Source organism: Antechinus flavipes, chromosome 6, assembly GCF_016432865.1.
Source record: "Antechinus flavipes isolate AdamAnt ecotype Samford, QLD, Australia chromosome 6, AdamAnt_v2, whole genome shotgun sequence".
NCBI lineage: Eukaryota > Metazoa > Chordata > Mammalia > Dasyuromorphia > Dasyuridae > Antechinus > Antechinus flavipes.
The window spans coordinates 263,918,416-264,190,366 of NC_067403.1; the positions used below are offsets into that span (position 1 = coordinate 263,918,416).

At 50.8% G+C, this 271,951-nt stretch overlaps 13 protein-coding genes, 2 long non-coding RNA genes and 1 pseudogene across 21 annotated transcripts; 9 read left to right on the forward strand and 7 right to left on the reverse strand.

Moving 5' to 3' along the window:
- Nucleotides 1–16,807: 16,807 nt before the first annotated feature.
- On the forward strand, nucleotides 16,808–19,323 carry HRAS (HRas proto-oncogene, GTPase). The gene is made up of 6 exons (XM_051964603.1): nucleotides 16,808–16,951; nucleotides 17,466–17,598; nucleotides 18,294–18,472; nucleotides 18,583–18,742; nucleotides 18,816–18,948; nucleotides 19,037–19,323. Exons 2-5 carry the CDS (start codon nucleotides 17,488–17,490, stop codon nucleotides 18,933–18,935), a joined length of 570 nt encoding a protein of 189 aa, XP_051820563.1. The 5' UTR covers nucleotides 16,808–16,951; nucleotides 17,466–17,487; the 3' UTR covers nucleotides 18,936–18,948; nucleotides 19,037–19,323.
- A 519-nt stretch (nucleotides 19,324–19,842) lies between these two features.
- Nucleotides 19,843–43,639, reverse strand: LOC127539775 (USP6 N-terminal-like protein). 3 transcript variants are annotated; one of them, XM_051964101.1, is made up of 15 exons: nucleotides 43,527–43,639; nucleotides 28,520–28,770; nucleotides 27,175–27,296; nucleotides 26,834–26,919; nucleotides 26,436–26,475; nucleotides 25,955–26,035; nucleotides 24,951–25,022; nucleotides 22,326–22,435; nucleotides 22,163–22,211; nucleotides 21,903–22,023; nucleotides 21,569–21,663; nucleotides 21,420–21,485; nucleotides 21,237–21,336; nucleotides 21,006–21,158; nucleotides 19,843–20,691 (listed from the first exon to the last, which is right to left on the reverse strand). In XM_051964101.1, the coding sequence occupies exons 3-15, from the start codon at nucleotides 27,238–27,240 to the stop codon at nucleotides 19,922–19,924; spliced, it is 1,809 nt and encodes a 602-aa protein (XP_051820061.1). In that variant the 5' UTR covers nucleotides 27,241–27,296; nucleotides 28,520–28,770; nucleotides 43,527–43,639; the 3' UTR covers nucleotides 19,843–19,921. The 3 variants fall into 3 exon arrangements, with proteins under 3 accessions (XP_051820061.1, XP_051820060.1, XP_051820062.1); XM_051964100.1 differs by having other exon boundaries at nucleotides 24,951–25,058; XM_051964102.1 differs by lacking the exons at nucleotides 24,951–25,022; nucleotides 25,955–26,035; nucleotides 26,436–26,475; ... (2 more) ...; nucleotides 28,520–28,770; nucleotides 43,527–43,639 and adding exons at nucleotides 23,514–23,640; nucleotides 24,187–24,693.
- Nucleotides 43,640–46,406: 2,767 nt separating this feature from the next.
- Nucleotides 46,407–53,743, forward strand: RNH1 (ribonuclease/angiogenin inhibitor 1). The gene is made up of 10 exons (XM_051964103.1): nucleotides 46,407–46,607; nucleotides 49,770–49,875; nucleotides 49,988–50,158; nucleotides 50,277–50,447; nucleotides 50,706–50,876; nucleotides 51,337–51,507; nucleotides 51,733–51,903; nucleotides 52,868–53,038; nucleotides 53,144–53,314; nucleotides 53,411–53,743. The coding sequence occupies exons 1-10, from the start codon at nucleotides 46,442–46,444 to the stop codon at nucleotides 53,496–53,498; spliced, it is 1,557 nt and encodes a 518-aa protein (XP_051820063.1). The 5' UTR covers nucleotides 46,407–46,441; the 3' UTR covers nucleotides 53,499–53,743.
- Nucleotides 49,403–49,887, reverse strand: LOC127539780 (uncharacterized). The gene is made up of 2 exons (XR_007948032.1): nucleotides 49,789–49,887; nucleotides 49,403–49,562 (listed from the first exon to the last, which is right to left on the reverse strand). It is a non-coding gene; the product is annotated as an uncharacterized LOC127539780 (long non-coding RNA).
- Nucleotides 53,744–54,127: 384 nt separating the features above from the next.
- On the reverse strand, nucleotides 54,128–81,258 carry PTDSS2 (phosphatidylserine synthase 2). The gene is made up of 12 exons (XM_051964104.1): nucleotides 81,050–81,258; nucleotides 74,432–74,533; nucleotides 72,172–72,254; nucleotides 68,979–69,046; nucleotides 64,964–65,098; nucleotides 64,768–64,818; nucleotides 64,499–64,612; nucleotides 63,672–63,790; nucleotides 55,494–55,608; nucleotides 55,244–55,389; nucleotides 54,717–54,902; nucleotides 54,128–54,627 (listed from the first exon to the last, which is right to left on the reverse strand). The coding sequence occupies exons 1-12, from the start codon at nucleotides 81,211–81,213 to the stop codon at nucleotides 54,492–54,494; spliced, it is 1,419 nt and encodes a 472-aa protein (XP_051820064.1). The 5' UTR covers nucleotides 81,214–81,258; the 3' UTR covers nucleotides 54,128–54,491.
- Nucleotides 81,259–89,866: 8,608 nt separating this feature from the next.
- On the forward strand, nucleotides 89,867–108,817 carry ANO9 (anoctamin 9). The gene is made up of 24 exons (XM_051964099.1): nucleotides 89,867–90,051; nucleotides 99,995–100,066; nucleotides 100,531–100,647; nucleotides 100,850–100,992; nucleotides 101,289–101,335; nucleotides 101,727–101,785; nucleotides 101,966–102,039; nucleotides 102,497–102,631; nucleotides 102,724–102,820; nucleotides 102,982–103,042; nucleotides 103,143–103,225; nucleotides 103,315–103,419; nucleotides 104,000–104,164; nucleotides 104,381–104,417; nucleotides 104,751–104,862; nucleotides 105,161–105,218; nucleotides 105,526–105,623; nucleotides 105,860–106,002; nucleotides 106,131–106,283; nucleotides 106,506–106,650; nucleotides 107,056–107,157; nucleotides 107,689–107,782; nucleotides 107,874–107,986; nucleotides 108,377–108,817. Exons 1-24 carry the CDS (start codon nucleotides 90,046–90,048, stop codon nucleotides 108,402–108,404), a joined length of 2,247 nt encoding a protein of 748 aa, XP_051820059.1. The 5' UTR covers nucleotides 89,867–90,045; the 3' UTR covers nucleotides 108,405–108,817.
- A 4,155-nt stretch (nucleotides 108,818–112,972) lies between these two features.
- SIGIRR (single Ig and TIR domain containing) lies at nucleotides 112,973–133,315 on the forward strand. Its single transcript, XM_051964106.1, has 10 exons — nucleotides 112,973–113,609; nucleotides 113,835–114,045; nucleotides 115,080–115,275; nucleotides 116,112–116,242; nucleotides 116,338–116,478; nucleotides 131,021–131,164; nucleotides 131,315–131,417; nucleotides 131,532–131,682; nucleotides 132,129–132,321; nucleotides 132,739–133,315. Exons 2-10 carry the CDS (start codon nucleotides 114,039–114,041, stop codon nucleotides 132,921–132,923), a joined length of 1,251 nt encoding a protein of 416 aa, XP_051820066.1. The 5' UTR covers nucleotides 112,973–113,609; nucleotides 113,835–114,038; the 3' UTR covers nucleotides 132,924–133,315.
- A 144-nt stretch (nucleotides 133,316–133,459) lies between these two features.
- On the reverse strand, nucleotides 133,460–149,008 carry PKP3 (plakophilin 3). 2 transcript variants are annotated; one of them, XM_051964097.1, is made up of 15 exons: nucleotides 148,925–149,008; nucleotides 148,151–148,385; nucleotides 146,098–146,320; nucleotides 138,419–138,504; nucleotides 137,645–138,270; nucleotides 137,293–137,416; nucleotides 136,986–137,190; nucleotides 136,239–136,413; nucleotides 135,898–136,015; nucleotides 135,552–135,722; nucleotides 135,018–135,203; nucleotides 134,692–134,845; nucleotides 134,327–134,519; nucleotides 134,113–134,200; nucleotides 133,460–133,987 (listed from the first exon to the last, which is right to left on the reverse strand). In XM_051964097.1, exons 2-15 carry the CDS (start codon nucleotides 148,187–148,189, stop codon nucleotides 133,952–133,954), a joined length of 2,424 nt encoding a protein of 807 aa, XP_051820057.1. In that variant the 5' UTR covers nucleotides 148,190–148,385; nucleotides 148,925–149,008; the 3' UTR covers nucleotides 133,460–133,951. The 2 variants fall into 2 exon arrangements, with proteins under 2 accessions (XP_051820057.1, XP_051820058.1); XM_051964098.1 differs by lacking the exon at nucleotides 148,925–149,008 and having other exon boundaries at nucleotides 148,151–148,406.
- Nucleotides 149,009–149,101: 93 nt separating this feature from the next.
- LOC127539779 (uncharacterized) lies at nucleotides 149,102–159,092 on the forward strand. The gene is made up of 2 exons (XM_051964107.1): nucleotides 149,102–156,474; nucleotides 158,228–159,092. Exon 1 carries the CDS (start codon nucleotides 155,102–155,104, stop codon nucleotides 156,242–156,244), a length of 1,143 nt encoding a protein of 380 aa, XP_051820067.1. The 5' UTR covers nucleotides 149,102–155,101; the 3' UTR covers nucleotides 156,245–156,474; nucleotides 158,228–159,092.
- A 934-nt stretch (nucleotides 159,093–160,026) lies between these two features.
- B4GALNT4 (beta-1,4-N-acetyl-galactosaminyltransferase 4) lies at nucleotides 160,027–173,652 on the reverse strand. The gene is made up of 20 exons (XM_051964809.1): nucleotides 173,095–173,652; nucleotides 170,240–170,355; nucleotides 170,067–170,159; nucleotides 169,877–169,972; nucleotides 169,481–169,571; nucleotides 169,276–169,376; nucleotides 168,225–168,292; nucleotides 167,784–167,862; nucleotides 167,619–167,685; nucleotides 167,386–167,523; nucleotides 167,190–167,299; nucleotides 167,001–167,101; nucleotides 166,602–166,696; nucleotides 165,564–166,524; nucleotides 162,371–162,711; nucleotides 162,121–162,274; nucleotides 161,900–161,972; nucleotides 161,630–161,783; nucleotides 161,315–161,441; nucleotides 160,027–160,834 (listed from the first exon to the last, which is right to left on the reverse strand). Exons 1-20 carry the CDS (start codon nucleotides 173,249–173,251, stop codon nucleotides 160,720–160,722), a joined length of 3,237 nt encoding a protein of 1,078 aa, XP_051820769.1. The 5' UTR covers nucleotides 173,252–173,652; the 3' UTR covers nucleotides 160,027–160,719.
- Nucleotides 173,653–176,079: 2,427 nt separating this feature from the next.
- LOC127541871 (dnaJ homolog subfamily A member 1-like) lies at nucleotides 176,080–183,928 on the reverse strand (annotated as a pseudogene).
- A 9,838-nt stretch (nucleotides 183,929–193,766) lies between these two features.
- On the forward strand, nucleotides 193,767–206,993 carry LOC127541873 (interferon-induced transmembrane protein 1-like). Of its 4 annotated transcripts, none has more exons than XM_051967178.1 (3): nucleotides 204,278–204,525; nucleotides 205,686–206,079; nucleotides 206,205–206,993. In XM_051967178.1, exons 2-3 carry the CDS (start codon nucleotides 205,840–205,842, stop codon nucleotides 206,349–206,351), a joined length of 387 nt encoding a protein of 128 aa, XP_051823138.1. In that variant the 5' UTR covers nucleotides 204,278–204,525; nucleotides 205,686–205,839; the 3' UTR covers nucleotides 206,352–206,993. The 4 variants fall into 4 exon arrangements, with proteins under 4 accessions (XP_051823136.1, XP_051823135.1, XP_051823138.1 ...); XM_051967177.1 differs by lacking the exon at nucleotides 204,278–204,525 and adding an exon at nucleotides 204,537–205,463 and having other exon boundaries at nucleotides 205,570–206,079; XM_051967176.1 differs by lacking the exons at nucleotides 204,278–204,525; nucleotides 205,686–206,079 and adding an exon at nucleotides 193,767–194,121.
- A 9,066-nt stretch (nucleotides 206,994–216,059) lies between these two features.
- LOC127541875 (interferon-induced transmembrane protein 1-like) lies at nucleotides 216,060–217,338 on the forward strand. Its single transcript, XM_051967179.1, has 2 exons — nucleotides 216,060–216,425; nucleotides 216,550–217,338. Exons 1-2 carry the CDS (start codon nucleotides 216,186–216,188, stop codon nucleotides 216,694–216,696), a joined length of 387 nt encoding a protein of 128 aa, XP_051823139.1. The 5' UTR covers nucleotides 216,060–216,185; the 3' UTR covers nucleotides 216,697–217,338.
- Nucleotides 217,339–222,834: 5,496 nt separating this feature from the next.
- LOC127541872 (interferon-induced transmembrane protein 1-like) lies at nucleotides 222,835–224,022 on the forward strand. Its single transcript, XM_051967174.1, has 3 exons — nucleotides 222,835–222,939; nucleotides 223,224–223,534; nucleotides 223,659–224,022. Exons 2-3 carry the CDS (start codon nucleotides 223,295–223,297, stop codon nucleotides 223,866–223,868), a joined length of 450 nt encoding a protein of 149 aa, XP_051823134.1. The 5' UTR covers nucleotides 222,835–222,939; nucleotides 223,224–223,294; the 3' UTR covers nucleotides 223,869–224,022.
- Nucleotides 224,023–252,916: 28,894 nt separating this feature from the next.
- LOC127539670 (uncharacterized) lies at nucleotides 252,917–270,285 on the reverse strand. Its single transcript, XR_007948011.1, has 2 exons — nucleotides 268,473–270,285; nucleotides 252,917–256,850 (listed from the first exon to the last, which is right to left on the reverse strand). It is a non-coding gene; the product is annotated as an uncharacterized LOC127539670 (long non-coding RNA).
- Nucleotides 260,182–262,838, forward strand: LOC127539669 (dispanin subfamily A member 2b-like). The gene is made up of 2 exons (XM_051963930.1): nucleotides 260,182–260,490; nucleotides 262,447–262,838. The coding sequence occupies exons 1-2, from the start codon at nucleotides 260,332–260,334 to the stop codon at nucleotides 262,627–262,629; spliced, it is 342 nt and encodes a 113-aa protein (XP_051819890.1). The 5' UTR covers nucleotides 260,182–260,331; the 3' UTR covers nucleotides 262,630–262,838.
- Nucleotides 270,286–271,951: the final 1,666 nt, after the last annotated feature.

A 271,951-nucleotide genomic window follows, 5' to 3' on the forward strand; every position in this document is an offset into this window, starting at 1 on the left:
TTATCAGTAGTATTCTTGGGGTAGATACCTGGTAAAATAATTTCTGGTTTAAAGAGACAAATCATTTTATTTGCATAATTGCAAATGTTTCCCAAAGTGGTTATATTGATTCATACTTCACCAACAATGCACTAGTGTGCCTATCTTGCTACAACTGAGCCAAAATTGACTGTTTCCAGCTTTGGTCATTTTTGTTCAATTGACTAATTGACTAATTTAATTTGACTTAAGCTTATTTTGATTTACACATTATTATTAGTGATAAGCATTCCAACTTTTGAGAATTGTTCATCTCTTCTGACCAACCCTCTCTGCTGAAGAAGGGGTTTTGGTCCTCTGTATCTGTATATCTGTCTAGTTGTAGATAATTGATAATTGCTTCCATATACGGGATACCACACCCTTATCAAGAAATGTGATACAGACTTTTCCTCATTCATCCACTGCCTTTCTTATCCAAGATGAAGAAGCTTTTTTATTTCATGTAACTGAAATTATTTTATCTCTTGTAATTGCTTCTATCTCTTTTTTGGATAAGAATACATCTGCCCATTTCTCTCTTGATATTCTCTAGTTCTTTGTTTCTTTATCCTCCCTTATGTTCCGTATTTAGACCACTAGGTGGCGCCACAGTGAATAGAGTACCTAGCCTGGAGTCAGAAAGACCTGAGTTCAAATTCAACTTCAGACACTAGCTGTGTGATACCTAGACAAGGCCATTTGTCTCAGTTTTGTCATTTTTTCTAAAAGGCCTTTTATTTTCAAAATATATGCATAAATGATTTTCAGCATTCAGTCCTGCAAAACCTTGTGTTCCAAATGGGATATGAATGTTGTGGAATATTATTGTTCTGTAAGAAACGATCAGCAGGAGGATTTCAGAGAGGCTTGGAGAAACCTACATGAACTGATGTTGAGTGAAATGAACAGGAGCAGGAGATCATTATATACTTCAACAAGGGGACAGATCAATTCTCCGAGTGCCTCCACAACTGTGAATCATATCATCTGAAAGGGTTGCAAAGCAGCCTTTACTGACACAGGTATTGCTTGTGGATTGGGAATGAAATAAATTGGAGGTAAAAGGGAAGATGAGAGAGGTCAGACAACACAACGGCCCCTCAGTGGAGAAGTCAGAGAATGCAACAGCCTCTCAGTATCTTTGTATCATCATCATCATCATCATCATCATCATCTCTCACATGAAGGAATCCATTCTACCAGTCTGAGTTGGATCACCAGCAGCCACTGGCAGGTGGCTCCCATATCATAGCATCTGGGATAAACTTTGTTCTAATTTGTTTATAATATCACTATGTCTAAATCATGAGCCCATTTTGATGGTTTTGTAATTTCAAAAAATGAGTAGAAGGAAATGACCAAGAAAACCCCAAATAGGGAATCACAAAAGTCAGATCAGGACTGTGTTTTTGTGTGTGTGTGTGTGTGTGTGTGTGTGTGTGTGTGTAAGTATAAAAAAGGAAGAGCACTTTCCCCCTTCAATTTTTGACAAAATAAAATATTTAATTCCTATTAGGAAAAAAGAAATACAGAAGGGGACATAAATATGACAATTTTCCTATTGCCTTGTTAAATGCATTACATATGTGCTTCTAAAAATTATTCATAATAGAAGTTTGTAGTTTATTATACAGTCCTTTTTCTTTGTATATTGAAATGCTTTTGATGATTAATTTCATCATTTTTAAAATAAAAAGAAAATTATTTCAATAGCTATATGTATAATGGATTAGAATCGTAGGGAGAGATGAATTACAGAGATGAAACTTGAGGCAACTTGTATGAATAAATTCAGAGTGAAGTGAGTAGAGGCAGGAAAACAATTTATTCAAGGAAATTAACCCCTTTGAAAGACTTCAGAACATTAATGTAATGACCACCCATGATTCGAGAGAACTGATGAATATAACTCACTTTCTGACAAGAAAGTGATAGATTCATACAGAATGAAATGTATATTTTTAGGTATGGCCAATGTGGAAATATGATTTGCTTGACTATGCATATTTGTTTTGAGTTTATTTTGAACTTAAATACAAAAAAAGGATCATTTTCACATATCACAACATAAAAGAGGATTCAATATAAAACCATGAATTTCCATTTCACAGTTTACTTTTTGTGATAAAATGTAATAATGACTACACATTTTTTTTCTTTTTTTTTCCTTTCCTTCATGTATATATATTTTTATTACAGCTTTTTATTTACAAGATATATGCATAGGTAATTTTTCAGCATTGACAGTTACAAATCCTTTTGTTCCAACTTTTTCCCTCCTTCACCCTATTTCTTCCCCCAGATGACAGGTTGACCAATACATGTTAAATATGTTAAAGTATAAGTTAAATACAATATAAGTATACATGTCCAAACAGTTATTTTGTTGTACAAAAAGAGTCGGACTTTGAAACAGTGTACAATTAGCCTGTGAAGGAAATAAAAAAGGCAGGTGGACAAAACCAGAGGGATTGGGAATTCTATGTAGTGCTTCATAGTTATCTTCCAGAGTTCTTTCCCTGGGCGCAGCTGGTTCAGTTCATTACTGCTCTATTGGAACTGATTTGGTTCATCTCATTGCGGGAGATGGCCATGTCCATCAGAATTGATCGTTATACAGTATTGTTGTTGAAGTGTATAATGATCTCCTGGTCCTGCTCATTTCATTCAGCATCAGTTCATGTAAGTCTCTCTAGTCTTTCTGAAATCATCCTACTGGTCATTTCTTACAGAATAATAATATTCCATAACATTCATATACCACAATTTATTCAGCTATTCTCCAATTGATGGGCATCCACTCAGTTTCCAGTTTTCTGGCTGCTACAAAGAAGGCTGCCACAAACATTTTTGCACATACAGGTCCCTTTCCCTCCTTTAAAATCTCTTTGAGATATAAGCCCAGTAATAACATTGCTGAATGACTACACATTTTCAAAGCTACTCTGCTTTTCTGTGCTTCCTACTATGTTTTCTTTTGTTCTCTGATGTGTACTTTTTTTTTTCTCCCTCTCCACTCTGCCCCAGAGAAGATTACTATAAGACACAGATATGTCTATGGATATGTAAAACCATGCTATACACACTTCTATTAATCACTTCTATCTCTGAAGGTAGATAGCATCTTTCTTCATAGATCCTTTGTAGTCAATTTGAGTATTTATAGTACTCAGAATAATTTGGTTGCAATTATTCTTTGAACATGATTGCTGTTACTGCATCCAATGTTCTTGAGTGCTGTTCATTTTTTTCATTATTTTGTCCAAGTTTTTCTATCCACTGGCTCATTATTTCTTACAGCTCATTCTACTACTCCAGTATTCCACCACACTCATACACCACAACTTGTTCAGTCATTCCCCAAGGGACATCTTCTCAATTTCCAGTGCTTTGCTTCCACATAATCCTCACACCTCTCTCTGTAATGTTTATCTCAATTCACAGGTGAGTCAACTGAGGTTAAAAGGTTTAGTGACTTGCCCAGTGTCACATTGACCTAAGAGTCAGCCATGTCTGTAAAGCACTTTGGCTGGGAGTTTCTAGACACCACAAGAGCCACATCTCCTGTGCTGAATTGGTTAGAAACTTGAAAAGAAGCATCCATCCCAGAAAAAACCCAAAATATAATATAATCCAACATAATCAAATCCTCTTATCAGACAGGCACCTGAGGGGTCCAGACTTAAGCAGAAACTGTTTTCCTTCCATGCTGCAGAGTGATTTCATGGACAGGGTTAATTTCATCTTGCATTTCATCATCTTTGTCATCGTCATCATTGTCATTGCCATCATCATCACTCTCCTGATACCCAGTGGGAGTGAGGGAGCTCTTAGCTCATCTTCAGATTACATTTAAATGGTTCAGAGTGCAAAGGGGGCCCAGTAATTCATCAAAACTATGTTCACTTCCACTATTCTCTAGACCACTAGAAGCTGAGATAGAAGGATGTTTGGTCAGATTTGAGCCTGAAGAGAATGAGTCATCATCTTCCTGTCTCTTTTTTAATACTCTCTCTTTCTGCAGTTCTTCCTCCTCTTCTCTAGCTTCTAAACTTTTTCTGCTTCTTTTCACAGCTATTCAAGTTTGCTCAAATGTGGCCTCCAAGTCCTAGCTTTCTTTCCAAAGCTGGTAAAGCTGATGGAGGACAGCCTCCAATTGGTTGTTGGACACATCAATGTCATCACTGCCCCTGGAAGCTTCCACGCCACTTCCGGGCACAATTACAGACCCAGACCCCAATTTGCTCACCCAGATCTGCTCCAATTATTCCTTTAATAATAAATCTCTAGAATAATTCAGGTGTATATTTGGATATTTTTCCATTAATAAAAATTGAAACCTTTCTCATCATTTACTGAATCCCTCTAAGTTATTAGAAATGGTTGATCTAAAAAAGTGGAAAAATCCCTTTTTCTCGCTAGTACTTTTCATATTAAATATCTTACTCTTCTTGGATTAAGTAACTAAATATACAATGCATAAAAAAATACAAATATTTCTGTCACACAGACTCTGGGTTCACTTGTCACCTCCAATTGTATTGTCAGGTTGGTCCCCAGAGCTCTTTACTTCTCCCCTCAATGTTCTAGGGAAACTTGGATATTCTGGGTTTTCCCCCCTAGTACTGTGGTTCATAAGCACCCATCCAGCATGTTCTCTCCAATATCAATCATCAGTCATCATCTCCCCAATACCAACTATTAATCAATTAAATCAATTTAATTGCTTTTTAATTAAATTAAATCAATTAAAAGCCATTTGTTTTTACAGAGAGATCCTGAGAAAGCCTAGCAAAGACTGAAGTACTCCCAAAGTACTCCCAAAACCTCCCAAAATGGGATGTTGATACTTAGTCTCTTACTCTCTAGGTAGAGGGAATGCAAAACTCTTGGCTACAACACCTTCCTCCCACACCCTTCTGGGTGTGGTGTAGCTAATGGATGAGCTGCTCCTTTTATTATGAAACACTACATCTAGTCTGCCAAGATGGTTTGCCGCTGGGCTTGTCTAAGCAAGTAGCTTCTTAAAGCTGGCATCAGCTACTGGAGCTCACAGAGGGCTAGTACCAGATGGGCTTCTGAAGTCTCCTCAAATTACGAAATCATGCTACTATCCACACTGCCCTAAGATTAGGAAGGAAGGGCCACAACAGACAGAAGAAATAGAGGTGTTGGTAAGCAGGGACTCTACCACTCAGCCACTTCCAGCCGTTCTTGCCTCACTGATTCCTAGGGAAGAAATTGGGGGCTCAGATGAGTCTCAGCATTTGTATATACACTCAATTCTGATTCAGAGGCCAATTAAAAGGGACTCTATATCATGAGTCATTGATGAAAGAATATTGATGTTCCTTAAGGAACAGAAGACACCCTCACAGACCCTGAAGAAGGTGGTCAAAGGGCTCACTACCCCCATTACACATTTCTGGAAGCAAGTACAGGCCTCCACTTAGGTTGGTGTCTAGCAGAACATAGTGCATATACTCTAAATCCTGGGCTTTATTGACCAGTCCCTCTACTGGATTTTCAGTATTTAATCTATTTAATTTATTTTAAATTATATTTAATAAATATAATTTATTAATTCATAAATTATAAAATGTAATTTATTAATAATAAATAAATTATATATATAAAACTCAAACCAAAAGCTAATATTATTTGAAATGGAAGAATGTTACAAGCTTACTAACAAATACAAGGTAAAGGAAAGAAAACCCCAAAACAGATGTTTGAAAACTGGCTGCCACAAAACTTGGAGCTCAAAGGGATAAGCTTTCTCCTTAGTCCTGAGGATGCTTTGGGACTATTATGATATTTGAACAGGCTTCACTGGCCCAGGAGTGATGAAAGGGGTACATATTGTTTACAAGGGACAGGAGTGAGAAAATAAGGTTCAGACCAAAGGAGTTTTCCAGTGGCCCCAGCAGCAGGATGATATGTCTGGACTGCCTCATGTTTTATCAGGCTGAACCAGAAAGAATGGGCAGAAGACAAAAGGGAAAAGAGAAAGTGGAAGTGAAAGCAGAGAATGGTGAAGAAGGGAGAGGTTAATGTGGGCCATGATACTTCTAAAGGCATTTTGGAACAGAAGATGAGCTAATGATCCTAGTTGTATCCATCTTTTCAAACACTTAAAGAAGCTCCAGAAAAAAAAAAAAGACCTGATTTTCTCTCATTTTCTCCTTCCTTTGTCCAGTAATTGAACTCATATATTCTGCTTGCTTCTTTTACCCAAATGGCTCTTGTATCCTGACTTTTACTTCAAATATAAAGAGACCTGGGGTAGCTAGAAATGTGCAAATATTTAAGCTAGGACAGAGTGCCAAACCTCTTCAGAATGTTAGTAATTTTGTAACTGGGGGCTCCAAGTTATGGTGATTATATTGATAACTTTTAATCTTACATAAGTTCCATAAAAAGGAGAAAGAAATTATATGGGTCTAAGGACCACCACATTTCTTCCAGGCTGAAAGATGAGCTAATCATAACAAAATATGGCTAATTAATATCTATCCAGAAGGAGAGTAGGGAAGAGGGGACCATGTCTGGAAAAAAGACTACACCTTAGATTTTTCTCTGGGAGAGCGAGAAGAAAAACTTGGAAAGAATTCATCTTTGCCCCTATCAACTAGAGAGAGGGAGCAGAAAATGCAGAGTCCCAGCCAGCTAACCATAGTGATATTCATGGTTGTTATATTATTATAATACCAGCTTCAAAATCTCCCCCACAAAGACTAGAGATGACGTTCCCGTATCTTTAAGAGACAAGGGAATCTGGGAATGACAGGTTTTCTGTCAGTCTAGGAGGCATATTGGGAAATTGGGAAATAAAATTTTGGAGATTTATCTGAGAGAAACAAGGGGAAGAGAGCTTTTTTTTTTTTTATGTGTGAGATAAGTATTTTAACTCATATCGTGAAGCATCAATAACAGGAGAACTTGTGAGAGATTTTTCTTGTTTTTGAGAGTCAAATGGCTGGGACTGTTTTTTATAATTAAGAAGTTAGCGTTTATATTGATGGTCAAAGGTAATATTGTCTGCAAAAAGGATAATTTAATCTCCCCACATATCTATTTCTTTCTTTATTTTCTTTTGTGTTATTAACATCACTAACATATCCAGGATGGCATTAAATCACATTCAAGTAGTTTTGGGGTCAACCACAGTCACAAGTAGCCTAATCAGGTTTTCTCTAATTGCTAATGGTACATTTTTTGAATTCTTATTCTGAATTCTAAGGTAATCAAAAGGTATGTTCTGATATTTCTACATAAATTATTAAAATTTTTGAATCTTAGTAATGTCCTAACTCCCTACCTCCTTTTATTAAGTATCATATATTTGATAAATTGAAGAAACCTCTTTTGCTCATTTCTAGATAAAAGTCAGAAATAGAAACAAGTGAAAATAATAGTTTGATAAACTATAGAATGCAAAGAAATTTTTTTTCTGTTTTTGTACTGTCATTCTTTTCATTGAATAAATATTTCTTTTCTCTCTCTCCCTTTTGGCTTCCAGTTTATTTTTAACATTAAAAAATAACAATAGCTTTTTACTTTTCAAAATAAAGGCAAAGATAGTTTTCAACATTCACCTTTGCAAAAACTTGAGTTCCAAATTTTTTCCCTCCCTTATCACCTCTCTGCTCCCCTAGACAGCAAATAATCTAAGTTTAAAATTGAAAAAAAAAAAAAAACCAAGCAAGTGACAAAAAAAATGAAAGCATCATATTGTGATCCACTGTGAATGTGACCCACATTCAGTCTCTATAGTCTTCTCTCTGGATGCAGATGGCTCTTTCCATCACAAGTCTTTTAGAATTTCCTTGAATCACTTAATTGTTGAAAAAGTGCCAAGTCCATCACAGTTGATCATCACATCTTGTTGCTGTGTACAATGTTCTTTTGGTTCTACTTACCTCACTTAACATCAGTTCATGTAAGTCTTTCCAGGCTTTTCTGAAATCATCCTCCTGATCATTTCTTACATACCAATAATATTCCATTCATATACTATCACTTATTCAGCCATTCCCCGACTGATGGGCATCTACTTAGTTTCCAGTTTCTTGCCACTACAAAAAGACTGCTATAGACATTTTTGCCCATGTGGTTTGTTTTCCCCTCTTCTGATCTCTTTGGGATATAAAACTAATAGAGACGCTGCTGGATCAAAAGGTATGCACAATTTTATATTGGCCCCCACTTGAAAAGGGAAAAAATGCAATGTTGTAACAAATATACATTGTTAAGCAAAGATTTTTTCCCCAAATTGTCTATGTCCAAAAATGTACATCTTATTTTGTGTTGTGAGTGTTGTTCATCCTTCATTTTTCAGAGTACCAATAACAATCTGATATGATGGGAGATGACTGGCGCATAAGTTGCATTTAAGTGAGGTGTAGTTGTACAAAGTAGTCAGCATCACTATCTCTTCCAGAGTCATCGAAGCCCACTGGTGAGACAAAAGCCAAGACTAATGGCCCAGGATGCACTGCATGAACTTGGCATCTTTGCTTTCTGACCAAGCTCTAAGTGCTTTGCAGTGCCCTTTGCAGCTGCCTTCAAGGCCGTTGGAACAAACTGTCCTCACTTGTCCTTTCCACCAGGATAAGACTTCACATGCTTGGAATAGACATCTTCTAAATCACAGATTAGTTTAGACACCTCCATTAGTCTGTCTATCAGAACAGTTTTCCAGGTGTGGCCACTGCACACATTCCAGTTTCTTGGAGTCATGAGTGAGAATTCAGTGACAGGTAGACACCCAAGGTGAGAAGTAACCCTTATTGGGGGTGGGGAGTATTAATTCATTCATGTCATTTTCTTTGATTTGATTGGAATTCTTAAGTCTTTCAAAGTTGTCTGCCTTTCCAATCTTGTCCTTCTATAAATTGTCCTGGATTTGCCCTTCGTTCTGTATCAGTTCACAAGAGTCTTCCCAGGTTGCTCTGAAATGGATTCTCCCACCATTTCTTACAGGACAATAACATTTGATTATGTTAACATATCATAGTTTGTCCAGCCGTTTTTCAATGAATAGCCATCTGCTTAGTTTCTAGTGCTGACACTACAAAAAGACTTGCTATGAATATTTTCATACTTATGAGTCCTTTCCCATTTCCCTTGATTTCTTTGGGTTATAGATCTTGTAGCAGTGTAGCCTGATCATGCCCCTTATTCAATAACTTTAGGAACACAGTTCAGAATGACTGGACTAGTCAGTCTACAGTTCTACCAATAGTGAATCAATGTGCCTGTTTTCCTGCTGCCCTCCAACATTTTGTCATTTTCCTTTTTTTGTCAACTTCACTGCTTTGAGGAAAGTAAAGAGAAAAATTTGCATTTTCTAATTTGTTATTGTTTAGAGCATTTTCATGTCTGTCGATAGCTTAGACTTCTTCCTTTGAAAACTTGCTGTTCATATCCTTTGATTTTCCCTTGGGGAGTGACTCTTATTCCTATACATTTTAATTGCTTCTTCATATATCTTGGAAATGAAATATTTATTAGGAAAACTTACTGCAAATATCACCCATTTCCAGTTACCTAATTCCCTTCTAATTTTGGTTGTGTTGTTTGCTTCTGCAAAATATGTAAAACAATTTTATGTAAAAAAATTATCAATTTTTTCTTTGGTAATTCTCTCCATCTTTGAAGAGTTTTTTGTTTGTTTTTGTTTTTACAAAAACTTCTGGGGAAACTGGGAAGAAGTTTGTAAAAAAGTTAAGTCAGACCAACATTTTACACTATACAACATTTCAAAATAAAGTTAAAATAGATATGAGACCTGATTATTTTTTTAAAATCATGCCATAAAAATCATGAGGAATAAAAGATCAGGTACTATTGACAGCTAAGAAAAGGAGGCAGATTTTTAAAACAAAGGAGATCATAAAAGATAAAACAATTTTGATCATGTACAATTTAAAGTTTTTGTGCAAATGAAATCAATAAAGATAGAATTAGATGAAAAATAGCTGAGGGTGGTGGTGGTGGAAATTACTCAAATCAAATATCACTGTTAAAAGCCTGATATACAAAATATACAGGGAACTGATTCAAATACATATCTCTGAGCCATTCCCAAACAGAGAAATATTCTTAGGATATATGTGGTGAGTTCAAATGTTGGAGTTCTTGTTCTTCTCAAAACACAGCCGGTTTAGCTTAGAGCCCTCCGAATGTCTCCAAATCCAAAGGTTCTGTCCTTCAGCCTCTGCCTCTGCTTTCTTCAGCCTCCAACCAGCACAGAGATGGAATGAATCTCTTGTCTCCTTCACTTGGGGCTGGGCTAGCTTTCTGGTGAAAGCTTCTTCTGGTGAGTCTTTCAGACCAGCTTGGTCTCAGTAGGGGAAGTGCAGGAGCCCAGCCACCAACTACAGTGGTGTGAGATGAAGATGAATCTGGTTGTCCACTGAACTCTCCACTCGTAGCTTTTTCCTCTGAAAACTCTTTCTTCTGCCACCAGCCAGCCAAGTGGAAAATATTCTCTCTTGCCTCAGAGAGAGGGCTTCTGGTGTAATTCTGCTGCAATCTCTCAAAGTGCTCTGTGTCTGCACCAGAGTGCTCCTCTCCAATGCAGCTGAACTCTCTTCTGCGACCAGCCAGCCAAGTGGAATATATTCTAGAATAGCTCTCTCTTCACTGGCCTTATATGTGAATCTTCTGAGAGAATGGGATTATGGGTTTTCTCCCATAGTGCTCTCTGGCCCAAAGAGCTTCAAGGGAGGTGTGAACTCACAAAGTTACAAAGTTTACTTTGTGAAGCTGGCATACTTGTGAACTCCAATGAGTAAAGGTGTAAACACAAGCTTTGTACTAATTAGTTCTACTTAGTACCTTGTTTCAGGTTCTGGCCCAAAACATCTTCTTGTAAGATCAGATCAACTCTAATTAGTTAGCAGTTTGTAAAGATTCCAACAGATATATCCACTATTTTCAGAAGAAGAACTGACAGTTTAAAACAACCATTTGAAAACACACTTAAGATCACTACCAACAATTAATGTCTCATTAATAAACAAATATTTTTATCTTATACCATGCAAAATGCTAATGATGAAAAATATATGAAAACAGTCAACGATGGAAAGACTCTGGGAATTCAAACAAACCATCCATACTTCTGAAGATTGTTGTGGTGCTGTGAGGTAGTCCAACAAGTCTGGATTTCTATTAGGAATTATGTTAAGAACAGCAACAAAACTGTCCATGCCATTTGACCCAGAAATCTCACAATTGGCCTGTTACTCTAAGGAAGTCAGAGACAAAAACAATATTTACTTAAATATTTTGAACAGCATTCTTCGTGTTTATTGATGGAACAATGGTCAATTTAAAAATCAATTTGATTCAATCAAGTAAAATGCTCCTATCTGGGCTCTTTTATAGTGAAATGTCTGTATAAAACTTTTAAGGGACAGGTCAATTCTCTGAGAGCCTCCACAGCTATGAATCATAACATCTGAAGGAGTTGCAGGGCAGCCTTTACTGACACAGGTGTTGTGGACTGGGAATGAGATAAACTAGAGGGAGAAGGAAGAGGAGAGAGGTCAGATAGCACAATGGCCTCTCAGTCAGAGAACAGCAATTGCCTCTCACTCTCCTTGTATCATCCTCTCACACAAGGAGATCCATTCAGCAGGTCTGAGTTGGATCTCCAGAAGGCACTGTCATGCTATGATCCACAGCTATGAAAGCTCTCAGAGAATTGACCTGTCCCTTAACATAAAACATAGGATTTCTTTTAGGACGTGAATGATGGGTTCTTTCCATTTTTATTTCCCCCCATATTTCTAAGTACTTTATCAATTTTCATTAGAATTTCTTGGAATTAGGTAAACTAAGCTTTAAGATTTTTTAGTCATAGTTTGCAAATAGCCTGAAGATTCTTATAGACTGGAATGCAAAGCTCTGGATGTTATTCTTGGGCTACTCTTGGTTTTGGTCAGACCTTTTTTGAACAATTGTATTTCAAGTTGATTTCTGAAAAGAATACAGAGCAACAGAAATTGCAGTGAAGCAAATGGAAAAGATTGACATGTTTGGGTGGGAATCTTGATCACCAATCTTGCTATAGAATTTTCTGTGCTAGGACCACAAGAAAAGCTATAGGACTTAGCTGGCTGGCTGAAGACAGATCCACTGACACTTATTTCATATAGCTATTTACAGCTTGAATTTCTTTGTCTTTAAACTGCCAGTTGACCATTCATGAACTGGGAAATGGCTCTTAACTCTTTTAAATTTTAATCAGTTCCTTCTTTAAAGCCAAATAAAGAATTTCCAATTTGACCTTAGAGGCAAGAGAAAGGGAACCTTGAGAATTGATTGAAAGGGGAAGACATGACATGGTCAGAGTTAAAGTTTAGTGATGATGATGAAAAAAGTGATGATGAAAATGAGTATTTATTTCTATAGCACTTAAAGGTTTACAAAGCACTTTTCAGATTATTTAATTGCCTATATTATCTCCATTTTACAGACGAGTAAACTGAGGTGGAGAGAATGTTTCATCTATAAAATGATTATAGCAACTCACAATAACTTATAAACTTTAGGAAGTTTTTGTGAGGGCCAAATGAGAAAGCATGCTACAGCACTTTAAAAACTTAATTTTTATTTTTATCAATGGGTATAGCTTGAGTGAGGATTCAGCAAGGGTGACTGAAAAGGAGCAATCAGACAGGAAGACTGAAGACTATTGTGTCCTAAAAACCTGGAGAGAAGAGGGTATAGAGGAAAGGATCAAATGCTATGGAGAGATCAAGAAGGATGGAGATTATCATAAGATTTGACCATTAAGAAATCATTGGTAACTTTGAAAAGTGTAGTTTCAGATGAATTATGAAGTCTAAAGCCAGACTATCAAGAGTTAAAAAGAAAGTTGAGATGAAATGGAGGCACCAATTGTAGGTAGCCTTTTCAAGGAGTTTAGTCACAAAAGGGAAGAGAGATATGGGATTATAGGTAGAAGGGATAGATAAATCAAATATGGGAGTTTTGAGAAAGAGAAGAGACCAGACAAAAGGGAAGCAGCCAGAAGATGGAGAGAAAACAATGGAAATGGCATAAGGAGGTAATGTGCTGGAAAATAAAGGAGTTTCAATAGTTTTATTTTGGTATTTAATGGGATTGATTTCTAAATTTGTTGACTTTTTGTTTCCTAGTTTCTTGACCAATTTGTTGATCTGTTTTTTCTCCATTTTTTTTTTTTTGATGAAAGTGCTTAAAGTTAAATTTTTTTCCTTAAGAACTGCTTTAGCTGTACTCAATAGGATTATACTCCATTTTTCTGAGTAGGCAATTCTTGGCTGTATGCCTTATTGCTTGGGTTCTAAAACAGTATAACCCAAGCTCTTTACTTCTTTATAGTGATGGTTGCTAAATTTTGAGTGATGCTGATTATATTTCCTTAAGATTTAAATTCTTTCTTCCTAGCTAATCACAGTGCTTTTTCCCTTGACTTGTAAAACTCTCGATTTTGGCTACAATGTTCCTGAGGTTTTTTATTTTGAAATTTCTTTCAAGAAGTGACTTTTTATATTTTGACTTTGCCCTCAGGTTCTGAAAGATGTGCAATTATCTTACGATTTCTCAAAACATGGTATCTAACCTTCTCTAGATCCTCTTTTTATTTTAATGAGGTTCATTGTAGTTTACTCTACTTTCTTCCCCCAGGCTTTTGACTGTTTTAATATTTCTTGTTGTGTTTAAACAGAAATCATTCTTCTGTCTGGTCCATTATACTTTTTCCAGGAATTGGTTACTTGGTTAAGATTTTATGCCTCTCATTCCAAGTTGTTAATTCTCATTCCAATTTTTTCTTCTATTGTTTTCATTCTTTTCTAATTTCCCCCCAGTCCTGCCTTTTATTTTCCAATTATTTCTTCTAACATTCTCATTTTAATTTATAAAATAATATTTTAGCTTTTTTTTTTTTTTTTGACTCTTGCATTATCTCTTCCAGTAATTCTCACTGAACTTTGTACCCAAGCTGTTTTTTCGTTGAAGCTTGATTTGTATTTGTTTGGGAATCATTCTCTTCTTGGTTTGTGAGTGTGTTTTTTGAAGAAGCAATTGGAATTAAGTGACTTGCCCAAGGTTACTGTTAAGTGTCTGTGATGGATTTGAACTTGGGTCCTCTTAATTCTAAGGCTGCTCCTCTATCCATTGAGCCACTTAGCTGCCCCAAATCATTCTCTTCTTGTGGTTTTATATTGAGTGTCCCTGTCATCATAATAGTTTTCTATGATGGGGCTCTTTTTTAATTTGCTCATTCTTCTATCCTTACAGCCTGACTTTAAACTTCATGTGAGGATCAGGCTCTGCACATTTGTGAAGAGAATGGCTGGTCATGTTTGGTCCTCTTGGGTACTGCTTTGCTTTCCTGAAATACTGTGTCATTTCAGGAAGTCAGGGACAGATTGGAAAGTTGAAAAACTCTTTCAAAGTGTTCCCAAAGTGGTCTGGTTCAAGGTTTGGATTCGGATGGCACTAGTTATTCCTCTCCCATTCTCACCCTTACCTCCTACTAAACCCATGGAGATTCATTAACTTTGGTATTCACACCTCATTAGGAGCTTCAGTTGACTGTGCCCCTTTGATTGGTGGCTTGGAGGGCAGAGTAACCCCCCCCCCCATCTCCATTTAAAAGAGTGCTCAGAAGTCCAGCCAATTCATTTTCCAGTAGCTGCCCCCTTTGGAGTCTGTCATTCACAGCCCCACCCATCCCACTTCCCCATTTCCTTTAGTATGTTATCTTTCCCCCATTAGATTTTGAGTTCCTTGAGGACAGGGACTTTGATTTTTCTTATTTGTCCCTAGTGCTTAGAGATGTGTGTATATATATGTATGAATGTTTATTGTATTTATATTTGAAAAGGCCGACTCCTGCCCTCTTGGTTTGAGTTTGGCAAGTTCCTGATATGGTTTTAGGTCTTAGCCACACAAGTGTGGGCTTGCTCCATGTTCAAGTTCCAGCAAACTGCTCCCAGACCCAGCCAGGATCAGCCAGAGAGCAGGCCCCCGTTTGGTCTGGGCTGCCTGCCCTGATTATTCTGCCGCAGGCTTGGCTGTATCTGAAACCCTTGGCCCACTCAGCTCTGGTCCCGGAGCGGGGTTTGCTCAGGATGCAGCTCCTCCCTGGAGCACTTTGTCTCAGTGCAGGTCCCCTCATCTGTCCGCTCTGCTTGAGACCTTTCTAGCCCGGCCTGGGAGGCTTCCAGCCCTGGTGCCGACCCCGCTGCTGCCCTTCTCTTTGCTCTCTCCTTCAGGTCTCCCCACTGTGGAGCACCTGCTGCTCGCCCTGCCCAGAACTCCCAGGAAGCGAAACACTTTGGTAACTGGGATGTTCCCCTCCTCCTAAGCTCAATCAGGGGAAACCATACAGTCCTGGCCAGTTACTGAGGCTTGTGAACCTGGCACCCTCGAAGCTCACAACATGCTTCAGAGGACGAGATCATTGAAAACAAGAGCCAGGCTTGGTCCCCGAACATAACATGGGTTTAGGGACTATAAGCAACATGATTTCTCTCAATAAACGGTTCTGTGGAATTATCAGCAACCTCGTCTCCTTATCTTCCACCGCCACTAGCCCATTTGTGTTGTGCTGGTCACAACCTCCATTCATCTGCCAATAAATTGCTGTGGCTCCCTATTACCTCCAGGAGCAACCCGGCTGCTTCCAGTCATTCCCCTTTCCCTTCGTGTATTCTTAGACCCAGAGACACCGGCCTCCTGGCTGTTCTTGAACAAGCTGTTCCATCTCCGGGAATTTTCCCTGGCGCTGACCCCGGCCCGGAACGCTGCCCCTCTCGGTTTCCTTTTAAGTCCTCTAACCAGGGAAGCCTTTCGGGATCTCCCTCACTTCTCTCCAGCAGGGGCTGCCTTTGCCCTTCTCTGCATCTCCAGGGGGTGGCTCACACAAGGGGGGGAGCCTGGCCAGGCCGGGTCAGGGTCGCTCACCTGCGTCCCCCGGCCACAGCATCATTCTCTCCCGGGGCAAACCATGGGCCTTCAAGATGAAGGCACCGCTGCCATGCTCCCTCTAGGGACAGCGCAGTGCTCCCCTCACAGAGGCACTATGGCAGTGCTCCCCATGGGAAGGTGCTGCGGTTTTGCACCAGGGCTGTTTCCCTCACCCCGGCTCGGCTTCGCCTCTTTCCGCATCTTCCCTGGGGACCATTCCGGAGCAGCCTAGTTTGACAAGATGCCCACAAGAACCCGGGGGTTTTATTTTACAGGGGCGACAACCGGCAAATGGAGGCTTCTGGGGCGCGACCCCTCCCCTCTAGAAACCTCCGGGGCTCCCTATTGCTGCGGGTCACAGTCCCTCGGCAGCCCGCCTTCTCTTCCGGGTATTCTACAGGGCGCTACGTAACCGGCAAGTCTCCTACGCTAGGAACGCTCCACCTTCTCACCTCCCAACCACGGCGGAAGGGATCCAGGGCGCTGCCTAGAAGGCCACTCTGGCCCGTGATCGCGCTGAAACTGGACAGATTGCCGCTTCGACCAATAGAAAACAAGGAGCTTTGATGGACAACCTACAGGAATAGTCATGGTTCTGGGGAGTGATGGGCAGGAAGCTCAACCAATGGACACAGCCGTTCCGAGAAAGTGGATGGGATTGCCGCTTCGGACGCTAGGGAGGGTGAGCCGTCCGAGGGACGTCTTCGCGCTAGTGCGTGCGCGCTCGTGGGGCGGGGCTGGGGAGCGTGCCCCCGCCCGCCGCGCCCCCGCCCGCCGCGCGCGCCCGCGCCCCGGGCCGCCAGGAGCCCATGCGCGGAGCGAGCCGCCCGGCCCGGCCCCAGCCCCAGCCCCGGAGCCCCCCGAGCCCCCTCCGGAGCCCCCGGCCCGGAGCCCCCGGCCCGGGGGGGCAGCAGTGGCGGAGCAGAAGGAGCCGGCGGAGGAGGCAGTGAGCCCGGTGAGCTCCGGGCGGGGAGGAGGGAGGCCGGCGAGCGGAGTCGAGGGGGGAGGGGGCGGGGGTGGAGGCTGTGCGCGCGGGCGGGGGAGGGAGGGTGGCGGGGACGGTGGGGGAGATGGCGCCCCCCCACCCGCTGGGAGGGGGATGGGTGGGCTCGGGCCGCCCGGAGCGCTCCATGGCCGTGGCAGTGGTCTTGGCCTTTCTCTTCTGGGGCAGGGGCAGGGTGCGGCCTAGGGGGTGGGGGCGCGGCCGAGGGTGGGAACGACCCGGGGAGGGGGAGGCCCAGTGAGGGGGGGGCGGCTGCCTGCAAACTTGCATGTCATCAGGACGCGGGGGCTGGGCGGGGGGCGGCCCCGGGGCGTGTCCCCGGCTGGGGGCGAACTTGGTTTGGGCTGGGGGAGGGGCTGCTGGGGGCTACCCTTCCCACCCTGGCAGGGCTCCCGCGCCCAGGGCCTAGAGCAGTGTGGGGGGGGGGGGTGCCCGGGGGCCCCGAGACAGCCTGGCTTCTCCTTAGGAGCCGCCGCTGCCGGGCCACGATGACCGAGTACAAGCTGGTGGTCGTGGGAGCGGGGGGCGTGGGCAAGAGCGCGCTCACCATCCAGCTCATCCAGAATCACTTCGTGGATGAATATGACCCCACAATCGAGGTGCTCCCCCAAGGCGGCGTCCAACGCTTCCCAGCAGCCCCATCAGGGCACCCTTTCCCCCTGACACCCTGGACCTCAGACGACAGCCCCTTTCCCCTGGAACTCCCCAGGGCCCTGGGCTGTGACCCACTCCCCAGAACCCTGGATAGCGCTTCCTTCCCCCCACTCTCCAGGACCCCGGACGGTCCCTCCCACTCTGACACCCGGGCCCTCTGACAGCACCCTCTGCCCCCCAACTCTCGGGGACCCTGGATGGTGCTCCCCTCCCCCTACTCTCCCGGATCCTGGATGCCCTCCCCCTCTGACAACCCATCACCTCCTCTCCCTCTAACCCATCAGACCGAATGGTGCCCTCCCCCCAGGACCCTGGACAGTGACCAGCCCCCTCCCTCCCCAGGTCCCTGCGTGCCCCTCCCCCCTCCCCAGGTCCCTGCGTGCCCCTCCCCCTCCCCAGGTCCCTGCGTGCCCCTCCCCCCTCCCCAGGTCCCTGCGTGCCCCTCCCCCCTCCCCCAGTCCTCGCCCCCTCCCTCCCCAGGTCCCTGCGTGCCCCTCCCCCCCCCCAGGTCCCTGCGTGCCCCTCCCCCTCCCCCAGTCCTCGGCCCCCTCCCTCCCCAGGTCCCTGCGTGCCCCTCCCCCTCCCCAGGTCCCTGCGTGCCCCCCCTCCCCCCTGGCTTGACCGCCGGCCTCGCCTGCAGGACTCGTACAGGAAGCAGGTGGTCATCGACGGGGAGACCTGCCTCCTGGACATCCTGGACACGGCGGGCCAGGAGGAGTACAGCGCCATGAGGGACCAGTACATGCGCACCGGCGAGGGCTTCCTCTGCGTGTTCGCCATTAACAACACCAAGTCCTTCGAGGACATTCACCAGTACAGGTGAGCGCCCCCCCCTGGCAGGCCAGGCCCCGCCCACCCACCCCCTGCCAGGCCAGGCCCCGCCCACCCCCCGCCCTCTGGCCAGCGCCCGCCTCTCTCCTCCTGGGCAGGGAGCAGATCAAGCGGGTGAAGGACTGCGACGACGTGCCCATGGTGCTGGTGGGGAACAAGTGCGACCTGCCGGCCCGGACGGTGGAGACGCGCCAGGCGCAGGAGCTGGCCCGGAGCTACGGGATCCCCTACATCGAGACCTCCGCCAAGACTCGGCAGGTGAGGGCCGGCCCGCGGGGGGGCGGGGCAGGGGGCCCGGGAGCCCGGCTGAGCCGCCCCCCCCTCTCCACAGGGGGTGGAGGACGCCTTCTACACGCTGGTGCGGGAAATCCGGCAGCACAAGCTGAGGAAGCTGAACCCCCCCGACGAGAGCGGCCCCGGGTGTCTGAACTGCAAGTGTGTGATCTCCTGACCGCGGGGTTGAGGTGAGCGGGGCTCCCGGGGCCCCCCATCCCCTGGCCCGGCCCTCGCTCCCAGACTCAGGCCTGACTCTGCCTTCTGGTCCCTGCCCAGGCTGGGGGTTCGGAGGTGCAGGCCCGAGTGAGGAGGGAGGAGCCGACCGTCGGAGGATGGCGGACGGACAGGCAGACGTTCGGAAGGGAGATGGCGACGACCGCCCCTCGCTGCCGCTGGAGTTCCTGGTGCTGCCAGGGAGGGCGAGAGCGGGCGCCTCGGACCCCCCCCACAGGCTCTTTTGCACGGACTGTCTCCAATTCCCCAGCCCCAAACTGCTTCTTCTGCCTCCCCGCCCCCTGCCTGACCCACTGGGCTCATTTCAGTAAATTATTGGATGGTCTTGACCTCGGTGTGGCTGTGGGGGCCAAGGGGGGGCCCAAAGGAGCCATGTGCAGGAAGCCAGCAGCCCACCCTAGACAGCTGGAAAACCGGGGGAGGGGGTCTCTGCATTTGGGGGGTGCCCAGAACGGGCCGGGGCAGGGCTCTGAGCTTGGGGGGTGTCTCTGTTTTGGGGGTGCCCAGAACAGGCTGGGGCAGGGCTCTGAGCCTGGTGGGTGCCCAGAACAGGCCGGGGCAGGGCTCTGAGCCTGGTGGGTGCCCAGAACGGGCCGGGGCAGGGCTCTGAGCTTGGGGGGTGTCTCTGTTTTGGGGGTGCCCAGAACAGGCTGGGGCAGGGCTCTGAGCCTGGTGGGTGCCCAGAACGGGCCAGGGCAGGACTCTGAGCTCGGGGGGTATCTCTGCATTTGGGGGTGCCCAGAATGGGCCAGGGCAGGGCTCTGAGCTCGGGGGGATGCCCAGAATGGGCTGGTGCCCTCTGCTGCCCAGGAAGGGGCTTTAGGAAAAAGGAGACACCACAGAGAGAGTCCTTTCTGCAGACGCCTTTACTGGCAGAGCCATCTCTTGTCCTTTGGGCCCTCCTGGGCCGTACCATTTACGCCTGGTTCAGTCCCGTTCTCTGGCAGGCCCCGAGTCCCTTAAACCGGCCCCTGTGAGCTCCAGGTGACAGCTGCCCTGTCCGCCCGGGGCCTCCTGCGGGGGGCGCTCTGTGCCCAGGGGCAGCAGGGGGCCAGCTCCGCCTGGGAGCCGCCCTTCTTGTCCCGAGTCCTGGCCAGCCCAGGCCCTGCAGAGGCTGGGGCTGCTCCCCCAGAAGCCACGGGGGCTCGCGCCCAGGGAGGCTGAGGAAGGCGTGGGAAGGGCCAGGCTGGGCATGCTGGCCCAGTGCCTGGGCGGGAGGCTGCTGGGGGCCGGCCCCGGGCCCCCCGCCCCCTCAGGAGGGTGCTGCTGGGAGGGCGGGGGGCCAGGTTGCTCCGGGGTGCCGGGAGGGGGAGGGGGAGGGCCGGCGGGGTAGGCGTCCTCATCAGGAACGCTTTCTGGGGGCAGCAGCTCTTCGGGGGATGGGGGAGGAGGGAAGCAGGCTGCACCCAGCTCCGGGGGGCCACCCCCTGCCGGCCCCCCCTCCTCAGGGGAGGCCGGGGCTTGGGGGGCCGCAGGTCCGGCCCTCACAGCAGCCTCCTCCAGGTCCGGGCTGCCCAGCTGCTGTGGCTCCTGAGGCTGGGCAGAGGGCGTGTCTTCAGGGGGCTCAGGCAGCTGGCCGGTTGGCGCGGGGCTGAGGGCGGGGCTCTGGGTGCGCACAGCTTTGCTCTGCCCATTGATCACAAGGCCCAGGGAGAAGTCCACTCCCAGAGGTTTCTTGGGCAGCTCCTCCAGTTTGGCTTAAGGAAAAGAAGGCAGTGGGCATTCGGGAGCCCCCAGCCCCCTCCCTGACCCGGGAACACTCCCCTGGTTCTATAAGGGAGAGCTGGGACTCGAACCCCGAAGCCCAAACTCTGTCTTGTCTGACGGTTAGAGCGCTTGCACGCTGTGGCCCACCTGTTCCCCAGGAAGAAGAGGGGGTGCCCCAGAAGGCTCCCCAGGCCGCCCTCGGCCCCTCTGGCCCTACCCGGCTGCCCCGGCCTCCCCGGGCCCGATTCCGTGGCCTCCTCAGGAGGCTCTGTGTGCGAGCCTCCGGCCTCGGCCCCGTGCCCACCTGGCGGGGGCAGCTCGCATTTCATGCGGCGCAGCTCGGCCATGGACGCCTGCAGATGGTCCAGGACTGTGTCGTCTTCGTGGGGCCAGGGGCCGGCCAGCTTCTCCTGCAGAAATTCTCGGAGCTCCTCCAGGGACATCTTCAGCAGGCGTTCTGGAAATCCAAGGTGGGGCGGGCAGTGAGTCCCCTGCCCGCACCTCCCCCCTCCCCCCGGGAGTCTGGGGTCCTTACTCCTGTGCAGCTTGAGGACCGTATAGGCCATGGCGGTGAGAACTCTCTCGCCCTCCAAGATGTACACGTCCCACAGGCGCAGGGTGAGGGTGAACGGGGTCTGTGGAGGAGAGGCTGGGCTGAGAGGGGGTCCCCAGGGGTAGCCCGCCCTCCCAGGGCCTGGAGCCGGCCCCCCGTCCTCACCCGGTCAATGAAGCACTGCAGGAACCACTTGGTGGTATAAATGCCTGTGGACATCTGTTCCTTGTCCTGCAGAAGAGAGCGGAGATGGCAGGCTCACCCTGAGCCCGCGGTGGGCACTAGCCCATGGCCGCAGGGACCCCGGTGCTCACCATGTGCTTTTTCAGCTTGGGCAGGGCCTTCCCCAGGATCTGCTCGTGGTGGTCCTGGAAGCGCTGCAGCTTGGGGAATCCTGGCGTGAAGAAGCCTGTGGGGAGCCCGCGGGGCAGAGGGCTCAGCAGCAGCCTGGGGAGAGAGCCCAGGAGCCACCTCGGGTTCACCCCCTGCCCGCACAGGGGCGGGCTTCCCCAAGTGAGCACGGTGCCCCTGGGCAGGGCCAGCTGCAGCCCCGTCCCCCCCTCCTCATGCTCTCATTTGAGCAGAGTCGGTTCCGGCAGCCCCCCTCCCTCGCCCCCAGGGAGGAGGGGGTGAGGGGCGGGCACTCACCATGCATGGCGTGCTTCTGATTGGCCAGGAGCTGGGCCAGTGCCCAGAAAGCCTCCTCTTCATTCAGGTACATCAGCAGGATGGCAGCGATCTGACTCATGCCCTGGCAATAGCTAACCTCCTGTGGAGGCCCCCAGCCCAGACACATACAGAAGACTTTGGGGGAGGTGGACGCCTCTCCTCCCCCGGCCCTGCCCGGCCCCCCATCCTGCAGCCCCCCCTGTGCCCGCCCACGAGTCCCCGGGCGCTCAGAAACTCACCGAGTTGTAGACGGAGTAGGCGGCCAGGACATGGAACAGGGCCTGCTGCCTGGGGGGAGAGGGGCGTCCGTGGCCGCGGCGCGCTCCCCACCCTCAGTGCCTCCAAAGAGCGCCCCGTGGCGGTCGCGCCCCGCCCCTGCCCCCCCGCACCCCGGTCACTCACTTCACCCCGTAGCGGTCCCGGAACATGATGTGATTGCGGAACGTCCGATGGATGTCCAGATCGATCTGTCTGATCTCGGAAGAGCAGCTCTGGGCCTTCTCCTTCATCTCCTGGGGGGGAGGGGGGAGCACGTCAGGGCCGAGCCAGGGGAGGGGAGCCGTGGGACAGCGTGCCTGGGCGGGGTCGCCTGTGGACAAGGCCCAGTGGGGCAGCCGAGGGGCTCCCGCTCCCCGGACGTTCCGGCCTGTGCACTGCCCTTTTTGGAGCTCAGGGAGCCCTCGCCGGCGTCCCTGGCTGGCCATGAGTTCTGGGAGTATCCAGGGTCTGCCCAGCTCTGGGCTTAGCTGCTCTGCCTACCTCGTCTCCCCTGCAGTTGGGGGGAACCAGGCCGTGGCAGTGGGCTGCCTGCCTCCCCTTCCTCACCATCCTGGGCAACCAACAGCACAGCGGAAGCAATAGCTGAAGACGGGGGTCCTGGAGGCGGGGGGGGTCTCCTGGTGGGGCCCTGGGGTGTGCTGGGTAACCTCACCCCTCTCACTTGTCTCAAGGAGGGCTCTGACTAGTGGATCTGTTTAGAACTACCTTCCTTTCCAGCTCGGGGTCCTGGTGCGGGATGTGGAGGCCCCCAGGAGAGCAGCCCCCGGGGAACACTTGCCCCATGTCGTCTCTGGGGGGCCACACTCTGCCCCCCTGCAAGCCCTGCCTGCTCTGCTCCCCACGGAACTTTCCCCCGTCTGCCTCTGACTTTGGATGGCGGTCAGGGCCCGCTAGCTCGCCCCTCCAGCTTTGCTCCCTTCTGTTTTTAGTCTGCTTGGTTTCCTTTTGAGTCACTCTCCCTCCCTCCTCCCCGCCTCACCCCAGGGAAGGCCGCCACTCTGCCTACTGCGCGCTGCAGGTGGGGAGCACCTGGGGAGCATCTGCACCACCCAGAAATAACCCGGCTCTTCACAGCTCACAAGACACTGCGGATTCTCGGTTCCACCCATTCCCCTTGGCTGCTTTAGGCGGTTCTGTCCGTGCTTTTCTGGGCCACCGGGCCCCTCAGCTCTCCCCACGATCAGCCCTGTTCAGCCATCCCCCACCCGCCGCTCATCGGCAATTTCCAGATCTCCCTGCCCCAAAGAGCTGCCATTAGAGCCGCTTTTAGGGCACGGCCACCTTTGGAGACGGCCCGGGGTGAGAACATACTGAGGCCGGGGCGAAATTCCAGATCGCTCTCCAGGAGGCTTGGCTCTCCCGGACAATATATGAGTGTCCTGATTTTTCCACCTCCTTCCACCATTTATTGCTTTCCCCTTCAATCATCTTGGCCAATCTGATAGGAATACGATAGGTTGTTTTAATTCATTTCTCCCCATAGTTTTTCATATGACTGTATAAACTCTGATTTGCCCGTTTATCGCCTTTAACCATTTACCAACTGGGCAAGGACTTGTGTTTTATTAGATTTCACCAAGTTCTCTATACAGCTGAGATATGAGACCTTTATCTGAGAAACTGTCCGTGAAATCCCCCCCCCCCCACCCAATTTTCTGCTTTCCTTCTGACCTTTTTGACATTGGTTTAATATGTATAATCCCTCTTAAGATTTAACGGAATCAGAATTATTTTCCATCCCACAGTTATCCCTCTCTCATATATTCATAAAACTTCAGCTCCTCATGTTCCAGGTTCTTCTCGCTTTCTTAGGTCATCTCCCTTTACATCTAGAGCCATCTGGACCTGATCTTGGAAGTTTACTTCTTATTGCACCTTCCCCCGCCAGGCTCTCCTCCCCGGTCCCATTGCTGCTCTCAGTCCTGTCTCCCCCCCACCCCTTCCGGCCCAGCATGCTTTGTCCATGCTTCCGGTGGGCCCTCACCCTTTTGTCCTTCTGGACGCTGACCATCCTTCCCACTCCTGGCCAGCAGACGCCACCTCCAGGAAGCCTTCCCCCAGGCCTCCTGAGCTTTCCCTCAGCTCTTGTCTTCCCACCGTGAGAGATTCGACTGGTGTCCTCCCACCCCTGGGCCCCTTATTAAGCACACAGTAGGTGCTTCATAAAAGCTTGTCGGATGTTGGCCGGTTCAGGTGACTGCTTCATCTGGAGGGTGGCACTAGGGCAACTCTGGGGACCCTGAGGGTGGAGGTGGCCTGGGCTGGCACCTGCTAGTCCATGATGGCAGAGGAGGGAGGGGTTTGGCGCCCAGAGCCCCGATTCTTGAGCTTGGCGGCTCTGGGTGCGTCCGGCACTTTCTGGACACGAACTGGGCACGTTGTTTGGACTCCCTATTTCCCCCTCAGGGAAAAGGGGAATCCTGACTGTGTCCCCCCTCCTCCAGAGTGGTGGGAAGGCGGGTGGGGAAGAAGCATTTTTAAGTACCTCAGGTGCCAGGCAACACGCTGAGCCCTTTACGAAGACTCGGCTGATCCTTGAAACGATCCCGGGCACGGGCGCTGTTCTAGACGTGGAAGCCGGGGAAGCTGGGAGAAGCCCTGTGGCTTCCTCAGCATCCGAGGCGGGGGCCCCGAGCCCAGACGAAGGCCCGGGAGCCACTGGGCCTGGTCTGGAGGTGGGGGAGAACAGCCGGGACCTGCAAGCTGGCTGGGAAAGCCGCTGAGTGCCGCGGGGGCAGGGTCTCCTACCTCGTATTTGCCGGGGTTTTCTGTCTTCACCTTCTCCACTTCCAGGAGGAGGGACCAGACTTGGCCCCGCACCTGCAGAGGGATGCCTTTGTAGACCCTTCGAGCCATCTGAGGGAAGAGGGAGGGCATCGGCCCTTGGAGCGGGCACCCACTGGCCGAGCGGGTCCACACAGGAGGATGCCCTGGTCCCCTTCCCCAGCCTGCACAGGGCCAAGGGACAGGAGCCTCCCTCCCCACTGTGTCTCTAACTCTGTGACCTTTCCCCAGCCTTGAAGGCCCAGTTCAGGCCCAGCCTCCTCATCTGGTCAGTCAGAAGTGATCCTGGCTTTCTGGAACCTCCTGCTGAGCTCTGTTCTCCATCCCAGGCCTGTGTCTGCCCCCATATCCACACGCTTGTACCCGCCCCCCATGCGCACCCCCCCCAACTCAGACATGCACATTCATACCCCCACCTACACATCCACAAACACCCTCCCCCCCCAAGTCATTTTCTAGGAACTCTCTGTTCCCAGCTCCCAGTGCAGGGCTCCAGGACTCAGCCCGCTCAACTGGGAGGGAGAGATCGGAGGGAGCCATCCCCAGCATTTAGCCAGGAAGGAATTCAAGGAATATCTGACTAAAGGGGACTGACTAAGCTGCCCCGGCCCCTGCTGCCCCTGCTCCCAGGCTCCCGCTGCCCGGGCTCCCGCTGCCCCTGCTCCCAGGCACCACTGTCCCGCCTCCCATGGCTCCCGCTGCCCCGGCTCCCGGGCTCCCGCTGCCCCTGCTCCCAGGCTCCCGCTGCCCCGCCTCCCGGGCTCCCGCTGCCCCGGCTCCCAGGCTCCCGCTGCCCCGGCTCCCAGGCTCTCGCTGCCCCGGCTCCCGGGCTCCCGCTGCCCCGGCTCCCAGGCTCTCGCTGCCCCGCCTCCCGGGCTCCCGCTGCCCCGGCTCCCAGGCTCCCAGGCTCCCGCTGCCCGGGCCACCACTGTCCTGGCTCCCACGCTAACCCGACTCTGGTCTCCCACCTTCTCACTGTGGCGGTATTTATCCCATTTCTTCAGCATCTTCAGCCACTTGTCCACCCGCTCGATCTCCTGGAGCTTTTGCTGAAAAATGAAGTCAGTGTCCGCAGCGTGAAGAGCCCTGGAGAAGTGCCCTGCCTGGCTCAGCGCCCCCAGACACGCGGAGAGGGGGCCCAGCGGCCCTGCAGGAGAGCCGCCCCTCTCGCACTCTGCACCCGAGGACACATCTACACCGAGGGGCTTACCAATGCAAGGGGTGGGCTGGGAAGATAAGACTGGAGGAGGAAGGGAGAGAGAGTGATGCTGGGGATGGGAAAGGGAAGGGAAGGGAAGGGAAAAGGGGAGGAAGAGGGAAGGGACCAATGGTTTTGCCTCACTGGGAGACAGGCTAGAGCACCCCCAGGCACAGCTGGCCTCCTGCCTTCCAGGAGGGTCCCCAGATGGAGGCTTCTGGTCCCCTTCTGCAGCCCCCGCTGGCTCTCACCTTCTCCTCCAGGGCGCTGTGGCTTGGCAGTTCACTCTCACTGGGAAGACAGAGGGGAAAGGACAGTGAGGGCCCCGGAGGACCAAGCCCTACAGGAGCTGCCGGGAGGGCGGGGGAGAGTTAGGGGATCGGGCCTGGAGCCACTCAGTCCACCGGTGATGGGACCCTGGCCAGCACCAGCCCCTTCCAAGGTCTCCTTGTCTAAACTGGGGGCCGGCTCTCTGTCCCTACGCACTCCCTATCTGTGAGTCTTGGGGGCTCGAGGGCCTGGGCACGCTGAGCTCCTGGTGCCCACCGAATGGCCCCCACCTGGAAAGCCCCGGGGCAGCGTCTTTTGGGGCACCTGGGCCCTGCCTGCAGGACTGGGGGGGCGCTCATGGGCACGGCAGAGCACTTACTGTAGAAAGCCAAACCGGTCTGTGACTTTATAAAGGGTGAAGTCTGCATCCTCCCAAGGGTCAATCTGAGCCCCAGGCTGCCTCCCCTGCAGAGAGAGGGGGCTCAGGGGCCGCACTGCTCCGCACCTGGGCCTCCCCCCACTCCCAGCATGCCATGGGACAAGCTCTGCCCACTCCCACTCATTCCTGGAAAGCCAGGCCCACCTCAGGCCTGCCTGCTGGCCCGGATCCCTCAGGCTGGGGGCCCCACTGCTCAGGAAGTGGGGGACAGGGGCCCCAGACCAAGGCTCTCAGGAAGGACTGGGGGGGCCTTGGAGGAGTTCCTGTAGAAGGCGCCTCACCTTCCGGTACTTGGCAATGATTTCAGCTCTCTCCTCGGAGACCAAAACCTCGACGTCCTTCTTCATGTCCAGAAAGGGGAGGCGAGAGAAGCCCCTCCCCCACTCTGTGCTCACAGGCACCCCTGCAACAGCAGCCCGAGGAAGGAGAGAGTGAAAAGGGATGAGAAGGGAGGGGAGGGGAAGGGAAAGGAGGGGAGAGGAGGGAAAGGGAGGGAGGGGAAAAGAAAGAAAAAGAGGAGGAGGAGGAAAGGAGGGATGAGGGGAGGGAAAGAGAGAAGAGGGGAGGAAAAGCCAGGAAAGAAAAAGAGAGAAGAGGAGAGAAAGGGAGGGGAGGGGAGAGAAGGGAAAAGGAAGAAAGAGAAGGGGAGGGAAAGGGAGGAAAGAAAAAGAGGAGGGGAGGAGCGCACCAGCTGGGCCTGCCTCCTTTGGCTGTCCACGATCCTGGGCCAAGGCCAGGCAGGAGAGCCTGTTGAGGGGGACACACAGGGAGACATTCCTCCCCGGGAAAGTTGGAAACCGACCAGTGGGGGTCCTGGGGGTCTACACAGCCGCCCACAGGGACTCTGGCCTTTGCTCTACCAGCTCCGATTTCTGGGCCCTGGGTGGGCGGGTCAGTGACCGGCAGCCCCTGGAGAATTACAGGGCTCAGAGCTCGGAGGGACCTTGAGGACTGCTGGTCCACCAGACCGAGGCTCTCCATACGGCATCCCTGCTTGATGTCCTCCAAGAAAGGAGAGTCTCCCAGCTCCCGAGGCAGCCTGTTCCGCACTGGGACAGCTGTCAGCCTCAGCAGTGTTTTCCTGCTTTCTGGCCTCCCTCAGCCTCCCTGCCCCCTCCCCCACCAGCAGGCCCTCCAGGTCCCCAAGGATGGCTGTGCGTCCCCCAGAGTCTGCCCAGGTCCTTCAACCCGCTCTCATGTGGCAGGATCCGGGTCTTTGCCATCCCGGCTGCCCCTCCTGGGGCCACTGGGGGCAGCCTCAGACCCCTCCTGGCTACCCCTCACTTCTGTCTGCCTCAGTTGTGCTGTCTGTGAAGTGGAGCTAAGAGGAGCCCCAACCTCCCAATGGTGCAGACCCACCGCAGGAGCTGGGAGATCGCCCTCCTCCCGGGACCCCTGACTGAGCCTGGAGCCCCCTTCTCAGGACAGCGCACATAGGCACGTATGTGAGCTTGTGTATGTGCACGCACATAAGCGTGTGCTTCAGTCTGCACTGCATGGGGCTTGTACATGTGCAGGGGTCGTACGTGTGCACAGTGGGGGCACTGTGTGTGTGCATGCCGCTTGTACTATGCAGGGGTGTTCGGGAACATGCAAGGGCCCCCTGCCGAGACAGGACCCTCTTACCAGAGCAGGCCTTGGGGGAAACACATCCAGAGCTCGCCTTCACGCTAGCAGGCAGGAGGGCCCAAGGCCCTCCCCCGGGCCTGGGAGTCCATGTCAGAGCACCAGCCCCCGGGCCAACGCGGCCATCAGCACCCGAGGGCCAGTCCCGGGCATGGCGCCTGGGTCAGGGGCGCCTGGTGGCCAGAAGTCGGGGGGCCCACGCCTTCTCGCCGCCCACTGCCCGCATGCAGACGTCCTTCCGGGGCCGCTCACTAGAAGGAGGGAGGAGAGACGAGGGCATCCCGCTGGAAAAGCGCCCCCCTGCAGGCCGGCTCCCCACGGCGGCTGCCTCCCGATCGTCACCTTCTGGTTTCGGGGAGGGCTGCCCCAGCCAGCGGCCAAGAGCCCCCAGCAACTGCCCCCGGGACTCCCTGACCCAGAGCCCACATGAATATGGAAATTTGTTTAGAAGAATTGCACATGTTGAATCTGTATCAGTCTGCTTGCTGTCTTGGGGAGGGGGAGGAGCTAAGAAAGGGAGACAGATTTGGAACACGAGGTTGGGCAAAGATGAACGTTAAAAACTATCTTTGTGTGTGTTTGGAAAAATAGAATGCTAGTCCAAGTTTTTTCAAGTTCAATAGGACAGATTCCTGGGACACTTTCGTCTCAGCCATCCCATCAAACAATGACTTATTTTGGGGGCCTGCCACCGAACAAGTTCTGGATTTACCAGCTTCGTCACCCTAACCCTAACCCTGCATCTAGAAAGGAAATAAGGTTAGTCTGGGGAAGGTATTTCTGAGGAGGCCACACTTGCTCTCTGGGATTACTGTTTACTTCCTCAAAAACTCATTTGGTGTTTTCTTTGTTTTCATTTTCCAAATACGATTGCTCTGATCTCCTAGCCAGAGAGCCTTTCCCTATAACAAAAACTAGAAGAAACAAGAGGGGGAAGAAGAGCCCATGGCATTCCCTCCTCAAGGAAGGTTCTGGCCTCAGCTGGTGGATTTCTGATTCCATTCTCCCCCCGCTTTTGAGCTCTGCGATAATGTTCTCCAATCCACTCATGCCTGACTCATTTATTAAGTCATTTGGTCTTTCACCATCCCTGATTGGCTCAGTCCAAGATGGGGTTCACTCGGGCTGGGAGCTGGATTCCACTTGAGGCAGTCAGGCACTCTCTTCCCAGCAACCTGTCTCTTTAGCCACCTCCATCTGGCTTTTACAAAAGCCTTTATTTAGTCCCCACCCTATGGTAAGCCTAAGTGAGACCAGGGACAAGAAGCACACAGGTAAGAGCTGCACCAACAGAGGGAATCCACATAGTTGAAACTTTGGACTACTTAATTTCCACTCTGGTTCTGGCTATTTCCCCATTTCAGGCCCTCTGCCGTGGATTTTTACTGTATTTTCCAGATGAATAAAAGGGTGGAAAAAACATCCATTAAGTACTTATGGTCTACAAAGCACTGGGCTAACCACTGGGAATAGACTGCTGGGAAAAGTAAAAAGCAATCTGGCAGAAATGAGACTTAGATCAACATTTTTTTTTTTTTTTTTTTTTTTTTTTTTTTGCTGAGGCAATTGGGGTTAAGTGACTTGCCCAGGATCACATTGCTAGGAAATGTTCAGTGTCTGAGGCCAGATTTGAACTCAGGCAATCTGACTTCAGGGCTGGTGTTCTATCACTAGACCAACATCTTATAACACATTCCAGAATACATTTTAAATTGATCCAAGACCTTACTATTAAAGGCCAGACTATTAAAAATAAGAAGAGATACAAATCATATTTGTAACCCTAAATGTGTACAGTTATGGATAACAGAGGTAATCTTAACTAAAGAAGAGATAGAGGCAATTAAAAAATAATTTTGATTACTCGAAACTAAAAAGCTTTTTGCAAAGATATAACATAAAGATGGAGGATAAAAAGGAAATAGTTGAATGGGAAAACAATCTGTGCATTGGTTTTGGTATTCAGGATGTATAACAACTTATAAGAAACACAAACACCTACGTGACTCATAATCCCTTCCCAGTTGGTTAAAGGATGTGAACAAATAGTTCTCAAAAGAAGACCTGCAAAGTATTTACAGTCACGTGAAAAAATACTAAAACTCACTAATAACAAGAGAAATACAAATCAAAGCAACTCCAATTATTATCTCACACCCTGAAAATTGGCAAAAAAAAAAAAAAAAAAAGCAGAAAAATGGTAACAATCAATATCGGAGGGTTTTAGGCACCCTAATACATTGTTGATAAAACTATGAATCAGTGCGTCCATTTTGGAAAACAATTTGGAATTGCATAAATAAAGTAATTAAAATGTCCCTACCCTTTGACCCAGAGACTCCATTGTTGGGTTTATACCCTAAGGAAGGGTAGCTAAGTGCATAGTGGACAGGACACCAGGCCTAGAGTCTTCCTAAATTCAATTCTGGCCTCAGACACTTATTACCTGAGTTCCAATCTAGCTGTGTGAGCATGGACAAGTCACTTCACCCTATTTGCCTCAGTTTTCTCATATGTAAAATGAACTGGAGAAAGAAAAGGCAAACCATTCCAGAATCTTTGCCAAGAAAAGCCCCAATGGGGTCCCAAGGACTCAGACACAACTAGGCACAACTGAAGTGAGCGGGCCCTTGAACACATAAAGATTAGGCACTAGTGTAGAAACTACTTGGGACTACAGGGTCAACGAGTTCCAAAACAAAACTTAGGATCTTTCTCGGCAAACCCTCTGCATCCTGAATCTCCCCACTTGTCCAGCCTTAACCCTTTCTGCTGACCTCTAATTTCTCATCTCCAATTGTCTTTTAGACATCTCAAAGTGAATATCCAATAGCCATCTTAAACTCCTAAAATGGAGCTAATTTTTGCACTAAACCCTCCTCTCCTCCTTCCTTTCCTATTACTATTGAGGGCTACACTCTCCTCCCAGGCCCCCAGATCCACCACCTAGGCATCGTCCTGATTCCTCACTCGTTCTCAACCCCCTATCCTCTCCCATCCCCCTATCTTAGCTGCTGCCAAGGTCAGTTTCATCTCTGTAGCTAGTTGATGTCATTTCTGCAACATCTTTATCAATTTCACCTCTGCAACATCGCTCATCCATTTCCTCTGCAGCACGTCTTGTAAAATTCACCTCTGCAGCATCTTCCTTAGATTTCACCTCTGTAGCATCTCTCATAGATTTCAACCAAGCAGAATCTTCCATAGATTTCATCTCTGCAGAACCTCTCATCCATTTTCTCTGCAGCATCTCTCATAAATTTCACCTCCGCAGCATCTCTCATAAATCTCACTTTTGTAGCATCTCTTACAGATTTCACCTCTGCAGTGTCTCATCCATTTCACCTCTGCAGCATCTCTCGTGAATTTCACCTCTGCTGCATCTCATCCATTTCACCTCTGTAGCATCTTCCATAGATTCCTCCTCTGAAGCATCTTTCATGAATTTCCCCTTTGCAGCATCTCTCACAAATGTCACCTTTGCAGCATCTCTCATAGAGCTCACCTATGCAGCATCTTCCCAATAAGCCCTCTTCTTTCCTCGGCCACTGTCCCTACCCTGGTGCAGGCCCTTATCCTTAACACTTGAGGATTCTTGTAATATGCTCCTATGGGGAGGGCTCTGCCTGCCTCAGCCTTTCCCCCTCCAGTCCATACTCCAATCAGCCACTAAAGTGATTTTCTTAAAGCCCAGGTCTGACCATGTCACCCCTCCTCTTCCTAATTTAAGAACCTTAATAACTTTTTTTTTTTCTGAGACAATTGGGATTAAGTGACTTGCCCAGGTTCACATAGTTAGGATATTAAGTGTCTGAGGCCAGATTTGAACTTGGTCCTTCTGACTTCAGGGCTGGTGCTCTATCCACCATGCCATCTAGCTTCCTTCTTAATAACTTTTTAAAGCCTTTTTTCCACCTGGCACTAATCTCGTTGCACACGACTCCCCTTCACTCACTGTTGTATGATGCAATCACACTCTACTTGCTATTCCCTGACATGAAAATCTACCCCCCTCTCAATACCTTTGTACTGCCCATCCCACATGTCTGGAGCGTATTCCTTCCTCACATCCACTTTTCATGTCACTTACATGAGGCCTGCCTTAGTCCCCCTACCTGCTCTCATCACCTCCTCTAGGAGACACTTCTTGATTTGTTTTATTTGATATTCCTGCATATGTGCTATTTCCCCAGTAGAACATAAGCTTCTTGCAGACAAGAACTGTCTCCTTTGTCTTTGTTCTCTGGTACCCCAGGCCAGACTTAATAAATGCTCGTTGACCAACTGTCTGAGTCTCCAAGGAGGGCAAACAGCATTAGTACCAAGCCAGCTCCACACTGTTTCAGAAAAGGGTGGGACCAATGACTAGAGGCTCTAAGACCTCAGGTCTGAAGGGCAGAGATGGCAGAAGAGACACCACCAGCTGTCTGAGAGGCCCCAGAGGAGGGCAGGCAGGCAGGACCACCAGGGCCCTGCTGGGGGAGTTGAGAATTGGGCCAGAAGGGAAACATGCTTCTTAAAAAGTGGGGAGGGGACTACTATGCAGCTCTAAATTCTTGGACCTAGAGTACCCATAACCCAAGAAGGGCAAAGACAGGGAATTGGGTCTGATAAAAACATCCCTATTGACAACAGGCCACAGCACAGTTCCAGAAGCTAAGCGGGGAAATATACAGGAACTAATGGAGCCAGCATTGTAAGTGTTCTCTGTAAGAAGCAACAAATATGGCAGACTCAGAGAGCCTCAGAAACATATGCACAGACTGGCACAGAGGGCTGAGAACGGAACCGGGAAGCCAATTTACATTACAAAAGAAAGCACCATTCCAAGAGGTGGCAGGCTACAGGTGTGATTAATGTGCCCATTGATTTGACTGGCCTTATTTGTTGTAAGGGAGGTGCCCCACAGCCTGGCCTACCTTCCCTTGGCCCCAAGAGCCTGTGGTTGCAGGGAAATTGGGGGTGACGGTGGGCAGGAAGAGAAGCATGTTTCTTCAGGTCAGGCATGAGCTTCCCCAGCCAAGCAAGGAGCTTGGGAGGCTCTGAAAGGAACAGGAGGTACCTATGGTCACAAAGGCCCAAGGTTCTGAGACGCCGAGACAAGTCCCTGCCACCTGGGGGGCCACAACTCGGAAAAGAAATCTTGCTGGGCTGGTGGGGAGCCTGAAAACCAGGCTGGCAGATGCTCCGACCCTCAGCCTCGCGGGACAACAGTCACCTCATTTCCCACGTGAGGAAACTGAGAACCAGGGAGGTCAAATGTCCAGGGCTAAGAAGGGATTTGAATCCGGAGCTTCCAGCCTCCCAGTCCATGCCCTGACCCCGTAGCACACTGTCCCCTAACTGTGAGCCTTGAGCCTGGCAGCTGGAACTTCCAATTAGAGGTATGGGCAGGCTGCCCGCAGTCCGAAGGCTCCAAGGTGGCCCGACGTCTGACAAAAGCCCAACCAGGACATCCTGTCCCTGCCTGCCCGAGTTTCCGCCTCTGCTCTGAGCAGGAGAGGCTTGCCAGCAGGAGGTCCAAGCTGGTTTTCGGATCTTGGGGCCGCTCCCGTGAGCACACACATGTGGCTGTGGCCGTGTGCCGGGGCCGGGTGTCCTGGCCGCAGATGCCCCACCGCAAGCTCTTGCACAGAAGGGGCCACTGCTGGCGAGGAGCTCACTCCTGACCCCCCAAGGCAGCCTCAGCAGTGGCTAGGGCTGCCAGTAGGGCAAATCCTTCCTTCCCCCTCCCCCCCCGCCAGCGGGTTCTAGAGGGGCCTGATTTTCCCCGGCTCCCACCACGCTCACCCCAAATACCGCTCAGGGAGGGGCCAGTGCCCAGCGCCAGCTCACCGGGCTCCCCTCAAAGGCGGCTGCTCCTCCCTGGCACCCCCTGTGTGGCTCCGCTTCTCATCCCTCTCAGAATCCTCCAGGGATGCAGGTCACTCCTCACTATCCGCCAAGGAACCAGTGGCCAGGCTGAAAGGCCCTTCCTCATCCCCCCCACCCCAGCAGGACTTCCATTACAGAAGCCCGTTTCTTGGAAGCCAAGTCGGGGGGACAGCCCAGATCTGGAGCTGCAGCCCCCACTGGAGGCCCCCCGAGCCCGTCTTGGGCTTGTTCCCTCTTGGGGGAGAGGGTCAAGGCAGCCAGGCACTGCCTGCTGGCCACGTCCCAGCCCCTTTCAGAGAAATGAAAGGCGCATTTATGTGCAGCGGCGTCTCTGGGGATTGCTTCTGCCCACGACGTCTCCTTTCACAGGAGCTGCAGAAGGAAGGGTCATCCTCGGGATGCCCCGGACAGGGGCCATAGGCTCCAGGACCCACTGGGCCCCTGCTGCCCCCTTCACTCGCCCCAGGGCAAGGACCTCCGGGGCCACAGCAGACCTACCCTTCCCCAATGCGGAACCCCTGGTGTTCCAGGCAAATACCTTATCCTACCCATGCCCTAAGGCCTGGAGAGGCACAGGGGTAAGAGGGCAAACCCAGAGACTGGGAGAGGAACCAGCCACCTCAGAGATCCCACTCTCCCTAATCCCTAGCTCCCTGTGTGGGCAGCCATCAGGTCCCCTTTCCAGGCTGCTCGCTGACCTTCACGGGGGACCCTCCCAGAATGACCCAGAATCCAAGTCAGAATGAGCCCCCCAGACCCCAGGCCAGTGCTGGTGGACACATGGGAGTGCTGGTGGGCAGTTGGGGGACTACGGGAACCTGCTCCCCCGCTGGGTCATGCTGGCTCTCCCTCCATTTCCACAGGGCTCTTACATGGTCAGGACTGGCTTCCAAAGTTTGGGGTTGTATCTGACCTGAAGAGCCCTTGGCCCAAGGAGGCAGAAGGTAGGAAGCGCTTGGTCAACCGACATATCTTTAAAGCACCTACTACAATGCTTAGCACAGAGTCTGGCACATAGTAGGTGCTGCATAAATGTCTCGTGATTGGCCTACTATGTCCTTTAAGTGGTAGGGGGATCCAGCCAAGATGGCAGAGAAAAGGCAAGACACTGTCTTAGTCCCCCCACCCAGCTTCCTGGGAATCAGCGCTCGATCAGGCCCCAATAGCATCCCCAAACGTTCAGAGGGAACCGATTATCATGGAGGGACTGCAGAGAGCTCTGCCGCACTTGAGCCGGAGGATGTGGCCAGTGGAGGCGCAACACGGGCAGTCTACAGAAGGATCTGAGCCCAAGTTCGGCAGCATCGGACACTCTGTCCTGGTTCAGAGGGCGTCAGCTCGGCCCGTCGGCTGTGAGACACGCAGAGGAGGACGGCAAAAATGTCTACACGTGGCGCCTCCAAGGGGGATAGGAGCTGCTCTCAAGCTCAAAGGGCTCTCTGGGAAGAGCTCAAAGAGGATTTTAAAAGTCAAGTAAGAGAGAAAGGGGAAAGAAATGAGAGCCACGCAGGAGAATTATGAAAGTCTGGGGGGAGCCAACAGCTTGGGAAAGGAAGCACAGAAACTGACTGAAGAAAACAACTCCTTAAAAAATAAATTTGGCGAAATGGAAAAAAAATAACAAAAAACAAACCACTGAACGAAACGAGGCCTTTAAAAGCACAGCCGGCCAAATGCAAGAGAGAAAAAATTCATTAAAAATAGAATTGGACAAATGGAAGTGAATGACTCAAGGAGACGGCGAGAATGAAAGAGAGCCGGAAAAAAGAGGAGAAAATGTCAAGTACCTTGTGAAAGTGCAGAGCTACAACTACCGGAGGGGACGCTTCCCCGCCCAAGGAGAGCTGACAGTCCCCCAAACAAAGGGGTCCATACAAGAATATGTAAAATGGGGAAATGCACAAAAGAAAACCCACAAATAGGACTGCTTGGTGATGGGAGGAGCCCTTGAGATGAGCCTTGGAGGTAGAGGCTGGGGGGGCGGCCTGGGCCCAGTTGAACCTCTCAGGGCCCAGCCAGAAAGGTCAGGCAGTGGACACACACCGCGCTTGCCGTTTGCCTAGCACCGTGCTAAGGTCTGAGGGCAGGAAGAAAAGGGAGAGTGGCCGCTGTTCTCAGGGAGGGCACAGCCTGTAGCAGGGAAGGGGACAGCTGAGAAGAGAACAAGGGAAGAGCCCTGGGGGCTGGGGGAGGCTGCAGGAGACAAATGGGGGGAGGCTCACAAAGCTGGAGCTAGAGGTTAGAGGATGAGGACTCAAGCACGGACTGTGGTGAGTGAGAGGGCAGAGGGAGGCGGCCAGTGCAGGAGATGCCCAGTGGGTAGCTAGCTGCTCAATGGGAGAGGGCCCTGGAAGCCTCTGCAGAGGCAACCAGTATGTCAGTGCCCTGGATATGGCTGCCCTCCCTCCAGGGCCAGTGACCTTCCCTTCCTCTGCCAGGGACCTTCCCCCCCATGTCAGAGACCCTCCCCCCCATGTCAGAGACCCTCCCCCCATGTCAGAGACCCTCCCCCCCATGTCAGAGACCCTCCTGCCCCTGTCAGACCCTCCCTCCCCTGTCAGACCCTCCCCCCATGTCAGAGACCCTCCCTCCCCTGTCAGAGACCCTCCCTCCCCTGTCAGAGACCCTCCCCCCATGTCAGAGACCCTCCCACCCCTGTCAGACCCTCCCCCCCATGTCAGAGACCCTCCCTCCCCTGCCTTTCACAGCCCAGGGCTTGGTCCTCCAGGGCCGGGTGACAAAGGGCTGCTCAGTGAGCAGGAGCGGGCTCTGTGCTGAGACCAGCCCTCTTGGGGCCTGAGGACAGAACCGCCTATCCCGGGTCTGGGAGGTGCTGGGCCACGGAAGCCACAGCGGCCGGCGGGAGCAGGCAGGACGGGGAAGGTTAGGTCTGACTCTCCGTGGAGGCCCCCTTGATGAAGGACACTGGTTCAGGCTCACGCCGGGAGAGTCAGTGACAGGGGCAGGGAGCCGGAAGTCCTGATCCCACGGCCGCCCAGCAGAGACTCCGAGCTACCTTGTGACCTTCAGGGTGAGCCGGCCCTGAGCCCCCAGGATCCATTCTCCTGGGGCCTTCCTTTCCCACCAGTCTCCCAGCCCGACCAGCTGGGCCCTGTGGATTCGCCCCCTGCTGGGAGAGGAGAGGTCACATTTCCTCGGGCCTGGCTCCCAGCAGAATCCAGAGGGAAGGCCCGAAAGCACCAGGCGGTCCAGCGGGGCCCAGCTGAGGGGAAGGGGGGGTGTTGAGGGAAACCACTGTGCCCTGAGAAATGCCCGAGGCAGGGACCCTAGGGGCCCAAGGGGGCCCCGTCCAAGTCGTCTTCCTCGGCTTTGCTTTTAACCGAGGTGGCTTTTGTGGGGGGTGAAGGGAGACTGACGCATCCATTGAACCCCTTCTTTTCCTGAGGGGGCCACTGCCCAGGGTCGCTCCCCCCCCACTCGGGGCCACCTCCGGAAGGCTCCGATGCTCTTGTTCCCCCCTTTGGGCCGACTCCCCTGTGTCCTGTCAGCACCTCCTGAGGTCACGGTCCTCTTGGAGAGAGAAGGACACAGGACAACCCCAAATGCCATCTGAGGACGGGACCTCGGCTCCAGAGACTTCCGAACGGCTTCCCTCGGACCAGCCACAGGGCCAAAGAAGCCTGGGCTGGAGTGCGGAAGGCCTGCATTCAAATCCAGCCTCACACACAGACAAGCTGGGAGACGTTGGACAAGTCACTTCTTCCCTGCCTCAGTTTCCTCTTCTGTGAAATGGCCCCACATCAAGTTTGTGGCCTGGCACCGAGGGCTGCCTCCTCCCCACAGCCCTCCATGGGCCCCTGCAGCTGAAGGAGCTGAGGGCTGGCAGAGCCGGGGTCGGAAGGCAGGGACCAGGCTGGGACCTCAGGGAGCCGCTGCACGTCCTGGGGCCTCTGAGAGGGAAAGCCGGCTCCAAATCCTCCCCCCCCTCCCTGAAATCCCTCCCCATGGTCCAATGGCACCTTCTCCTTCCCCCCCCTCCCCCACCGCTCAGAGGATGTGTCTGGGGTGGAGGTACGAGGGGGGTGGTGAGACAGCATCAGCTTCCTGTGTCACGGCTGAGCCCCCCCCTCCCCCGCCCCAGCTCAGCCTCCCTCTCCCCAGCCCGGTCCTACCCAGGCTGAGACACAAGGAGCTCCCCATCCTCCCTCTGACTGCTCCCCGCCCATTCCTTCAGCCCCCCCAAGGAAACGCCCATCCCTCCTCCCCTTCTCAGCCCAGCTGAGAACCGGCTGCCCCCACCCCCACTTCCTTTCCGGGCCCTCCCCTGCCAACAAGCCCCAGCGACCGGGCTTCCGGCTGGCCCCCGGCTCTGCGCTTGCCACCTCCCCTCCCCCAGCCCCGGTCATCCAGCTCCGCGGCGCCCGAGCGCTCCCCCCTCCCCCCCCCAGTGGAAGGGCGCTCCCTCGTGCCCCTGACTTTCTGCCCGTGTGGCCGGGAGTCCCCGGGGCCAGGAGTGAGAAAGGTGGGCTTCTGAGCCCGCTGGCCCCGGGGCAAAGAGGCGCAGAGATCGGCTCAGCGCTGAGCGCGCCCCGAGGGTTCCTTCGGACATCTGCGCGAGGGCGGGGGCAGGAGAGATGGAGAGCAGATTAGGAAAGTCCGGCAGGCTTCGGGCCAGATCAAGGTCAGGGGGCGGAAGGGCCTCCCGGGACCGGGGACGGTGCGGGGCTCTCGGTCTCTGCGCCCGGAGGAGGCTTCCTTTACTCGCTCCAGTCTCTGCTCAAGGGGCCTCAGCGCAACCCAGAGGCCTTCTCTCCGTGCCCCAAGCCCCACTGCAGATCCCCTGAGCATCGCGGCTCCCAATGTCCCCCAGAGCCGGACCGGGGCTGCAGGGCGGGGAGGGCCGGGCCGTAGTACCTTGGAGTGGGAAGGGGTAGAACCTGCGCACTGATTTGGCTCCACTGGGGCCCGGAGGGTGGCAGCCCCTGAAAGTTAGGATGTCCCTCTTAGGGGACCGCAGCCCATAGCAGAGAGTGGAGGATGCTTGGCCTTCTCCTCCAGCCCCTGCCTTGCCTCTGCCCACTCTGCCAGAGTCCAAGCCTGGGCGCACATGTGTGCATCACTGTCCCGGCCCCACTCTCACACCCGTACACAGACACCCCCACTCTCTCACACACAGACACTCACACTCACACCCATACACAGACAACTCACACCATACACAGACACACTCACACTCACAGACACTCACACTCACACACAGACACACACTCACACAGACACAAACACACAGACACCCCCACTCTCTCTCACACAGACACTCACACTCACACCCATACACAGACAACTCACACCCATACACAGACACACTCACACTCACAGACACTCACACTCACACACAGACACACACTCACACAGACACAAACACACAGACACCCCCACTCTCTCACACACAGACACACACTCACAGACACAAACACACAGACACCCACACTCACACCCATACACAGACAACTCACACCCATACACAGACACACTCACACTCACAGACACAGACACACTCACATTCACAGACACTCACACTCACACACAGACACAGACAACTCACACCCATACACAGACACACTCACTCACAGACACTCACACTCACACACAGACACACACTCACAGACACAAACACACAGACACCCCCACTCTCTCTCACACAGACACTCACACTCACACCCATACACAGACAACTCACACCCATACACAGACACACTCACACTCACAGACACAGACACACTCACATTCACAGACACTCACACTCACACACAGATACTCACACTCACACACAGACACAGACAACTCACACCCATACACAGACACACTCACTCACAGACACTCACACTCACACACAGACACACAGTCACAGACACAAACACACAGACACCCCCACTCTCTCTCACACAGACACTCACACTCACACCATACACAGACAACTCACACCCATACACAGACACACTCACACTCACAGACACAGACACACTCACATTCACAGACACTCACACTCACACACAGATACTCACACTCACACACAGACACAGACAACTCACACCCATACACAGACACACTCACTCACAGACACTCACACTCACACAGACACACACTCACAGACACAAACACACAGACACCCCCACTCTCTCTCACACAGACACTCACACTCACACCCATACACAGACAACTCACACCCATACACAGACACTCACACTCACAGACACAGACACACTCACATTCACAGACACTCACACTCACACACAGATACTCACACTCACACACAGACACAGACAACTCACACCCATACACAGACACACTCACACTCACAGACACAGACACACTCACATTCACAGACACTCACACTTACACACAGACACACACTCACAGACACAAACACACAGACACCCCACTCTCTCTCACACAGACACTCACACTCACACCCATACACAGACAACTCACACCCATACACAGACACACTCACACTCACAGACACAGATACACTCACATTCACAGACACACACTCACACACAGACACACACTCACAGACACACACACACAGACACCCCCACTCTCTCTCACACAGACACTCACACTCACACCCATACACAGACAACTCACACCCATACACAGACACACTCACAGACACACACACTCACATTCACAGACACTCACACTCACACACAGACACACACTCACAGACACAAACACACAGACACCCTCACTCTCTCTCACACAGACACTCACACTCACACACAGACACACACACTCACACACATACACACATACTCTCTCACACACAGTCACACACACAGACACACACAATCACACTCACACTCAGACACTCACACTCTCACACACACTCCCTCTCACACAGAGCCCCAGGCACAGAGCAGCGGCCTTCCCGGTGAGGACCAGAGCCTGATGCCCCCCACTTTGGCTGTCTCACCAGGTTCCCTGCTCCCCCCCCAGCAGGCGCCCACTCCCCTTTCCTCTGTTCCATCCAACCCCCATCTGGTCCCGGAGCCCCTGCCGCCTCCCCCGGTTCAGACATTTCCACACAGCCTTGGCATCTGTGGGCCAGCTGCCCGCCCGCTGCCCCGGCCGCCGGGGCGTCCTGCCAATGAGTCACTCCCTCAGGGCGGCTGCTTCCAGCAGGAAAGAATCCCAAAAGCCCTGGGGAAAGGGGGGGGGCAGCCAGCTAGGCCCAGCCTCATCCCGGAGACTGAGGGGAGGGAGGCTGGGGTGGGAGCTGTGCCCCGCAGAGGGTGGGTGGGGGAGCCCGGGCCCTGGCACCAGCCCGGACCCGAAGGCCCCATTCTGGACCCTGCTGTGATGCCCTTGCTCTTGCCTTCTGGGGTCAAGCCAGCCAAGGCTGGATGGAACATGGCCAGGAAGAGTCCTCGGCCTGGCCTTCACATCCAGGCTTTCACTCCCGGTCCCCGGGCTGGGGAATCAGCTTTTCTTGGGGCTTCCCAGCCTCTGGGAAGAATTTGAGGCACTACCATGATCACTCACCACCTCATACTTGGGAGATGTCCTAGCTCCATGTGGGGAAACTGAGGCAGGCAGAGGGGGAGGGGGCACAGCCTGGGCTCCCCACGACAGTGCCCCCTCCCGCTGTTCTGCCTGGCAGCCCCCCTCTCCCTTGTTCTGGGGCTAGGCTGCCTCTGGGTCAGCCCCGCCAAGCCTTGCCAGGACCGCCCGCCAGGGCAAGGGCTGGCCACCCCCTTTCCCCCACGCATTGGGACAGCCTTGATTCAGCTAAGGAAACTGAGACGCCGAGGATTCTGGTCTGCCAGAGCTAGAAAGGTCGTTGGAGGTCACCTTGTCCAAGCCTCCCATTTCACAGATAAGGAAATGTAAGCCCCCCGCCCCACCCCCCCCGGAGTTAACTTCAGCACAGTTAGCTGTGTTTGCCTCCCTGGAGATCCTCCAAGCTGGGGGCAGCCTCCGTTCAAGGTCTTATAGTCTGGGAACAGTTGAGTCCAAATGGGCCTCCCATCGCCAGTGTCAGCAGCACATCCCCAAAGGGAAAGCAAACACGGCCTCATCCCTGGGGGTGACTAGAGGGTCACCTCGGTTCCTATGTCCTGACACACAGTAGGGACTTTACGGCCTCCCTCTGAGAGCTGCTTCTCCTGACCGAACAGAGGCCCTAACCACTGAACCACACGTCATCATATCCCGTGAGTCCCCAGAACAGCCATCCTGTCCCTGAGCTCATTTGCACTCAGTGTTCCGCTCGGGTCACCTCTCCCCCAGTCTTCTCCAACAAGCACAGGCTCCCCATTTCCTTCTCACTAGAGAGGAGAGAAGCTGGAAACAGGCCACAGCCCGATAGGAGAGAGGAGTAACTACGACAACCACACACGAGAACTGGAGCCTCCAGCACCGGGCTTTCCTTTCTGGAGCTCGGGGATGGCAGGATGGGGGTTACAAAGATTTCCCTGGGGGGCCCATTTCCCCCAACTTCAGTCCCATGAGGCCCCGGGGGGGGCGGGCTCCCCCTCCATCTGGGAGCCACCTTCCAGCTGTGCCAGGACTAGATGCCAGCTGTCTGCTCTGAGGACAGGGGAGCTCCTAGTTGGATACCCAGAAGGCCCTGCGGTCAAGGGATGTCCACAAAGGTGACAGGAGCTGATTAGCTCAGGGCCAGAAGCAGTGGGGAGGTTGGGCTGGGGGAGCCAGTGGGATGGAGAGGGACAGCCCAGTGAAGCCGGCAGTGCCCGAGCCTGAGTCAGCTTGGCCCCTTCCCTGAGCTCTGCCCACCGCCGTCTGGCCAGCCACGAGTGGGACCGACAGGAAACCCTGCCAGCTCTGGGTCCCCATCCCCCTGAGCCCTTCTGCCCATCACAGCGGGCTGGCCACACGTGGGCCGAGAGGAAGTTCTGCTGGGAGCCGGGCTTCGCATCCCCATCCCCCAGGCACAGATGGGCCGGGCCGGGTTAGGGCCCTGGTCGGCTCTGCCACACATGGGGTGTCACCCTCAGTCCCCCAGAAGCTCGCGGGGTCACACCCAGCCAGCCGCAGCTCTCCCACGGGAGGGGGGGGAACAGCGTCCCCACGCAGCCACGCGCGGCTCCCTCCCTTCCCCCACTCCTCCTCCCACCTCCCCCCACGGGCTGGCTGGCTCTCTTACCTGCAGCAGCACAGATGGAGGCACGGCAGCAGCTCAGGCTCTGGAGGCTCCGGCCCAGAAGGAGGAGAAGGCTCGGGGCAGCCCAGCATCCCCCGCCCTCGTCCTCCTCTCCCTCCTCCGCCTCCCCCTCCAGTCTGTGGGCGGAGCAGGAGCCTCCCCGCTCCCTTCCTCCCCCCGCCCTCATTTCGCTCTCCCTTTCTCTCTACTCTCTGGAACCTCCTACCGCCCCTTTCTGTCCCCCCCAGCCCCGCCCACTAGTGGAGCAGCAGCGCCTCCCAGTGGAGTCAGACCTGAAAGGCCGAGCTCTAGACTCATGCTCAATGACTCGTCACCCCGAGTCCTGCTGGGAGTTGTAGTTCAGGCTCGGTACTTTGTTGCCTCCGCCCTCCTTTCCCAAAGCCCAAGACACACGGAGGCCATTGGTCCCGGTGGCCCGAGCTAGGGAGATGACGGCCATCTGGAGAGAGGGGGAAGTGCAAGACGTACCCATTCCCCAGATGGAAATGTACGCAGTGCCCTGGATGCAGGCAAAACCGGCAGAGCCAGATGATTTGCCCATCAATCAGTCGATGGGCACCCATTAAGCACTTGCTGTGTGCTGGCACTGGCGGCGTGGAGACAAAGCACGACGTCCCCTGCGTTGCAGAGGCTCCGGCCCTTCTCTGGCCAAACCTCCAGCCTTTAGCTCTGGTAGGCAGGAAGTACTGGCAGCAGGAGGAGGCTCAAGATACCGGGACCCAGCCCTGCCTGGAGGTGGTCAGTCCCAAGGAGGAGAGGGACAGAGGGCCCTGGCTCAGGGGCAGAGACAAGGCTTGTTTCAGGGGCTGAAGAGAAGGGAAAGGAGTGCTAACAAAAGGAGGCCTTTTACCCAGCGGGCTCTGGACTTGGTTCGAGAGAAAGTGACAGATCTTCATTCCAAAAAGATGGCTTTGGCAGCCGGGGGTAGGGGGGCCTGGAGTGGGGGGAGACTTTTTTTTTTTATTTCGATTTTATTTTATATAAAACATTTTTCCAGCTTCTTTGGCGAGTGTAGGGGGAAGGCCTGCCCTCCTCTGACTCATTCTCTCCCTTGCCCCCTCTCAAGCTATTCCAGCTTCAAGGAAAAGGGAGTATGGGGACTGGGCAGAGGCCATACCCCTCTTCTTCTTCCACGGGGAGGAGGGCAGCAAGACTACAGAAGATTAGAGGCTTCCAGGCATCCTAGTTACTGATCTCGAGGTGAGTGCACCCAGCCCCCTTGAGCAGCCAGCTTGAGCTGTACATGAACATTGGTCTTCAGCTGACTTCTCAGCTTCCTAACGGCCAGGAGCGTGTTCTCTGGCCACAGCCTGGCTTGCCCCAATCACTTCTCCATTCCCGGACAGGGGGCAGAGATCAGAGGAGCCCCGGAGTTCCCAAATCAATGGTGACATCAGTCTGCACACACTCAACGTGGGGCTGAGGTAGGCCACAGTCCCGGGCCTAACTGGCCAAAATAGCAAACCTTGTCTTCTGGCCGGTTCTGGGGGGTATGAGGGAGCGGGAGGAGTCCAGGCCAATATTGAGACTGAACGTGGGCCACTGGGAGCATGGTGGGATCTTAGGCAGAGGGAAGCTAGGAAGAGAAGAGATCCTGTGAGGAAAAAGAACGAGTTCAGTGTCGGACATGTTGACTTTAAGCTGTCCTTGGGATGCCCCGCCAGGCAGTGGATGGTGTAGGTCTGGAGTTCAGGGAGAGCTTGGGGTTGGAATTCGGGAATCATATGCAAAAGGATGCTACCTGAAGTCCAGGGAGACTATTGAAATCATGAGGAAAGAGACTGAATCCAGGCCAGAGAGTCCAGAACAGATCATGATACCCCCAGGTAACAGGCGACAATGAACCCCTAAGAGAGAAGTAGGAGCAGGTCCGTGGGAGGGGAGGAGGGAGGATCCAGGAGGGGAGAGAAGAGAGAGGAGAATCCTGGAGGAGAAAGAAGTAGGAAGGAGAATCCTGGAGAAGGAGAGAGGATCCAGAAGGACCCTGAAGTCAAGGAGACGTCCAGAAGCAGGAAGACAGAGAAAAGGCCAGCAGACAACTGAAAGGATAGGAAATGTTTTTTGGCTTGAATTGTGTCCAGGAAACTCCAGCTCTCAGCCCCAGCCGACTGGGCCAAGGCCTCCAGCGTTCACTGGACATTTGAGTCAGCTCGGCATGAGATATACAAAGTTACTATACACGCCATACAAAGTAACTAATACATGCGACACAAAGTAACTCGGAAAGCCGCAGGGGCGGCCCGAGAGTGGCTGGAGACAAGCGCTGGCCCCGCCCCCTCCCTCCATAGCCCCACCCTCCCTTCAAGGCCCCGCCTCCTGCCGCATTCGCCCCGCCCCTAAGGCTAGGTTAACGGACCCAGTAGGGCCTTGGGCCTCCTCCCGTGTGCGTCGCTGCTGTAGCTGCGGGACTCTTGGCCTGGCCCGGCCCAGAGGGAGGGAGGGAAAAGCGAGGCCGAGGTGAGTCTGCCGGGGGTCGGTCCTGCCGGATGCCTGGATCCTCCCTGAGCCCTCAGACCCGAGTCCGGGACACCGGGGGACGTGGGACGGGAGTGTTCCCCCATCCCCCATCCCCTCCACGAGCCGCGGGGGCGGGGCCTCGCGCTTCTCCACCCACTCGCAGACACGCACACGCAGTGCCCGCGTGAGGCCATTGCGTGCCCCGGGACTCCTCGCGAGTGTAAGGCCCCTCCCTCCACGCAAGGCGCGTGCCCGTAGCTAGGGCCTTTCCTTCCGCGTCTGAAGTCGCCCCCACGCGGCAGCCCTGGGACTGAGAAGTGCGAAGGTGGGACGACTTTCCGGGGTCGGACCCGACCCGGGGGTGGGGGCAGGACCAAGGCGCGCCTTCAGTCCCCGCCCGGCCGACTCTTGGCGGTCCCCGCCCCCGCTGCCCGCGGGCCATGCTGGGGCTGCGGCGGTGGCCGAGGTGGGGAGTTCCCCGGCCGGGCCGCCCACCCTCTCGGGACCCAGGTCACGGGCCCTACGATTCATCCTTCCGGAAGCTGTCCACCCCCCGGGGTGGCCCCGCGCCCAGATGGCCCCGGGGCCGGGCCTCGGGCTCCGATGGTAACTGCCCCGCGTGGGCTGGGCCGTCTCTTCCCCTCCCCCCTCAGAGTTGGTGCGAGGGCGAACTTAACTCTGCCAGCCGAGACGGGAACGCCCGGAGCTTGGGCTGACGGGGCTGTGGTGGGGCTCCCGGCCCAGGGGCCGCCGGGGCAGAGGCGGAGAGGCAGCCCTGCCTCGGGAGGCTAGGGCTGGCTTCAGGGCCTTGGATTAAGCCGAGCAAGGTTTGGGGAGGTCAGAAAGTGAGGTGAGGGCAGCCTGGGGAGCAGGGCCCGCTGGGCAGGGGGTGTGCTGCCCACCTCCGTCTGGGGGTCAAAGTGTTGAGGTTTGGAAGGGATCCCAAAGGTGGGGCTCAGACCGGGGTCTCAAAAGAATTTGAATTTCCAAGGCAAGGGGTAAATTTCAGTCCCTGATGTGCTGGTTGTGTGGCCCAAGGGTTAGAGCAGAGGAGCGATTTATCACTGCCCCCGCCCGGGACTAGCCCAAGCCCGGACGCTTTGGCAATCCTTGGCAGAAGACTGGGGGAGCAGGGGAGAGATCCGGGGTCACAGATAACAAAGGCGGGAGACATTATCAGAACAGAAGCCCCCCAGGTCGGGGAACCTTCAAATGCTTGCTGTCTCCCCTAGAAGCTAGATTCCATCCAAAGGGCACACTGGGCGGCAGCTTGGGGGCTCCGTTGTTCGCCCACCAGTCTGAGGGGGAGGGGCCCGCCATTTCTTCGATTCCCCCAGTGCTGGGCTCCCGGTTAATCATTTCCTAACCCCCCTGAAAGGCAGGTGCTGACTGGAAATCGGGGGCTGACAGTAAAGTGACTTACTTGAGGAGCCTGAGACTGATCCGGTCTGGGGGGCCTTCCAGAGGGTGTGGCCTCCAACTTTCTGCTCCCCCCTTTTGAGAAAGTAGTGCCAGCCCCCTTACTGGCTCCGTGGTGACTTAAGGGGCATGGCGGCACTTCCAGCCTCAGTCTCCCCTTCTGTCCCCTGCCATCTTGAGTTGTCAGCCCACAACAGTGGCTGATAACCAGCATTTACCTGTTTTACTCCCTGGAGATTCGGTGCCCCAGACAGGTCCTCACGTTATCTGAGAACTGACTGGAATTCTGGCCTTCAGAATTCAGATCTGAATTCCCTGACCACCGACTTTCTCTCCCCTCTGAAGCAGGAATCTGGGTAATCGCCCCTAGGAGCCCCACCCCAAAGGGCTTGCCTGTGTGGACCCGCCCCCTCCTGGGCCAGAAGATCCCTCCTTCCCACGTGCTCCTCGGAGCCCTTTTCTGGCCTCCCTCTCCCGTAGGGTCTAGGGCTCTGCTCTGGGCCGGCACCTCTGGAGGGCGGGGTCCTGGGGGAGGAGCCACGGGCGGGGCTCTGAGTCATGGGACTTGAGTCACATCCCCAGCCTAGAGTGGGTAGCAGCTGTTGCCCTGCTCCACGATCTCCCGGGCTTTTGGGGCGCTCTTCTCTCTAAGCGCAGGTAAGCAGGGGCTCCCAGGGCCCTCCCACTTCTCAGCCCTGGCCGAGGGGGAGGAGGATGCTCCGAAACGGGCAGCTCCGGGTCCGCTTCTGGCTACTGGGGAGGGGAGGCGGCCTCCAGGCCCGGCTGAGCCAGATTTCAGGGGGTCCCTTGTAGCTAGGACTAGGAAGGAAAGCCTTGAAGGCCAGCCCAGAGGTTTGGAGAGAGATGGCCCTAGCCAGGTGGGTACCCGGAAATGATGAGGTAGTTTGGAGGGGGGAGGGGCCAGGGCTGGAAGAGGTCAGAGGCCCGGGGGCCTGCAGGGGTGGGGTCCCCCCATTCGCGTGGCCTCGGAGGGTTGTACACTGCTTCTGGAACGACTGCCCCGAGGAGGCCAGAGTCGGGAGGACTCCCAGGTGGCCATGCGGGCCCAGCTCCACCCCGCTGACTCCTCAGGCAGTGGCTGCGTGCCTGCTGTGGGCCAGGCCATCTGCCAAAGCCAGGCCGGCCGGGCGTCAGGCAGAACAAGTACAAAGGCCCGGGCCTGCTGGACCATAAGGGAGGGGAGCAGGGTGCCTGGGTGTTCTGAGGGGGCCGGGTAACCTAGACTGAAATGGGCTGCAGGAGCCAGCAGACCCAGGGGCGGCCCCTTCAGGAGAGACCCTCCCCCCCAGAGACCCTCCCCCTCTGCCTCAGGCCTCGGCACCTGCCCTCTGTCAGAATGGGGGTGGGCACTCGCCGGGTCTTGGCTGCCCCTTCAACGACCAGGGAGAGGTCCCCACCCCCTTACTGTGGGAGACACAAGTGGTGACCTTACACAGCAGGCCCTGGGGGTGTGTGGTCCAGACCCCCTCAGGCCCTGGGGACAGAGCTTTGCCGGGCCCTTGTCCCGGCCGCCAGAGCCTGCAGGAGCCTGGAGGACTTGGCCTGCCCCCTTTCCTTCTGGCCTCTTGTATGGTGACTGGTCGAGGGAGAAATCTAACCAGTAGATAAAAGAAGCCTAGTATCAATAGGGACGAGCTCTCCATAAAGATCAGGCCAACACTTGTGCCAAAGAATCTGGTGGAGAGCTTTCTGGCTGGGCCCACAGGCCCTTGCAACCTGCAGGATGGTTCCATGAGGGAGGGAAGGCTGTGGGCAGGCCCCCAGATGCGCCTTCATGGTCTTCTCTGACTGGAGGACCAGGAGTTGCTGGAGCAATCAGGTTTTAGATGGCCTGAAAGCTCTTAGTCCCTGGGGAAGAGTCCCCTTTGGGCGGGTCCCTGCTCAAACTAGTTGATTGGCAAGTGTTTTGGGGCCTGGGAGTGACTTCTCCTGGCCCTCCTGCTTGACAAAAAGAGAACAACTTTTGGTTCTTCCGGTGGTTTTTAATGGTCACAGCTTCATTTCCCTTGACTGCCTGGCTTCAAGTCTGCTTCCTTGGGAAGGGAGCCATGCGAAGGGGTGGCTCAGGTCCCCACTTGGAGAGGTCTCACTCGGCGACTGCCCCCGTAGGGAAGGTCCATCCTGTTGGTTGATAGATGGGAGGGAATGGCCCCCGAGCACTCTTCACGCCTCAGTGTTGCAAACACAGCCATAACAGACTCGGGGTGGGTTTTAGCTGCACCGTGCCCCTCCCCACTTCATGCTGGGGCCTCCTGGCCCGAGCTCCTGGGGGGCTCCGACTCTTGGGGCACTCCCACTGACTTTGTCCCTACCCATCTCCCTGTACAGGCACCACTCCCTCGCCCACCATGAGTCTGGACATTCAGTGTGAGGATCTGAGCACTGCCCGCTGGACGGAGCTTCTTCCCTCCATGCAGCAGTATGGCGTCATCAGGTAGGGACTGCGGGGAGAGGGAGAAGGGGGCCCGCAGGGCCTCTCCAGAAAGGGGATCCCGGGCCAGGCGGCCTCTCGGGGGCCCTCCCTCTGACCCGGCCTTCGCCTTCAGGCTCGATGACTGCGGCCTCACGGACGCCATGTGCGCCAAAATCAGCTCCGTGCTCCAGGACAACCTGTCCCTGACGGAACTGAGTCTCGCCAACAACGAGCTGAGGGACTCGGGGGTGCAGATGGTGCTGAGCGGCCTGCAGAAGCCCACCTGCAAGATCCAGAAGCTCAGGTGAGGCGCTTCGGGTGGGCTGAGGTGGGAAGGACTCGCACTCCCCCCCCTCCCCCCGGCTCCCCACCTCGTGACCCTGACCCCTGGTGCTGCCCTGTTTCTGCCCTGTCTCCGCCAGCCTGCAGAACTGCAACATCACGGGCGCCAGCTGCGAACTGATCCCGGCCCTGCTGCGCACCAAGTCCACCCTGACGGACCTGCAGCTGAGCGACAACCACCTGGGCGACGAGGGCGTGAAGCGGCTGTGCGAGGGCCTGATGGACCCCAAGTGCAACCTGCAGAGGCTGGAGTGAGTGCCCGGCCCGGGCCCCGGGCTGGCTCCTTCCCGGCCTCGGCCCTGCTGGGATCAGAGCCAGGGGTTAGGGGAGGGGGGGGGGGGGGCAGCAAGGGCAAGGCCGTGGGGGGGGGGAGGGGTCGAGTTTGGACCTGTGGCGTTGATACGAGAATGGAGAGCGATAGAGATTGGGGCAGGAAAGGCAGTCAGAGGATGGAGGGAGAAGGGGCCTGGGCGGCCGCGGTCCTCAGTGCCCTTTGCCCTCCTGGCCAGGCTGGAGTACTGCGAGTTCACTGCGGCCAGCTGCGAAGCTCTGTCCTCGGTGCTCAAGACCAAGAACTCCCTGCAGGAGCTGACCCTGAACAACAACGAGCTGGGCGAGGCCGGGGTGCTGCTCCTCTGCCAGGGCCTGATGGACCCCAACTGCAAGCTGCAGGTCTTAAAGTGAGCACTCTGGGGGGGCAGAGAGGCGGGGTCTGGGGGGGCAGAGAGGCAGGGTCTGGAGGGGCAGGGAGGCAGCGGTCTGGGGGGGCAGAGAGGCGGGGTCTGGGAGCAGAGAGGCAGGGTCTGGGGGGGCAGAGAGGCGGGGTCTGGGGGGGCAGAGAGGCGGGGTCTGGGGGGGCAGAGAGGCGGGGTCTGGGGGGGCAGAGAGGCGGGGTCTGGGAGCAGAGAGGCGGGGTCTGGGACAGGCGGAGAGTTGCCCAACAGCCTCTTCCGTGGCCTCTCCCTTTCGGGGCCTGGCTGCTCGGGGACAATAGGCCCTGTTGGCCACGGGCCGCGGGCAGTCTGGGAGCCTCCCAGAGCCGGGGGTGCAGCTGTGAGTGCCAGGGCCCGGCCCTGAGGAGGGCGCCCGCTGCCTGGGCAGCACGGTAAGGCCCACTGGACCCGCCTCTTTGTGCCACAGACTGGAGGGCTGCGGAGTCACTGCTGCCAACTGCAGGAACCTTAGCGCGGTCCTGCAGACCAAGGAGTCTCTGGAGGAGCTGTGCCTGGGGGAAAACAAGATCGGGGATGTGGGCCTGGCCCAGCTGTGCCAGGGCATCCTGAGCCCCACCTGCAGGCTGAAGACTCTGTGGTGAGAGGCCCCAGGCGGGCAGGGACCCAGGCGGGCAGGGGCCTCGGGGAGCTTTCTGCTGGGAGCCCCGCCAAGTTCCCCAGCGACCTTGGGAGCAGCTGGCCTAGGCAACACACTTATGGGGCACCTACTGCATGCCGTCAGCCAGTGAAGGGCGCCAACTTCTCAGGGCGAGGGCAGGGCACAGCCCCACTGCCACCCCACTCAGCCCACGCCCCCTTGCAGGCTGTGGGAGTGCGACATCACGGCCGAGGGCTGCCAGGCCTTGGCCCAGGTGCTGAAGGGCAAACCCTGCTTGAAAAAGCTGAGTCTCATCTGCAACCAGCTGGGCGACGAAGGGGCTGAACTGCTGTGCCAGGCGCTGCTGGACCCCGCCTGCCAGCTGGAGGAGCTGTGGTGAGTGTGCGGGCCCGGGGCGCCTACCCCTCTATCTCCCAGCTGTCCCTGCTGTCAGCTCCCCCATCTCCAGCTGCCCCCCCACACTCAGTGCCCCCTCCCCCATCTCCACCTGCCCCCCCACACTCAGTGCCCCCTCCCCCCATCTCCGCCTGCCCCGCCCAGAGCCCCCTCCCCCATCTCCAGCTGCCCTGCCCAGAGCCCCCTCCCCCCATCTCCAGCTGCCCCGCCCAGTATCCCCTCCCCCCATCTCCAGCTGCCCCGCCCAGTATCCCCTCCCCCCATCTCCAGCTGCCCCCCCACACTCAGTGCCCCCTCCCCCATCTCCGCCTGCCCCGCCCAGAGCCCCCTCCCCCATCTCCAGCTGCCCTGCCCAGTATCCCCTCCCCCCATCTCCACCTGCCCCGCCCAGTATCCCCTCCCCCCATCTCCAGCTGCCCCCCCACTCAGTGCCCCCCCCCCCCCATCTCTAGCTCCTCCCCCCATCTCCAGCTCTCCCCGCCCAGAGCCCCCTCCCCCATCTCCACCTGCCCCGCCCAGTGTCCCCTCCCCCCATCTCCGCCTGCCCCGCCCAGAGCCCCCTCCCCCATCTCCAGCTGCCCCGCCCAGTATCCCCTCCCCCCATCTCCAGCTGCCCCCCCACACTCAGTGCCCCCTCCCCCATCTCTAGCTCCTCCCCCCATCTCCAGCTCTCCCCGCCCAGAGCCCCCTCCCCCATCTCCACCTGCCCCGCCCAGAGCCCCCTCCCCCATCTCCAGCTGCCCCCCCACACTCAGTGCCCCCTCCCCCATCTCTAGCTCCTCCCCCCATCTCCAGCTCTCCCCGCCCAGAGCCCCCCCCCCCATCTCCAGCTCTCCCCATCTCCACCTGCCCCGCCCAGAGCCCCCTCCCCCATCTCCACCTGCCCCGCCCAGAGCCCCCTCCCCCATCTCCAGCTCTCCCGCTCGCTGCCCCCTCCCTGCAGGCTCAGGACGTGCGGCTTCACGGTGGCGAGCTGCCCCAGCTTCTGCATGCTCCTGGAGAAGAACCGGACCCTGAAGGAGCTGCAGCTGAGCACCAACGCGCTGGAGGACGCGGGCATCGAGCTCATGAGCAAGGGCCTCCTGCAGTCCGAGTGCCCCATCCAGACCCTCTGGTGAGGGCGGGGCCCCAGGCTGCTGGCCTCAGTTTCCTCGTGCGTACCGCGGGTCACGGGGGGCGGGGCTGATGGGGTCCTGACGTGGCGCACCGCCCCCTACAGGCTGGGGGATTGCGAGCTCTCGGACGAGTGCTGCGGGACCCTGGCCAACATCCTGCTCAGCAACCACACCCTGAAGGAGCTGGACCTCAGCAACAACAGGATGGGGGACCCGGGCATCCGGAAGCTGGTGGCCAGCCTCAAGCAGCCCGCCTGCACCTTGGAGCAGCTGGTGTGAGTGCTCCGGAGGGGGAGGGGTACGGGGGGAGGGGTGCCCGGGGGGAGGGGCGCCCGGGGAGTCCCCTGACTCTTCTCCTCCCCGCCCCCCAGCCTGTTTGACATTTACTGGACGGAGGAGGTGGACAACGAACTACGGGCCCTGAAGGAGATCAAACCTAACTTGCGCATCACGTCCTGACCCCGGGCTGGCAGGTGCCAGGCCCGCCGGGGGCCAGGCCTCCTTTCCCCCCCACCCCTCCCCCTTCCGGTCTCAGGAGGAGGAAGGCCTGGCCCGGCTGCGCCCCCTGGAGGCCCTCAGGCCTTGTCAGGGGGCCCCCGTTTGTCTAATCTCGGGACCCCAAATCGAGCTTCCGGATGAGGAGCTTTGAGACAAGACTGACCCTTAATTTCTTCCTATTTTAATAAAAGATCTTTTGGACCCAGTCTGGTGCTCAGGCCCTTCTTGGAGTCAGTGGCGGGATGGCGCTTCCGGACCCCAGGGGAGGGGGCAGAGGGAAGTGCGCCCAATAAATTCAGGAGCCTTGGCTAGAGCTGCAGCCCGGGGGGGGGGGGGGCTCCAGGGGGTCCCGGCTGCTCCAGGAGTCAGGAGAGAGCCAGAGGACTTGCCTGGGGGGGCTGTGGAAAGCCCTCGGCAAAATGGGGCTGGGGGTGCTGGCACTCAGCTCATCTGCCCTTGTCCCTGCCCCCACAGCGCCCCCGGGGTGGAGATGCTGAACCCTGCACCCAAGTCTGGCTGTCACAAGGGAGCAGTGAGGGGGGGCTGTGACCCCCTGGAGCTCTCCCCGAGCATCACAAAAGCGACTTCAGTCTCTTTCCTTCCCGTCTTTATTTGTGCACCGACCCCTCCCCTAATGCCTGTGTCCTTCCAACCTGGAGCCCTGGCCCCTGGAGGGCGAGGGAGAGCCCAGAGCTCCCGCCGGACCCTCCGGGGTGAGGCGTCCGTCCCGGCCGGACTGGAGGCGGGGCTGGGACAAAGAGCCTTCCCCGGCCTGGATGCCCGCGCCCCTGTGGCCGGCCCGCCTCTCTGGTCTGGCAGCCGTGCCCAGAGGGTGCCCCCTGTGCATCCCAGGTCAGGGTGCCGGGGCTCGCCTTGCCCCCTCACCTCCCCGGGGCCGGTCCCTGGGGGGCCGCAGCCCGCAGCTGAGGGAGGCAGTGCCCGGCGTCCATCCGCTCACAGCTCCCCATCTCTGTCCTGCTCCTCCAGCAGCGGGGAAGGCCCTTCGCTGCCGTCAGTGGAGGCCGGGTCCGCCTCGCAGCGGCTCTCCTGCTTCTGGCGCCGGATCTCTTTGTAGCGCAGGGTGATGTCCCTGGGAGGAAGAGGCCAGCCTGGGCTCCCTGGGAGGTCGCGGCCTCGAGCCCCCCGCCCCCCGGCCCCCCGCCCCTCCCCGGGGCTCACCGCAGGAAGAAGCGCCAGACGGTCCAGGTGAGGATGAGCACGGTGCCCAGGATCCAGCACTGGGCCACGTAGAAGGGCAGCGACAGGGTCAGCGTGTAGGGGTCGTACTTGACCACGATCAGGAACTCCGTGGCCGTGATGGCCGCCACCAGCCAGGCCTGCTGGCCAAACTTCTTATGGAACTTCCTGGAAGCCATAGAGACCCCGAGCTGCTGGGAGGGGAAACTGAGGCTCCGGGGAAGCTCGGGGGGATGTCGCCTAAGGTCCCTCCACTCGGCGGCAGAAGCCTGGCCAAGGTTTTGGGGGGGAAGGAGCCTGAGAAGCGGTGGATTCTGGGTGGATTCTGGATCCCCTGCTGGTCCCCCAACCCCGACCTTCCCCTGGCAACAACCCTTCCACAGGGGTCTCCCGGGCGATGCCCCCGAAGCTCTACTTCCTGCCCCTGCCCAACTTCCCCGTTCGGGAACCTCCTGTCCGCCCTCCGCGGGGGCATCCCCAAAGCGGCCCAGGGGACCCCCCCCACTTACGGGTCATCCATGAAGTCGTAGATCTCCCGCATGGCCACGCCCCCCACGTTCACAAAGAAGACAAGCCGGAGGAGAACCAGGTAGTGCTCGGGGGGCATCCAGAGCACGAACTTCAGGTAGAAGGTGTTCAGTTCTGCCAAGAGAAACTGCAAGAGGCCCGGCCTGAGGGCAGGCCCCATGCCGGCCGTGGGCGCCCGGGGACCCCCCTCCCAGCTGGGGGCACGTGAGGGCAAAGAGCGGGGGGCCTTACAACCAGGATGATGCCGCAGACTCCCAGCCACCGGCGCAGGTTGGAGGCAGGCTTCCACTCGAAGCGCACCCAGCTGTAGGGCGTGAACTGGAAGGCGATTCTCTTCATCTTGCCCCTGCAATAATGGGAAGCCTGTTAGCCCCCAGCCTCTGCCGGCTCCCGGCCTCCGCAGACCCCCGGCCTCCGCCGGCTCCCGGCCTCCAGAGACCCCCAGCCTCCCTGGCTTCTGGAGGACACCAACAATCCTGAGTGCGCACCAGTGACGAGGCGCCATCTGCAGCACGCGGGATGCTCTGAGGGGCTTTTCTGTCCCCATGTCATAACCACGTCCGTCCTTCCGTCACAACTGTCTCATCAACAGAGGGGACAGACAAAATCTGGGGTTTACTTAAGCCTAAGAAACTGAGCCATGTGGATATGAGGAGCCACACCCAAAGGGAAATCACCATGATCGGGAGGCAGCGGATCACTGATCTTGGACAAAGTCAGACTTTAAAAGATTCAAAAAATCTGTGTTTTACTCGTGTGCGTCACCTGTGCACGTAGCCGTGCAAACTATGTACATGTGCACACATGTAAGTGTTTATATATGCACGAATACACAAATATAACCGAGCTTAACTTAGCCCACTTGGGGGGGAGGGGAGAAGAAAAAGAGGGAAAAGAAAATAAAAAATCCACGTCAGGGAACAAGCCGAGCTCCAAGGAAGTGAAGATGGACAGCTACAAAGACAAAGCCTTCTCTTATTACAGCTTCTTGTTATAGCTTCTGCCGAGTATGTGACAATGGTTTTATGGCTTTTATTTTTCTTCCCCCCCCCCTTTTTTTTAAAAACTATTTTGTCTTTTTTTCTTTTCCATTTGTTTTAAATAATTATCTATCATCTATCTATCTAATGAGCTGGGATTGGGCCTCAGAGCTTAAGTTATTGATAAAAGAGCCTGTAATTTTATTAATGCAGTAGGAAATATGGAGGCATTCTCTCAGCATTACCCTAGAATTTAGGTTAAAAATCAACGTGGCAATCTTTAAATCATTCCTGACCCAAACTGCCACTTTTGACTAGTACAAATACATTTTTATCATTATTGCTTTAAGAGTTATCCTTTTTCCACTCATGACTCCCCCCGCAAATTTCCCATAACCCTGGGTATATAAAGCATGTATGCAAATCAAATATTTACTGATTAATAAATTATAATTTTGTAACGCCCCCTTTCAGCTCCGAGACCCCATCTGGGGTCGCAACGGACAGTTAAGAAGAAACTTTGCTTTAGATGCTAAGACCTGGAAATGCTATTCTCTTTTCCCTTCTACTTTTAAACTTCTCTTTCTGGAGATTTTAGACTTTTTATTTCCCCAATGGATCATGTCATTTTCCCCTTCAATTTGACTGGTATAATGTTTAATCGTAAATGAGCTTTGAACTAATTTTTCTTACACTGGCACAGAGTACTTCTGCTATTGCCACACACATACACTATATATTCATACACACACATATTATCTATAGATTTTCAATGTGACTTGGTGCCTTCCTTCCCAGATATTTTAAGTTATTTGTAGTTGTTTTAATTCAATGGGTCTTCCTTTTCCATTTTCTCCTGTTGTTTTGTTATCACTGTGCTATTAACCATCTTAATTTCTCTGCTGATTCTCCAGGATTTTCTTTTTCTCATTTTCCATTGGAAGCACACAGGGATAATTTTGTTTTCCCTACTGGTATTACAGTAACGGGGACAAGGGAACAACTGCCTTATTGCTCTGTTCACTGGGGTGATACTTAGTATAGCGCCATGACACTTAACACTACCTTTTGATTTTAGATACTTTCCCAGCATTACAGCCACTTGAAAAGTTGTTGTGTTTTTTTTTTTTTCAGTTACATGTAAAGATAGTTTTCAACATTCACTTTTAGAAGATTTCCCCCCTTCCCTCCTGAGGACAGAAAGCAATCTAATAGGAGGTATTCATGTCCAATCATGTACACATTTCCTCATCAGTCATGTTGTGAAAGAGTAATCGGAATAAAAGAGAAAAACTACAAGAAAGACACCAAAAAAGTAAACACAGTGTGCTTCAATCTGCCTTCAGCCTCCAGTTCTTTCTCTGGATGCGGATGGAGGAGTCTTTTAGAATCGTCTCAGATCATCGTGTTGCTGAGGAGCCAAGTCCATCCCAGTTGATCATCACCCATGTTCCATTACTGTGGACAACCATTTTCCTGGTTTTGTTCACGTCACTTTGTCTTTGTAAGTTTTCCTGAAACGTGCCTGACCCTTTCTTATTGGACAGTGGCATGCCATTTGTATTTACATACCACAATTTGTTCAGCCATTTCCCAACTGATGGCCATCCCCCAAATTCCAGTTCTTGGAAAAAAAAAGAGCTGCTACATTTTTGCACATGTGGGTCCTTTCCCCTGTTTTAAGCTAATCTCTGGGATAGAGAAGTAGTCGTAGGATCAAAGACTGCAGGTTTATGGCCTTTGGGCATAGTTCCAAAATTGCTCTCCAGGATGGCTGGATCAGTCCACAACTCTACCAATAATACACTAATATTCCTATTTTCCCACATCTCCAACATCTATCATTTTCCCTTTCTGTGACACTAGCCAATCTGAGAATTGTGAAAGGGTACCTTAGAGGTTTTTAAAATTTCCAGTCCTCTAAGTGATTTAGAACATTTTTCATGATAGCTTTAATTTCTTCATTTGAAAACTGCCTATTATTATGAATTATACACTTATGTGATTCAGTTCTCTATGTGTGAGAAATGAGACCTTTGCCAGAAACAAGGCTGTAAAAAGCGATTTTCCAGCCTTTTGACTCCCTCCTACTTTTGGATGCATTGTTTTTGTTTATGGAAGACCTTGTTAATGGTAGCACAATTATCCACTTAACAATTTCATAATATTCTGTCTCTCATAAATTCCTCCCTTCTCCATAGATCTGAAGGGAAAATATTCCTTGCTCTCTTAATCTGCTTATGGTATCACCTTTTACATGTAAAGGGTGGAAATTGTGTACCGATTTTGACCTTATCTTAGTATAGAGTGCAAGATGTTGCTCTATGTTAGTTTCTGCCATACTTTTTTCCAATTTTCCCAGTTTTTGTCAAGTAGTGAGTTCTTATTGCAGAAGCTGAAGTCTTTGGGTTAATCAAACGGTAGATTAACTAGTCACTGACTGTTGTGTCTTGTGAACCCAAGCTCTCCCACTTTTCCACCACTCTGTTTCTTAGCCAGTAACACATAGAGTTTTTGATGATTTCCACTTTACAATAGTTTTAGATTTGAAGTGGTTAGGCAAGCTCCCCCTGCACTTTTTCCCCATTAATTCTCTTGACATCCTTGATTTTTTGTTCTTCCAGATGAATTTTGTGATTTTCTTTTTAGCTTGACAACAAAAAATTTTTCTTGATACTGACCTTATCCTAACTTTAGAGGTGGAATCGTTGTTTTTGTTTTATTAGCCCAGTCTACCCATGAGCAACTGATATTTTCCCAATTGTTTAGATCTGACTTTATTTCTGTGAAAAGCGTTTTGTAACTGGGTACATATATTTCATAAGTTTGTCTTGGCAGGAAGACTCCCAAATATTTTATTTCCTCTACAATTATTTTAAAAGCAACTTTTCTTTCTCTTGCTGCTGGGCTTTGTTGGTAATATATAGAAGTGCTGATGAGTTATGTGGGTTTTATGTTCTGTAACTTTGCTAAAGCTGTTATTTCAAGTAGTTTTTTAGTTGATTCTCTTCAATTGATATTATCTGCTAACAGTGATAATTTTGTTTCCTCATTGTCTATTTTAATTCCTTCATAATTCCTTTTTTTAATTCCTTTTTCCTCTCATTGCTAAAGCAAACTTTTCTATTGTAACACTAAATAATAGTAATGATTAAACGGGCATCTTTGTTTCACCCTTAATCTTACTAGAAAAGCTTGTAGCTTAATGCTTGCTGATACTTTTAGATAGTTACTATTTATCACTTTATAGAAGACTCTATGCTTGCTAGTGTTTTTAATAGGAATGGATACTTATGTCCAAAGTTTTTTTCTTACATCTACTGAAATAAACCTAAGTTTCTATTAGTTTTGTTATGTATACAGTTAACTATACTAATAGTTTTCCTAATATTGAGCCAGCCCCGCATTCTTTGTATAAATCTCTCCTGATCATAGTGTCTTACCCTCATGATAAATTGCTCTAATCTCTTCGCTAATATTTTATTCAAAATTTTTGCATTAATACTCATTAGGGATATTGATATCTCATAATTTTCCTTCTGTTTTAGGTTATCAGCACCATAATTGTGTCATTAAAGGAATCTGGTGGGACTTTTCCCCCCAAATATTCTCAATATATATACTTAGAAACTTACATATAATATATATATGTATGTATGTATGTATGTATGTATATATATATATATACACACACTATGTAATATATGTTATATACTGGAATTGTTCTTTAAATGTTTTGTAAAATTCACTTGTACATCCATTTGGCCCTGGAAAGTTTTTTCTTAGGGAATTCACTGTTGGCTTGTTCTTTTTCTAAAATGGGTATCTTATTTCCTCTTCTGTTAATCTGAACAATTAATATTTTGGTAAATGTTCTTCCATTTCACTTAGATTGTTAGATTTACTGGCATACTGTTGGGCAAAACAGATCCCAATTATCTTGAGTGGTGAATTTTACTCTTTCCATTTTTGACACTGGTAATTTGATTTTTTTTCCCTTCCTTCTTTTAACCAAATTAACCAAAAGTTTGTGTATTTCTTTTTCACAAAAGCAATTCTTACTAGTTTGATTCACTAGTTCAAAACTTTCCTTCGATTTTATTATTCTCTCCTTTGATTTTCAGAATTTCTGACTTGGTATTTAATTGGGGATTTAAAGGTTTTTCCTAGTGTTTTTGGTTGCATGCCAATGACTTTTATTTCCAATGTATTCTTTTTCTATTTTATTCATGTAAGCATTTAGAGATATAAAATTTCCCTTAAGAGCTAATTTGGCTACATTCTATACATTTTGATTTGTTGTCTCCTTGTCATTCTCTTGGATGAAATAACTGTTTCTATGATTTGTTGTTTAAACCACTCACTCTTTGGGATTATTCAGTTGTCAGTTAATTTTTAACCTATTTTTCCCATGGCTCTTTATTACACATTAAATTTTTATTGCATCATTATCTGAAAAGGATTTTCTGCTTTTGATTGTGCTATTTTTATGCCCTATGACCCAGTCAATTTTTGTGGCGCTACCACATACTACAGAGAAAAAGGTATATTTGTTACTATCCCTATTCAATTTTCTCCAGAGATTTATCATCCCTAACTTTTCAAAAGTGCTGTTCACTTTATTTTGTTGCTAGGTTTTAGTTTTGAGGTGGGGAGGTTGAGGTCTCTCACTAGTATAGTTGTGCTATTTCTTCCTGTAATCATTTTGCTTTTCTTTGTTTTGGGACTATCGAGGTTAAGTGACTTGCCCAGGTCACACAGCTAAAAAGTGTTAAGTGTCTGAGGCTGGATTTGAACTCAGGGCCAGCGCTCTATCCACTGCAGCTTCTAGCTGCCCCCTCGTTTTACCTCTCTTAAGAATCTGGATGCTATATCACTATATATTTAGCCCTGATAATACTTGTCCATGGTTCCTTTTAGCAAGATGTCATTTTCTATCTTTTCCAATCAGATTCCATTTTTGCTTTTACTTTGTCTGAGTCCGAGACTGCTGCTTTCTTTAATTCAGTTGAAGCAGAGTACATTGTGCTCCAGCCTTTTACCTGGTTTTTCATCTACTCTGCTGATCCCATTCACATTCAGTTATGATTATTGTGTGTTTCCCTCCACCCTATTTTTCCCTCTGTATACTTTTCTCCCTCCTTTCACCCTGTCCCTTCTCACCAGTGTTTTGCTTCTGAACACTGCCCTCCCTTCCTATCAGTCTCGCCCCTTTTCTTTTTCCTCCTACTTTCCTATATGGTGAGATAAATTTCTATGCCCAATTGAGTGTATTTCATTTCAGATTCAAATTCAATGAGAATAAGGCTCAAACAGTGCTCATCTCTTCCCTTTTTTTCTTTGCTGTACGAGGTCTTTTGAGCTTCTTCACGGGATCCAATTTACTTCTTTCTTTTTCTCGCAGTACAATCCTTTCTTTCACCTCTTCATTTTTATACATCCTGATGTCAAATTCAACTTATACCCACGGCCTCTGTTTGTGTGCATCCTCCTTCCAACTGCCCTAATGTCACCTTCACCTTCCTGTGCAGGGATATAGTTCAACCTTATTGAATAACAAGTCTTTTTTTCCCAGTTTACCTTTTTATGTTTCTTTTATGTCTTATATTTGAAGATCGAATTTTCTGCTCAGCTCTGGTCTTTTCATCAGGAAAGTTTAAGAATCGCCCATTTCCCTGAGTGTCCATCCTTCCTCCTGAAAGATCATGCTCAGTTTTGCTGGCTAGGTGGTGCTTTGCCTTCCACAAGATCACATGCCCTGATCCTTCGATCCTGCATGATCTGACTGTGGCTCCTTGAGGTGGGGATTGCTTCCTTTTGGCTGCTTGCAGCATTTTCTCCTTGACCTGAGAGTTCTGGCTACAAGACTCCTCATTTCATTTTTGGATCTCTTTCCGTTGCCGATCGTGGACTGCAGGAGCGTTTGTAACGTCGGGGGGTTCCAGGACTGGCCACTGGCCTCCTGAACTGGGACCGAAGGGCCTTGGCTGCTGCGGGGGAGCCTCTTGCTCACCTGGACCCTTCCTGTGCGAGGCTGTACTCCCGTGACCCAAGTGAGCCCGACCTTTCCTCCAGTCCTTTTAAGTTATCTTCAGTCCGACTTTCTGGGGTTCTGGCACTCCAGAATCCATCTAGAGGCGAGATTCACCGTTGTTTCTGGGGGAAACAAGGGAGACTCTGGAAACCTCCGGCTCTTCCCCCTCGTCGCTGCCTTTGGCAAAGGTCTGTCTCTCCTGCGTGGTTTGGGACGCTTTGCCCTTTTCCACAATGAGTCGCTTTCTCTATGCCCCCGACGCCGCCTCCGTGCCCCCTGTTGAGAGCCTGTTGCCAGTGTGTGTTGCTTGAGCACCCTGTTTCTTGCTGGACTCTCGTTCCCAGTGTTGAGGATGCAGGACCTGGGTCAGACTCCGACCAGCTGGGGGATCCTGGGCAGGTCACAAAACACACCCTCTCAGCACGCGCTTCCTTACTTGGGACACGGAGGTCACTGGAGCCCCAACTCGTGGGGTGGCTACCTGTGGGACCTTGGGTTAAGAGAGGACGAGGAGAGTCAAGGAAGAGGCACTGGGACAGGGCCGTGCCCTCGGGGTCCTGGGCGGGGGCTGCGAGCAGAGGCGCAGGATCAGCTGGGAGTGGAGACGGCTCCAGCGCAGCCGGGGACAGCGGGGGCTTGTTGCAAAGCGATGCAGAACTGTTCCACGGACAGAGCGGTGCCCATGCCTTAGACCAGGAGTCTACGGCCGGGGGCTAGCGGGAGCCATGAGCCGGAAGCGGGGGGAGCCGGCTCGACAGCGCACTTGGTGCCTCCTTCAAGAGGTGGGACGGGCGCAGTTGGCGCACAGGGAGGGGGTGCATGGCGCAGCCAGAAGCAAGAGAGCCAAGGTCAAGTGTGAGGGGAAACGCGAGAGAAGTGGAGCTCCACTCATCCAAAGACATAAAAGCATAGTAACGGTTGCCCTGTATGTGGTGACCTAAGGTTTCGAAGCACTTGACGTGAGAGGGGGACTATTATTCTCATTTTACAGACAATTAACTGAGGCTGAGGGCGAGCACCCAGAGAGGAAGGCTGGAGCCCTCTGTCCACCAACCTACCTAGAGGTAGGACGCTCCTGGAAGTGGGGAGACGTTGGGCCCTCCCCCCGCCTCCTCCCAGCCCTGAGACCCCTCACCCCACCCAAGGCCATCTAGTCCAGACAGGATCAGGGCTGTGCTGAGATGCATCTGAACTCGGACCCCCGGCACTCTCATTTCTAAGCTCAGCCTCCCCTCCCCCCCCTCGTCCCCCGCCTCCAGCCCAGCCTTCAATCCCTCTCTGAAACGCAGGATGTCCCCCCTTCCCTTCCCCCCCCACTCTGCTCCATCCACGTGGGTCAGCAGCTCCCGGGGACCCGCGGCCTTCGCGCACCCCCAGCCCGGGCCCAGTGCGTACTTGTAGGTGGGGATGTTCCAGAGGCCCTGCCACTTGTACGTCTTCAGAGAGAGCCAGCCCAGGGTCTTCATGCCGCAGTAGATGCCCAGCCCGTTGCACAGGAGCACGTCCATTATCCACTGAAAAGAAGGAGAGGGTCACGCCCGCCCTGGCCCCCGACGCCCGCCCTGTGCCATGCAGCGAGCCTGGGAGTGGGCGCCCTCAGCCACAATTTGCGGCTGCCCAGAGGGAGAAGCCGTGGCTTTGCACTGGCCCGAGGGACGAGCCCTCCTCCCCCCCCCCCCAATGCTGACTCGGCTCCCTTCTATGGAAGATGGATTCCAGGGGATGCCCCTTGTTGGGCGCTGCAGGAACCTGAGCCGCCGTTCTTGTCACAGAGATAAGACAGAAAAAGAAAACTGCGGCAATGGAAAAAAGACCGTCAGGGAAGGGGGAGGGGCGGGTCTGTCTGTCGCCGTCCAGCATCTACCCCAAGGACGCGCTGACATTTGGGGAGAACAAAAGGATGAAGGGCCTCTGGGCCCCTCCAGCTAGAGAGCGGGAAAGGGGGGCGAGTGGGGGCCCCCCAAAACAGCTGAAGCCGTTCCAATAAAAGCCACCCATGCCCATTTCTACACGAGATGAAAACCTGAGCATGCGTTGGTCTGTTCCCGGAAGCACAGACGGACAGACAGATGGACAGTCACACAACTGCTCACAGTTACAACGCTCCCCCAACGGCAGTCACACTCACACACGCCTGGGCTCTGCCCCTCCCTGGCCCTGCCCATCCTTCCATCCTGGGAGGGCCACCTCAGATCCCCTGCCCCCCGGGGGCTGGTACCTACGTGGTCCCACCAGCACTCGCTGAAGTTGGGCAGCTGGTGCTCCAGGCTGTACTCGAGGAACTCGAACATGACGCTGATGATCATGCACATCCACCAGTCCCGGATCATCAGGGTCTGCAGGCACGAGAGCAGGGAGCCTGGCACCCGCCCCTCCCCCGGGCCGGCTCCTTTCCCCCCACGAGCCTCCTGGCCAAGCCCCCTCCTCCACCAAGAGGGCGCCCGCTCTGGCCCAGGCAGGGGGCAGGGGTCACCGGGGGCCCCACACCCACCTTCAAGTACCAGCCGAGGAAATGAGCAGGAACGAATCCATCCATTTTGTCCTGAAGAGAAGAGAAGAGCTTCTGACGTCTGCCTGGGGGTGGGGAGTCCCTGTGGGCCCTGGAGGACGTCCCCTACAAACGGCTCCCTAGCCTTCGGCGAGGCCGGATGCCCCACCCCCGCCCAGATCGTGCCCCCGGCCCTCACCCAGATGTTGTGGAAGGGGTCCGTCTGGTTGTCCGGGTCATAAATGAGGCAGTTCCCGCCATAGTCTCGCTCAGGCAAGGGGACGCCCAGATTGGGGTCGATGTACTTCAGAAACTGCCTCCCGTCGTGCACCGTCTGTGGGAGCGACAGAGCAGCCGTGGGGGCTCCGAGGCTGCAAAGGCCACGCCCCGAGCCAAACCCCAGGGGGGCAAGCGGAGGAGGCGCAACCCCAGCCTCAGCCTCCACTCCTGGGACAGACTCGCAAGCGCCTCCCCTTCCGCCAGGCTGCACGCACGCCCCTCCCCCTTCACCCACAGCTTTACCCCCCAAGGCATAATGCTTGGGGGGGGCAGGTTGGGGCACAAAGACCAAAGGGTCGGTGAACCCCGAGCCCTCCAGCCCACGGCAGCGATGTTTAAGCACTCACTGCATGCAGGCCCGGGGCCACGCACGAGTGGCAGGCAGAGAACAGGCCCCTAAGCAGAGCCGGCGCGGTGGGCGAGGGTAACTAGCTGTGGGGGGCGAGGGCACCCCATCAGTCTTCCAGCAGAGGGGGAGGGGGCTCTTGTGCCCAGAACCTGCGGCCCGTTGCCCTGGGAGGTTCAGGGCCGGGTCCCGGTGTCTGCTCCGCCTGAGGGTCAGCACTGGGGGTGGGGGCTCCGGCTCTCCTGGGACCTTCACGGGAGCCTCTCTCTGGAGCGTGTGGGCGCTTCCCCTGGAGCTGGCCCAGTGCGGGCTCCTGTGATCCAGGCCTCGGGCCAGAATCCACAACATACAGCAGGCACTTAACAGATGCTGCCAGGACTGTCTCAGACACCTGTTCTCTCCTGTGCTCCCTGACCTCGCCCCTCCTCCTTTTCCAGCCTCCAACGCTGCGCGCAAAGACTCCATTGCTCCTCAGCTTTTGTCAGCAAGGCCCGGGTTCGAATGCTGCCCAGAGGCCCTCCCCGTCTGAGGACCAGATGAGAGAACGGCAAAGGCTCTGCCTGCACACAGCTGGCAGCTAATAGATGCTTATTCTTCCGGAGCCCACTCGGGCCCTTCCCAAGCCCAGGCAGTCGGTTTCCTGCCCCACCATGGCCTCCATCTCTACCAACAGCGCCCCCTGCTCGGGGCCCCCGTGGGGCTCGGCGCTTTGGCCAGTCTGGGAACAGCCATCCCCAGGCCTACGGGCTCTTCTTCAGATCCTCCGGAGAGCGGAGGCCGGACCCTTCAGAGCCGGCGTCTCCGGGGGACTGGCCGCCGCCTCCGCCGCCAGGCGCGCCTCCGACTGGAAGAGACCGAGAGAAAAGGCCCGTGACCTCTCTTTGGAACAAACAAACTCCACTTTTACTGCCGGGTTTGGGGTCTGCAGGGCCTGCCATTCCCACCCCATGCCATCCCCTCCCCCCACTGACCAAGCAAGGTCTCCAGGAAGGAGAGGGGGAGCAGGAAGCCTCTGCTCAGGCTGCGGCGGTCTCAGCGCTCCCATCGGCGGCCTCCTTTCCAGCCTTGGCTCCTGTCAGGGACCTCGATGCTCCCGTCAGCCTCAGTGCTCCCTCCAGCGGCATCTGCGCTCTGGTCAGCTTCAACACTTCTGTCAGCAGCCTCCTTTCCAGCCTTCATTCCCATAAGCAGCCTTGGTGCTCCCACCAGCGGCCTCCTTTCTGGCCTTCACTCCCATCGGCAGCCTCAGTGCTCCCACCAGCGGCCTCCTTTCCAGCCTTCATTCCCATAAGCAGCCTTGGTGCTCCCACCAGCGGCCTCCTTTCTGGCCTTCACTCCCATCGGCAGCCTCGGTGCTCCCACCAGCGGCCTCCTTTCCGGCCTTCACTCCCATCGGCAGCCTCGGTGCTCCCACTAACAACCTCCTTTCCGGCCTTCACTCCCATCGGCAGCCTCAGTGCTCCCACCAGCGGCCTCCTTTCCGGCCTTCACTCCCATCGGCAGCCTCGGTGCTCCCACCAGCGGCCTCCTTTCCGGCCTTCACTCCCATCGGCAGCCTCGGTGCTCCCTCCAGCGGCATCTGCGCTCTGGTCAGCTTCAACACTTCTGTCAGCAGCCTCCTTTCCAGCCTTCGTTCCCATAAGCAGCCTCGGTGCTCCCACTAACAACCTCCTTTCCAGCCTTCACTCCCATCGGCAGCCACGGTGCTCCCACCAGCGGCCTCCTTTCCGGCCTTCACTCCCATCGGCAGCCTTGGTGCTCCCACCAGCGGCCTCCTTTCCAGCCTTCGTTCCCATAAGCAGCCTCAGTGCTCCCACCAGCGGCCTCCTTTCCGGCCTTCACTCCCATCGGCAGCCTCGGTGCTCCCACCAGCGGCCTCCTTTCCGGCCTTCACTCCCATCGGCAGCCTCGGTGCTCCCACCAGCGGTCCCTGAGACGCTCGGCCCACCACCTTCACCTGCCATGACGTCCGATGGCACCTCTTCACCAGTTTCCACAAAAGGTGCGGCCGCAGACAGCTGGTCAAAGGGCACGGGCACCTTCACGCCCCACCTGAGGCGGCGGCGCTCAGCTGGAGCCGCAGACTCTGGGCACGCCGCCTCCGGCCTCCGGCCTCTCTCTGAGCCCCGGACCCCAGCGTCCGGCCTCACGCCCGCCCTGAGCGCTGGCCCTGCCTGGGGGTGGGGGAGGAGGGTGCGTGCGGGCCGGGGATGAGCCCGGCGGCCCTGTTTTCATAAAGTGGAAAAGCTCAGCGTGAGCCCACGGCCGCCCGGGCGGCAAAGTGGGGAATGGGCAGCGGCGGAAGCCGTCCCACCGAAGGGCACATGGAGCAGCCTGCGCAGCCCGACCTCGACCACAGCAAAGAGCTGGCCGGCATCTGAATGTGATCCGGCGGGAAAGGGACAGACAGAGACAAAGCTGAGGAATGCTGGGGGGCTCAGAGCCGGACCTGAGCGTCTGGGTGGGGCTAAGAGCTGGGGCCGGACCCAATGGCCGGGACAAAGGCATGAGGGCGTCCTTGTCTCAGGTGGCTGGGTCCCGCCCCACCCTCTCTCCCACATCTCGTCCCTCCACCAGCTGCCCCCTCCTCATCCCCCTCTCGCACTTGGGCCTTCCTCCCCCTTAAAACCCCGCCCCCCAAACTCTGGTCCTGGGTCTCCTTCCTTCTGGCCTGGCCCTCACGCTTGCGGACCGCTCACCAGGCTGGCTGCTAACTCTGGGCCTCCCTAGGGAGTGGGGGTCACGTGGGGGATGACCTTGTTCCATCTGTGACCCACCTGGGCCCCGGGTCCATCTGAATGCTAACACGGCAGCTCACTCTGCAAACTCCCTCCCAACAGCTTTGTTCTAAGTGACTGTGACAAGGGGAGGGAAAGAATGAGAAGAAGGAAAAAGGGGGAGAGAGAAAGGGGAGAGAAGGGAAAGGGGGAGAGAGAGGGAGAAAAAGGAAAAAGAAGTCGGGGGAGAGAGAAAGGGGAGGGGAGAAAGAAAAGGGGGAGGGGAGAGTGAGGAAAAAAAGGGAGAGGGGAGAAAAAGGAAAAAGAAGTGGGGGGAGAGAGAAAGGAAAAGGAGGAGGGGAAAGGGGGGAGCTTCCCAAAGAGGTCAGCACTGAAGGCTGAGTGGCTGAGGGTTGGGGAGCCCTGATACCCCTGAAAAGTCCCTGATCAGAGACACTGAGGAACCTAAATCTGCTCTTCCTTTGCTTGACTTGGTGGATGCTTCCCCTCCCCACTCCTGGGGGCGGGGCAGCGAAGCTGGATCTCAGAGTGAGATCTCTTTCCGTTGACATCGGAGGCTTCCATTCCAGGCGCCCCAATTTCTTTGCCAAGAGAGACAGGTGTCTGCTGCCAGCTGCTTATCTCTGTCCAGCGCTCACTTTCAGGCCTGAATCAGGCTGAAGAAGGAGGCTCTCCTTAAGCCGACAGGCGGGTAATGCCTGAGGAAAGTGGCCCCCTGGGGCGAGGAAGACCAGGGCCTCCTGGGTCCCCCCACCCCCAGCCTACAGGTCAGCACTGCTCGACAGTTTTGAGGTGGGGAGGGGAGATACCGCCTCAGCCCCTCCCCGTTGGTCCCGAGTGCCAGAGCTTACCTGGAAGAGGATGAAGATGAGGAAGAGCTCGTAGACAACGCTGACGCACAGCCAGAACCTCCAGTAAGCTACAAGGACACAAAGAGAGCAGCAGGTGTTGGCTCCTGTTCTTACCCTGGGGCCACGGGGGGGCCACTGCCACCAGAACTGGGATGCACCAGTTCCCCCAGGAGGCCTCCTGGGCCAGCAGGCAGTGCCTTCCCCCTCAACTTGGGCGGTCCCGAGCCCTGCCTTGTGCCCCGAAGACACATCCGCGACAGGCAGCAGCCAAAGCTCCCCAAGTGCCCACTGGGGGAGGGCGGGGAGAAGGCACTGCCACCACCTTCATCTAGCCCAAAGCCTGTCCGGGAAGCCAGGGAAGTGCCGGAGCTGGGCCTAGGCCAGGATCCTGGCTCCAGGCCTTTCTCCCGGCTGGCCGCCAGAAGGACTGGCATCCCAGTGGCCTGGACAGAGAGGGAGTCATCCACACCCGATCCTAAGTCTTTTCTGGACATGTGTTCTGCCAAAGCCAAAGCCACCTCTACTGCCGGCCATTACCTTGGAGCCTCCATCCCTGTATAGTCTCCCTTCCCTGCGCTGGGAATCCAAAGCAGCCTCAGCTTCCCGAACCTAAATGGACCCCAGTGACTGAACTCAAGGCCCAACCAGAGCCAGACTTCATGGCAAACTTCTAGACCAGAGAACTCATCACCTTTTGAGAAGCGCATTCCTTTTTTGGGGGCAATGGAGGATTGGCTAACTGGATCTATTTCCTCTGCCTCTTTCCTAATTCCAGCTATGCCCTGGAGGACCTAACTGAGCCCAACTGGTTTTTTCCCTTGAACACCTGACAACAGCTCCCATTTCTCCCAGATCCCCTGTCACTGGGTGTTTTCCTCAAGACCGTTCCCAGCCAATCGACAAAGACCCTTTCTCAGGACTGACAACACTCAGGGAGGCACAGGACAGGGCCTGCACTCTGCACTGAGAGGGCAAAAGCACAGAGACTGACTGAGATGTTTTCTCAACTTTAGCTACCCTAAAGAAACCCTCCCAATTTTTGTCAAGAATCATTTGACCCCGCTTCTTTTACAATAGGCCTATGAAACTCATTTGTCCCAAGGTGAGAATAAGACTTTCTATATAACCTTATTGAGTTTCATCTCAGGGCCAGTCCAGTGTTCTAGCCTGTCTGATCCTTGTGTCTCCTGACTCGTCATATACTGTGTGACCCTTGCCACGTGGTATCCCTCTACAATGTCTCAAGTCTTCTACCTGTACTTTTATCCAATCTCTGACCAAAATATTCACCACCCAAAGCCAAGCACAGCCTAAGGCACTCCACTGGAGACCTTCTTCAAAGCCTGACTTCTAATTTTGCCATGCCCATTTTAGTTACTACAGTCTAAACCACATCTCATCATCTTGTCCAGATAAATAGCATGAAATTCTTTATCAGACACTGCAATAAAATTGGAAACAATCCACAGAGAGAAAGAAATGAAAATAGAAGCCTTGGAGAAATCTTCTTGTAGGACGTGAGATTTGAACTGAGACTTAAAGAGCCAGGGAAGCCAAGAGAGAACATTCTCAGACTGGTGGACAGGCTAAGAAATGGAGGTCTTAGACAAGCTAGGACAAGGGCATTAGATCAAAAACGATGTGCTGGGGGATAAGGTGTAAGACAGGAAAGGGAGGAGGAGGAAAGGGTCTGAAGGTGAAAGGGAGAGCTGTGCTTTAGGAAAATCACTTTGGTGACTGAATGAAGGATCGAACGGAAGGCAGGAAGACCTTCCAGCAGAGTTCAGGTGTGAGGTGATAAGATGATAAAAAGGTAGGGGTGGTAGAGAAGGGAGCAAATTAGAGAGATGCAACAGACGTGAAATTGACCAGAGATGGTGCAGAGGTGAAACTGATCAGAGATAATGAAGATATGAAACTGGCTGAGATGCCAGAGACGAAAATGACCAGAGGTTCTGCAGATGTGAAACTGAGCAGAGATAATGCAAAGGTGAAATCAGTGAAACTGACCAAAGATAATGAAGAGATGAAACTGACTGGGATGCTACAGAAGTGAAACAGACCCCAGATGCTGCAGAGGTGAAACTAACCGAGATGTTACAGAGGTGAAACTGACCAGAGTTAATGCAAAGGTGAAATCAATGAGATGCTGCAGAGGTGAATCTGATCAGAGATAATGCAAAGGTGAAATTGACCAGAGATAATTGCAAAGATGGAGATGCTACAGAGGTGAAACTGACTAGAGATACTGTAGAGATGAAACTAACCCAAGATGCTAGAGGTGAAAAAGACCAGAGATAATACAGAGATGAAATCTACCAAGATGCTACAGAAGTAAAATCAAATAGATAGGCTGCCAAGACACCATATTGGATACGGGGGTGAGAGACTGAGAAGTACAAGATGACTCCCAGATTGTGAATCTGAGGGATGGGGACAAGGGTGCTTCCTTCCAGCCACAGAAAAGGTGAGAAGTGGAGGGAGAGGCAGAGCATGAGCTGTTTTGGACATATTTTGGTTGAAACTGTTTGCTTGATATCCAGGTCAAGATGTCTGAAGGGCTGGAGACACAAGAGAGGTTGGGGCAGGAAAGACAGATCATAAGGCTTCAATCCATGGCAGTTAATGAAGTCACCAGGGGAAGCAGTTTAGAGGGAAAAGAAGCTGAGGGGCACCCATGGAGAGGGCATGATCTGCAGGAGCAGCCAGCAAAGGAGACTGAAGAGGAATGGGCAGAGAGGAGGGAGAGGTTATCCCAAAAATCTAAAGAGAAGAGAGGATTCAGGAGCAGAAAGTGATCACCTGTGCCCAAGGTCAAAGAGAAAGAGGACTGAGAAAAAAGGCCACTAAATGTCCACCAGACAGGGAGATACACATCTCCCTGGCCACCCAAACCGAAGCCTTTCTAAGTGAGACTTGCGGTTCTAAGCACAACCTCCCTTGATGGGCGGACCGTGCTGAGCTGGTGTTCCTGGGCCTCTGCAGGGATCTCACCCAGCATCTCTGGGAGCTATGGAGGCATCAGGTCCCAAAGCTGGTCCTCAGCCTGGTTTGCTTCCCCCGGGACCTCAGTTTACCAAACACCTGGAGAGGCCCCAGGCTTCTCTAAGGCAGGCAGAGTCTCATGTCCCCAGTCACCAACAGCCCCCCTTGAGATCAGCTATGTTAAATCCAAACAGGAATGGCAAGTTACCTGGGTGAGGTCTGGAGAACGGTCCATCTTTAGCCTGCGTGACTCCAAAACACAAGAAAACCAAGATGCTGGCCACCACTCCTCTGAGGACAAAGAGCAAAGAGCCCTTCAGGGGTCTGTGCCATCAGCCTCCCAGGTTCTCTGCAAGGACCCTCCTCCCAGGCCTTTCCATTTCAAAGGGGCTCCCCTTCCTCTCTTCCTATAGAGAACCAGGGGTTTTCACCAAGAGTCTGGGAGCTGTGAGGCAACCAGGGAGCTGTCCCTCAAGTCAGGAAGTCCCCAGTCCAAATCAAGACATTGACTAACTGGATGACCCTGGGCAAATTGCCGAAATCTATCTGCCTCGATTTTTTCATCTATGAAATGGGAGAAATAAAAGTAATACTGACATCCCGGGATTACTGTGGGGATCAAATGAGGCAACATTTGTAGAGCTTGACACACAGTAGGTATTATATCGATGCTCATTCTGTCCCTTCTTCTTTGTATCCCCTCCTCTTTAGCAAATCCCCAAAAGCTCCCTTGGGCTTGATGAAGGGGCTGAGAGGCTACACAGCAGGCCACACATCTTGGCATAGCAGATCAGACATCCAGCTACCAGGGACCCCCTTGATTTTAGCTTGAACACCCTTGAACCAAGAGGCTGCTAACTCACTTTCCACCAAAAGGCTACCATGTGGCTGAGGTGCCCCCCCCACCAAAAAAGCTTTTCTTGGATTCTCTTGAAGCAAGGCACACTTGTCCTAGAGACTCTGGCCCTTCAGATGAATGACAAGCACCAGAGTCTGCTTGCCAATAGAAGACTTGGGCAAAAACACCACTGGGGACTCTGACCAAAAGCACCAATGAAATAAAAAAGCCCCTATCCCTCCAACTCTCCAGAAGCTGCAGGGAGTGCCAAACCAGGTCAGAGGCTCAGCATCCACACACCAAAAACAGAGCATACAACTTCTTAAAGGAAAAAGTGAGGTACAGAATGAGAGACAGGAAAACTACACAGGGGAAGGGGGGAACCTCAACTCACCCTCTTAGACCTAGATAGTTAGTTTAAGCATAAGGTAAAAAAGGAAGAAGTTAAGGATATGAATAAAATTTTAGAAAAGTTAGATATGATTGACCCTTGGAGAATGCTCAACAGAAACAGAAAGGAGTCTATCTATTTCTCTTGTCCAAACTGAACTTTTACAGAAATTGACCAAGTACTGGGACATAAAAACCTTACAAAGAAATCCGAAAAAAGCAGAAATACTGAATCTTATCTTTTTTCTGACCATGATGCAATTTTTAAAAATTACATTCAGAATAGGGTCTTTGGAGCACAGAAAAAAAAAAAATTGGAAACTAAATAACCTAATCCTAAAAAATAAGTGGGTCAAAGATCAAATCATAGAAACAATCAATAATGTCATTAAAGATCACACAACAAGGAGACCACGTTCCAAAATGTGTGCATTACATCCAAAGCTACTTAGGAGAAATTTCTTAACTCTAAATGCATCAATAAAAAAAGAGAAGGAACAACAAATTGGGCCTGCAACTCAACAAATTGAAACCTTCCCAATAAAACTTGAAACTAGAAATCCAAAAAATCAAAGGCAAGAATAACAAAATGAAGGTAATAAGACAGTAGACCAGTAAGTAAAAGTAGAAGCTGATTTTATTAAAAAAAAAAAAAAAAGCCCATAAATTAGCTAAATTGATATTTAAAAGAAGAAAATCATATTACTAGTATCAAAAGTGAAAAGAAGTAAAAGCTACTTTGCTCAATCATCTGTCAATAATACTGACAATTTAGATGAGACGGATGAATTATTTACAAAAATATAAAATGCCCAGATCAACAGAAAAGGAAATAGAATGTTTAATAACCTTAATTTAGAAAACAAATCAAACAAGCCAAATATAAGCTCCCTAAGAAAAGCAACTTAGGCCCAAGTGAATTTTTGAGCAATTCTACCAAACATTTAAAAACCAACTAATTCCCATGCTATGCAGATTGTAGGGGGCAAAGTCCTGCCCACCCTTCTGGGACACAGAATGTGGTGCTGCTACCTAAGGCAGGGAAGGCAAAACATTAAGAAAAGTGGTGAGGGAGGCCACCTGCCATGTTCTCCCCTCCCACCAGCCACGGTCCCCGGGAAGCCCACGGGATATTTTGTCCCCTGGGGATCCGTCACGCCCTGAAACAGAAGCAGGCAGTCGTTCTCTGGTCCTTGCTTGTTCTAACTCCGGGGGAGGCCGGCCCAAAGCCCAGGGTTACCTTTTGGTGTTGTAGGCAGTGTCCTGAGGAGTCTCTTCCAGAAGGGTCACATAGCCAAGGGCGCAAGTGAGGATGAACAAGACAGTCAAGGTGTGGGCTCTCCTGAAAAGCATGGAAAATGGGAGCGGTCACCCAACAGGGCTGCTTCTGCTCTGGGATTTGCCGTGTCCACTGAAGGGCCTTCTAGAGTACGCTCAGACCCGCATGCTGCCCCAGCCCCCCCGGAACACCTCAATATCTGCCTCCCTCCTGTCCTCCAGACCCCCTCTGGCCTGTCAGCAAGGACTGGGTGCTGAGCACAGGGATACAAGGGAGGTAAAAGCTAACCCTGCCCTCAAGGAACTGCGACAAACAGGTAATGCGTGACCAGGCTAAAATGGGGCGGAGGTCTGGGAATCTGAGGGGGACCCCACGCCTGGAGCAGCCCACACCGAGCACCTGGTGCAACAACAAGGGACAAGAAGACAGGAAAGGGAGGGGAGGTTGAATTGGATCCTGGGGATTACTGGGAGCCCCAACATTTACTGAAGCAGAGGGGACACCCAGTAGGACCAGAACCTGGGAGGAGGGACTGGCTAAGGCAGAAAGATTCACCAGGTCTGTGCCAGGGCACGGGCAGAAGAGAGAAAGAGGGGGAAGGGATCTACCTCCTTCCCCTCCCCCAGCTCTTGAGCTTTCCTAGGAGGGCTCCCTTTGGGAAGCCCTCAGCACAGTGCTGGGTACACAGTGAGCAATCGATGACCGCTTGTTCGATGACTGCTTTGGCCAATGTAATGATCAACTGGGATTCTTGAGGCTGGATGGGGATGCCGGGATGCCCACCCGCCAGGGGATGCCCACCCGCCTGGGGATGGCGCCCGCCAGGGATGGCCGCCCACCGGGGATGCCCGCCTGCCTGGGGATGGCCGCCCATGGGCCAATGCAGGGGTTCGGCTTTCTCAACTGCTGGAAGGAGTTGAGGCAGGTGAGAGGGGGACATGTTACGAGTGGATTTTAACACTAGCTTCACCTTTCCGGAGGCAGAGAGGACTTTGGCTCCCACAAGCCCCTCAAGAAGACGGGGCTTCCGAACCTGATCTCTGTCCCCCTGGCATTCTGGTGAAGCGCTGAGACCCCTTCTCAGAATGCTGCTTTTAAACGTATAAAGTAAAACGTAAGCATTTGTAAAGGAAGCCGTGAGGCGGAAACACATGATCAAAACAAGTTCCCAGACTGCCCTCCCCCAATCTGGCCTCCGCTCCCTTGGGAGCCCGCGGACACGAGCCCCAGCTCTAGATCTAACCCCAAACTCCGACCCCACACCCTCACACCGCTCGTGTCCAGCGAGGGCGGGCACTGAGAACAGAGGCTCCACGGGCTGAGAGAGGGTCTGCCCAAAGGGCAGCCTGGACCCCGCAAGGCCCCCAGATTGGCCATTCGGACCACCGAGGAAGGCCCCAGAATGGCAGGAGACCCTGGCCAGGAACCTCTCCCCAAGCCAGGAGTGCCCAGCAGAGCTCTGCCCGCAGGGGGTTGGGCCACACTTGTCACAAAATGCTCTTAACTGGGGTGGGACGAAGCAACAGAAACAAGGGCCGGTAGGAAAACGCGCGCCAGACCCAGGAAGCTGGAGAAGGGGTTCTTGGGGTTCCAAACTGGAGGCTGAGGTGTCTCGAAGGAATGGGCAGGCTCGGACCCACCTCCGGGTCAAGGGGCAAAGTTATCATAATTTTAACGTCAATGAAAGCGGCCTAAGTTCCAAAAGAACCAGGAGCAAAAAGATAATTGGAAGAAAAAGTTAGGAGGTCGGGGGCTTCCCGTGGCTAAGGTGGAGGGGAGGAGTGGTCCGGTCCAGAAAGTCCCTGCTCACTGACCCACAGACAGATGGTCGTCCGAAGGCAGCCGTGTCCGCAGCACTGCCAAGGCCCCGGGGGCCGAGGAGCTCCACACCGCCCCTGGAAGCTGTGCCCCATTATCCTGGCAATCCTCGGGAAAAACCCTAGAACTTTTCAGACAGTATCTACCTTTGCAGGGAACCGGGGCTGCTGGCTTCCCGCTCAGAAAGAGCCAGAGCTCTGGGACGGCTCCGGAGCCTCCCATCTCTTACTATGGGGCCCCTTCCTGGTCGAACCAGTCCAAAGCACTAGGAGGCCCTGGGCAGCCCCCGGGGCTCGGCCTAGAGAAAGGAGGGCCAAACGGCTCCCAGGCTCCCCAGAGAGCCAAAGGGGACTCCACCCACTGGGCCTAGCCAGCCCCCAGGCTCCAGGGAGGTCACCTCAATGGGGCCAAAGGGACCGTTTGTTGTCCCAGGCTCCCGCTTCCACAGCCTCTGGAGGGGGAAAATGAGGGCTCTGTGCTTGCATCCCCTTGTGAATGCAACGAAACTCCTCGGCTCTCCAAAGCCCGGCCGGAGGATTTGTCCCGAGTCTCCAGGACAAAGGGGGAAGGCTGCTTTGGAGCCTGAAGTCCGGAGATGCCAGCAGGCAAGGAACCCCAAAGGGCTGGAGGGCAGGCAGCAAGCTCAGCGAGCAGAGCCACCAGTAAGCCTCTTGTCAGGGCAAGAGGAAGGGAGAAGGGAGGGGAAAGGAAGAGGATGGGGGAGGGGGGAGGAAAGGAGGGAAGAAAGAAGGGAGGCAGGGAAAGGAAAAGGGGAAGGGAAAGAGAAGGGAGGGGAAGGGGAGAGGAAGAGAGAGGAATGAAGTAGGGAGGGAAGAAAGAAGGGGAGAGAGGGGAGGAGATAAGGGAGGTAGGGGAGCAATCTATTGGCAGAATCCAGACAAAGTGACTGCTTTGAAATGGGAATTTCCAACTCAAGACCAAGAAGGTAGGAGGTGCAGGAGCAGAAATGGGCAGAGGCCAGAGTCTTTGCCGTAAGGGCCCTCCCAAAGTGCTAGACCCCAAGCACTGTCCAACTCCCCCACTCAAGGACCACCAGGACCCTTGGATTAGTTTCAGCGAGGTGCCATCTGAGAGTAGAGGAGCACAGAGCCCCGGGAGGCTGCCGAGCTGCCATCAAACCACTCACGCCTCCTCTCTGAACCCCAAGGGTCCATCACCCAGTGCTCTCACCCCTCACTTGACAATCCTCGGGTCCGGGTGCCGAGCAACCTCCCACCAACTGGTGGCTGTAGATGCTGGCCAACCGCCTCCACTCCTGGGCCCCGAGGGCCCCAGGGTTGGCCCCCGCCATCTTTCAAAGACTACGGACTGGCTCTCTGGCCGACCCCTGTTCATCACTTTACTCGAGGGACTAAGACCTTCCCTTCTCCTTGGTGGAGAAAAGGAAGAGAAAGCTGAATGTTCTCCGAGCCAGCGGCCACAGCTCACACACACTTCCCCAGAGAACGCTGAGCTTGCCTGTGGGAGGGGAAGGGAAAACCCAGGGCATCCTCTCACCTCCCTCACCGCCTGAGCAATTCTCGGGACACAAAGCCGGACAGGCCCACTGGCAGCCCAGGGGTGAAGGTTCAGCGACCACTTCCTTTGCCAAGCATGGGCCCAGACCCTGCCCTCCTTCATGACCCAGGCCTGGAAGCATCTCCACCCTCTCTTGGGGGGCCCTTTCCTAGCCCAGCCCATCTCTGCCCACCTACCCCTCATGACTCCTCTGCACCAACTGCGCCATGCCATCCAGGGCCAGAGCCCAGCCTACAGCCAGAAGCCTCCTCTTCCTCCAAATTCCTCCCAGGGAGAGAAGCTGCACCCTCATGTCAGACCCAGAGGTTACTGGACCAGTGCTGGCTAAGTTGTTACCAAGAAGCCCTCTGGAAAGGAGAATGAGGCTTTCTCTTCCTCCCTCATCTGTTTACTTCCTCTGTCCAGCTGTCTATACAAGACCAGCCTCAGCACTGCAGGGGAGAAGAGACCAGGAGCCAGAACTACGAAGGGGCCGACGGCAGATGCATCCAACGAGCTCTCAGGGTCACAGCCCAGAAGCCAAGGGCCTTTGGGGCCACTGCATCCAGCTGCTTCAGGAAGGCTTCCAAAGAGCGTGTGGCAGCTGGGGACTCGTCCATATGGGCCCGATGAGAATGCTGGATGGCCATTCCCCAGCAGACCTTCGTAGGATGCAGCTGATCAGGCCCTAAGGCTCCTGTAGGGAATGGCAGGGCTCATGGAAGCCTAAGTGGGCATCTTTGCCTGGCCAATACTTTTCAGAGTCCTGACAAGTCTCTCCTCTTGACTGGCCCACAGTTCCAATTGGGTAATCTTTCATTCAAAAAGCATTATGGGGCCCCTCCCATATACAACAGAGGGTACCCCTCCACAGCCCCGGAGCCCCTAGATGCCTGAGGTGGCTGGGATTGGCCTGGGATAGGGAGAGGGGAGATGGGTCTCAGAGCTAGGATGGGACCCGGTCAGACCTGCCAATAGACAAATAGTTTTGGGGACACAATGGAGGATGTTTGGGGAGGAGAACGAGGAGATAAAACAGTAAGGGTCTGCAAGGAGACATGGCCACAGACTGGACATGGGAATGAGAAGAGAATGTTGAGGGGGAAGAAGAAGCTTTGTTCTGCCTTGGAAACATAAAGGTACCAAGCATGTAGAGAGGATGACTGAACCCAAAGGGGTTCAAGGTACAAGGAATAGAACAAAAAGTACGGCAAGAAGGATGCTGGAGAGAAAGGCAGAACTAGGACTGGGTGAGGATGGGAATCAAAAGGAGGGGAGAGCAGAACACATGAGAAAACAAGCAGCTCAGCCGTTCCTTAGCAGCTACACAGTGGGAGGGCAGGTGCTGGGTCATCTGTGCTTTGGCATGCCACTGGGCATACTTGAGGTGGCTCAGAAAGAGACACAGAGTCAGAAAAAGGACAGCATAGGCTGTCAAGGAGTGCAATGGAATCTAGCTTCAGACACAAGCCCTGTGGCTGTAATAAGGCCTTTCACCACTCTGTGCCTCTGTTTCCCTATATGCAAAATAGGCATCAGACCATCCCTGAGTTCCTAGACCTGTGGTGGGGAGCCAACTGAGTTTGAGAGTACCCAAAGGCTCTAAAAAAGCTGGTTCTTATTTACCATCATCATTACCATTATTGATCTTTCTAAGCCTTGGCTTTCTCCCCTGTAGACCAGAGAAGATGCCTATGGTCAACAGCCGTTCAGTGGCCATGAGCTAGGCGAGCTACCTGAACCAGTGGGCAGTGTGAGCATGTGTGCTGGATGAGATGAGAGCCACACCATTCCCACCTTCTCCACTGCTGTCCAGCTCCATCCTCTCAACCAGCTCACTCTCTCTTATCCCCAAATCCAATACGGTGCCTGTCAATTTCACCTTTGCACCACCCTTTGGTTCATTTCACTTCTACAACATCCCTGGTCCATTTCATCTCTAATAAAATGCCCTGGCCCAGTTTACCTTCCCCCTCAAATCTCTGGTGGATTTTACTTCTTGTCCATTTCACCTCTACAACATTCCTGGTCCATTTCACCTCAAATCTGATAGATTTCCCCCTTGTCCATTTCGCCTCTAACAAAATGTCTTGTCCATTTCACCCTCCCTCTCAAATCTGGTAGATTTTTCCCCTTGCCCATTTTATCTCTACAACAGGGTCCATTTCACCCTCCCCCTCAAATCTCTGGTAGATTTCCCCCCTTGTCCATTTCACCTGACAAAATGTCTTGTTCATTTCACCCTCCTCCTTAAATCTCTGGTGGATTTTCCCCTTGTCCATTTCACCTCTACAACATCCCTAGTCCATTCCTCCCCACCCCCCCCCATTCCCCAACACACACCTATGGTGGATTTCCCCTCTCATTTCACCAATACTCCTTTCTCTGCTGGAACACTGCCACTCTCCCCCGTGTAAGTCATCATACTCTCAGGCCTGGTGTCCGCTTGTCTCAAGTCCCTCCCACTCCAGTCCATCCTCCATTCAAGCTTCAAATTGATTTGGCTGAGAGGCAGGTCCAATCTTGTCAATCCATTATCACGTTCAGGATCTAGGACTAAATGCTCTGTGGCATTCAGAGACCTTCACAACCTGCTTTCTTCCACCTCACTGCCTGACACGTACTCTTTCATTTTGCGACCCCGGCCTCCTGGCTGGCTCAACAAGACTGTGCAGCTCCAAATTCCGAGCCTTTGCCCTGGATATTACCCTCGCCTGGAAAGTCCACCCTGCCCCGCCCCCTTCATAACCTCCGGGAGTATCCCAATTCCGGATGCCTCCAGAGGCCCCTATCTCCCCTTCGGGCATTGCTCCATTTGTCCCAAGGGTGAGGAATGTCCATTACCTTTCTTTGCATCCCCCTTGCTTCGCACAGAGACTGGTACTTAGTAAGCGCTTAAACAATGCCTGCTGCTGACAAGAAACCTTCCCCCGACCCTTGGACTTGAGGACACACCACATGGGGTCTCCTCGAGATTCTAGAGACAAGGGATCCAGGGCATCGCCAGGGTCAAAGAAAGGTCAGAAGGTCAAAAGGGGTAGGGGCTCCCAATGCCGCTGCAGGGGTACACGGGGATCAAGGAGTTAGACGCAGAAGGGGATCCCGGAGTCCTCCCAGCAGGTGGTCCGGAGTTGGGGTAGAGGGGCAAGGGCCGGAGCAGGGGTGCGCGCTCCTCTTGCGCACGCGTGCTCCTGCTCCACACCCGCGCACGCCCGCGCACCCGCGCACCCTCCCGCCGCTCACCAGAAGAAGGTGTTAGTGCCGTCGTCGTAGACCTCGGACTCGGTGCTGCGGCGGACCCCTGTCCCGACCTCAGTCGTGGGCCCGGGCTCCGCCGGCGGCCCTTCCAGCGAGGCCTTGCCCTGTTGTCCCGGGCTCGGGGCACCCCTGCGCTCGACCCTGCGCATGGCGTGGGATCTACACAGCTCGCCTCAGGCTCCGGCTCTGCCCGCCCGCTGCGGCCCGCCCCCGGCCCGCCCCGCACGCACACCCCGCCCCCGGCCCGCCCAGCACGCAGGGTGGGCCGGCGCATGTCGCTGGACGCGGCTCCCGGGCTGCAAGCCGCGCTGTGGCGCCTAGTCCCGAGCAGCAGGCCAAAGGGACGCGGGCTGGTTGCCAAGGCGACGTTCCGCTCTGGCGCACGCCGCGTTAGCTCCGTGGTCGCACAGCATGCTGGGAAACGTAGTCACACCATCGAACGCAGCGCACGCCTACTCGCGCAGCTCCCGGGCCTCAAGGCATTCCGGGATTCGTAGTCCCAGCGCGGATTGGTTATCAGGGTAATTGACAACCCGGCTTCGCTTCCGCTCTAGCCACAGAATGGAAAACCAGTCCCATCCCCCAGAGTCCGGGCAGCAGCCCCTGCAGCCAGAGTCCCTGCAGCCAGAGCCCCTGTCGGCCTCTGGCCCGAGCGCCTCGCCCGACACGCCCTCCACCCAAGACGCTTCGACCCCCGAGACCCTGATCGTGTCGCAGCCCCCGGACCCCTTGCAGAACCCGACCTCCCCAACGTCACCCCCTACCGTGACCCAGTCGTCTTTCACCGTGACTCCACCGCCTTTCACCGTGACCCCACCGCCCTTCACCTTGACCCCGCCCCCTCTGACCGTGCCTACGCCCCCCCCTCCCTCTCTAGATTCAGCCTTGAAAATGATCGTCCCTCCCTATTTCACCCTGAGTCCGCCCCCCTTGAAAGTGATTCTGCCCTCCTTCACTGTGACTCCGCCCCCCCTCGATCTGAGTTCCTATAACTTAGCCTCCGTGACCCCGCCTCCTATGACCGTGACCCCGCCTCTTTTAATTGTCACCCCGCCCCCCTTGACTGTGACCCATCCTCCCATAGCCTCGGACTCGAATTCCATAACCGTGACCCTTCCTCCCCTAACCGTGACCCCTCCTCCCCTAACAGTGACCCCGCCTCCCTTAACCGTGAATCCGCCCCCTCTGACTGTGACCCCCCCTTCACCTTGACCACCCTCCCAGCCCCACCCCAGCCTGGGCTCCGGGAGGCGGGGTGGAGCCCCCGTAGGCAAAGCCCCCGAAGTTTGGTGGTCTCTTCTCCCCTCTCCCCCTCCCTTTCCTCTCCCCCTTTTCCTTCCCCTCCTCCTCCTCCTCCCATCCTGCGCCCCCTCCCCCCAGCTCCCAGCCGGGGGCTCCTCCGGTCCTGAGCTAGGAGCTCTAAGAACAGCTTCCGGGGACACTGCCCCCCCGCGGGACCGAGCTCGGGGCCATCGCCAGAGGAACACTTCTCATTAAACCGATTGTTGGCTTTCAGTTCTTGCGCCTCCGAGAGCGTCAGTTCCTGCGCGAGGTTCCTTTTCAAGGCGGGAAGGGACCTTAAGACGCGGGCAAGTCCATGAGCCCAGGGGGGACAGGCCGGGACAACTCCCGAACCCTTGGGAATCCCCGGGAGAAGGAGGCTCCAGGTGCGGGGGAAGGGGGAGGGGAGGCTGGGAGACCTTCGGGTTCCAGAACGGGGGGAGGAAGCCCACATTCCCAGAGTTTGCTTGGGAGAACCTGACCCTTAGCTCTTGAGTGCTGGGACTGGGGCTGCTCCCCCAAACGGCCCCGCCCCTCCCTGACTATAAGGTGGCAGAAGAGCCGCTGCCCAAGTTTCTCTAATAAGGGTCTCAAGGTTGATCGGCATCAAATGAATTGGTTTTAAGTCATTCTCCAATGAATAAATCTTAGGGAAAGGCAGCTAGGTGGCGCAGTGGATGGAGCACCAGCCCTGAAATCAGGAGGACCTGAGTGCAAATGTGACCTCAGACACTTAACGCGTCCTATCTGTGTGACCCTGGGCAAGTCGCGCAGTCCCAATTGCCTCAGCAAAAACAAATAAATCTAAGGGTTATGAACAGGCAATTTTCTAGAGAGAAAGCCCAAGATTTCAAAATGCTCCAGATCTTTAATGGTAATTGTTCAGTCTTTACAATGTGTCTCCCTCTCTGTGACCCCACAGAGGGTTTTCTTAGCAAAGACACTCGAGTGTCTTTTCCATTTCTTCAGCTCATTTTACAGATGAGGAAACCGAGGCACAGAGTTTTGGAGGCTGGGTTTGAGCTCAGCTCCTGCCCTTAGCTATTCGTTCATTTAATGCAACTTAAAGCCATTCTGAGGTTTCACCTCCTGTAGGGAACCCTGGGCAAGTTGACAAAAAAAAAAAAAAAGCAAAATTGTGGGGGCTGCGGGAAGACACAAAGTCATGAACTAGCGTCTAAACTAGAAAACAGCTTGGAACTAGCCTCCAAAAGGGAGTAAGCGAACACCCTGGGACTGATAAATGCCACTAGGAGACCTCTTCAGACAGATCCGAGGAAGAGGAGCCGGCAGCCCTTCTCTTCCCAGAGGCTGAGTCAGCTGAGGGCTGGGAATGAGCTGTGACAAATGGGTGAAACTTCCTCCTCCTGGCACAGGGGAGGGCCCCAGGGTGCTGGGGAACCTAAGTGGGAATGGATCTTTTTAAGTGTATATTTTCGGTGGGAATTTTCTTCCAATTGGGGGGTTGGATGTGAGAGAATATTTTTGTCAACTGAAGAAAAAGTAAGAGATTAAAACAAGCTCCCAAGCATCCCCAAGGCCCCCTTTGGCCCAGACTAGATTCTTGGGCAGATGTACCCAGTGGCCATGAGAAGTGTGGCCCCACCCCCGGGACCACAGGCCTTCCTCACGCTGTCCCCCCTTCACGGCTCCCAAAGGCTGCAGCGGGCAAAGCAGCCACAGCCCACTAAGGCAGAACGGGAGCTGCTGAGCAGGGGCCCAACGGCCAGAGAACGGCCAGGAAGGCAGGGGAAGCGGATGTGGAACAGAGTTGGGCTGGACCTTGGAGATGCCAGGGGCAGCACTCCATGCTGGGCCATGGCCAGCCGCCCTGGCTTTGGTTCCGCACTGGGAGGTGGCCACCGGGCGCAGCCTGCCTCACTTCAGTCCAGGTAAGAGCTGTCACCTATGACCTCAGCGGTCATCTTCCACGTGAGGGGCAAGAACCAAGATCGACCGGCTCCGTTCTTTGTCTCAAGGGCCCCAGGTCAGTCTGCAGAGGCTGTACCTCTCCCCCAGTGCTCATGCAGCGCCTGGCACATAGTAGGTGCTTAAAGCCTGGGTTCTCCCAAGCTAAGTCTGCCATGATAGCATCACACCCCCACTTAATGCCATGATTCACCCTGCCCGGGGGGTGGAGAGCTCTCTGCATGTCTTGGTGGGGTGGGGGGTGGGGGCACCGAGAGCAGCCCCAGTGCCAGGCTCGTGGGCACCTCCTTCCCAGACACACATAACGCACAGAGACACACACACAGATGCGGTAGAGACACCGCCCCCACGGAGGCCCCCCCCCCCTCCCGCCGTGTGTGAGCCTGGGAGCCCTGGTCTCCAAAGGGAGAGCAGTCCCACACCGGAGCATTTGCTCTCCGAGGGAAAGCCTTGGAATCGCGAGGGATCAGGAAAGGCTTCTGCGGCTTAGGGGGAGGAGCTGGGTGGGAGCAGCGGAAGCGGCAGAGACTCCAGAGTCTCCTCGGGACCTTCTGGGCCAGGAAAGGGAAGCCTTCTGGTCCCTCTGGGCCCTGAGCAGGGATAAGGTCACTCCTGTCCCAAACCGGAGAGGCCTCTTATCCCGTGCCCCGGGGCCCCCGAGCCAAGCCCGGGACTCATTCCGGAGCCGCGCCCGTCTCCTCGTTCCCTTCCTGAGGAGGCAGCTCACGGGAAAGAGCCCATATAGGCGCTGACTCCGGGCTGGTTTGGCCTGACTCTGCTTGAAAAATACGTCCTTTGAGGGAGACTTTTTAATCAAATCTTCCCCTTCCCAAACCCAACTCCCATCTTTTCTGAGAGGGCGGGGGGCGTTTCCAGGCCAGAGTCACCCGGTGATCGGTGGGAAGTGCCTGAGGCTGGAGTGGGACCCGGGTGCTCCTGACCAGCTCCAGCCACCGGCGTCTAGTTGCCCCCCAGCTCTATCCTGGGAAGCAGAAAAGGCATCCGCCCCGCCCCCCGCCCCGCCCCGCTCTTCGGAAGCACCCCCTCCCTTTCAGTCTAAAATCCCGGGCTTTTCTTCTCGCCGTCTCCCGCCTCTTCCTCGGCCTGCGGGACGTCCGGACACGCACGTTAACGGGGTTAGCCGTCCGCACCGGCCTTTGCGGGCGCCGACACGGTCAGGTCGGGGTAGGAGACGGCGCCTTCAGACAAAGGCGGCGGGTCAGAACCTGGAGCAGGAGCCGGAGCAGGAGCCGGCCCAGCCGCCGTTGGGCAGTCCCGGGCACGGGACGGGCAGGGACTGGACAGACCTAAAGGCCAGGAGTCACAGCTTTGAAAAACGGGATTTCTGGGCTGGAGAAAGTTCTTCCTGGTGAACAAGAGGGAGGAGCCAGGAGGAGGACTCCTCTTAGGGAGGGAGGAGTGAGAAGGAGGATGCCCCTTAGAAAGGGAGCAGCGGGGAGGAAGACTCCTCTTAGGGAGGGAGGAGTGAGAAGGAGGATGCCCCTTAGAGAGGGAGCAGCGGGGAGGACTCCCGTGCAGGTCTGCCTTTCTGCTCATACTGCAGTTTGGGCCCCTCTCTCCAGGGTTCCCGTGGACATCTGGGGGACATCCGATCCAGGTGAAGCAGAAGACTGTTTGGTAGGTCCCGACTTTCCTCTGACTCCTTAATGGCTTTGCAAAAGAGCCCCGTCTCCAGGCCGACTGTTCAAAGGAAAGCCCTTGGTGGGGGCTTCTGAGCTTTGGCAGTGGATAGTCCGCAAGCAGTAAGCATTTAGTAAGCGTCCTTGTGCCTCGCACTGTGCTAAGGCTCGGGGACCCCTAGAACGTGGAAATAGAAAGTGTCCTGGAGGACCCAGCTCTGCCAAGTTGGGGGACGAGTGCCCTGGTTGCCTGAACTCACCTAAAACCCCAGACTACACGTGGAGGAGGCCAAAGGCCGGCCCTGGAGACCTTGAGGCCGCGGGGGATGGCTGCGTTTGGAGAGAACTCATTTCTGCTGAAATCCATGGGCTTCGGTTCTGTTCTGGGCCAAGAGGCCTGTGGCCCCCAAAGAGCCAAGGGTCCGGCCAGCCATGCTCCCTTCCCAGCAAACCCAGGGGGAGCACTGGGGAAGGTTTGGGAGACCCCGGCCAGCGCCACCTACCGACAGAGGCAGAGTAGGGACCAGAGCTCCAGACAGCACAAGGGGCCCACTACCAGGGCCCCCCCCCACTCTTTGATGTCCCAAATCCCCTGGGGGACGGTAAGCAAGAGAGCTTCCTGGGGCTGCAGGGAGCTCTCCCTGGGATGGGCGAAGATGGGCTTCCTGGAGGAAGCCACCCCAGAGCAGAGCTGGCTGGGCACACGGGCTGCGGCAGAATGATGGGGAGCACTTGTTTCTGTGGCAGAGCCAGACTCCTGCTCAGAAGACTCCTCTGGGGCCCATCTATAAAATGGGCCCTCAGGCGCTCTGCAGTTTGAAAGCACCAAGGTCTTAACCACCAGGCGGGCACAGCTGGCGCGGGGGAGGGTTTATGAGCAGAATGGCTATTTGTGCGCCAGTGGGAAGGAGATTTTCCGCAATGGGTGGGTAAGAGGCAGGTGAGCCTGAGCTAGCCCAGGGAAGGGGGGGTGGTGAGGGTCACAAACTTCACAACTGACAGAGTATGGGAGGGGAGGGAGGAGGGGGAAAGGAGCAAGAAGGGAGGGGAGGGAGAAATAATGGGGGGGGAGGAGGAGGGAAAAGATTCCTAGAGTGGGAATGTGGGGAAGGGGGAAGGAAAGGAATAAGAGAGAGTGAGTGTGTGTGTGTGTGTGTGTGTGTGTGTGTGCAAAACCTAATATGTGCCAGACACTGGGCTAAGTGATTTACCATCCCTTGAATTGAGGGGGGTTCCCCATTTTACAATTGGGGAAACTAAGGCAGATGGCAGTGAAGAGACTTGCCCGGGCCCATACAGCTAGTGAGTGTCCGGTTTTGTACCCAAGTCTCCCTGACGCCAGACCCAGCGCTCCATCCACTGCGCACCAGGGGCCACTGGTCACCCGGAGAACTGGAAGGATTCGTTTATTCAACAAGCATTGATCAAGCACCTACTGTGTCCTGCTGACCAGTCACTGGGGGTTCCGAGATATGTCCAAAGAGAAGAAAGCCCAGATGGAGACACTCACACACTCTCACACATACTCACTCTCATATACACTCACTCTCATACACACTCACACTCTCACACACACTCTCACACTCACTCACTCCAGCCTCTCCCCTTTCTCCTGGCTTTTGCTCATAGGCATGGGCCCCTCTCCCTCCCTCTCACCAGGGACCACCTTGACCACTTGCTCCTTGTCTCGGGGACCTCACACCAGGCCATCAGGCTGACCGGCCCTTATTGAGGGCTGACAACATGGCAGACACAGCCCTGGGAGGAGCCGCCCCAGCTCAGGCCAAGCTGTCTGCTGGGAGCACCCAGAGTAGAGAGCCCTCCGATGAGATTCTGGTCAAGAGCGGTCGGGGCTTTGAGAGTCTGCCCAAAATCTTGGCTTGCCCCAAACCCCAAGCCCAGGGGGCTGAGCCATCCCCCTGAGACACAGCCCTGTGAGGCCGCGAGACAGTTCTAAGTGGCCGAGGGACCCGAGCCTAGGATGCTGCTGGCACAGGAGAGCAGAGGCAGGCCTGGCGGGGAAACTGAGGGAGAGGAGCCCCTTAATTACAAGCCCCGGCCCCTTCTTAGGGGGCACAACCAACTTAGCCAAATGACTGCTGCTTGGTCGCCTCCACTAGGATTTCTCCAATCTGTGTGCTCACTGTCCCCATGTCTTTCTGGTCATCAGCCTGGGTACTTTTGTGCTAGATCCCGAGAGAACTGGAGGGAAAGATGGGATCTTAGGCACTGGCCCAGCTTCTGCAATCCCGACTCTCAGACCTCTTCCAATGAGACTCTTCCCCTTTTTCCAGGAGCATCTGAATCCAATCCCAAAGACTTTACCCAGATCGTCCAAACCTAAGCAAGATCTCTGAGATCATTCCCTCTTCCTGCTCTGCCCAGTTCTTCTCACTTCCCCCTCACTGTCTTCTCTATATAATCCTCTATAATTCTCTATATGCAACCCCCCCAGCCCAGCCCCAGGAGTCCTCCCCAACCCCTTTAGTCTGAACGGAAGAGTCATTCCTCCCAACCCCTTCATCTTGGCCTGAGGGGTCCTCCCCAGCCCAACCTGAGTCTTCCTTTCCAGCCTGACTCACTCTTACCTTTCCAATCTTATTTATAGTCATACTGTTCTGCTGTCTGTTTCCCATGCATCGCCTTTGTACTGGTGACCCCCCTATAGAGGGCCTCCCTCCTCCCCTCTGCTCCAGAGTGCTCCCAGCTCAGATGCCTCCTCTGACAGGAGGCCCCCTCAAGAGCTGGAGCTTGTGCCTGGCACATAGTAGGTCTTTTAACAAATGCTCATTACACCGCATTCAGGGATCAGCTTGGCTACTCCCAGGGGCTTCAGCAATGGAGGCATGGCCTTGGGGCCGCCTACCCAGTCCCAGGAAGGTCTGCAGCCTGGCAGCCTGGCACATCCCCAGGACCTGCCCCCAGGGGAAGAAGGGCAAGAGAGTTCCTGCTCTTGCCCAAGGACACACAGCCAGGCAGCAGTTGGTCAGGGCTGAGACAGAGCCCCGGGGAAAGCTTCAGCCTAAACCAGACCAGGACCCTTCCAGAAAGCACAGAATGGCGGGGCTGGAGGGGGCCCTGGGCCACCTTGTCTAATCTCCCCCTTTAGAAGGAGGGAAGCTGAGGCCCAGAAAGATCACACTCCTAACACCTGGGTGGCATATGTCAGCTCTGGGAGGAAGTGCTATTACCCTCCCATTCTATAGATGAGAAAAATGAGTCAAAGTGCTCCTTGTAGAGAGCTGCTAGGGGGCGCCACAGGGCACAGAGAGTCAGGAACACTCCTCTCCCCGAGTTCAAATCCCACCTGAGACACTTCCTAGCTATGTGACCCCAGCCAGTCACTTTACTCTACTTGCCTCAGTTTCCTCATCTGTAAAATGTCAGAGAAGGAAATGGCCCACCGTGCCAGTATCTCTGCCAAGAAAACCCTTAATGGGGTCGGAAAATCCCTACTGAACAACCCCCACCCACTTGTGCAGGGCCACACAGCTGGGGTCTGAATTCGCACTCCGTCCTCAGTCCGGCTCTCCATCCCCTGAAGCAACCGCTCATCGGATCTGGTTCTGGAGCCCGGCCCGGCCCAGACACTGGGGCACTCGGTTGGCTCCACCCCCCCACCCCCCCACCCCCGTCCCCCAAAAGAGCTACAGCTTTCCTCTGAGGAGTTACCCAGCTCCCGACAAAGGCTCCGGCCAGGCTGTCCGATGCAGCCCCGGCAGCGCGTGTGAGAGCTGTTTTCCCATCGGGGAAACAGGGTCCCGGCCCACCCCCTAGGGCTAGGAGAGTGGCCCCTCCGGGCCACCCCCTCTCCCCCAGCGCCCCGGCCCGGCCCACTCCGCATCGGGAGGGCCCGGCCCGGTGTGGAGGGGGCCCAGTAGCGGGCCGCTCCCCTTCCTCCCGCCCCTCCCCCTCAGCCGGTACTCCCGGAGGGAGGGGTGAGAGTCCCACGCGGAAGTCGGCGCTCCGGAGTCAGAGTGCACTTGGGCCGCTCCCGGGACAGGTGAGCAGGCAGGTTGGCCCCGGGGGCCCAGCGGCCGCCGAAGCCCCCGTCCCACCCCGAGACTGCCTGCGCCCGGGTCCGAGCCAGATCCGGAAGGGAGTCCGCGCGCGCGCTCGCCGCTTTCCATCATGCAGGTGAGCCCCGCCCCCTGGCGCTTCAGGTGCAGCTCTGGGTCTCCGCGGGCTCTGGGCTCGGCCCGGGGTGGGGGGAGAGGGGAAGGAGGGGAGGGAGAAGGTGGGGGAGCCGAGCCCCAGACCCAAGCGGGTCCGGATCCGGCCCCGAACGCCAGGGAGCAGCCCCAGGCTGAGGTCGCTTCCATCTCCTGCCTCTCGCGCCGGCCAGAGGGGATGAGATCCCCACCTGGGAGTCCGAAAGCCCGAGTCTGGTCTCGGTTCTGCCGCTAATTTCCTGTGTGGCGTGAGGCAAGTGGCTGGCCTTCTCTGACTCTTATCTCTTAACAGGGAGTGGGGAGGAGTCCAGGCTTGGAGTCAGGAAGGCCCGAGTTCAAATCCAGCCCGGCATGCTCACTTAGCCGGGTGACTATGTAATTTCCTCATCTGCAGAGTGGGCAGAAGGAAGCAATACGGCTAAAGCGCTCTGGCGGCCCTTTAGGGACAAACTAGCGGTCATCCCTGTTTGTCATGGCAGCAGCAGGGGGCAAGGTCCCTTCCAGCCAGAAAACAAATTGCGCCTGCCAGTCTAGGGAACAGGAAGGCCCTACATTCAGCGCAGCCCACTGATGCTCCTTGTGGCCCACGAATGTAGGGGAGCTGGGCAGAGGAGAGGGCCCCTGGAGCTCCTCCGCTCCCGAGGGGAAGCTTGATGGTCCAGAAAGTGGCGCTCTGCCTCCTGCACCAGAGCCTGCTCTCAGAAAGCTTACCCGATGGAGGGCTCAAGAACCCCATGGATTTGGGGCAAGGTGGGGCTGGGGATGGACAACCGGGGAACCTGGACGGGCCCTGCTGAGGTGGAGGGGCCCTCCCAAGTCTCTAGTGCAGCCCAACCTTAACCAGGGCCCATCTGGGGCCAAAGACGTGATTGGGGAGAACCCGTAAGACTTAGCCATCAATGGGGTGCTGGGCTTGCGGCTTAAGTGTGGAACCCAGAAGCCTGCAAGTGCTCAAGCGTCTGGATCCCGGAACTCTGCAGCTAGAGTAGAATCCAGAATCCCGATGATAATAATCATGGGCCGGTGGAATATGGCAGAGATTGGCTCCGATTGGAGGAGAGCAGAGGGCACCCAAGGGAGAAAGAGCAAAGGGAAAAGGCCCGGCCAGGCAGACGCTTCCCAACTCAGGCTGAGGTGGCTCAGAGGCTGCCGGCAAGATCCATGGCCTTCCCTCCAGCCTTTGTGGGGACTGACTAGAGAGGCCTCCAGCTCGGCTAGAGAGACCCCCAGCTCGGCTAGAGACCCCCAGCTCAGCAAAAGCCCTGGTTCGGCTGCTTGGAGCAGATGCCGGAGCTCGGAGATAAAGCCCTAGGGCCTCCTCCTGAAATCCAGAGGCCCAGAAACTATCCGGAAAGAGGGCAAGAGCTAGTGAAACCCAGTCACCCACACAGGCCTTCGCAAGGCTGGCCCAGCCCTCTGCAGAAATGTGATGTGGGTGCCTCGTCCTCGGCTCTGAACCAACGCCTGGACCTGCCCTCCCTGGCTGGTGCCTCACTCCCTGACCTTGAACTTCAGACCCCAGAACCACCTGAGAGCAGTCCACTGCTCCCCCCCACGCTGCCCTGCGGCCCCTTGTGGGAGGCAGAGAGGGACACCCCCTTTCCTATTTGCCCCTCTGTGAATGGGTCTGCTGAGGGGAATTTAGGTTCAGATCCTTGTAAGGTGGGATTTAAGGATCCTGCTGGCTGGATTTTCTCACAGGTAGGACACCCTCTGTCCCTAATCAGGAGCTGGGCAGCAATCAGGGAATGTCTCCCCTTTCCCTACACCAGAAGGGCTCTGGGTCCCGAGACCACTGCTTGACTGAGCTGTTTGAGAGGATAAAGCCTCCATCCTTCTTGAGGGACCACAACCTTCTTGGGATGTGTCACTGGCTGAGTCTTCTTCCTGGGGGGAGGGGGTGTAGCCCCCACCCTTGGAAAAAGAGATGGGAAGTGATGACCACTAGGCTCCATGGTGATCACCCTTCAGATTTTGGCTGAGCTGTGCTGGGTTCTGGGTACTCGAGCTCTGGGGAGTAGGCAAGGCCGTTCCTGACTTAGGATCCTGGAGGGGAAGGCAGACAGGAGACTGAGCAGTCAGGGAAGGGAGTTTGAATCTGTCAACAAGTATTAGGTGCCTATTGTGTGCCCTGGAGACCCAGAAAGTTAGTGCCTGCCCTCAGGGGACTTCCAGTCTAGTGGGGATGACAAACTCTCCCCACCCCGGCTGGGGGCTGCCTGCAGGCAGAGAAGCTGCAAGAAGAGGGGGCTGAGCCCCAAATAAGAGTTTGTGTTTGATTTTGGAGGTGATAGGGAGCCACTGTAAGTCATTGAGAAGGGGGTGATCCCTTTGTTAGCTGGCTGGAGGATGGACTTCATGGGGGGAGAGACTGAGGCAGCCCCTTCCCCACCCAACAACTCTAAGGTGATGAGAACTCTGGAGTAGAGAAAAGGAGTTTGTGAATGTATTGATGACAAGATGGGAAATAGAATGGGTGTGTGCAGCTGGGGGATCCCATGGGCTGAATCTGGGAGACGAGGTCAAATTAGCTTCAGACACTTACCATCTCTGGAAAAATCACTTTATTGCTGTCTGCCTCAGTTTCCTCATCTGTAAAATGGGGATAATAACCCTCCTCTTTCAAAGTGGTTGTGAGTATTCAATGAAATTCTATTTGTTGTTATTATTATTATTAATGATGATCCCTACCAGTTTTAGGCCTGTCCGTTTTCTTAAACTGTGGGTTATGACCCATCTGGAGTCTCGTAACTGGGGAATTATGATTTATTATCAGTCAGTGTTTGATTGAAGACCCGTTTTCTATCCCTGTATTCCCGGAGTCACATAAACATTTCTCTGGTGCAAAGGATATATGAGTGGGAAAAGTTTAAGAAGCCCTAGTTTAGAGGAGGATGGTAGCTCTGTTGGAGTGAGAAGGTAATGCCTTCCCTTTTGGACCTGGATAGTGCAGTAGATAGAGCGATGGTCTCCAGAGCCAGGAAGGCCTGACTTCGAATCCTGCCTCAGACACTTACTAGCTGTGTGACCTTGATCGTTTACTCCAAAAAAGTCTCAGGTGGCCAATGAACAGCTGGAAATCCCAGCCTGAAGGTCAGCAGCAAGGTTGGGGCAGGATAGGTGGGGATGAGAATTAAATCTAGGAGAGTTGATGAGATCACCGTGTGAAATAAAATCCTGGGAGAAGAGGCCCCAGGGCAGATTGGGGGGGCAGAGCCCTGGAAGGTGTCCATGGCCAATGTGGATAATTTGAATGCCTTCAAATTATCCACATTGGCCATGGGAGGGAGGCTGTCTGGGAGGGAGGGAGGAGGGCCAGGAAGCTGGGATCACCCCCAGATCTGGAGGAGAGGGCCCACAGTGCCCGAGGCTGCAGAGAAGTCACAAAGGATGAGGAGGGAGAAAAGGCCGCTGGGTTTGGCCACTAAGGGATCCCCAGTCACCAGTTTCCATGGAAGTCAGAAACCAGATTATTAGGGACTAAGAATCCAGTGAGAGAAGAGAAAGTGGAGACTCCAGTGTAGATAGCCTTCTAGAGGAATTTAGCCATAAAATGGAGGACTACAGCTAGGAGGGAGGGGTTCTTGAGGCTGGGAGACACATGATGTCAGAGGGGTTTAGGAAGCAGCCTGTGGTCACTGAGTGACTGAAGCTGAATGAGAGGGGGAGGAAAGGGGATGCCTTGGGCAGGTGGAGGGATCCTCCTGGCCAGGAGTCAGGTGAGCTAATCCTGAGAGGTGGGGACAGAGGGAGTGGCTGAAAGCACCTGGGGGAGGGGAAGGGAGAGAAAGAGGGGGGGAAGGGGAAGGAGAGGAGAAGGGGGAGGGGTAGAAGGAATCTGAGTGATGGGAAGGGAGGAGGGGCAGTCATCATCAATGGCCTCTACTTTTTCTTTAGAATATGAGGCAGGGTCTCCACTGTGGGTGGTTGGGGCTTGGAGAGCCACTGGGAGGGGGGGAGTAGAAGAGGGAGCCCAAGAAGGGGTGCAAGGGAGGGCTGCCAGCCCTGGAGACCCAGAGATTATGGACCATAAACTTGGTGGTGGGTCAGTGATGGCCATGATTCCAGCTCCTTCTGAGAGAGGGTGGAGGCCAGACTGTGAGAAATTTTGCATGTCAGAACCCAGTCCAGCCTCTAATCCGGTGGCTGTTGGAGGCCCTGGGATCTTCTGGACAGGAAAGGGAGGCCCACAGATACCCCGAGACTAAATCAGTGGAAGGCTGGGCTCCCTAACAGACCCAGAAACAGGAGTGGGAGGTCTGGGCTCCCTAACAAACCCAGAAACAGGAGGCGGACCAGCCCTGAGAGAGGGAGGGCTGGGCAACATAGAGCTTGGCCATCTGGGCCATGCCAGTCTGGCTACCAGCAGGACAAAGGTTGGGGAGGAGCTGGGTGTGGAGGGACCTGTGGCAGCTTAACCTGCTCTCCAAGTTCCGGGAAAACCTGGTACCTGCTGCTTAGGTGACCTCGTGAGGAAGGAAGTGGGAGGTAGCCTGGCTCTCGAGACCAGTGGGAGGCTGGGGGGCCCCTAAAAGCTGTCTGCATCAACCTCCTAGTTTTGGAGATTCCCAGTTTGCCTCAGTCCACAGGACTCAACACCAAGGGTCTGCTGCCCCTCCTCACTTCTCCAAGAGTCCCTCCCTACATGGAAGAGTTTGGGAGCTGCCAGGCTGATGGCTCAGGATGCTGTCATGTCTCCCACGCCTCAGCCCTGGGATCCTAGAGCCTCTCCTGGTGGAGCGGGAAGTAAAAAAGGCAGATTACAGAGCCCATCGAGGGCCTTGGCCCTTTGTTTCTGCTCCAGCTCCCTGCCTGGGGGTCTCCGTCTCTCCTTGTCTATCTCCATGGGTCCCTCCTTCTCTCTCTCGTTGTCTGTCCCCACGGGTCCCTCCCTCTCTCTCTCCTTGTCAAAAGGAAAGAAAAAAGACAAAAAAGAACAAGTGAAGATAATATGCTTCGACCTCCAGGTTGAGTGCACCTATTTTACCCTTTTTTTTTCTGAGGCAATTGGGGTTAACCTACTTGCCCAGGGTCACACAGCTAGGAAGTGTCTAAGGCGACATTTGAACCCGGGTCCTCCTGACTTCAGGGCTGGGGCTCCATCCACCGCACTAACTGTCCGAGTGCAGCCTTTTTAATTTGGTTCTGGACACCTTTGGGAATCCCTTGTACTCGTCTTGAATCACGCATTGCTGAGAAGAGCCGAGTCCTTTGTAACCAAGCATCAACAATGTTGCTGATACGCGCGTTGCCAATGCTGTGCTCGGTGTTGTTGATACTGTGTCCAAGTTGCCGATACCACGTCCGGTGTTTTCCTGGTTCTATTCATTTTATTTTGCATCAGCTCGTGTCAGTCTTTCCAGGTTTTTCTGAAATCTGCTCGTTCATCATTTCTCATTGCTCAGCAGCATTTCAATACATTCACACACTGCGGCCTGTTCGGTCATTCCTCAATTGACAGGCATCCCCTCAATTTCCAATATTTTGCCACACAAAAGAGGGCTATAAATATCTTTTTGCACACGTGGGTCCTTTTCCATTTTTCTGTGTGTGTGATCTCTTTGGGACACAGACCTGGTAGTGGTATTGATGCATCAAAGGGTGTGCACAGTTTGATGGCCCTTTGGGCCCAGTTCCAGATTGTGCTCCAGAATGGTTGGATCAGTTCACAATTCCACTAACAATGCATCAGCGTCCCAGTTTTCCCACATCCCCTCCAACACTGATCACTTTCCTCTTCTGTCATATTGGCTGATCTGACTGGTATGAAGTGGGTACCTCAGAGGTTTTTTCATCGGTCTCTCCTGTTGGAGTTCTTGTTCTTCTTTATAAATAATAATATAAGAAGGTTCTCTCTGGGGGAGAGAAGTGCAGGTTTCTCGGGGGAGGTTTTCTTGGAGGCAGCCTTAGTATCAGTTCAGATCAATAATTACCCCAAATGCAGCCAGCTGGTAAAAATACAAACGTTTATTTCTCCTTCCAAAGTAGCCTGGTTAGTTGAGGACTCTCTCTCTGCTTGGTTCCAAGAGCTCCTTCCGAATGTCTCCAAATCCAAAGATTTGTCCTTCAGCCTCTGCCTCTGCTTTCTTCAGCCTCCAGCCAGCTCCACTCTTCATGTCATTCCGGTGAAATCTGTCTGAGAGCCTCTGTCTGTTTCTTTTATACGAGAGAGAGGAATTGTGGAATACGAGAGAGAGGGAGGTGAGAACCCCCCAAAAAAGGTGATCACATCTTCCCTGACACCTCAGGAAGAGAGATGAAACCACCAAAGGAAATAGGAAGTCAAATCAGATTAGCAGGTTTCTGAAGGGGCTCACTTGAAACAGGTACACATAAATCCATCAATATGGGCCAGAACTTTGAAACAGATATACATGGTATACATAAATCCATCAATATGAGAGGCATTACACATAATTTACATAAGCACATAGCAATATAACACAGGCTAGTAATAATGTAACAAATCATGAATCAACATGAAAATTTAAGTACTGCAATAGTCTCATCAACAAGTTTTCATCTCAAGAAATCCAATGATTCTTGCAATTACATAAAATACATAAGCACATAGCAATATAACACAGGCTAGTAGTAATGCAACAAATAACATGAATCATCCTGAAAATTTACACATGTCCATAAGTCCTAGAAATAGTCCATAAGGAATCCATTGTCCATTAGTTCATGTGCCAGGAATCTAATAATTCCTGTAAGCTCTGAAGTACTGCAAAAAGTCTCATCAACAAGTTTTTATCTGAAGGAATCCAATGATTCTTGCTTTTTTTTCAAGAACTAAAACAGTTTCATCTTGTGTTAGGAAACAGACTCATTGTCAGCCATGCTCTTTCAGTGTCAATGTTTCTTAATTCTCCTTTGTTTTGAAGTTTTTCTCTTTTTCTATTTCATCTCAAGAAATACAATGATTGTTGCTGGTTTTTCAGGAACTGAAAGCTGAAGATTTTAAAGTTCTTTTGACAGTCTCATTGTCAGTTGTCTGATTCCTTCTCCACCTGTGGAAATATAGGCAGATCCTCTTCCCCAAGCAGTTAATTCTCTTCTATTTACCTAATCTATCTAATTCTCTTCTATTTACCACTTTTAGGATTTCTCCTCATCACCTGGTAATTACATTGGAGCTGTTTGCACTGGATGTTGTCTTGTTGTCTTAAAAGGCCTGTATTCTTCCCAACTGTAATCCTGATTGCTTTTCTGTTGGTTGATGACATCAGAGTCCTGAATTTCTAAAGTCTCTCTGGGTGTAACCTCAGCTGCTATCATGCCCCACCTGTCCTTTGATTGATACTTTGGAGCTGGGCCCTGCCTCTCATTCCTCTGGGTCAACCTACATTCAGAGGCCCAGTGAAAGCCTCCGTTACATTTTGGACATGGGGTTTTGGGTTTTCTCTCACTCTGTCTTCTCACTTTATCTCCATTTCTACATTGGGCTCTTAAATGTCCAATTTTTCCACACTGAAAACATCGACGAGTTTCTCTAGAATTCCTCTGCCAAGAAGGACCTTGTCTTTCCATATTCATCATAGTCTGGGCATAATAAGCATTTGTGCCCACTGTGGCACAGTGTCTTATGATCTCTTCCAAAGGAGCATCTTTGTCTAGCCCCCATATAATTCTCTTGCAAACCTCATTAGCATTTTCCTTAGCTAAATGTCTAGTCATTTGCTGCATAGTCTGTTGCTGCATTGTCTCCAATGGTTCTTATTACAGCTATTTGCAAACGTCCCACAAAATCTGCAAAAGGTTCATTGGGACCTTGCTCTATTTTTATAAAAGCTTTACTTCCATGTTGCTGTCCAGGGAGAGAACTCCAAGCTTTTATTGCAACCTTAGAAATTTGCTCATACACTGTTATGGGATAATAAATCTGTTCTGAACTCTCTGCATACTGACCTTGACCAGCTAGTTGGTCAAAAGTGATTTGTCCAATAGCTCCTGTTTGTCTATTGCATTGGGCTTGAATCCTACATAATTCATGAAACTCCGAAAGCCACAATAAATTTTGTCCCGGTTCTAGACATGTCTTAGCTATGGATTTCCAGTCATTCTGGGTTAAGATTTCATAAGACAAATTATCTAGTAACATCTTCACATAAGATGATGTAGCCCCATAAAGAGTGCAACCTTTTTCAAATCTTTAAATTTTTCCAAATTAAAAGGAGTGTATTTTCTCTCTTTTTGATCTGAAGAGTCAAGCTTTTCAATAACAGGATATGCGTTTATAAAATCAGATATATCTTCTCCTTCATTTTTTGCCTTAATTAATGCTTTACTAATCTTGTCAAATTCTGCTTTACAGGAAAAGCTGATTGTGTTTCTGCCTCTCTTCCTCCCCCTTCTTCCTCTACCCGTGAAGGGTTAATTGAGGGGGGAGGGTCATGAGATATGGAATGATCTAATTCCTCCTGCTATAAAGTATCACACTCAGAATTGTAATTAATTCCATTCTCATCTGATTCCTCCTCCTTTTCACCTAGTAAAGTTGGCACTTCTTCCTCCTGCACTTTCTTTTTCTTCATTCTAACACTTAAATAACTTCTTATAGCCAATTGTATTAAATTATATGTATTAATTATGTCTTTGGAAATTGAATCAGGTCCATTTTTATTATAAAAAAGATCCTCTCTTTCTAATGTCCACTGCATTGAGTTTGAATTAGATCTGTAGTATTCACCCAGTTTTTTTCTTATTAATTTCCACTCGTCTAAATCTAATTCTTTTTCTGTACAGAACCAAGGACATATGTACTTAACAATTTCTAAAAGTTCAGTGATCTGCTCCAAAATTATAATTAAACCTTGGCTTTCCATAATTTTGACAATGCTCTCTAAACATTTTCTTTGAACAGAAACAGAAGGCTGTTTTCTAAACATCTGTCCCATCTTAGCTAAAATTCTATTTTAACTCTTTTAACAAAATTTCTTTGTTGCACTCACCCTAATTTCTGGGTTGAAGAGTCTTAGAGGGATTATGGGTTTTCTCCCATAGTGTTCTCGGGCCCTAAGAGCTTCAAGGGAGGTGTGAATTCACAAAGTTACAAAGTTTACTTTGTGAATCTCCCATACATGTGAACTCCCATGAGTAAAGGTGTGAACACAAGCATTGTATCAATTAGTTCTACTTAGTACCTTGTTTCAGGTTCTGGCCCAAAAAGTCTTCTTGTAAGATCAGATCAATAATCTATCAACTCTAATGAGTTAGCAGTTTGTCAAGATTCCAACACTCTCCCTCCAATTCTTTCTCAATCTTGACCAAAGACCAAGCTCCTCTTTCTCCCTAGATATCCTTTCTTCTATCAAGGGCAAAGTTAGCTGGGACTCTTTTGCCTCTGGCCCCTGACATTGAGTCAACAGTTAGGATACCCCCTGGCACCTCCCCATCCATCCCTGCCTCCTTACTCACAATCCCTGTGGCAATGGCCTCTATTAGGCCTCTGCCTCCAGCCTCTCTCCTGTCTGTCTCCTCATTCATGTGCTTAGAGGCTTCTGGCTCCCTTTTGGAGTGGATTTGGGAACTAGACACAGGCTGACCCAGATCCTGGGACCTCCCAAATGAGGGCCCTAGCCCCCTCCCCCACTTTGGGCCTTAAAGTCCACAGTCAGTGTGTCTGAGGTCAGGCTTCAGCAGGGGCCCAACTGCTCCAAGGCCCCCCTGCTTTGTGATGTTTAAGCTGGCACCTTTCCAGGGATCCTCCTCCCACCTCCCTTTTGTTCTGGCCACTCTTCTTCCCGTGCCCATTGTCCACCCAGAATCTGGGGAGGGCAGGACTTGTCCCAGGAGCCAGGAAATGGCCTCTTGTTTTTGCGAGCCCGGACCTCCCTTGGGGCCTAACAGATGCTTGGGAGAGCCCGCCCATCTGCCGCTATCTCTCCGTGAATCTCTCTCCCCAGGGTGCTAAGGAAGAAATTCACATTGTCCCAGAGACAGAAAGTTTCCCTCTCATGGAGGCCGGAAGCTTCCAGGTGAGTGCCAAGCCCCAGAGTGAGGAAGCTGGCCCTGCTGTCTCCCTGCTCTAAAGCCTGGGAAACTGGGGCGGGGCGGCACGGGCAAATGGGGAGCATTGGGTGTGCAGTCAGGGAGACGTACTGCATGCAGACTGCGGCATCCTGACAGGTAACTTCCCGTGTGCTCACAAATAGTTCCTCATTTGTAAAAGCAGGGATTGGGCTCTTTGGCTATCTGAGGTTCTCTGAGATCTCTGAGTTGGAGCAGCTGGGTGTCTCACTGGATGGAGCACCGAGTTCAAATTCAGCCTCAGACACCCTGGACAAGTCACTTATTTGCTGCCTGCCTCAGTTTCCCCAACTGTAAAATGGGCATAAGAATAGCACTGAGCTTCATTGAGAGGTTCCAGTAAGAGTACCCAAGATACAGTGGCTGATTAACAGACACTTGTTCCCTTTCTTCCAACTCTTTCCTCTTCCAGTTCTTAGAGACCTGGGATTTTGTCCTCGTGTCTAACCTGCAGAAGACAAATGCAAGCCGAGATTGTCGTCGCCAGAGTTTCCTAATGGAACTTGAAAAGATGGGCTTTACCATCAAGGTGGGCTTCGGGGGCTGGTCGACCCCGGCCTGGCACAGGACCAAGGTCGAGGGCCTGAGCCTCTGGCTCCCCATCCTAAGGCAGATCTCGGACCTGGACTGTCCCTGGGGAGAGGGAGGGGAGGAGCCCTTCCCAGCGGGCCAGGGGGAGAGCAGGCTGCTTCCCCACGTACCAGTCTCGGTGCCATCCCCTGTGCCCCCAGAAAATAAGAGACGGTCACAGGCTGTTCTGCGGCATCAGAGCTCACAGCATCATCTTCAGCCAGTACATGGAACTGGTGAAGGACACCAGCTGCTGCTCCCTCCACACCCTGCCCATGGGGCCTGTGCCTACCCCCACTGCTCGGTGAGCTGCCACAAAGACCCGCCTTGGTCCTCCCCCGTAACCTGCACTGCTGGGGGGGCAAAGGGGGCCTCCTTGGGGAGAAACATGGAGGAGGATGCTGGGAGTCCCAGGCCGGGGGGCAGGTCCTGATCCTGTGCTCAGGCAGTTGAGTCTGGGGAAGAGGAAGAGACTAGACAAGGGCCCCCTCCCCGAGCCCCCAGACTGGGACCCCCAGACTCCCTCTTATTTAATTCCTTCCCCACTTCTCTGTGGGGCTCCTGCCCGCGGGCCCTGAGGAAGAAACGTGTCTGTTTCAGGATTCGCATTGTCAACTTCATCCTGAGGAAGAAGGAGGTGAATGGAGGTAAGAAGGTGCCCTGCCCCCACCTTTGCTGCGACCCCTTAGATGTCCTGGCTGGAGAAAGTCAGGAGGGGTCTCGGCCTCGGGGTCCCCCCTCCCAGGCCTGGCTCCCAGCCGGTCCTGAGTGACGCGGGGGCTGGGACCCTCTGGCGGGGCTCCTGCCCCGGTGGCCCCAGACATGTGGGATGCACTGAGCCTGGGGCAGCCTGGGGGCAGGACTGTAAGCTCTGCTCAGGGACGGGGTGGGCAGGCCCATTTCTGGGGAGCTCAAGCCTCAGATTTGAACAAGGGCAGGGTACCCCCTTCAGGCGGAGGGCATTTCGGGGGCCCGGAGTCCTCAGGAGCCTGGGAAGGGCAGGAGGAAGGGGGATAGAATCTGCCTCATCTCTTCTAGAGAACTTCGAGGACCTGGTGAGGGACCACGTCTTCGAGACCAAGTTTCCCCTCCACGAAGTAGGAAGGGGGCGGTGGTGGTCAGAGCGGGAGGAGAGGGGACCGGGGGCTGGGGAAGGTCCCTCCCAGATGGGTCGGGGGGGAGGGGAGGGTCTTGGGGGCGGGGGCATGAAGGGCCTGGGAAGGGAGCCGGGAGGTGAAAGGACGCGGGGCTAGTCACTCACTCACTCCTCTGGCCAGAGGGAAGAAGATCTGCAGAGCCACTGGGCCCAGTGGAGAGACATTTTCTACAGGCAGCCCATTGGCAAGATCAGGTACTGGAGTCATTGGGAGGGGGAGGGCAGCTCATTTGGGGGGGGCTTTGATCAGTGGGGACCCTCAGTGAGTTGGGGCTCAATTTGGGGGTTATTAGGGGTCTGTTTGGGACTTCCAATGAGGAAGGGGCTCAATTTGGGAGTCAGAGGTCTGGGGGCCAGGAGAAGTCTGTCTGGGGATCCCTGGTCAGTGGAGGGCTCAGGTAAGGGGTCCCAGTCAATGGGGGCTCAGTTTGGGGCTCATTAGGGATCTGTATGGGGACCTATGATTGAGGCAGTTCATGGAATCCTCAGCATCCCCATTAGCAAGATCAGGGACTGAGGCCCTAGGAGTTTCCCACGGGTGCCTTGGCTCCCACGCCCCACGTGGGAAGCCTCCAGAGCATCCCGGCGCCCTCTCTGGGGTCTGGGTCCAAGACTCGGTCTCAGCCTGCCGCCGTTGCTTTACCCCCCACAGAAACTACTTTGGGGAGAAGGTGGCCCTGTACTTTGCTTGGCTGGGCTGGTACACTGTGATGCTGGTGCCCGCGGCTGCCGCCGGGCTTCTCGTCTTCCTCAGTGGCTTCTCCCTCTTCGATGCCAGCCAGATCAGGTGGGCAAGGGGCCCTGAGCCTGGGAATCGGGCAGACAAGATGGGCGAGGCTGAGGGCTCCTCATCATTCCCTCCTCCCCCTCTCTCCTCAGCAAGGAGGTCTGTGAAGCCAAGGAAACGGTCATGTGCCCGCTCCAAGACTACCAGCGCAAATACTGGAGGCTGGCAGAGATCTGCACCTTTGCCAAGGTACTGGCCAGGCTCTGGCCCCCGGGGCACCTTTGTGCCCATCTTATAGGTCATGAGGCTGAGATCAGGAGCAGGGCTCTGGATCCAGCAGCCAACTGGGTAACAGAGCCTCGGGCAGCGGGCAGCCCACGCCACCCTCCAGCAACACGTCTTTTTTGCAGCTCACTCACCTCTTTGATAACGAGGGCACCGTGATCTTTGCCATCTTCATGGCCCTGTGGGGTGAGTGCACAAGACTGTGGATGGGGGAGGAGGGAGGAGGTCTCCCTGCTTCCGCCACTCATGTGCTCCTCCTGCCACACTCATGTCCTCCTGCCAATAGCCACCGTGTTCCTGGAGTTCTGGAAGCGGGAACGGGCAAACACAGCCTCGAGCTGGAACCTCTACGGGTGGGACGAGGACCAGGTATAGTCTCAGCCTGCTCCTTCTGTCCTGTGTCCGCCCGTCCCGGGAGAACCCGCTCTCCAGCTGGCGGCTGTCCCCTGTGTCCTCAGGAGGAGCTGACCCTGGAGCTGATCAATAACCCCAACTACCACTTACAGAAGTACCAGCACTCGTACCTGCACAGCAGTGCCATCCTCATCTGCTCCCTGATCATGGTGTGGTCATGTGCTGGGGTGGCTGGGCCAGGGGCCGGGGACTGCACCAGCGGGGACCCCTGGACCCCTCCTCCCTGGGGTGTCTGGGGTGGCTGGGCCAGGGGTTGGGGACTGCGCCGGCAGGGACCCCTGGGCCCCTCCTCCTTGGGTAGCTGGGCCAGGGGCTGGGGACCGTGCCAGTGGGGACCCCCGGGCTCCTCCTCCTTCGGTAGCTGGGCCAGGGGCTGGGGACCGTGCCAGTGGGGACCCCCGGGCCCCTCCTCCTTCGGTAGCTGGGCCAGGGGCTGGGGACCGTGCCAGTGGGGACCCCCGGGCCCCTCCTCCTTTGGTAGCTGGGCCAGGGGCTAGGGACCGTGCCAGTGGGGACCCCCGGGCCCCTCCTCCTTCGGTAGCTGGGCCAGGGGCTGGGGACCGTGCCAGTGGGGACCCCTGGGCCCCTCCTCTCTGCGTGCCTGGGGTAGCTGGGCCAGGGACCGCGCCGGTGGAGACCCCTGGGCCCCTCCTCCTGGGGCGGCTGGAGAGAGGGCCCCGGCCCCGGGTCCAGGAGCCCAGGGTTTTACTGTGCTGCTCGTACCCCCAGATCTGCTTGTTGATCGGGATGGCCCACATCCTGGTCGTCTATCGGGTCATGGCCACCTTTCTGTTCAGCCGCTCGGCCCTGCCCTTCCTGGAGCAGCAGCTGACCACAGCCGTGGTGGTCACCGGAGCCCTGGTGCATTACATAACCATTGTGATCATGACCAAGGTGCCCGGGCCCCCGGAGAGGGGGAGGGCCGAGGGGGGGGAGAGGTGACCTGCCCCCCTCCAGACACAAAGGGCTAAGGGGCAACAAGGATCCCCCCCATGCTTCTCCATACCAGGGATTCTCCAGAGCAGGTCACGTGTCGTACCTTAGGTCTGGGGGTCAGGGGTCCGCCTCCCCGAGGCTCAGGATGAGCCCAGACTCTTGTCCCTCCCCCAGGTGAACAGGGTAGTGGCGCTGAAGCTTTGTGACTTTGGTAAGGAGGGGGAATCGTGGGTACTGGAGTGAGGGAGGGGAAGAAGGCTTGGAAGAGCAGGGGGGGTGGCCACGCCAGCGAGGGGGGCTCCCTACTCTGCCCTGCCTGATCTAGAGCTCTGGGGAAGCACTTGTTCCAAGGTCCCTGGGCATGTGGGGCTCTGAGCCCGGGCTGGCCCGAGAACCGTGGGGCCGGGCGGGAACATCAAGGCCTGCTGACCCGGGGCTGGACCACTCGTTGGGGGACGGGCTTCGGCACAGGCCTCTGCTGGGGGCCCAGGCAGCCTTTCTTCCTCTTTGGCCTCCCCTCAGGACTCCCGCCTCTTCCTCTCAGAGAAACCTCGAACATTCTCAGAGCGCGAGAGCAACTTCACTGTCAAATTCTTCACGTTCCAGTTCTTTGCCCATTTCTCCTCCCTCGTCTACACAGCCTTCTTCCTGGGCCGGTGAGCTCTTGGGGGGGATGGAGGGGGCGCTGAGCTCCTGGGGGGGGGAGGTGGGCTGCTGAGTTTCCGGGGTGGGGGGGGGCAGTGATCCCCTCCAGGGGAGGAATGGAAGCTTGCACTGCTGGCACCCCTCTCCGGCCCAGGATCCTCCCTCCCGCCTTTGGGGCTTCCCGTGGCATTCCTCACACCCTGCCCCTCCCTGTTACTCTCCAAGGGCTAGAGACCCTTGGGGCAAGCTTTGAGGGGCAGAGGGCTCTCTCTCACCTCTCCTCTGGGCTTTCATCTTTCTTTTCTCCAGGATAAACGGGCACCCAGGAAAACAGGTCCGAATCGGTGGTCAGTGGAGGCTGGAGGAGGTCAGTTTGGGGTCCCAATGGCTGCCTTTTCATTCCTCACCCCCAAGGGCCTAGAACTGTGTCCATATCATTCCGGTCAGGCTCTCTGGGGGAGAGAAGAGACCCTTAGTGGGCTCTGAAGACCGGTAGGAGGGGCCAAAGCCTCAGGCCTGGGCATAGGCAGGTGGGAGAAGGGGACAAGGGGGAGCATCAAAGAGGCCCTAACCCGGGGGCAGGTGTGGGGGAGCTGGAAGAGAGAGGGCTAGATGGGTGGCAGGGGGAGGAGGCTGGGCCCCGGACAGGGGACTGATTCCCCTGCCCTGCCCAGTGCCATCCCAGCGGCTGCATGATGGACTTGTTTGTGCAAATGGCCATCATCATGGGCCTGAAGCAGACCCTCAGCAACTGTGTGGAATACCTGAGCCCGTGAGCAAACACCTCTGGGACCCGGGAGCCAGCTCCCCTCCCACCCTGCCAGGCTGACCCCAGAACCTAGCTCTGCCCACTCCCCTGGACCCCACTGACCCTGCTGCCCCGCCAGGCTGTCTCCTCCCTCTGATCTGCCCCTGCCCGCCTGGCTGCCCCCTCCCCTTGCTCCTACCTACCAGGCTGCCCTCTCCCCTCATACCTCCCTTACTCTGGCACTCATCTGCCCGGCCCAGGTGGCTGACTTACCACATCCACAAGCTCAGAGAACAGGCCCAGATGGAGACGTCGGACGATCCAAACCTGGAAGAATGGCGCAAAAACTATTTCCTGAACGAAGTGAACATTTTCAGCCTGTTTGATGAGTTCATGGAGATGAGTGCGTGGGCTGGGGGGGGCGGGAGGGGGAGCTCTCTGGGTCGGGCCCTCGGTGCCCCTTGGCAGGGGGGAGGGAGGCGCTGCCTCGGTGGCGGTCAGTCAGGGTCTCTGTGTCCCTGGGGTCTCCAGTGATCCAGTACGGATTCACCACCATCTTTGTGGCTGCCTTCCCCCTGGCCCCGCTCTTGGCGCTTTTCAGCAACCTCATCGAGATCCGCCTGGATGCCATCAAGATGGTGCATCTGCAGCGCCGCCTGGTGCCTCGGAAGGCCAAGGACATTGGTGAGGGCTCGGGGGGGGGGGGGGGGGGAGGCGGGTGCTGCGGGAGTGGGGGGTGTGGGAGTGGGGGGGTAAGGGAGTGAGGTTGTGCATGAGTGGGGGGGGTGTGGGAGTTCGCTGCCTTGTGTTGGGGACACTGGGAGAGGAGAGAGTTTAGATGGGAGACAGGCCTCTGGTGGAAAGGAAGCCTCTGTGGCTGAGTCCCCATCCTCCCCAACCCCCCAGGGACCTGGCTGCAGGTGCTCGAGGCCATCGGGGTGCTGGCCGTCATCGCCAATGGGATGGTCATCGCTTTCACGTCAGAATTCATTCCCCGCCTTGTGTACAAGTACCATTACGGGCCATGCAGCCGGGGCAACACCACAGCTGAGTGAGCAGGGCCTGGGCAGCGCTGCCCCCCCCTCCCCCATCCTTCCCTCCCCCCCATCCTCCCCTCCCTGTTCTGGTTCTCTGACTTGGGGGGCCCTGTGTGGTGGGAGGAGGGAGGAGGAAGGGACAGAGAGGGAGGCATAGAGGTAGAGGAGGAAACAAGCTCACTTCTTAGCCTCTTGACTTCTACGTTGAGGAGACAACGAGAGGACTTGGTGGGGGGCTCCAGAGTCCTGCAGAACCCAGATGTTCTTGGGCCTGGTCCAGCCCTGGGCCCTTGGCAGAGCATCCTCCGTCCCTTGCCAGCGTGGTGCTCCCTATCACCATAGTTGGTCCTGGGAGCCTGCTCTGCCCTTCTCATGGCCCCGGATGGGCCCAATCCCATCTCCTCCTCCCTGTCCCGCAGCTGTCTGACCGGATACGTCAACCATAGCCTTTCCGTTTTCCAAACCAAGGATTTCAAGGACCACGTTCCAGATCAAGGAATAGAGGAGGTGACTGAGTGCAGGTGAGCAGGCTGCCGGCACACTTGGACTCCAATCCCCTCCATTTGGCTCCTTTCTGCAGGCCCAGAGACTGGGGGGAAGGGAGGATCGGAGATCAAGGAGAGGGAGAGCAGCCTGGTCTCGAAGGGCAGCTAGGCTCGCAGCTTGATTCTGCCCTCTGGCCCTGGGTGGACTGGGAGACCGGGAGGGAAGCCTTCGTTGGGCCACCATTCCCTTATGTGGTCCATCCCCATCCGGAGAGTGCCGGGAGCTTTCAGAACCAAAGAGATGGCGGCTGAGAAGGGAATGACTTCCTGTAGAATCAGCACCAAGGCCAGGGAGCCAGGGACTCTGCCCCTCCTTCGCCAAAGGCCCATAGGGAAGGAGGTGGGGCGGATTGGGGAGAATCCCGTGGTAGTAGGAGTGGGTGTCCTTGGGAGGGGTGAGGAGGTGTGGTCGGGCCAGAGAGATAGTCGGGCCTGGACTGGTGAGGGGAGCTCTTGACTGGCCTTTCTGCCCACAGAACCTCTCATGGCCCCTTCTCTCAATGCCAGGTACCGAGACTACCGGAACAAGGACGATTACCATTACTCTGGCGAGTTCTGGTTCCTCCTGGCCTCCAGGCTGGCCTTTGTTATTCTCTTTGAGGTAGGATCCAGCTACCTGGGGCAGGTCAGGAGGGTAAGGAGCGCCTTACCCTGGGCCCCATGGCCCCTGACGTGCCCCTCTCACCCCTCAGCATGTAGCCCTGTGTGGTAAGCTTATTGCTGCCTGGTTCGTTCCTGACATCCCCCAGACTGTGAAAAACAAAGTCCTAGAGGAAAAATTTGTGGATTTGCAAAACAAACTACGGTAGAAGCTGCTTCCAGCCCCACCCTGGCCCCTCCTCAGAGAATAGAAAGGGGAAGGGTTAGCATTAGGGTTAGCTCCCCCCCACCCCAGTCAATTCCCTGGGGCTGCTCCCACTTCCCTTCTGGTCCCTCCCCTGAGTTTGGAAGGGGGAAGGGTGTAGTTTTGAGAACACTCCCTGGGGGTTTCCTTCCTTTCTTTGGAGGAGATGCTGGACTTATGCTGAGTGGTTGGGGAGTCTCCAGTCTGATTCTCCCTTCTCCCTCTCCTCCTTCCTCTCTTCCTCCTCCTCCCCACACTCTTCCCTCTCCTCTTCCTTTTTCCCCTTTACCTTCTCTTTTCCCTCCTCCTTTCTCATCTCTCCTTCCTCCCTCTCTTCCCTTGCCTCTACAGCCTCAGCTCCAGGGTTACTGATGTGTAGGAAGGCTAGAAGATGACTTAGAAGCACCCGAGGCTGCCCAAAGTAGCCTCTGTCTGGCATGGATGTGTTGTGACTTCTGGGTCCCTTGGATTCTGTGATCTTCCTCGCACATCATCTGTGCCCCTGGGGTCCCAGGAGATGGGCAGCAGTATTAGAAGGAGGGGTTAACCCTCTGTATGTCCCACCTTCCTTTGTGAACAAGTTCTGAGCCCTCTGACTTGGTGCCTGGCAGCTGGACCCTGGATCCACTCATTAACCCTGGATGGGATTTCTACCCAGCCATGCACTTCTTCAAACCCAGCTTCTGGGATGCCCTCTGTCCTGCCAGCCCCTGAAGGACTGAGGGGTGTGCCACCCAGGCAGGGCTGGCTGTCTAAACCCTTGTGGATAATAAAGTGATTTTTTAAAATGTGTGCTTCCGAGTAAGAGATGTTAGAAAGAAGGTTATTCTTGGCAGCACACTGCTTGCCAAAGCAGGACCGGCTCTTCCCCTCCCAGTTTTCAGGGAAATGGGTTCTTTCCCCAGCACCCTAGCTCATGACCCCCCAGCTGGCAGTTTCATCAGTCAATAGCAGATAGTCAGCTCGACTTATGCATGCTAACGTGGCCAGATCACAATGAGTGCAAAGCATGGCCCCTTTCCCCAGGCAGGATCACCCTCTCCCACAAGTTTCAGATTTCAGAGCTCGCGGCTGTTGCTAGTGACCCTGTCCATTCTCACCCCAGGGGCTAAATCAGGGCCTGGAATCTTCCTCCAATGAGCTCTCTCCCCCCTCCTCAGGACAGCCATGAGCAGTCCCCTGTAGGTCTCCACATAAACTTTAACTCAGAGCCTATTCTGTGATGTTAAAGCCGGGGGGATGAATCAGGAGGCCAGAGGCTCTGCCCTTGAGAAGCCCCTAGTCTAAAAGGGAAGCAGCATGTACAGAAACTCCTCCTGTGAGTGACAGGGGCTCTGGAAGGAAGCATCCCTGGAATAGAACCTGGAAGCCTTGCCTTGGGATGGAGACAGGGCTAAGATCTGCAAATGTCCATTTTGGGAACCAGGCGATTGCTGGGGAGAATCGGGAAAGGACTTGGCAATGGAAGAACTCGAAAGGCAGGCAGCCATGGCCAGCCTGCTGAGGAAGGCTTCAGATCATAAAACACAGTTATTAGCATTAATAGAGTTTTTTTTTTTTAAGATCTAATTTGATTTCACATCATTTTAGGAGGTAGTTGCTATGATTATGGTTCCCATTTTACAGAAGGGAAAATTGAGGCAGAGGAAGAGACCTGCCCAGGGTTCCACAGCTAGTGTCTGAAATCAATTTTGAACACAGATAATCTTGACTCCAGGCCCAGAATACTATGGACCCCCAGGCAGCCTCTACTTTGTAGTGAAAGAGTCGTTTGAAATGAGATGATTGAGTCCAATTCCAACAATGATCTCGTGATGAAGAGAGCCATCTATACCCAGGGAGAGGATTGTGGGAACTGAGTGTGGACCACATGACATTCTCTTTTTGTTGTTCATTTGCATTTTGTTTTCTTATTTTCTTTCCTTTTTGATCTGATTTTTTTGGGGAGCAACAAGAGAATTATATAAATAAGTTTATACATATTGGATTTTGCCCGTATTTTAACATGTCTTAACATATGCTGGATTGCTTGCCGTCTAGGGGAGGGGCTGGGGGGAAGGAGGGGAAGATCTGAAACACAAGGCTATGTAATGTTGGAAAATCCGGGCATATGTTTTGAAAATAGCTTTTAAAAGATAACAATCAATTGAAGGAATTGGGGTGTTTAGCCGGGAAGAGAAGCTGTGTGGAAGAACAGGCCAGCAGGGTTGAAAAGGCTATTGTTCTGCCGAGAGATCAGTCTCATGGGCCTTCCTTACTTATGTCAACATAAAACCTGGAGCTCTCGGCAGGATGAGGGCTGATCTGGCCTGGAGAACTGTCTTGGTGGGAGTGAGCTCCTGCCTTCCCTAAGGGGGTGATGGTGGGGTTCCAAGGACAGGCTGGATGACCCCTTTCAGAAATGTTGGGAGAGGGGATTCCCAGGTGGCCTTGATAATCTGAGGCTCTCAGAGGTTGCATGAGAAAGAATCAGTGGTTGCTTATAGGGTTACAATAGTCCAGATACTGGGGACATAAGATCTGCACAGAGACCACAGTCTAACCCGGGAAGCAATCTGCACCAACACAGATCTAGATAAAGGAATAACGATAAGAGATAGTCGAGGGGAAGCTCAGGTGTGTAGGAAGCCAGGAATATTAACAGGAAGACCCAAGAAGAGAGCACATTTTACTGCCTCTTGTGGGACAGGCCCCAGACTGGTTATACCGGGCAAGAGTGAACGATGCAAAAAAAAGAAAAAGAAAAAAAAAAAAAAGAGTGAACGATGCAAAGATATGGCAGGGAGAAAGCCGGGCCCTATAAAGGAACCCATGGAAGGAACAGTAAGGTCACTTTGGTGGGGTATGATATATGTGTAATAAGATCATTAAATGCCAACTTGTGTAGGGGGTATTGGGTCCTGGGGGTAATAGGGAGCCACTGAAGATTGAGAAGGCAAGTGAGAGGTGCACTGCCATTTTAGTGGTTGACCAGAGTCTATCTGAAGGTAGTGACAAGGATAAGGCATTTGATCTGAGAAGACTTGACAAAGGATTCAATGGTGGGAGAGATATGGAATTGAAGGGAGGAAACTGAATCCAACCTGGATGACTGAGAGAATGGTAATAGCCTCAGGAAAACGGGGAAAGTTGTGGAGAAGATAGGGACTAAGGGGGAAGATGGTGAGACTGCAGCTGGGGGAGGGAAGTGGGGAGAGGGAGGCAGGGAGGAGCAAATGCAGGAAGGGAATGGTTAGCCCACCGGTCATTTCCTGTCTGCCCCTCGGGCTCTGAACATAGGGTCATCTCTCAACCTGAGTCAATGGGTTCCAAGAGAAGAACCCTGGGGGCCAAGTCCTCCGGTCTCCCTCCTTCATTCCTCTCCTCTCTTTTCCTCCAATAGAGCTTGGGGGGCAGGTTCCTGGAGGCTAGGTCCCTCTAGAGACAGTCCCAGTTCTGCTCCTCCCCTTCCCTGGGCCAAAGGGAGGAAGGGAGGGAGAGGGCGGGGCTGCACCTGCCAGAGCTGCCGAGCACCTGTCCAGGTGAGGCGGCTTGCCTATTTGGCTGGCCGAGCCTCCATAAGAGGGACCAGGGAAGCAATGAGGCAGCCTGCGGGATTCAGGTCTGGACTTTCTTGCTGGCTCTGGGAGAAGGTGGGACTAGAGTGGGGTAGCAGAGCTTCAGGGCAAAGCCAGGGCTGGTACGGGCAGCAGGCCTGGGGGGGGAGGGAACTTCCCAGGCCAGGGTAGTCACTCAGCAGCTTCCTGCCTGAGTGCAAGGACTAGCCCCTCCCCCTCCCCTCTTACTGCTGGGAAGGTTCTCCTTGGCCTCTGCCCCAGAGGACGGGAAATGGAAAGGGGGAAGGTCATTGAGGGGTGAGGGAGAGAGGGACCTGGACTGGATCAGAAAAGTACTAGGGCCACCTGGCCTGTCTGCTGGGCCATCAGAGGACTGTTGATTCACCCTGAAAGGCCTTATTGAGGGTGTGAGAAATCTTTCCTCTCTCACATTCTATTTTTTCTGTGATACTTCCTCCTCCCCACCACCTTCAGCTGCCTCCCCTTTCCCAGCAATAGGTGGGAGGCGTAGTTGGTGGGATGGTTGAGGATAAACTGAAAGACTATGGGGAAGGGAAAGGGAGAAGGCAGGCTTCCGTGGGTGGGCCTTACCTGCTTCTGAGCTGTGGCCGATTATACAGATTTTGGTCACTGTTTAGTCCCCTGGCCCTTATTTGATACCCAAACCCTCTTGAGGGCAGCAGAGCCCTCAGTTTCTGGGTCTGGGGTAGCCCGTGGAGTCAGCCAAGGGAGTTGATTTTCCAGGCCTGGCCTAGGCAGAGAGACGAATGGGTGGATTCATCTTTGCCTTAGTCGCTAGTTTTTGAGAGGGTAGGAACTGAATCACCTCCCTGTTGTGTCTGGGTCAAGGCCTGGAAGGCTGGCCTGGCCCACCCCCACTACTGGAACCTGGAATCCAGCAGGAGGCTGTGTTTCCTGTAGCTCCTTCAGGACCAGTGGTGCTGGGTGTTTCCCATCCTTGGGGACTTGGTATTCAATGAAGCCAAACACGGTCTGCTTCTGACAACCCAACAGCCTTTCTTGAAGGCCTCTCTAAGGCTTCTAATCCCAGATTGTTTCAGACTGTTTTGAGGGAGCTTCGGGGTATGAATAGCCACAATGGGTCAGCCACTTTCAAATTTCAGAAAAATTCAAGGCAGACATTGAAACATTGTAGCCCAAAGCTTAGGCACTTGCTCTGTATTTGGGTGTGTGCTGTTTCTTTGGAGCCTTTGCCACAATTAAAGAAGTGGCTATAATGTTTGGGTGTTTGCTAAAATGTTTCTTTGGGGGCTTGTTAGAAGGTTAGGAGTTTGCCACAATGTTGTTTTGCTGTGATATTTCTTTAGAAATGCTACAGTATTTGTATGTTTATTATAATAAAAAACATAAACTTCTTAGGAAGCTTGCTTTACCTTTTCTTAGGGGACTTGCCACAATGTTTAGGAACTTGCTCTAATGTTTGGGTCTTTGCTACAATGTTTCTTTGGGGCTTGCTACAATTTTTGGAGCTTGTCGCAACTAGGGACTTGCTACAATGTTTGAGCATTTACTTTGCTATTTCTTAGGGGATTTGCCACAATGTTTGGAGACTTGCCACAATGTTTGGGTGTTGGCTAGGATTTTTTTTGGGAGACTTGCTGCACTGTTTGATGCCTTGCTAAACTGTTAGACGTTTCCTTCCAATCAGGACGCTGATTGTTGCTGCCAGGTGACAGCTATGGGGTTAATAATGTCTGGGTGGGGTTTGAGTTGAGGAAAGGATGTGACCATTGAGCCAGGAAGCTACAAGGGAGAAAGTCAGATTAAAAAAAAAAAAAAAAAAACAACCCCTACATGCTTGAGTTCTTTTATGATTATGTGCTCATGAGCTTTTCTGAGCCCAAACAAGCCCATAACCACTTCCGGGTGAGTGAAAAGCTGGCTGGCAGAGGCTCTCACCTGTGGGGACCGCGGCAGGCAGCAGGGCCTGGATTCTTTGGAAGAGTTTGTTTTTAAATCCAAGCAAATGGCTGGACCTGAGTCCGGAAGAAAGCGGCTGAAGACAGGTGACCAACCTCCTCCAGTCTGGGCCCTCGCCTCCGGTGGAGAGGGCAACTTGCGTCTGGGGGGAGGGAAGGAGATAGAGGAAAACTAGGGTGCAGAGGTCAGACTGTGGTTTGGTGAGGAAGGGGGAGGGCGGTATTTCATAGATACTGTGAGGGGCCCTTTAACTGTTACCCTTTAACTAGTCCCGTGCTTACCTGTTTATCCAATGTCTTCATTCTGTGTAGTGCATGTAGACCCTGACTGGCCTGGGACAAGTTGACCGCAGGAACCAGACCAGACAGGACAGGAAAGAGCAGAGCTCCTGGCTTTGCTGCAGACCCTCTGGCTAAGCTCTCGGGGGATTCCTCTGGACCGGTCCTGACTGGGAGTAAAGCTGATATCGGCCTTCATCTGAGCAGTTCACAGAGAGAGATTCCAGAATAAAGGTCATGGCAGGTAGGGCTTGCTGGGAAAAACTAGGGAACTACTTGTCATGCTTTTTCCCTGGGTCAGAATTGATTCCTGACCACATATTTTCTCCACCACACTCCACTCCTATATGGGCCCTGACCTCCTCCCCTGTGGTGTACTGCTCTGATGCCTTTAAGATAGCACATAGCTCTAAATGTCAATCAGAGGGTCATCTAGTATTTGGAGGAGAAGGGAGACTCCTGGTCCTAAAGAGCTACTTCGAATACCCAGGTTGTATGATGTGGCTCCCAAGCTGAAGTCTTGGACTCCTGCCCTGATTCTTGCCCCTGCATTGAGGCTAATTCCCTTTATCCCATAGCCCACTCTCACAGAAAATTGTGATTACTGCACAATGCATATTTTTAGTTTCAAGGGATTGTCTTTCCTCTCTCTGCCTCCAGTCTCCTCATCTGTCAAATGTGTGGGTTGAACCAAGTGATATCTGAGTCCTTGCCTGGCTCTGAGAGTCAAGGAATCATAAGTGGGTCACACAGGTGACTCCCAGGGGTTCAGAGCAAGTGGGAAATGGGAGAACCTGACATAGAAGCACCCTGCAGCAACAGATGCTAGCTGAATAGAAGCAGCAGAATGGAGAGCTCCAGAGGTTTCTGACCTCATGGCAGGGGAGTGGGGAATAGCACAGCAGTGGCTCAATATTCTCCCACTAGCCCAGCCCCCAACCTATACCATGCGTGGAGCTCAGGATCATTCTTGCTCTGGGGCTTTGGCGACAGAGTTCACTGGCCAAGAGACGCCAGAGTCTCCAGCACAGGATCTGCCTATGACCCTGTCCCCTTGCTCTGAAGGGCTGGAGCATCTGTGAACTTCTCATATGGCACAGGGGCTCAGGAAGACACCCATGTTCAGGAGTGGAGGGCAAATCAATTGGGAAATAGCTGCTCCTTTGGCCAATGGGCTGGAAAGAAGAAGGGAAGGCTGGATAGGCAGGCCATGTACCTGTGATGTTTCTCAAGGCCCATCTGAGGCTCACAGTGTAAATGACTGGCTTTCCCCTGCAGATCTCTGTGACACGGCTCCCACCATCCTTTACCCCTTGAAGGATCAGGTCCTGGTGCCAACCCTGGGTAGCAAGATCACTCTGAACTGCACGTTCTCAGTGGCATTTGAGCGCCACTGCCCCCCTGCTATCCAGTGGCTGAAGGATGATCACATGCTGGGGAATCACAGCCTCTATGACATTCAGGAAGTCTTCTGGTAAGGATGGCTATGAATATTAGGTGCCCAGAGACTGGGGAAGGGAAAGAGGCACCTCCAAGTGCCACTTCCTTCCCAGGCCTACGGGGCAAGAAAGCCATGAACAGTGATAGAGACCTCCCTCACCCCAGAGATGGAGAAACTGACTGTCTAGTTATAGAAGGGAACATTGGGACTAGGGAGGAGTGACCACTCTGAGCATGGACTGGCCCTCTTTATCCCAGGGACTGGGGGCCCTATAACTCTATCCGTAATTTCAAGGTTGCAGGGGTAGACCAACCCCTCACCTCTTCCCTCTAAAAGCTGGATAGGGGAGTGACTGTCCTGGACATTGGAGAGGGGATGGAGAGGAAAGTAAAAAGTTTCTTGTTGGCTAAGAGGGGTACAAGGGAGAGGTTTTGGGGGAATAATTCACCGCAACGTAACTTAAATAGGCAAATGACTATCTGGGACACAGGTCAAGGTGGGAGAGAGTATGTAGACGTTAGGAGAGATATACAAGAGTATTAGGGAGGAATGGTGACCTGGGACACATCTCGCTTTCTCCCTGTTCCATTCTCCCTCCTTCCCATGTCACAATTCTAAATAGAACTTCTTCCTGAGGGACTGTGTCCTGAAACCACTTGGGGCCTTTGTGCTCTAGAATTATCTTCTTCTGGACCCCAACTCCTCTCTGAACCTCCCCCCCCCCCAGCCTCTATTGAAGCTCACCTCATTGTTTGGTCAAAGAAAGTATGTCCTGCTTGTAGCCCCCATTTCAAGGACTCAGAGCTGTAAGCTCAGCCTTCAAACTGCAGAGGCTGAGTATGGCTGGGGCCTCTCTTGGATCTCCTCAGGGATGGGGTTAATGCATCTGAAAGGCTTGTGTCCAGTACCCTGGGAGTCAACCTAACAAGTGTCCAGGACTATGGGACCTTCACCTGTGCACTCCGGAACTGTAGCACCTCATTCACTCTGCAGAGGACAGGTATGGCCATGGCTGGGGGCAGGCAGGAGTCAGTGTTTCCCCCTGCTGCCTTGGAGGTACCCAGCTTAATGATGATCCCTTTTCCCCTTTCCCAGATCCTGCTGGCCACGTTCTAGCTGTCCTAGCCTCCCTTCTGGTCCTGCTTATCCTGCTCGTGGCTGCCCTGCTTTATGTAAAATGTCGCCTCCGTGTGTTGCTCTGGTACCGGGACAAGTATGGGGATGTGGAAATGAATGGTGAGAAAGCTCGGGCTCTGTGGGCTATGACAAAGAACTGTCCATCCCATATCATAACATGGGGAGATGGGGGAGGAGGGAACCATGGTCTCCCTTAACAAAACAGATATCATAATTATCAAAGCAATCCGTACTGGCTAAGAAATGCAGTGGTGAATCAATGGATTAGATTTAGGCACAAATGACCATGACAATCTAGCATAGGAGAAAGCCAAAGAGCCAAGTTTTGGATCAAAAAGTCATTATTCCTCGAAAACTGGAATAAAGTATGGCAGAAGTTGGGTATAGAGTGACATTTCATACCATATACCAAGATAAAGCCAAAATGGGCACATTATTTTTACATAAAAGGTAGGGAGTAAATTATAGTACATGGAATAGTTCAGAACTATGGATAAGGGTAAAATTTACAACCAAAGAAAATATAGAAAGCATCACAAAATATAAAATAGATGATTTTGATTATATAAAATTTAAAAGGTTTTGCACAAACAAAACCAACACAACTAAAATTAAAAGGAAAGCAGAAAGATGGGAAACAATTTTTGCAATAAGCATCTCTAATAAAGGGCTCCTTTCTCAAATATACCAAAAATAGAATCAAATTTATAAAAATACAAGTCATTCCCCAATTGATCAATGGTCAAAAGATGTGAACAAGTCATTTTCAGGCAAAAAAAATCAAAATTATCTTTATTCATATGAAATCACTATTGATTAAAGAAATGCAATTTCTTAAAACAATTCTGAGGTACCACCTCACAACTATCAAGTGGATAATAAGACAAAAAAAAAAAAAAAAGGAAAATGTTAGATGTTGGAGAGATGTGAGAAAACTAGGGCACTAATGCACTGTTGGTTGAGTCTGCATTGATCCAGCTATTTTGGAGAGCAATTTGGAATTATGCCCAAAGGGCCATAAAGCTGTGCATATCCTTTGATATAGTAATTCTACTATTAGGGATGCATTTAGGATAAAAAAAAGAAAGAAAAAGAAAAATACAAAAGTATTTATAATAGTTTTGTGTGTGTGTATATGTGTGTGAGTAAGATGGCTAAGAATTGGACATCTAAGGAAAGTCCATGAATTAGGGAATGACTGAACAAACTGGGGTTATGATTGTGATGGCATGTAACTGTGCTATAAGAAATGACAAGCAGAATAATTTCTTTATTATTATTACAGATTTTTATTTACAAAATATATGCATGAGTAATTTTTCAACACTGACTCTTGCAAAACCTTCTGTTCCAACTTTTCCCCTCCTTCCCCTCCATCCCCTCCTCTAGATGGCAGGTAGTCCCATATATGTTAAATATGTCAAAATACATTAAGTATATGTTAAATTCAATATATGTATACAGTTATTTTGCTGCACAAGAAAAATTGGATCTAGAAAGAAAAAAAACCTGAAAAAGAAAACAAAAATGCAAGCAAACAATAACAGAAAGAGTGGAAATGCTATGTTGTGGTCCATCTCATTTCCCACAGTTCTCTCTCTGGGTGTAACGGATTCTATTCATTACTGAACAATTGGAACTGGTTTGAATAATCTTATTGTTGAAGAGAGCTACCTTCACCAGAGTTGATCATTGTATAATCTTTTTGTTGCTGTGTATAAGGATCTCCGGGTTCTGCTTGTTTCACTCAGCATCAGTTCATGTAAGTCTCTCCAAACCTCTCTGAAATCATCCTGCTGGTCATTTCTTACAGAACAATAATATTTCACAACATTCATATAACACAGTTTATTCAGCCATTCTCCAAATGATGGGCATCCATTAGATTTCCAGTTTCTAGCCACTAAAAAAGGGCTGCCGCAAACATTTTGGCACATGTGAGTCCCTTTCCCTTCTTTAAGATCTCTTTGGGATATAAGCCTAGTAGTAACACTGCTAGATCAAAGGGCATGTACAGTTTGATAACTTTTTGAGCATAGTTCCAAATAAGCAGGATGATTTCAAAAAAATCTGGGAAGACTTGCATCAAGTATAAATGAACAGAGCCAGGAGAATGTTATATGCAGTAAAAGTAGTATTGTACAATGAATTGTGAATGACTTAGCTATTTTCAGCAATACAGTGAGTTGAGACAATTCCAAAAGACTCACAATGAAGCATGCTATCCATACCCAGAGAAAGAACTGATATTGGTCAAACAGACTGAAGCATGCTATTTTTCACTTTCTTTCTTCCATTCTTTTTCTTTTACTTGAATCTTCTTGTACAAAAAGATTAATAAAGAAATCCTTTTTCATAGTTGTGTATATATAACCTATATCTGATTGTTTACCATTATAATGCATACTGTTTTTTTTTCTTTTGGAGATAAATAGTATTTTATTTTTTCCAATTATATGTAAAGATAGTTTTAAATTTATTTTTAAATAAGATTTAAAGTTTCATATTTTTTCCTCCCTCTCATCTCCTCTCCCCAATTCAACTAGCAATCTGATATAGGTTATATCTGTACAATCATGTTGAACATATTTTCACATTAGTTATGCTGTGAAAGAAAAAACAGAATGAAAGATAAGCCATACACACAAAAAAAGTTAAAATATTCTATTTCAATCTACATTCAGATTCCCTAGGTCTTTCTCTGTATATGACTCTCATTTTCTATTGTGAGTCTTTTGGAATTGTCCTAGATTATTGCATTACTGAAAACTAAGTGAATCATAGTTGATTATCACAGAATGTTGCTGTTATGGTATACAATGTTCTTCTGCTTCTGGTCACTTCAGTCAACATCAGTTCATGTAAGTCTTTCTATATTTCTCTGAAATTGTTTATTGTGCAATAGTATTCCATTACATTCACATACTATAACTTGTTCAGCCATTCTCTAATTGATGGATTGACATGCCCTTGATTTTCAATTCTTTGCCACCACAAAAAGAGCTGCAACAAACATTTTTACACAAGTGGGTCCCTCCCTCTTTTTAATAATCTTTTTGAGTTACAGACCTAGTAGTGGTACTGCTGGATCAAAGAGCATGCACAGTTTTACGGATCCTTGGACACAGTTCCAAATTACTCTCCAGAATGATAGGATCAATTCACAACTCCACCAATAATGCATTAGTGTTCCAATTTTCCAACAGCCATCATTTTCCTTTTCTGTCTTATTAGCCACTCTGAAAGTTATGAGATGGTACTTCAGAATTGTTTTCATTTGCATTTCTCTGATCAATAGGATGTTTTTTCATATGTTTACAGATGTCTTTAATTTCTTCATAAGAAAATTGCCTGTTCATATCATTTGACCATTGATCATTAGGAAATGATTTGTATTCTTATAAATTTGACTTGATTATCTACATATTTGAGAAATGAGAAATTTCTTTTTATCAGAAATACTTGCTATAAAAATTGTTTCCCATTTTTCTGCTTTTCTTCTAATCTTGGTTGCATTAGTTGTGTTTGTGTGAAACCTTTTCTTTTTTTTAAAAAAATTTAATTTAATTTTATAATAACTTTTTATTGACAGAACCCATGCTAGGGTAATTTTTTACATTATCCCTTGCACTCACTTCTGTTCTGATTTTCCCCTCCCTCCCTCCACCCCCTTCCCTAGATGGCAAGCAGTCCTATATATGTTAAATATGTTGTAGTATATCTTAGATACAATTTATGTATGCAGAACTGAACAGTTTTCTTGTTGCACAGGGAGAATTGGATTCAGAAGGTATAAATAACCCGGGAAGAAAAACAAAAATGCAAGCAATTTATATTCATTTCCCAGTGTTCTTTCTTTGGGTGTAGCTGCTTCTGTCCATCCTTGATCAATTGAAATTGAGTTAAATCTCTTTGTTGAAGAGATCCACTTCCATCAGAATACATCTTCATACAGTATTGTTGTTGAAGTATATAATGATTTCTGGGTACTGCTCATTTCACTCAGCATCAGTTCATGTAAGTCTCGCCAGTCCTCTCTGTATTCATCCTGCTGGTCATTTCTTACAGAACAATAATATTCCATAACATTCATATACCACAATTTACCCAACCATTCTCCAGTTGATGGGCATCCATTCAATTTCCAATTTCTAGCCACTACAAACAGGGCTGCCACAAACATTTTGGACCTGTATGTCCCTTTCCCTTCTTTAGTATTTCTTTTTTTTTTTTTTTAATGTTAGTTATTTTTATTTCTTGAAATAGTATTCAATTATTGTTCTGTAAGAAATGACCAGCAGGATGAATACAGAGAGGCTTGGAGAGACTTACATGAACTGAAGCTAAGTGAAATGAGCAGAACCAGGAGATCATTATATACTTCAACAACGATACTGTATGAGGATGTATTCTGGGGAAGTGGATTTCTTTGACAAAGAGACCTAACTCAGTTTCAATTGATAAATGATGGACAGAAGCAGCTATACTCAAAGAAAGAACACTGGGAAATGGATGTGAATTATTTGCATTTTTTCCTTCCCGGGTTATTTTTACCTTCTGAATCCAATTCTCCCTGTGCAACAAGAAAACTGTTCAGTTCTGCATACATAAATTGTATCTAGGATATACTGCAACATATCTAACATATATAGGACTGCTTGCCATCTAGGGGCGGGGATGGAGGGAGGGAGGGGAAAAATCGGAACAGAAGCAAGTGCAAGGGATAATGTTGTAAAAAAAATTACCCTGGCATGGATTCTGTCAATATAAAGTTATTATAAAATAAAATAAAATATATAAAAAAAAAAAGAAATACAGTATTCAGTGCCCATCAACTGGAAAATGGCCACATAAGTTATGATATATGAATGTAAGGGAATATTATTCTATTTTTTTTAAAAATAGGGTATGTACAGTTTGATAACTTTTTGGGCATAATTCCAGATTTCTCTCCAGAATGGTTGGATTCGTTCAGAACTCCACCAACAATGCATCAATGTCGCATTTTCCCCGCATCCCCTCCAACATTCATCATTATTTTTTCCTGTCATCTTAGCCAATCTGACAGGTGTGTAGTGATATCTCAGAGTTGTCTTAATTTGCATTTCTCTGATCAATAGTGATTTGGAACACTCTTTCATATGAGTGGTAATAGTTTCAATTTCATCATCTGAAAATTGTCTGTTCATATCCTTTGACCATTTATTAATTGGAGAATGGCTTGATTTCTTATAAATTAGAGTCAATTCTCTATATATTTTAGAAATGAGGCCTTTATCAGAAACTTTAACATTGAAGATGTTTTCCCAGTTTGTTGCTTCCCTTCTAATCTTGTTTGCATTAGTTTTGTTTGTACAAAGGCTTTTTAATTTGATAGAATCAAAATTTTCTATTTTGTGATCAGTAATGGTCTTTAGTTCATCTTTGGTCACAAATTTCTTTCTCCTTCACAAGTCTGAGAGATAAACTATCCTATATTCCTCTAATGTATTTATAATCTCGTTCTTTATGACTAAATCATGGACCCATTTTGATCTTATCTTGGTCTATGGTGTTAAGTGTGGGTTCAAGCCTAATTTCTGCCATACTAATTTCCAGTTATCCCAGCAGTTTTTATCAAATAATGAATTATTATCCCAAAAGTTAGGATCTTTGGGTTTGTCAAACACTCGATTGCTATAGTTGACTATTCTGTCTTGTGAACCTAACCTATCGCACTGATCAACTAATCTATTTCTTAGCCAATACCAAATGGTTCTGGTGACTGCTGCTTTATAATATAGTTTTAGATCAGGTACAGCTAGGCCACCTTCATTTGATTTTTTTTTTCATTAATTGCCTTGAGATTCTCGACCTTTTGTTGTTCCATACAAATTTTGTTATTATTTTTTCTAGATCATTAAAATATTTTCTTGGAAGTCTGATTGGTATAGCATGAAATAAATAGATTAGTTTAGGGAGTATTGTCATCTTTATTATATTCGCTCGGCCTATCCAAGAGCACTTAATATTTTTCCAATTATTTAAGTCTGACTTTATTTGTGTGAAAAGTTTTTTGTAATTTTGCTTATATAATTCCTGACTTTCCTTTGGTAGATAGATTCCCAAATATTTTATGCTGTCGACAGTTATTTTGAATGGAATTTCTCTTTGTATCTCTTGCTATTGGATTTTGTTGGTGATGTATAAAAATGCTGAGGATTTATGGGGATTTATTTTGTATCCTGCTATTTTGCTAATGTTATGAATTATTTCTAATAGCTTTTTAGTAGAATCTCTGGGGTTCTCTAGGTATACCATCATATCATCTGCAAAGAGTGATAGTTTGGTTTCCTCATTGCCTAATCTAATTCCTTTAATCTCTTTCTTGACTCTTATAGCAGAGACTAGTATTTCTAATACGATATTGAATAATAATGGTGATATCAGGCAATCTTACTTCACTCCAGATCTTACTGGGAAAGGTTCCAGTTTTTCCCCATTGCATTTGATGCTTACTCATGGTTTTAAATATATGCTTCTGACTATTTTAAGGAAAAGTCCATTTATTCCTATACTCTCAAGTGTTTTTATTAGGAATGGATGTTGGATTTTATCAAATGCTTTTTCTGCATCTATTGAGATGATCATATGGTTTTTGTTTGTTTGGTTATTGATATAGTCGATTATGCTAATAGTTTTTCTAATATTGAACCAGCCCTGCATTCCTGATATAAATCCTACTTGGTCATAGTGTATTATCCTGGGGATGATTTTCTGTAATCTTTTTGCTAATATTTTATTTAAGATTTTAGCATCAATATTCATTAAGGAGATTGGTCTATAATTTTCTTTCTCTGTTTTCAGCCTACCTGGTTTAGGTATCAGTACCATGTCTGTGCCATAAAAGGAGTTTGGTAGGAGTCCTTCAATTCCTATTTTTTCAAATAGTTTATACAGCATTGGAGTTAATTGTTCTTTAAAGGTTTGGTAGAATTCACATGTAAATCTATCTGGTCCTGGGGATTTTTTCTTAGGGAGTTGGTTATTAGCTTGTTCTATTTCTTTTTCTGAGACGGGACTGTTTAGGATATTTACTTCTTCCTCTGTTAGTTTGGGCAAGCTATATTTTTGAAGGTATTCTTCCATTTCATTTAAGTTTTCAAATTTATTGGCATAAAGTTGGACAAGGTAATTCCTAATTATTGCTCTAATTTCCTCTTTGTTAGTGGTGAGTTCTCCCTTTTCATTTTTAAGACTAACAATTTGATTTTCCTCTTTCCTTTTTTAAATCAGATTTACTAAGGGTTTGTCTATTTTGTTGGTTTTTTCATAGAACCAACTCTTAGTTTTATTAATTAATTCAATAGTTTTTTTACTTTCAATTTTATTGATCTCTTTTTTTATTTTTAGAATTTCAAGTTGTGTTTGACTGGGGGGTTTTAATTTGTTCCTTTTCTAGCATTTTTAGTTGCAAGCCCAATTCATTGACCATCTCTTTCTCTATTTTATGCAAGTAGGCCTCTAGAGATATGAAATTTCCCCTTATTAGCTGCATCCCACACATTTTGGTATGATGTCTCATTATTGTCGTTTTCTTGGGTGATTATATCTATGATTTGCTGTTTCACCCAATCATTCTTTAGTATGAGATTATTTAGTTTCCAATTATTTTTTGGTCTACTTTCCCCTGGCTTTTTGTTGAATGTAATTTTCATTGCATTGTGGTCTGAAAAGGATGCATTTACTATTTCTGCCTTACTGCATTTGAATTTGAGGTTTTTATGTCCTAATATATGGTCAATTTTTGTATAGATTCCATGAACTGCTGAGAAGAAAGTGTACTCCTTTCTGTCTCTATTTAGTTTTCTCCAGAGATCTATCATATCTAACTTTTCTAGTGTTCTATTTACCTCTTTGACTTCTTTCTTATTTATTTTGTGGTTTGGTTTATCTAATTCTGAGAGTGCAAGGTTGAGATCTCCCACTATTATAGTTTTACTGTCTATTTCTTCTTGCAGCTCTCTTAATTTCTCTTTTAGGAATTTAGATACTACACCACTTGGTGCATACATGTTTTTTTTTTTTTTCATTTTTCTCTCTTTTTAAAATATTTTATTTTATTTTATAATAACTTTATATTGACAGAATCCATGCCAGGGTAATTTTTTTACAACATTATCCCTTGTACTCGCTTCTGTTCCAATTTTTCCCCTCCCTCCCTCCATCCCCTCCCCTAGATGGCAAGCAGTCCTGTATATGTTAGATATGTGTGCATACATGTTTAATATTGATATTGCTTCATTATCTATGCTACTCTTTAGCAAGATATAGTGCCCTTCCTTATCTCTTTTAATTAGATTAATTTTTGCTTTTGCTTGATCTGAGATCAGGATGGCTACCCCTACTTTTTTTACTTCATCTGAAGCATAGTAGATTTTGCTCCAACCTTTTACCTTTACTCTGAATGTATCTCCCTGCTTCAGGTGTGTTTCCTGTAAACAATATATTGTAGGATTCTGGCTTTTAATCCATTCTGTTAACTGCTTCCTCTTTATGGGGGAGTTTACCTCATTCACATTTATGATTAAAATTACCAATTCTGTATTACTTGCCATCTTGTTAACCCCTGTTTATGCTTTTCTCCCTTTTTTCCCCCTTACTCCCCCTTCCCAGTATTAAGCTTGTGAGCACCACTTGCTTCTTACAGCCCTCCCTTCTTAGTATCCCTGCTCCCACCTTATTTGTATAAAACCTTTTCAACTTAATCAAAATTATCCCTTTTGCATTTTATAATGTTCTCTATTTCTTATTTGGTCATATTTCTCCCCCCCCCCCCTTTCCAATGATTTGACAAGCAAACTATTTCTTGCTCTCCTGATTTGCTTACAGTATCATCCTTTATGTGTAAATTGTGTACCCATTTAAATCTTATCTTAGTATAAGGTATGAGATTTTGGTCTGTACCTAATTTCTGTTTTCCAGTTTTCCCAGTAGTTTTTGTCATATACTGAGTTCTTACCCCATAAGCTAGAGTCTTTGGGGCTATCAAATATAGATTACTATAGTAATTGACTATTGTGTCTTGTGTATCTAATCTGTTCCACTAAATTGCCGCTCTATTTCCTAGCCAGTACTAAATAATTTTAATGATTTCCACTTTATAAAATAGTTTTAGATCTGGCATAGCTTGGCTACCTTCCTTTATACTTTTTTTCATTATTTCCTTTTAATATTCTTGATCTTTTGTTTTTCCATAAGAATGTTTTTATTATTTTTCTAGCTCTATAAAATTTTATTTTTTTGATTTTAATTGGTATGTTACTGAATAAGTAGATTAATTAAGATAGAATTGTAAATTTATTATGTTAGTTCAGCTTACCCATGAGCAATTTGTACTTTTCCAGTTGTATGGATTTGACTGTATTTGTGTGAAATGTTCTATATTTTATGTTATATTTTATAAAACATATATGCATGTATTTTATAATTGTATTTATATAGTTCTTGGGTTTGTCTTGGCAAGGAAACTCCCCCAAATTTTATATTGTCTACAGTTGTTTTATTTTATTTTTAAAATTTTCACTTAATACTACTTTTTCCTTTGGATGTAAATATAGTTTTCAGCATTCATTTTTTAAGATTTTGAGTTCCAAATTTCCCCCCTGCCTTCCTTAAGACCTGCCTCCCCACGAAAGAAAGCAACATGATATAGATTATATATGCACAATCATTTTAAACATATTTCCATATTAGTCATGTTGTGAAAGAAAAATCAGAAGAAAAGGGAAAAACTGCAAGAAAGAAAAACAAAAAAGTGAAAATAATATGATTTGCATAAAGTCTCCATATTTCTTTCTCTGTATGTGGATGGTATTTTCCTTCCCAAATCTCCTGGAATTGCCTTGGATCACTATTGCTGAGAAGATCTAAGTCTATTCTAGTTAATCATTATACAATCTTGCTGTTAACTGTGTACAATGTTGTCCTGGTTCTGCTCACTTCACTTCACTTCACAATCAGTACTTTCATCAGTGTTTATGTTAATAATTTAATTTGTATTCACATACTCCCTGAGTATAATATTTTATATTATCGACAATCATTTTAAATGGCATTTCTCTAGCTTTTGCTGCTGGGTTTTGTTGGTAATATATGTGGATTTATTTTATATCTTGCAACTTTGTTAAAGATGTAAAATTTTTAAAAGTAGTTTTTCACTTAATTCTCTAGGATACCATCATATCATCTGCAAAAAGTGATAATTTTGCTTCCTCATTGCCTGTTCTAATTCCTTCAATTTCTTTTTCTTTTCTTATTGCTAACGCTAACATTTCAAGTACAATATTGAATAATAAGTATAATAACAGGCATTCTTGTTTCACTCTCGATCTTACTGAAAATTCTTCTAGCTTATCCTCATTACATATATTTGCTGATGGTTTTAGATAGATGCTGCTTATCATTTTAAGGAAAATTCCATTTATTTTTATGGCCTCTAGTGTTTCTAATTGGAATGGATGTTGTCTGCGTCTATTGAGATAATTATATGATTTCTGTTAGTTTTGTTAATGATATAGTTAAGTATGCTCATAGTTTTCCTAATATTGAACCAGCCTTGCATTCTTGGTATAAATCCCACTTGGATATAGTATATTTATCATGGTGACAAATTGCTGTAATATGTGTGTGTGTGTGTGTGTGTATGTGTGTGTGTGTATATATATATATATATATTTTTTTTTTTTTTGCTAATAGTTTATTTAAAATTTTTGCATCAATATTCATTAGGGAAATTGGTCTATAATTTCTCTGTTTTGATTTCTTGGTTGAAGTATCAGCACAATAGTTATTTCATAAAAGGATTTTGGTAAGACTCTTTGTTTACCTATTTTTCCAAATAGTTTATGTAGTATTGGAATTAATTGTTCTTTAAATATTTGGCCAAATTTGTTAGAATCCATCTGATCCTGGAGCTTTTTTTTTTCCTTAGAGAGTTCACTGATGGCTTGTTATATTTCTTTTTATAAAATGGGATGATTTAAATACCTTAATTCCTCTTCTGTTTATCTGGACAATTTATATCTTGGTAAATATTTATTCATTTTACTTAGATTGCCAGATAGTTGGGCAAAATAGATCCTAATTATTGCTTCCATTTCCTCTTCATTGGTGGTGAATTCTTCCTTTTCATTTTTAATGCTGGTAATTTTCTTTTCTTTTTTTTTTTTAACCAAATTAACCAATGGTTTATCTACTTGATATTTCCCCATAAAACCATCTCTTATATTTATTTATTCACTCAGTAGTTTTTGTATTTTCAATTTTATTAATCCCTTCTTTGATTTTCAGAATTTCTAATTTAGTATTTAATTGGAGATTTCAAATTTGTTCCTTTTGGGGGATTTTTTTTTTAGTTCATATCTGATTCATTGATGTCCTTCTCTATTTTATTCATCCAAGTGTTTGGAGATATAAAAATTCTCCTAAATACTGCTTTGGCTGCATCCTATAAACTTAGGTATATTGTCACATTATTGTCATTCTCTTTAATGAAATTGCTGATTGTTTCTGACATTTGTTGTTTTGAACCATTCATTCTTTAGAATTAGATTCCAGTTTATTATTATTGTTATTTATTATTATTATAGTTTTGATATCTATTTCTTCTCATAATCCACTTAACTTCTCTTCCAAGATTTTGGGTGCTTTATTACTTGGGGTATATATATTTAGTTTGGATATTACTTCATTGTTTATGGTGCCTTTTAGCAAGATATACTATCATGCCTTATATCTTTTAATTAGAACTATTTTTGCTTTTGCTTTGAGATGGGGATAATTACCTTTGCCTTTTTTAAAAAATTTCAACTGAAGCATAATAGATTCTTCTCAAGTCTTTTACTTTTACCCTCTGTGTATGTCTCTGCTTCAGATGTGTTTCTTTTAAACAACATATTATAGTATTCTGGTTTTTAATCCACTCTTCTATCCATTTCTGTTTTATGGAAGAGTTTAGGACATTCCCATTCCCAGTTATGATTACTCCTGTATGTTTTCCTCCATCCTATTCCCCTTTTTATTCTTTTCTCTCTCCTTTCACTATCCCTCCTCATCAAAATTTTTCTTCTAACTCCCACCTCCTTCAATCTGTCCTTCCTTCTATCAGTACCCCTCTTTTCTTTTCCCTTTATACTCCTCCTTCCCTGTAGGTTAAAATAGATTTCTCTACCCAATTAAGTGTATGTATTATTCCCTCTTTTAGCTCAATTTGATGAGAATCAGATTCAAACAATGCTCATCTCCTTTCTTTCCCTCTACTGTAATAGGTCTTTTGTGCCTCTTCATATGATATAATTTACCCCAATTTGCCTCCCTTTTCCCTTTTCTCCCCATGTGATCCTTTTGTTTATGCTTTAATTTTTTATCATCATATCATCTCTCTATTTAAGTAGACTCCTAACTGCCACAGTAGAGATTTAGTTCTTAAGTGTTCCAAGTATCATCTTCCCATGTAAGCAGCTTAACCTAATACTGTGTTTATTTTTTTTTTTTTCTGTTTACCACTTTATATTTCCCTTGACTTTTTTATTTGAAGATTTTATATATATATATTGTTCAGCTCAGGTCTTTTCATCAAGAAAGTTTGAAAGTTCCCTACTTCATTAAATATCCACCTTTTCTCCTGAAGGATTATGCTCAATTTTGCTGGGTAGTTGATTTTTCACTTAATCCAAGTTCCTTTACCTTCAAGAATATCATATTCCAGGCTTTTCAATCCTTTAATGTAGAAATTGCTAAATCCTGGATAATCATGACTGTGACTTTGATATCTGAATTGTTTCTTTTTGACTGCTTGTAGTATTTTCTCTTTGACCTGAGAGTTCTGGAATTTGGCTAGTATAGTCTTTGGAGTTTTTATTTTGGGATTTCTTTCAGGAAGTGATTGGTAGATCTTTTCAATGACTATTTTAGTTGTTGGCTTTAGAATGTCAGGACAGTTTTTCTTGATAATTTCTTGAAAGATGCTGTTCAGGCTGTGTCACAGCTTTCAAATAGTCCAATAATTTTAAATTTATCTCTTCTGGATCTATTTTTCTATAAGGTATTTTACATTTTCTTCTATTTTTTCATTCTTTTGATTTTGTTTAATTGATTCTTGATGTCTCTTAGAGTTGTTAGCTTCCACCTGCTGAATTCTAATTTATAAAGAATTAGTTTCTTCAATTAGCTTTTGTACCTCCTTTTCCATTTGACCAGTTCTAATTTTTTAAGGCATCATTTTCTTCAGTGGATTTTTTCCCAACAATTTGACCAATTTTATTTTGTAAGGAGTTTTTTTTTTTTTTTTTCAGTTTTTGTACTTTCCTTCCCAAGCTGTTGACTAATTTTTTCCATAATTCTCTTGCATAGTTCTCATTTCTTTCCCCAGTTTTTATTCTATCTTTCTTACATGATTTTTAAAATCCTTTTTGGGCTTCATACCCATTCCTCTTCCTCTTTGAGGCTTCACATGTAGACATTTTGTCATTGCTATTCTCTTCTGAATTTGTGTTCTAATCTTCCCTGTCACCATAGAGGCTTTCTATGGTCAGCCCTCTTTTTTTTCTTTCTCATTTTTAATTTGGTCTCTGCTCCAAGGGTACAGGGGCCACTGTCCTAAGTATCTTGTGCTTTCTGTGACAGGCTGGTCCCTGGGTTTCTGTAACGGGCTTCAGGTGCTTGCCGCTTGCTTACTGTTCTAGGGTGACCTGGTCTGGTCACGCCTATTTGTTGGATTTTAGAGCTGCCATTTTGCTTTCTGCACTAGGGCTGGTGGCCTCACAGGTAGCCTGCTGTGCCAGAACAGAGGAGCCTCAGCTAATGATTTGTACTGTGACTGAGAGCCTCCCACTGGCTTGCATAGACACTGCTTATGTTAGGGTATACTCTCCTTTTGCCCAAGCGAAATAGATTTTTTCCTAGAAAATTGTCTCCTTCCACATTTTTGTGTATCCTGGCACTCCAGAATTCTTTTAGAGGCTTTTGTGGTGTCAGAGGGAAACTCTGGAGAGGTCAGGCAACTTCCTGGCTTCTCTCTGCCATTTCAGTTCCATCTCCCTGAACTTAACGTTTTAAATTAAAAAAAAAATTTTTTTTAATTTTATTTAAATTTTTATTTTAAAAAAATCAAATTTTAAATTAAAATTAATTAAAATAAAAAATAAATTAAGCTACTACTAAAAACAAAATAACCCCCTCACCTCTGCCAAGATATCAGTTGTGTGGCCAGGGTGTCAGAAACACACAGTCCTAGGGCCAGGCAACAGGCAACTGATCACTAGTCTTGTTCTGCTGAGAGGCAGCTGAGTGGATGGAGTTAGGAAGGCCTGAGTTCAAATCCAACCTCAAATTTTTACTAGCTGTGTGACTCTGGTCAAATCATTTTACTTTTATCTGCCTCAGTTTCTTCATCTGTATAGTAGGGTTAAAATAACAGCACTCACCTCCCAGAATTGTTGCAAGGCTCAAATGAGATAATATTTATTATAAAACACTTAGCAACGTGCCTAGCATATTGTAGGCATTTAATAGGTGTTTATTTCCTCCCTCCCTTCCTTCCTTCCTTCTTCCCTCCTTTCTTTCCCGTTCCCTTCCTTCCTTCCCTCTCTCTCATTCCCAGATGGGAAGCTCTACGATGCTTACATCTCTTACACCAGCTCTCCAGAAGACAGGAAGTTTGTGAACTTCATCCTGAAGCCCCAGCTGGAGAATCGGCACGGCTACAAGCTTCTCCTAGATGACAGAGATGTCCTTCCTAACTCAGGTACCGGCCAAGCTGGACTTGGCAGCTTCCCCTGCAAGCACTCAGGGCCTGCTCTGATGGGCCCCTCCAAGATCCTCTGGCTACCTCCGCCAGCCTTCTCTTCCCAAAGGTGCCCGGATTCAGGCTCTCCTCCTCTCTCGTCCCCTTCAGAGCCCTCTGCAGACCTGATTATGAACCTTAGCCGGTGCCGGCGGCTTATTGTGGTCCTCTCAGATGCTTTCCTGGCTCAGGCCTGGTGCAGACACAATTTCAGGTGCCACAGAGGGAAAGCTGGGTTGGGTGAGGAGGCGGAATGGGAAGGAGGTTGGTGGTCACTGGGAGCTCTGGGTCTGTTTTGAACCCTTGCTCCTGACTCTGGCTGGTCTAGGGATGGCCTATGGAGGCTCCTCGAATTGTCCCGAAAGCCCATCTTCATCACATTTGAGGGTCAGACCCATGTTTCCTCACACCCCGCTCTCCGACTGCTTCGGCAGCACCGACATGTTGTGACCCTGCTGCTGTGGAGGCCAGGCTCTGTGGTAGGAGGGGAAGGGGCCACTGGGGCCCACTGGGGGTGAAGGGCTTGATGAAAGGCGAGGAAGGGACACAGTGATCCTTTGGGGGCAAGGGCTGTGGAAGGGAGATGTCATGGCCCTTTGGGGACGAGGGATAAGGGGAAGCATCAGGAAGGGTAGAGGGCTGCGTGGGAGAAGGGTGTGCCGTGGTCCTTTGGGGATAAAGGGAACTGTGGCCGCAAGGGACAGTGGCTTTTTGGTCCCCTGGGAGGGACTGTATGATTGGGAGCTGCTTCTCACTGGTCTCCATATTTGGGGAGCATATGCACAGCGTGTACGGTGAATTTGTATACCCCGGACCGCTGAGCTTGTTTTGATTTTGGTGCCCAGAAAGCTCTCATTCAGAGGGTGTACCCCAGCCCAGAAGCCCCTGGGCACCCTCTCAGTGACTCCCCGTGGTTGCCTTGCAGACACCCTCCTCTGATTTTTGGAAGGAACTGCGTCTAGCCCTGCCACGAAAGGTGCACTACAGGGCCCTGATGAGTGACCCCCAGACTCGGCTGCAGGGGGACAAAGACCCCATGCTGACTCTTCATGGTGGCTTCCTGGAGGGTCGAGCTGGTCCAGACCCAGACCCAGACCCCGATCCCGAAGGAGACTTGGGTGAGAGCCCTGCAGCCTGGCTTTGGCACAGGAATGGTCTGGGGGAGAAGGGGTGGTGGGTGAGGGCCTGGAGGGACAGGCCTGGGGAGGCCAATTGGGTTGGGACCATGGCTGCGTGACCCATGGAGTGAGCTCCAGGCCTTAGCTGGCAGGACCGTGGGACCAGCGTATGCTGTTCAGGGACCTCCCAACACGGGGGACCCCGCGGGTGCTCCCTTGCCACCTCTGCACATCATGCTTCCCCAAGTCGAGCACTAGCTTGCCCTGTCCCTTCCTCCCTTCTGCTGCTAGGCTGAAAGCCAGCGGGGATTAGGCAGGACCTCAAAGCCAGAAGGCAGGCAACAAAACTTTGGGACATGGAGGGGCTGGCCTGGGCGGGAGAGGGGCCAGTCACCTTGACCTGGACTCTCTCCACAGGTGTTAGAGGACCCATCTTTAAAGACCTCCCCCCTCCACGCATGAACCCTATCCCCGAGCTGCCAAGCCTTAAGGCTTCTGGTGGAGAAACCCAGCGGAATGAGATCGACGTCTCTGACCTGGGGTCCCGCAACTACGGGGCCCGCACTGACTTTTACTGCCTGGTCACTGAAGATGACATGTAGGCCGTGAAGGGCGTCCCACCTGCCCTTGCTCAGAGGAGGAGAGCCTTGGAAATGGGGGGGTCGGGGCCTCAGGTTTGGGGAAAGAGCCTTGGACAAGGGGGACCCTTGGGGGGGCAGAACCTTGGTCTGGGGAGCATGACCTTGGATGGGGGGCAGCAGTGAAGAGAAGAGCCCTTCCTTCTTCTAAATCACAAGTGGGTGCAACTGAGCCTCTTCTTCCGTGGAACGAGAGCCTGGGCTGAGTGACCCCTGATAATTCTTCCAGCCTGAGGTGTCGGCCCCTGGGGCCCTGCTCCATCTCGTGAGATACAGGCCGCCCAGAGCCCAGCTGGCCTCGAACCCCGGGCTGCATCCTTTTCCTCCGTTCCCCCAATAAAGTGACAATTCCTGCATTTGGAGTTCCGACTCTTCCTGAGGGGGTGGAGGTCTGGGACAGCCTCTTTTCCAGGGCCCCCAACAGCCACAGCCAGAACTCGAGCGTCCGCGGTGCCCCTTGGACAGTCACTGCCCACACCCAGAAAACGCCAACGCACACCCACCAGACCAGTGCTTCTTTATTGTCCCGGCCCATCCCAGGCGGGCCCCAGCCCTAATCTGCGGCGGTGACTATGGGCCAGTCTGGCCGGGCTCAGCTCCTCCCTTCACCAAGCGTCAGTGGGAGACTCGGGAGCCACAGCAGCGGTGGCCGACCCAGACCGGAGGCCCCCTAAAACACCAAAGGATCCCCAAGCATCCCCGCACCCGCAAGCCAGGGGCTTTGGCCCCATCTTGATAGCCAGGCTCCCCCCGAAGCCCCAGAGTTCCCCGAGTCCTGGACCTGTTCTTAGTGCCTACCATTCCTGCCCCCCGTAAGCTTCAGCCTCCCTCCCAAGATAGCGGCGGGGTCGAGAGAGCGGCCGGGGCAGGGTCAGGGACGAGGGGCCGGGGGCCGAGAGGCGAGGGCAGAACAGCGCCAACGTCGTCCCATGCAGCGGCAGAGGGGGGTTCACTCGCCCCCCCACCCGCACACCTCCTCCTCCTCCGACTGTTTATGGACCCAGGAAGTCCTCCTTCCGATAGCCTTTCTGCAACACGGAGAGAGACGTCAAGGAGGCTGCTCCATCCCCGCGAGTCTTGTCCTCCTCACTGCCGTGTCCCCTCCCCGGCTTGGGCGTCCCCTCCCCCACCTGCCTCCCCCGGGCTCACTCACCGCCCGGAAATCCCGGTGGAGCTTGCTGTACTGCCACATGTTGGCCAAAAGGCTGGAGGCCGCCCGGGAGGACTTCTCACTGTCAGGCCTGGTGGAAGGCGGGGGTGTTAGCGGGCACCAGTGGCAGAGCCAAGGGGGAGGGGAAATGCCCCCCCGGGGGAGGGGAATCCAGTCTCCCCCCTTTCCCACCGCCTCCCTTCCCCCAGAGCCTCACCCGTCCCGCTTCTTCTTGATGAAGACGAGCTTGCGGAGGCCGTCGAAGTAGAGCAGGTCCCGGGCGGCGATGGGGCTGGCCACCACCAGGTTGTTCAGCACCGCGATGATGTTGACCAGCACGTCGGCCGGAGGGGGCTTTTCCCCGACGCTCCCTGGCAGCTTCTCAATCAGATGGCTGACCACCTTGGTGGCTGCCTCCCTCGAGGGCAGAGGGCGAAAGTCAGACAGGGTCAGGCAGTGCCCCCAGCCCCTCCTCTTCTTGAAGCCGGGGTCCTCGTCCCCACGCCCCCAGCGCCCTCGGGTCCCCCCCCAGCCCCTCATCCGGGAAGAGAGGAGGCCATCATTGCCCCGAGGAAGACTCACACATCTCATCCTTGTTGCGGGCGTTCCGAGACAGGTTCCGGATGAGCCCAGTGAGCGAGCGCAGCTGGTGATGGTCAGCGGTCCGGACTCGGTCCAACAAGGGGTTCAGAATGCGTTCCTGCTCCAAGGCTAGGCGGCTCAGCACGCCTGCCCACTACGGCCAAGGAAGAACGGAGGGGTTTGGGGGTTCCCCCTGTCTCTCTGCCCCTCAGATCCCCCAATCAGCTTCCCTCCAGGACAGGCCAGCCTGCATCCCCCAGGCTTCCCATCAGGGAGCCCCCCGCCCCCTCCTGTTTCTCAGCCCCCTTCCCTCGCCGTGCCCTCACCCTTCGGTCGCCAGCGGTGATGTTCTGAAGGGCGCCAGCAGCGGCTTCTGTCGTGTGCCTGTTCAGCTCGCACCGCTGGAGGAGCCGGTTGTAGAGCCCCACGATCTGGGGACTCCAAAGCCACTCGAGCCCCTTGGGGTCCTTGGAGACCTCCGCAAAGGTCAGTGTATCTGTGGCCAGGGGCAGCTGGGGAGAGGAGGGGCTTGTGAGCCCTAAGCCCGGGCCGGCTCTCAGCGGGCTCCCTTCTCTCTGCAGCGACCTCCACTCTTCCTTCCACCCTCCCTGCCTTGGACCGCCCCCTCCCCTGCACATTCTCCCCACAGGTCACCCTTAGCTCTTGGCCACGCAACCGAGCCACACTACCGCCCCTCCTCCCTTCCCCAGACTCACGGCCCTGGCGGCTTCCCAGCCCCTCGTTGCCCAGACCTCTCTCCAAGAGCATCCGGGCTGTTCAGCCCGGTGTCACCCCCCTCCCCGTCTCCCCAGCCTGCCTGGCCCCGGGCACCCCCTGGGCCTTCTGCGTCCCCCACTTACCTCTCGGAGCTTCCTGCTCTGGGGCGTGAAGCAGCCCACCACTTCCCCGGGTCTCCCGGCCCCGGCTTCCCCGCGGCCTCGGCCCTCCAGCCTCTGCAGCGCCGAGGGCGGCATCTCGTCATACAGGCGGTAGGAGAGGTTCCTGAGCACACACACGGCGTTCTCCACGCTCTGGGGGCATTGGGACGGGTCAGTGACCGCGGCTGGAGGGCCTCCCCCTGTTCTCAGCGCCCCTCCCATGGAGCCGGCCGGGGCAGGGGAGAAGGCCCGGAGCCCAAGGAGGGACAAGGGTGGGGCAGGGACCCCCTCGGTCTTCTCCCCCCTCCCTGGTTCAGGGCCGACTGACCTTGTCCTCACACTTGCCCACGTCCAGGGCATGGTGGATGTAGGTGACGAGGGCGTCCACCAGGCCGTGGCACTCGCGCATCCTCTGCCGTGTGGCCTGTGAGGCCGAGCTCAGGTTCCTAGGGCAAAGAAGGAGGGGGTCAGAGGCCACGGGCCCCTCTGGAGGAAGAGCTTGGTCTGGGAGCTCACTGGGCAGCTCGACTCCTTCGGTGGCCTTGGCAAGTTCTGTCCCCCCAAGATCCCCTCACGATGGGGCGCCCCCACCCCAAGGACAGACTGGAGACAAGGAGGGCAGTGACGGGCAGGAGGAGCCTCTGAGTCGGGGGGGTCGGGTCTGGGTACCTGAGGAAACCCGTGGCGTTGTAGAAGATCTCGGCCTCAGAGGCATTCTGCTGGATGAGGGGGGGCCCCCCGGAGCCCGAGAGCGGGCTCAGCACCAGGTCTGTCAGCTGCTCCAGGGTGTCTCGGGCCAGGCGGTCCTTCAGGTGGTCACTGGATGACAGGTTCCACAGAATTCCTGAGTGTCAGAGGTCAGGGGTCAGCAACAGGCTCCCCGCCCCTGGAGAGCTGCTGCTGAGAAGGAATGGAGAGCCCCCCCATGACTTGGTCAGCATCAGTGCCCCACCATGGCCCTGAATCCAATTATGGGCTCCTCACCCCATGGCCAGAAGTCCGATGATGGGCCCCCCCAGTTCTCATCGCCCCCATGGCCAGGAGCCCAATGATGGGCCCCCCCAGTTCTCATCGCCCCCATGGCCAGAAGTCCGATGATGGGCCCCCCCAGTTCTCATCGCCCCCATGGCCAGGAGCCCAATGATGGGGCCCCCCAGTTCTCATCCCCCCCATGGCCAGGAGCCCGATGATGGGGCCCCCCAGTTCTCATCCCCCCCATGGCCAGGAGCCTGATGATGGGGCCCCCCCAGTTCTCATCTCCCCCATGTCCAGGAGCCCAATGATGGGGGCCCCCCCAGTTCTCATCGCCCCCATGGCCAGAAGTCTGATGATGGGCGCCCCCCAGTTTCATCGCCCCCTCCCCAGGGCCTTGAATCCTCTCTGGGGGTGGCCAGTGGTGGGGAGGGGCAGCCTGACCCGTGACGTTCTTGCGCAGCTCGTCGTCCTGTTCGCGCAGAGTCCTCAGCAGCTCGAAGATGCCGTTCTCCTCCACCAGGGCCAGCTTGTTGTCGGCATTGTCGTAAATGAGGTTCCGCGTGGCCCCCGTGGCGTGTCTCTGAACCTCCTGGTTGGCGTGGTTGAAGAGTTTCACCAGCTTGGGCACGGCCTGGAGACTGCGGGCCTGCGGACACCGTCAGGGGTTACGGGAGCCGGGGGCGGCTGCTGCCCAGGGACCCCTGCCCAGGGAGGAACGCGCGCTCCCGCCGCCCAGGCCATTCCCCACCTGTTTCTTGGCGGCAGCGTCGCTGTAACACTTGTGCTGGATGTAGGCCGCCCCTAGCACCTGCAGGTTGGGGTCTGAGGCCATGAGGTACTTCACAGCTGAGGGAAGATCGATGTCATCAAAGCTGTGGGGAAGATGGAGGTGGGGGTCAGCTTCGGGGGCTCCTCCCGCCCCCTCTCCCTCCTCCCTGCTTCTCCGCCCCCTCTCCCTCCTCCCCGTTTCTCCGCCCCCTCTCCCTCCTCCCCGTTTCTCCGCCCCCTTTCCCTCCTCCCCGTTTCTCCGCCCACTCTCCCCCTCCCCTTCCCCCATACCCTGCGCTCCCCGACTCCCCCCGTGGCTCCCAGGGGCTCACCCACTGCTGAGCCGTTGCAGAGTGCGGTGACCCCCGTAGCAGTCCAGTCCCCGCACGTCAGGCAGGTGCCCGGAGTCGGCCAGACTGAGGCTGAGGCTGCGGACTGAGGGGGCCCGGGCCACGTGCTCCAAGCCTCCGCCGGTCCCCACGGAGGCCGTGCCCCGGCTGCGGTGGCTGCTCTGGAACCGCTGCAGGGTCCGCATTGCGGGGGCCCGGATGGTCCGCCCGGGGGCCCCGTCTGCGGGCTCGGACCAGTCCAGGCCCCCGGCCCGGCTGGAGGCTGAGCTGGCCTGTCGCTCGTAGCCGAAGGTCCTGTAGGAAGGCCCCCCTGGAGGTTCCAGCTGCTCAGACACCACGCTGTAGCGGTCGTCCAGGCCCCCGTGGGACCCCCCCACCAGGCGCAGAGAACGCAGGCTCAGAGTGTCATAGTCAGTCCTAGGGCCAGGGCCCCCGCGGTCGTGGTAGGAGACAGGCCGCGGGGCCATGGGGACTGCAGGCTGGGCCCCCACGTAGCCCGCAGACCCGTTGTGCGCCGAGCTCAACCTCCGGCCACAGCTCAGGTCCACGGCCGAGCGGGAGGACCAGGCCGGCATCCCACATGCCGGCTTGGAGATGGGCCGGAAAGTCTGTGGGGCAGGGGAAGAAGGCGGTGAGGAGGTGGGGGTGGGGAGCCGGGCCAGCCCCCTGTCGCCAAGCCAGGCCGCTCCCCCCACCCCAGCCGAAGGTCAAGGGACGGGGAACAACCCCGAGAAGGGAGGTTGGGGGAAAGCTCACCGATGCCTTGTCCATGCTCATGCCCTGGGAGCGGGAGCTGAAGCCGGCCCCAGGCTGCACTGGGTGGTACTGACACTTGGGGGCACCTGGGGAGGGGTGAAGGGAGGGCAGGCGGTCAGTGGGCAGGGCAGGTCGCCAGACTGATGTCCTCCATGGCCAGACACCCCCCACCTCCCACCAGATGCCCTAACCTCTGTCGGGGAGACCTTAGGTCCTCTTAAAGACACAGGAAGGGATAGAGATGGAAGGACTGTTCAGTTCTGGCACCATGGGTGCAGATAAACTGGAAAGCAGTTGGGGGGGAAGGCCTGGAGCCCATGCGCATGAGAGTGGGCTGGAGAAGCCGGGTGTCAGTCTGGAGAAGGGATGGCTCAGGGGAACAGGAGAGATGTCGGCTCTCCTCTAGGGGAGGGGGGCTTGGGCCCCCAGGGCAGGCCCAGCAGGGTTACAGAGCCTCACCTCTCCCAGTGGGAGGGGGCCCCTTGTGGAGGAGGGCTGCTTCAAGCCAAAGCTGGGAGGCTACAGAATTCTGTAAGGGAATGACCTGGAAGTCTCCTTGTATCATCCTCTCACACGAGGACCCCTATTCTGCAGGTCTGGGGTGGACCTCCAGCAGCCACTGTCACGTGGCTCCCGGCAGCACACTTCCCCCTCTGAGCTGGAGAGACTCCCGTGGACCTCATCCTCCTTGACTTGTAGAATCTTTGGACATTGAGGAGAGGCCCATTTCGGGGGCTCTTCCCCCTCCCCAGGCTTTAGTCTGACTCTAACCCTCACCCCAGGTTTTTTCCCCACCCTATCCCCACTCAGGAACGTCAGCCTGTACCTCTGAACATTGAACACCTGCTGTGTGTCAGTACAAAATGAACTAGTTGCCGCCATAGAGGGGCCTCTTCAGCCTCTCCCCAACCCCCCAATCCATTTGCTGCTCTGCCGCCAGCGATTTCCCCCAAGCCCGTGGCAGCCACTTGGAGCAGAATCTGAATGGCTCCCTGTTGCCTCCGGGATGATTCCATCCCACTTGCCCCAGTCTGCCCCATCTTGCACTCCGGACCCTCCAGCCGGAGTGGTCTCCTCCATGGGGACATCATTGCGCCTCCTCTTTGTCCCCTTCCTGCCCATTTTCCCATTGTTTATTCCGTTTTGTTTTGGGATGTGCGATGGACACAGGAGTCACAAACATTTAAAGCATTTCACAGATAATGAAAAAAGGCAAGCTGTCAGAACCAAGAATCCCTTCCGAAAACAAAATGTAAGCTCAAGGCGAAGGTGTTTGCGAGGCTCCCAGGCCGGATCCGAAGCCAAAACCGTCTTGGATTGGAGCTTTGCCAAATGTTGCCACAAGCGGACGAATGGTAACGGGCTTAGCGCCCACGAGCCCGAACGCTTCTGTTTCAGTGAGTTAGAAGGAGCCTTTGTCTGAGGGATGTAGCCCAGAAATAGCTAACGCAGACCCTCGGCCAAGGCCCCGGGAGCGTGGCGTTCTATGGAGGACACCCCCCAGCAAGCGCCCCCAGCGGGACGGCCACGGAAGTGGCCAGTGGAGGCTGGCGCTCAGACTGTGTGAAGGGAGCTCACGGCTCCAGTGCGTTTCCGCCAACAATCAGCTCCGGGGACACTAAGGCTTATGTCAGAATGAGTCCGGATTTCCAGTCAATCTGACTGAAAGACGTCCTAAGGGGGGCTCTGTCCACTCACGGGGCCCCCTCAGTTACCGGCCTCTCTTAGCTCTTGAGGCTGGATTTCCCGCCCTCAGCCTCCCTTGTGTGGAGGGTCCTGCCGCTTTCTAGCCTGACCTACATAAGCTTCCCCGGCCCCATCAGGGTCCTTTCTGGTTGTCCTACCTCCCTGAGGGCAGGGGGTGGGCCCTCGCTCGCAAACAGCCATTATGGGAGCCCCGGAGTGTGTCGCCAAACAGGAGAAGGCGGGTAGATGGGCGCCAGGGGCGGAGTGATTGCTCCTCTGCCCGCATCCCTGCCCGTGAGAACACGGCCTCGTCCCTGAGCCGGGGAGGATGCAGTGCAGCCCCACGCCCACGCAGGGGTCACGGTCTCCCTCCTCTGGTCTCTGCCCACAGGGTACCTCCTGGGCATGTGGCACTCCCAGCTTGGGAGGAGATCAAGGAACCGGCCAGCCCAGTGTCCTATCCTGCAGGAATCTAGAGGGCCAGAGCCTGCTTTCCTGGCACGCCTCCTGCCCTTTAGCTCCCTCCCAGGATCCCTTGGGGTCATGGTCTGCCAGGCGGTGGCCCTCGGCGCTCATCCCCGTCCCCGCTCTTCCCTCTCCCGGCATCTCCTTCCGCTGTATCCTCTGGCGTAGCTGGCCCCTCTAACACTCCCCGTCTCCCCCGATGCCCTCCTCCCCCACTCTGGCCACCCTCTCTGCTCCTGGGAAGGCCAGTGCTCCTTTGTGCCCCTTCTCCATCCTCCCGGTCCCCACTCAGCAAGATTTGGGACCTGACATTTGGAAAGGCGGCTCCCTTTCCCTTCCTCCTTTGGGAAGGAGGGCTCTCCTTTTCCCCTTCCTCACCCCGGTCTCTCTCCTGTCCCCAAAGAGTCCAAGGTTGAAGAAGGGAGGCCCCCTTTAGCCCCTTTGTTGCCCATAAGCCCTGGTCACAGAGGACTCTGACTTTGTGGCCAAGCCCGCAGATTCATGGTGTGGGGACCACCCGTCGGGGGGCCGTGTCCACCGGGACAGACCCGCGGGCAGCTCCATCTCAGAGTGCTCAGAAGCAAGACCCCGATCTGGGCCCCAGATCTCCAGCCCTGAGGCCGTTGCTGCTGCCCCTCCCCGGGCCCCCCTGCCTCGGCTCCCCTCAGTCTTTGCTCCAACTTGGCCAACCCAAGTGGCTGAGGTCTTCTCCACCCAATGTCTGGCCCCGGTGAACTTCAGCCTTTCGTGGCTGGCCAGACCCCGCCGGGGCTAACCCTCGGTGCCGCCTGCCTTCTCTGTCACCTCCTCCCGGGCTGCGGACTGGATGGACCCCATTCCTCCGACCCCCCCATCCAGCCTCCCCTTCCCCGCAGAGGGGGATCCTCGTCTGTTACTTCTCTGAGAAAGCTAGAGGTCCCGCTCCCCGGGCTGTCCGGTCTCCCCCGTCCACACTGTTAATGCCTCTGGGCTGACCCCATTCCCCAGGCCCCCCCATACAATCCTATCCGACTTCGCCTGCTGAGAGCCTCCCCAACCCTGCCATCCCCCCGCCCCCAGGCTTCAGACCGGGAGGGCTCTTTCCCAAAGATTCCCTCTCCCATTCACGTCCTCCCCTTCTCCACCGTCACTCACTCTGGCTCCCTGGGAGGCCGCTCAGTGGGAGGCCCCCCTCTCTGGGGCCCGGGGTGGTCCGGCTGCCTCCCCCAGCCTCGGAGATGGCTCTTTCCTGTCCTGGCTGCAGAGATGCTCCCGAGCTTTCTCAGCCTCTCACTGGATCTTCCAGTCTCTGGGTGTGCCCCAGGCTCCATGGGAGCCTTTTCTTTACTCACTCCCTTAATGAGCTTATTTACTCCAGTGGGCCCGGTTATCATGTGACTCACAAATCTATGCATCAAGTCCCAAGCCTCCTCAACCGGGCCGGCTTCCCCAGGCAGAAAGGTCAGTGGGAGGAGCTCTCACTCCTACCTGACACTTCCTCCGTATTCTGTGCGGGAACTTGTCTCCCCGTCCTGGCCTGGGACTAGCTGGGACCCGGAGCCTCTCCCCACTATCTGATCCGACACACCCTCCTTTTTGTTCTCCCGGAGCCCTCGTTCCTCCCAGCTTGACGGGACCCTCCTCCCAGCGTCACCTTTGGTGGTCCCTCTCCTGCCCTTTGCCTCAGCCCTTGCATCCCTTCAGTTGCCAAGTCTTACTGGTTCTCTTCCCGCCCATCCTCCTCCTCCACTCCTGCGGGGCTCCTCACCTCCCTGCATCCCTCCTGGGGTCCTCCCCTCTCCACTCTACCCTTCACAAGCCCGCCCATCACCAAGGCACGGGCCCAATCACATTCTCCGGCCCCTGCCCTCTTTTTGGCCAGTTACCCCAGGACCAATGCAAACTCCTCAGCTTGGCATTCGAAGCCCCCTCCCGCCTGGCTCTGAGGTTGGGTTTCGCATTGTCTCCAAATGTTCCCTTTCCCAGCAGAACAGGCTTCTGGACCTGGATCGGATCATAGGTCTGGAGCTAAAAGGAAGCTCCGGCCCACGGCTCCAAGCCTGTCGTTTCAGCCTGAGGTGATTTTCCTAAAGTCGTACAGGCAGCGAGCATCAGAACCGGGGTCCGAACGCAGAGTCCGAACGCAGAGCCCACGGAGCTGCCCCCTCGGCGGTGGGTGGTCCCCCCCAATCCCTGCCTCCTTCGACCATCCTCGAAAGCCCAGCGTTGCTGCCTCCCCCCAAACGGGGGACTCCGAGAGGCGGCGCTCTCCCGGAGGCTGGGCTGAGGAACGGGCGGCTGCAGTCAGAGTGCGGGGAACAGGGCGCCCCCTCTTCCTGGGGTCTGGGATAATGAGGCCGAGGCGGCACCTCCAAGTTTTGAGAGAGTTTCCAGAGGAAGGACAGACAGGATCCCTAAGACTAAAAGGTGGCCGGGAATCGCTCAGTAAGCCCTTCCTAAGCACCCACTCTGGGCCGGGCCCGGTGCTGAGTGCAGTCCCTGTCCTCGGGCCCTGGGCGAGCGGAGGGGAACAGACGGCGGCCATTTATCGGGCCCTGTGTGCCCGCCCCGCGCTGGGAGTATGGGGGGGGACGTGACCCCGAATGCCATTCTGAAGGCAGAGGATCCGCATTCCCAAAGGCGGGGAAACGTAGCTGGAAGAGGCCGCTGCAGGGGGAGGCAGGTTTGGTTCAGAAGTAGCTGCAGAGCAGGGCCCGGGGCACAAACCCCGAGAATCCTGCCCAACTCCACCCGAGGCAGGGACGGCTCCCGGGAGGGGAAGGGATGGAGGCAAGGAGGGGAACTTTGCTCAGGGTGGATGCAGCGTAACCCTGACATCCCAGAAGGCAGGGAGGCTCCGGGCCAGCCCATTCCCTTTTCTCAGACAAGGGGAATGCAAGACCTTTGCACTGGGAACGGCAGGAGAAGCGGCCGACGGGGAGCAGCTCCCCAAGATCCGCAAAGAGCGAGAGCCCCTTCCTGCCTCGCTGAGACGAGGGGCAGCCTCACCTCCTCGAAGACCGTGAGCGCAGTCACTGCTGGGGATCTTTGAAAGGCCAGGGAGAGGAAGGACAACTGTCAGTCCAAATATAAATATTTTCCAAAAATAAAACCCTAAAAAAGGACAAAGAGCCTGCCAACTAACCATGAGCTGGTGGGCTCGGACTCCTGGCTCCTGACTCCACAAGGATCCCCAAGAGACAGCTGGTTAACATCTAGAAGCAGAGAAAGAATCTGCCGAGCCCCCTCCCCCCGGCTCCAGCAGGCACAGGCTGTCGCGCCAAAGGCAGCCGCCACATCCGTCTGGGACGGGAGACAAGGGACGCTCTGACGGAGTTCTCCTAGCGAAGTCTCAAGTTTTGGACAAAAGTGTCTCGGTGTTCTCCCGAAAGGGCAGATGCAAAGCTCAGACAGTCCCGCAGGGTTTCAGGTCAGAGTGACGGGAGGGCTCCAGGGAAGGGGCGCGGGGGTCCCTGTAGCTCTAAGGACTTGGAAACAGGCAGAGGGGGCAGGTGCCCCCCATCTGCAAATGGCACAAAGCCGGGAGGGACGGCGGATGGGAATGGCCGACAGGCAGCTGCTTCTCAGTCTAGCAACAGATTCAAGAGGGGGCACTGAAGTCTTGCCTCCAGCTCTGCAAAAGAAAGTGCCTGCGGCTGAGTTGGGGAACAAGGTCAGGCAGCGTTTGAAGAAGCTCTGGGGGGGCTTTGTGACCTACGCGAGTCCTTCCTGGGATCTTGGACCCCATGAAGACGTGCCGGGGGTCCCACTGGTCCCTGCTTGAGGCAGCCTTTCCCAGAGGTCCTTGCCTTGCTGAATCATGGCTGGAGGAGGGCATGAGGAAGCCCCAAGTCCGGGGCTTGCAGGGACATCTGGAGCTGGGGGAGGGGAGTGGCAGGGGGCAGGTTTTGCCTCCATCTTGGGAGATGCTTCCTAACCGGGAGAGCCGGCCCTTAGCAGAAGGGGAGGTATTTCCTTGGAGAACGATGGGCAAACACCGGCTGCTCAAGAGTCAGCATCCGGGAGAGTCCATTTGGGGCTGGACTGGGCACAGGGCTCTGAGGTCCCTTCCAGGGGGTGGGATTCTGGGGGGGGGGGGAGGGACAGAATGTCTCCACCCTGGGGCTGGACCAGGCCCTCCCGGCCTCAGGGCATCAGAGGTGGTGCCATGTCTGCTGAGCCAGCCTAGCGCCCTGCGCCCTCAGAGGATTAAGGAACCGTCGGGCAGAAGCTGGCGCGGACCCCGAATATCGCAGTCTGAGTTTCAGTGCCCAGGGCTCGGGCCCTCCCCGGTCTCCCTCTGCCCACTGCGCGGCTCTCTGAGCTCCGGGCTCTCTCATTTGCCCCTTCCCTTCCCGGGTCTGGGGGCAGGGGCTGTTCTGGGTCTGTCATGGGCACACGGACACTTCCCAAATGTTTGGCAAGATGGGCGGCATTTAGGGGGCCTAGGAGGAGAGCCAAGGACTCTCGGGGAGCTCCGCCCGGGGACCCTGTAACAGCTCTTCTGATGCCTTTGCTCCCCGTTCCCAGCTCCTGTGCCTGGTCAGATCAGCCCCCCAGGGGTAAACACACCCCCTTCCTCCCCCACACAGGCCTTCCCATCCCCCAGGCCCCCCTGTCAGCCAGGTTTAATGAGGCTTCATGGGTGGGGAGATTAACCCCTTGACGCCAGGGAGGCTCCGCCAGGGGGGGACACACCCCCATTCTGGGCTCCCTGCACCCCTCTCCCCCCAAATTATAATCATCCTCCTAATTGTCAGGGCTGGCCATGGGTGGCCATCTCTGAGGCATTTTACAAACTGTAATTAGTGCCCATATTTGGCTGCCTACTTCCTGCCCTCCCCCAACTGTGAGCTCCCATTGTGTGGCTGAGAAGGCCAGGGCCGAGGGAGGAGGTCACTGCTGGAAGGCCTCCTTCCCGGCCTTGTGTCCTGGCTCTCCTGGGAGGTTGTGTTCCCCTCCCCCCGCCCCCCCAGGCTTTGGCAGTCTGCGGGGTTCCCTAGGAAGGTGCGGACCATCTGGATCCCTCCCCGTCCCCAAGAAGGTCTGGGAGCTCCCTGCCCTTGGGGCAGGGGGGAGTCCTGGGGGCTCCGGACCTGTCCCTGGCTTGTGCCTGGGTTCCTTTGTGCCCCAGGGGAACATGAGACTGGAAACTGGGGTCCCCAGCTTGGCTTAGAAAGGGGATGTCGGCCTCCCGCAGAGCCCTGGCCCTGCCCATGATTGCCCCCCAACTAGAGCGGAGACTTCTCCGGGGTGATTCTGCGGCAGGACCCACGCTGCTTTAAGGAAGCCCACAGCTGGCTCCTTTCCTCCCAGACAGTCCTGACCGTTTCCCCCTTCCCCCGGCAGACTTGGGCTCCCGCGGGGCTCCGGGAAAGGCTTTTTAGGGACCCCCGAGGAGCTCCTTGCTATGGCCCAGGTGGGGCCAGGCTCCCCAGGCTGAGTCAGGCTGAGTCAGGGAGGCACGGGCTCCTTCCTCTAGAACTCTCCCACGGCTCCCTCTCCCCCTCCCAACGGCCCAGCCTGGGCCCCCTCCCGGCAGTGGGTACCTCTGGAGCCGTCTGGGCCTGTGCTGGCTGCAGGGTCCGTCGGGGGGCTGGCCAGGGAGCCATTGATCCTGGAAGGCTGGCCCAGCTGGAGCATCCTGGCCCGGACCTGCTCCTGCACCCGGGCCACCTTCAGCCGCTCCCGCTCGGCCTCCAGAGCCTCCTTGTTCTTCAGGTCCAGCTGCAAATCCGAGGGCAGGGCCAGGGAGCAGACCCCAGTCCCGGGCTGCAGGGCAGAGAGCAGGAAGTTATTGTCCTGCATGCTGGCAGGGGCCTGGGCCTGAGGGGGCCGGGGGCTCAGCGGGGCTCTGACTCTGGCCGGCCCACGGCGCCTAGCATGGCCCTCCAGCGGCTGCGGGCCTGTGGGGAGCTCGCTCAGCTCCCAGATGTCCCGGTGGCCGGCCGGCCGCACCCAGGAGCAGACCCCGCCCAGGCCTGAGCTCACCTGGGGGCGGGGACACCTGGGGAAGGCCGGGGGCGGGGCCGCAGCCTCCCCTGGGTGGAATTCCTAGGGAAGGAATAGGCCCTGCCCAGCCCCCGGGCCTCCGGGGCCCCAGCCTCAGCCTCCGCCCTCCTCTGGACCCTGGAGGCCTGGGCTGGGACGCTGCCGGGAGGGCAGGATGGGAGTGCCCAGTTATTATGGCTGTTGGGACCGGGACAGTGGGAAGGGTGCTGACTGGGGCTGGCCTGCCACCTCCTATTTACCTAACGCCTTCCCGAGGGCTCCGCTGGGGCCCAGCCCGGCCTGGCATCTCGCCCGCGGCCGGACTGGGCAGGAGCTGGGCCCGGGCCAAGTCTAGGTCAGGAGGGAGAGGAGGTCAGTCACCTCCTTCGCCCTGTGGGGACCTGGGGAAAGGTGGACTCCCCGAAGGCCGGGAGGCCAGGGTCAGAGTCCAAAGCCTCACGTCCATTCAGACTGGACAGGGCAGCGGATGGGGCGGGGTGGGCAGAGGTTAGGTTGGGGCTGTTTGGGGGCTGGGTCAGGCAGGGCCTTGGGGTTCCTTTGGCCCTTCTCGATCGCTCCCTCCCTCTTTCTCCCTTACGGTCCCCATAGTCTCCCAATTTGTATGCTTTTTAGTGACTTAGGTGCCCCCAAGAGGCTCCTTGGGACTCTGGCCTTTGTTGAAAATGGCTGCTGTTTGGGGCTCCCACCTTAGCCTTGGCAGTCCAGGGGGAGATGGGGAGTGTGTTCCCTGGGCTTTGTCTCCTGGCTCAGGTTGTGTGAATGTGTGTGTGTGTGTGAGTGTGTGAGACACGGGGCAGGCCTGGGCAAGCTTGGGGGGTTCTGGAAGAGGGGAGGCCCCCCCTCAGACCCTTGCCCCTCCTCCACACTGGGCTGCTCCGTGACGTGGGCTCGGCTGGGAGGAGCAGGCTGGTGACTCAAGGGGAGCAGCGGAGTACAAGTCCACACTAGCAGGGGTGGGGCGGGCGGGGCTCAGGCTCCCAGAAATACCCGGGGCTGCCCCTCCCCCTCCGGGGGTCCTCCTTGGCAGCTGCTCCCCGAGAACCCACAATCGCAGCTAGGGGACCCTGAGCGCCCCAGCTGCTGGGGCTGCGTCTCTGGCCTGTTCCTCAGCAGACGGGGTCAGCGCTCCCTGCTGGACCTGCCTCTCGGGCTTAGCGAGAAACTAGTGGGGGAAGCTGGAAGGGCCCATTCCGGGGATGAGGAAAAAGTCCAGCCCAGAGTCAGAGCCATCCTGCCCAGCAGGCTCCCTCCTTGGGCCCTCCGTTCTCCCCAGCTTTCCCCATCGCCAGAGACTCTCCCAGCCCCCGCTCAGGGGCCCCTCAAGTGCACTTGGCTCCCCTGGCTCCCTAACTGGACACTAAGGCCCTCCAGCAGCGCTGTCCGCTGTGTAACCCCCCCCAGCCCTCCCAGTCCCCCTCCTCCCCAAGCTAGGGTCCTAGGCCAGGCTTTCTGCCCTTGACCCTGGGTGGATCCACCCTCCGCGGCCCCACCCCCAGCCTTAATACACCCCCACTGTAAGCTAGAGTGGAGTGGGGGAGATGGGGTCAGTAAAGGGGGGTCAGCAGCAAGGTGGGGGAGGCAGAGACCTACATTGTTCATCTTGCGAACACTGCTCATCTCTTTGTCCATCCTTGGGCTGGAGAGAATCAAGCTTCCTCAGCTGCTCTCCTGAGCCGGTCCCAGCCTGGGATCCAGGGCTGTCTTGTTGCTTGGATTGTGGGGGGATCGGGGTGGGACCAGGTGGATCCAGCAGCTGCGGGAACGCCCTTTGCCTTCCCCTTCCCTGCTGATCCAACCAGTTGCTTCCATCAGAGACTTTGTATTTCTGGTGGAAAAATGTTTTGGAGACAAGTTTGTGCGGAGCCGTAGCTCTCTGGGAGAACCACAGCCTGGCACCAGCGGGCCCTCCTGGCACCAGCTGCCTCTTGCCAACCTCCATTGGGTGGATCCTACGGGCACCAGGTTGGGTTTCCTCCCACCCCAAGAATCCAGGGAACCTGGGGCTGAGTGAAGGGAGGGGGGTGTTGGGGACCACCCTGGAACCCCCCTCAGTTCATTTTCCCCACTTTGAGCTTCTGGACTGGCAGCAGGAGCTCGGGACAGGTGAGACCTGGAAGGTACAGGGAGGAGACAGGGAAGGGGCAGCAGAAGGAGCTGGCCGGTTATTGCTGAATAGCTTCTGGGCAGCTTGCTACACAGCTGGAGGGCGAACCTGATCTTCCCAAGGGCAGAGAAGGCCCGAGGAAGTTCTGGCTGGGTTAGGGGAGGGCTGCTTGTGACATTTGGAAGGAGCAGGGCGGCGGCGGGCTTCGGCAGGAACAGGTCCTGCCAGACGAACCACATTTCCTTTTGGGACAAGCTTACCAGACTGGTAGGGCAGCAGAAGGATGCCGGCCATTCTCCCTGCCAGGATTTCAGCAAAGAACCTGACACTGTCTGGAGGCAGAAGGTGGAGAGAGCTGGCTCTGCTTAAGATGGCTGTCGGGAGGGACCGCCCCACGCTTGACATCCTTAATCTGGTCAAACTGCAACTCTCAGGGGACCACGCCAAAGAAGGATCAAGAACTCCAATGAGAAAGTGCAGGAGTGACTTCCTCCAGCCCGACCTGCCCTGGCAGCCTGGTGGGATTTGTCTATGGCCAGGCTGAACAGGGAAGGGAATAAGCACCTGTAAAGTGCCTACTATGTGCAAGACACTGCACTGAGCCAGTGGCTACTCTGTGCCAGGCATTGTGCTAAGTGCTTTAGTCCTGTCTCATTTGATCCTACAACCACCTAGGAGTTATGGGATTATCTCCATTTTGTAGTTGAGGAAACTGAGGCAGAGCTTGTCCATGCTCACACAGTTAGTGCTCATCTTTTTGATTCCAGACCCAGCACTGTGTCCACTGAGCCAGCAGCCTCTCGGTATCAGCCCAGGGTAATGAGAGAAGCTCTGGGAAGACATGGATTCTATGAGGTTTTGTGTTTGAAGCCAGCAAGAACAGGAAACTCCCCAAAGAAAGCCCCAGAGCAGGGGTTCTGAGAATCAGGAAGAGGTAGCAGCCAGTATGGGGGCATCACACTCAGGAAGGCTGTGCTGAGGTACCAGAGAGTACCCCGAAGGTCAGCCCAGAAACCTGGGAAACGCCTAAGTTTGACTATCCCTCGTAAGGAACTGAGCCTGGCTTGGACAAACTAAATTAAAGGAACTGAAGAGATGAGAAGCGAAGAAAACACTAATTTTTTTTTTTTTAAGTGCTTTAGATCTAGAAAGGAGAGAATGACTTCATAACAATTACAAGCAGAGGCTCAGAGAAAAAAATGGAATTTTACAAGGCCTACATGAATGCTGAGAAAAAATAAAATGAAATACAAAATGAAATCAGTGTTGGAGGAAAGAATTGGAAGAAAACAGCCTAGAATAGAGTGCAATGACCCAAGAAATGGACTGAAATGAAAGAAATGAAAACTAGAAAAGAAACCAAAGACTCCAGGAAAGATTATATTAAAATCAAAATATTTTTAAAATAAAATTTAATATACTTGCTATTAAAAAAAAAAAACTAACCTGCAAAATGGATCAAGGATGATTTATAAATGAAAATTTCCTATTTGATCTATTAGTTCTGACCTATTTAAAAAAATGGTTATATATAGATAGGACAAATCCACCAAGTTGTGAACTGATCTGATCAATCTGGAGAACAATTTGGAACTATGCCCAAAGGGCTGTCAAACTACATACCTTTGAGCAATGTCCCAACTGGTACTGTATCCCAAAGAGATCATAAAACAGGGAAAAGGACCTACATGTGCAAAAATGTTTGTGGTGGCCCTTTTTTTAGTGGCTGAAAACTAGGTGGATGCCCATCAGCTGGGGAGTGATTGAATCAGTAATAGTATTTGAATGTTGTGAAATAGTGTTGTTCTATAAAAAATGATCAGCAGGATGATTTTGGAGAAGGCTGGAGAGACTCACATGAACTGCTGCTGAATGAAGTGGAGAGAACTAGGAGATCATTGTACATGGCAACAGCAGATTATACAATGATCATATTCTGATACATGTGGCTCTTTTCAACTTTGAGGTGATTCAGGCCAGCTCCAATGGTCTTTTGATGAAGAGAGCCATCTGCACCCAGAAAGAACTGTGGGAACTGAGTGTGGCTCACAGCATAGCATTTTCACTCTTTTTCTTGTTGTATGCTTGCATTTTGTTTTCTGTTTCATTTTTTTTCCCTTTTGATCTGATTTTTCTTGTGCAGCATGATAATTGTGGAAACATAGAAAAATTGCATGTTTAACATATATTAGATTACTTGTCATCTAGGTGTCTCACCACCTGGTCATGAGTTAGTGAGAGGAAGGGAGGGAAAAAATTTGGAATGCCAAGTTTTACAAGAGTGAATGTTGAAAATTATCTATGCACATGTTTTGAAAATTAAAAGCTTTAATAAAAAGATTAAAAAAAGATTCCACCAAAATCAAAAGTCCCAGGAATATTTTAATCTAAATCTAAAAGTCAAAGAAAAAAGACTGCAAACATCTGGAAAGAAGATGTGTGTGTCATAAGGTACTACAGTCAGGATGACTCAAAACCTGAAAGCTTTTATGATAAATGCAAAGAGATGCTGGAATAAAAGATTCCAAAAAGCAGAAGAAAAATACAATTAGAAACCAAGAATAGCTCATTCTGAAAAGCTAAGTTTAATCTTAAAGGTGAAAAAAAATTTTAAATGGCTCTTTAATGGAATATTGGACTTTCAGACATATCCAATGAAAAGACCACAGTTGGGCCGAAACTCTGAAATGCAAACACATGCGAAGAAATTTAGAAAAGGTAAATTTGACTGAGCAATTGGAAGGAGCAGTAAAATGATGTGGTGCTAACATTGAAATCTTGCTGGAGTTGAAGCGGATAGTGAAAGTATTAAAGGGTATTGTGGGAGGGGCTAGGCGTGGCTTCTTTACTCTGAGAGTTTGAAAACAGAAACAAGAAGGGAGGGTAAGAGGAATAGAGAAAAATAGAGAAGAAGAAGGGGGAGAAAACCAATATTCCTCATCAATGGAATACATGAGTAGACAAGATTACCAAGAGAGCTGAGAAGGAGCAAGCATCAGATGGCAGAAAAGACCCTCAAAGGAGAGCTGAACGAACACACACAGTTCGCTGTAGAAACGAAACAAAACGAGTTTAGCAGGAAATAAAGAGGATGGGTTTGGAAAGTAAAGGAGTTCTATGCAGGAGTGGGGAGGATACTTTATGTCACTTTCTAGACAATCAGGGAATGCCTGAACCAAGGGTAATGAGTGCCTACCATGTGCCAGGCACTGCGCTAAGTACTTCACAAATATCATCTCACTTTATCTTTACAAATATCTTGGGAGGTAGGGGCTATTATCCCTGTTTTATAGATGGGGAAACAGGCAGAAAGGCAGAGGTTAAGCGCTTGCCCAGAGCCACCTATCTAGCGTCCGAAGCTGGATTTGAACTCTGGTTTTCCTAACTTTGGTCCACCATGGCATCACCCAGCTGCATAATGGAGGTCTGGCACACACTGGCTTGTTCAGTTGGTGTGACCTCTCCCCATGGAAGATCTTAGGGAACTTGCTTCTGGGAGAGTCCCAAGGATGAGTTCTGGAGAAACACATCGTAGCAAGCACAGACATTGTGTGGTTGGCGAGGCGGAGACCCCTGACTTGTTTGGGAGAGACTCAAAAGGTCTGTCAGCACCAGCTACTTCCCCTTTTGCCTCAGTCATCCTTCGGGGTTCCCAGGGAGATTCCTGTGACTCTAAAAAATAGACTTTGACCTTTGATGGTGGTGGTTATTTCCTGTTTTAGATGAAGGCAATGGCATCTGCTGCTACCCTGGGACTTTTGAAAGATTAGGAGATTGAGCCAGAAAAATCCCAGAGTCTGAATCTAGGTCAAGATTTTGCAGTCAGCACAGACGTGATATCCTTAAAGAGCAACCTTTGGGAATGATGATTAGGGTCCCAGCCCAAGAATGGCTGAGACTGAGACTTGAGACTCCTGGTGGAGATGCTGCGCAGGGACGTGAGCTTTGGACTGCTGCTCTGAAGGAAGTCAGGCAAATCTTAAGGCTATAATCCCCTAGACCATGTGGGAACCTTGAAGGTTCTCTCCTAAGAGAGGACTCCAGAGCACACTCACTCTAAGACTTACATTATTTTTAAAAGAAATATATTTTATTTTCCACCAATAACATGTCAAAGCAATTTTTAACAGTCTTTTCCCCTAACATTTTGAGTTCCAAATTCTATCACTCCCTTCTTCCCTTTTCCTCCTCTCTTCTCCCTGAGAAAGTAATCACATATATGTTATATTTGTAAATCATGAAAAACATTTCCATATTAGTCATTTTGTACAAGAAGGCTCAAATTAAAAAAAAAGAAAGTGAAGAAACAGAAAGCGTCAGTCTGTAGTCAGTGAATATTAGTTTTTTCTCTAGAGCATGCTCCATCATGAAACCTTTGGGATCGTTTTGGATCACTATATTGCTAAGAATAGCTAAGTCATTCACCATTCCTCCTTGCACAATCCTGCTGTTGCTGTCTACAACAAGGTCCTGGTTCTGCTCACATCATTTTGCATCAGTTCATGTAAGTCTTTCCAGGTTTTCCAAAATCATCCTGCTTGTTATTTCTTATGGTACAATAATATTCCATTACAATCATATCCCTCAGCTTGTTCAGCCATTGCCCCATTGAAGGGCACTCCTTTGATGTCCAATTCTTCATCACTGTATGCAGGCGCGCACGCACACACACCCCCCAAAACAAAATTGCTATCCTATGTTGGTACAAATAGGCAAACAGGGCTTTCCCTCTTCTTTTTTTCTTGTCTTTAGGCTATAGACCTAGCAGAGGTACTGCTGGATCAAAGGATGTGCACAGTTATATAGCCCTTTGGGCTGAGTCCCAAATTGCTCTCCAGAATGCTTGGATCAGTTCACAGTTTCACTAATAATGCCTTAGCATCCCAGTTTTCCCACTTTCCCTCAAACATCCATCATTTCCCATTTTTTTGAGTTATCAGAGTGGCTAATATAACAAAAAAACATAAATTTGACACCTTTTTAAAAATATATTTGAGAAAAGAAGCTTTTATTAGAGATAATTGTTGCAAATCCCTGCAACCCCAGCTTCTGCTTTCATTTTAATTTTGCTTGTTTGTGTAAAAAAACCTTTTCAATTTTACATAACCAAAATTTTGCGTTTTGTGATGGTCTCTATATTTTCTTAGGTTGTAAAATTTACCCTTATCCACAGATCTGAACTACTCCAGGTTCTCCTAATTTGCTCATGGTATCATCTTTTATGTAGAAATAATGTGCCCATTTTGGCTTTATCATGGTATATGGTGAAATGTCTCTCTATATCTAGCTTCTTCCATCCTGTTATCCAGTTTTCCCAGCAGTTTTTGTGAAATGAGTTTTTGTTCCAAAAATTTGTAGCTTTGGCTTTATCATATACTAGATCCCTGTGGTCCTTTATTATAATTTGTACCCAGTTTGATCCACCACCATTGTTCTGCCATTCTACTTCTTAGCCAGTCCCAGATTGTTTTAAAGGCTTACACTATTATGGGTTACAGCAGAGGTTCTAGGGGGAGCCATCCAGTCAGAAGAGATGCTGTGTATTTCTTTTCTACTTGTAACCCCAGGGCTCATCACCATGCTTTGCACAGTCGATGCTTAACAAATGCTCCATTCATTTATGAAAAAAAATGCACAGAGGGGGAGGAAGTTCAGAAAGACGCGCAAACAAGCAGGGCAGTTTTGAAAATAATGGGCAGCATTTATTATAATTAAAAATCGGTAGCGTGAAATTTAGATTCATACTTTTCATAGAGAATCTATTTTCCGTATTCTGCTGTGTGTAGTGTTTAAGTTCAGAAAAAAAATAAGTTAATAGAGTATTTAAGTAACCTATATTTTGATTAACTATGTGAATCAGACTTGTGGGTGTGCTGTGGTGTCCTGTAATGCACAGGTTTGGCTTCTTTGGTTTAATTGTGTCACCTCACAGCCTCATTTTTCACCCCCAGTGGGTCTCATTATGATCCCACAGAACATTGAAGAGTTTCCTATCCGCGTGGAAGCAGGTCTTCAGCCGAGGGCCTGGGGATGTGCGCAAAGCTGTCTGTCCCACATTTTTATCCATGACTTGGTAAAAGGTGTACATGACATCCCTGCCATACCTGCTGCTTTCCCAATGCTGGGAGGGAGGCCGGCAAAACTGCCCCCACGATGGCATCAGGGCCCACATTCGGCCCTCTCTTTTTCAATGATTATTCTCCTCCTGGTCCTGGGCTGGCGAGGGTTCAGGAAGGGAAAAGAGAAGTACGCAGGGAGCACACTTACAGGTGGCAGGGAGCACACTTACAGGTGGCAGGGAGCACACTTACATATGGCAGGGAGCACTTACACATGGCAGGGAGCACACTTACACGTGGCAGGGAGCACACTTACATGGCAGGGAGCACACTTACACATGGCAGGGAGCACACTTACATGGCAGGGAGCACACTTACATGTGGCAAGGAGCACACTTACACATGGCAGGGAGCACACTTACACGTGGCAGGGAGCACACTTACACGTGGCAGGGAGCACACTTACATGGCAGGGAGCACACTTACACGTGGCAAGGAGCACACTTACACATGGCAGGGAGCACACTTACATGGCAGGGAGCACACTTACACATGGCAGGGAACACATTTACACGTGGCAGGGAGCACACTTACACATGGCAGGGAGCACACTTATACGTGGCAGGGAGCACACTTACATGGCAGGGAGCACACTTACATGGCAGGGAGCACACTTACACATGGCAGGGAACACATTTACACGTGGCAGGGAGCACACTTACACGTGGCAGGGAGCACACTTACACGTGGCAGGGAGCACACTTACACATGGCAGGGAGCACACTTACACGTGGCAGGGAGCACACTTACATGGCAGGGAGCACACTTACATGGCAGGGAGCACACTTACACATGGCAGGGAACACATTTACACGTGGCAGGGAGCACACTTACACGTGGCAGGGAGCACACTTACACGTGGCAGGGAGCACACTTACACGTGGCAGGGAGCACACTTACATGGCAGGGAGCACACTTACATGGCAGGGAGCACACTTACATGTGGCAAGGAGCACACTTACACATGGCAGGGAACACTTTTACACGTGGCAGGGAGCACACTTACATGGCAGGGAGCACACTTACACATGGCAGGGAACACATTTACACGTGGCAGGGAGCACACTTACACGTGGCAGGGAGCACACTTACACGTGGCAGGGAGCACACTTACATGGCAGGGAGCACACTTACACGTGGCAGGGAGCACACTTACACGTGGCAAGGAGCACACTTACACATGGCAGGGAGCACACTTACATGGCAGGGAGCACACTTACATGTGGCAAGGAGCACACTTACACATGGCAGGGAACACTTTTACACGTGGCAGGGAGCACACTTACATGTGGCAAGGAGCACACTTACACATGGCAGGGAACACATTTACACGTGGCAGGGAGCACACTTACACGTGGCAGGGAGCACACTTACATGGCAGGGAGCACACTTACACGTGGCAGGGAGCACACTTACATGGCAGGGAGCACACTTACACGTGGTGGGAAGCTATGCAATTAGACAGAGGGCCGGGGCTGCTGCCTCTTTTCCCTTCCGCTGCACTTCCTGACTGCCATGGGCATGGCAGCTTGCAAGGGGCCGCGGTCCTGGGTTTGTCACGAGGCAGGTTCCCAGGAGCCAAAAGCAGTTTAGGAGGTGACTCACCCCTGGAGCAGACATGAGGTCCAGACTTCACAAGGGAGGATCCTAAGCCCTGAGACTGACGGCTAATGGTGACTCCCACTGGACGGGTGAGCTGGAAGAGAAACCTCAGTTCTTCCCTTCCCTCTCTCCTCTCTCCCTCGATTTCCTCTCTAAAATCCGTAGTCCTGCAGTGGACTCGGAAACGGACACCCCTTCCTTCCCTTCTCGGGGGAGCCGCCGCCTCCGGGCTCCGCAGGATGGGAGGCGGGGTGGGGGGGTGGGGGGGTGGGGGGAGTGGGGGAGGGCTGGGGGGGTGGGGGGGGGGGGGGGGGGGGGGTGGGGGGAGTGGGGGAGGGCTGGGGGGGTGGGCGGGGGGGGCGGGGGGGTTAAGTGGATGCCCCGGCGGGGAAGTCCGGAGCCACTCTCTCTTCCCTCACCACGTGCAGGAACCGCGCGCCGCTCCGAGGCTGAGCTCCGGGCGCACGGATGGCGCGCTTTGTGACTGGGTGGGGGCTCCTGGGCTACGGGCAGAGCCTGGAGTTCGCGGTGCCGGGAGCACTCTCTGATTCTGCCCCGGCCCCAAAGCTCGGAGCTACGGGGAACCAGAGGGGGAGCCCCCTCTGGTGGTCAGTAGGGCTTCTGCAGCCTCTCCGGAAGGCCAGAGCGACGGACCGCGCCGGAATTGGGCGGTTGGAGGGAGCGCCACCTTGTGGGCCACGTCCACATTGCTTTCTCTTGTTCCGTGATCTCCGGCCCCGGGGACGGTTCCGCTTAAGACGGGCACGGTCCTAAATGCGCGTCTTTATATGTCTTTTAAAAAACGTTTCCCAAGCGCCCTTCAGGTCTCACTTCCCTTGTCACATTCACCTCCCTGGATGACCATGACCTGAAATAACAGAAGGGCCGAACCCTAAATGCCTTATTTGCAGGAACCAGATTAAATGCAATTAGGAAATGTTTCATCAGATAAATACGCGATGAGGATCGGCCACTTTCCTCTTAGGGCGTCAAGGTGCTGGGAAGCCAGGCCTGACGTCTGCTAAAGCGCGCTTCAGACGCGCCCCAGCCACGAGCCTGGGCAGGACACCTCCGTGCGCCTCAGTTTCCTGAGCTGGAGGAGGGAATGCCGCGGCTGCCCCCATGGGTCAGGAAGAATTGACTGTGTCCCCCCAAACTGACTAAAGATGACGTAATTCCTTGAAGCAGGGACCTGGATTTTGCAATTTGTGTCCCCAGTTTGCAGGATGCCGCACAGTAAACATTCAACAAATCCTCCATAACTGGCAAAAACAAACAAGAAACAAACAAAATGTGATGCTTATTGTTGCTGTCTTTACTACCTTGTTCTGACTGAGGGCAGATAGGAATGGCAGGAGGATGTCACTGTCCCGTTATGATCCCTTTCTATTTCATGCTCTGTGGAGTGTTCGACAGGGTCCCAACTACTTCCTGTAGTGAAATGGAAGGTCATCCACCGCAGACCCTCCGCAAACTTCCTTGGGACACCTCCAGTGCAGGGGGGCTGCGGGAGGATGGGTCTGTCCCTCTGGAGTGGTGGTCTCGGAGACCCGGCTTCTAGAGTTTCTCCCAGGGAGTTTGGTGCAAACATTCTTCTCAGGCTTGATGGATCATTGTTGCATCCAGGCAGTTGGGAGGAGTCGTCTCTGAGAACAACTTGGTTGCAGTGTCCTTTATTGCTTGAATTCTCCGAGATGTTTTACCGTCCACATTTACAATGTAGGGACTCTGTCCTCAGGCTCCCTCTGGACATAAGCTTCTTTTTATCATATTTGACAAACTCAGTGGTGTATACCTTGACAACTGTTCAATGGTTTTCCCGTTCCCTCCAAATTTCTATAGGTTTTTGGAGGCCTTCCGTGGCACCAGAGCAGAGACCGTCCGTGGCACCAGAGCAGAGACCGTCCGTGGCATCAGAGCAGAGGCTGTCCATGGCACCAGAGTGGAGGCTGTCCGTGGCACCAGAGCAGAGGCCGTCCGTGGCACCAGAGCAGAGACCGTCCGTGGCATCAGAGCAGAGGCCGTCCATGGCACCAGAGCAGAGACCGTCCATGGCACCAGAGTGGAGGCTGTCCGTGGCACCAGAGCAGAGACCGTCCGTGGCACCATGGCTTTAGAGTGAAGGCCGTCTGTGGCACCAGAGCGGAGGCCATCCGTGGCATCACAGTGGAAGTTTTTTTCTGTTTTTTATTTTGTTTTATTATGTTTTAAGAATGCTTATCAATAACAACAACATCTGGCATTTTTATAGCACTTACTATGTGCCAGACATTGTGCTAAGTATTTTATAGATACCGTCTCATCTGATCAAACCTCTTCTTCCTATTTGGCTAGGAAATGTTCATTTTTTTAAAGCTGCCTTAGGTTGAGGGGTTCTTTACATCAGTGATATCAAACTCACTGGCCCACTAATCCACACAGCAGGATTTCTTCAGGCTGTTTGAGTTTTTAAATGTAATAGTATTTGCTTTGTTGAATTTTTATATTGTTAAATATTTTCAAATTTCACTTAAGGTTTTTTCCTGAATCACACTTTAATCTGATTCTGGAGGTTGTGGCTGAGGGCTACATGTTTGAAATCTCTCCTGTGTATCACTGATAGTGTTTTGTTAGGATACTTTACAAATCTGTTATGGTCCCTTTTAGAGTTATTATTGATATCAATATTAATACAAATCCATCACTTCAGTAAATGCCTTTTCTTTGAGCCACTTGCATGTTCTGACTAATGAAAATTAGACACGGTGGGGGGGTTGGGGAGGGGTGGCTCCGGAGTGTGGATCTGTAAAATACCATGAACTATGCCCTAGCAAGCCCGCTCACCAAGGCATATTGTGGGCTGGCCATGGAGGGAACTGCAGAAACAATACCAGGAGTCCTCACACTTTTTAAATAGGGGGCCAGTTCACTGCCCCTCAGACTGTTAGAGGCCAGACTATAGTAAAAACAAAAATGTGGGCCTTTAAATAAACTTCATAGCCCTGAGTGAGGGGGAATAATAGTCCTCAGCTGCTGCATCTGGCTCGCGGACATAGTTTGAGGACCCCTGCAATAGATGTTTTGGAAAGGCCTTGCTATGAAAAAGCAAAACCCAGATATGGACTTGGAACCAGGCGAAGGAACAGAACAATCTTGACAAGCAGGCAGTGAAAGCCTCTAGCTGATGACCTGGCCAGAGAGAAACAGGCTGGGGTTGGAGCCTAAGATCCCTCCGGTGGATCAGCTCAGGCTATCCGGAAGTCCAAGGGAGGAATGCCAGACAGCAGATCCAACAGAGTCATCTTGGTTCCGGACTTCTGGAGTAGGGCATAGTCAGGCATAGAAATGGGAGCTGGACACCCGTAAGCTGAGGCCCATCAGACCTGTCCTGGGTGCTCTGCTGCAAGCCTTCTCTTCAGGCTGATTGAGTCTGTTCTGAAAGCCTCCATCTCAGGTGAACCAGAATGCGGGAGGGGGGAGGAAGGCCATCTTTTGGATTAGGGAGAAAAGAGTGGTCCTGGAAGTCACAGCCAAGACCAGAATGAGGCTGGCCCTTCAATTGAACCAGGGTCCCTCCTGCCCAGGACACCCCAAGGCAGGTTGGGGGATCTAGCTCTACCTTGGCAAGGCCCTCTGTCAATGACTTAGGCACAGTAGACAAGTCAGGAAAAAAAAATTTATTTTGAATAAAAAACTCAAAGAGACTGAACGGTTAGGAATTGTGAAAAACTTCATCTTTAGGACACAATTTCACAGAAATCATCTTGCACAGTGTGGGTCCTGGTCACTTGCCCCAGGATCAGGTTCTTGGGAATGGCTGCCTGCTCCCCAAGTGCTCTGGGGGGACCCTGACCCAACCATAGCAATAGGCTGGGTGCTGGAGGGAAGTCTGGGACTTGTCCTTTCCTCCCTTCCCTCTTCTGCCTTGATCTCAGTCAGAATGGCATGTCTCTGGGCCTTAGGAAGGGGGATCCCTGGGGCTATCTCCTCTTTCAAATTGTGGTCATGTGGCTGACCCACCCTCCTCTGACAGGACCCTGGTCCCTCTCCCCCTCTGGGCCTCTAAGACAAGGTTGAATCCACTTCTCCAGTCCAGGAGAGTTCACCTTCTTTCAGAAGGGAAGCAAGTTCTGGTACCTCTCAGACCCAGAGGTGACTTCTCTGGGGCAGTGGGAGGGGGCACAGGGCTTGTTTCTCTTCTGAAAGTGAGGGAGCTTTCCCAGAGTCCCCTTCCCTCTGAGAGAAAGGGTCCTGTTTGAAGACCTCCAGCCACCATGGCGGCCCCTTCCAAGGGGCTGGGGGACGGTGCGCTGGAAGGCCACCCACGGACTCCAAGGCATCGGCAGAAGCTGAGCTCAGTCCCGGGGGCCCCTCTTGCTCCTGGCATCCCACATCCCCCGTTTCGAGTGGTAGTGGTGATAGAAGTTTCGGAGCCGGAGCCGCTCCACCTCCAGGCCGGCCTGCAAGACCCTGCGGGGAAGGCCGGGAAAAAGCGGAGTCAGGAACCCGACAGGAGGGGGAGGGGGCTGCGTGTGTTCTTCCAGGGGGACAAAGCCCCCCAATTCTTTCATCTCCGCTTCCTGGAAGGGTCAGATCAATCTCTTCCCCCTCCCCGCCACCCTTTTTGCTTTTGTAAGCAATGGGATTAAGTGATTTGTCCCGGATCATACAATTAGTGTCGGAGGCCAGATTTGAACTCGGGTGCTCTCTCCACTCCACCTCCAGCTGCCTCCAAACCCCGTCTTCTACAGGAAGGCCTCCCCGAGCCCGCTTCATTCTGGGACTCCGCCTCCCCCAAGCCTACAATTTATCTGGTTTATAGTTCGAACACAAGTTAGCTCCGCGTTAAATTATAAAGTCCCTGAGGGCAGGGACTGACTTCTGCCTTTGTCTCCCCAGCACGTAGGCACTGGAAACATGGGGAAATGGGGGGAAGGGGGAGTCAGACACCTGTCCAGCAGCTCCCAATCCTCGCCGCCCCAGCGATCCCGGAACTCCTCCGTGTTCATACCCCCAACTCGGTCGAAGTCCGACTTGTAGATCCCGAAAAGCCCGAAACCATTCACCTCCCAGTAGCCTGAGAGCAGAAGGAGGACAAAGGGGGCGTCTGAGACCCCAGGATCTGCCCGCTCCCTCCTCCCGCCCCTGACCCTTGGGTTCTGTTCAGGTGAGAAGGAAGCGATCACGCTTCAGGAAGGCAGGGAGGCGGGGAGGTTTGGTGGTCCCTCCTGGGGTCGTTTCCCTGCCCGACGATCGAGGGACTACCATGGGGGTCTACAGGAGAGCTCCCGCAGCCGAGCCGCATGACCACAGGGGCGAAGGCGAGCTTTCCCTCCACACAGTGTTTGCGGATGCCGTCCAGGATGTTGAGGGGAAAGTGAATGTGCAGGTCACACAGGAACACGATGCTGCTGCCGTCCTGCGACACGGTGAGGGTTGGCCTGCCGCCGGCCCGGGCCCTCGCGTGCTCCACCCGCCGAGCCCCGCCGAGCCCGCCCCGCCCCTCCCCCGTCCGCGCGCCCCGCCGCGGGTCACCTCGATGGCGTCCACGCCCGCCTGGAGCCCCGAGGCCCGCTCGAAGTTCCCGGTGCGCTTCAAGTACTGGTACCTGGTGGGAGGTGGATTAAGGCTGGGGAGAGTGTTGGGGCGGGACTCCGGAGCCTCGGGGAGGGGCACGGGACAGGGCGGAGTCTGGGGGGCGGGGCACGGGCCCCAGCTGAGAGAGGACGCTACAAGGGGCCCCAGGTGTGCGTTACCTGGGCAGTCGCGCCGCCCGCAGCGCCCGCTCCACGTCCATGTCGTCGCTGTCGAAGTCCACCAGGACTACACTGAAGCGCGTGTCGCCCGTGAGCGCGTGCAGCGAAGCCATGTCCCAGAGGAAGCGGGTCACCCAGCGCGCCTGGTTCTTCACTGGGGACAGAGCGGGCGGCCCGGGCTCAGCTGGGCCCAGCCTTCCGCCCGCCACAGCCCTCCCGACCTCGGCCCCTGCTCTCCAGCGCCCCGTACCTGGCACCACGAAGTGAACCACGACGTCCTGGCGCCAGGCCAGGCGCACTGGCCGGCAGAGCAGGGGTTCGGGGGCACGACTCGGCGGCTCGGACGGGGTCCGGGCCGGGGCCGCCTCGGGGGCCGCCCCGTTGTCGCCGTCGCCCTCGCCGTCCACCTCGGTTTCGTCTTCCCCGTCGCCCCCGGTTCGCGTCCGCGGCAGCCGCAGGAAGACGTACTCGGACAGCCGCAGCCGGCCGTGCCCGCCGCGCTCTTGCAGCTCCAGCTCGAGCAGGTAGCGGCTGCCTCGGGCCGAGTCCCGGCGCTTTTCCACGTTTACGATGCGCAGCAGCGAGAAACGCCTGAAGGTGAAGGGGGCGCGGTCACGGGGACTCCGGGCTCCCGGTGCCCCTCTTTCGCCCTGGCTAGCGGCTCCGGCCCCCTCTTGGGTCGCCTGTGGGCAATTCCCCGCGCCGGAGCCCCGGGCCCCTCTCGCGCCGGAGTCCCGCCCCCTCTCGCGCCGGAACCCCGGGTCTCTCTCGCGCCGGAGACCCGGTTCTCTTTCTGCCTGCCTCGAAATGGGAGACACACATGCAAAGCGCTCCTTCGAACCAAATTCGGCGGCCGCAGGGAAAGTACTTAGCAGAGGGAAAACTGGCAGGAGGGGGGCGGCAAGAGCCTCCTCTGTGTAGAAGGGTAGGTTTCAGTTGGGACTCAGAGGAAGCCAGGAGAGGGGACAGTGGGGGGCATCCAGAGAAAATGCTGGGGCCGAGAGCAGTAAAAGGGGGAGCAGGGACAGTGGAGGCGAGGGGTGCTCTCACTGTGACCCAGGATTTTCTATTGGATTCATCGAGGAGAACCACAGCAACTTAGTAATGGGGTGCGTGCGTGCCACGGGAGGGAGACCACGTGGCCAGCTTCGTGGAAGGGGCAGCGAGTGGAGGGGAGGGACGAGCAGAACCCGATCTTGGCAGCTACAGCAATAATAGTGGCCTGCGCCGGCCTGGGGGCGCAGCTGCAGGAAAGGAGACCTGCGTGAGAGCCACGAGGGCCCCAAGGTGAAATCCGGAGGCCTTGACAGATGGGGTCCCAGAGGGGAGAGAGGGAGGGGTGGAGGCTGAGACCCGGGGTGGAGCTTGAGTCTGGAAGAAGGGAAGGGTCCGGGGTGGGGGGAAGGATGAGCTCAGGCGGGGATGTGGTGACCTGAGGGGCGTGGGGCAGCCGGAGATGAAAGAGGTTAGGGCTGGAAAAGGAAGCCTGGGAATGCTCAGCAGAAAAATGGGAACCAAGACCACAGGACCCGAAAAGGGCACCAAGGGGGTGGTAGAGAGGGAAGGAGGAGAAAGCCTCGGGGCCACCCACGGTTATTGGGCGCCGCCTGGAGGTAGATCCGGCAAAGGAGGCCCCGGGTAGGAGGACCAAGGGAGAGTCCCAGAAAGTGAGAGGAGAGGGGCAAGAGAGACATGCAAGAGGGACGTGCTAAAGTGCCCTCGGGTGTTTCATTAGTTCCTCTCAACCAGCCTGCGGGGCAGATGCTATTATTTCCATTTTGCAGTCAAAGAAACTGAGGCTAAAAGAGTTGCCTGGAGGGTTGGAGGCTAGGTTTGAACTCCTGGGCTCCAGGCCCAGGGCTGCAGGAGGGATGGCATCCCTGTGGAGGGCCAAGAAAGCCCAGGGATGGAAAAGGGGCCTTGGGAGTGGGCAGCAGGGATTTCAGTGGGTCTGATGAGGTCAGAGGCCGAGAGAAGAAAATGGAGGCAGCTCTTGGAGGGATGCTGAACAACAAGTGGGGACTGAGGGATGGGGGGGGGGGAACCCGGATGAGCAAGGCCGTGAGCCAGCCTCTCGGGAGAGAAAGGAGGAGCTGGATCCAGAGCGGTCCTGGGGGTGCCCCCCTCCCACTATGGCGGCCCTAGGGGTGTCCCCCGACTACGGCTTTGACAAACCCCCTCCTTAACTTCATCTGAGGATCTCTTACTTGGAGCTCCCCCTTCTCAAAGCCCCCCTTGTCCAGGAACCTAAAGGAGTGGGAGCAGTTCCATTTGCAGAGGTGAGTGGGGGGCCAGCCGCCGGGAAGGGGCCTCCTGGGAGAGACCGGCTGCCTCCTCCTGGCCCTGGAAGCTCACCTTCCCTGCTTCTGGGCCTCTCCCCCTGCCACCACCGGGCCAGGTCGTGCCTGCCAATTACGGGTGGCCCACAGGGCCCTGGCTCGAGCTCCCCCCCAGTGCCATCCACTCCGGCAAGTCAGACACCCTCTCCCCATCTCCTTTCCTTCCCTCCCTACCCCCCTGCCATGACCAGTGCTACCCATCAGCTCCCCTCAAAGGCTGCTTCCTCTGTCCCTGTTCCTTCTCCCAGCTCTGCCCGGAGCTCACCCACCGTGTCCCCAACCGCTCCTGGAGGGGGCTCTGACTGGCCCCCCTGCTTCTGGCCCCACGCCCAGCCTCACTCTGAGCCAGCCCTCTCCGCTGTGAACATTCTGCCTCCCTTCCTCCCCGGACCCTAGTGCCTTCCCCTTGCCTCCCAACAAAGCTCGGTTTCCAGTCCTTTACTGCTCCTTCCTTCAGCCTTCTTGTACTCGATCCTCCTCCCCGCCCCCAACTCTGCCATCCAGGTGCCCTGGCTTTCCACTCTAGCTGAAAGCTGGCATACAGTAGGTGCTCAATCAATGCTGATGGACTGGTCTTGAAGAGAATGCTCCATCTTTATCTCTGATCATCCCTCATTCCTGGACCGCCCTCGCTCCTCCCACCTGCTTCCTAGTTCCCTGTTACCTCTCCTGGGCCCCCTCCCAAACCCCCACCCATGACCTTTCCCCTTCTCTTCCCTTCCTCTGTCCCAGTGAACTATGGCCCCAGGGGCTCCTGGTGAGCCTGACCCGGGAGGGGCTTGCTCGGTGTTGCCAACGGCCTGCCTGCAGCAGTGCTCCCCCTGCTCCTTTGGCCCTGCTATGAGGACTTGCGGAGGTGGGGGGTGGCCGGGGGGCTCCGGCCCACTTCCCCTCCCCCTCCTGTTGCATGCAGCCTCAGTCTCCCTTTGAAGTCCCTGCCCCAGGCAGCCCTCCCCCCCCCCCCGCCTCCCCAGGCAGGACCCCCAGAGCCAGGAATGGGCTGCCAGGACTGCAGGGGCGGGTGGGGGGGCTCCAGCTGGGCCAGTCCATGCTCTCCCCCGCCGCTAGTTAGTGACTCCCCCCGCCCCAGGCAGCCCCGGGTACCCCTCGTGCAGCGTGTTCAGCCGCTCCATGTACTGGGCCACAATGTCCACAGCCTCAGCCTCGGCCAGCTGCAGGTTCCCAGACACGTTGCACCGAAGGTCGTTCCAGTCCGAGCGCAGCAGCTCGAAGTCCATGGCCCCCACGCTGAACGTGCGCTGCCAGTTGATGGCCTCCTCAGGCCAGGAGCCCCGGGGCGGGGCCGCCTCCTCCTCCTCGCTGTCCTGGGACGTGGCCGTCTCCTCGGGACCGGCCTCTGCTCCCTCCGCCCCAAGCTTCCCCCCCGCAGGCCCGGCCTGCGCCACCTCGGACACGTGAAGGAAGGAGGTGACGGGCTCGCCCCGCTCTGAGGAGGCGTTGGAGGCCGGGCCGGGGAGCCCGGTGGTCGGGTCCAGGGCCCCCTGAGTGAGGCTGCCTCTGGAGGTCCTCCTGAGGGAATTCCCAGGCCCCGGGGGCCGGGCCGGGGAGGCGCCGACCGTGGGAACTCGATGCCCCGGAGGCCGGCGAGGAGCCCGCAGATGCACCCTCTGAAGGGGCCGGGGGTAGAGGAAAATGCCAGGCAGTGGGGGCTGCCAGGGGCCGCGGGCGAGCCAGGGCCGGGGCCGTGGGGGCCGCGTCCGGGAGGGCCGGTGCTGCCCGCGGTGCACCCTCGTCACGTACACTTTCTCTGGCTTCTTTGGGGACCGTGGGGCAGGAGGCCTGGGGGGCGGCGCCCGTCCCAGGAAGAGGGAGGTCGCCAAGGCTCCCTCGGGACCTTGGGGGGTGACTGAAGCCGGCTGGGCCCAGCTGAGGGCGCGGGTGAGCCGGGGCTCCCGCCTTGGGCGGGGGTCGGGGCTGCTGTCCTTGGTCCCTTGGGGGTCCCGAGTGCCCCAGGGGGGAGAGGTGGTCCTGCTGGGGGAGGGCTGGGCTCCTGTGGGCTCTGGGCTGTCCGCTTCCTCTTCTTCCTCTTCCTCCTCCAAGAAACCTGGGGAGAAGGGACAGCTGCTCAAGGAACTGCCTGCGGGCAGGGGGAATTAGGAGGCTCTGGCCGGGGGCACTCACTGTCTGGGTCGAGGAACAGGAAAGCTCCACGCCCAACCCCCTCCTCATCCCCGTCGTCTTCGTCGTCCATCTTCATGTATTTGTAAAACCCAAACCTGGGGAGGCAGGGAGGCTGGACTAAGAAACGCCTCCCCTCCTCCCCTGGCCGCCTGAGGTAAGCAATTCTGGCAGGACCTGGGCACTGCCCCCTCTGCCCCCCCAGCCCTGCTCGGGCCCCATGGGCACTGCCCCCTCTGCCCCCCCAGCCCTGCTTGGGCCCCATGGGCACTGCCCCCTCTGCCCCCCCAGCCCTGCTCGGGCCCCATGGGCACTGCCCCCTCTGCCCCCCCAGCCCTGCTTGGGCCCCATGGGCACTGCCCCCTTTGCCTCCCAGCCCTGCTTGGGCCCCTTGGGCACCACCTTTCCAGGTACAGTGGAGACTCCCGGTAGAAGCACTTGTTACTAGTTTCCATATGTGTGAGTCGGGTGAAGTCATTGGGGTACACAAAGGAGAGATAGACCTGGAGGCGAGGGTCCCAAAGGTTAGAGGTCACAGGTTAGAGGCAGGACCTCCTTTAGGAATCTGGGGGCAAGGTAGAGGTCACTTACGAACTGCAGGCCCTGGTAGCGGGCGATGGGGAAGTCCTTGACCACGTAGGTGGGGGCGTAAGCACAGGGCACCAGCACGTTCTCCAGACGGGATGGCTCCAGCCTGGGCGCTGGGGGCGGGAGGGAGGGGGAAGGGTCAGCGACCTGCCCCAGCCACTGTCCTCCGGCCCCTCCGGCCCGTCTCCCCCCCCCTCACTGAGGAAAAAGGTGTCCCGGGCATCCGGCCTCAGCATGTCTGCCCCGAGCTCCTTGGGCTGTGGCCCCAGCTTGGCCACGTGGCTGGCCAGGGACTGGGGGATGTGGGTCACGTGATCCATCTTCAGGGATGACTCATCTGGGGGGAGAGAGGACCCCTGAAGTCACCTCCTCCCAGGGGCCGCCCTCTGCCCTCTGCCCTCGGATGGGCCCGCTGCCCCCGACTTCTCACACCTGTGTAGAGGGAGATGTGGGAGGAGCCGATGACCTCGAACTTCAGGCCGGGCAGGAACACTCGCCACTGGGGAGGGAGGGAGGACATGTTAGAGGCCAGGGCGGAGCTTCAGGGGGGCCGGGGGCTGCCCCGCTCCGGCCCCAACCGGGGGGCTCAGGACTCACCCCCACTTCCACGTGGTCAGATCCCCGGTCATCCTGCTTGTGCAGCAGCTCAAAGTAATAGCGTCGGGAAGAGGAGAGCCTGGGAGGGAGAACCAGAGGGGCGCTGGGTGGGGAGACTGGGGAAGGGGGGGCCTGCTTCCCAATGGGGGGAGATGGGGAAGGAGACACTGGGGGGCCTGCCCCCAAGGGGGAGAGGGGGACACTGAGGATCCTGCTTCCCAAAGGGGTGGCAGACGGGGGAGAGAGAGACTTGGGGTCCTGCCTCCCAAGGGGGAGGGGGGAGAATGAGGGTCCCGCCTCCCCAAAGGGGGTCTGGGATATATTCATTTAGGAAGAATCCCTGGGGCTTGAACCCTCAGATACAAGGGCCAGGGCTCCCCCACTGTGTCTGGGCCCAGGGGGTTTTGGCTGGGATCCCCGGGGAGCCCACCGAGCTCTCACCGCTTGGGCTTGGACACCTGGGAGCTGAACTTGGTGAATTCCCCGGGTGCTGTCCACTCGGAGCCGGTCTAGAGTGAGGAATATGAGGGGAGCGCGTGACGTGGGCCCCTTGTCACCCCATAAGTAGCCTGGAGGTGGAGGGAGACCCTGAGACAGCTCCGGGAGGGCCCCTCCCCACCAGCTCGTGGCTTGCCGTGGCCTTGACAGGAAGTCACTGGCCACTGTTTGGGACCCTCTGGCTGCAGGAGCTCCCTCCTCCCTCATAACAGGAGCCAGTGGGGGCCTGCTGGGCCCTCTTGCCCTCCCTGGCCTGGCTCCTGAGTCTGCCCTCTCCCCTGCGGGCACAAACCTCCCTCTCTGAGGGTCCTCCCTGCAGCCCCTAGCCATTAGTTCTCTGGGCTGAAGGAGCCCTTTCCTTCATGGGAGGCCTGGGGAGCCTCATTTCAGAGGGAAGACCCTGCGACTTCCCCCACGTGCTTAGCCCGCTTCTCAGCTTTTCTCCATCTGCATGGACAGCACGTGGGGGAAGTCGCAGGGTCTTCCCTCTGAAATGAGGCTCCTGCTTCCCAAAGGGGTGGCAGACGGGGGAGAGAGAGACTTGGGATCCTGCCTCCCAAGGGGGAGGGGGGAGAATGAGGGTCCCGCCTCCCCAAAGAGGGTCTGGGGTATATTCATTTAGGAAGAATCCTTGGGGCTTAGCCCTAGAATCCAGCTCTTGGGCCTTGGACCTTCCCATCCTGGCCTGGAGAAACTGGTTGTTCCCTCTCTTCCAATGCCTGGGGCTCTCCTGGGAGGGTCTCTAAGGCCCCTTGGATCCAGGTGTTGGCTGAGCACGGGGCCTGCGGGCACAGGGCCGGCCTGGGCCTCCTGGGCCCTATCTTCCTCACCCCAGCCCCCTTACTGCCCCAGGCCCAACTTCTCAGGGGTGGTCTCTGCCTTGGGGTCGGCCCCGCCCCAGCTGTCTCTGCTTCTGGCTGAGAAGCAGGCTAAGCAGAGAGCCCTGGGCCCATCGCTGGAGACCCCCAGCCCCGGCGGGGGGTCCTGGGCATACCTTGCCTACGTAGGCCACCAGCTGGGCACCTGCTGGGCTCTCATCGGGGCTCAGCCAGAACTCTGAGTTATCATCGGAGGCCACAGAGAACTGGACGTCACCTGAGGACCAGGCAGGGGCCACGCTCTAGCACCATGGCGGAGCCCCCCACGGGTGATCCCGTGGCCTCCTCCCTGCGCCCCCTCCCTGGACCTCGCCCCCATACCGTCTCTGCTGGGGTGGATGTAGCCGAAGATGCGCAGACCGTAATTCTTCCACTTAGGCGACACGGCCAGTTTCTTCACTGTCGTGCGGCTCTGGGCAGGGACGATGGGGCAGCCCATGACCTCCTGACCCCAGGACCCTCTCTGGGCATGCGGCCCTTCTGATGTCTGGGAGCCCTGACCCTCCTTTCCCTTCACCCCCTGCCTAATGTCCCCTGGGCCTCCCAGCGTCCCCTGATCCCTCCAAGCTCCATCCACAGCCTCCCCTGATATCTCCTTGGCTCCTGGTCTCCCCCTCCAATTCTCTCTTCCCCTTCGACCGTGGCCCTCGGGCTCCCCCAGGTCCCCAGGCTCCCCCGTCCGCTGCCCCTCCTCTGCCCCGCCAGGGGCACACTCACATGGGGAAACAGTGGGAAATGAAGGTTCCTCCTCAGGCTCCCCACAGTGCCTCCACACCAGTCCTCAAACACGTGCAGGTTGACCTTCCCCCTGTACTGTGTGTGCAAGAGGCCCATTGCCCTGTGACCCTGCGGTGGGAGCCTGGCTGTCACCGGCCCCCGCGAGCCCTCACTGCCCTCGGGCACTCACCTCCTCCTGCCATGGGGGGACCTGGCGGGTGAGGTTCGGAGGGGATGGCCGTCCGCCCTGTCCAGGGAAGGTGCTCAGCTCCCGCCCGTCGGCCTGCAGGAGAGAGTGTGACTCAGGTGTGGAGAGCACAGGGGTGGGGGGGCGCGGGGTGCCCACATCGTGGGGGCCCTTACCAGCTGCTCCTCCTCACGGCTCTCGCTGGAGTCTTCCACCCTCTTGGGGGGAGACACGACCTGGGATCCTCCCGCCCCCTTCCCGGCGTCCGTGACCTCACTCAGCTTTTCTCCATCTGCATGGGCAGCACGTGGGGGAAGTTGCAGGGTCTTCCCTCTGAAATGAGGCTCCCCAGGCCTCCCATGGCCCAGCGGCCTCCCCTGGCCCAGAGGCCTCCCCTGGCCCAGAGGCCTCCCCTGGCCCAGAAGCCTCCCCTGGCCCAGAGGCCTCCCCTGGCCCAGAAGCCTCCCCTGGCCCAGAAGCCTCCCCTGGCCCAGAGGCCTCCCCTGGCCCAGAAGCCTCCCCTGGCCCAGAAGCCTCCCCTGGCCCAGAGGCCTCCCCTGGCCCAGTGGCCTCCCCTGGCCCAGTGGCCTCCCCTGGCCCAGAGGCCTCCCCTGGCCCAGAAGCCTCCCCTGGCCCAGTGGCCTCCCCTGGCCCAGTGGCCTCCCACCTAGGCCAGGGCCCACTGCCCCCAGCATGGAGCTGCCCTGTCAGGGAACAAGTTGGTGGGGAAGGAGGGGAGAGGTGCCCGCGCTATCCTGGGGGGCCTGCAAGGCATGGGCCTAGGGCTCATAGCCCAAGAAGGAAGGTTCTTGTGTCCCAGGGTTAGCTCATGTGGATGGCTAGCTAGTGTGGACGGGCCAGCAGGAGGGCCCATCTGAAAGCCGGGATGGGCTGCCGGGCCCCATTGGGCTAACTGCTCCTGGTGCCCCCCAGTGCCAAACCTGGAACCTCCAACTGGGCGCCCCCCCCACCTGCCATGAGCTGGCCGGGCTGGCCAAAGGAGCAACCTCTCAGCAAGTGAGGCTGTAGGCTGGACCCCTCTGCAGACCAGGGAAGCTGCCTCCAAGCTCCCCCAACGGGCAGCTCCAGCCTCCTCCCTGTTCTGGGCCCGCAGGACCCCACCTCTCTCCTGCAGTGAGCTCGGAACTGAGCTTCCAGACTCCCCTCCATCTCGCACAGCGCACTGGTGCCCTCCCTGGGTCCCGCAGGCCAAAACGCACACTCCTAATCCTGGCATTCAAAGCCCCCGCCAGTTGCCTCTCCTTCCTCCACGTGCCCCAACCCCTCTCCAGGGCCAGCGGCCAGTGCGTCCCTTCCCGGCCCGATGGGAGGGGAGGTCCACGGGGGATGGAAGGAGCTGCCCGGCTCTGGCGCTCCCACTCCGCACACCCGGGCTTGGTTTCCGGAGTCCGGAGCGGATGCTGAGGTTTCCACTTCCCCATACGGGGAGAACTCTTGCTCTAATACACCTCCTCCCTTTACCCCGGGGCTGCGACCTCCCAAGGAGCCAGGTTCCCTGCTAGAGGAAGGGGGGGTGGCTTTCCCTTTGGGGAAGGGGAAAAACCCTTAGGGGCCCCCTTGTCAGAGGCTGTCCCCTGCTTGCTGCCCCCTACTCTGGTCACTTTCTCACCCTCTTCAGTCCATCAGCCACCAAAATTCTCTTCCTAAAGCAGAATGCTCTCCTCCAACCTTCCGTGGCTCCCTATGGCCACTGGCCCGAGGCAGCTTCACACTCCTGCACCTTAATCCTCCCCGCAGGTCTCAACTACTCACTTTCCCCAAGCCTGCCTCACAGCATGCTCCCCCGCCCCTGCCCGGGGCCTAGTGCTAACCCTAATCCTAACGGTGCAGCTCCTGTTCCAGCTTGGCTGGACTCCCTCTCCGTGTTTGATCGCATTTGCTTCCCCTGTGACATTCTGTGGGAACAGTCCTAGCCTGGAAGACCTTGGGCAGGGATCGGTACTAGTAGGGAAGTCCTGGGGGGAGATGGGAGGTGGTGGAAGGGGGGCGGGGGGAACGGGGCACGTACAGCCCCAGCCTCTGGCAGGAAATCTGAGCAGGGGGCGGTGGAGGAGGAACAGCCCTGGAATCTGAGTGGACAGGGTCTAGATCCTTCTGCGGAATCCCTTCCCGTTCTGGGAGTCCCCCCGCCCCCGGCCCTGCCCTCACGGGACACGGAGCCTCAGTTTCCAATACACAGTCCCGAGGAGACAAGATGCCGCGGGAGGATGCTGAGTCCCAGGTGCGCTGGCACACCCCAGGTTTGGGACCCCTGACACCCAACCCAGAAGACAAACTCCAGGATGCGGGACGGAATCCGGGTCTTTAACCTGCCCCCCATCAACAGCCCTATCGGACCCAGGGGGCGCCGGCCCTAGAAGGAGGTGCCGGTGCTTTGGAGCATCTTCTGATAAAAGGGCCAGGCTCCTTTTCCCCAGAACCAAGGGACGAGCCACGAAAGCCAGGGCTGACACGTGGGCAGAGGGGAAGTGAGAGACCAAGGCTGGAACTCGGACAGGCCAGTGTCCGCGGCTGGAGAGTGGGAAGCGGGGAACCACGGGTGGTCTTGGAGCAAGGCAGGGCCAATGGCCAGGACTGTGCTTTTGCTGAGTGGAGGACGGAGGATTGAGGTTTCAGGGATTGGGAACCCCAGGGCAATTTTGTCTGGAAGACCGGTCACCTGTCTCTCTCTCCCCTCCCCGCCGTCCCCCACGGAAAAGGCCAAACTGAAGAGGACCCTGACTGCCCCGTTGGTCTGGTGGCCAGGCCGCTCTGCCACAGGCTCCAGTGGTCCCTTCCCTGTCCTCACACTGGCCTGCCTCTGAATAACCTTTCCCCGTTACTTGCCTAGTTCTAATGGGGTGTGAGATCCTCCCACCCAGGACCCCACTGAGGGGGTCTTTCTGGCCAGGGACCTCCAGAGGTGATACTCTCAGCGGGCCGTGACCCAGCTGTTCCCTCCCAAAGGCCCCAGGGCTCTGTGGAGGAGAAAGTGAGGCAGCCGGGGGAGCTTCCCTGGGCGGGAGCCTACCTGGGCCGGAGCCTCCGCTGAGGCGCAGCCGAAGGGCTCTGCCCTGGCGCACGAGGCTCAGGTGCAGGTAGGTGAGCCACGCGGCGCAGGTGAGCAGCACCAGCAGCAGTAGCAGGCGGAACTGCTTGCGAAGCTTCTTCACTGGGAAGCGCAGCATGGTCAGGGGTGGGTCCCAGCCGGCCCGGCCAGGGCTCCCCGGGCCTGCCTGCCCGCCCTCCCCGCCGCCTTTCTTTCCTCCTGGTCCCGCTGTCCCTAGCTGCCTCGGTCCCCGGGCACCCCCAGCCTCATGCTCCCCGAGCCCTGGGCAGGGAAGGGGCGGGCAGGGCTGGAATGGACCAGGCTGGGCAGGGCCCGGATGGGCCGGCCGGGCAGGGATGGACTGGGCAGGGCCGGCACTCCCTCCGTCCTTCTCTCTTTCACTCCAGGGACGGCCAGGCCCGGACCCACTTCAGCGCCCACCGCCCGGGCTCCGGGCTTCGTACATTGGCCAGGGGGCCGGGGCTCCGAACCAGCGCATGACCCCCTCCTCCTCCTCCTCTTTCTCCCGCCTCTTCTTCCTCCTCCTCCCCCTCCCACCTCTTCTTCCTCCTCCTCCTTCTCCCCTTCTTTCTCTTTCCTCCGGCTCCTTCTCCCCCTCTTTCTCCTCCTCCTTGTCCCCCTCCTTTCCTCCCTTCCCCCTCCTCTTCTTCCTCCTCCTCCTCCTCCTCTCTGTCCGCCTTTGTTCTTCGCAGCGGCCTGGGATGGGGCTTCCCAGGCGGGCCCGGCTCCGCACCCTTAGTCCGGGGGGCCCCAGCTGCTTTCTCGCCGCGGGAGCCGCGGCGGGAGCTGGACCGAGAGCAGCTGCAGCAGCGGCAGCAGCAGCGGCGGCCGCGCTGCGATGCTACCCACCGTGAAACGGGACGCGGACCGGCCGCCGGCAACCGGCCAATCATCGGTCTCTTTCTCCGGGCTAACCAACAGACGCCCAGAGGAGGCGGAGCCTTCTGGGGTTAGGCTGCACCTAGCGTTCATCTCCACGCCAACGCGCAAACATCCACCTGGCGGACGGAACTATCAACGGCCGGGCTGAGGGGGAGGTTTGGTAGCGCGGCCTCCTATCGCTCGGACCTCGTATTCCCAGAACTCGGACCTTGCCGGCGGATGGGCTATTCCCTAAATCTGTGTGGCTGCGTCCTATGTGGTAGCGAGTCTAGGAGCCGGGCGGCTAGGAATCGAAGCGAGATCTCAGCTTACCCCCTTGCCAGGGATGGTCCCTCCCCAGCGGGACTGAGGGGCGGTGGCTGCGGGCAGGAGGCGGGAGGGATGCTGAGGATGGACCAGGGAGGAGGGAGAAGGATGGAGGATGGAGGATGCTCAGAGGTACTGGCAGGCCTTTCTAAGCTCAACCAGACCAGGAAGCCTCTGCCCGGGGATGGACCGTTCCCGCCCAGCAAGCCCGGGATCTGCTGATCGGGATTTCCATTTATGCGCGTGTATCGGCAGGAAAATCGCGGGACGATCCCCGAGCTCCATTCAGTGCCTGTGCGGGTTTGTGAGTGAGTGCGAAGGGCTCTGCGTGGATGTGTGTGTGTGTGTGGGGGGGGGGGGCAGATCTGTGCGAATCTGTGTATAGATGTGCGGGTCCGTGTTTGGGGATGCAAGTCTATGTATGGGGGTGCAGATCTATGCAAGTCTGTGTGTGGATGTACAGGTCCGTGTTTGGGGATGCAAGTCTATATATGGGGGTGCAGATCTGTGCGAGTCTGTGTGTGGATGTGGTTTGGGGTGCAGGTCTATGCGAGATTGTGTGTGGATATGCGGGTCCATGTTTGGGGGTGCAGGTCTATATATAGGGGTGCAGATCTATGCGAGTCTGTGTGTAGATGTGGTTTGGGGTGCAGATTTATGCGAGTCTGTGTGGATGTGCAGGTCCGTGTTTGGGGGTTCAGGTCTATGTATGGGGGTGTAGATCTGTACTAGTGTGTGGATGTGCGAGTCTGGGTTTGGGGTGCAGGTCTATGTGATTATGTGGATATGCGGGTAGTATTTGGGGATGCTGGTCTGTGTGAGTCTGTGTGTGAGTGTGTGGGGCTGTATCTAAGTGTCCATCTGCAGTGGGACCTCAGAACCACCAGCAGTGGGGTGAGCCTGTTAGGTGGGACCAGAAGACTTCGAATTCACGATTCCCTGACTTAACCCTTTACAGCACCTGGCAAGAAGATGACTTGATACAATTCAGCCAACATGTCTCAGTCCTTATTGTGTACTAGGTCTGGAGTTTCTATCTGTCTCTAGCATATGTCCTGGGCACTCTGCTGAGCATGGGTATACAAAAGTGAAAGAGAAAGAGGCCCTTCCCTGGAGGAGATTCCACCTGTCCATAAGATGAGTCCATGGGTAAGCAGACACTCGGTGCTTTGGGGACAGGAGACAAGGCCAGGATGTGGCCCGCAAGTGGGACCTTGAAGGAAGAGAAGGGTTTCAACAGGTGGAGAGAGAGGTGCTCTTCCATTGGGCCAAAGATGTCCCCAGTGAATTCAGTACTTGTTAAGCACCTATTCTGTCCCAGGCACTCTATTTGGCGCTCAGAATACAAAGAAAAATAAAGCAGTCCCTGCTGTCAGGGACAGCCAGGGAGCAAGGAAAGACTGAAGGTAAGTGAAAGAGTTGGGGGTGACAGCTGACGAGCTGCTGGAGGACCCAGGCTGGACTGGGATTACTGGGCAACCCTGAGGGCTGTGCTTGGGCCCAACCATCTCTGTGTGTCTGCGATGGGTGGAGGAGCAGGTCATAGAAAGTGGATAAGTGGAAGAGCTGAAGTTAGGATATTAGAAGGACTGTTAATATTTAGGTTGAATGTTTTACCTGACTTCACATGTGTTAATATGATGCTTGTTTTCTCTCTGGATGTGGGAGGGGCAGAAGGAGGGAGAGAATCTGGAACTCAAAATGTAGACAAAAAGACTCCAAAACAAATAAATGGAATACACACACACACACACACACACACACACACACACACACACACAGAGGTGTTCAGAGAAGACTAGTACTTCAGGTGTGAGGGCTGCCACCTTTTCGGCTTTGGGATCCACCTGCCACCCAACTCTCACCCATGGCTCCAAGAAGCCCCACATCCAAACCATTTCAGCAGATGAGCTAAACTAGGTTGAGGGTAACTGGGGGTCTTAAACCCATTGGTGAGTTAGAAAGTTTCTAACCCAAATGTGGGAAGATTTCCCCCATCAGAATGAATGGATGAGGATGGTTTGTTCCAGTGGCCACGGAGGAGCGCTTAGTCGGACATGGGAGATGCTCTGCTCATCCTTATCTGGGGTCATCACCAGTTTTGACTTGACCTGCCACTGGACAGGGATGACTCTGAAAGAGAAAGAATCTGCCGCTCTGCTTGAATCCAATCTGTCCCATACATTTTTTTACCACTACTGCTACAACAAATGGAAAAGTTTTGGATGCTGTAAAAAAGTTCATCTACCTTGGCAGTTCACTGATAATGAGGTTGACACACACGTTGCCAGAGCTAGCTCAGTATTGGGGAAGCTCCAAAGGAAAGTGTGGGAGAGAAGTATCAGACTGACCACCAAACTGAAGGTCTACAGAGCCATTGCGCTGACCGGTACGCCGGTGAATTTGTTGGACGCAAGGGAAATTCCAACAGCACCATATCAGGAAACCAACTGCTTCTATTTGAGCTGTCTCGGGAAGACTCTGAAGATCGTCCAGCAGGAGGAGGACTCGGGCTCTTCGCTGGCACTACCAAGCATTCCAGCTCTGCTGCAGAGAGTGTGACTCCCGATGGCTGGACTTGCTGTTTGCCTCAAAGACTAGTTTATGGAGAACTGGCAAGGCAAGGCAAATACTTACACAGAGCTCAGGAGACACTAAGAACTTTGGGATCGTGCCCCACGGGAGGTGCTGGCACAGGATTGCACAGCATGATGTGCCCGCAGCTGTGCTAAAACGACTGATTCAGAAAGGTTTTACACGATTGTGACATATCAGATTGCTCACTGCCTCAGGAAGGAGGAGGGGAGGGAGGAAGGGATAGACTTTCAAACTCAAAACAACATGTTAAATTTGTTCTTGCAATTAAGGGAAAATTAAAGTATTATTTTTAAAAAAGAAGCCTCATACTCTATGAACAAAGCAGAATTGCAATAGCTCAAAAGTTACATGAGATGCAAAAATTAAGAGACATCTCCCTCCCAAAGGTTTACATGAACGATTTGTGTCCAAGCTGTGGTTAAGCCTTCCAAGCTCTGATTGTGTGATCAGCCACAGTTGGACATCCCAATGTTGTGGTGTCATGTCAGTCCTGTTGGAGAACGAAAGACAACAACCCAGCGATACACGGTTTATACAAAGTAAATGGAAATTGTGTGTATGGGCAGTGGAGCAGGGTACACCCTAACGCGTGGGGAAGCAGGAAAGACCTTGTATTGGAGGTAAAAACAGGGAAGATACCAGCCTGGGCAAAGGCATGGAGGTAATAATTCCTCTTTTTTAGCCTCTTTTAGGCTAGTTCAGCTTTGAACTGAGATATCTAGAGAGGGAGTAAAGTGGAATCAGAAATGTATCTTGGAGCCATTGAGAGCAAAAGGCTCTCTTAAAGCAAATGAATTTGTGTTTGATCCTTGAAGCAACAGGAGATGTGCTCATAGGTGAGCTTTAGAAAAGTATTTTGGCAGCTGTGTGGAGGATGGATTGAAGAAGTGAGATGACAGTCTATTGCAGTGATCAGAGCTCGAGGTGATGAAGGATTGACTTCAACGGCTGCTGGGGAACTAGCATGGAGGCAGAAGGATGAGATGTGGATAATGAGACAGCAATACCCAGAAATATGATTGGACAAATACGCAGGAGCGGGAGGGACCAGTAAAGGGTAATCCAGAGAGTGGAGTGTCTGAGCCTGAGTTCAAATGTAGCCCCAGACACTTTCCATGTCTTCCTATGGACCCTGGGCATATCACTCTGTTTGCCTCAGTTTCCTCAACTGCCAAATGGGTATAATTCACTCTTCCAAGCATCGTTGTGAGGATCAGACCTGGCTCGTAGTAGAACATATATGAATGCTGGTTTCCTTCCCTCTCTCTCCCTCCCCAGAAATGCAGTTCAGAACTTGGAGGAAGGGAAGAAGATGGAATGATCAGATATCCAATAGTCAGCTGGTGATGTAAGGCTGGAGTTCCTGACTATCAATCTGAGAGTCATCAGCAGAGAGATTTTACTTGATCTCATGGGATCTGATGAGATCTCCAGTGTAGAGAGATCACTAAATCATCCAGGCCTGTGAGATCCTCACAGCTAGCGGCCAGTCAGTCAGTAAACATTTATTAAGCACCTATTAGCTGCCAGACAGTGTGCTAAGTTGTAGGGATATAAAAAAGAGCCTACAGGAAGCTCACAATCTGACAGGGGAGACAATGCATAGACAACTATGTACAAACCCACCATTCACAAGAGACATAAGAAAGAGCAGAGAGAAAGGGCTAGAATTAATGGGGCTTATGAGTAGCTTCCTATCAAAGATGAGATTTTAGCTGGGATTTGAAGGGAGCACAAGAAGAACTTTTTGTCCACCACTTTTTTTGTACTGAGTAGGGAGAGCCTTCCATGCAGGAGTTCTGAGCAGATGCCCAGAATTGGGGATGGTTTGTTTTGTGAGAGGAAGAGTAGGACGATTTAATGGAGGGAATAGACTCTCTTTGGGAGTCCCAAGTCATTTTGCCAGACTGGCTGTCGCAGCTTCATTGAGAATGATTCTGTATGCCCTCAGTTTCTTCAATAAGGAGAATTGTCCTCTTACATCATCTTTGTTAAGTTGATGGGTGTGACATAGAGTGTCAGAGTTGCTCTAGCTGCCATTTCTTTTCTTTTTTTAAATGATGAATTCAGTATAAAAATTTATTTCAATGCTTAAAAATTATAAATGCTTGTACACATTTAGTCAATCAAGAATTAAACCACTGCACATACACGGGTCATGAAAACAGTGTTTGGGAGCTTCTTTACCACAACAACACAATGAATGATGTGGAACTTTCTTGCACTGAGTATCATTAACTGGAAAGTCAGCATTTTATATATTAAATGATTTTATTAGTTAATTTTAAAAACACAAGTGTAATTGAATACAACACAATAGCTAGCAGAATGTATTAAGATGGTTGTCTTTTTCACTCATTTATCACTGCTTTTGTATCACTATCACTATCACCCTCTTCCCAAACTTCTCCATTGTAACAGACGCTTTTTCTTGGGATGGATCAAAGTCTACCAGTTCAACCTGATCTATTTTTCAGTATTCTCTATTTCCTTTCTTGCGGGCAGTAACTTTACCAACAAAAATGGCTTCTCTGATGAAAGAAAGCCATTCTCTTGGAAGTTTATTCGATGATTAGAATCCCTTTCTTCTTTCCCTTCTATTATTGGTAATAAACTGGCTTGCCTTCATTTAGCCACAATTGATATCTCTGTCTTTGATAACAAGTGATGACTATGGTTCTACTATCAAGAACTGGTAGGGTTTCTGAAAGCTACACAATATTTCAACCAAATAGGTATCCATGCACCTTTAAAGTACATGTCCTTTGTCCTTTAAAGACAGCATTTTGTGTTTCTGATAAAAAAAATAACGATAGTATCTCCTGGCTCCTGGTCCCTTTCACCATGGAATTTAATCATCTTATCTTTCATGCCCTTGTCAATATGAACCTTCAGAATCTTTTTCTGTCCCATAATTTTTTTTCTGTTATGGCTTTTTTTTTTTTTTTTGGCTGAGGCAATTGGGGTTAAGTAACTTGCCCAGGGTCACACAGCTAGGAAGTGTTAAATGTCTGAGGTCAAATTTGAACTCAGGTCCTCCTGACTGGTACTCTATCCATTATGCCATCTACTTGCCCTGGCAACATGCCCTAGTTACATGTCAAAAAATATTTTAGTATTTATTTTTACAAGGTTTTGAGTTCCAAATGTTTCTCTCTCCCTCCCTTCTTTCCCCTTTTTTTGAATATGATAGATAATTTGATATAGTTTATACATGTACTATCATGTAAATCATATTTCCATATTAATAACCGTTGTGTGTAATGTCCGGACTAGCTTTCTGGAGGGCCTTGGAATCAGCCTTGGTCTCAGCAGAATAATCACCATGAGAATAGTCAGGAATAAAGTCCAAAATCTTTATTGTTTCTTTCAGTCTCCCAGTCTGAACCAGTCTCCGCACATGCAGGAGGTAGGAGAGCCATCACGAGGATAGTCTCTCTTCCAGTCCTTGTTGACCCTTATATACCTTATTGTAATTATATCATTACAGCATACTGATTATGTGTGAACTTAGAGAATTACATCACCATGCTAAGTATATATGGGAACTAGAGAACCATCATCTCATCAATTCCACTGAGTTAACACCTTGTTTCAAGTGTACTTCTCCAAAGTTCCGACCTCTACAATTGTGAAAGAAGAAACAAATGAAAAGAAAAAAAAAAAAACAAGGAAGAATAAAGTGAATGAAAAAATATGCTTTGATGTGAATTCCAAATTCATCAGTTCTTCCTCTCCTTATGGATTGAATTTTTCATCATGAATCCTTTGTATTTGACTTGGATCATTGTGTTGCTGAGAAGAGCCGAGTCATAGATATAGGTATATAATATATATATTCATATGTATATTATCATATATGTAGTGGTATATAATATATACACATATATATTTATAGAGTGTACTACCATCACAGCTTCTACATCTATCTTTAGGGTGGATTCTTTCCCCTTGCCCTTAGCATTCCACGCTAACTGGTTGAATTAGTGAAGCATTCCAGATCCTACCTGAGAATTCTTTTTTACATCCTAGCACCTGGAACATCTGAACTTCACAAAGTCATTCACAAATGAACTTCCTTTGCAAAGTCAGTTTTCCTGTTGCACCATTGTAGTAGAAATCTTCTAAGCTCACCTACAATGGATGGGCAACCTTTTGAGCTCATTTCCTCTGTGTTTTTCTTTATTCTCTAAAAAACATGGGAGAACCAAAACCACAGCTGGAATTACAGTCTGATGGCTTGTTTTCCACTTGTGTCCCATAAGTCTCTTTTCTTCTCATCACAAAGCACTTTGTAAGCTTACGATAGTATTTCAATTTTTCTCCTTCATTTAGATATTTATCCAGATGGTATTTCAAGATTAGTTTCCTCTTTGCCTTTTTTAGTTCTTCCTGGGAGGCATTAGGTTTTACACCCAAAATGTTATTTTAAGTCATTTCTTTCACCATTTTTTTAATAACCATGGAGTGGGGCTGGTGGGGTCTACTGGGCTCTGTGTTCCCCACTGCTGGGGGGAGGGGTGAAGACAATATTGGGGAAGCTGGTGAAAAGAAGAGAAGGAAACAGGATGAGTTCTAGGGCAACCTAATATGCATTTCTTTAATTACTTCCCTTGACTCTTCTTTAGGACCAAGCCTGGTCATTTAGATTTATGGTATTCTTTCCATTTACTTTGTTACATATTTCGACTATCTCCAAATTAGATTGTAACCTTTTTGAGGGCAGGAACTGTTTGTATCCCAGTGCTCAGCAGCTAGGCACATAGGAAGCGCTATTGGCTGTTGACTATTAAGAAAGTGTTAATGATGCATTACAAGAGTATGGTAGGCTAAATCCCTCCGCCTTCCCCAGTTGCTGCATATTTATTAGTATTCCCCAGTTTGAGTTCATTATATTTATGGCACCCTTAGAGCACAGTAAAAGATTCCATTATATTTCTGGCCTGTAGCTAATTTATGGGAAGATGTTAACTTTGTTAGCGTTTCCTTGCTATTGTATCAAGTGCTGCTTTTCTTTAAGGGGTGGGGTGTGAGTTGGGAAGGAAGGAGCCCATACGGGAGAAGAAACTCAGTATCAGAGGCAGCTGGAAGGGCCGGAGCGGAGGGGAGCAGGGCTACCTTTTGAAGGATGGGGGGTAGGTGAAGGAAGAAGCAGAACAAAGCACTGAAGGAAAGGGATGTGTGTTGGAAAGGACTGGGGGGGAATAGAAGGGCAGAACAACAGCCACAGGAAGGGTGACTATAAGTAAGGAGGAGTCGTCAGACAGCAGGAGGCTCCCGCCGAGACGAGGTTCTCAGAAAATCCACTCAGAAAAGTCACAGGATTTCCTCCTGGGTTGTGAGTTGGCTCTTAAAGGTGACTCGCACTGGGGGGTCCATTAGGTGGTTTATTAAGTACCTACTATGTGCCAGGCTCTAGGCACAGGACAAGGAGCACCCTGTCTAATGAAGGCGCCTCCGTGCAGACAGGTGCAAACCAGACACAGACGGGACGAACAGGAAGTAATAGAGGAAAGGTCCGGAAACGAAACGGGCTTGCGAAAGGCTCCTTGAGGAAGGCAGGAATTTAAGCCAGGAGACCACCAGATTGAGAAGAGTGTTCCGGGCCTGGAGGAGCCAGAGAGGGAGAGTTTTGCCGGAGAAATGGTCAGGAAGCCGGGGTGGATGGAAGAGAACCTGGTAGTGAGAACGGAGCTCCTTGAGGACAGTAATAGGGAACCCCTGGAGTTTCCTGAGCAGGGTCTGGGGCTGGGAGGGGTCACTTCCTTGGCTTTTCCCAAGATGGCCACCAGAGGGCGCCAAGAGATCGAATGCCGGGACTCTCCAGCGGTGGGTGAGAAATTGACTCCTGGCTGGGGGGTGGGGGTGGAGGAGGGGCTGCAACAGGAAATCTGTAATTGTATGATCTCGGTTTATCTGTAACACGCATAGAGACGACGCTTAACTTAATCCAGTTAGAAACGTGGTTAGCAGAAGTAACTTCCTTCTTAATCCGAATTCTTTTGGGTTACAGATGAAATTGTCAGAGTCAAGGGTTAAAAGACTGATGTAGATATTTGTAAAAAAGCATTTAGGAATCTGCGAGGACGCAAACGTGATGCTCGTTCTCTGGGCAGCTGAGCTGTTAAAAGGTCGTCCGTGAAAGCCAGAATGCGCGCGCTGCCCCGCTCGCAGCTTGAAGTAATTACGCTTCCGAAGGCGCGCCAGCGCCGACTCTCCAACAACTGAGCCACTGGCTTAAAGCGTCAGGGTCCAGCCCAAGCTCGGGACCGGAGATGCGCCTCCAGCCCTCCCCCCTCCCCCCCGAGCCCAAAGCTTAAGAATTGCTTCAAAGCCTTAAACTTCTCGGTCTAACTACAGATGTAGTCGCTTAGCGTCAGGTTGTTTCAGGCTAAGAGAGCCCTCAGCTCGGGGCCTCCCTCGTCATCTATCAGACACTGTGCGCAGCTGGGGTCTCCACGCTGCCTTTACCAGAGCTAGTGTAGGACACCCACTGCACTAATTGTCTCCGTGGCCCCTGCCAGCATCAGACCCCACTGCCCAGAGCCTTCTGTCCGAGCCCCCGCCAATCCTCGACCTAGAAGCTGAATGAGAAACTTAACAACTATGGCTCTTAATATTTAGCCTATTTTGAGTTCACGTAATAATTACAGTTGGGACCTAAACTGGTCAAGCTTCATAGTATTTCCTAAGACTGTTCATTTTGTTGTTTGCCTTTTATTTTTGAAGAGGACCAATGGCATCATGGGGTGATGACTTGGAAGTGAATTAGATTTAAGTCGGGCAGATCTGCACAAAGTTGCCAGCCTCTCTCTCTTCCTGAGTCTTCAAAGTCCGGTGCAGGACACAAGTCAAGAGGCCCGACAGGTCATGGCTGGGATGCAGTGGATGATCCTGGCAGATCTGATGTCTGACCAAGGTCTAAGTGGCCACTTCAGCTGCTTCAAGGTTTGTTCTCCCGTGCCTATTCCAATGGGGGGAAAATCTTCCTGTGCGTGGGATAGACACCCCCCCCACTCACCCACAGGCTTGAGGCCCTTGAGTTATCCTTACTTTGGTTTATTTAGCCTCTCTTCAGAGCTATTGGCTTTGGCCACTGCAGGTACTATATCTTCTGGGACTCACAGGTGAGAGTTATGCGGCAGGTAGACGGAGCTGCAGCAGCCTTGAAAAGAACTCAACGAGTCCTCAGCTGGAGTGCTGGTCCTCCTGAGCACCTCATACACCCTTGCTATAAGTGCATGCTTCTATTGTGAAACTTAGTAATACCATTACTCTTAGGAGGGAAAAAGACTTGCAATCTAGAAACTCGCAATGTTAGAAACTCAGTTGTTAGAGTTGTCTGAAAGCTCCTAGTTTGTTAAATATATTTGATTTCATTAGGGTTATATTGATGGTTTCAGGACATTTATTTATTATTTTATCTGATAAGAGTTTGAAACTTTTGAGATTTGGACACAGCTCTAAGTTTGTTTCAGTTCTGTAGTGCTGGAATGGGAAAACTTTAAAATCAGCTTATTTTAGGAAAGTTAATTCTACTTGAGTTTATTTAGCTGTATTAAAGCCACATCTTAACTTGGTAGCAAAAGCTTTCATCTGCTGGAGATTTGGGGTGTGATCACCACATGAGTTAAAAAGCACCCTGTGGCATCAACCCTCAGCCATACTGGTTTTTAGCAAGCCTTTCATTTGAAGGACTGAGAAGGGTGACCTCAAGCACTTTGGCCCATCCCACGATTTATTTCTCCAAGGCTGCAGGCATTTCTCCAGGTCTTTGGTAATTGCAGAATATGGTTTTTGAGAAAACAAGATCCCCTCTTGTATTACAATCTTCTTTACTAAGTTTATATTATTGTAACAGCATATGGAATGACCCTAACCCTAACCTGCCATTGACACCAAATTAGAGGAACATTTTCCCCCATCACTACAGCTATGTCCCTCTTTTCCTTGTGTGACAAATTTTTATAATCATGGCAGGTGGTCAGTAGAAGATCTGAATATAATACTCACTCTATTATCTAAAAAACTGAAGTTGAAACACATATAAGTTATAAGATACAAGTATACAGTCTGAAGTAACAGCCATTCATTAGCTTAAACAACTAAGTAGATGAGTTCTTAGCTTTGTCATTTGCCTTTCAACTTGGTACCTATAGCATTTTCTGAAATGCAACAAATTACACAGGAGTGAAGTACCAGAGGGGGTGCGATTAGGAGAAGCCTTTGTTGGCTGGCCAGTATAAATTTAGATTACCTTTTGGAGGGCCCGAATGATCAGATGTCTTGACCCTGTATGGTGGTGGGGGTTGTAAGGAGGGAAATCTTAGACCCTGGGATGAATAACTTAGTTCTTTTACCTCACCAAGGCACCTCACACTGTGGACTCCCTTGAGGACTGCGTGATTTTGGCTGGACCTAATGAGATGACACGAAGTCAGGACAAATGTAAATGTGACATTGTGCCCAAACCTTCACTGCACATGAGATGGGGGAGGCTCAGAGAGGCATCGGTTTCATGCAGTTGGTGTTGGTTTTGTGATCCTGACTCCCTGGAGGAGGTGCTGGATGTGGAGGCTGCTGCCCTGGCTTGGTGATAGTGTGTTAACCTTAGGCCACCTGGGTGATCCTGGGCCAGTTATTTAAGATGACTTTTTTTTAAAAAATAACTTCTTATTGACAGAACCCATGCCAGGGGTAATTTTTTTACATTATCCCTTGCACTCACTTCTGTTCCAATTTTTTCCCTCCCTCCCTCCACCCCCTCCCCGAGATGGCAAGCAGTCCTTTACATATTGAATAGGTTACAGTATATCCTAGATACAATCTATGTGTGCAGAACCGAACAGTTTTCTTGTTGCACAGGGAGAATTGGATTCAGAGGGTATAAATAACCTGGGAGGAAAAGCAAAAATGCAAGCAGTTTATATTCATTTCCCAGTATTCTTTCTTTGGGTGTAGCTGCTTCTGTCCATCCTTGATCAATTGAAACTGAATTAGCTCTCTTTATTGAAGAGATCCACTTCCATCAGAATACATCTTAAGATGACTTCTTCATCCTGTTTCACTAGCCTTCCATTCACTGATGCCAGTCTAGACCCGGGCCTGGGATCCAAGGGGAGCTCATTGGCCTATAGCTTCCAGATTTCATGATCTTCCCTTTTTAGATGTCACACTATTCAGGTTCAACCCCCGACAACCTGCACAAAAATTCTCAGGTGTCAGGGTAGTGACATTGTAGCATAGGAACCTTTTCGCTTAACAATAAGTCCCTGGACTCAATTATCTCTTTAAAAACTCATTGCTTAAATGACATTCACATCTGACCTCGGACACTTCCTAGCTGTGTGACCCTGGGCGGAGCACTTCACCCTATGTGCCTCAGTTTCCGTGTCTATAAAATAAGCCAGAGAAAGAAACGGCAAATCTTTCCAGTATCTTTGCCAAATAGGGTCACCAACAGTCTGAAATAACTGAATGTCTCATATGACCCTTACCAGGACCCTGGGTGGCAGGTGTTATCCCCATTCTACAGATGAGAAAACTCAGGCAGACAAAGGTGAAGGAACTTCACCGGGGTTATCCCCTAGTGAATCTCTGAGGCTGATTCGACTTCTAGCACCTGTTCACTCCTTAGGTCTTCCTTCTTTCTCATTGCTCTAATATATAGAGAACTGAGCCAGATTTACAAAAAGAACTCATTTTCCAGTTGATAAATGATCAAAGGATACGAACAGGCAGTTTTCAGAAGATTGTGATAGAAGAAGAGCATGTGGTAAGAAATAGCGAGCAGGATACTTTCAGAAAGATGTGGGAAAACTTCCATGAACTGAAGCAAAGTGAAGTGACCAGAACAATGGCCACGGTAAAAGCTATCTTATACAACGATTTGCTGGGAAAGATTTAGCTTTTTTCAGATGATCCAACACAATTCCAAAGGTCCCAAATTGCCTCCCACCTAAAGACAGAAAACTGATGGACTCTTGAGTGCAGAATGAAGCAGTCTTTTTTTCTTTTTCTTTCTATCCAAAGTCCTGCTGTGGCACCTGTAGTTATCCAAAAATTTGAGGGGGACCATGTGCATCCCACATCTGATGGTAGCTCAAAAACCTGGAGAGGAAAACATGGGTAAATGGTCATGTCTGTGGCTGACCAAGTTTGGGGACATTTGTGGGTAGTGGAACACTTGCCCTTGTGTTCTATCATGCTTCTAGTGCCTTTTACGCAAGATGAGCTCTATTGCCTAATGAGGGATTCTGCTCTGCAGTCCCTTGTCCTCCTTCTCTACTCCTCCCCCTTCTCTACTCCTCCTGCTTGCGTGTGAGTGTGTTACTTCCCTTTTCTCAAGTGAATGTCATTCATGTGTATACTTGAACTGTTCCGTTGCCCACAATTTAGGGCACGAGATAAGACCATAGTTCTCATGTGACAAAAACGTGAAATACCATTTCCCAACTGTTGGCTCAGACCTTTCTGCAAAACGAGTCGATGTTATTTTGTAAAGTCACATGTAAAGAGGAAGAGATGTGAAATCACAATTAGGTTAATGTTGTAGGGTGGTTGGAGAAACTAAAAGGAAAGGGAGAAAATTCTGGCATCAGCACTCGGCTTTCACAGTCTTCGGAGGGCTTCGGACTGAGTTGAAGGCAGAAATGCTCTTTCTCTTTCTAGCCTCCCAGAGTCTGTGTCTTCCACAATGCCCAGAATTGGCAGGTGCCTTCCCCAGGGACTAAGCTGAGCTTCCACCCTGCTAGTCAGAATGGAGGCAGCAGCAGGGAGCTGAAAGGAAGAAGACAGCCCCAATCAGTGGTGCTTCACTCTGGGACTAAGTTGGCTTTAAGGTGTTTATTTAAAATTCTTGATCTTCATCAGCCACCAGGCTTCCCTGCCAGCAAAGATGTTTCCAGATGCTACAACATCATTTGCTTTGTTCTTTGGAGTCTCGGCTCCTTCCATCTTGGATCCCTGCTGGGGCTCCAAGCCTTCCTGTACATCCAGTCAGTCTCCACTCAGAATGAAGATGGACTTGGATTGGCGAGAATTGTTATCCTAGTGATTGATCACTCATTCTGGCCAGCACTTGGCCAAAGGAAATCTTTCTTTTTCCTCATTCAGAGAGGGAAGAGAGATGGATGCTAGGTCTGTCTCAGTTCTATCTGCTGAGTTGTTTCCTCCCCTCCTACATTCATTCTTTGTCAGGAAGGACACCAGACGTGAGAAGGGAACAATCATTTATACAGTACTTACAATATACACTAAGTGATTTACAGATATTACTGTATTACAGATATACAGATATTTACAGATATTAACTCATCTGATCTTCACAACAATCTGGAAGGCACTTTTATTATCCCAATTTGTATAGTTGAGGAAACTGAGGCAAAAAGTGACTCACCCAAAAACATACAGCTAGGAAATGTCTGAGGCTGGATGTGCAATCCAATCTTTCTGACTCCAGATCTAGCTTTCTCTCCACTGTGCCATCCAGCTGTCTCAATAAACCATGTAACACACACAGAGACACACATTCACATACATACACACACACACTCATACACAAACACACACACAGAGCTTTATACTTATTCAGTCCCATATGCTTACTTATGTTTATCTTTTTGTGCTTCTCTTGACTGTTTGCAGTTCAATCATTGTTTTCATCATTTATGCTGGCAAATCCTTAATTTTCTACCACGTAGGATCACCCTGTGTTTGTGAGTGTTATCCTTGGCTATAAGCCCATGTCCTTTGCTTTCCAGGATATTATACACCAGATTTTTCATTTGATTATGGTAGTTGTTGCTAAAATCTTGTGAGAGCTGATTGTGACTCCTTAGCATTTGAATTCTTTCTTTTTTGAATGTTTGCTGTATTTTGTTTTTCTTTGACCTGGAAGCTCTGAGTTTCGGCTACAACATTTCTGGGAGTTTCCTTTTTCTTCTCTCTCTCTCTCTCTCTCTCTCTCTCTCTCTCTCTCTCTCATTTCTCAGGAAATGACTGATACTTCTATGATGTTTCAGTTCTACTTTGTCCTATTAAGATCTCTGAATAGTTTTATTTTATGATTTCTTGAAATATGATATCTAGCATCTCTACCATGACTTTCAAATGATTTTCTTTCTGATCTGTTTTTCAAGTTGATTGTTCTTGCTATGAGATACATGGTTTTCTCAATTTCTGAACATTTTGGGAGTTTTCCCCCCATTTTATTTATTTATTTTTAAAAACATTTCTCAGCTGATCACTCTCCTCGACTTCATCATTGTCTCCATTATTCAATTTCTCGTACCTCCTTAGTTTGCTCCCTTTCTTTCTTCTGATTGAAGGAGATAAGAGAGTGTATAGCAGATATTAACTCCACCTAAGAAAGGACCCCAGATATCCCCAGATTGCAGGACTTAAACCAATATTTCTCTCTGAATTGTCTTGGCCCATTAGATTGTGAGCTTCTAGAGAGTAGCAACACCATCACTTTCTTCGTATCCCCAGGGCTTAGTATAGTGCTTGGCGCTTAGTAGGTGCTTAACAAATGTTTTTGATTGACTGACTGTCTCACAATGTCAGTAAGAAGCTAATCTGTTTAATTCTGATTTTCAAGAAATTTTTTGAGTAAGATTTCATATTTCTTGTAAGTTTCTGAGGCAACATTTCAAAAAAGAGCTTAAATTATTTAAAAAATCAAATGAAAATGCTAGAGAGGAAAAATAATTTGAAGCCCCCTTTTGAAACTCTTGCCTCAGAAACTGGAAACTGAATGGATGCCCATCAGTTGGACAATGGCTGAATAAGTTATGATACATGAATGTTATGGAATATTATTATTCTATAAGAAACAATGACCAGGATAATTTCAGAAAGGCTTGGAGAGACTTACAGGAACTAATGCTAAGGGAAGTAGAACCAGGAGAACATTGTACCTAGCAACAACAAGATTATATGATGATCAATTCCGATGCTTTTTTCCACAATGAGATGATTCAGACCAGTTCCAATGATCTTGTGATGAAGAGAGCCATCTGCACCTAGAGAGAGGACCGTGGGGACTAGTGTGAATCATAACATAGTTTTTTCCCCTCCTCTTTTTGTTTTTGTTTACTGGCATTTTGCTTTCTTTCTCATTTTTTTCCCCTTTCTGATCTGATTTTTCTTGTCTAGAATGATAATTGTGGAAATATGTATAAAAGAATTTCACATGTTTAACATATATTGGATTATCTGCCATTTAGGGGAAGGGATGGGGGGAAAAGGGAGGGAAAAAATTTGGAACACAAGGCTTGCAATGATGAATGTTGAAAATTATCTGTGCATATATTTTGAAAATAAAAAAAATAATAAAACAGAAAAAAAACTCTTGCCTCATCACTTCCACAAATTATGGTTAAATTTGTGCCCAAAATGTGTTTTCTCTTAAGTTTTTGCTTATGGATATTTTGGAATTCATCTCTTCTTGTGGTTTTATGACCTTTATCACTCTACTAGTTCTTTTATTAAAAAAAAAAAAGCATCACAAAATCTTACAATGCAGAGGGCCAGTACTGAATAAGTCCATGTACAAGAATCAGGTCCAGATCTAACGTGAGACCTTTTCTCTGTAAGGGCTACCCGAAATTCAAAGCATTGGCTCACCATCCTCCCTGACAATGATTAAAAATATACTTAAGATAAATTTAAGGTATTTCCGTGAGCAATGCATGTAATAGGAACAAGGCATCATGAACTATGCAATTTATGACGGTTGCTTTAAGCAGATTGTTACTGCTAATTACTGTCATTTATGACTGTTACAATAAGCAGATTGTTAGTTACCGTTTAATGTTAAAGTTAAATTCAAATATTGGGCAAGATATGTACCTGCAATCTTGGAATGTACTAAGCTACAACACAAGATTCTAATTTTTGTTTGTTCATTCCCCTCTTTGTGCTTCGGCTTTTTGTTAGGTCTGGGCTCTGTGTAGAGGCTCTAAAGTGGGCTTTTGTGATTTGGGGCCATTTTGCTGATTTTTTTGGAATATCGAGTATTGTTTTCCCAATCTTTTCTGTATCTGTCTTTGTTTCTCCCTAAATCTCTCCCTCTCTCTCTCTGTCTCTGGGTCCATCTGTCTGTCTCCCCTATCCAGCTTCAGATCCTCATCATTCCACTAGTGTTCTCTCCACAGTTACCAAATCCAGGGGCCCATTCTCAGGCCTCCTTCTCCTTGGCCTCTCTGTAGTCTTTGTTGCTGTAATCACTCTCTCCTCCTGGAGACTCTTCTCTCTAGGTTTTCAGTCCTGGTTCTCCTCCTTGCTTTCTGACTGTTTATTCCTCAGTCTTTTTTTTTTTTTTCTCCTGGATCCTCATCCTGGTCACGCTAACTGTAGGTATCCCACTAAACAGGGGTCCTCAACTTTTTAAATAGGGGGCCAGTTCACTGTCTCTCAGATTGTGGAGGGCCAGACTATAGTAAAAACAAAAACTTTGTTTTGTGGGCCTTTAAATCAAGAAACTTCATAGCCCTGGGTAAGGGGGATAAACGTCCTCAGCTGCTGCATCTGGCCCGCGGGCTGTAATTTGAGGACTCCTGCGACAACTTCTTCCTCTTTTCTCTTTCTATTTGTCTTGGTGTGATGAACCCATCAACTCCCATTGATTTAACTGTCATCTCAGCTGAAAATTCTAAATTTCACATGTTCTGCTCTAAGCTCTCTGTTGACCTCCATTCTCACATCTCCAATAGAGATTGTGTGTCTCATACATAGTGTGTTAACTCAACAAGTCTGAAACTGAACTCATGATCTCCCCTGCCCTTTCAAACCTCCCCAGAGCTGCTGAGAGTATCACCCTGCTCTCAGTCTTCCAGCTTCACAACCTAGAAGTCATCCTGTACCCTTCACTCTCTCACCCCTCATATCCAATATGGTGCCAAAGTTTGTTGAGTTGACCTTTGCTGGCTCTCTCACACATGTTTCCTACTCTGATGCAGGCCCCCATTCCCTCACTCCTGGATTACTGCAGCAGTTGCTAGGGGGTCTGTCTGCCTCAAGCTTCCCCACTCCAATCCATCTTCCAGTTAGTCACCAAAGTGATTTCCCTAAAGCCTAGATTTGACCATGTCACTGCCTACTCAGTAACCTCTTCTAGCTCCCTGTCCTTTCCAGAAGAAAATTCAAAGACCTCTACTTGATTTTCAAAACCTTCATCCCCTGCTCCCCTACCTTTCCAATCTTGTTATATCTTCCTCCCCAGCATGGCCTCTTGAATCCCATAATACCAGCCTCTTGGCTGCTTCTTAAACAAGACCCTCCATCTCTTGGCTTTGAGCATTGTCTCTGACCATCCCCCATTCCTAGAATGCTCTCCTTCCACTCTGACCCAGTAAGCTACCCTGGTTTTTTCATGTCCCACTAAACTGCTACCTTGCCCTGGAAGCCTTCTCTTAATTCTGTTTTGTTGTTTAGTCTGGCCCCACTTGAGATTTTCTTGACAAAGATACTGGAGGGGTTTTCCATTCCATTATTCAGCTAATTTTACAGATGAGGAAACTGAGGCAAATAGGGTGAAATGATTTGTTCAAGTTCACACAGCCAGATTGAAAATCAGGTAAATGAGTCTGACTGTAGTCCTTGTGCTTTGTCCACTACTCCATCTGTTGTTTGTCTTTTATTTGTTTATTTTTTTGCATTTTTATTATTTTTTATTATTTTTTTTATTTAGTTTTTTTTTAGTTTTATTTAGTTTTTATTATTTTGGCAATTTTAGTTTTATTTAGTTTTTATTATTTTGGCAATTGGGGTTAAGTGACTTGCCTAGTGTCACACAGCCAGGAAGTTATGCGTCTGAGATCACATTTGAACTCAGGCCCTCCTGACTTCAGGGCTGGTGCTCTATCCACTGCAACAACTAGCTACCCCTGTCCTTCATTTTTGAAGAGGACCAGTGACATCACTGGCTGACATCTTCACTTGCAGGGACTTCATTCTTCCAGAGTCATCCAGGTGCAGGGGCCAGACAAAAGTCAAGGGGACTGTTCATGGCCTGGGATGCAGTAAATGGCTTTGGTGTCTCTGATGTCAGGTGCCTTCAGAGCCCTTGGAACAAATTGCAAACAATTGTTATCCATCCCCAGAGAAGTCTGCACTTGCTTAGGAGCAGACGCGGGCTCCCCCTTCCCCTCCCTCCGCCCCCCCCCCCCCAGCTATTAATCCTTCCTATTTTTCCTGTCTACAGTTTGTACATATTTCTTTGCTCGCCGGTCTCCCCCATAGGAAGATAAGTTACTCGAAGGCAGGTCTTCTGTTTCCCCCATCCTGAGGCAGGACCCGGCATACAATAGGCTTAATAAATGCCGCTGACTTAGTTCTGGACTTCAGGGGCAGCGCAGCCTGGAAACTTGCGAGCTCCCAAAATGATCGGATCTGGGACGCTCTGACGGCGGCGCACCTGTCAGTGGGCTGGCCCGGCTTTAGTCTAGTAGATCTGTTCCGTGGAAGGCTGAGGAAGGATCAGTGGGCTAATGGATGCTGGGTCAAGCTCCTTTCCCAGCCTGGGCTCGGACAGAGGGGAGTCAAGTTCCCTTCACATCCTGGGCTCGGACAGAGGGGAGTCACCAGAGCCTCCCCTCCTCCTAGGTCAGAAGGGGAGGGAGGGAGGTCCTGGATTCGGGCTTAGACCGCCGCGGAGGGCTGTCCATGACACCTACAGGATCCAGCCTGGAGGGTTTGTTTTTCTCCTTTTGAATCACAGGCAATAGAAAGCTGACGCACAGTAACCAGAAAGGAGTGAGGGAGGAGAGGAGGGGCAGCCCGCTTGGGGCTCCTCCTACCAAATTCTCTAGTCCCGACCTCAGCTTCAGGCTCAGTATATTAAGCTCCTTGCACTCCGGACTCCCCGCGGTGTTCCAGACTCCCGGCAGTGTTTCAGGATCCTTGAGCTCCAGGCTCCCCGTCCTGTTCCAGGTTTTCAGTACTTCAGGTCCGGGCGCCATGAACACGAACCAGGCAGTCCCTTTGGGGCAACTCAACCGAGCTTTTTCTCCCCCGAACTATGAGCTTCTCTCGGAAGAGCCAGGACTGAGAGCACCGGGGCAGGACCCAGCCTCCACCATCATCAGCGTGCACTCCTATGAGCCTCCCCCGAAAGATTTCTTTGTCTGGTCTGTGTTCAACACGTTGTACATGAACTTCTGCTGCCTGGGTTTCATGGCCCTGGTGTTTTCCGTAAAGGTGGGTAGGGGCGCTGGAGCCTCTGGGGGCGCGGGCCAGCTTGGGAGTCTCCAGCGGGTGCTTGTGTGAGCTTCTGCCCTCCCCCTGGCACTAACCCCGGCTCTCTCTCTCTTTTCACCCCCCAGGCCAGGGACCGGAAGTTGGTGGGTGACCTGCATGCGGCCCAGAGCTACGCATCCACAGCCAAGTGTCTCAACATCTGTGTTCTGACCATCTTTCTTCTGCTGGTCCTCATCACCGTGGTGACTGCTATAGTCCTCAGCATAGTCTGAAAGTCATCATCTCTCCGCTCCTGAGAGCTTTGGATGACTGAGAAATGTGCTTTTAATTTCAACAGCTTGGAGCATCTGGAAAGAGATGAGGGACGTCGGGAAAATGAAATCTTTATCAGAGACAAATCCCCCCCTTATCTATTTCCGGCCTAATGGTAATTAGAGTGCTTTGACAAAAATCATTTTCATTCCATGTGATCAAAAATATCCATTTGATCTTATGTGACTCCACTTTGTCACGGAAATGGTCCCAATATGCTCAAGCTCAACAGAGCCTGCCATCCAATGGCACAATGTGGTCGTTCCCTGGGGCAGCAGCAGTTCCCAGCTTGGTGGTCACTAAGATGCTCACTCGGGTTATCAACGGGGCCACGATCTGGATCTGAGAGGGAACCTCTATCTGGCCAGCATGAGAGCAGCTTCCCAAGCCCATGGCCTCCCAGGATGGCTTCCCCCTTGCCTCCAGAATCGGGGTGGGATATGTCATTTTTGGTCCTCAAGACCAAGAGATGCTGTATTTCCCCAAGTCCCCTTTGTATGTTTGGGTATCAAATCCTTTAACTAAAAGGTCCTGGGAGAAGGTGGCAGCTGAGATCCTGAGCAAGATCTGAGGGAACCATGGCTCCTTTAATAAAGTGCCATTGACTCAGAGCTTTGCCTCTGTCTCTTTTATTGTAGGTTGAACAGTTCTAGTCCACAGGTACTTTGGAATCCTTCTCTTGCTCTGGTTTTGAGTTCTTTGTCACCCTATTGGCGCATATATATATATATATATATATACATATACATACATATATATATACACTCATATACAATGTGAGATTCTTTTTTTGTTTGCTCATTCCCCCTTTCTGCTTGGGCTTTTTGTTGGGTCTGAGCTCTGTGCATTCCTAGGAAAGGATCTGAGAGGAGCTTTTGTGACTTGGGGTCCTTCTGCAGGTTTGGGGGGTTATTGAATGTTTTCTCTTTTTTTGCTTCTGTCTCTCTTTGTCTCTTCCAGTCTCTCCTTGCCTCTCCCTGTCTCTCCCTTTTTCTTCCTCTCTCTCTCTGTTTCTGTGTCCATCTGTCTGTCTCCACAATCCAGCTTCAGATTCTCATCATTCCACTAAAGTGTTCTCTCCACAGTTACCAAATCCAGGGGCCCATTCTCAGGCCTCCTTCTCCTTGGCCTCTTTGTAGTCTTTGTTGCTGTAATCACTCTCTTCTCCTGGACACTATTATCTCTAGGTTTTCAGTCCTGGTTCTCCTCCTCCCTTTCTGACTGTTTATTCCTCAGTCTTTTTTTTTTCTCCTGGATCCTCATCCTGGTCACACTAACTGTAGGTGTCCCACTAGGACAATTCCTTCCTTTTTTCTCTTTCTATTCTCCTTGATGTGATGAACCCATCAGCTCCCACTGATTTCATTTTCATCTCTGTCATTTAATGTCATCTTTTAAAATCCTTTTTATTAGGTTTGGGCTCTCTGCATTCCTAGGAGGGGATCTGAGAGGAGCTTTTGTGATTTGGGGGTCCTTCTGCAGGTTTTTGGGGGTTATTGGATGTTTTCTCTCTCTTTTTTTTTTTTTTTTGCATCTGTCTCTGTCTCTTCCTTGCCTCTCCCTGTCTCTCCTTCTCTCTGTCACTCCCTTTCTCTTTCTTTTTCTGTCGTGGTCTGTGTTCACTTTTCTGTCTCCCCAATCAAACTTTATATCCTTATCATCCTTCTCTCACACATGTCCCCCACTCTGATGCAGGCCCCCATTCCCTCCTGAATTACTGCAGCAGCTGCTAGAGGGTCTGTCTGCCTCAAGCTTCCCCACTCCAATCCATCTTTCAGTTAGTCACCAAAGTGATTTCCCTAAAGCCTAGATTTGACCATGTCACTGCCTACTCCAGGGGACCTCAAACTACGGCCTGTGGGCCAGATGCGGACATTTATCCCCTCCCCCAGGGCTATGAAGTTTATTTATTTAAAGGCCCACAAAACAAAGTTTTTGTTTTTACTATAGTCTGGCCCTCCAACAGTCTGAGAGACAGTGAACTGGCCTCCTTTTTAAAAAGTTTGAGGACCCTGGCCCTACTCAGTAAACTCCTCTGGCTCCCTGTCCTTTCCAGAAGAAAATTCAAGGCGCTTTGGTTGGTCTCCAAAGCCTTCATCCCCTGCTCCCCCACCTTTCCAGTCTTGTTATACCTTCCTCCCCAATGTGGCCTCTCGAATCCCACAACACCAGCCTGTTCACTGCTCCATCTCTTGCTTTAAGCATTGTCTCTGACCATCCCCCATTCCTAGAGTGCTCTCCCTCTTCCATTCTGATCCAGTAAACTACCCTGATTTCTTCAAGTCTCAGCTAAACTGCTACCTTTCCCAAGAAGACTTCTCCAGTGTCTCTTAATTCAGTTTTACTGTTCGTTCTGGCCCCACTTGAGGTTTTCTTGACAAAGATAAACTGGAGGGGTTTTCCATTCCCTCGTCCAGTTCTTTTTACAGATGTGGAAACTGAGGCAAACAGGGTGGAGTGATGTGTTTGGGGTCACACAGCCAGATTGGAACTCAGATAAATGAATCTGACTCTAGTTCTGTTGCTCTGTCCCCTGCTCTATCTGTTGTTTGTTCTTCATTTTTGGAGAGGACGAGTGACATCATTAGCTGATGTCTTGACTTGAAGGGACTTCATTCTCTGAATCATCTAAGCACAGGGGTCGGACAAAAGTCAAGAGGATTGCCATGGCCTGGGATGCAGCAACTGGCTTTGGTATCTTTGATGTCAGGGCTTCAGGGCCCTTGGAACAAATTGCAAATAATTCTCATCTATCCTTTCCCCCCAGAAAAGTCTGCACTTGCTTGAGGAGTGGACACTGCTCCCCTTAGGTCTTAATCATTTCCTATTTATCCTGTCTATAGCTTGTTTGTTCATCTTTGTTTGTTGTTTTCCCCATTAGAAAGTAAGCTGCTTGAAGGCAGGTCTTTTGTTTTCCTCAGTATTCCCCATCCTTAGGCAGGACCTGGCACATAATAAGTGCTTAATAAATGCTTGTTGACTAACCACCTGACTTAGTTCTGGACTTCAGAGACAGCTCAGCCTGGAAACTTGCAAGTCCCCAGTACTTCCAAAGCGGTCAGATCTGGGGCCAAGTCTGATCGTGGCACACATGCTTAGCTCAGCCTGACTTGGGTTTAGGTTTGAGCAACAGTTCTGTTCTTGGTTGGAAGCAGGAGATACTATCGCACTCATCCCACTCTCAGCCTGCTGGGAAACTCTGCTGATCCCAAGTAAAAGAAATGCAGGCTCCTCTTTGGTCTGGGATTCCTGCCTTGGTTTTTCCTTAGCAGAACCAAGTCTGAATTGGGGGCTGGACCTGGAACCCTTACCCTGCTCCTGGAATCTGAGCCATACCCAGATACTGCTGTTTTTTTTTTTTTTAAACTAATTCCTCACTTAGAACAGAGCCCAGGGCTCCTGACTTCTTTCCCTGCACCACCCTCCTGCCTCTGTAAGCCGGTGCTGGGGAGGGAGGGAGAGAGTGAAAAGGGGGCCAGTTAGCCCTGCTTGTGCTTAGTATATCCCTGCGCAGGCCTGGGTTCTTGGGTTCCTTTCTCAGCACTCCCAGACCTCTCTTGTGTCCCTACACTGATCTGAGCTGGAAAAAATGACTCACTGGAAATTCTTGGATTTCCTAATCAGGATTTTGTCTGGTGTGTTTTCTGGATGTTTATGGAGTTCCATTCCAGTGGGCTCTCCTTTTTCATGTTACACTTGGGCTCCCCACCCAGGACTTCTCGGGGTCCAAGTTTGGTTAATAATGGCACAGAGGTCACTGTCATTCTCCACTCCCAACTCTCTCTTCTTTCTTCCCTCCCTCTTTCCCTTCCTTCCTTTCTTCCTTCCATGCTCTTTCTTTCCTTTTTTCATCCCTTTCTCCTTCTCTCTCTCTGTCTGCTTCTGCCACTCAGTCACCATTCAGTTTTAATTGTCCATGTGATCTCATATGGACTTTGAGAGCCCTTTGAAATGAGTGATCCCCTGTGCACTCCCATCTCAGGATGCTCATTCACACAAGAGCAGGAACAGATAAACAGAAAAGAAACAGAAGCAGGAGGACTCAGGGAATGGAAGATGGGAGAGGTGGGAGAAAAGCAGCCACCCCTACCTTTCTTCTTATAGAGCTCATATCAGATCTCTACTTGTAAAGCTGTCTGGGAAGAAGAGAGAAATATTGATTGCTCCAATCTTGCCGGGGCACGCTCAGTTCTGACTGTTCTCTCCTGAGTCATTTCCTCCAGAATAGAAACAAATTTAAAGGTTTCCCATCATCCTATTCTATTAGCTTTATGTCATCATGACTGGAACCCCCCTCGGGTTTCCAAATGTTGGTTGGAATCAGGCAAGGCACACCTGCATTGTGTTCTAAGGACTAGGTCACTCACTGTCCAGGTCCCCATCTCTCCAGTTGCAAAATGTGTACTTGTGGCCGGTCTGCATCTGGTCCAAGAAAGAGAATATAGAAATTCCTTAATCAAGAGGGTAACAGGCTTAGATCTCTGCTTTAGGAAAGATGTTGCTTTAGGAAACATCCCTTTGGATGGAGAGTGGACTGGAGTGTGGACAGTTGAGGCCATGGTGGGAGGAGGGAGAGGTGATGAAGGACTGTAAAACAAGGGTGAGAAAAAGTGGAGACCTGGAGGAGAGAGCATGTAGCTCAGTGAAACACTCGCTCAAGATTCTCTAAGTCAAAGCTTTCTTTTGAAGGAGGGCCCAAGAGCGTGGGTAACTAATTGGTAATTGAGATCAGGAGGAAGAAACTTTTTAGACCATAATTTTGGCTCTAAGCCATGTAAGGAATACTAAGGCTTTTAAAAACAAAATCTTTTTCAGACAGTTGCTTAGTCATCTGTTAAAAAGTTAGTCAGAAACCCACAAGGACATCAAGAGCAATCAAGGGTGGGTGCTATATGAAAGCTTCTTGGGGACAGTGACTAGCTTTTGTAATCAGGACTGGTGGCCAAAGATTCGAAAAGAATCTTTGCCCCTAGTCCTCCTCCACTAGAGTGGAAGCTTCTTTGGAGCAGGGACTGGCTATGTAATGAGGGGTGGAGATTCATGTTGTGTAACTTCCAATTAATGGGGAATCAGGGGAAGAATTTGTGCTTCAGGAGAGGAAATAAAATGCTGCCTTTGGAGTTTCAAAGGGGTGTCTACTCACCTAGGCAGCATTCTTGCAAGAATGTAAAATAAATCTTTTTCTGTATTCATCGATTAAAAAACAAAACAAAACAAAATAAAACAAAAAACCAAAACAATTAGTCAAGACAAACTTGGTGACCTGGATTCAAGGAACAATTTATGAGGCAAGTGTTCCTTCTGTGGGCCCAGAAAGTCTAAACATGTTAGTGATTTTTGAAAATATTTCTGTTAGTAATTTTCTCAGTTAATCTAAGGCTAAGGGTTAGGGTCCAGCAATACTTGGCAAATACTTGGCAAGGATTGGACACAGGTGGGGCCAGAGAGTATCACCCATTGGGATACTATCAAGGGGATTCCTCTTCAGGTAAAGTGTCAGTAAGTGTTGCCAGAGACCAGGGATTTGGGCAGCTCTTGTACCCACTACCCAATAACTAGAGAAGCTACAGTGACATTTATGCTTAGCACAGTACCTGACCTGTGATAAATAGTTATTGACTGATTGTTTGAACATAGAATTAGGAACTCTGGGAAGGGAGACAAAGAGAATCGATCTTGGCCAGGTGGGCAGAAACAGGAAAAACTGCCCATTAAGCCCTGAGCACTCTGCTTGGCCAAGCTTCCAATCTCCACTTGCAATTGTGAGTACTGGGCTTTGGAAGTTGGGGACCAATGATCCCCACATCTACTTTCTGGTGAAGGGGATTTCATGCTGGGCTCAGATCCTCACTAGACTCTTGGTTCCTTGTGGAAGGTGGAGCCAAGGGGAAAGACTGATTATCTTTTTCTTCAAATGTTCTGCTTCAGATGGCTCCCTGCCCTTCCTTGTAGCACTGAGTCCTCCCAGCTCTCCCTCCAGCAAACCCCCCTTTGGAGTTCTAGGGCTGACTCTGAAGACTTGGGTTGATTCTTTTAATGTTCCCAGCTGGAGCTCCCTCACATGTTCTCCCTCCACATCAGTCACTGATCTATGCCACTGAGTGACCCAGTACAGTTTTAACGGATTCATCTCCATTCACTTTAGAAGGGGCTGTTTCCTGGGAAGATACAGCAGGAAGAGCGGATGGGGAGCGATCTTCTGGCTCAAATTTCAAGTGGTCGCTGCAAAGCATTCACTCTCTTCTCGAGTTTATCCACAAAGTCCAAAGAATAGCAGGGAAAGAAGTTGCTCCACAAAACATCTCAGCCTCTGTCCTAGATCCCTCAGGTCTCCCTCCCAGAAGCCGTGGCTACTTCCATTACTCCTTCACAGGAAATAATCCTATCCGCTCACATTTATACAGCCCTCACTGGGTGGGCGTGTTGATTCTTTATAGATGTTATTTCATCTAGAGGTCACGAAGAATTGGATAGAACTAAGTATAACAACAACAAAATCCATCTAATCTTCCTCACAACCACCCTGGCAGGTAGGTGACATCATTATACCCATTTTATGATTAAGGTTCATCAGCTGATTGTTGTCTCGAAGAGGACCAAACGGACATCACTATGTTAGTCGAGTTCCGGTGCGTCCGGCTGTGGCCGATGAGACCAAGACGAGCTCGGAGGGCTCTGCCCTGGTGGGACACAAGTAGCCCCTAGGAACATTTGGGGGCTTCTCTAGCTTTGTGCATCTTCTGAGTTAAGTCTGCTTTGCTCCTAGAGCCCGGCCCCTTCTCGAGGAGGGCATGCCATGCTGGGTGGTCCTGGGCCAGCGTCTCGTGTCATAGGCTCAGTTCTAAAGCTTAGGGGAGACTTGGAGTGGGTCCTTGTCTTGCTCTTTTCTGACTATGTCACGAGTGCTCGCCCTGTGTGAGTTCTCCATAGAATAATTGTTTTTGGCGAGTGTACGTCTGGCATTCGAACAGCGTGGCCAGCCCGACAGCCCGGTCCAACGGGGCTCTCCGCGGGACAGCTGGAACGCCCGGCAGTTGAGTTCGAGGAAGGATCTGGGGTGTGAGGTCTCAGCCTGCCGGGGGGTCTTCAGACAATTCAGATGGAAGCGACTCGGTTTTCTGGCGAGGCATGGGTAGACTGTCCAGGTTTCACAGAGTTCAGCACCCCGGCTCCGGAAACCTTCAGTTTGGTCCCTCTCCTCTCCCACACTTCCCTGCGGAGTCTGGCCACCATTGAGCTAGCTCGGGCAATGCGTGTGTCAGTCTCAATACCAGTGTGGCCATCCCTGGAAAGTATCCCGCCAAGCTAAGGGAACTTTCATTCAAAATGTCGTGCTGGCCTGGGTTCCAAACGTGGAATCAAAGGCAACTACAGGGCTGAAGGTCAGTTCTTCAACCTGAAAAGGCTGCAAGCCGAGCCTAGAGCGGAGGGAGCCTGCGGAGGGACTGGTTGTTTGCAGATGATTGTGCCCTCAGTAAGGAGAAAGCCTCTGCTGCTGGTGCTCATTTGGGCCTAACAATTCATAGCAAGAAAACCCAGGTCCTTCCTCAGCCAGCATTACATCATCCATATGGGGAACCCTCAGTTACTGCAAATGATGACATTTTTAACCATTAGGTAAACTGAGGCAAGCAGAGGTGAAGGGACTTGTCCAGGATCACTCAGTCAGTGTCTGAGGTGGGATTTGGACTCAGGTTTTTCTGACCACAGATCCAGAACTCTGTGCATCGAGGGCTCCTCGCTGCCAGGTTCTGATGCCAGAGAGCACCACTGAGTCACCCACGCAAGGGCTACAATCCAGGTGAGAGCAGAGACATAGAATCCTCTTGCCCACACTGCAGAGTAGAGGGCGGGGCCCTCCCCATGCCAGGCAGATTTTCTCCCTGTCCATGCTCCCACCCTGCCCCGCTTCTTGACCTGAGCCTCCAGAGAGAAGCACACTTCTGTCTCGGTGACCTCCTAAACCTCCTTTCATGAGTAGGTCCTGCTCATTTTGTTTGTTCTTAGCAGATTGCAGCCTGTCTTCCTCATTAGGCAGGGAGGGCTCTGAGAGCAGGGATTGTAGACATCTTTCTTTCTTTTTCTTTTTTTGATCATAATAGCTAAATTAAGTTTATTTGTTGAGTAAGTTATAAACAAAATTTTAATTTTATTTAGGAATATCTTATGACAAACTAGTATCTGTTTCATTGTTTTTCTCTGATATATATTTAAATTTTTTTTTATTTAATAGCTTTTGGTTTACAAGTTATGGGTAATTGCCAAACCTTTTGTTCCACTTTTTCTCCTCCTTCCCCCCATTCCCTCCTCCCGATGGCAGGTTGACCAATACATGTTAAATATGTTAAAGTATAAATTAAATACAACATACGTATTTTTTTTTATTTTGCTGTATAGCTGTATAGAAAGAATCAGACTTTGAAATAGTGTACTATTATTAGTCTGTGAAGGAAATCAAAAATTCAGGCGGACAAAAATAGAGGGATTGAGAATTCTATGTAATGGTTCACAGTCATCTCCCAGAGTTCTTTTGCTGGGTGTAATTGGTTCAATTCATTACTGCTCTATTGGAAGTGATTTAGTTCATCTCATTGTTGGAAGATGGCCATGTCCATCAGAATTGATCATCATATAGTATTGTTGTTGAAGTATATAATGATCTTTTGGTCCTGCTCATTTCACTCAGCATCAGTTCATGTAAGTCTCCCCAGACCTCTCTGAAATCCTCCTGCTGGTCATTTCTTACAGAACAATAATATTCCATAACATTCATATACCACAATTTATCCAACCATTCTCCAATTAATGGGCATCCACTCAGTTTCCAGTTTCTGGCCACTACAAACAGGGCTGCCACAAACATTTGTGCACATACTTTCCCTTCTTTAAGACTTCTTTATGATATAGCCCAGTAGTATGCACAGTTTGATAACTCTTTGAGCTTTGTTCCAAATTGCTCTCCAGAATGGCTGGATGTGTTCACAACTCCACCAACAATGTATCAGTGTCCCTGTTTTCCCACATCCCCTCCAACATTGCGCATTATCTTTCCCTGTCATTCTAGCCAATCTGACAGGTGTGTAGTGGTATCTCAGAGTTGTCTTAATTTGCATTTCTCTGATTAATAATGACTTGGAGCATCTTTTTATATGGCTAGAAATAGTTTCAATTTCTTTGTCTGAGAATTGTAGGCATCTTTCTTTGTGTCCCCAGGGACACAGTGACACTTCTTGGCACACGGAAGGGAGCTTAAGCAGGTTTATTGACCAATGTGCTGCTTCTGCTTTCCACTCACCGAATCCCAACTTTCTCACATGATACCGCACTCCCTTCCTTGTAGCTTCTCTCATGTCCTGGACTCTCCAGGTTAGAAACCCCCGTCCGACACACAGCTCCTGTTTGTACCAGCAATGCTCACAGCCCTCTCCTTATCCAAGCCTTGGAAGGACTGCCCCTTTGCTCTGGATTCAGGCATGGGGTCTGCACTAGGTCCCTTATGCCTTCTCCCCTGCAGCTCACCTGCAGCCCTTATGAGAACCAAGGCTGGGGTTAATAGCTAAGGCTTTCCCCAAAGAAAGAGTAAGTAGGAAACTTTTCTACAAACTACAACTTGAAAAGGGTATGGGACATATTTGTTTCCTTGTGCATACAAAAGACTCTCCCAAGGCAAAACACACTGACAGTGAAGAGCAAAGTTCTCCGGCCAGGAGACAGCTGCTTAAACCACTTGAACATGAAGCCATTTGTGGGATCACTGACTCAGCCTTTTCCATCTGATATCATATCTATACAATCCAAACCATAGCTTCTGGTAAAACAGGCTCATCCGTTAGTCAGTCAGCAAGCTGTGGGAAACTCTCACTATGTGGCAGACACTGCGCCTTAGCCCTGGGGAGATCAAGAAAGGCAAGGGCAGGGCCTGATTAGAAGAATCTCACCTAATGCGAGAGACAAACGTCAGAGATACTGAAAGAGCACCCATATCGACACCAGCAAGCCTCTGGCAGAAGCTCATAACGAAGCTGAGGATGGAGAGCCTCAAAGCTCCAGGAATGGGAGCCTGTGCCGCCACCGAAACCATGGAGGAAAGGGGTAGGTAGGAAGGGGCCGGGTTTTGACCTTTTATGCTCCACAGAAGGTTTTATGTTTAATGGATCTTGGGGGCAATGGGGAGCCATTGGTGTTCCCTGAACTGGGGTGACAGGGTCAGACCTGAGCTTTGGGAAATGACTTTGGAGGCTGGGTGGGGTTAGACTGGCAACAGGCAGACGAACTTCCCCCAGGCACCAGCTAAGAAGGGTTGGGTTGGCATCAGGGGAGCGGCCAACGGAAGTGGAGAGAAAGGGACTTAGGGGAAGGTTGCTGTGGTTTGGCAACAGATTGAGAATGAGGTAGAATTTGAGGGCAGCCTACAGGTTGGGAGCTTGGGGGACTGGGCTTCCTGATCATGGAAGAGGGGAGAATTTGAGGGGAGACTCAAGTTCTGTGTTGGACAAGTTGGGCTTGAAATGTTGACTGGACATCTAGGTCCATCCTTGTCAGAAAGAGTTGGGGGTGGGATTGGAGGCCAGGAGAGAATTTAGCATGGGATATTTATTTCAATGTGGGACTCACCTGGATGGAAATGGAATGGAATCCAAGTGAGGCAGTAGAAAGGTAAAAGAGAACTAGGGGACACCTACACTTAGTGGGGATTTTCAAGGTGTGATCTTCCACAGGACAAGGGGAAGTGGGGGGACGAGTGTAGACAGGCCCGGGAAACAGCAGAGGATCGAGGGACTGGAGGTCGCTGTGAATATGGGAGTCCTAAGGCTGGACTGAGGCAATGAAAAAGGGTGACTAGATGAAGGAATTCGCAAATGGAATTCAAATTCTTGTGGGGAATTAGAAGGCAAGTGTGACTGAGGGAATGGGAGAGCACTGAGGCCCTGCCCATGGCCGGCTGAGGAAGGATCAGGAGGTTAACCGACAGAGCTCCCTTCGCAGCCCGGGTTCGGACAGAGAGAAGTCACCGCCTCCCCTCCTCCTAGGTCAGAAGGGGAGGGAGGGAGGTCTTGGACTCGGGCTTAGACCGCCGCGGAGGGTTTCCCATGAGAGTTGCGAGCTCTAGCCTGGAAGGTTTCTGTTTTTCTACAGAGTTTGAATCTCGGGAAATAGAAAGTTGGCGCAGAATAACCGGAGAGGGGTAAGGGGAGGAGAGGAAGGGCAGCCCGCTTGGGGCTCCTCCTACCCATTCTCTCGTCCGACTGCAGTGTCAGGCTGAGTATACTCAGCTCCCTGCGCTCCAGACTCCTCGCGGTGTTCCAGGCTCCCGGCAGTGTTCCAGACTCCTTGAGCACCGGCTCCCGGCCCTGTTTCAGGCATCCCGTCCTGTTCCAGGTTTTCAGGACTTCAGGTCCGGACGCCATGAACACGAACCAGGCAGTCCCCTTGGGGCAACTCAACCGAGCTTTTTCTCCCCCGAACTATGAGCTTCTCTCAGAGGAGCCAGAACTGAGGCCTCCGGGGCAGGACCCAGCCTCCACCATCATCAGCGTGCACTCCTATGAGCCTCCCCCGAAAGATTTCTTTGTCTGGTCTGTGTTCAACACATTGTACATGAACTTCTGCTGCCTGGGTTTCATGGCCCTGGTGTTTTCCATAAAGGTGGGTAGGGGCGCTGGAGCCTCTGGGGGCGCGGGCCAGCTTGGGAGTCTCCAGCGGGTGCTTGTGTGAGCTTCTGCCCTCCCCCTGGCACTAACCCCGGCTCTCTCTCTCTTTTCACCCCCCAGGCCAGGGACCGGAAGTTGGTGGGTGACCTGCATGCGGCCCAGAGCTACGGCTCCACAGCCAAGTGTCTCAACATCTGCGCTCTGACCTTCTCACTTCTGCTGGTCCTCGTCACCGTGGTGACCGTTAGCATCCTCATGTCAGTCTGAAAGTCATCATCTCTCCGCTCCTGAGAGCTTTGGGTGACTGAGAAATGCGCTTTTAATTTCAACAGCTTGGAGCATCTGGAAAGAGATGAGGGACGTCGGGAAAATGAAATCTTTATCAGAGACAAATCCCCCCCTTATCTATTTCCGGCCTAATGGTAATTAGAGTGCTTTGACAAAAATCATTTTCATTCCATGTGATCAAAAGTATCCATTTGATCTTATGTGACTCCACTTTGTCACGGAAATGGTCCCAATATGCTCAAGCTCAACAGAGCCTGCCATCCAATGGCACAATGTGGTCGTTCCCTGGGGCAGCAGCAGTTCCCAGCTTGGTGGTCACTAAGATGCTCACTCGGGTTATCAACGGGGCCACGATCTGGATCTGAGAGGGAACCTCTATCTGGCCAGCATGAGAGCAGCTTCCCAAGCCTGTGGCCTCCCAGGATGGCTTCCCCCTTGCCTCCAGAATCGGGGTGGGATATGTCATTTTTGGTCCTCAAGACCAAGAGATGCTGTATTTCCCCAAGTCCCCTTTGTATGTTTGGGTATCAAATCCTTTAACTAAAAGGTCCTGGGAGAAGGTGGCAGCTGAGATCCTGAGCAAGATCTGAGGCTCCTTTAATAAAGTGCCATTGACTCAGAGCTCTGCCTCTGTCTCTTTTATTGTAGGTTGGACAGTTCTAGTCCACAGGTAAATACCTGGTTTTGTTTTCTTTGTCACCCTATTAGCTTTTATATATATATATACACTCACCACAACATTCTACAATGTGAGATTCTTTTTTTGTTTTTTTGCTCATTCCCCCTTTTTGCTTGGGCTTTTTGTTGGGTCTGGGCTCTGTGCATTCCTAGGAGAGGGTCTGAGAGGAGCTTTTGTGACTTGGGATCCTTCTGCAAGTTTTGGGGATTATTGAGTGTTTTCTCTTTTTTTTTTGCTTCTGTCTCTCTTTGTTTCTTCCTGTCTCCTTGTCTCTCTACCTCTCTCTGTCTCTCCCTTTTTCTTCCTCTTTCTCTGTCTCTGTGTCCTTCTGTCTGTCTCCGCAATCCAGCTTCAGATCCTCATCATTCCACTAAAGTGTTCTCTCCACAGTTACCAAATCCAGGGGACATTTTCAGGCCTCCTTCTCCTTGGCCTCTCTGTAGTCTTTGTTGCTGTAGTCACTCTCTTCTCTGGACATTCTTCTCTCTAGGTTTTCAATCCTGCTTCTCCTCCTCCCTTTCTGATTATTCCTCAGTCTTTTTTTTTTCTCCTGGATCCTCATCCTGGTCACACTAACTGTAGGTGTCCCACTAGGACAATTCCTTCCTCTTTTCTCTTTCTATTTGTCTTGATGTGATGAACCCATCAGCTCCCACTGATTTCATTATCATCTCAGCTGAAAATTCTAAATTTCACATGTTCTGCTCTAAGCTCTCTGTTGGCCTCCATTCTCACATCTCCAATAGAGATTGTGTGTCTCATACATTGTGTGTGAACTTAGCAAGTCCGAAACTGAACTCATGATATCCCTACAACTCCCCTGCCCTTTCAAACCTCCCCAGGGCTCCCCTGCTGTCAGTCTTCCAGGGTCACAACCTAGGAGTCATCTTGTACTCTTCACTTTCTCACCCCTTATATCCAATATGGTGCCAAAGCTTGTTGAGTTGACCTTTGCTGGCTCTCTCACACATGTCCCCCACTCTGATGCAGGCCCCCATCCCCTCACTCCTGGATTACTGCAGCAGCTGCTAGGGGGTCTGTCTGCCTCAAGCTTCCCCACTGCAGTCCATCTTCCAATTAGTCACTAAAGTGATTTCCCTAAAGCCTAGGTTTGACCATGTCACTGCCTACTCAGTAACCTCCTCTGGCTCCCTGTCTTCCAGAGGAGAAAATTCAAGGAGCTTTGGTTGGTCTCCAAAGCCTTCATCCCCTGCTCCCCACCTTTTCAGTCTTGTTATACCTTCCTCCCCAGCGTGGCCTCTTGAATTCTATAACACCTGCTTCCTGACTGCTCCTTAAACAAGACCCTCCATCTCTTGCTTTGAGCATTGTCTCCGACCATCCCCCATTCCTAGAGTGCTCTCCTTCTACCACTCTGACCCAGTAAACTACCCTGATTTCTTCAAGTCTCAGCTAAACTGCTACCTTCCTCAGGAAACCTTCTCCAATGTTTCTTAATTCTGTTTTGTTGTTCATTCTGGCCACACTTGGGGTTTTCTTGACAAAGATACTGGAGGAGTTTGCCATTCCCTCGTTCAGTTCTTTTCACAGATGAAGAAACTGAGGCAAGTAGGGTGAAGTGATTTGTTTAGGGTCACACAGCCAGATTGGAACTCAGGTAAATGAATATAACTCTAGTCCTGGTGCTCCATCTGTTGTTTGTCCATTTTTGAAGACCAATGGCAATGAGATTGAGAAGGGACCCTAAAAGGTTGGGATTGCAGATTGGTGTTGCAAAGTGTCTCAAAAGAATTAGCAGGCTTGCAATTCAAGTCAAGGGGCAAAGTTTATTGTCATTGTAAGGCCAATTGAAGCAGGCTAAGTTCCAAGAGTTTAGCAAAGAGCCAGGAACAAGGAGACACATGTATCCAGTTCTTCATGTAGTTGATGTGCTAATGCTATGGCCTAGATGGGGAACTGACCAGTGGTCTCAGGAATCTGGTTAGCTCTGATCAGCAGACCTAGGACTCTCTTAAAGCCAGAAGACTTTAGAATCATTGACAGATTGTGAAAACAGAAGCACCCCAAGGTCAAAGGGCCTCAGGATCCCTAAGATATCTTCCCTAAAGTCTAAGGGAAGAAATATTATTATATTCCTAGGCCAGAAGACTTTTACAATCATAGATGGACAGATTGTTATAACAATAGCACTCTAAGGTTGGGGGGACCTCATGATTACTGATTCTAAAGCCTGAAGACTTTAATATCATTGACAGATTGTTAGAACAGAAGCACCCCAAAGTCAGGTGTGTTGTCCCCCCTAGAAACTATATTCCATCATTTTCCCCTCTCAAGCAGTTTGAGCCCCAAATACATAGTTCGATTCATAGCTTGGAGTCTGGAGGAAACAGATCTCCCAAGTAGGTTAAAAATGCAGAGGCCAAATGTGAGCAAAAAAAGAAAAATTAAAAGTGGAGTTAGTATGGGGGTTAGTAGAGACAGTAACCAGGAATCCCACCAGGAGGAAGTCTGAGGGGGAATGTAGATGAGGCTATGATGAATGTCTCCCATCCAGACAGCTTTTCCTAGGGTAAATACCAAAGAACATTTCCCCCACATTTCTGTTTTTTTCTCCTCAAAGGAATAGGGGTTATGGGTAGAATTGTAGCATTATACACAGTGAAAGGAATGCACAGGTGTCCTAGAGTGCAAGCACCATAATGTTTAAAAGGTATTAAGCTATGGGTGGAGAGGGTGACAAGCAGAGTGGAGATAATAATCTTAAATGGCTTTGATTTCCTTTAGCAAAAATCTCTGAGCCTTTTCCGTCTTAAAAGGGAAGTACCCAATTAGTAGGGATGTCAACAAAAACCAAAAGCAGTTTGACACCCGGAAGAGGGGTATATGTGGAAAATCCATCTGCCAGCCCTTCCCTAAATATGTATCCCTCCTCCCAATAGGCTGCAGGATGAGGGGAGGGGGTGGTAGGGGTGGGGGTGGGGAGGTGAGAGGGTTTAACAGTCCTTTCGGAATTTACTTGGGCACAAACTGAGCAGACCTGACAGATCTGTCTAATTGTTTCTCCTAGCTCGCAAACAATAACAATAGGTTTCACAAGGGATTAGAGAGCATTTTTTTCCCCCAAGTGAGTAACTTGGTTTAGGCCAAAGAGAGGTTTCCATTGGCTGGTCTCTGGGATTAGAAGTTGGTCTGAGGGTATTTGAAACCACCCAGAAGGAAAAAGGGCACATCCCCTTTCTTTAGCAAAGGATTGTGCCTGGGAGCTACATGAGAGTGTAGGACTTGGGGACTTAAAGGTGCCATGATCAGAGGCCAAGAGGCAGCAGCACAGGCAGCTGAATCTGCAAGCCTGTTTCCCTTGCCCTGAAGTGAATCCCCTTTCTGGTGTCCTCAGAACATAACAGAAACCTCTCTAGGTCCATGGACAGTTTGCAATAAGTGTAGAATTTCCCCTGCATACTTAATAGGGATTCCATTTTTCATTCATTCATTCATTCATTCATTCGTTCGTTTGTTTGTTCAGTTCATTTATTTATTTATTTATTTATGCTGTCAAAAGTCCTTCCCCCTCTCCCCCCCCCCATATAGCCCTACGAGTGTACAAAACCTGAAAGATATTTGGAGTCAGCATAGATATTCACTCTCACTCCTTTACCCAATTCTAAAACTCTGTGAGGGCAAAAATACTCTCTATCCAATGAGGGATTAGAACCTCCAATGGTTGGCTTAGGGGGAGTTTAGAGGCTTGCTCAATTAGAAGCTAGCTCTAAGGCAGGAGAGTCACCCCAAAGACACCAAGTTTCTTTAAGCAAGAGGTCTGGGATAGGTTTCCAGAGACCGAATCAAGACCCCTAGGATTTGACCTCGCATTTCATCTTTGTACAAGACTTTAGGTAGGACTAAGGTTGGGGCAAGAGATTAGTTTTGTGGTGTTCTTTTTCTTCTTTTAAAATATAGTAAGATGATTCTCTCTGAGAGAAAGTGGGTTTCTCGGAGAGGTTTTCTGGAGGCAGCCTTAGTATCAGTTCAGATCAATAATTACCCCAAATGCAGCAGCTGCAAGTAAAAATACAAATGTTTATTTCTCCTTCCAGGTCTTGTCTCTTTCCTTGGGCCGGGATAGCTAGATTCTTAGAGGTTTATCTCTCTGCTCGGTTCTGAGAGCTCCTGCAGCTTTGTCCTTTGCCTCTGCTCCCTTCAGCCTCCAGCCAGCACAAAGATGAATCTGTCTCTCTTGCCTTCTGAAGTCATTCTCTCCTGGCTCTAGCTCAATTCTGACTCTGGCTCCTTCTGACTTGACGCTCCCCTCTCCATGTAATTGGGCTGAATTCTGTCTGAGAGCCTCTGTCTGTATCTTATATATGAGAGAGAGGAATGTGGGAAACGAGAGAGAGGGATTATGGGTTTCTCCCATAGTGCTCTCTAACCCTAAGAGCTTCAAGGGAGGTGTGAATTCGGATATCTCATACTAAACCTTGAAATCTCCCAAACGTGTGAACTCCAGTGAGTAAAGGTGTGAACACAAGCATTGTATCAATTAGTTCTACTTAGTACCTTGTTTCAGGTTCTGGCCCAAAACATCAACTCTAATGAGTTAGCAGTTTGTAAAGATTCCAACAAGTTTAGCTTCCAGGATCTTAAAAGCCCTGGTCTGATCAGGGCCCCATTGGAGAGGAATTGTGTCAGGGCCTTGAATAGAATCATAGAGGGGCTTGGCAATCCCAAAGTTGGGTATAACATCCAGCCGTGCCAGGAAAGAACAAAGCTGTTTCTTTGGAGAAGGTTCAGGGAGTGATAAGATTGCTTCCTCTCCAATCTGAGTAAAAGGGAAGTGGGAGTCAATTCATGGCTCAAATACTTAACAGACTGATTGACAATGTGGGCCTTTAGACAGAGCAACTTCATAGCCCTGGGTGGGTGGGGGCAGGAAGTTAGGGGGTTGTATGCTGCAGCCAGAGAAGTGTCTTGGGTAGGGCTGCAGGTCAAGACAGCATCTACACATGGGATAGCCAGGGCCTGTCCAAGTATATGGGGGCTGTCAAGGAAGCCCTGAGGTACCTCCATGTTATGGACATGACTGCCCATGTTAATTCATGGGGGTGCCTTCTCTTGGATTTGCTCCTTCGAGGCAAAAAGAAAGTGTGAGTCTTTATGCAATAGTAGGCAAGATCTAAGGTAGAAAACTGTCATGTCCCTTGGGGTACTTGTCCTTTGCTCATGGCTGCTACTGACCATTGGCTCTGATTTATAGAGGTTTGCTATAAGAGGAAAAAGTAGGAAGATGATTTTAATAGGAATAAAACAGGTGCTTCAGGCTTCAGCCTGAGAGCACCACATGACAGGATAAAGCATCTTTACCTCTGTTTGACAAGTGATCATACAGTAATAATTCCATCTCATATCCGGACTCAGGAAACAAAGAAACAGAACTGAGAAACTGAGTCAGAAGAATCGCACCTTAAGCAAAGGCTAAGGTTGTCCTCCCAATTCTTGCCCAGATAAAAATCCACTATTGACAGCTCAGGAAGGTTTGCTCTGAGTAACTTTTGGCATTTCTCTCGAATGGTGGGTTACTGACTTAATGATGAGGCGATCAAATTCAAAACTCAAAAGAATATCAGTTACATTCCCAAGAGATTTTATCTCTAATAGCAAATTCTACTAATCACAGCTTACGGGTAGATCCATTATTTTAAAAAGTTGCCAGGACTTACACCCTTAGGAGATTTTGTTTAACACGCGTTACATGTTTAAACTTAGCCTGGTGCAAAGGATCAATCATTAAACAAGCTGATAGATTCTTAGTAAATACATTCCTTTTTTTAGGAACTATATATCTTAAACAGGTTCAGGTCTCAGGGCTGATGACCTGTCTTACCCTGATGGTTTCAAGAAAACTGGCAAGCTTACAAATTAAGGGGAGTTGACAGAGACCCCAGAGAAGGACCTGAGCTTGCTGTTGCCCACCCCAATTATTTTTATATTTTCATTGGCTGTGCTGTTTGACGTCTCCCCACTCTATGAAGGGGGAAAAGTGTCCCATACCTCATACTTGGAGGTGAACTGATAAGGCTTTCATCTCATCCCTCTTGTTCCACATACAGTTATTACCAATTCTAGGGTTAACATAAATATTATAACTCCAATTAACTCCAAATAACTGAGTTAACAATTTGGAAATTTTCCTAATAGCCAAATCGTCTTCCTTTAAATAAGTCTCTCTTTTGTTTTAGGGAGAAAACAAGACAATTCTTAAAATTGAGATAGAACAGATTTTTAAATTGACTTAACTTTAGTTAATGAGATGCCTAAATTCTAATTAAATGCTCTAGACAAATTGAATTGCCATTTGGTTATTTTTCCAATTCACACAAACTATTTCTCTTTTGTGAGCCAGGAAAAGGGTTAAGGTGTCAACCTTAACCTCAGAAATCCGATTGTAGATAACTCCAAAGCAGGCTGTTTGTTGCCAGAGGCTGTGAAGTGTAGCAAATTGCTTTTCCATTTTACTAAAGTTTCCAACTCTTAAATCTTCTATTAAAGCTATTAGTGTAAATAGATTACAATGCACATATCCCTTTAATGGGCTTTAATTAAAACTCCTTTAAAATTCTTTTACTATCATATCTCAAATAAATTTCCAAATCACTTTAAACACACATAGGAATCATTTATCTCAACATTGACATTGTATGTTGGGCACATCTAAAAACCCACAAAGTTATCAAGTATAAAGCAATTATATCCAACAAAGCATTCATACAGCATGTTTTATGCTAAGCACTTTTGCAATCATGTGATCTTCACAACCATCATTATTATTATTTCTCTTTACAAATGAGAAAAGTGAGCAGAGAATACAATAAATTGCCATAAATTACATAGCTAATACATTTCTGCAACTGAAACAGAGAATGGTGGACTTACCAAATGCAGAGGCTGACTGGCTTTCTCACCTCACACTGCCATGGTGGGTGCCGCCAGGATACCCAGATTTTTCCCAGGCAGTTGCTGGACAGGACCTGCTGAAGACTGGGGTAACTGGTGACAGAATCTCCCTTTGATGGTAGTTTCAGGTGCCAGGGCTCAGGGAGTGCTGACCATTAGGCCATACCCCCACTCCATCTCCATTCCCCCAAGCTGGGTTGGGGAGATGTTGGATAAGTCATTTCCATGGCTGTTGCTGCTTTCCATTTCCACAGGTGGAGCAGAATTTGAGTTTTCCTTAATTCTTTAGCATTCTCTTTTCTTAATCTGATCTGAGATGAGAGGGGTTAGCAAACAGAGGGACTTGGGCTATGTCGATCTTGTTACCAGTCCCCACAACTGAGATACTCTGGAGAGTGTAGTGGAGAGGGTCCCTTAATACCTTCTGGGGTATTTCCCCAAAGGAGCAGAAGGGAACTATGGACAAGATAGGAATCATGGAAGAGTTAGCAAAAAGTTGCTATTTACCTAGGTTTTTTTTTTTTCCTCTTTTCTCTCAGAATGTGGTAAATTCTTGGAATTATCCCCAATGTTTCAGGAATTTTTCTTGTGATTTTAAAATGACTAATTGTCAAACTTCTTAATCATTGCTCTTAAAACTTTGAGAATCTGCTAAGATGTTATTTTCATTTTAATTAGATAACTTTATTTCTGTGGAGCCCAGCTTGACCAGAACTGAGGTCCACAGGAAAAAGTTAGGTTTTCCCCCTTTTTAAGGTGGAAGCCAAGGATGTTAAGAAATCTTCCCAGCATTCTAACTTCAGTATAGACTTTTTTTTTTGCTGGTTGCATTTTAAATCTTTCCCTGTAATAAAATCTACCTCACAGAACAAAAATGACACAGACATTGTACACAGAGACTGAGACACAGACAAAAATGACATGGAAGAGGACTGTCCCATCAAAGCCATAAAATGTCTCTGCTGAAGCCATCCTATGGCACTTCATCTCCTCTGATGTCTCAGAGAAGGTGGAAAGATGGCAAAACCTTCTCCCAGTGGCTTGGGATGTCCCAGCTATCAGACTGAGGAAGAAAAAATGGGGGGCTTATCTTGACAAGGAGGGAATCAAGCCAGGGGAGGCCAGACTCTCCCCATAGGGGCCACCAAATATTGAAGTTGGGAAAGGACCAAAAGGTTAGGGTTGAAGACTGGTATCACAAGGTGTCTCAAAAGAATTTGCTGGCTTGCAATTCAAGTCAAGGGGCAAAGTTTGTTATCATTGTAAGGCCAATTGAAGCAGGCTAAGTTCCAAAAGAGTTTAGCAAAGAGCCGGGAGCTAGGAGCCATGTATCCAGTTCTTCATGTCATTGATGTGCTAAAGCTATGGCCTAGAGGGACACCTGATGAGTGGTCTCAGGAATCTGCTTATCACTGACCAGAAGACCTAGGACTCTCCTAAGGCCAGAAGATTTTAGAATCATTGATGGATTGTGAGGACAGAAGCACCCAAGGTCAGGGGGACCTCCCTGTGGCTATCTCCCCTAGAAGGTATATTCCATGAACATCATTAGCTGATGTCTTGACTTGCAAGGGCTTCATTCTCTCTTCCAGACTCATCCAAGTGCAGGGGCCAAACAAAAGTCAAGAGGGCTGGTCATAGCCCGGGATGCGGCAAGTGGCTTTGGTAGCTTTGATGTCAGGTACCTTTATGGCCCTTGGAACAAATTGCAAATCATTCTCATCTACCCTTTGCCCCCAGAAAAGTAATCAGATCTGGGACGATGTTTGATCGGGCACACCTGTCGGCTCCGCCTGACCCGGGTTTAGTCTGGAGGCTGAGGAAGGATCAGTGGGCGAATAGAGGCTTGGTCAAGCTCCCTTCGCAGCCTGGGTTCGGACAGCATGGACTCACCGCAGACTCCCCTCCTCCTAGGTCAGAAAGGTACAGCAGTAGGTCCTGGACTCCAGCTTAGACGGCACAGAGGGCTTCCCATGACACCTGCAGGGTCTAGCCTGGAAGGTTTCTGTTTTTCTTTAGACTTTACAATTACAGGAAATAGAAAGTTGATACACAGTAACCAGAAAGAAATGAGGGGAGGAAAGGAGGGACAGCCACCTTGGGGCTCCTCCCATCAAATTCTCTAGTCCTGACCTCAGCTTCAGGCTCAGTATATTAAGCTTCTTACTCTCCACACTGTTCGCATTGTTCCAGGCTCCCTGAACTCTAGCCTCTCTGCAGGTGCCATGAACACGAACCAGGCAGTCCCTTTGGGGCAACTCAACCGAGCTTTTTCTCCCCCTCCCTGTGAGCTTCTCTCGGAAGAGCCAGGACTGAGGCCTCCGGGGCAGGACCCAGCCTCCACCATCATCAACGTCCACTCCTTTGAGCCTCCCCCGAAAGATTTCTTTGTCTGGTCTGTGTTCAACACGTTGTACATGAACTTCTGCTGCCTGGGTTTCATGGCCCTGGTGTTTTCCGTAAAGGTGGGTAGGGGCGCTGGAGCCTCTGGGGGCGCGGGCCAGCTTGGGAGTCTCCAGCGGGTGCTTGTGTGAGCTTCTGCCCTCCCCCTGGCACTAACCCCGGCTCTCTCTCTCCTCACCCCCCCAGGCCAGGGACCGGAAGTTGGTGGGTGACCTGCATGCGGCCCAGAGCTACGGCTCCACAGCCAAGTGTCTCAACATCTGCGCTCTGACCTTCTCACTTCTGCTGGTCCTCGTCACCGTGGTGACCGTTAGCGTCCTCATGTCAGTCTGAAAGTCATCATCTCTCCGCTCCTGAGAGCTTTGGATGACTGAGAAATGTGCTTTTAATTTCAACAGCTTGGAGCATCTGGAAAGAGATGAGGGACGTCGGGAAAATGAAATCTTTATCAGAGACAAATCCCCCCCTTATCTATTTCCGGCCTAATGGTAATTAGAGTGCTTTGACAAAAATCATTTTCATTCCATGTGATCAAAAGTATCCATTTGATCTTATGTGACTCCACTTTGTCACGGAAATGGTCCCAATATGCTCAAGCTCAACAGAGCCTGCCATCCAATGGCACAATGTGGTCGTTCCCTGGGGCAGCAGCAGTTCCCAGCTTGGTGGTCACTAAGATGCTCACTCGGGTTATCAACGGGGCCACGATCTGGATCTGAGAGGGAACCTCTATCTGGCCAGCATGAGAGCAGCTTCCCAAGCCTGTGGCCTCCCAGGATGGCTTCCCCCTTGCCTCCAGAATCGGGGTGGGATATGTCATTTTTGGTCCTCAAGACCAAGAGATGCTGTATTTCCCCAAGTCCCCTTTGTATGTTTGGGTATCAAATCCTTTAAATAAAAGGTCCTGGGAGAAGGTGGCAGCTGAGATCCTGAGCAAGATCTGAGGCTCCTTTAATAAAGTGCCATTGACTCAGAGCTCTGCCTCTGTCTCTTTTATTGTAGGTTGGACAGTTCTAGTCCACAGGTAAATACCTGGTTTTGTTTTCTTTGTCACCCTATTAGCTTATATATATATACACACACACACACTCACCACGACATTCTACAATGTGAGATTCTTTTTTTGTTTTTTGCTCATTCCCCCTTTTTGCTTGGGCTTTTTGTTGGGTCTGAGCTCTGTGCATTCCTAGGAAAGGATCTGAGAGGAGCTTTTGTGACTTGGGGTCCTTCTGCAGGTTTTGGGGATTATTGAGTGTTTTCTCTTTTTTTTGCTTCTGTCTCTCTTTGTTTCTTCCTCTCTCCCTGTCTCTCTACCTCTCTCTGTCTCTCCCTTTTTCTTCCTCTTTCTCTGTCTCTGTGTCCTTCTGTCTGTCTCCCCTATCCAGCTTCAGATCCTCATCATTCCACTAAAGTGTTCTCTCCACAGTTACCAAATCCAGGGGCCCATTCTCAGGCCTCCTTCTCCTTGGCCTCTCTGTAGTCTTTGTTGCTGTAGTCACTTTCTCCTCTGGACATTCTTCTCTTTAGGTTTTCAGTCCTGCTTCTCCTCCTCCCTTTCTGATTATTCCTCAGTCTTTTTTTTTTTTTCTCCTGGATCCTCATCCTGGTCACACTAACTGTAGGTGTCCCACTAGGACAATTCCTTCCTCTTTTCTCTTTCTATTTGTCTTGATGTGATGAACCCATCAGCTCCCACTGATTTCATTATCATCTCAGCTGAAAATTCTAAATTTCACATGTTCTGCTCTAAGCTCTCTGTTGGCCTCCATTCTCACATCTCCAATAGAGATTGTGTGTCTCATACATTGTGTGTTAACTCAACAAATCCCAAACTGAACTCATGATCCCTCTACAACTCCCCTGCCCTTTCAGACCTCCCCAGAGCTGCTGAGAATATCACCCCACTCTCAGTCTTCCAGGGTCACAACCTAGAAATCATCCTGTACCCTTCACTCTCTCACCACTCATATGCAATATGGTGCCAAAGCATATTGAGTTGAGTTGATAGAGAAGTGAAAGTGCAGTCAGTTTTGCAGCTGTTATCTTACTTCAAAGAGAGGGCAGGAAGAGAGGAGTGAACTTGGTATTTATAGCTTGGCCCTGTCACCCAGGGGAGGAGGACTCTTTCACACATGTCCCCCACTCTGATGCAGGCCCCCATTCCCTCACTCCTGGATTACTGCAGCAGCTGCTAGGGGGTCTGTCTGCCTCAAGCTTCCCCACTGCAGTCCATCTTCCAGTTAGTCACCAAAGTGATTTCCCTAAAGCCTAGGTTTGACCATGTCACTGCCTACTCAGTAACCTCCTCTGGCTCCCTGTCTTCCAGAGGAGAAAATTCAAGGAGCTTTGGTTGGTCTCCAATGCCTTCATCCCCGGCTCCTCCACCTTTTCAGTCTTGTTATACCTTTCTCCCCAACATGGCCTCTTGAATCCCACAACACCAGCCTCTTGGCTGCTCCTTAAACAAGACCCTCCATCTCTTGGCTTTGAGCATTGTCTCTGACCATCCCCCATTCCTAGAATGCTCTCCTTCCACTCTGAACATTGCTGGATCAAAGGGTATGGACAGTTTGATTGTCCTTTGGGCATAGTTCCAAATTGCTCTCTAGAATAAGACTGTTAATTCTTTTGAGACACCTCATGACACCGGTCTGTGACCGCAACCTTTTGGGGTCCCTTCCCAACCTCAACACTTCCCTCCTCTTCCTTTCTTTCATTCTCTCATTCTTTCCTTCTTCTTTCCCCTCTCTTTCCTCTCTCTCCATCTGTTAGGCCCTGTATAGCAGGCATACCGCCCCCCTCCCCTTTTTCATTTGTGCAATTAGACTTGGAAATTGAATTTAAAAAGGGAACTTTAAACCTTGAGGCTCTGACTCCCCTTCATATACCATTGTGACACAATGAAGGGTAGAAAAGAAAGACAGTTTCCAAGTGCTTGCCTCACTAACTTCATCCCTGTCCAAAAACTACTCTGAGAATAGAATTATTGTCAAGGACGATCTCCTGTCCTGCAGTTGTGCCCTCCTTATAGCCCCTACCTATCCAAGAATGGTCCTCCTCCCCTGGCTGACAGGGCCTGAGCCACAATCTCCAAGCTGTAACTACCAAGTTCTCTCCTCTCTCCCTGCCCTCTCTTTGAAGTGAAGATAACAGCTGCAAGACTAACTGTGCTCTCACTTCTCTATTTTGCTAACTGAAAAACCTTATATAAATGGTGTGCCTCAGTTGCTCTGGACCCATTGCTTTTTCTGGTCAGCTAGCTTAAACTCTCCACATTAAAGATTAAAAACAATCTCTTCTTGCATCAGTTTCTCTGGTATGTCTCTCTGTCTCATCTCTCCCCTTCTGCCTCCCCATATCCCTTTCATCTGTCTGTTTCTGAATCTCTCCCTGTCTATCTTCCTCTCTCTCTGTCATTCTCCTCTGCCTTTCTCTCCTCCTCTTTCACCTTCTCTGTGTCCCTCTCCATCTGTGTCTCTTTCCTGTCTGTTTATCTCCTCTTTATCTCTCCCTCTCCCCTTCCCTCCCTGTATTTTTTCCACTCTCTCTCTGTCTCCATCTCTTTTTGTGTGTTTCTGTCTCTCTCTTATTTCCCCCACTCAGGGATCCACGGTTGGTCTCATCATTTCCCATTTTTGTTTTGGGGATGCGCCTTCATGTTGTGTATGTGTAGAACTGGCACCTCTGGCTTCAAGAGAACAAGTACACTTCCAACGTGATGGGACTAGCTCCCTTTCCCCCCAGACCATACCCTCTTTCCGGGGCCCCTCCCCCACATGGCCAGAGTTGTGGGAGTCAGATGCATCTTTGATGTCAGTTCTCTGGAACTTGCTTCAGAACTTCTGTAAACTTGTTAATTGTCCTCATTCTGATGCACAACCACACCTTGGTCAATCTTTCAGCTCTGGAAGAATGGGACTGAGAGATCTAATCTGCTAAGACTCCCAGGACTTTTAAAAAATCAGTTTTTATAGACATTTTCCATATCTGAACTTCTTTTAGTTCCCCCAGGATCTGCCCCTCCTCCTTTCAGGGAGCAGTTCCATGTCACAGGGTTTTCAAAGAACTGACAGTGTTCCCCATGGTGAGCACATCTAAAAGTTTCTCTCATCATGGCTAAGAGGGATGTGGAACCAGGGCAACCAGCAGCAGCCGGGTTAGTGAGGAGCCAGATTTGGCCCGAGCTCCTCAAGGCTGCTCTTCCCACCTCTGGAGATCTCACAAGACCCTGCCCAAAAGGAAAGAGACTAAGAGAGGCCTGCATCAGTCCCAAGCTGACCCGAAGGGTCCCACCCCAGCCTCATGGCCAAAGAAAGGAGAGAGGACAAACCAAAAGGCTTTTTCTCCAGCCAACCAAGAACTGTCCCAGAATACCTAGGACATCTTAGAGCTCAAGTGGAAAGCTGAAGCAGTCTTGCCAAACTCTGGGCTCTGCCAGCTTCCAGGATGCGGCTTCTTTGTCCAGTCCCCTCGTTCTAACCTTCACCACACTGCTGAGATTGAGAAAGGGGATCCCAAAAATTTGGGGTCACAGCCCGGTGTCGCCAGGTGTCTCCAAAGAATTGGCAGGCTTGAACCCACTTCCCAATCAAGGGGCAAAGTTTATTGTAATTGTAATGCCATTGCAAGCGGGCTGAATTCCAAAAGAAATTAGCAAAAGATGGGAGAGAAGGGGCTAGATCCATACAGAGTCGGGCCAGAGCTTTGTGAGCTACTTGCTAATTGGATGGCTCTCAGATACCTTCGAGGGTGTCTCTTGGTTATCGCTGACCAACAGATTATCCGTCTGACAGTAGCAGTGTTGGTGGGACTATTGTCAGGCCACAAGGCTTTAGAATCAATGACATTTGTTTTGTTTGTACAAAAACTTTTCAATTTGATATAATCAAAATTTTCTATGTTGTGGTCTCACAACATAGAAAATTTTGATTATATCAAATTGAAAAGTTTTTGTACAAACAAAACAAATGCAAACAAGATTAGAAGGGAAACAATAAACTGGGAAAACATTTTTACAATCAAAAGTTCGGATAAAGGCCTCATTTCCAAAATATATAGAGAATTGACTCTAATCTATAAGAAATCAAACCATTCTCCAATTGATAAATGGTCAAAGGATATGAACAGACAATTCTCAGACGAAGAAATTGAAACTATTTATAGACATATGAAAAGATGCTCCAAATCATTATTAATCAGAGAAATGCAAATTAAGACAACTCTGAGATAACAACTCTGAGATACCACTACACACCTGTCAGATTGGCTAGAATGACAGGGAAAGATAATGGGGAATGTTGGAGGGGATGTGGGAAAACAGGGAAACTGATACATTGTGGATGGAATTGTGAACACATCCAGCCATTCTGGAGAGCAATTTGGAACTAGGCTCAAAAAGTTATCAAACTGTGCATACCCTTTGATCCAGCAGTGTTTCTACTGGGGCTTATACCCCAAAGAAATATTAAAGAAGGGAAAGCGACCTGTATGTGCCAAAATGTTTGTGGCAGCCCTGTTTGTAGTGGCTAGAAGCTGGAAAATGAATGGATGTCCATCAATTGGAGAATGGCTGGGTAAATTGTTGTATATGAACGTTATGGAATATTATTGTTCTGTAAGGAATGACCAGCAGGATGAATACAGAGAGGACTGGCGAGACTTACATGAACTGATGCTGAGGGAAATGAGCAGAACCAGGAGATCATTATATATCTCAACAACGATACTGTTTGAGGATGTATTCTGATGGAAGTGGATGTCATCGATAAAGAGAGCTAATTCAGTTTCAATTGATCAAAGATGGGCAGAAGCAGCTACACCCAGAGAAAGAACACTGGGAAATGAATATAAACTGCTTGCATTTTTGGTTTTCTTCCCGGGTTATTTGTACCTACTGAATTCAATTCTCCCTGTGCAACAAGAAAACTGTTCGGTTCTGCACACATATATTGTATCTAGGATATACTGCAACCCATTCAACATGTAAAGGACTCTTGCCATCTGGGGGAAGGGGTGGAGGGAGGGAGGGGAAAAATCGGAACAGAAGTGAATTCAAGGGATAATGCTGTAAAAAATTACCCTGGCATGGGTTCTATCAATAAAAAGTTATTTTAAAAAATTATTTTCATAATTAAAAAAAAAAAGAGCTGGGCTATGCATGGTGGTCCTGTAACAAGATCTCCAGAAGGCTTCAATTATTCAATAAAAATGGAATATTCAAAAAAAAAAAAAGAATCAATGACATATTGTTAGAACAGAAGCACTCTCAGGTCAGAAGGGCTTCGGATCACTAATACATCTTTCCTAAAATCTAAGGGAAGGAACCAACACTATGACACTTTACAATTATTGACAGACAAGAGCACTTACACTCCTAGGCCCGGGGACTTTTCAATCATTAACAGACAAGAGCACTCTTAGGGCAAAAGGGCTTGAGAGGAGTCCCTGCAGTCTCGCCTACATCGCTACCCGTGTACCCTGCCATCCTTACGGCCCCCACACCGAACTATGAGCACTTCGGGTGCCGACTCGGCTTTGTCTTTGTACCCCAATATTTAGACCGGCGCCCGACACCTGGTAAGCAATCGGTGCTGACCGACTGGGGGAAAGCACCCGGAAGGCGAAAGCGAGGAATTCAGGCCCGCGAGGATGCTTTGGGCACTACTTGGTTTGGCGGGAGTATTGCGCCCTGGGGAGTGCAGCTTCGATAGTTTCTGTTTTTCTACAAACTTTGCAGTCTCGGGAAATAGAAAACTGGCACAGATTGAGCAGAGAGGAACGAGGGGAGGGGAGGTGGGACGGCCGATCTGGGGCTCCTCCTGCCAAATTCTTTCTTCTTCATTGTCTTGAAACTCCTGCAGCTTCGGGCTCGAGCTCCAGGCGGTGCGCGCTCCAGGCTCTCCAGGCTCTCAGCTTTTCAGGTTCCGGAGCCATGAACTGCAACCAGGCAGTCCCCCGGGGGCAACTCAGCCAAACTTTTCCTCCCCGCAACTATGAGCTTCTCTCGGAGGAGTCAGGACTGAGGCCTCCGGGGCAGGACCCAGCCTCCACCATCATCAACGTCCACTCCTATGAGCCTCCCCCGAAAGATTTCTTGGTCTGGTCCGTGTTCAACACGTTGTACATGAACTTCTGCTGCCTGGGTTTCATGGCCCTGGTGTTTTCCGTAAAGGTGGGTAGGGGCGCTGGAGCCTCTGGGGGCGCGGGCCAGCTTGGGAGTCTCCAGTGGGTGCTTGTGTGAGCTTCTGCCCTCCCCCTGGCACTAACCCCGGCTCTCTCTCTCCTCACCCCCCCAGGCCAGGGACCGGAAGTTGGTGGGTGACCTGAATGCAGCCCAGAGCTACGGCTCCACAGCCAAGTGTCTCAACATCTGCGCTCTGACCTTCTCGCTTCTGCTGATCGCTCTGGTTATCATTCTGGCGGCCACCGGTGTCATCATCGTCAGGCGGGCGGCAATGAGCCAAGACAATAACCCTTACTTTCCCGATTTATTTTCGGGCAACTAACCACAATTTCGCCCCCTCCCCAACCCTAATCTCTAGTTCGCTCTTCCCCTCCCCCTCCTTCCTTCCCTCCCTTCCGCTGTTTTGAGGGGCCTCTTCTGACTCATCTCCCCTTTCTCCCCTCCCCCATTGTATTCAATAAACATCTCCGTTTTTACGTGACTCTCTCTTCTCTGCTCACCCTCTCCCTGGGTTCCCTGGACCTGCAAGGAGCTCCTGAGTGCTCCGGCCCTCGGCGCTTTAGTAGCTGCCCGGGCGGATGAGAGGGATTCCCAGCGTGGAACCCAGCTTCGAGAACAAGAGCTCTCCTGCCGGGGTCAAGCAAAGACACTTTGTCTCGCTCTGCTCCTGCCTGGAGCTCCCAGGGACGGCAGAAACGATGGGATCCGAGTCTGGGGGGAGGCAGGAAGCCCCTTCTCGAAAGCCTCAGCTTGCGGTGTGCCCCTCCAGGAGGAGCAGCACCGCATTTGGAGCCAGGGTTTTGTCCTTGGAGAACCTGGGGCCGCTTCCCAGGAGCTCAGAGACATCCGGTCCAGTCAACATAGGAGCAATCTGAGGAGGCATCGGCTGTCAGTGCTAGATGGGATGGGGCGTCCTGACCCTTGCGGCTCTCCCTTGACTCCAGGATTCCCCCGAGGAAGTCAGGGGAGGCACTGACCAAGGTTCTAGTCTGTCGTCATAGCGTTCTTAGGTCCATGGTGGGGGAGTGGTCGGCAGCTGAAGGACGCCTAAGAGATGGAGCGAACCACAGCAGGGAGCAAAGAAGCAAAAGACGGTTTCTTCCCCTAAAGAGCTCACAATTTAGTGAGAGGGATGGAGAAACAAACTAAGCAACATGGGTCCTGATTGACTCAGATTCATTGTAAATAGCAATTACTTCTGCTTTGTCCCCAAACCCTGAGGGACTCCCCCTCTTAGATCTATTACATTTTTTTTTTGCACTAGGTGAAAGAAGAGATTCTTTGCCTCAGTTACCATCTAGTTTCAGTCACTGAATGGGTGCAGCCTCAGTCAAACTGACACTTGTTGAAGACCATAGCTTAAAAAGCCCAAGGTCTCTATCGCAGCCAGTACCATGTCCAGTCCTCCTGATCTTTATCTGGCCACTGGAACCAGACGGCTCTGGGGGGGAAAGTGAGAGAGGTGACCCTGCACAGCTCTCTCTCACTTAAATCCAACTCACTTCATGTCATGACATCCCTTCCCTGATATCTTGATGCGCAGAACAAAGGACAAACAACACAAGATAAATAGGATATACTTAGCAAAGGGAAAGCACTAGAATTAAGGGGAGGTTGGAGAAGAGAGGACATCCTTTAGAATTTGGAGTTTGAATTGAGCCTTGAAGTCAGAGAGCTCAGTGGTCAGAAAAAGGAGAGAGACAGAAACAGAGACAGAAAGAATGAGAGAGAGAGAGAGAGACAGAGAAAGAGTCAGAAACAGAGAGAGACTGAGACAATGAGAGAGAGATAGAGACAGAGAAAGAGAGAGACAGAGAGAGAGAGGAGAGAGAGAGAGAGAGAGAGAGAGAGAGAGAGAGAGAGAGAGAGAGAGAGAGAGGGAAGGAGAGGAGGAGGGAGGGAAGGAGAAGAGGAGGAGGGAAGGAGAGAGAGACAAAAACAGAGAGATAGAGACAGAAAAAGAGACAGAGAAAGAGAGAGGAGAGAGACAGAGACAGAGAGGAGAGAGAGAGAGAAGGAGAGAGAGACAGAGAGATACAGAGAGAGAGACAGAGAGACAGAGAGAGAGACAGTGAGAGACAGAGAGACCGAGAGAGACAGAGAGAGAGAGAGACAGAGAGAGAGAGAGAGAGAGAGAGAGAAAGAGAAGGAGAGAGAGACAGAGAGATACAGAGAGAGAGAGAGACAGAGAGACAGACAGAGACAGTGAGAGACAGAGACCGAGAGAGACACAGAGAGAGAGAGAGAGAGAAGAGAGAGAGAGAAGGCGAGAGAGACAGAGAGGAGAGAGAGAGAGAAGGAGAGAGAGACAGAGAGAGAGATGGAGGGAGGAAAGAAGAGGAGGAGGGAGGAAGGGAGGGAGAGATAAATTGAAACTAAGTGAAAGAATGAGGATAACAAAGGGTGCCATCTGTTGGAAGAGATGGGATGGAATCGGATTCGGTAAGAGAATGGAGCCAGTAGCCCTTGTAAGGAAGGAGAGAGTCCACTTCATCAAGAAATGAAGGAGAAAGGGGTGGGAAAAAGGCCCCCGAGTGACAGGAGATAATGGAGAGGGAAGGAGAGAACCCTCACAGTGAATGGCTTCAATTTTTTTTGTATAAAATAAGAGTCCTCTTATCTCAGCTGGGAGACTGGGGAGAGGGGTACCATGGGCCTTTTGAGAGGGGAAGAGGTTTGGGAGAGCCTCTATGGAGAGGGATTGTCCGGCCGCGGTGAATATAGTTGAGGCTATGAAACATAAGTCTGCAGCAGACCCAGGCAGAGTGATTGTGTCCTTTTCTCCAGATTTGTTTAGCAGTAGGAGAGAAGGTAATGAATGTGAAAAGCATTCAAGGCTTGTGATAAGATGACAAAGGATTCAAGAGAGGAAGTTGACCAAAAAATCAAGATGAACAGAAGAGGAAAAGGGGGCTAGAGCAGAGGAGCTCCGTCCTGGGAGAGGACGGAGGGGAAGGGCTTGGAAGCCATAGTAGAGTGATATTAGGGTACAAGGGAGAAGGGGAAACCAATGGATTAGGATCAGATAGGAAGATTTCAGAATTCTTGACTGCAGAGGCAGTGCATTATAGGTAGTGGCAAGGTGAGGGTCTGAGCAACTTTGTGTGTGGCTGCAGTGACTTGGAGGAGTAGCTCCTGGAAAATGAGCAGGGTGAGGGAGGGAGCTGTTAGGGTGTGGAAGGGGTATCGAAGTCCACGAGTAGGAGAGGAAATGCTGTAAGACGGAGGGAAGTCTGTTGTGCATGGAGCAGGCGGTCCTGGAAGGATTGGGGAACTTGGGGATGGGGGGTGGGCTGGGATGGGGATTTGGGTAATGATCCACAGGAGTTCTGAGCCACTGGTCACTGAGTCACACATACCGTGAAGGCTGTGTCCAGAAGCCAGGATGGAGGAGGAATTTGGGCCCTCAAAGGAGGGGAGGGGGAGCTCTGCTCCTCTTTGTCCCTGAGATTCTCCACATCCCAGTTGGGAGAAGGAGCTAGTGGAAGACGCCTGGCCCGAAGCAGCCCTTCCTCAGGGAACCCCTTCATCCAGCAGATGGAAGGCTCACACTGCAAGCACCCCTTGGGATAGTCCTTATCTGCTGTCTCCCCACTAGGGAGTTCCTGCAGAGCAGAGACTTCCTGACTTGTCTCTCCTTCAAAATAAAAGTGCCCTGGTAAATCCTCCATCGGGACATTGCCCATCCAGCCTCAGATGGATTTGTTTTTAGCACTCCTGCTCCCTGCTTGTGGGCCTCCTCTGCCCTCTCCCACAACAAGATGCCCTTTGGGTCTTTAATGACCAAGCCTTTCTATGACCTGGATATAACTAGTCCCTCTCAGGCCTCTGGGGAAAGTTTTTCAGCTGATCCATATCCTTCTCTACTTTCTCTGTCCAAGACCGAGCCCAGGCTCCGGGTGGGGCCTGAGCCATGGCCTCCTTATTCCCGGAAGTCAGACCCTGAGGCGGTCCAGGGAGCCTTGACCTTCATCCTCCAGTCTAGCAGTACAAACTAACCCCTTCAGTGGCCCCCATAGCCCCAAACCTTGGGAATGTGATTTCTGAGCCCAAGTGAATTTCCTTTGGAATTTTATCTTAGTAGGGTCAGGCCAGAGCTCCAGCCTTGTGGCTCCTGAATCGGTCATTGCCTTTGCTGGCCCTTGTCAGCTTAGTGATGAGAATATTATGTATGTCTCTGAGTAACTGATAAGAATGTCCAACAGCCTTGACCTGAACACAAATCTGTGGGCTAGGGAGTCTACATGGACATTGGACCATGAACAAACCACCGAGTTCCTCCATCTAGCTAACATCTTTATCTTTAAGCTGGTGTTTCTTCTCCTTCTTTGCTTTGTAACCTTAGACCCTATTTTTCCTATTCACAAAAATCTCTAATCTCTGCATCTTCTCAATACTTTATTTTTAAAATTAGTTTTATTTTCCAAATAATAAGTCTTTCCAAAAATTCATTTGTTTTTCCCACGAACTGCCCTATCTTCATTGAACAAATTAAGGAAATAACCCATAAAACAAATTCTTCTATATATAGATGCTAGTCTAGCAAAACCCAGCTCCTCCCCTTCCCTCTTCCCCCAGCCTTGTCTGAAAAATCCTTCTCAGTTTCCCTTCTCTGTGGTAGGAAGTGAATAATCTACTTGGTTTTCATCCTTTAGAATTCATCATTTATTCACGTCTTTCAAAATTGTTTTTCTTTATGATGTTGCTGTCATTATGTATATTTTTCTCTCAGTTTTGCTGACTTTTCTCTGCAGCTGTTCATAAAGATCTTCCCAGAGTCCTCTGAAACTGTCCATTTCATTATTTTTTATAGCTCAGTAAGATTTTGTTCAAATTACCAGCCACTCTTTATGTAGAAATTCTTTAATAGGTGATATCTCTTCAATTGTTTTTGACTATGGCCCCCAAAAAGTTGCTATAAATATTTTTGTATCCATAGTCTTCTTTCTTTGATTTCTTTGGGAAGGCTTAGGAGTGGGATTGGGCAACAGGTACACACAACTTCATACTCCTCCAGGTTTAGCTCCAAGTTGTCTTCCAGATTCCCATTTCTGCCAGCAGGGTATTAATACACTTGCCCTCTCTCAACCCCTCCAACATATACCAGTTTCTTCCTTTCTCATCTTTGCCATCTGATATATGTGTGTTGGAATCTCAGAGCTGCATTAATTTTCACTTCTCTAATTATCAATGATTTGGCACATTTTTTTCTATATGATAATTGACAGCTTGAATGTCATCCTTTGAAAACTTCTTGTTCTTGTCCTTTGAACATTTATTTATTTGTTTTGTTTTTGTGAGGTAATTGAGATTTGCCCAGGATCATACAGTTAAGGGTCTGAGGCTGCATTTGAATTCAGGTCCTCTTGATTCCAGGGCAGGTGCTCTATCCCCCGAGCCAGCTAGTTGACTCTGAGCATTTATTTATTGAGGAATAGCTCTTATTTTTAAAATTTTGTTTATTATCTATTTTGAAAATGAGATCTTTATCAGACACACTGGTGGCAAAGATTTCCCCTTAATTACCCATTCCACCCTAATTTTGAGTACATTAGATATATTTGGAAAAAAGCTTTAGAATTTTATGTGATCAAAAGTATCATTTTATCTTATATGAGTCCTTCTGTTTTGTAATAAAAACAGTTATATGTCATCAAGAGCAATGGAGATTGACAGCTAATGTCATAATGTCATCCTTACTTGAGTTGGCAGTAACCCCATCTTGATGGACACTGTCAGTCACTCAGGTTATCAGTGGCACCAATGATTTGGATCTGGCCACATGAGCCGTAAAATGACTTGTAAAGGAAATCAAGGAAAGATAGTTTCTGGATCATTAGACTATCTGAAAGCCATAAACCAAAAATGCCTCTCATTTCCCTACAAATGGCAGCTCTTTTTGTTTTAAGTTTGACAATATGTGGAGAATACAAATTGCAATTACCTGGGCAGAATCAAATAAAGCTAAAAAGGCGAAGAAGAAAAGGAACTTTCCAAATTCTTCTACCAACATTTATATATATGGATTAAACCTCTGAAAGTGCTGAAAATTAATTACAAAAGATGGTTGGGTAATACAAGCTAGAATTAGTTACTATTTATTTTATTACTTACCATAGGATGCCCTAGGCTGTTTCGTAACCTACCACCATTCCTTTCACTAAAGATTATAGAAGCAGAAATGTTATATCTGAGTCAGGTCCCAGTAAGACTGTCATACCGAATGAAGTCAGTCAGAAGCAAGCCCCTATATATCTGTGCTGTATACAGTAAGCACTTACTTGTTGCTTTATTCACCCATTCGTTCATTACTACTCTCCAGAGAAGGGAGGATGATCCTGAAACTGCCAGTCCCTTAGAGGCAACCTTTGCCCTTCTGGAAGAAAATTGTTTGTGAACTGAGCCACAGGATTTGCCACAAAGCCCCTCTATTGATTTGCCTGGGTCAGCTAGATATTTAGGGGAGGGAGGGAGCATGAAGGGGATCGTAGGGAGCTATTCTGCGAGATGTGAGGGTCGGGGCAAAGCAGGTAGCCAGAGCAGGGAGGCTTCTGAGGGCTGGGTGGGGAGCAGTGTGGATTGAGAGGACCTAGCAGAGGATGGATGGCTCCTGTTCCACAGAGGGCTGAAGGCTTCTCCAGGGAGCTCTCTTACACATAGACACACACAGGTCACCAAGTGTGTGCACTGAGGAGGGGCTGCAAGATGGCCAGTGCTCCTGGACCTGGAGTATGAGGAAGAGAAGAAGGCTAAGGAGATGAGAAAGGACAGCAAGAAGAGCTATGATGGGGGATTCAGACAGGATCCTTTAGGGGACAAATGGTGCTGGGTGAGGGCAGGGCTGGAGAAGAGAAGGCAGGCAAGACAGTGATAACGGCAGAGGTAGGAGGGAAACAGGGAGAGCCTTTCTGCCTTTCTCTCCCTGACTCCTGCAGCAGCATCAGGGCCGTGAACAGAAGTAGGAGGATGAGAAGAAAGACAAAGCAGAGAGAATACTCAGACAAGTCAAGACTATTTGAGATATGATTGGTAAAAGCATGCAGCGGAAAATAGAAGCATTTGATCAGAACATAAATGTTGTGATCTGCACAATGCACTTGGGGTTGAAAATAAGGAGACAGGGTTGCTGGTAGGTCAACAATGCTAATTATTAAGAGAAACCATGCTACTTATAGATCTTAAAACCATAGGTCGACCTGAAAGCATTGTTCGGTAACCAACCCTGGTTCCTGTTTTCTATGATCTAATCTTCTGAAGCGTGCTGTGAGTTTCTGGAGACCCAATCTTGTGTAAAGTTCACAATGCCCCAGTAAATGTTTCCTCATGACTTCAAGCTTAAATGCACCCTTGATTTATTTTAGGAGGAGGGGAATATCCCTGTTTCCAAAGTCTCTAGCTTTCTGGGACTTCTCTACACATAAAGGGAATTAAGATGGATTTTACAGGGACTTTAATCCAAGTCTGCTGGAGGGATATGTATAGAGAAAGAGTTTAAGTGAGCAGAAATGAGAGGAGCATAGACACACAGCAAGTTGGAGTCTGTGAGCACTGACAGTGGATCAGAGGCTTCACGAGTTTGCACACTTTAGAAAGAGCACTTCACTTCTAACTCTGGCAGCAGCCCAGTATTGTGAAGCTTCCCCGTGTTTGCATGTTAATCAGATGTTGGTAAGGTTTTAAAGCGAAGTTAAAAAGGAGTAGTGGCCAGACAAGGCTTACACTGGTCGGCCAGTTAGAGGGGAGAACGTGCCCGGCTGAGGTCAGGAAGACCAGACTTCAAGTGTGGCCTCAGACATTTACTAGCTGAATGACCCTGCTCGCCTCAGTTTTCTCAGCTATAAAATGAAGGAGTTGGAGAAGGAAACTCGTTCAGTATCTCTGCCCAGAGAACCCCAAATGGGGTCACAAAGAGTCAAACACGACTGGAAAAGACCAAAACCAAAAGCTAAACCTTCTTGTCTGCTATGAACCCTTTCCTGGCTCATGAAAAGAGGGAAAGAGAGTGTGTGAATTGAGGAACAACCAAAAGGTAACTGAGTCTGATTGGAAAGTCTAGTTAAATACTTAGGGATTCTTACAAACTCAAGTACTGATCCTCTTAAAAATGACTTTTTATATTGATGTGTGTTTTGAAATTAGAAACTTTGCTGTAAGTTATATGATGCCCCCCCCCTTTTTTAAGAGACCAATTTAATAGTTTATTAAATGGAGAGAGATACTAGGACCAGATGGATCTTAGTCCCAGGGCCGGATGAGACTATCAACTCAAAGAATCCAGCCCTGAGTACTGGGACAGCAAGCTTTTTATAGGATAACAAGAAGTGACATAATGGGGGAGGTACCTAGGTGGGGATAACCTAATGGAGGGAGAGGCCTCTAGGATGACACAATGGAGGGAGGTTACTGATGTTCTAATGACACCTAAAATGGATAAACTTTTATCCTGTCAAACATTAAGAAGGAATGTCTATAACCTAAGGATATAAAACCTTCATCTCAGCAACCATTTAAGAGGGAATGATTATAGCCTGGGCTTTGGGGGCAGAGGTAGACCTTTATCTCAGACTAACTAAATAGAACAATAGGAGAAACTGGGTCAGGACATTAAAAGGGAACTTTGGCACAACATTCCCCTCTCTTTCTCTTGTAACTATTTAAATCTTTGAATCACCTTCCTCTAGAAGGTCTTAGCACCATAATTTTGAACAACTCTATGTGAAGTAAATAGACCAAATAAAAATCAAAATAAAGCTAGAACAATGCAAAGACTTATGGCAAGGTCAAGTCTCTCCCTAATAACCCCAGAGTTAATCAGCAATACACAAAAGTTCCTTATTTCAATTATTTCTGACAATCAATTGTCAGATCCTCTGCATTTGGGGAGCATATGGACAGCTGACCCCCACCCCTTTTTGTAGTAGGTTATATTCCATTTGAGTTTTAAGAACTGCCTTTTTTTCTGTCTATAAAAGGAACAAGAGGGACAAATCCTGCATCCTTTTGAGAAAATTTGGGAAAAGATTTTGCCATTTAGGTCCATAACTGAGTGATGAGACTTAGTAGGGACCAGAAAAAGCATGGGAAAAAAAAAGGAAAAAGTGATAATTACTGTGTGGGAAAAAGAGCTTGTAGAAATCCCTTTTATCTGTATACTGAAGCCATCTGTTTAGGCAAGGTCATCAACCCTGTGAAAAGAGCTTGTTATGAATTATGGAATTCCTAAACAGTGAAATTGGGTTATTGAGAATTTAAAGTTTGTTTATAATATAGAAGTGATTTCCAAAGCTTGGTCTTTATTACAAGATGAGTTTATATTCAAGAGGAAGAAGAAAAGAAAAAAAAAAGTGAAGGATATTAAGTAAAATCTCTTACATGTGTGTGACTCCTGAATTGCTTATTGCAACACCACAAAAGTAAAAATGACTATCTAGCCCAATGTGTGAATAGTGAAACTTGCCATTTGAAGTAAAATCCCTTGGGACTTTAACTGATAATTGTTTTAAGTTTTGAATTCAGGTGTAATTCTGTGATGGACCATGAAGTCTATTCAAGAGCATTGCCACAAGGTACTCAGAGGGATGTGAGCCTGAAGAATTACAAGTGGAGATCTGTATCTGAAAAAAAGCCTAGAGGCATTCCTCGGTATAGCCAAAAGTTATGTCCTTTTGGCTCAGTTTTCCCATTTATATTGCTTACTTTTGAATAGGAATGTTTCCCCCCTGGCTATCCCTGAGTCTAGCTGTGAGGTGGAATTGTTATTGCAGCTTGGTTGTCACCTGTGACACTTACCTGAAGTAAAACCTAACCATGTATGTTGAGCCATTCTGTGCCCGGAGGCTTAGGGCTGAAGGATGAGTCTGATATATTCATGTCCCTGCCTTTTCCTTTTATGGCAATTTTCTATAATCAGAGCAAGGGGTCAGTGGGAGAGATGAGCACAATGCAAGTATGGGAGATGTTATAGTTTTCCTTTGAATGTGTAGTCACTTCATATCTTAAACACTTAAATGAATTAGTAATAGGGCTTGTTAAATGCTGCTAATCTCGCTCTTTCAGAATGCTATGGGGAAAACTGGAGAGATTTGAGCTGATTTATGAGATTAAAGTCAGACACCTCTCCTGTTTTATTTTAAGGAATAGAATTTCATTGCTATCAATCATCCTAATGAAAAGTACTTTTTGTATAATATCCATTTCATTTGAATATGGTCAATGACTGAACTTGTTCTACTACAGGCAAAAATATTTACTATACCATGTTCCCTCTATACAATTGACTTACATGTATCTACACAATCCAACTCAGGTCTTTTGTTACAATTGGAGTAAAGGCAGCCTCTTGTAAGGAAGTTCATTTATGTAACCATTGAACCCAGGGGTGGAGAATCTCTACTTATAGACTGTTTTTATCTCTGTATTCATATATAGGATTAGATCCTCAATAGCATCTGATGCTCCTAAAGGAATTAGAATTAATTGGAGTAAAAATTTTGAGGAAATAAAAAGATCAGATAATACTATATGTCAAATGTAAATTGTTCTAATGGGGCACATAAAGACAAATTCTCTGAAGTTTCAAATGGACTATAGAATTCCTAACTTGATGTTTCTCTTAGAGTTCTATTTTTAATGAGATCAGAATCACACGATTCCAGCTGGTTTTTATTGCATGAACTAGTTATTGGAGAAATAATATTGGAGAGTCTATGTTAAGTTGTATTAAGGTCAGTTTTGGAAAAAAATTTTAGCAGGAACATCTGGGGAATCTCTACAAGTAACTTGGAATTAGAGAAGCAAATATATTAAATCTACTACGTCAGAACACCCAAGAAAAGATGTTTCCAGAGACCAGACATCTACATGGAACATCTGAGATCCAGGATGAAATTTGCTGATTTAATGGACATTGGGAATGGGTTCACGATCATTATTATACTTATATATACAAATATATATTTGACTTTTTGCTTCACTTTCTCTATATGCTGAATTCTCTGTTATCTGGATGTCATGTAAACTCCTCTCTTCCTCAATGTAGTCAATGGTTTTAGGCTCTCTTACTTTGACTTATGTTATGATCAATCAAACCTGTTGCTCTTACATTGACCAGCCAGGAAAATTATCTCCCACTGGCAGATGGGGGGGATTGAGAAAATAAAAAGCTTCTGATCCCATCTTGTGTTGGAATCTTTACAAACTGCTAACTTGTTAGAGTTGATAGATTATTGATCTGATCTTACAAGAAGATGTTTTGGGCCAGAACCTGAAACAAGGTACTAAGTAGAACTAATTGAAACAATGCTTGTGTTCACACCTTTACTCATTGGAGTTCACAGGTATGGGTGTTCACAAAGTTAACTGTGTAACTTTGTGAATTCACACCTCCCTTAAAGCTCTTAGGGCCAGAGAGTACTATGGGAGAAAACCCATAATCCCTCTCTCTCGTATAAAAGAAACAGACAGAGGCTCTTGGACAGATTTCACCGAAATGACATGAAGAGTGGAGTTGGCTGGAGGCTGAAGAAAGCAGAGGCAGAGGCTGAAGGACAAACCTTTGGATTTGGAGACATTCGGAGGGAGCTCTTGGAACCAAGCAGAGAGAGAGGCCTCTAAGAATCTAGCTATCCGGGCCCAAGGAAAGAAACAAGACTTGGAAGGAGAAGTAGACATTTGTATTTTTATCAGCTGGCTGCATTTTGGGTGATTATTACTTTCAATTGCAACTAAGACTGCCTCTAGAAAACCTCCCTGAGAAACCAACCTTCTCCCAGAGAGAACCATCATCTTGCATATTTTAAAGAAGAAAAAGAACACCACAATCTTGTACCTGATTCTATTCTGTTTTACCCCCAATGTGTTGTAGATTGCTCAAGTTGAACTTAGTTCAGAAATTCAGCTAGCCTGTAATGAGCTAAACTTAGAAATCCTATTCTCCCATTAATCGTCAAGTGCTGTGGATTCTTCCTGCCCTTCTGTAGGAACAGGAGAGACAATGGTGGCAATTCTTTGATCATGTGGCTTCCCCTGAGTGTGGCTTCAGTATAATTTACCGGTGGGATCCTCTGCTCCCAACATGCAAATGAAATCACTCGGACTCCCCTGAGGGACCATGGTGGAAGATATTCTCTGAAAGATTGTGAGCGGGTCATGAGGCTCGAGTGGAAACTCAGAGTTTACCTTGAGTAAATGTAAACAGCAAAAGTCGCCCCCGCTCTCCCATGGGAACATTTGTACACGACCCTGGGACGTTCTTTGCACAGTGTCTTTGTCCGTTTCTATATGGCCTTTGCGGCCGATGGGAGGGTTCAGACCACCATTCTGTCCCCCTGCTGCCAAAGCCTGGGGGTCACCAGTGAATGCCCCAAACATCCAAGGAACCCCTTTAACCCTCATAAATCTACACTTGTGCAGCCATGCCGGAACGGGCTCCTCCTTCTGGGATATCTCGGTGTTGTCTCAGCGGGCCGGTGCTCTTACATTTGGCACAACAGGCAGAACACATCAGCCCCCGTACCCTTGGTGTAGCTGGCAGGGGAGTTTGCCCTTCCCCCAGTAATGGAGGTCCTTGCATACACCCAAACACATCATGTGCACACACACACATACACACACTTTCACTTTGGTGTCCTCACACCCATATACATTATGTACACACGCACATCATGCACACACACACAAATACACACTTTTTTGTCCTCACACACACATATACATTATACACACACTTTTTTGTTCTTACACATACACACACATACATATTATGCGCACACACAAATACACACTTACACGTACATCCTCACACACACATATACATTATACACACTTTTTTGTCCTCACACACACACACATATACATTATACACACACTTTTTTGTTCTTACACACATACACACATACATATTATGCGCACACACAAATACACACTTACACGTACATCCTCACACACACATATACATTATACACACTTTTTTTGTCCTCACACACATATACATTAGGTACACATACTTTTTTTTGTCTTTACACACATATATATCATGTACCCACATACTTTCACTTTCATTTCAGTTTGCTCAATTGTTTTTCAGTCAAGCTCAACTCTTCATGACCCCAGATGCATTTTCTGGGCAGAGATACTGGAATGATTTGCATTTCCTTCTTTAGGTCATTCTTACAGATGAGGAAACTGAGGCAAATAGGGTGAAGTGACTTGCCCAGGGTCACACAGCTAGGAAGTGTCTGAGGCCACATTTGAACTCAGGTCCTCCTGACTCAAGCTTGCCATTCTCTGCTCTATGGCCCCACCCAGCAGCTGGAAAGCCAAAACACCCCTGTTTCCTGCAGCTCAAGCTCCCAGGGGACAATCTCCAAGGCCGGCTCACTCTCACCACCCCCCCAACTTCCCTAAGCCTAAATGCCTCCCACTCAAACCCTAAATGCAACCCCCCCCACCAGACTATTGTTTTCGTTGTGTCCGGCTCCAGCAGGGTCTTTGGGATTGGGGTCCTCCCGCTCCCATTGTTTTCGGGTAGTTTCTGCTTCTGTAAATAGCAAGAGTCCGACCCAAGTTCCTGGAGGAGTCCTGCCCGCTTCCTCCTGCTTTCCCAAAGCGTTTCTGGCTCTCCTTTCTGGGGCCCACGGAACAGGCGGATCCCCTGTGCCCGGGCTCCCCGGGTTACGCCCCCGAGATATCACGGAGCAGCTGACACAGCCCTCCAGGTCTCCAGAGAAGAGGGGGAGCTTCAAGTCCACCTCAGGGCCCAGGGGTCTCTCACGGTTTTCTCTGAACCCCTTTCTAGTAAACAGTCAGGAAGAAATCTTATCTTTCTCTGGAGACAAAACACATTATAAAAGAGCAGATGGAAAATAAAGAAATAAAGATAAACGGTCCGTTTGCTCGGCAGCAGGGAGTCCGGAAGAGGAAAACGCCAGGGAAATGGGTCCAGATCAGCCAGCGCTCCAGCCCTGAGGCGCCAGAGGTTTGGGATGAGATTTGGCTCCGGGCGTTTTTTGCTCACGACTGGTGGTCTCCTGATTGTAACTGAATCCCCCTCCGTTTCCGCAAAGTTCCTCCCCCCCTTTCGGCCTCTAGTTAACCTTCAGTCTCTCCTTCCAGCTGGGAAAATGACACTTCTCTGAAGTCCCCTTTCTGGTAGGGGTACACAGCGGTGGGAGAGGTGCAGGGAAAGGGGCTGAGGAAGGAAGCCTCCAAACGCAAAGAGCCCCTGTCTACAAGGGGCAAGAGGCCATCCAGTGGTGGGCGGGTGGGTAGCCGGGGAGATTTGTGAGGGTTAAAGCAGTGGGCGGGTGGGTAGAGGTTTTACTTAAGCTTCTGCGGAGCAGGAATTTCCAGCCAGCCTGGACAGAACACTGTGAGCCTCGGAGGAGAGGATGGAGCAGCGCTGGAGAGACTGATTCCAGAGAGCCTTCAACCCCCGGCTCATGTTGTGCCAACCCTGAAACTGTCCTCCTTGAAACTGTCCTTCTTGGCTTTTGGGGTGAGCCCCAAAACTCTCCTGACAGGGACCCACCCTCCGGGGCAGTTAATGGTTTCATTAAGACTGGCCCAGGACCCCTCCCTACTTAGCTCAAACTTAAGTAGTCTCATTCAATTGGAAATCTAGGCCTGGGGGCAGTGACAACATTGAAGGAACATCATCCAACTGATCTCTTGTAAAAAGGGGCAATTCTAAACTCATGATTTGCAGAGGCCCCAAGCAGGACTAAGCTTTGTCAAGGAACCTCTCTCTCTCCCTGGCATAGCTGCCTGCTAGGACCCCTGCCCCCGGTGAAGACATTCTCTTCTCAGCGATAACCCCTCTTTATCTCTCTGCCAGGACCTTGTCCCTCAGAAGTCAGTCTTCCTAGCAAAAGCTGACTTCTGCAGTGCCAATTAACTTCCTTTTTTCCAGTCTGATATTTCAGGTTTGTGAATTCTTTCGCTGAACCTGCGCTAACCAGAAGGGGATTCTCTCACACACACTGCCCCTGACTGCATCACAGGGACAAGGGATTCCTCCTCTGCTACCTTCCCCCCACCTCCTCCCCAGTGCAGTCCTTATCAGGAGGCCCGTGAATCCCTTCCAGAACCACCCCCTTATCAAAGTCGGGACCTTATGTCCACCAACGTTTCTTCAGCTTAATCCCCCTCACTTCCTGAAACAGATTCTGAGACTTCCCAAGCCCCACTCCTCAGTCCCTCTCTAACGGGGAGTGGGACCCCTTTTTCTCCTCAGGATCCTGATTCAGCCACCCCTTCTAGCCTCTGCCCACTGAGAGAAGGAGCAGACTCTCAGGGAGGGACCCTCAGAGGACAGGTGCCTTTGTCAGTATCAGACCTTACCCAGATTAAGGAAAAACTTGGCCGTTATTCTGAGGACCCCTAAGTATATTGAGGGGTTTAAGGCCATTGCTCTCCAATTTGATCTTTCCTGGGGAGAAATTAATATCATTATCTCCTCCTGTTGTACCATAGAGGAGAAAAAGAGAATCTGGGATCTGGCCCAGAAGTTTGGGGATGACATGGCTGCATCTTCCTCCTCTGGTAGATACCCCCCAGGGGCTACTGCTGTCCTCATCTCAGACCCTGGGTGCAATTACAGGAGGGAAGTGGGGATAGAGAGAAAAGGGATCACCTTTTAACCTTCCTCATTGAAGGCATGAAAAGGGAATTTAGAAGCAGGTTGATTATGAAAGACTCAGGGAAGTTCCCCAAGATGCTGAGAAGAATCCTGCCCTCTTTCCCTTGTAGAGGCTCTAAGAAAATACACTAATCTGGACCCCATTCTCCAGAGGGGACCACTGTCCTCAGCATGCATTTTATTAACCAAATATATGGAGGAACCTGCAGAAAGTTAGCACTAGGCCTTTAAACTTCCCTGACTCAGCTGTTAGAAACAGCTTTTGACCAAACAGCAGCAGAAGAGGAAGCCCACAGAGTCAGAGCAAGAAACAAAAAACAGGCTGAAATGTTGGCTGCTGCCATATCCAGGAACCTTTGGGGTTTGTGCTTTAGATGTCATGGCCAGGGCCACTGGGCTCGAAACTGTCCTTGGAGGACCCCTCCCCCCAGCCCTTGCCCTGAGTGCAATCAGGAGGGGACTGAAGAGAGACTGCCCAGAGAGGGGTAGAGTCACTGCTGCCCCCCCATGCTCTGCCCTCCAGGGTCCTCAAGGCCTGGAGTGATGGGGCCCGGGCTTTGGCAAGACTTGCCCTTACTCCATCATGATGGTCGAACCCCGGCTAACTTGTTATATGGCAGGCCAATCCACGGAATTTCTTTTTGATCCGGGGCCTCTCTTTCTGTCTTGCTCCAGCACTCTGGTCTCACTCACCTCTCACCCCATAGGATCATGGGGATTGAAGGGAATTGTTGGAGACCTTCCCTCTGCCTTGCCAGTTTGGTGACCCGTTACTTAAACACTCATTTCTTATTGTTCCTCCTGTCCTGCTCTCTTATTGGGACGCGATTTAATGGTGAAATACGGCTGCAGGACCCCCGTGTATTCCCCCATAAATGCCAATACCCAATAAGGCCAGAGGCTAGGGAGGGCTTGCAGCCCCTGACTGAGAAAGTTCTTAAGCACAAACTCCCTGCGAGTCTCCTTGCAGCGCCCGATCCTCCCTGTTAGAAAACCGAGTGGGGGGTTTTGTGTAGTGCAGGACCTCTGGACAGTTCATGAGGCCGTCATCCCAGTCCCCCTCCTTGTGCCCAATCCCCCCACTATCCTTATCCGGATCCCGGGGGACACAAAGTGGTTTTCCACTCTGGAGCTTAAAGACGCCTGCTTTCGCCCACCTTTGCGGGAAAACTCACAATTTCTTTTTGCTTTTGAATGGGAGAAGCCAGGGGAGCATCCCTGCCAATTAGCTTGGACAGTTTTGCCCGCGGGTCCGAGATAGCCCCACGCCTTGGCCAGGCACTGGCTAAAGATTTAAGGGCCTGGAGCTGCTTAACTGCAGTCTCATCCAGGATGCGGACGATCTACAGCCCCACCCGAGAGGCTTCCTTACACACAGCCTCTGGGGGCTACGGGGTCTTCTTATCCAAAGCCCACCTCGCCTGCCGGTCTGTCAAATATCTGGGCCATGAATTACCCCCCACCTCTCTTACTGAGGAGAGAAAGCAGACCAGCTTATCCCTTCCTGAACCTGCCTCAGAGAAGCAGCTGTGAACTTTCCTGGGCGCGGCTGGCCCCTGCAGCATCTGGGTTCCTAATTTGGGGATTATTGCCAAGCCCCTCTAAGGCTCTATTCACCTTCCTTTGGCTGGGGCCCCAATAAGGCCAGGGCTTTTAAGACCCTGAAAGCCAAACTGACCTCTGCCTCTGACCTGGCCCTACCTAACTTACTCTGTATGTGGATAAAAGGTGGGGCCAGGCCCTGGGAGTCTTAACTCAGGCTCTTGGACCTGACCCCGTCCCGATCACCTACTTCTCAAAGAAACTGGACTCAGTTTCCCTGGGACATTCCTCTTCACAACCCTCATGGTGAATGACTCACTGATGGGTCCGGTTTTCTTGAAAACGGGGGGAGGGGGGAAAGGGCAGGTTATTCTGTGGGGACCCTCAGTAGCCCCCTGGAAACACTGCCCCCTGGGACTTCTGCCCCCAAAGCTGAGCTCATTGCCCTGACCAGAGCTTGGATCCGGGGAAGGGAAGGAGAGTGAACACAGACTCCAAATGTGCTTTCCATATTGTGCCTCTCCCGGGGCTGTATGGAGAGAGGGGGGTTTGACAGCAAAGAATTTTACGGGGCCCCAGCTGGGAGAAGCGATCAGGCAGGTCTGCCCAGTTTGGGCCCAGGCGAATCCTGGGGGAGCGTTAAACCTCCTGAAGCCGGCTCAGAGAAGGGGCCATGCCCAGGGGAGGATTGGCACGAAGACTTTACCCATAAGCCCCCTGGCAGAGGTTTCAGGTTGCTTTTGGTCTCTGCTGACACCTTCTAACTGGGTGGAAGCTGGGAGGACTGAGAAAGCCCAGGAGGTGTCACTTCCCAGGTGAGTCAGAATGTGGCCAAAGCACTGAGATTCACCTGGTCCACTCTGCCCCGGACCTCGGGCTTCTGGGGAGGGGGAGAAAACGAACCACACCCTCAACGAGACCTCCCTAAGCTGTGCTGGGAGACTCGAGGAGATTGGGTGACGAGCCTCCCTCTGGGGCTGCTGAGAGTCGGCCTTGCCCCCCGGAGAGCTGAGCCCTTTGAGCTCCCGAGCCCTTCCTCACCTCTGACATTCTGGTAGACCCAGAACAGCCTCGGGCGGCCCAGTTTGCCCCCAGCTGGGGCAGCGCAGAAGGCCCTTTCAGAACATGGAAACGAGCATCTCCTGACCCTCCCGGTGCTCGTGCTCAGGCTGCTCCCCTGTAAATCCAGAACGCGTGAAGTCTTGGAAGCCTCAGGGTGCTGCCCCTCGGGGTGCCAAGGGGGAGGGCCCATACAAGGTCGTCCTGAGCGCTCCAACCTGGAGGGGTCCCCGAGCTGCATTAAAAATGCTGCTTCCGTTACTTCTCCCTCAGAGATCTCAGAATGTTCCTGTGAACCCCCAGAGGACCTGAAGCTGCTCTTCCACAGGACCTGAGAACTCTGGAGAAGAAGGTGACGTTCCTGTGCCCTTCCTTCTCCCTCTCACCTTCTTTCTTGCCATTTCCCACTCCGAGGGTGACAACTTTGCTCCTAGAACTTTCCAGCTTCCCGGCTCTCACTCTGCAGCCCCTGCCCATGGGGAGGGAACTCCTTAGTTTTTGGTCAGGCATGGGGACTCCATGCCCAGGTGGTGGGGGCCGGCCCTCAGCCCCCCTCGGCAGCCACCGATGGGCCCGATGCATTATTTGCAAAGGTCCCATTCCCAAATGTCGCCACCTTCACCTGCATTGCCACCCCCCCTTGTAACCTTCTTGTGAGATTTGTTTCCTCCGGCCCTAAGCTGGGACTTCCAATCACTCAGAACGTCAGTCGGACCCTCACCCTCCTGGCTCATTTCTATCCTAAGCCCACATGCCGAGTCCTACATAAGGCACAGAGGAAAAAGTGATAGTAATAACCCATTTGCATTCTAAAATAGTATTTTAACTAGTTGTAGATGGTTTTATATCCAGGTGGGGAAAGGGGGGATGGAATACCATCAATTGCCCAACAATTCAGCGAGCCGTGGGGCAGGGGAGGGAGTTTGCTGGGGAAGGAGCCAGAGGGGCCCACTAGGAAGCGGAGGCACCTCAGTTAAGTGCTAAAGATTCCCAGAGGAACAGCTCCAGAGGGATGATGTGCCCGACACGGGGGCCGACTTCTGCAAAGGGACAAGGGGCTGGGCAACGGAAAGGAGGCTGCTTTGCTTGGCAAGCCTGGCCAGCGAGGATTTATTCAATGCCTACGCCGGGCCAGGCCGTCTATAAAAGCAGATGGGTTGACTCTGGGGTGGGACAACACCACATGAAGCTAGACAAGCCCAGAGAAAGAAATTGATTGGCAGCCACTTCCTTCCAGGGGACGTTCCCCCCAGTTTCTATTGTTTACTTTCTGTCTTCCAGCCAAACTGATGTTCCCTCGTTGCTCCCAAAAGATAGTCTGTGGACTGTTCCTGGTCTGGAATAAACTTTCCCCTTCCCGTCCCTCATCTCCTCCAGGAAGCTTTTGCTTGTTCCCTCGCAAGCGCCCTCCTCCCCCCCTCCCCACCCCTTTTCCCTCCTTCCAGAAGACCTTGGATTGCGCAATTTTGGATTTCTTCTCTCTTTATTCCTCATGGAGTTTAGCCAACGCCTGACTGGACGCCCTCCAGTTAATCAGCGCCCCTCCTAAAATGGGGGGCCCTGAGGGAGCAGGGCTGGGGCGGGTATGTGGGCTGCGAGCAGATTTCACTCCCAGCCAAAGGGTCTGGGGAGCTCAGAGGGCGAAGGGACACGCGGAGAAGGTCCTGCCCTTCTCCCGACCCTCCTCCTCCCCTGCTCCCTCTGGGCTCCTCGGGAAGCCCTGAGCCGCCGATGGAGTCACACCGGAGCTCCCTTGCACTGAGCCAGCGCGAGACTCCCCAGTTTTCTTCCCAGAGAAGGGTCAGCTCAGCCTGCTCCCGTGACCCAGAGAAATGCCACCCCACGTGTAGGAGCAGCGAGAGGAGGGAGACTTCCCTTCCTCCCAGTCCTCCCTGTTTGGGAATTCCTCGAGGGCAGTGACTCATTTTGTGTCGGAGTCCTGAGCCCAGTGGGCACATGGGAGCACCACAACGTTTATTGATTGATCGAGTGAGAGTGAAAGCGTGTTGGAATTGGTTCCATCTTGGAGAATCTCTGCCGAGAACCAACCCAGCCCTCCCCACCCTCATCCTACCCCCACTGGGGAAATGGGGGAGAAGAGGAAAGACCCTTTCCCATTCTGGTCTGGCTCGAATGTGCCCAGGAATCTGGATTCAGAGAAAAACAGCCCCAGTCCTCTGCCCCACCCTTTGCCCCCTTCCTGTGTTTCCTGGACACTGCCCCCACTTTTGGGAAACTTTCCTCGGGTTGGCCCCATGAAATTGGCCCTGGTCCCGCCTCTGCCTCTTCCCATCGCCCTCTCCTCCCCTCCTCACCCTCTTTCTCCCCCTCTCCACCCCCCTCCTCCTGCCTCTCCTCTTGCTCTTTCTCATCCTGCCCTCCGATTCTCCCTCCCTCCCTCTCTCCCTCCCTCTCTCCCTCCCTCTGAATTTCTTTCAGGAAGGCCTCGGAGTTCAGCCCAAATGCCCCGAGGGCCTCTTGCCGGTCCCGCCTCTGGGGATCCTTAGGAAAGGGACCCAGGCCTTCCCCTCCCTGTCTGTCCTTACTTGCATAACCCCAAGCCCTAGTTGATCCAGGCCCGAGAGACTCTGGCCGTCCTCCCCATTGCACCCTATCTGGCAAAAGGGGGCACAGACCCCCTGCCAGAGAATGGTTAGGAGTTGGGTCCTTCCCAACCCTCCCCCTAAAGCGCCTCTTTTTTGCCCCTTGGAACTAGGGAGCCTCCTGGGGACCCCGAGTTTGGGACTAAAAGGTGCCTGATTGGGCCTGGATTTTCTCTCCCCTCCCATTTCCCTCCAACCCAGATGAGGGAGGTACTTGGCTGCTTTCTAAGCCGCTTGGCCCATTTGCTGGGCCTGCCCCCTTCCCAAAACAGAGAGCAGTCATTTCCCAGAAATAGCGCCTCCCCATAAATACCAAGCATGGGGGGGCCCTCTGGGGAGGACTCACCAAAACAAAGCAGCCCTCCGAGCCAAACTCCAGCTCACGCTCAGATCGGCCCCAAGTGCCCCAAGTCCCTCAGACCCACTCGGCCCGGCCTGTCCCGACCAGCTTGTGGGCCGAAGAGAGGGTCTCACCACCTCACAGGGTGGGAGCTGGGGTTCAAATCTCACCTCGGACACTTCTGAATCTTGGGCTTTCCCTGAGCCTCAGTTTCCTCCTCTTGTAAATTGGGGGGAATTGGGCTCAATGTTCTCCAAGTGAGAGTCAGCTCCCAGGGGAGCCTCCCCCCGAAGCCCAGGCCCACCTTTCAGAATTCTCCAATCAGCTGCCCCCAGCCCAGGATCACCTGGCTGTCTCTCAGTCCAACGAGGGGAGGCCAGGGGTCCGGGGAGCCATTGCTGGAACTGTCAGGGCTGGCTCACAAATGGGGCTGAGGTCTCCATTGCCTGTCTGTGTCCTGAGCCTTTTTTTTTTTTTTTAATAACTTTTTATTTACAAGTTATATGCATGGGTAATTTTACAGCATTGACAATTGCCAAACCTTTTGTTCCAATATTTCCCCTCCTTCCCCCCATCCCCTCCCCCAGAGGGCTGGATGACAGTAGATGTTAAATATATTAGAGTATAAATTAGATACACAATAAGTATACATGACCAAACCATTATTTTGCTGTACAAAAAGAATCGGACTCTGATATATTGAACAATTAGCCTGTGAAGGAAATAAAAAATGTAGGCAGGCAAAAACATAGGGATTAGGAATTCAGTGTAATGGTTCTTAGTCATCTCCCAGAGTTCTTTCCCTGGGCGTAGCTGGTTTGGTTCATTCCTGCTCCATTGGAACTGATTTGGTTCATCTCATTGCTGAAGATGGTCACTTCCATCAGAATCCATCCTCAAACAGTATCATTGTTGAGGTATATAATGATCTCCTGGCCCTGCTCATTTCACTTAGCATCAGTTATGTAAGTCTCTCCAAGCCTCTCTGTATTCATCCTGCTGGTCATTCCTTACAGAACAAGAATATTCCATAACATTCATATACCACAATTTACCCAGCCCTTCTTTTTTTTTTAAATTTAATTTTATTTAATAATAACCTTGTATTGACAGAATCCATGCCAGGGCAATTTTTTTTTTTTTTTACAACATTATCCCTTGCACTCGCTTCTGTTCCGATTTTTCCCCTCCCTCCCTCCACCCCCCCCCAGATGGCAAGCAGTCCTATACATGTTAAATATGTTGCAGTATATCCTAGATACAATATATGTTTGCAGAACCGAACAGTTCTCTTGTTGCACAGGGAGAATTGGATTCAGAAGGTAGAAATAACCCAGGAAGAAAAACAAAAATGCAGATAGTTCACATTCGTTTCCCAGTGTTCCTTCTTTGGGTGTAGCTGCTTTTGTCCGTCATTTATCAATTGAAACTCAGGTCTCTTTGTCGAAGAATTCCACTTCCATCAGAATACATCCTCATACAATATCGTTGTCGAAGTGTATAATGATCTCCTGGTCCTGCTCATTTCCCTCAGCATCAGTTCATGTAAGTCTCGCCAAGCCTCTCTGTATTCATCCTGCTGGTCATTCCTTACAGAACAATAATATTCCATAACATTCATATACCACAATTTACCCAGCCATTCTCCAATGGATGGGCATCCTTTCATTTTCCAGCTTCTAGCCACTACAAACAGGGCTGCCACAAACATTTTGGCACATACAGGTCCCTTTCCTTTCTTTAGTATCTCTTTGGGGTATAAGCCCAGTAGTAGCACTGCTGGATCAAAGGGTATGCACAGTTTGATAACTTTTTGAGCACAGTTCCAGATCGTTCTCCAGAATGGCTGGATGCGTTCACAATTCCACCAACAATGCATCAGTGTCCCTGTGTTCCCACATCCCCTCCAACATTCCCCATTATCTTTCCCTGTCATTCCCGCCAGTCTGACAGGTGTGTTGTGGTAATCCTGAGCCTTCTTAAACCACCACGGCTCCTGGAGGAAGCCCTGAGGCTGGCCTGGAAGAGAGCCAAGGGGGGCCAGTGGACCAGAGGGAGGTGGGAAGGGAAGCCAGGCCCAGGCCCGGAGGCAGGGAGGGAATCTGGGCGGGATCTGGAAACAGAAACTGCGCTTGGCTAACTTGCTGTGATTATGTGGGCTACAGCCCATCCTGGGACCCCTTTCTAGGCTCGGATGGGCCACCCGCTCATCCCTTGGAGCAGTGGCCCGCATGTCTGCCTTTGGCTAATGGGCACTAGGTCTGGGAGAGACCCCGGGGTTTTGCCCCCGGCGGCGTTGCCCCGCAGAGAGGGGCTCTCTGACCTTGCAGCGGGGCCCTTGCTCCCTGAAGCTTGCCGCCGCCGCCTCGGACACTTAAGTATCCTGACTGGCAGCACAGACGGATTGCCCCGGGGCAGGACTCAGCTGGGGCCCAGCCGCTTCCCCACCGGGAGCTCAGACCGCCCTGCTCCCCACCAAAGGCCAGTGGCACAAAAGGGCAGCGCCGGTCGCGGCCGTGGGGAGCAGAGGGCAGTGGGGGAGCTTCAGCTGGCAACGACAGGCACTCAGAGGCCCTGGACACATCCAGTCTGGGGAGCCAGGCTGCTCTTGGGCCAACTCCACCCTCCGTGGTCCCTGGGGCAAAATGCTTCAGGTGTGCCAGAAACCCAGGTGGCTTCCTCCCCTTGGAGGAATGCAATGTACCTCAGACTTCTTTTTGTCTTTTTTTGTTTTTTGTTCCATTTGAAGTTCGCCTGAAGACCATCTCCCTCCTCCCCTCTCTACCCTGAAGTAGAAAAGGCTGCCCTTTGACCCAGATTATAGCTCTATGTTGCCAGCTGGACCTCTGACCTCTGGTCTCTGACCTGTGGGTGGCTAGAGCCAAAGTATAATTCCAAAGTCAGGAAAACTGTTTGCAAGCCAGGACCCCAGTGCCGGAGCCCCTCCCCCAGTGTGTGTGGTGGGGCAGGGTGGGGAGGTCTCATTACTCATACCAATGGCGCCCAGTGAGCAAGGGTAACAAGCTGGAATCACTGGGGGCTTCGGGCCCACACCGAGGGGGCTACAGGAGCCGCCTGAGGCTGAGGCGAAACAGTTCTGGGATTTGCTGTGACTGAATCATGCAGATGGAGGAGTGTTGTGCTGCCCAGAGCACAGCCTGCTTTGGGGGGTTTTGTTCTGGAAAGTAGGGGCCTCCTCTTGACAACCTAAAGCACAATCATTGTATTTATCAGTTCTTTATCGGGTGGGTAGAGACTTCCTTCATAGGTCTTCTGTCTTTGGAGTATTTCTAATACTCAGAATAATTATTCTTTGAACAATATTGCTGTTCCTGTATATGATGCTCTCATGGTTCTGCTCATTTTGTAAGGCCCCAGATAGCAGGCCTTGCCCCCTCCCCTTTTTCATTTGTGCAATCAGACTCGGAAATTTGTGTTTAAAAAGAAAACTTTATACCTTGAAGCTCTGACTCCCCTTCATACACCATTTTGACACAATGAAGGATAGAAAAGAAAGTCCAGAGGCTCCTCTCTGACTTCATCCCTGTCCAAAAACTACCCTGGGATTAGAATTATTGTCAAGGACGATCTCCTGTCCTGCAGTTGTGCCCTCCTTATAGCCCCTACCTATCCAAGAATGGTCCTCCTCCCCTGGCTGACAGGGCCTGAGCCACAATCTCCAAGCTGTAACTACCAAGTTCTCTCCTCTCTCCCTGCCCTCTCTTTGAAGTAAAGATAACAGCTGCAAGACGAACTGCGCTCTCACTTTTGTATTTTTCATGCTGAAAAACCTTATATAAACAGTGTGCCTCAGTTACTCTTGACCAAATGCTTTTTTCCAGTCAGTTGGCTTAAATTTTCCCCTTTAAAGATTAAAAACAATCTCTTCTTGTCTCAGTTTCTCTGGCATTACAATTTTATGCATGAAATAATCTATTTATCTATATTTTCCTAAAGTCCTTCTTATTATTTCTTATAACAGCATCTTATTATATCTTATTGTATTGCATCTATTGCATCTTGTATCCGCATCTTACCCATCCTTGACCAGTGAAAACCAGCCATATATGACTGCCCCTTCCTACATTAAGGGTAGGGGACTGGATGGATTGGCATCCAATGACTGAGGCCTCCCAACTCTGTGATTTCCCCTCCCCCTTCTCCAGTCACGCCGTTGTTAAGTCATTGCCCGGGTTTGGGGTGGCAGGGATAAATGACCTGACCTCCCACCCATCCCATTCTCCACTGTCAGGTAGACTACTGAGGGGGAAGGGTCAAGGAGAGGGCACCCTCACACACCCCCCCGGAACACTCGGGAGCAGGGGGCACAGGGAAGGGCCATCCCGCCCAGTTATCCCACACTGACTTCCCAGGGCCCGAGCCCAGGCTCACCCCCTCCTCCCGGTGTGCCCTCTGCAGAAAGAGCTGAGAATCCCCAACAGAGATCTGAGAGGCAGCACTGCCATCGTGCCCAGCTCCCTCTCTTCGGAAAGGCTAGAGGGAGCCAGGGCCAGAACCTGGGGGTCCTGTGTCCCCACTCAGGAGCCTTGGCACTTTTCTGATTCCCTGCCCCCCAAAAAGCTAGGGAACCCTCTGGTTGGGTTTGATCAGCCAGAGGAGAGGGAGGACATCCTCAGCGGCAGCATCATCCCCAGCCCCTCTCCTTTTGCCCTCTGGGCATCCTGGCAGCTCCTCTGCCTGCCCAGGGTCCCCTCAGGTTCCTGGAGCCCCTCCCCATTCCCTGAGATCTCTGGGTCGGGCGCTGTCAGGAACTGTCTGCCAGGGAAGCCGAGCTTCAGGTTTTCTCTCCCCTTCTAAAGGGGCTCTCATTTTCCCTAAAAAGAATCGTGGGATCTCAATGCTAGAAAAGACCTTAGATATCATCTGATCAGGTCCCCCTCCTTTATAGACAGGGAAACTGAGACTCAGGGCTCTCCCTGCCCCACGATTGGCTTTCTGCCTCCCTTTACCAACTGCTCCATTTTTGCCTTCTCTCGAGAAAGTGGGACGCAGCTGACCCCAGCTGGCCCCAGAGAGAGAGGAAGGGGTAGGAAGCAGACAGCAGACAATGATGACAAATCCCCCTTCTAGTCTGCACCCCATTTTCTAGGGCTGACAGGTGGCTTATCCTGGCTGGCTCACTTTAACCACTGCTTTAGAACCTGTGTTCTAAACATCTTCTGTGTTCTAAAGATATACATGCTATACATAAATCCATCAATATGGGAGGCATTACACATAATTTACATAAGCACATAATCAATGTAACACAGGCTAGTAGTAATGTAACAAATAATATGAATCATCCTGAAAATTTACACATGTCCATAAGTCCTAGAAATAGTCCATAAGGAATCCATTGTCCATTAGTTCATGTGCCAGGAATCCAATAGTTCCTGTAAGCTCTGAAATACTGCAATAGTCTCATCAACAAGTTTTCATCTCAAGAAATCCAATGATTTTTCAAGAACTAAAACAGTTTCATCTTGTGTTAGGAAATCCAATGATTCCTGAAGATTTTAAAAGTCCTTTTAACAGTCTCATTGTCAGCCATGCTCTTTCAATGGTGAGCACAATCAGCAACAGAACCACTCGATATTTCTTGGATCTTCTCCTTTGTTTCAAGGGTCTGCTCCATCTTTCTGCGATGGACAAGGCGAATGCAGCTCATTGGCACCCGTCTGATTCCTTCTCCACATGTAGAGATGCAAGCAAACCCTGTCCCCCAAGCGGTTAGCCTATCTGGTCCCTTCCATTCACCACTTTCTGGGTCTCTCCACATCACCAGGCGATTATCTAAAGATAGTGGAGCTGCTCGCACTGGACACTCCTCTTTTGATGAGTTATAAAACCTGTCTGCCGGAGCCAGTGCATCTTTATCAAATTAAAAAATTAATGGTATAGAGAACTAAATTTAGAAGTTCTCTAGGGTTACTCGTGGCTCCCCCTTTCTTTTGTTTTTGGAGGAGTGTCTTAATGTCCCTGTTTCTTCTTTCTACGATTGCCTGACCTTGAGAATTAAAGGGGGATGGGCTCAGTGTCAAATTGTATAGCACAATTTGTTCAGTCATTCCCCAATTGATAGGCATCTGCTCAACGTCCCGTTCTTTGTCACCACAAATCGATGCGCTATCAGTATTTTAGAACATATTGGTCTTTTTCCTTTTTTCCCTAATCACCTTGAGAAACAGACCTAATAGTAGTATTGCTAGTTCAAGAGTTTTATAAAGTCTTCAGACACAATTCCAGATTATTCTCTAAAATGGTTGAATCAGTTTACAATTCTACCAAAAGTGTGTTTGTGTCCCAATTATTTGATTTTTGCTACTTATATAATCAAATATCTTAATAGTTTTCCTTATATTAAACCATCTGGGGATTCCTGGCATAAATCCTACTTGGCCACAATGAATAATCTTTGTGTTATGTTGTTGTAAGCTGCTAACTAGTATTTTGTTTAGGATTTTTGCATCCATATTCATTAGTGAAATGTATCTATAACTTTCTTTTTCTGTTTTTGCTCTTCCTGGTTTGAGTATCAGCACCATGTTTGCTTCACATCAATTGACTTCTATAAAATACAAAGCTTCATTCTAAACATGAGCACTTTGTTAAACAAGGAAGTTGCCATCTCCCCACAACACACCGTACAGTCAAATGACCAATTCAGTGAAGACTCAAAGTCGATTCCAAACTGTAGGTGTAGCAGTCCACAGATCCAGTGTCCGTCTCTTGTGTAATCCCTGATACTGTATTTATGTATTTAAAAGGCCTTCATCACAGATTCCCTCTCAATCCAGAATGCCCTGCCTCTGACACATTCATTTCCCACCCCCCATCCCCTCTGTAGCCCTGGTTCCAAAGTCCAGTAGTATGGACATCTCTCCTCCTCAGAGCAGATGAATGCCCCGCCTGCTTGACAGGGGCTGGGCTGGGTGAACTGGGGAAGGGAGAGGGGGGACTTGGCCCGAGGAGGAAAGCTTTGGCCTCTGTGAGTCTTGTTGAGGAATCACTTAGGGCACTTCTGGTTTCAGTTTTGAGGAGGGAAATGGAAGACCCCCTTTGGGCTGCTGAAAATGACTCTGGGAAGGCAAGAAAGGGGGAGGCAATTTCCATGCTGACTACAATTCAGGGAGTTCCCCTTGAGGACTCTCTGGGTTGAATCGAGTTCTCTCTCCACCCAATGGAACAGCTGCTTCCTTCTGTGTTGCCTGCTGTGTGTTTTCCTTAGTTTGCTTTGTTTCAAATAAAAAGGATCTTTGCCATTTGCTCTGTGTTTTTATTGTGCAATTGATATTAGTAGTTAAAGGGTCAAGCCTTAGATAGATAGATTTTTGAGATTCCCCCCAACAATGAGAAGTAGCATCAGAAGTTAGATTGAACCCAATCATATCCCTTGGATTAAGAATATTTAAGGACCCAGATAGCCATGTTCCCCCTCTTGGCATGGAGCCCCAACTTCCTGCCCCCCATCTTGGCAAGGGTGGGGGTAAAAGAGAAGAGAGGAGTCTCTTCCCGACAGTCCTCCCACCCCGAGAGTACTTGCCACCTTACTATGAAAGTGATAATACTTTCCTTTCCTCCTCCGGCCCAAATGGAATCATCAGATTCTTTCCCCACCTCAAGTTTTGGCCACGTGCCTCCCTCAGTTTATAAGAGCACTCATCTTCTGCCCTCTCCCTGCTTGTCTTTGAATGCTGAGCTTCAATGGCCCTCTCCCTCCAGGAAGCTTTCCCCATACCAGGTGTCTCTCTGTTCTTCTCACCTGTATGACCATCAGACCTCCCACCATTCTGCCCCAGGCAAGGATTCTGCTTCCTTTCCCGAGTGTATTCAGCTCAGACTTGGGTAAATTTGCCCACCTTGTTTCACTCAGGACCGCTATTTGAATTGTGATCCCTGCTGAGTTCTCTCCCAACACGAGCTGTTCACCTCTGAGATCTGCTACATTTCACACACAGATTTCACATTCCAAGTGGGAGTGGAATCATCTTTGCAAGTTTTTGTTCTGTTGTGTAAGTGTGTTTTTTTTATTATTATTATAGCTTTTTATTGACAGAACATATGCATGGGTAATTTTTCAACATTGACCCTTGCAAAACCTTCTGTTCCAACTTTTCCCCTCCTTCCCTCCACTCCCTCCCCTAGATGGCAGGTAGTCCCATACATATTAACTATGTTAAAGTATATATTTTTTAAATTATAACTTTTTATTGACAGAACATATGCCAGGGTAATTTTTTACAACATTGTTCCTTTTTTTTTTTTTAATAACTTTTTACTGATAGAACCCATGCCAGGGTAATTTTTTACAGCATTGTTCCTTGCATTCACTTCTGTTCCGATTTTTCCCCTCCCCCCCTCCATCCCCTCCCCTAGATGGCAGGCAGTTTTATACATGTTAAATAAGTTACAGTATATCCTAGCTACAATATATGTTTGCAGAACTGAACAGTTTTCTTGTTGCACAGGAAGAATTGAATTCAGAAGGTAAAAATAACCCGAGAAGAAAAACAAAAATGCAAGTAGTCATGTGGGTGTGTTTTTGACCTCACCTGGGGATCTCGTTTGTTGTGGTAAACAGGTTCAGGTTAGGGTTAGAGTTAGGGTGGGGTGAAGCAGAAAATATATTTTACACTTTTCTTTCTCTTCTTTCACCCTTTCTCTCCTCACCAGTATTTTGCTTTTGACCACCACCTTTCTCAATCTGTCCTTTCTTCCTTCTATCAGCACCCCTTTTCTTTCCGCTTTCCTTTCCTACTTCTCCATAAGGTAAAATAAATTTCTCTACCCAGCTGAGTGTGCATGTTATTCCGTTTTTGAGCCAAATCCAATGAAAGTAAGGTAACAATACTTACTCTCTCCTTTTCCCCCTCTTTTAATAGGTCTTTTGTGCCCCTTCACATGGTATAATTTACCCCATTCTGTCCTTTTTTTCCCCAAGTACAATCCTTCCCCCCGCCAAAAATATATGAGAACATTATTCACAGGGTTTTGCATGTGTAAAACCCTTTATCTAATTTTGAAAATTTATTGCTGTCATATTCAAGTCCTATTCATATTTGGATTAGTTCTTATTAAAATAGTCTAATCAGACAATGAAAACTTTTAATTAAGAAAAATGTGTATTTTTATTTTTAAAAAAACCTCCTATTTCTATATTTTTTCTACTTCCCCCTTACTAAGATGTCATTTTAGATCACTCTAAAAGAATGAACTACTCCAGGGACTTAATGTTAAAGCATTTCTTTTGATCACTGATTTGTATACACTATAAAACTTTGTAAATAACATCAATAAACTACATGCAAACTCACTGTTTTCTAATTATTCTGTTGATATGTACCTCTTTTTAATAATTCTTATGCCAATTTATATTGTAAGTTTGTTAAGTAATATGTCAACCAGATTCAATCAGACTTTCAAAGTTCACCTGCCCCAATTATAGAAATTTGCTATGAAAAGAAAAGGAAGGACATAATTATATCCGTTTCCTAGAGGGTACCTGCCATAATGTGGGAAAAACTCTCTTAACTTTGTTTGATTCAAAGTGAGTCATTTCTGACAGAGCAAGCTCCACATTACTTATAAAGTTTCCTTGTGAAGCTCAGAATCAAGTGGAAAAATGTTCCTGTTAAACTGAATCAAAAAGATCCTACATAAGGAAGTTGGCCCAACAATTGTCCCAGGCAAAAACAAAATCCTGTAGCAGTTTTCAGATTGTGCTCTCTTTGGGAAGTACTGGCATTCCCCTTGAATGGTGGACTCTTGGTTTCATGACAATTCAGATAATCATGTCTCATTATCAGTTGTAGCTGGGCATGTGATACAGTTGAAATTCAGAGAGCTATTCAATACCTACTGAAAAACAGGACCAGGTGGACATTTTAATTTTTACAAAATTAACTGGTTTAAAAAATATTTTACATGACTAGCTGTGTGACTCTGGATAAATCTTTTAACCCTGACTGCTTCAAAAAATCTTGACAAAGTTTCTTACCTACACAATTTAGAAAAGTGATGCTGAGCCTACAATTGCTGAGATTCAATTAACAAATTGGTTCAATTTAAAATACTTTAATGTGAATTTAAAACTAGTTCTTTGGGCTATTTTTTTAATCAGCACACTAGATAAATTCTTCAACATTTAAAAATCACTTCAACATTAAAAAAGGCTTTCATAGCTTTTCTTAATGAATATCTACCAATTTCTGAAGTACCACCACCTTGTGTGAAAATTTATGTTTAATGCACTGTAATCTGTTAAATCTATTTCCTTCCTTCCCTTACTTTGAAGGTTTGAATGCTGGGACTTTCACCACAAACTTTTTTTCCAGCATGATTATCCAGTCTGTATCTGGCACAGGATTGCTACTGTGGTTGCTCATCCTTCATTCTTTTTCTTCTTTTTTAATAATAGCTTTTTATTTTTCAAAATACAGGCAAAGGAAGTTTTCAATATTCACCCTTTCAAAAGCTTATGTTCCAAATTTTTCTCCCTTCCTCCCCTCCTCCTCCCTCACCTACACAGCAAGTAATTCAATATAGGTTAACCATGTGCAATTCTTTTAAATATATTTCCACATTTATCATGCTGTGCAAGAAAAAAAGGAAAAAATGAGGAAAAAACAAGCAAGCAAACAACAACAAAAAGGTGAAAATACTATGTTGTGATCCATATTCAGTTCCCATAGTCCTCTCTCTGAATGTGGATGGCTCTCTCCATTACAAGGCTATTGGAATTGCCCTGAATCACCTCATGGTTGAAAAGAGCCAAGTCCATCAGAGTTGATCATCACAAATCTTGTTGTTAGTGTAATGTTCTCTTGGTTCTGCTCGCTTCCTGTAGCATCCGTTCATAGCCTCTCCTTCTCCCTGGTTCCTTCTTAGAGTTATCCAAACCATTCCATGCCATGATCACCATGCTCAACTTGGGAGAGGAATTTCTTTTCTAGAAATGGAGATGGACAAAGCTGGGAGGAGGGCAGCCGGGACTCACCATGTCTATCATTGTTTGTGGCCCTGTCAATACTGTGGGCTTGCCTCTTTGCTAAAGATCTTGACTTCCTGCGGCTGGGAAGGAGCCTTCCTCATCTGTCCTCAGGCTTGTCATGCTACCATAGGTCCTTTCCTGCTGTCACTGTGATATCACATTGACCACACCAGATGCAGCCATGCTGACCAAGGCTCAAAGCAGAGGGATGGGAAATTCACCCTAAGAAATCTCGGGGTCCAGGCCCCTCGGTCAAGTTTTGGTGGAGAAAACTCTTTCTTGGCCTCCTCAGCCTGTCTTGCCTGAGTCTCCTGATGGGGCCCATTTGTCAAGGTCCCTGAAAGTCTCTCTTCCACCCAGGGCCCCAAACAGGCTCCAGCTCAAAAAGAGACAAAGTGCAACAGCCAGCAGGATTGGCCCCCACAGCGGGATAAGACCTGCCGGGTCTTGATTTCCAGAGGCCTGTGTCCACCAAGACCAGAGCGAGGGCCTTTGACAGGTACCGAGATGTGTCCAGAATCAATGACCATTAGGCAGCCCTGAGTTCAAATTTGGTCTTAGATTCTTGCTAGCTGTGTGACCCTGGGTAAGTCACTGAATTTGCCTCAATTCCCTTAACCGTAAAATGGGGATAATAATAGTCCCTACCTCCCAGGGCTGTTGCAAGGAGGAAATCAGATCATATGTGGAGAGTGCTGTGCAGAGGGCTTGGCACATAGTAGGTGCTTCATAAATGCTTATTCCTTTGCCATGTACGTGCAGCTTAGTGCCCTCTCCTTATTCTTTGAGTCTGACTTCAGGGGTCTTCAAACTTTTAAAATAGGGGGCCAGTTCACTGTCCCTCGGACTGTTGGAGGACCAGACTATAGTAAAAACAAAAACTTTGTTTTGTGGGCCTTTAAATAAAGAAACTTCATATTTCTTTATGGTGACGGGAATAAACGTCCTCAGCTGCCACATCTGGCCCGCTCCTGCTAGGGAATGGAGATCCCAGGATGTCCTTTCAGTGGAATCAGAGTTCCAGATTGCACGACTGGCATCTAAGGAGGCAGAGAAAGGCATCATTGACACAATTTCCTAGGTAATGGCCATGGTTCTGGTGCCTGGAAAACAAACTAGACAAACAGTCCCTGTGGAAGAAAGAGGAAAAAAATGTTTTATTATTTATTCCCCTTCATGTCTCCCAGGGACAAAATGGTTTTGCTCAGTAAGTCAGTTAAAATGCACCGACTGCATGTCAGATGTGGGGGTACAAAGAAGGGCTATTGAGGAGATCACAACCTAATGGAGAAGAAGAAAGGAGGAAGACACCAAGGAGCAGTGCTGGAGAGGATTGAAATACGGAGGAGGGAGAGGCGGGGTCATTCCCAGATTTTAAAAGGCACAGTATGAATTGGAAGGGAGAGCCTGGAGGCAGGCAGACCCTACCACCCTTCACCACCACACCATCAGAAGCTATTGCAGGGTTGAGGAACTGCACCAGGGGCATCAATACTGGCAGGACCTTGGCATCCACTTGGATTCTGGAAGGGTTGCTTGCTTCCGATGACCCTGAAAGGAGGAGAAATGGCTTCCTGGTACCTTGCCTTAAAGATCCACAGTGAACTATGTAAATTGATCGTCACCCACCAAAGGCACCAGAATATAGAGATCTGAAATTTGGACCTTTCTAAAGGAGAGAAAAAAGTTTGCCTTTTGTCTTCCTTTATGTTTCTCCTTTTTTTGTCACTCTAGAGGGGAGTATAGTCTTTCCTTTTTGCTTTTTGCCCTAGTACTGCTTCTGCCAGGAAGATTGTCCAGCAAAATGGTGGGAGCAAAGCTGCTCCTAGGGCATGATTGGGATGGTGAGCCTTAATGGTGCTTCATGGCCACCTGACAGCACAAAATGTTCCACCTGTGGGGAGTTGGGGCCTCTTTGCTTGGTGGATTTCCTAGGAGCACGGCCTGAGTTTGCCCTCATTTCTGAGTCCCTGTCACCTGCCCCGTTGGCCAGGTCCATTTCTAAATGCAGTCAAGGGGAGCCTGTGCCCAAGGAAGCTGTCTCTGTACCTTTATGTGGTGCACCCTAGTTTTACTTAGGAAAGCAGAGTCTTTTCTTAATTGTTCAATGATCTGTGAGGACCTCGTTTGACTGGATAAAGGGAGCTCCCTCTAATAAGAGCTCACTGAGTGAGGACTTCCATGATGGCTTCCTGGACTATTGGGCTCGGAGACACGGATGAGAGCTGAGTGGCAGTTGGACACCAGGAGTCAGCACCCTGTGAAGTCATTGGTCCTCTTCAAAAATGAAAGTCAAACAGCAACTGAATGGCATGGTGGAAGGAGAGTCTGGAAGCAGCAGAGGGGAGCAGGGAGTGTCCCAACATCTCCTGCCCATCTTCTCAGTTACTTAGCTGTGCTTTCTGGAGCTGATCCTCTTTGTTATCTGTCTTTCTCTACAGAGTATATAGCTCTGCTCCTTCATCTCCTAAAATACCCATCTCTGGGGTTTGAATGCTCTTGAACTGCTTAATTCCAAACTTCAATTCTCTTCTATTAGTGAAATAGAAACCATGACCTGTGTAGGGGAAAGGAGGAAAGAAATTCCCCTTTCTTCAGCTTCTGTCTGGGATAGGTTCAAAAGTCACACTCCAGCAATCTGCTGATGAACCAAGTGAAAGTTTAGCTATAGAAAGCTATACTTATATAGTTTATAGCTCAGAGCTATAACAGCTCAGTTTATAGCTATAGAAAGGCAATGGTCTGGCCCTTCTGATTCAATCAAAGGGAAATGTATTTAGGCTCTATTAGGGAACACAGGGGATGGGCGCGTCTTTGCCATTCATTTAACATCTGGTTTACACTAATACTATATTATCCGGCATCTGTCCTTCCTTTTCTGCAATTTGGGGTGGAGGCAGAAGGAAACAAGCATTGCAAAAGCACCTGCTATGTGTCAGATACTGTGCTGAAATAATGATCTCCATTTAATCCTCATAACTCTGGAGGGCAAGTGCTAGAATATTCCCATTTTGGAATGAAGGAAACTGAGGCAGACGGAAGTTTGGTGATATTTGCCCATGCTCATCCAGTAAGGAAGTCTCAGAGGTTAGACTGGAACTCAGGATCATGCGTTCTCTCCATTGGGGTCAGTGGCGAAATCTGGCCAGTCTTCATTGTCAACATCAACCAGCCTTCCCATCTTCAGTGGGAAGGAAATGGAGGCTGAGCCCAGGTCATTCACGGCTTTCGGCACCCACGTGGTTTTCTTGTCTCTGACCTCTTTGGGGGTTTTCTCTGGAGAGATACTAGCGGGTTTGCCCCTCTTCCCGCTCGTTACCCACATGAGGAGCTGCCCAGGGAGAGAACGAAGGTCTGGGCTTGGGTTCTCCTGCTGACACATTAGTAAGGGTGTGTCTCTGATGACAAGTCATAAGCCCGAGGAGAGCAAAGGGAAGTTTTATTCAAAACTCACAGTGGTCTTAAAGGCTATTCACAAACTTTCCAGGACTTAGAAACCGATTTGGAAGGAGCCCCAGTCTGGCCAGATGCAGTATCCAGCCCGGCTGCTGTTTGCTGAGCCCGCCAGCAGGGTTCTGGACCAGATTAGAGCGAACGTTCCTCAGACGTGTTGTTTAGCCGTTTGGCCGAGGCTCCCTCGGAGCCAAGCTCCAGCGCTGGACGCTCCAGTTCGCTGAGAATTCGAACTCCAGATCCGAGTGCTCCAGGTGACTGACTCCATTTTGAAGCAGTTTTTTTTTTTTTTTTTAAAGATGACTTTTTCAAAGGGAACCGTTTCACAGACGCGACACGTGGCTCCTCTGTGACTTCGGAATCCTGTCGCCAATCCCCTCACAGCAAGAGGTCCCCAGTCCCGCTCACGTTGCCAAAACGCTCACCGCACACGCGAAACCTCTTCACAGAGCCCCACCTCCATTTCACAAGGGGAAACTAAGGCCCAGAACCTGCAGTTTAGTAGCAACCCCGAGATTGGAGTCCAGGCGACCTTGGCTTATGGCTCTGTGGCGCCTGTGGAACATGGGGGCTTGTCCCTAGCAGTAGTGAGCCCACTCCCCCACCCCCATCATTTTGATGTCGTCACTAGAGTTGGGTCATTTGCCGAATAATTCCTAGGCTACCGAGCTATATTTAAGAGCTCAGTGGAGTGGATTCAAGGCAGGGCCGAGGGCTATCCTTAGCCCTCCAGATCGGGTCTAGAACAGATCTGGACGACTGCACCGTCCCCTTGCCGAGACACAGAGGAGCGGGGATGATAGGGGAAGCAGGAGCGTCTGAAGCTGGCTCTCTCCGGGGGAAAGCGCTCGGGACTGGCAAGGGGGTGCTGGAGTATATGCTGGGGGGAGCGGGATGAATAGAAAGGGGCACAAAGGGGCGAGGACGGGCGGAGCTGGAGGAGGAGGAGTGCGAGATCTCGGCCCTGTCCCAGGTCCTGCCCCCAGCCCCGCCCTGGACCGTGCCTCCAGGGGGGCCCTTAAACCTTCGCTAACTCGTAGGAACCCTCCAACTTCCCTGCTGCGCTCACCGCTGCTGCGAGGCGCCCCAGTCTGCGAAGGAGCCCTACTCTGTGCTTGAAGCTGTCCAAGTTCGTCTCCGAGCCCGCCGGTCCGAGCCATGCCCGACCACACAGTCATCCCCATGCAAGGCGGGGAACCCGCGAAGGGGCTCACTTCGAACCCTCCTCGGGACTACCTGCTGCTCTCCCTCTTCAACATGCTGGTGTTGGGAAACCCTTGTTGTCTCAGCTTCGCGGCGCTCGTATATTCGGTCAAGGTAGCTTCAGCAGCCGCCCCGCACAATAGGGGAGGGACACCTGACTCCCAAAGAGAGGGATTCCTTGGCTGCGCGCTCCCCTTCCACTTTCCTTAATCCACTCAGCTCCTTCCCTCGGATCTCCCCGTCCTCCCCTGCTCCTTCTCTCTCTCCCTTTTCTTCTTCCCCTTGATCCTTCTGTCTGTCTCTCCCTGCATCTTTTCCTCTCCTTCTCTCCTTGCTACCTTCCTTCTTCCCCTGCTCTGTCCCTCTTTCTCCCGTTCTTTTCATCCACCTCATTCCTTCTCTTGCTCCAATCTCTCCTTCTCTTTTTCTTTTCCTCCTTCCCTCTTCTCATCCCCACTGTTTTCCTTCTCCCCTTATTACCCAATCTTTCCCTCTCAGCAACATTCCTTCTTCCCCATTTCTCCTTCCAACCCCACTCCCTTTTCTCTCTTCAAGTTCCTTTCTTCACCTGCTCATTTCTTCCTTTTCTATCTACCTCTTTCTCTCCTCTTCTCAGTCCTTAGTTCATCTTCTGAGACCCCAGTAATTTGTGGTTGGTTATGACTCAAAAAATATTGAGGATGGAGAGGAAGGACATCCATCTGCCCTGTCCTCTGAGACCTTCCAGCAAGATTTGAGATTTATTTTCTCAATAGAGGGAGAGCAGCAAATTCACCTTTGATCAAGGATAAGCACTGTACAATCCTTAAGGAAGGACAGAGCAGCAGGGGAAGAAAGAAGCTGGTTCTGAAACCAATTACTCCTAGAGGGAGCAACAGAGGAGGTGGGGTGGAGGAAAGCTCCTTGGAAGTAGTGCTTGAGGTGGCCATTGGGAAGATAAGGGGAGTCCAGAAAGAAAGAGGTCATTCAGGTAGGGGACAGACTGGGAAAAAGAATAGAGATGGAAAAAGGTTAGAAACATTCAGACAAGAGTGAAAAAGCTGTCAAAGAATAGAAGATGTGTGTGTATGTGTGTGTGTGTGTGTGTGTGTGTGTGTGTGTTCACTTGTTGCTCTTGCACACTTGTCTTGCATGGAGGAAATAGGAAGAGGCAAAACTGAAAAGGTGGACTAAAGTGGGATGGGGCTCCGTGCCAGTCTTAACAAGTTTGAGCTTGGTTTTGTAGCCAGTGGGGAGCCATGTCAAGTCCTTAAGCAGAGTTCTGAAGATCAGTACCTCCACCTGCCACAGGTGCAGGGGGAAGAGGGAGAACCTAAGAACTCAAAGTGAGTCTGAACTAGGTATGACTGTGTGAATGGAGGGGTCAAGACAGAAGAATAGAGGAGACTTGATCCTTGGCTGGATACTGGGGGGAAGAATCAGAGGTGATGTGTTTTGTGCCTGGGGTTTGGCAGACCAGGTAGAGCAGCTGGATGGAGCTGTCCAGCAGGCAAAGAGAGGGTCTGCCTGGAGCTCAGGAGACAGGATGGGAGGGATCCTGGAATGGTGGTCTTGGACCCCTGCAAGTGGATGAGATTCCCATAAATCTCAAATCTCAAAGTGCAAGAGACTAGGAAGATCAGGCTGAGTCGGGGTGAAGAGGACACCTAGAAGGTAGCAAGAGGAAGAAGAGCTAGGGCAGAAAACCACAGAGACGAGGGTGACAAATTGGGAATTCTGGCTGAGTTGCCTCCATGTCACTGGAAGCCAAACAAGCAGGACCTTGAGGAGGGGCTGCTGACATGCTGCCCAGCCCACTCTGACTGGAGGCTGGCGACTCCTGAAGAAACTGCAGGTTAGGCTGGGGAAGTGACTGAACAGACCAGCTCACAGTCCTTTTTCCTTCCAGATTTAATCTCCCTCCTCCCCCTCACTTGTGACCTTTCCCCAGTCCCCTTGGGTCCCCTGGTGTGGGGATCCTGATTCTCACTCCCATTGTGTAGCTGGGGAGACTGAGGCTTCAGGGCCCCCCCATGTGCAAGAATCTCACTCTCTGCCTTTTGGTTTGTGTCTGTCTGTTTCTGCTCCTAGTCCAGGGACCGGAAGCTTCTTGGGGACATGAACGGGGCCTCGAGCTATGGAAACACCTCCAAACAGCTGAACATTGGTGCCATTGCCCTGAACGTCTTGGCCATTATCATCTTCATCATCTTATTTTTTGTTTACTTGGTTCCTTTGATGCGTAACATGGGCAGCCATCAAGGGCCTTACTAGGCTCCCACCCTTCTCTCCTCGGGGACCCCTGCATTCTGTCCCAGTCCTGCTTCCATAGATGCCCACAGTAGGCACATCCCCTCGACTAGCCCTATTCCCTCATCCCAGTGGGACAGCCCCTTTGGCCCTTCCCTCCCATAGATGCCCAGAATTCTCAGTACCCGATCAGAGTAGGTATTAAATAAACGAGTGATTCAGTTTTTGTCTCAGTCCTGTGTGTCATTTCTTCTACTTGTCAAAGAGTTGGGGATGGCTGAAAGAACTGATTAATAACAACATAAGTGTCCCCAAGGCCCTCCAATCCTCCCTCCATCTCCCCCAAATTCTCAGAGTTCAAGTTAACCTTTGTGGGACTGGAGTATGGGACAGTGGTGGTGAAAATGGACACATCTTGGAGGAAAAGGGCATTTTAATCATCAGGCTGCACAAAGGAAAGGATCTGGGAAAGCCAGGTAGAGAAGGGATTCATCCAGCTTGACCTGAAATTAGGGAACGTTGAAGAACTACCCAGGGCTAGAGTGAAGGAAGGAGATAGGGGTCAGCTTGAAAAATTCGCTTGCCTTAGATCCTGGGGGATGAGACTAGGAGACAGTTCCATGGCAACACAAGGCTTGGGGGCAAGAGGACTTGGATTCAAATCCTGACTCCAACTTTTCCAGTGAGACTGTAGCCATTTCACCTGCCCTGTATGCTGAGCTATAAATCATGCTGATGTTCTCTTTCTGCCAGCTCTCCTTTTGTGATCTTGAGAGAGTAAGGCTCTGCCTTCTGGAAGCTTCCTACAAATAAGCTGAAGTTTGAAATAGGAAGAGGAGGGGAGTTATAAAATGGCCATTCTAAGATTGATAGCGAGAATTTCCTAATCATCACAATTATCTGAAGGTGACCAGGAAAATCTCATTGATTTGCCTGTCACCTCTAACAGAGAGAGGGAACTTTAGAAGAAGAGAATGAGAGGGTTTGAGGGAAAAGTAATGAATCATATTTGGGATATGTTGTGTTCTAGATTATTCTGGGATGTCCACTTTGGGATATTAAGGTAGCCATTGGTGATAGACTTTCTCAAGATTTGGTGGAATCCCCATCCTTGGGAGTTTTCAAGCTAGAAGACCTTTTGCCAAAGAGATGATGATACAATCTCCTTTGGTTTTCTATGTAGCTGATTTCTGAGACAACTTTCTGTGCTCAGAGTCTTCGACTTTTACTCAAAAGTGGGGATTAAATATGGCAGCTGGTAATTCTCTGTTCATAAGGGAGTTAGTAGTCTGAACTATCTGATAGTATGGGTAAATCAGGGAGATCTCATTGTACCCAGAGAGGCCTTAGAATAATCACAGAAAATGGCAACAGGTCAACCAGGATGACTTTAGTAAAGAGCCAAGTCCACATTCCCAAAAGATCTCAGTCTAGAAGGAATGCTGAAAAGAGCCCAATGCTCATGCCTGGTCTATATCTGAAAAAAGTTTGGAAAGCTGGCCACATTTCCAGGAGTTTGCCCTTGGACATTTGTGGAGTTTTTAAAAAATTAAATGTAGAAAGTACTACAGTATTTTATTTTTCCAAATGCATGTAGAGATAGTTTTCAACATTCATTTTTATGTTAAAAATATATGTTAAATCCAAATATGTATACATAGTTATATAATTATCTTGCTGCACAAGAAAAAAATCTGCTCAAAAAGGGAAACAATGAGAAAGAAAACAAAATGCAAGCAAACAATCACAAAAAGAGTGAAAATGCTATGTTGTGATCCACACTCAGTTCCCACAATCCTCTCTCTGGCTGCAGATGGCTCTCTTCATCACAAGATCATTGGAACTAGCCTGAATCATCTCATTGTTGAAGAGAGCCACATCCATCAGAATTGATCATCGTTAAACTTCTTGTTGCCATGTATAATGTTTCCTGGTTCTGCTCATTTCACTCAGCATCAGTTCATGTAAGTCTCTCCAGGCCTTTCTGAAATCATCCTGCTGGTCATTTCTTATAGAACAATAATATTCCATAACATTCATATACCACATAGACTTAATTCAGCCATTCCCCAACCGATGGGCATCCATTCATTTTCCAGTTTCTTGCTGCCACAAAAATAGCTGCTACAACAATTTTTGCACATGTGGGTTCCTTCCCCTCCTTTAAGATCTCTTTGGGATATAAGATCAGTATAAACACTGTCAGATCAAAAGTTCTGCACAGTTTGGTAACTCTTTGGGTATAGTTCCAAATTGCCCTAAAGTAAAAAATGCTTTCCCAATTTATTGCTTCACTTCTAATCTTGCCTGCATTAGCTTTGGTTGTACAAAAACTTTTTAACTTAATAAAATCAAAATTATCTATTTGCTGTTCAATAATGAACTCCAGTTCTTCTTCGGCCACAAATTCCTTCCTTCTTCAAGAATCTGAGAGATAAACTATCCTATGTTCTTCTAATTTGCTTATAATATCACTCTTTATGTCTAAATCATGAACCTATTTCGACCTTATCTTGGTATATGGGTCAAAGCCTAGTTTCTGCCATATTAATTTCCAATTTTTAAAAATCAAATAATGAGTTCTTATCCCAAAAGCTGAGGTCTTTGGGTTTGTCAAATACTAGGTTACTCAACATTCACTTTTGTAAAACTTTGTGTTCCAAAATTTTCTCCCTCTTTTCCTTTCCCCAAACAGCAAGCTAGGTTAAATATGTGCAATCCTTTTAAATATATTTCCATATTTGTCATATTGTGTAAGAAAAATCAGATCAAAAGAAAAACACACAAAAAGGTGGATCCACATTTAGTCTTCATTGTTCTCTCTGTATGTGATTGGCATTTTCCATCCTAAGTCTAATGAAATTGAGAAAAATTTTATTGTGCAATTCTCACTGCATTGATAAGAGCCAAGTACTTCAGAGTTGATCATCACATAATTCTACAAACTTTACTCAGCATCAGTTCATACAAATCTTTCCAGACTTTTCTGAAATCAATCTGCTCGTCATTTCTTATAGAACAATAATATTCCATTATCTTTATACATCATATTTTATTCTGCCATTTCTCAACTGATGACCATCCACTAAATTTCCATTTAGTGGCAAGGAACTGCACAGATGGGTCCTCTTCCCTTTTTATGATTTCTTTGAGATACCGACCCAATAGTGAGAATGCTGGATCAAAGTGCATACACAGTTTTATAGCCCTTTGGGCATACTTCCAAATTGCCCTTCAGAATGGCTGGATATTTCACAATCATCACAATACATCAATAATGTATTTGTGTTCAAGCTTTCCCACATTCCCTTCAACATTCATCATTATTTTTTCCCGTCATCTTAGCCAATCTGAGAAGTGTGGGGTGGGACCTTACAGTTGTCTTAATTTGTATTTCTCTAATCAATAGTGAGTTAGAGCATTTTTTTGGTATGGTATTTCTTCCTCTGAAAATTGCCTGTTCATTGCCTCTGACAATTTATGAATTGGAGAATGGCTTGTATGCTAATAAATTTGAATCAGTTCTCTACATATTTTATAAATGAAGTTTTGGGGGGCAGTTAGTTGGTGCAGGGGATAGAGCATCAGCCCTGAAATCAGAAGGATCTGAATTCAAATCTGACCTAAGACTTCCTGACTATGTGAACCTGGGCAAATCACTTAATCCCAATTGCCTCAGGAAAAGAAAGAAAGAAAGAAAGAAAGAAAGAAAGAAAGAAAGAAAGAAAGAAAGAAAGAAAGAAAGAAAGAAAGAAGGAAGGAAGGAAGGAAGGAAGGAAGGAAGGAAGGAAGGAAGGAAGGAAGGAAGGAAGGAAGGAAGGAAGGAAGTTTTTATCAGAAACATTGATGTAAAAATTGTTTCCCAGCTTTCTACTTTCCTTCTAATTTTGGCTGCATTGGCTTTGTTTGTGCAAACCCTTTTTAATTTAATATAATCAAAATTATCCATTTTTCATTTCATAAGGTTTCCTAGTTTTTCTTTGGCCATGAATCCCTTCCTTCTCCACAGATCTGAGAGGTAGGCTATCTCTTGTTCTACTAATTTGCAGCCCTCAGGGATTTGTGAATGGCCATATCATTGTTCCTCAGTCCCCAACCCTGGATTAAGCACCTGAATTGCTTCATGATTTCACTTAGATGATGATGAAGAAGAAACAGATCCAAGAGGCCAAAGAGACACTTGCCCTTGAATTCTCACCGAGGTCTAGAAGCATTTCCACTAGGGTCCTGCATGGCCTGGGAGCTGGGTATGGAATATCCCCACTACTTTCTGAGACTTTGACTGCATTGACTTCCATCCATCCACCACCCATCCATCCATCCAGAAAAGAGACATAAGACCCAGGGAATAGAATTAAAATCCAGCATTCATTACATGGTGTTGATCTTTCTCTTCTTATATCTCTTATGGTTCTCGTCAATGATTTGCCAAGGTCATACATTATACAAACCACACAAGCCATTCTGGCTCCAACACTATTTTTGTGGTTTTAGGAAAGTCACCTCAACTCTCTTGGCCCCAGTTTCCTCATTGATAAAGGAAGGGGCTGGAGTAGCTGACCCTTGAAACTCCTTGTACCCCCAGCTCTGATTGTTCAGATCCCTTCCAACACAAAATCTATAATCCTGGAAGTAATAAGAAACAAAGGTGTGAGGTGTGGCAGGCTAAGATGTCTGCTTTTGATAGTCTAAAGCAATGGGAAATTGAGGAAGGTGCTGGAGGCCGGGCATGAAGTAGAAAGTAAACCTTTGCTTTATGATAACCTGTCTTTGGGGAAAAAAATTGGCTTCTCTTCTCAGAGAGAGATGATTTCCTGACTCTCCATGTGCTTCATGAAAACAGGAAATGAAAGAGGGTGGGGAGATTGCTGGGTTGGCTTTCCCAGAACTAATCAAACAAGAGATGCTGCATAAATAAGAGCAGGCCCCAGATGGACTGAGTTGCCACAAGGCTAGTAAATCTGGGTGTGGAAAACTTACTAAACTTATTAGCATTAGACAACAATCTTCAGCCCTCAAGTGGTCACCAAGTGGTTGCCATTTTCAATGCAAACTTCTTCACAGTTTTCCTTCTTTTGTCTTTGATTTTCATGAGATGGGGGGAGCTGTCAAAGCATTTAAGTACTTAGAGGGGTACAACACTGTGCATCTGGGGGTGCAAAAAAAGGCAAAAGACGTCCCTTGCTCTCGAGCTTATAACCTAAGAAGGAGATAACAGGCAAACAAGGAGGGCATGTAGGATATGTAGAGTGTAAATGCAGTCTCAGAGGGGAAGGTACCAGTGTTCAGGAAGACTGGAAAGGGTTTCCTGCAGAAGAGATTTTAGTAGAGTCTGGAGGAGAGCCAGAGAAGCCAGAAGGTAGAGGTGAAGAGGGAGAGTGTCCAGGACAGCCTGTGTAAAGTGTATATGATGAAGTGGGTGGTGGAAGCTACAGAACGGGGTTTGTACAGTGGCATCCAGGAGTTCAGCAGCTTGGGAAATGTGTGAATGTACAAAGTCCAACATGTATCAGGAAAACTGTTACCATGATCGGCCACATCAATAGAAAACCAACAGAAATCATGATAATCTCCATAGATGCAGAAAAGGCTTTTGACAAAATGCAGCACTCCTTCCTATTAAAAATGCTAGAGAGCATAGGGATAAAGGGAGCTTTCTTTTCACTAATAAGCAGTATCTATCTGAAATCTACAATAAGCATTATTTGTAACGGAGAGAAGTTGGGCGCCTTCCCAATAAGATCAGCAGTGAAACAAGGATGCCCATTATCACCACTATTATTCAACAATGTTCTAGAAGTGTTGGCTTTAGCAGTAAGAGAAAGAAATTAAAGCAATTAGAATAGACAATGAGGAAATAGACCTACCCCTTTTCGTAGATGATATGATGATATACTTAGAGAATCCTAGAAAATCATCCAAAGTCTAACATGGCAGCAGATGGTGATGAGGTGTCCTGGAGGTTTTCCTCACAGCCTGAGGAAGCAGGATCTAACCCCTCCCCAACCCCACCAACGGAGTACAGGCAGGATGCAGGGTGCGGCAGGAAGTGGGACATGGGTACTGTGTGTGTGCTTGGAGTGGGGGTGGAAAGGAGAAGGTGAATTATGGCTACTGTAGAGCTGAATAAGGCCCGAGGACGGCGTCGAGCTGGAAGAGGGCGATCTGAGGGTTCCAGGTGGAGCCGAGACTGAGGCTCAAGGGTGGGGGATGATGTCTGTCTCTGGCCACGTTTCTGTCGGTCCCATTCCAAGAAAATCTAAGACTTCTGCTGGGACTTTAGTGCCAGTGACCTGTGAGTGTTGACTCAGGAGTCTGCATAGGGGGCTTTAATTTCAGGTGTATCCAATGGAGTCTAGAACTGAAAAGGAGGTTAGAGTTCAACCAGTTATCATGCATTGATTAAATACCAACTATGTGCTCTCTTGATGCTAAATGCTGAGAATTCTAAGATGGGGAAACAATCCTAAATCCTAAATGAACGATAGTCTTTGATACAGGGATAGAGAGAGAATTCACAGTCGGAGATGGTTAACTATCAGTGGGATGTATTTGAGAGTGGGGAAAGAGGGGGGCAATGCTGTGGCAAAGTTCTCCAAAGCAGAGACTACTGGGCAGGGGACCTCAGAGTCCGACTCCTCCATCTGTGAAGCTCAAGACCTTTGAACTCAGAGGCTGAAAATGATGGGTCTGAGAAAGCTCAGGGAGCACACAGCAGGGAGCACTGGACCCCTGACTCCAAGGCTTTGTGTTTAGATCAAAGAAAAGATGAGGAGAGTCAAGCCAATGCGGAAAAACTGGTGAAATGTCATAATCTAGTGGGCTGGAGGAAGATTTTAAGAAGATGGCGGAGTAGTTGCTAAATTTCAAGATCTCCAGATTTGCCCCCTAAACAGAATAAATTTGCATCTCAGATTGGTGAAAAATCAAGAAGATTTGGGGCAGAATAGAGATCCTCCAGGTACAAACCAAGACTTCCTCCCACCCCCACCCATTAACCTGTGTGAAATGCAAATACCTCCAGGCTAGCTCTGTACAAACACCAAATGGGGAGCCCTGTAGAGCTCAAGTGGGAGTTAGCTGGTCTGGCTGGAGCCATAGAGAGAACCACAGTACTGCAGAGAATCAGCCCTGGGTGAGAATGAACCAGCACACTGGATGCAGAGATGGGAGTGGGGGGTGGGAGAAAGGATGCTGCTGACTGCTGGCGCTTGCTGGACGTTGGAGCTTCTGGTCTGGGGTTCTGTTCTGAGGAGAGTCCTGAAGTGAAGCTAGAGATACCATCCCCCCACCCCTCGATCAGAAGTGCTTATCCCAACACCTCTTAGTTAAAAAAAAAAAAAAAAAGTAAACTGGCAAAGAAGAAAGAACCCAACCATAGAAACCCACTATGGGAACAGGAGTTCATCTTCAGAAGATGGTACTAAAGTTAAAAAAAAAAAAAAAAAAAAAAAGCTTCTGCCTCAAAGAGTAATGTGATATGGCTCTCTGCCCAGAGAAGAACTCAAAAAAGAATTTAAAAATCAAATGAGAGACATTGAGGAAAAACAAAAACAAAAATCCAAGAAAAACAAGAAGATTATGAAGGGGGAAAAAAGGTAACAGATTAGAAAAAAGAGATACGTTGTCTCAAAGATGAAAATAACTCTTTAAAAATTAGTATCAGGCATGAGGAAGCCAATGAAAGAAAAATAGAACAATGTGAATCATCTTATAAGAAAAACAACAGATTTGCAGAACAGATGGAAAAGAGAAAATGAAAGAATAATCGGACTACCTGAAAGTTGTGACCAGAAAAAGAACCTTGATACAGTAATGCAAGAAATAATCCAAGAAAATTGTCCTGGTGTGATAGAACATGAGGGCAAGGAGCAATAGAAAAAAATCCACTGATCACCACCTCAGAGAGATCTTTTGTGGAAAACACACAGGAATAATATTTCCAAATTTCAAAACCTCCAGATTAAAGAGAAAATTTTGTAAGAAAAAAATTTAAATACACTGGAGCTACAATTAGAATCATATAGGATTTAGCCACGCAAAAAGATCTCAGGTCCTGGAATCATATCTACTGACAATCAAGAGAATTAAACCTCCTGTCAAAAATATCATATACTGCAAAATTATCCATAACATTGAACGAGAAAAAAAATGGACATTCAATGAACTTGCAGGTTGTTCAGGACTTTTTAGCAACCAAACCTAATTTCAATAGAAAATTTAACATATAAGAGCCAATATCAAAGATCAGTTTCAAGGCCTTCAACATGGACAAATGTTTTCTTTTTTTAATATGGGAAATGTATACCATATGTTTAAGATTGACATCAGCAATAGAGCAACTCAAAGAAAGATTGGGGCGGAGTTAGATAAAAATAGTAATTATAGCACAGAAATGAGGTGCAGAGAAAGAATAGGCACAGAGGCATGAGAAGGGGAAGGAGGGATCTTGGTTCTGAAAACTTACTCACATCAGGAAGGGTTAAATAAGCAATACCACATATATACTATGAAGGGTATAGCACCCTCCAAAATCCATAAAGAAATAAGCGGGGAGGGATGGGCAGATTGGGAAGAAAAAGGTGGGAGAAGAACACAAGGGAGGGAAGGTTAAGTGAGGGTAAGGCAAGTTAAGGAGCCAAATTAAAGCAAAGAGTCATCAGATAGGAAAGATGTGTGTATGTAGATATCTATACATGTGTAGATACATAACATATGTAGATATATACTTAAAAATGCTGAGAATTACTTAACTATAGTCTGTTGGGGGGAAATGAGGGAGATGAAAAGGGAGAAAAATAATGAAGTAAAAAAGGTCCACAGTAGAGAACAAAAGAACATTTTACAAAGAAATAAAGAAAAGATGGATACCCACGGATATCATTTCTTCTACATATATATTTATATTTTCTTGAACTGTTACATATTTTGAATCCTCCCTGATGTTTTTCTGGGCAAATGACAATGTTCTCTTCTGTTTTGTTTTATATTCTTTTTCTGTTTTGTTTTGTTTTTTTTTTTTTTTAATAAATAATATTAAAAATAAGAATCTAGTGGGCCATTTGAATCTGAGCTTCGCAAGCAGGCATTAAAGGGAAGACTGGTAGCTTGGCTCAGATTGCCACCACGTGGCTAATGTTGATATTGCACTCAGATTTTAAGTATTATTTTCTTCAGTTACCTTTTTAAGCTCCTTTTGCAGTCGGCTAATTAAATTTTTTTGTTCATTGCATTCTTTTCCCATTTTCCCCATTCCTTCTTGCAATAACCTCATTTCATTTCCCCATTTTTCTTCTAACTAATTTAAGATCCTTTATGCAATCTTCGAAGAAAGCCTTGTGAAATG

What these genes read in the sequence shown, in the direction of transcription:
- SIGIRR (XM_051964106.1), top strand. An exon ending in ATTCACTCTGCAGAGGACAG is followed by an intron (nt 116,243 to 116,337) that starts GTATGGCCATGG and finishes CCCCTTTCCCAG; the next exon opens with ATCCTGCTGGCCACGTTCTA. An exon ending in AGATGTCCTTCCTAACTCAG is followed by an intron (nt 131,165 to 131,314) that starts GTACCGGCCAAG and finishes CGTCCCCTTCAG; the next exon opens with AGCCCTCTGCAGACCTGATT.
- LOC127539775 (XM_051964100.1), bottom strand. Translation starts at nt 27,240, where the DNA reads ATGAAGAAGGACGTCGAGGTTTTGGTCTCCGAGGAGAGAGCTGAAATC. An exon ending in CCTACTCCGTCTACAACTCG is followed by an intron (nt 22,024 to 22,162) that starts GTGAGTTTCTGA and finishes GGGCCTCCACAG; the next exon opens with GAGGTTAGCTATTGCCAGGG. An exon ending in GGTCCTCAAGCTGCACAGGA is followed by an intron (nt 21,159 to 21,236) that starts GTAAGGACCCCA and finishes TTGGATTTCCAG; the next exon opens with AACGCCTGCTGAAGATGTCC.
- LOC127539669 (XM_051963930.1), top strand. Translation starts at nt 260,332, where the DNA reads ATGCCCGACCACACAGTCATCCCCATGCAAGGCGGGGAACCCGCGAAG. An exon ending in CGCTCGTATATTCGGTCAAG is followed by an intron (nt 260,491 to 262,446) that starts GTAGCTTCAGCA and finishes TTCTGCTCCTAG; the next exon opens with TCCAGGGACCGGAAGCTTCT.
- LOC127541872 (XM_051967174.1), top strand. Translation starts at nt 223,295, where the DNA reads ATGAACTGCAACCAGGCAGTCCCCCGGGGGCAACTCAGCCAAACTTTT. An exon ending in CCCTGGTGTTTTCCGTAAAG is followed by an intron (nt 223,535 to 223,658) that starts GTGGGTAGGGGC and finishes TCACCCCCCCAG; the next exon opens with GCCAGGGACCGGAAGTTGGT.
- RNH1 (XM_051964103.1), top strand. Translation starts at nt 46,442, where the DNA reads ATGCTGGGGCTGCGGCGGTGGCCGAGGTGGGGAGTTCCCCGGCCGGGC. An exon ending in CAGCAGTATGGCGTCATCAG is followed by an intron (nt 49,876 to 49,987) that starts GTAGGGACTGCG and finishes CTTCGCCTTCAG; the next exon opens with GCTCGATGACTGCGGCCTCA. An exon ending in TGCCCCATCCAGACCCTCTG is followed by an intron (nt 53,039 to 53,143) that starts GTGAGGGCGGGG and finishes CGCCCCCTACAG; the next exon opens with GCTGGGGGATTGCGAGCTCT.
- LOC127541875 (XM_051967179.1), top strand. Translation starts at nt 216,186, where the DNA reads ATGAACACGAACCAGGCAGTCCCTTTGGGGCAACTCAACCGAGCTTTT. An exon ending in CCCTGGTGTTTTCCGTAAAG is followed by an intron (nt 216,426 to 216,549) that starts GTGGGTAGGGGC and finishes TCACCCCCCCAG; the next exon opens with GCCAGGGACCGGAAGTTGGT.
- LOC127539779 (XM_051964107.1), top strand. Translation starts at nt 155,102, where the DNA reads ATGTGGCAAGGAGCACACTTACACATGGCAGGGAGCACACTTACACGT.
- PTDSS2 (XM_051964104.1), bottom strand. Translation starts at nt 81,213, where the DNA reads ATGCGCAGGGTCGAGCGCAGGGGTGCCCCGAGCCCGGGACAACAGGGC. An exon ending in GGCACTAACACCTTCTTCTG is followed by an intron (nt 74,534 to 81,049) that starts GTGAGCGGCGGG and finishes CATGCTTTTCAG; the next exon opens with GAGAGCCCACACCTTGACTG. An exon ending in TACGACTTCATGGATGACCC is followed by an intron (nt 54,903 to 55,243) that starts GTAAGTGGGGGG and finishes TATGGCTTCCAG; the next exon opens with GAAGTTCCATAAGAAGTTTG.
- B4GALNT4 (XM_051964809.1), bottom strand. Translation starts at nt 173,251, where the DNA reads ATGCTGCGCTTCCCAGTGAAGAAGCTTCGCAAGCAGTTCCGCCTGCTA. An exon ending in ATTTCCCACTGTTTCCCCAT is followed by an intron (nt 169,572 to 169,876) that starts GTGAGTGTGCCC and finishes GTCCCTGCCCAG; the next exon opens with AGCCGCACGACAGTGAAGAA. An exon ending in CTGAACACGCTGCACGAGGG is followed by an intron (nt 162,712 to 165,563) that starts GTACCCGGGGCT and finishes CTTCACCTTCAG; the next exon opens with GCGTTTCTCGCTGCTGCGCA.
- ANO9 (XM_051964099.1), top strand. An exon ending in AGATGGGCTTTACCATCAAG is followed by an intron (nt 100,648 to 100,849) that starts GTGGGCTTCGGG and finishes CTGTGCCCCCAG; the next exon opens with AAAATAAGAGACGGTCACAG. An exon ending in GCTGAAGCTTTGTGACTTTG is followed by an intron (nt 104,418 to 104,750) that starts GTAAGGAGGGGG and finishes TCTTCCTCTCAG; the next exon opens with AGAAACCTCGAACATTCTCA.
- PKP3 (XM_051964097.1), bottom strand. Translation starts at nt 148,189, where the DNA reads ATGGACAAAGAGATGAGCAGTGTTCGCAAGATGAACAAT. An exon ending in AGAGCAGGAAGCTCCGAGAG is followed by an intron (nt 135,204 to 135,551) that starts GTAAGTGGGGGA and finishes TCCTCTCCCCAG; the next exon opens with CTGCCCCTGGCCACAGATAC. An exon ending in TCACCGCTGGCGACCGAAGG is followed by an intron (nt 134,846 to 135,017) that starts GTGAGGGCACGG and finishes CCTTGGCCGTAG; the next exon opens with TGGGCAGGCGTGCTGAGCCG.
- LOC127541873 (XM_051967176.1), top strand. Translation starts at nt 193,882, where the DNA reads ATGAACACGAACCAGGCAGTCCCTTTGGGGCAACTCAACCGAGCTTTT. An exon ending in CCCTGGTGTTTTCCGTAAAG is followed by an intron (nt 194,122 to 206,204) that starts GTGGGTAGGGGC and finishes TTCACCCCCCAG; the next exon opens with GCCAGGGACCGGAAGTTGGT.
- HRAS (XM_051964603.1), top strand. Translation starts at nt 17,488, where the DNA reads ATGACCGAGTACAAGCTGGTGGTCGTGGGAGCGGGGGGCGTGGGCAAG. An exon ending in GAGGACATTCACCAGTACAG is followed by an intron (nt 18,473 to 18,582) that starts GTGAGCGCCCCC and finishes CCTCCTGGGCAG; the next exon opens with GGAGCAGATCAAGCGGGTGA. An exon ending in CCTCCGCCAAGACTCGGCAG is followed by an intron (nt 18,743 to 18,815) that starts GTGAGGGCCGGC and finishes CCCTCTCCACAG; the next exon opens with GGGGTGGAGGACGCCTTCTA.